Source organism: Rattus norvegicus, chromosome 10 (assembly GCF_021556685.1).
Source record: "Rattus norvegicus strain SHRSP/BbbUtx chromosome 10, alternate assembly SHRSP_T2T, whole genome shotgun sequence".
Lineage (NCBI taxonomy): Eukaryota > Metazoa > Chordata > Mammalia > Rodentia > Muridae > Rattus > Rattus norvegicus.
Window position 1 is genome coordinate 69173409 of NC_141543.1, and position 208199 is coordinate 69381607.

General features: G+C 49.0%; 12 protein-coding genes and 2 long non-coding RNA genes across 65 annotated transcripts; 7 read left to right on the forward strand and 7 right to left on the reverse strand.

Moving 5' to 3' along the window:
* Window positions 1-1919: 1919 nt before the first annotated feature.
* On the reverse strand, window positions 1920-38347 carry Foxn1 (forkhead box N1). 42 transcript variants are annotated; one of them, XM_087570496.1, is made up of 11 exons: window positions 38005-38334; window positions 30919-31093; window positions 30005-30162; window positions 16053-16204; window positions 15188-15649; window positions 13126-13236; window positions 11284-11414; window positions 10322-10418; window positions 5960-6167; window positions 5328-5819; window positions 1920-3371 (listed from the first exon to the last, which is right to left on the reverse strand). In XM_087570496.1, exons 2-11 carry the CDS (start codon window positions 31020-31022, stop codon window positions 3052-3054), a joined length of 2235 nt encoding a protein of 744 aa, XP_087426622.1. In that variant the 5' UTR covers window positions 31023-31093; window positions 38005-38334; the 3' UTR covers window positions 1920-3051.
* Window positions 32719-33614, reverse strand: Rps2-ps18 (ribosomal protein S2, pseudogene 18). Its single transcript, XM_087574993.1, has one exon. The coding sequence runs from the start codon at window positions 33585-33587 to the stop codon at window positions 32721-32723; it is 867 nt and encodes a 288-aa protein (XP_087431119.1). The 5' UTR covers window positions 33588-33614; the 3' UTR covers window positions 32719-32720.
* A 1278-nt stretch (window positions 38348-39625) lies between the features above and the next one.
* Window positions 39626-40741, forward strand: LOC148002986 (uncharacterized). The gene is made up of 2 exons (XR_015631845.1): window positions 39626-39751; window positions 40331-40741. It is a non-coding gene; the product is annotated as an uncharacterized LOC148002986 (long non-coding RNA).
* Window positions 40742-42252: 1511 nt separating this feature from the next.
* On the reverse strand, window positions 42253-70052 carry Slc13a2 (solute carrier family 13 member 2). 7 transcript variants are annotated; one of them, XM_087574211.1, is made up of 13 exons: window positions 69857-70038; window positions 64693-64764; window positions 53425-53553; window positions 50885-51021; window positions 50583-50782; window positions 49315-49486; window positions 49074-49196; window positions 45910-46128; window positions 45643-45731; window positions 45250-45371; window positions 44186-44347; window positions 43444-43581; window positions 42465-43025 (listed from the first exon to the last, which is right to left on the reverse strand). In XM_087574211.1, the coding sequence occupies exons 3-13, from the start codon at window positions 53521-53523 to the stop codon at window positions 42855-42857; spliced, it is 1632 nt and encodes a 543-aa protein (XP_087430337.1). In that variant the 5' UTR covers window positions 53524-53553; window positions 64693-64764; window positions 69857-70038; the 3' UTR covers window positions 42465-42854.
* Window positions 70053-90263: 20211 nt separating this feature from the next.
* Window positions 90264-98175, forward strand: LOC148002987 (uncharacterized). Of its 2 annotated transcripts, none has more exons than XR_015631846.1 (4): window positions 90264-90840; window positions 92276-92387; window positions 96725-96820; window positions 97574-98175. It is a non-coding gene; the product is annotated as an uncharacterized LOC148002987 (long non-coding RNA). The 2 variants fall into 2 exon arrangements; XR_015631847.1 differs by lacking the exon at window positions 90264-90840 and adding an exon at window positions 91940-92074.
* Window positions 98176-112371: 14196 nt separating this feature from the next.
* On the forward strand, window positions 112372-118808 carry Slc46a1 (solute carrier family 46 member 1). Its single transcript, NM_001013969.1, has 5 exons — window positions 112372-112637; window positions 112967-113819; window positions 115422-115505; window positions 117625-117781; window positions 118291-118808. The coding sequence occupies exons 1-5, from the start codon at window positions 112410-112412 to the stop codon at window positions 118346-118348; spliced, it is 1380 nt and encodes a 459-aa protein (NP_001013991.1). The 5' UTR covers window positions 112372-112409; the 3' UTR covers window positions 118349-118808.
* Window positions 118809-120323: 1515 nt separating this feature from the next.
* Window positions 120324-143673, reverse strand: Sarm1 (sterile alpha and TIR motif containing 1). The gene is given in 9 exon segments (NM_001105817.1): window positions 120324-122190; window positions 123290-123411; window positions 129748-129937; window positions 130005-130107; window positions 134596-134831; window positions 134941-135032; window positions 135296-135508; window positions 137136-137754; window positions 143077-143673. Coding segments are annotated over 9 exon segments (2175 nt in total). The 5' UTR covers window positions 143547-143673; the 3' UTR covers window positions 120324-122060.
* A 1913-nt stretch (window positions 143674-145586) lies between these two features.
* Vtn (vitronectin) lies at window positions 145587-148671 on the forward strand. The gene is given in 8 exon segments (NM_019156.2): window positions 145587-145729; window positions 145819-145938; window positions 146015-146353; window positions 146433-146572; window positions 146751-146907; window positions 146989-147141; window positions 147921-148274; window positions 148481-148671. Coding segments are annotated over 8 exon segments (1437 nt in total). The 5' UTR covers window positions 145587-145665; the 3' UTR covers window positions 148591-148671.
* Window positions 148672-150004: 1333 nt separating this feature from the next.
* On the forward strand, window positions 150005-151536 carry Sebox (SEBOX homeobox). Of its 2 annotated transcripts, XR_015630945.1 has the most exons (4): window positions 150005-150101; window positions 150249-150409; window positions 150568-151105; window positions 151190-151536. XR_015630945.1 is itself a non-coding variant. In NM_023951.1 (3 exons), the coding sequence occupies exons 1-3, from the start codon at window positions 150074-150076 to the stop codon at window positions 150943-150945; spliced, it is 567 nt and encodes a 188-aa protein (NP_076441.1). The 2 variants fall into 2 exon arrangements, 1 of the variants encoding a protein (NP_076441.1); NM_023951.1 differs by lacking the exon at window positions 151190-151536 and having other exon boundaries at window positions 150074-150101; window positions 150568-150945.
* Window positions 151537-153355: 1819 nt separating this feature from the next.
* Vma12 (vacuolar ATPase assembly factor VMA12) lies at window positions 153356-157923 on the reverse strand. The gene is given in 6 exon segments (NM_001024992.1): window positions 153356-154106; window positions 154572-154684; window positions 154891-154933; window positions 155751-155840; window positions 156417-156490; window positions 157713-157923. Coding segments are annotated over 6 exon segments (627 nt in total). The 3' UTR covers window positions 153356-154010.
* A 171-nt stretch (window positions 157924-158094) lies between these two features.
* Poldip2 (DNA polymerase delta interacting protein 2) lies at window positions 158095-168474 on the forward strand. The gene is given in 11 exon segments (NM_001401983.1): window positions 158095-158293; window positions 159621-159702; window positions 161005-161102; window positions 163064-163160; window positions 163322-163397; window positions 163606-163713; window positions 163788-163924; window positions 164639-164665; window positions 164864-164989; window positions 166856-166935; window positions 167532-168474. Coding segments are annotated over 11 exon segments (1107 nt in total). The 5' UTR covers window positions 158095-158132; the 3' UTR covers window positions 167647-168474.
* A 168-nt stretch (window positions 168475-168642) lies between these two features.
* Window positions 168643-183309, reverse strand: Tnfaip1 (TNF alpha induced protein 1). Its single transcript, NM_182950.4, is given in 7 exon segments — window positions 168643-171503; window positions 173561-173756; window positions 174510-174562; window positions 174642-174731; window positions 175113-175282; window positions 176539-176857; window positions 183140-183309. Coding segments are annotated over 6 exon segments (951 nt in total). The 5' UTR covers window positions 176744-176857; window positions 183140-183309; the 3' UTR covers window positions 168643-171266.
* Window positions 183310-183475: 166 nt separating this feature from the next.
* Window positions 183476-188966, forward strand: Ift20 (intraflagellar transport 20). 3 transcript variants are annotated; one of them, NM_001105815.1, is given in 6 exon segments: window positions 183476-183656; window positions 185393-185624; window positions 185750-185878; window positions 187457-187542; window positions 188106-188209; window positions 188573-188964. In NM_001105815.1, coding segments are annotated over 5 exon segments (474 nt in total). In that variant the 5' UTR covers window positions 183476-183656; window positions 185393-185551; the 3' UTR covers window positions 188655-188964.
* Window positions 188967-189067: 101 nt separating this feature from the next.
* On the reverse strand, window positions 189068-198160 carry Tmem97 (transmembrane protein 97). The gene is given in 3 exon segments (NM_001008334.1): window positions 189068-190021; window positions 191034-191178; window positions 198019-198160. Coding segments are annotated over 3 exon segments (531 nt in total). The 5' UTR covers window positions 198145-198160; the 3' UTR covers window positions 189068-189761.
* Between the last annotated feature and the right edge of the window lie 10039 nt (window positions 198161-208199).

The following is a 208199-nucleotide window of genomic DNA, read 5'->3' on the forward strand; positions in this document are numbered from 1 at the left end:
TTCTATGACCCAGCGGTTTGAGAATTTTTGTGAAATCCCTAAACAAAAGATCTAATTCCTCCTGAAAGTAGAAATGCACTTAACAGGTGCCGGCCAGCAGGGAGCAGCATAGGAGCACGGGTGTGGGCTTTGTTTTCAGAATGGAGTTGGTTCCAGTTTTAAAATCTGATATGCAGTCTGGTGTCAAGGGACCCGAACAATTACACCCAAAGTCCTATCTACGTGCCACCCACTGTCCTTGCTCAGACAGCCAGCTCACACATGACGTGCCAAATGGGCCCACCGAGACAGATTTGATTGTAGGTCTCCTGGTGATACCTTTTTGTCTCCTAGTTTAAGGTATATAGGGGCAGGGGGAGGTTTGTTTGTGCCCCCAGGTCCCAAGTGTCAAGAACCAAGGAAGTAGGTCCCAGAATAGTTTTAGGAATCAATTGTCCTGTGCCTGAGGGCCTGGGTGTCAAGATGCAAGCCAGCATGGGCCAAAGCTGGGCACCACATACCCTGGGTTTTGGCAAACAACTGTATCCCTCTTCCACTGAGGCAAACTTCATTTTCTTGGGTGTGCCAGCTGACCATGCTTCTCCCATGTCCTACCCCACCCCAGCTCCTCTTAGAGACTTAGGAGGACACTAATGTGAGGTGAGCTTCTGCCCTGGGATTCTTTGTAGAGCCCTGTAGGTATTGGCTGGCTTCCAGGCCTGACCCCCAGACTAACAAGTCAAATACCTGGATGTGGCTGATCTAGACTCATGTGCATGTTTCTGGAGGAGGAGCTATAGAGCCGCCCCTTTCTGGGGCAGTCACCCCTACCTATGGGGTGGGATGTAATGGGACTCTTGGCCTTCCCGAGTTCATCTTCCACCACCAACAGCACAGGCAGCACCAGGTTAGGCTCCATCTTGTCACCCATGGAACCCAGAGCCCCAAACAGGCTTAGCATCTCTCCCAGGTAGTGACAAGAAGATACACCCTTAGAAAGGGAAGTGACCCTTCTTTTCTTTAAAACAAACAAACAAAAAAAAACCAAACATAGATATGTATGCCTACACGTGAGCGCAGTGCCCTTAGAGGCCAGAGGCCAGAGGCATCAGATCCCCTGGATGTGGGATTACAGAGGTTATAAGGCACTTGATATGGTTGGTACTAGGAACGGCAGAACTCAGGTCCTCTGGAAGAGCAGCAAGTGCTCTTAACCACCATCTCTCCAGCCACAACAGTGACTCTGTCTTGTGCAATTAGGGTCAGCCATGGCAGCATCTGACAGGTGTCAGAAGAGGCATTGAAACAAGTCAGCTCCTTTCTCTGGACAGGCAACCCCAGACTCCTAATTTTTCACATTCCTTTGAGAAGAGGCCTTGCCTGGCTGCTCATACATCTTGGTCTAGAGCAGTGGTTCTCAACCTTCCTAAGACTGTGACCCCCATATAGTTCCTCGTGTTCTGCTGACCCCTGACTGTAGAATTTCGTGGCTATTCTATAATGATCATTTTGCTATTATTATGGACTGGGAGGTAAATATCTGATATACAGGGTCTCTGATATATGACCCTGTGAAAGGGTCATTTGACCCAAAGGAGTCTCGACCCACAAGTTCAGGACCACTGGTCTAGACGCCTTACTAAGGCAGCAGAGATGGCTCGAGCCGTTAAGAGAGCTTGCTGCTCTGCTAGAGATCCCAAGTTTGCTTTGCAGCATCCATCCAGAGCTCACAACTGCTTGTAACTCCAGCTCCAGGGGATCAGATGCTTTCCTTTGGGCCAACACACACATGCACACATATTTTCCAACACACACACACACACACACGCACGCACGCACACACACACACACACACACACACACACACACACACACACACATATCCTTAAAGTCCTTCCAGACACCCAGTGGGCTGCTTGGGGAGTGAGGATCCCAAAAGTGAAGGCTCAGAAGTTGCAACCATCAGGCACTTACTTTATTGTTCCAGGCAGGGGATGATGATAGGTGACGACTGAGGGATCCGTCCACCCTTGTGTGAGCTTGGGGACAACCTATGGAGGTACTTATTGCCCTCAGGCCCAGGGAAGGCTGAGAATCCCACTTGGTGGGTCATGGTGGGCATTTGAATCACAGCTCTGCCGGCTCCCTGGGAGTCCCAAGTCTGCTATGCAGGTGTGTGTGTGTGTGTGTGTGTGTGTGTGTGTGTGTGTGTGTGTGTGTGTGTGTGAATCACACACACCACATCCTGTGGCGGGCTACAAACTCTAGTTACCCAGGATGCTTGAAACAGTTGACAGCATCTCGTAAGCTGGGGTCTGAAGTGTAGGAAACCACTCTTTGAGAAGGAATGAGACTTGGCCACTTGGAAGGGGCCTTTCCTGTGGCTGAGACTAAGAGAGGGGGACAAGTTCAAGTTTCTGAGGACAAGAGTTCTTTCCAAACACTTTGTGTTGGATTTGGGCTCAGTTTGGTCCCAGGGTAGATGCTGCCCCCTTCTGTGTGTCACCCTGGAGGTGGCCAGCCAGAGTATATACTCAGGATGAATAGATAAGTCCTATGAAGTAGCTGTCTCCCTAAGGGGTTCACAGGTCACGTGGGAGGAGACCCTGTAGGCTATAAGGGTGTAAGATAGGAGAATAAATAGAGATTTCTGGGAGAGAATATGACTGAAGTGGGTCACACCTGTAGAGCAAATGGGGATTATGATGAGGTTTGGGGGGGTTGATCTTTGACCTGTCACACTGGCCCTGAGCTTTGCTAACTAAAGCTTTTAGCGCTCAGCTGCCCCAGAAATCAAATGAGCAGGTGGGTTGAGCTTGAGTGACACTCGAGAGCTGAAGTTCGAGTGACCTGGCACTAGGGGGCGCGCTGTCACTTTTCCGACACTTTCCTTGCTGGAGCCCGCGTGTGGAGCGCGTCACCCGGTAGCATCCTAGGTGGATCCCCTAGCTTCTGGCTAACAAATAAGTTGGCTGAGTGACATAGGAGACAAGTAGTGTTTTCCTTCTTTGACCTTTAAGGTGAGCCCTATATGGGCAGCCAGCTAGGCACTGAGCTGATGTTGGGCACAGCTCAAGCCAGAGCCATTGGCTTCGAGCCGGGACTGAGGTACACGGCAGTGCTGGCAGCTGCTGAGGAGGGCGTGGGTTCCAGTTCCACAAAGGCCGAGTAGAGGGTGCTGAGGTGCATGTCTCCCAGAGCACCGGAGCCACCGCTGCCTGGAGGTGCCAGTTCACCTGCCTCATTGCCTGTTTCTGCCAGACAAGGCCCTGGAGGGAAGCAATGGGCCGCTGGTGGAGGGGGCAACATGGAGGATGATGTTGGGGATGAGGTCACCAGTACGAGGGGGTCCAGGGCCAAGCTGTCATCCTTCAGCTGCTCCCACAGATTTCCTAGTTGGGAAGAGGAAAGAAGCATCATCATTGGCAGGCCGCAGAATGCTAAACCCAGTCTGACTCCCACCCAAGCTCCTCAGGAGTCTCGGAGAACAGGATTCTGGTGATGCAGACTGGAAGCCTACCCTGGCACCTACTCTGTTTTTTGTTTGTTTGTTTGTTTGTTTGTTTGTTTCCGGAGCTGAGGATCGAACCCAGGGCCTTGCGCTTGCTAGGCAAGCCCTCTACCACTGAGCTAAATCCCCACCTGGCACCTACTCTGGAACCTCAGTAATCACTGATTTTTTTTTTCTGGCCTCAGAGTCCAGCTCCGAGGTAGCATAGTGTAAAAGTCATAGATGCAGGTGACCCCTATGAAATTATCGTTAGAGTCTCCAAAGGGGTCGCGACCCACAGGTTGAGAATCACCGCCATAGTTGCCTGTAACCTCTGTGCCTTTCTGAGAAGAGAGGAGTACCAAAGAAAATTAAGGAATTGCCACTCTGAAGGGTTGATGCAAAAACCTACTTGCATCAGGCACCCTAGAGGCCCCCTGAAACGTTTCACTCAGGCTTCTGCCTCAGTTTCCAAAGAAGGTTGATTTCCTGCCTACGGTCTTCCCACAGTGCACCACTGAAACTGATGAGGTACACAGGCCTGGCTCCATAGGCCTCCCCTCTCACAGGACCCAAGGCACAGGGATAGAACCAGAAAGGACACTAGACTCTGAGGAACAAACCCTGCTATCGCTGAGTCCCTCTGGGTCATGTGACCTGCCGTGTGGCAGGCAGGGACTGAAGTATCTGCCTGGAACATCATCACCGCAGGGTAGAGAGAGAGACCTGACAGCGCTGGCTGCTCTTGGCCACCTGGGTTCAACTCCTTCTCTCTGGCCCAGTGACCTTGAGTGGATCTCTGTGTGTAGTAGCGCTCTCTAGGTCCAGATGGGGAGAACACATATAAAGTTGTTTGCAAGATGCCTGATACTCAGTAGGAGTTTGAGTAGGTATTAATTGAGGGTTTTGTTTGGTTTTGTGATGCTGGGGTACTGAGCCTAACTAAGGCCTGGTACATGCTAGGCAAATGCTTTACCCCCTACCCACATCTCCAGCCTTCTAATAGAACTTATAGTATCCCACATCCATAAGCTTCCTCTGCCTGTTCTCTGCATCCACAGCAGGTCTGGAATGAAGATCTATGTGAAGTTATTTTCTAATAGTCTAAGGTATAGATCAGCAACAAACCTCTACTACAGTCAGTGGCAGAGCTTACTGGCACGCCACAGTTCAAACCGGAAGAGGTGGGACTTAGAGGGGAAGAGGGTGGGGCTTGTCTGCCTGTGGATGGAGTGAGCAAGATGGTGGGGAGTGGATAGAATCACCTTTCTGGGCTTCTAGCCTCAAATCTCTCTAGGATATGCTTAGCTCTGAGGTCTTCCATCCCATAGAAGATCTGTCTCCTGCAGTGAAAGCTGAGTTCTGATAAAATGCAAATGATTTTGGTGCACATTTCTTTTTTTTTCTTTCTTTTTTTTTTTCTTTCTTCTTTTCGGAGCTGGGGACCGAACCCAGGGCCTTGAGGTTGCTAGGCAAGCGCTCTACCACTAAGCTAAATCTCCAACCCCGCAAATGATTTTGGAATGTTCAGCCTCCCAGTCCCTCACCATCAACCACATCATGGATAACTTGTAGCTTTCCCCAGCTTTGTCAGAGATGAGCGGTTTGATGATGAAGCCATCCAGGACATGTTCAGAGTACCAGGAGGAGAAAGACGAGGGAAAAAGTCATTTACCTCATGGTCTGGACATCAGGGAGTAAATGCATATTCAACACTTACTCCTAGTCATCCGCCTCAGGTGACCAGAAACTCGGGAGCCAGCAGGGGGCAGCCTGGAGACACGAAGAGGCTAGGCTACACCGCCAAGATCACTTCTCTAGTCCTGACCCACCCTTCCTTTCCCTGCTCCCAGCTCACCCTGGAAGTCGAAGTCAGTGAGAGAGGGGTTGATGGCGTCCAGGTCAGTGCCAAGGTCTCCGTCTGGTAGCAGAGTATCGTGCATGGTCCTGGCTGAGGAAGGCTCAGCCAGCAGCTTGGCACCGTGGCTGGGTGGTGTGTGGGCAGGTAGAGGTGAGTCCTGGGGGGTGCCTGGCTGGGCCTGCAGATCAAGATGCCCATCTGGCTGTGAAAACAATGGCTGCTGGTGTCCAGAAGGGGCCAGGCTGGGAGAAAGGTGTGGGTAGGTCTGCCCGTAGCAGGAGGGTGCATGGCCACCCAGTAGGTCCTGCAGGGGGTTCTTGCCAGGCATGGGACCTGGAGCTGGATGCATTGGGTGTAGAGGCTGGGTAAGACCAGCTGAAGGTGCCAGGGGCCGGATGGGACCTGGGCCTGCCAGCCCAGGTGGTGGACATCCTAGCAGAGGAGAACCCAGTTTCTCCCTTTTGTCTCCGATGAGGCTGTCCAGCTCTTCTGCAAAGGCCCAAAAGAAAACTTCATGAGGCCTCCCTCCTCTGCAGCCTCCCAGCCTGGGACCCTCCCGCAGGCTCCACTCCTCTCCATTCTGGACCACAGGTCCCTCGGCCATTCTCACGCAGGCCTGCCAGCCTCACCTGGTTTGGCCATGCTTTTGCGCACAGCAATGGGGTCTTTCCTCTTCCACTTCTGCAGCTCTTCCTGCATCTTGTCGATTTTGGAAGGATTGAGGGCCCACAGACAGCCCTTTCGGGAGGAACTTCCGGATTTATTCTCTACCTTCTCAAAGCACTTGTTGAGAGACAGGTTATGGCGAACAGAATTCTTCCAGCCATCAGGCGCAGTCTGCCAGAGCAGGGCAAGAATCCAGGTTGGGTTCAGGCAGCAAGAAATGGTTCTAGGTCTGGGGGCGGGAGGTTCTAGAACATTCCGTCACCAACCCTGGACATAGAATTTCTACACACTCTGGTTTGATGTCCTCAGCTCCCAAAACATGCTTAGAACCCTTTAGCTGTGGGGAAGGATTGGGCAGAATCCTTGATGGTAAGTTAGGTTTTTAGCTAAAATCCCAAAGCTGCTGTCACCCTATCTAGCTCTTAGTCTAGACCCTTCAGAGGACTGTGATCCTTTGCATATTTATTATGTACTTTATGTGTACATGTGGGTGCCTCTGTGTATGTCTGCACTGCATGCCTACAGGAGTCTGTCAGAGAGGACATTGAATCTCCTGGAGTTATAGATCATTTGTGAGTCACCATGTGGGGCTGGGAACAGAATTCAAGCCCTCTGCAAGAGCAGCCAAGTGCTCTTAACCACAGCCCCAATGCTCTGTGTGTGTGTGTGTGTGTGTGTGTGTGTGTGTGTGTGTGTGTGTTTTCCAAGACAGGGTTTCCCTGGCTGTCCTGGAACTAGCTTTGTGTACCAGACTGACCTCAAATTCAGAGATCCCCCTACCTCTGCCTCCGGAGTACTGGGATTAAAGGTGTGCACCCCCCCCCCCAGCTCTCTCCAATACTTGTTAACCACCACTCCTTTCGGAGATGGGACCTCACTTGTCGTCCAGGCTGACCTCAAGCTCACAGTAAGATGCTCAGAGTCTCTTGAGTGCTGAGATTGAAGGCAGGAATCACGATGTCCAACTTGTGATCCCACTTTAAGGGGCAGCTATTGGTAAACGCTATTGAGGCCTCTGGTCTAAGTCCCCATTGAAGCAGGATGTGTTGACTGGGCCTCCTGGCCTGTGCATTCCCTTGTGGAAAGGGGAAGATCACTATTTTAAAGTCTTTGGGGCCAGCTTTAAAGGGAGGACAGCATAATGCCCCACTCTGGGTCCACTTCATCCCTCTAGAGCAAGCTAGACAGGAAAGGGTTGGTGAGTAGGTGGGAGTCAGCACACACCTGCTGCCTCTGTTTGATGGCAAATGTGGTGTTGGTAGGGACAGGGGTAGTCGTATGTGGCTGAAGAGGCCCGAAATCCATAGACATCTCTTGGTGTGAGTGGCATCTCCTATCACAGGTCTCTGAACTCCTGAGTGCAAATGGCTATGTGTGAGAAAGTGTCTCAGAGTACGTGTGTATCTATGATTGAGTGTGTGGGTGTGAGTTCGCATGAGTGTGCCCTGGAGGTGTGCCCTGGTGGGGAGGCCAGCCCTCAGGCAGGGGGTGCTCGTGCCAACAGAATAAACACCCATTAGGAGGCCTGGTCATGCCACCACTGCAGTAATTGTGCCCAAGGAGGGTTGTAAAAACCATTAAGCTGACTCAGTTGGGTGAGAGGCGGTGGCAGGGATGGTGGTGGAGGGGCACGGGCCTCTTGTCCTCCACGTCTGGCTTGGTTGCAGGCTCTGTGACCACCCTGCGCCTGACATGGGGTGACTGTGGGTAGAGCTATCTCTCTAGCTGATGGGACTTCCTGGGGCCCTTACTCCCAGCTCCTCTCGCTTTCAGCCCTTCTTTCTGGCTAATGAGAGATGGCCACTCCCTCCTCCCTAGCTCACTTGCCCCAGGGTGCAGCCAAGCTGAATCACGCCTAGCAGAACCGGACCCTGGGTCCTGATGCCAGTCTCACTAGAGTTGCTGGCAACAGCAGCCAGAGCCTTTCTTGGGGACAGCTAACCTGTCATGGGGCTGGTCCTGATGACCCCCAAGGTTCATCAGGGGTTACCAGCGAGGATTTTGAGCTACTGGACCTTCCTGAGCTCCCACAGCTGTCTCTACTAAGAGTCAAAGCTCCATCACCCCAAGAGCAGACTTAATGGGCACTGGGAACTTTTATGGTACCATAAATATGTGACTTCGGGATGCCAGGGCAGCCCCCACCGCAGCCACTTCCTGTTTGGAAGAGGAATGGTCAGCACTAACAATTATGCACAGTGGCCGGACACTTCCTCAGTCCCTGACTCATGGGACTATGGGACGCCCACAGCAGCTGCTTTGGGTATGAGTATTGTCCACTTCAGAGTCCACTCTGTCCTTGCCCTGAAAAATGACCTCCGGATGAGGACTGAGAGGTTTAGAGTCTTTGAACTCACTCTTTAGGGAGGTTTGGAGAGAGTCTGTTGGCTTGGAAGGAATCTATGTACCAACTGGTCCAAACTGACATGTTACAGAGGGGAAACTGAGGCCCAGAGAAGAAAACAGCTGGCCTTGGATCACACAAGGAAACAAAGTCCAAACCAGGCATGGACTCCAGTCCTGTTCCTCAGCTAAGGGCCCTGCCCAGGTCATCCCATGGGGCCTGCCTTGCCCATGGGGCCGGTCAGATCTTCACACAGTCTCTCTGAAATCAAATGTAAACTCCAGCATGAAGGGGTGATGCAACTGGTTAAGAAAAACAACCAAACCAAAAAAAGCTGTCAGACCTCTTCACTCTTCAGCCCCATAAAACAGGGATTACACAGCTCCCAGGAAAAATAATTAAGCCAGGAAGATGAGGTGCAGGGAGGGGCTGGAGGTAAGGCCAGGAGTGGGCAGGGAAGAAGGCCCAGAGGAGAGGGAGGGGCCTCACCTCCCTTTCTCTGTTCAGTTCTTGGAGGACTTTGCAGCCGCCTTAGGAGGAGGGGAGTGTCTATCTCTGCCTGGAGATTCTGGGGTTCAGGAGCAGCCCATACAGACTATGGTGTTTTTCCCTCCTATAACTTCAAGTCAGGGGACTTTTCCATTCCAGCCAAAGCTATGCTGAAAGATGTGTTTGCTCACTCCCTGTCTGCTGGGAGCACAGCAGGTGCAAAGCTGTCTGCACAGCAGGCAGCAACTGTCCCCAGGCAGGACGATGGTGCAGACAGTGGGGACAAACCTCCACTGCATACAGAGCTGGCTCTGAATCACCTGGGCCTCAGCTCCTGTCCTGCTTGGTTAGCAGATGAGACAGTATCCACCATGGTGTAAGTCCTGGGGACTGTATTCCCCAACAGAAGCTCTTGTCTCTCCCGCACCTACCTCAGGAGAAAAGTGTCTGTGCAAGAGGGTCTTGGGGAACATGTGTCAAGGATAAAGGGGCTGTGTGCAAACCAAACGTGTTTTCTTGACCCAGCAATTGATCCATCTGGTGTGTGATCTTGGAAGGATAAGTCACCCTCGGATAAATTGGCTCACTGGGATAGAAGGGTACCTGTCATGTCCCTAGGAAGTCTGACCTTGGCAGGCTCACCCAAGGTACCAGCTTTGCCAAGTCAACCCAGAGACAGACATGACTCCTCAGAGTTAGATCAAGGGTCAGGGATGATCTAGTCTTACCCTTCACTCTTGTGTAGAAATCTTGTAGGAACATTTGAAAATCTACTGGGTGGGACCTCTACTTCATGCCACTATAGGTGGTACATACTGAGGAGTCTCATGCCTCAGTTTCCCCAGGGTCACTCTCAGTCCTCTTGTCTCAGGGTCACTGGGAAGAAATTGCTGGGAGTTGCCTGAAATCTCTTCCGTGGAGAATAGGAACTAATACTGCACATGGGTTTGGGGGAGAACCCTCTGGATCCTTGGGACACCCCAAGACTGTGAGCCCCACTTTTGGGCACAAGTGAAGCTCGGCATGCCACCTATAGAGGAGGCAGATGTTAATCTCTCTCTGGAAGGTGATAGTCACCTTAGTGACCAGCTCCTGCTTGGAATTCCTCCAGCCCCACAGCACCCTGACTGAGGCTGCAAATGCTTCCATTGCTTGCTTCCTCTCTCAATTGGGGAATAGGTAGCTGATTCCCAAAGCTTGTCAGGACTGACCCCAACCCCTTCTCCAGTTCCTCCCAGTCGCTGTGTAACCTGGGGCAAACAGCTTGATCTTTCTGTTCACAGTCCTCCCCACAACTCCATTTGTTACAGGGTGGAGCCTGAGGCCTGGTAGATGTGAGGTGATTCTCTCTCTTTGAGCCATGTGCAGTCTTGAAAATACAGCCCCTCTTGGGATCTTTGTACTTCACCATGGACACAGGGGAAGCATCTTAGGGCCAAGCCCCTACTCCTTTCATGCTGGGCTGGTATCAGGGGGTGGGTTCTAGACTCACCTTGAAATAAGGGAAGTGCTCCGTCATGAAATTGTAGATTTCACTGACTGGAAGGCTTCCGGTCTTGCTGTTCTTAAGGGCCATGAAGATGAGGATGCTACAAAAGAGAGATCCTGAGAGCCTGGACCTCTGACCAGGTCTCCATCTTTAGCTTTCCTTCACTGACAGGTTCTGTGAGGCTGAGAATGAACTCTATGAGCATTTTGTGGACTCTGGAAAACCAGATTGCTGTCTGACTTAGCCCCTAGATGTGTGAGCTTGTCTGAACCTCTCTGAGCCTGTTTCCTTGGTTTTGAAATGACAAAAACACAGTAGCCAGCATCCTCAGAGCTGTGAGGATGAAGGCTTCATGTACATCATTGCCCGGAAATGACCTTGCCCACCCATACCTCAGTTCCTCATGCTTCTGTTAGGACAGTAGGAAGGGAACAAGGCTTCCTGCTGTGCGCCAAGCACTGTTCTGCCCACATTCTCTAACATAAAACTCCAAATAGCCCACCTTGTCTTCCCATTCACCTTCCAGACAACCAAACAGTTTCTCAGTTAGGAAGTAGCAGAGGTGTTTGTTGAGGTTTTTTTTTTTTTTTTGTTTTTGTTTTTTTTTGTTTTTAATGTTGGAAGAGGGGGAAGTCAATGAACAGTTCTCTTAATCTCCCACCTAAACTCTAGTATCAGGTACTGGGCCCCAGGATGGGACCTCACAGGCCTACCCACCCAAGTCAGCAGCATCTACTGAGTCCAACCAGAGTTAAGACTCCTCGGGATGAAACAAAGGTCAAAGGTTATGTAGCAACTACCTACCCACCTGCAAGCATCATTTCCCCCGAAGGCATAATCAGAAGTTACTGGGTATGATTCCCACCCCTCTGTGATAACCGCTGCATCTTGAGGGTCAGGATACCTCAGTTTCCCCAAGGGCCCTTTTCGCTTTAGTTCTGTCCCAGTTGTGCTAGGACATGTACCTGTAGGAGTAGATGGGCTTTGGGAAGAGTGGCTGGTGACCGTCTGCGTTGGCCTGGGGCGCAATCCTCTGATAGGGGTAGTGAGTGGAGCCCAGGTAGGGCACAGGGTAGCTGCCTCCACCCGGGGAGTACTGTAAAGGCCAAAAGGGACAGAGTGATCACCATGATACCTCCCCAAGTGGGGAACCCCTCCCCATTCACACATGCCCAGAGAGGAAGCTGAGGTCAGATTCTCCTTTCATTGGTCATGTGGACCCTATGCCATTCTCAATGGCAGTGGGTCAGACATTTTGGGCTTGGGTAGAGATCCACACTCCAGAACTCAGACTTGCCTCAAAAGGTCTCAAAGTTGTCTTCCTCCAGCTCTTACCTCTCAGGCTTTGATGTACCCTGGTTGCCATGGTGATAGGATGGGACTCACAGTTCCACACTTTCCAGGCAGGCACTCCAGGCCTCCTCTCCTGGGCCTCTCTCGGAGCAATGGGCCGGAAGTGGGATGTCCAGCCTGGGTGTGTTCTAGGCATGGCTACCTTTACGAGTTTCAGTGGCTCTTTGAAAGAGCAGGTCATGATGGTGGGCAGGTGGGGGTAGGAGGTAGTTTTACACGGGGAAGGGAGTGGCTGTGGTGCCAGGAATGGTGTTTTATGGGGGCTGGGGGTTGGAGACTCTGACTCCCCCAGCTGCTCCAGGCTGAAGTGTTCTTTCCAGGTCACCGAAAGACACTTAGTGCCTGAGTCACCCTCTCTCTGGGCTCCATAAAGCCCTGGGTGCGGCCATCTTGTTCAAGGACATTGAAGACTGCAGAGGGCTTCAAAGCAGGGCTGGGCATAGCAAGGGCACTTAGGGTCTGATCACCTTCATGCTGTGGTGACTTGGTCCCTGATGTGGCGAACTGCCTTAGGGACACCCTCTACCCTGAGTCAGACCAGAAACCTCAGAAAAGCTTAGGCCTTTGCAGCTAGGAGAATGTCATATGTTTCTTTGTCCCTCTCTGTCACTTGCACCTACAACAAGCAACCTGACCCCCCCAACAACACACACACACACACACACACACACACACACACACACACACACACACACACACCAGCCTGTCTCCTGGCTTGGCCAGGATCAGGGCCGATGCCAGAGCGGGAGTAGAACCTGCTCCACAGGCAGGGCCTGTCTGAGTGCCAGGCTGCAGGTGGATGGAGCTGGGCGCTGGGCAGCCACTTGCTCTGTCTTGCCCGGTGACTCCAAGGGAGCTGCCTGGCTGCTCTGGTGTTCTTTTCTGCCTCTTTTCAAAAAATCCTCCATCCCTTGCCAGTGTGGGGCAATTATTTACCGTGCCATCCATTCTGGAGAGGTTAAACTGGGCATGGGGTGGGGAAGGGCAAGGATGATAAAGGCTACAGGGAGGACCCCAGCCTCACTATTGTGCCGGCCACTCTCGGCCTAAGAAGTGTGAGGACAAGGTCACACAGCAAGGTGTGACCTAGATGGGAGCCTTTGTTCCCTTCCCTGCTCAGCCAGTGTGTCATACCACACACCCCTCCCCTCTTCGCTCTGTCTAGGATGCTTCTCCTCCCCTCCCTCTTTGGTTCACGCCACGACTCTGCCTCTGTCTTGGCTGTTTGAGACTCCCTGATCTCCACCAGGGGTTCAGAAAAGTCTGAGAACCCCTAGAAAAGGGAAATGGTTTCTCTTCCCACTAGACACTAGCCCAACCTTAGGTTAGGATTCTGGTATCTTCACCTGCCTGTCCGTATATATGCACATATGTATGTACAAACCCTGCACACAGGAACACCCACATAGCCTCCTGAGAGCTCCAGGAAGTAGAGCCACTTGCCTCAGACTTACCTGATGAAAGGTGGGCTGAGAAGAACAGTACACATGCTGCAAGGGAGGCTGGTAGCAGTACATCCCAGGACCATTGTCCAAAGCTTGGGGCTTGACCTTGACCTCTGACCCCTGCTGGAAAAGAAAGATTTTTTCTCCCCTTCCTTCTTTCATTTGTCTTGAACCTCACACTAAAAGAATCCTTACTCTGACCCTCTTGAGGTTAACTCTTGGGGAAGGAACAGAGAAAAGAGATGGATAGAGGTTTTCCTGAGGGAAATCAGCAAGTCAATGGAGGGGCTACAAAGGAACATCCCACCTCACAGCAGGTGACAGGCCAGGCCAGGCCAGCAGAGAAATGGGGGAGACTTGTCAGTGGTCATGTAGACTTGAATGGGACCACAGATCTCTGAGAGGCCCATGTGAAGTCCTCAGGGCCTAACCCAGAGCTGAGCCCTGAGTAGAGCCAGCAAGGGTGTGCAGCTAGGACCTACCTGGCAGATAGACAAGCCAGGATGAGACTGCTGTAACTAGGATTCCCACGGGCCTTCGGGAAGCCAGCATTTGGGCCCAGAGGGGTGAAAGCTGGCTGTGACCACTTTCTGGGTGTGCCCCAGGGCATCCGATTCAGAGATTGGCATAATCGCAGGATCTTGGGCCTGGAAGGGCCACAGGCATGGAGTCCAACCCCTTCATTTCACAGATGATAGAGCTGATCCCAAGGAGGGGAAACTATGTGGCATCGGACACCCATAGAGTGGACCAGGCAGTTGGATACAACTTGTCTCTATGAGGCCAGGTGGATTTCTGGTTACAGGTTGCGGATGTCCTGGTAAGTCATGAGGCCTCAGCCAGAGAGTGCCAGGTCCCGATTCTCAAGATGGAGATAGTGGGAACTATGGAATGTTGATGGAAGCCTGGAAGGAAATCTCCTGGCTGAATGACAAGGATCTACAACAAGTGAACAATGGGGGACAGCTGCTGGCTTGCTGGGTGCCAAGCTGTGGCTCCTGCCACATTCTAAAGCTTGAGTCAAAGCATCACAGTTCCAGAAACAGCAGAAGATCCTGTCTTAGCCACACCTGATGGGCGTTTGTCTCCTTCCCCCCCTCCCTTCCTGATAGGAGTGGCTAAGGACGGGAATGGGCCTATTTGGAAGCAGGAGGTAAAGAAGGCTGGTGGACACTGGACGTGGCAGAGTTCAGGCTGAGTGATTACATTGGGGTGCCTTGGGATCAGAGTTAGGGAGCAGGGGGCAAGCCTTAGTCCTGAGATAGGAACTTTTAACATGGCTTTTCCCACAAGAGGAGGCTCAGAGAGATTAGGCGACTTGCCCGAGGCCACAGGGCTTGCAGATCTGGCTGCGGAAGTGCTAGTCAACCTTCTGAGGTGTTCCCAAGGCACTTAATCCGCAGAAGCCTGCTCTGGCCATAGAGTAGGCCCAGGAGCCCACCTGTAATTCCAGCAGCAGTGACAGTGAAGCAGAAGAATCTCTAGTTCATGGACGGCCTTAGGCCACATAGCTATTTCCTGTCTCATGCACGAAAATAAGAAATAAAAGCAGGGCCTGGAGGGGCCTGGAGCTACCAGTGAAGTCCCCCAGTCCATATTTGGTGGGATTTTTGTTCTGATACTCTGTCCAGAGCCTTCTCTCTCTGGAATGTGTTTTTTCCTCCTCACATTTGCATAGGGGTGTGTTGGTCTGGCTTGGCATTCTTGACACTTAAATAAACAGAGAAGTCACCCTCTGGAATCTTGACTCAGCAGCCTCTGGGAAGCTGCCAGATCCCTTCCCTGATGTGTTTCCTCCACCTGCTCCCTCCATGCCTGCCAGACTAGCATACCCCTCCCCAGAGGACCAGCATGGAGCCAGGAGCTCTGTGCTTGCTGCCTTCTATGGAGCTCTGATTTTGAGACAGGGTCTCCATACATAGGCAGAGGCTGGCCTCTGTCTCAAGCAGTCCTCCTGCCTCGGCCTCCTGAGTACTAGATTGCAGGCATGTGCCACCACACCTGACTTTGAGGATTCTTTCTAGGCAGCCAGGAGAGAGGAGGTGGAAGGACGTTGGCCGCTGGTACTCACCAGAACTTGGTTGTGTTCCTGGCTGGGGTAAGGGAGTCCATTGCACCAAGCCTCTGCTGGGAAGCTAGGCAGAAAGGCCTCAGCATCCCCCACATCCACAGGGATCTCCTCAAAGGCTTCCAGTGCCCCCTGAGTCTTAAAGGAGTGTCCATCAAGCGCCATGGCCGTCTGGGCCTCAGAGAAGATGTCTTCATGGAAGTGCCCCTTGTAAGGGTGGAAAGGCATGTGGTTGCCCCTGAGGAAGCGCCCTGGGCTGCCTGCTGGGCCCTCCTCAAAGCCAAAGCCAGGATACTTGTCTGAGGGAGAAAGGCGGAAGGAGCCTGGGCCAGGTCCAGCTGTGCAGTGGCTCTGGATCTGCTCTGGGCCTGGAGATGCGACGCTTGGGCTGTGGGGGGGCAGCGAGGGGGCCCTCTCTGGAGGGCCATCAGGCACAAATGATGAGCAGCTGAAGTTGGCGTGCTTCTGGGCAGACAGAATAGAGAGAGTCTGTAAATGGAGGTTAGACCAGGGCCCCTGCCAGGACCCTATGCTGTACTGAGAGAATAGAGAATGACTGAACCCACAGGAATCCCGAAGTGATGGGGAGGACAAGCTGCTCTTGGGATGCAAATCTGATACAAGCATACTTCTCCTAAACCTGGGTCCCCAAGGCTGACGGGGTTCCATATCTTGCCTCAGGAAACACCAAACCAAGGAATGAACAGAGATGTGTGTCTGAGCCCTTCTGGGTCTAGAGTCATCTTATTTGTCAGTGTAAGGGACAAAGTAGATCCCAGAGGTCCTTGTGTGGGGCAGTGACTGTCTACTCAATGTTCATAGAGGTACCAGGCTTGTCCTATTCCAGGCCTTGATTCCAGGTACTTACGTTCTGTGGGGCAGGGGAGCCTGGGAGGCCCGGAGCCTGCATGAGGTCCCCTTGGGGTTCGCCCTCCAGTCGGGTGGAGCCTGGAAGTGTGACGTCAGAGTGCGGAGGGAGTAGCGACACCATCACCCAGTCCTGGCCTCGAAGAAAGCCAGCTACGATGAGAATGAGGACCAACGTCTAGGTGTGGCCAACCCCAGGCCCACCACCTCCATTCCTACCTTTTCCCTAGACTGGGACCCTGTCTGCCGCTAGCCATCTGAGAGATGACAGATAGACAGATGGACAGACAGACAGACGATAGATAGCCACGGTGGAAATTGTTACATGCTGGTAGGCAAATGCTGAAGAGGATGAGACAGGAGGATCATGAGAGAGAAATTAGCCAGGAAGGACACTGGGAGGAGAGGTCCTGTTGAGTCTCAAGCTTTGCTGGTCAGCGAGTGACCTGGTCAGTCAGTGAGTCATTGAGCCCCTGCTTCCCAGGGAGCCCTGGCTGCTAGGTTTCCTATCTCTATGCTAGGTGACCTCATCAGTTGCTGGGTAGGTAGCCCCTGAGAGGAGGAGGAGCCAGGAGATGCATCATGCCTAGGCTTCATGTGACAGCAATTCCAATGATACAGAGGGTAGCCCTGTGGGATGACCAAGGGGCCTTGCTGGTAGGGCCCGTGGGATATCTGGTAAGAGTTGTTTTTACCTCTATCAAGATGTTATCCGTGTTAGCACTCTTCTCTTTTTCTCCCCCCCTCCCTCCCTGTTCTGTGTGGAATCGAATCCATTGCCCCCCAAGATGCTCCCTGGCTTCCCTCCCTGCCCTCTTTCTGAGTTCTTCAGCTTGCCTATGAAAAGCTGGGGCTTGGACTAGATCTGAGCGCTGACCCCTTCTGAACCCCAGCACCATAGAGCATCTGGAAGGCCTTGGGGCTCAGTGCCAGGAGAGGCTGGCTGTCCACCCCAGGCTGTGTCAGCAGAACCCTCTGCACGTCCACAGCAGCATCTGCAAACAAGATGAGTGATGGAACCTTGCACAGGGAGCCGAGAGTGAAACGAAATCATGCAGAGAGAGAGCTCAGAGTACAGCGCAAGCACACCAGGGCTTGGTCCACGCCAGGACCTTCTCTTTTCCCTTTTTTCTTTCTTTCTTTCTTTCTTTCTTTCTTTCTTTCTTTCTTTCTTTCTTTCTTTCTTTCTTTCTTTCTTTCTTTCTTCCTTCCTTCCTTCCTTCCTTCCCTTCCTTCCTTCCTTCCTTCCTTCCTTTCTTCCTTTCTTTCTTTCTTTCTTTCTTTTTTTTTTTCGGAGCTGGGGACCGAACCCAGGGCCTTGTGCTTGCTAGGCAAGCGCTCTACCACTGAGCTAAATCCCCAACCCCATAGGATCTTACTCTTATTAAGAGTATTGTCCCTGGGGCTTGTCCATGATCAGCAACAGCCTTTGAACTCACTTCTCTGAGTTCATCTCTGATAGCAGCCACTGTGTACGGAGGGACTGCTCTGTGCTGACTACTGGGTAGCGTTTCGGATGGTTTTCCATACACTGTAGATGACCTTAGGTTCCTCCTTTCCACACCTCTCAGGTCCTGGGATTATGAACAGGCACCTTTGTGCTTGGTTTTGAGTTCAAACCTAGGGCTTCCTACGTGATAGTCAGTTGCTTTACTGAGTGAGTCAGATCTGTAGCCCCTATTGTTTTTAATACAGGCTCTCACCATAGAGTATGTGCTGGCCTGGAACTCACTACGTAGGCCAGGCTAACCCCGAACTATTGGCAGTCGTCTGCCCCTTACTGACACACTGTTGACCTCAGCCTCCCAAGGGTTGGCATTAGAAGTGTGAGCCACCATGCCCAAGCTCGTTGCTTTACTTCAAGGGTGGTACATTATTAACCCAGTCTTTCAAACGAGGGAACTGAGGCCCTGAGGGTTTCTGTGACTTTCCCAGTCTCACAGCCAATCCTTAACCGTCCGAATCTGAAACTAAGCTTTGGCTAACTCATCTCCCAGCTACTGTATTTGATGGGAGTCAGAGCTGAGTGGAATGTTCTGGGAGCCAAACAGAAAGAAAAACCAGAGCCTGATCCCTTACACTTATGCCTTCTATCCAAGACCCCTTAAGTCCCAGCAGGGCAGCAGTGCAGTTCTGGGAAATCTGGGAGAGAGGGCAGGCCTCATCTGTCTAAGCTTGGCCTAGTCAGCAGTTGACACATCTTTGATGAATTAGCTGCCTCCAGAGAGGCTAATGGTGTCAAAGAGGGAAGGGAACTTGTCCAGAGTCCCATGTAGGATTAGGCTGGGAGGCGGCTGGTGGCTGAAGTATATGGGTTTGAGGGTGGGGAGGCTCTCTCCCACCCCTCAAAGAGTCCCTACCACCCCTTCTCTATATCCCTGCACAGGCTCACCCTCAGCAATGCTAAATGTGGCGTGACCGGGAAGCGTAGAGCTGGCTGTAACTGGACACTTCAAGGGATCAGGCAGGGGCGAGGACACCCCATCTCTGGTTTTGCATGACTGACTGCCCTGGCCCCTGTTCCCCGGACAGCTCGGGGCTGCCTGCCATGCCTCACTCTGGCTCAGAGCTTCCTTTCCCGGAGGAGGTGGTGTCCTGTGAACTTGGCGCCATCCAGATACAATCCCATCTCCCTCCAGGTGTGAGGCCGGGGGCTTTTCCTCTCCATCTTAGGCTCTGCAGTCCCAGGACGGAGGGCAGTAATGGTTGAGCTTGAGGCAGATCTGGCTTTATTTCCAAGCCTTGTCACGTTCTGGCTCTGTGATCTTTGACACTGTGTAAGTCTATATTTCACTTTCTTCATCTGAGGAGTGGGGTGTGTGCACCTATCTCATTGGAACCCCTTGAAGATTAAGCGATATGGTGCTGATACCCAGAAAATGGCCAGGAACACACCTCATACCTCTGGCTTCAGTTGGCTAAATGTAGCTGGACCCTAATCCTAGGCTCTGCAGTTTCTATGAGTCTTGCTGCTTCAGGTCTCATAGTCTAAGGGGAGAGGTGCAGATGATGCTGTCCCCACGTGGCAGCTGCTCTTTCTGGCCTTCCCTGCCTGCCTGGTCTTCATTTATAATGCCCCCAGAAGACTCTGACGCCAGCCCTGCTTTACGGATTTGAATCTGAGCTCTAACTAGGCCTTCCCCTCTTGAAGCTCTGTCTTGCTCAGAAGCACCTCTGCCTTACTCCCAACCCCACATCCCTAGATGGTACCATTTGTATGAGCCCCAGTCAGAGAGCTGTATGTCAATGGCCTTCTGTTCCTGACCAGGACTATCAGACTCTGGCTCTGCAAACCCACATTCTTTATTCCAGGACTTGAGCTGGTTCATAAGCCCTCCCCCTGATTTGCACGGGGGATGCAGATGTCCCAGAGTGGTCCTCACCTGGGCTTTCTTCTGGGTGGGTTCTATAAGGACTGACTTGTAGCTCAGTGACCATGGTGCATCCTTGGTCCCCAGAGCTGAAGCCCTGTTCTATGAGTCCCTTAGGGAAATTAACTGACTTTCCCAAGGCAACACTCACTGTCTGGGAAACATAAGGCCTCAATCAACTTCATCCTAAAGGGGTCACCTGCTTCAGGGGCTGGACAGAGGACCCCTAATTAGTGTCTGTGGAGGGTCCTTTCAGCACAGAGAGGGGAGAGAGAGAGGTGTTCTAGGTCCAGCCCTTCCCTGGAGCAATGGGTAGAGTTCTTAAAACTGGTGACTTGGGAGTCAGATTTGGGTCTGGATCTTGATCGGGGTGAGAATTTGGTTGGACACATTGCTTAACTTCCTTCCCTGGGCCTCAGTTTCCTCCTCTGTAAAATAGAGCTTATAATACATACCTCTTTGGAGGATTGGATGAAATATTGCTTGTAAATAGCTTACCACACAGTACATACTCAATAAATGATAGCTATTATTAATAATTAGCAGTGGGATAGAGTTAATTTAAGGCATGAGCTCTGGTGTGGGGGAGGGAACTCCCCTTTCTTGTCCTTTCCTGCCCCCTCCTCCCTGCAACCCCCATCCATCTCCCTGACATCAGCTTCCTCCACCGACAGACTGAACTTCCTCTTGACTCAGGCCTCTGAGGCCATTTTGTTCATTCCCCTGCAGTAGAGCCAGTGACTGCAGAAACTTGGACGTCCTGGAATGAAACAGATAGGGTGTCTCTACTGCTTCGGAGCCCCCAGGAAGCATCCATGCTGGCCCCAGTGTCCTGCTGGTGGCCTATACACTTAGAAGGGGCTTTTTGTTGTCAAACCTCGAGCCCACCTCTTCCGGTTTTACAATGAATGGCACGTGCACCAGTATCAGCAAAACAACTTCTCTTCTCCTTTCCCTTCTCCTCCTCCTCCCCCAAATCCAGAAGCCTTGGAGCTGGTCCAGAGCACATAAGCCACCACTTAGAACTGACTTCTGCCTACCGTATGTCTCCTTCATGGATGGGAGACTATGGAGGAAGATGTTGGTCCAAGTTCCCTTCTACTGTAAGACCATAATCGTCACAGACCTGCGTCATTGCAGCACTTGAGGTCCGAGTAGCACGTTTTATCTCCGATTCATCTCTTCTTCCTGTCCCAGAGGACAGCAAGCATAGCGCACCGGAGCCAGTGCTTTAGGGAGCAAACTGAATCTACCACTTCCAATTCCACATTCAGCAAAATAAAGACAAATTGGCCATAGCTATGTAGGTGCCCATGCAAAATTTCACACGTTACAAACCAGAATGCTGCCTGGTGTGTTGACATACACCTTTGATCCCAGCACTGGGGAAGCAGAAGCAAGTCGATCTTTGTGAATTCTAGGCCAACCTGGTCTACACAGTGAGTTCCAGGACAGCTAGGGCTGAATAGTGAGACCCTGCCTCGGAAATCCAAAAACCGAACCAACATAAAACCAAATCAGAATTCCCCCTTTTGATAGCTGATGTTTGATGAAAATTTATCAGCATACTGCAGGTGGAGAAGCAATAGCATTCACTCGGTTTCTCACAGGGGTGAGGGTAGGGGAGGTCAAGAAAGAAAAATCCTCTCTTGTGCCTCAAGAGCTCCAGACACACTTATCCAGGGCTACAACTTTAACAAGACATGTTCAAGGTCTGGGCATCCTGGGTAAACTTTCCTTGCATGATCCTTAGAGACAGGAAGGAAAGTTTGGGAACAGAAAAAAAATAGACCTGATGGGCCCTGAATGGAAGGAATTGAGAAATGACCCTCTGGCCTAAGGAGGGAGGTTGGGAGGAAGCCCCTCCAGATCACTGAGAGCTGGAGGGAGGATGAGTCAGTGACAGCCATTGCTGTGTGGCTGCCCTGTCCCTGGATGCTGGCATCCTCACCTTGTACCCTTCCTATAACACTCAGTCCCACACTACTCCAGCCATTGGTACTTCTGCCTTCCGGAGACTCTTGTCTGCTCAGAACTCAGTCAGAGGGGGTTGTTTAAGGGTGGGTCCTGGGGGACACCTAATTTACTGGATTTGTGACCTTGGACAAGTCATTTCCTCATCTGCATTTCAGCTCTTCTAGAGGCAAAGCGAAACCCAGGGATCATTCGAATCTTAAGATGCTGATGTTGGCCGCATGGATGTGTTTGTAGTCTATGGAGTGGTTTGCCAGGCCTGTACCAGGGGTTCTGGTTATGTCCCAGGAAGGAGGCAGTGCACTGTCACCCCTTTTTATGGATCAGGAAACTGAGGCTCAGAGAGATTAACCTGACTCGCCCAAGTCCCCCAGCTAGTAAACTGTGCTCCCCATTCAGACCCAGGCTTCAAAGCTAATCTCTCCTTAACCACTCTACCACACAGCCCCACCTCAGCAAGGTGGAGATTTCCCTGGGAGGGTCTGTCCATGGATCCCCTACTGGCAGTTGAGTCATAGAGGCCAGTCACACACTTCTGCCTGACCAAGGACACTTAGAATAGAAGGGGTTCTGCAACACCCCCCACCTGTCGGCGCCCTCCTGCCCGCCCTTTATGAGCAGGCGGAGCCGGCTCAGTTCCACCTTAATGGTTTCTGTTGCTGGCTGCGGCAGCATGTTTTACGAGGGGTGGGGCTGTGCCCAGTGTTCGCCTGCAGCCCCACCCGAGGCTCCACCTGCCTGGCTGCTGGGAGGGGTTCCCTGGAGCAGGTCCCTAATTACCCTTGTTGGGGGTGGTAGGGAAAGACCTGGGGACTATGCCTGAGGCTCACACCTCTCAGGATTCTGGGAGTCCAGGGGTGTCAAGAGGATGGGGTTTCTAGCAGGTTTCTTCCTATTAATCTGGGATCCTGAAGGCAGCCCTCTAGACTCTCTGGCTCTGGATGCTGCCTGGGTTTGTAACGAGTGATGGATGAAAAGCAGCCACAGGCAGGTGAGATGGCTTAACAGGAAAAGGTACCCACATCAACCCTGACAACCTGAGTTTGATTCCTATGACCCACATGGTGGCTGGAGAGGACCAACTACAGCAATCTTTCCTGGCCTCCACACCTCCACACTCTTGCCGTGGCATGCATGCATGTGTACACACACACACACACACACACATACAAAGACACACTCACAAATACACACACGCACATACTCACATACACACACAAATATACACACACATAAACACACATACTCACAATACAAATACACACACAAATACACACATACACACACACAATACAAATACACACACACAAATACACACACACATGCGCACACACACACAAATACACACACAAATACACACACATACTGTAGTAAGAAAAGCAACCATTCACACCTGCAGCCAGGTTATTCCCATCTCGGTCGGGCCTTTTATAAAGAAACCTGTCATTCCCCAAGCCTCTTCAAGCAGGCTGCTCAGAAAGCATCCTTCAGAATGTGCATCCTGAAAAATCACTTGTGCTACCTTCTCTGCCCCGGTGGGCCTGGAAGTTTTCTTAGATTTTGTCCTTAATTCTTATAATCTTGTTCACCTGCCTTATGTACCAAGGACCACTCCCCACTAACTAAGGGAAATGAGCCCATTCCTTCTCCAGAGAAGGTCCCAGCTTCGCTGAGAATGTCTGATTCTGGCAGCCTCCTCTTTTCTCACAAACATCTGCCTAGCATTCTTTTCTTTCCATAGTCTTTAGCCACCTGTAGGCAGCATTCCCACACCCCAGCCCTTCCCCATCTTCTTCCACCCAGTCCTGACCCCAAATGAAGCCATGTCTAAACACTTACAGTGGGCTCTGGGCCGAGGACACCATCCCGGCTTTGGGGAGTCATCCAGCTTTCAGCTTCAGGGGAGCCTCCATCCAGGTATAAATACGCCCACATGTCAGGACCGGCCCCCTGCCCCAGGGCAGGGGTGGGACTGCCTCCCCGGGCCAAGCAGGCAAGTCACATGCCCCATAAATGCCACAGGACCACAGGCCCTTCCCAGTAGCCCTGACCTCTCTAGACAGGTGGATGGATAGTTGGGTGGGTGGTTGGATGGAAGATGGATAGACAGACAGAGGATGGATGAAGAGATAGATGAATGACTTACAGATGAACAGATAGATGGGCCATGGATAGACAGGTGGATGGATGGATGTCTTTGACATACCTATGGATGCCTGTCTTGTAAATGGTCAGAAAGAGATTTGAAAGAAAAAAAGAAAGGCTGGTTCTCAAAGCTACCCTCTACTCCTAGAATTGTTTTAGGCCTCTCTTCTCCCTTGCTATGGACACCTAGCTTAAGAAATTGGCCCTCCTGTACTCTCCCTCCTTAGAGATCTCTCTCTAGGGACCTCTCGTGTCCACCCGAGACCTCATCCACAGTAATGCTTGCTTTTCTTCTTGGGAGTCATTTATGATCTGCCTTTTCCTCCCTTCTGCCTACCTGCCTCTGCTGGCACCCATGCTCCAAGACCAAGAGCCTACCCCCAGATCTTGTTTCTAGGAGCAAGGTGGCTTCCCCTTCAAGGTTAGTAGGCATTCTCATATTCAAGAACATGACACCTTTGGATAGCCAGAAAGGGAAAAGCCCCTAACTCCACCTTTCGAGGGGAATTTTGAAGCCCTGAGTGGTGGGGATAGACCTGACAAAGAATTTGGAGACAGAACTCTTTCCTAGTTGAGCTAATAGTGTGTAATCTGGGAGGCAGAGGCAGAGGCAGGAGGATGACAAATTTAAGGTCAGCCTAGGCTGCATTTGTGAGACCCCCATATCACGTGCGCACACACACACACACACACACACACACACACACACACACACAAGGAAAAAAGGTAAAGGACAGGCAGTGGTTAGTGGTGAAGGCCTTTAATCCCAGCACTCAGGAGGAGCTCTGAGTTTGAGGTCAACCTAGTCTACAGAGTGAGTTCCAGTACAGCCAGGGTTACACAGAGAGAGACCCTGTCTTGAGAAACAATAGTGACAGTCGTCATCATCTAAAAAGAAATATTAAGATCTAAATGGAGAGCTGGGTGGGACACCTCTGGATGCACCTTACAGCGAACAGGGATCTGGGGCCTTAGACACTGGCTTCCAGAGAGGAAATTTCCCTCGAACTCTCGGTCTGCTTAGCCATGACCAAAGACGAGAGAAGTAGGCGAGGGAAAGGATTGAAGGGCTAGGAGGGTTTATCACCTCATCTTTCTTCCTGAGGCAAGCCACATGTGCTGAAGAGATGTGAAGGAGGACAGGCTGAAGGGCAGAAGAAGCCTCTGGCTTCTGAGTGCCCATTAGAGGCCAAGAAACCCCACCCCACAATGACATCATTTGGAACTGAGCCTCCTCCCCGCAACCCCTAAAATTGGGTGCCAGGCCAATTGGCTATGTCAGTAGCTGGCAGCTGAGGATTTGATCTGTAAATCTAGCAGGGATGATGGGAACTTCTGTCATCTCCTCTCCTAACCTGGATTCTGTTCTGAAGGCTTCACCAAGCTTGGATTCTCCCAGCTTCCTACAGGACCCCTCTTTCCCTCTTAGGCACTGTGGGAGGACCTCCTGGCTCTGTCATCAGCATGGGCTAGTGACTAGGATGAAGCTTACTTCCTCCTCCGTGAAGTAGTAACTTCATTCTGTCCTGCTGTCCTGTCCCTAGGAGCAGGTGAGAAGCAGGAAGAAAGCATTCTAAGGAGGGAGCCAACATTCTGCCTCCTCCCCTGGGATCCTAGGGAGCCATGGCACTGCAGAGAACCTACTATGTTCTCTGTAGAAGTATGGGTATATCAGTCACCTTTTGCCTGCTCACCTTAGTAGGGGCCTCAGGTGGCCCAGGATGCCACTGTCCCTTGGTCAGAGGCCTCTCTCTGTACATATTATTACCAGTACTGCTCATTACCACCAATCTATTATTAGGGGCATTAATTCTGCCACCACTGCTAATAACCCTGATTCAGCACAAGATGGACGCATGCTGGTGCACTTCCTGTCCTATGTCCAAGCAAACGGCAGGCAGGGCAGTCACTGGTCCTAAAGCACGAGCCAAGGAGGAGGACGCATATTGAAAGATGCTCCCATCCAAAGCCTGTCTGTGTGACAGAGAGGAGAACTGAAGCCAACCAAGGAGGCACATGGCTTTGTTTGTTTTTGTGGGGCTAGGACTGAACATCAGGTCTTGCCTGTGCCAAGGCAAGTGCTTTACCAATGAGCTTTAGACCCAGCACTTTTTCTTTTCTTTCTTTTTTTTTTTTTTTTTTTTTTCTGGAGCTGAGGCCTGAACCCAGGGCCTTGCGCTTTCTAGGCAAGCGCTCTACCATTGACCTAAATCCCCAACCCCCCCCCCCCCCAGCTCTTTTCTTTAAAAAAAAATATTGAAACAAGGTTGCAGTCACTAAGTTGCTTAAGCAGGCGTTGAATTCACTGTGTATCCCAGACCTGCCTTGAACATCTTTCTGCCTGCCTCAGCCTCCTGAGTAGCTGGGGTTAGAAGCCTGCACTGCCATGCCAGGCTAGGGATGATTTCCTAGGTGTGTGTGCTGTACATGCCCCTCCTTCCTCCAGGTGCTGTCATGTTGAGCTGGCTCTGCGATCCCAGCATGCCCTTGGAGAAGTGAGATTCGGAGGGACTTCCTGAGCTGCTCTGGCTACTTGGCTCCACCTTTTCTTCTTCTTTTTTTTTTTTTTTGGTTCTTTTTTTCGGAGCTGGGAGCTGGGGACCGAACCCAGGGCCTTGCGCTTCCTAGGCAAGCGCTCTGCCACTGAGCCAAATCCCCAACCCCTCCACCTTTTCTTCTTGACACTCCCTCTCTCCATCCTTCTGGCTTTTCCATAACCCCAAATTTCTTCTCCCAACCCCTCACACTCTAAGCGTATTGTGTGTAAGCATAGAAAGGCCCATCAAAGTTCAGGTTCTCTCCCTTTTCTCCTTCCCTTCTTTCTTTTTCTTTTTGGTGCTTTTTTTTTTTTTTTTTTCAAGACAGGGTTTCTCTGTGTAGCCTTGTCTGTCCTGGAACTCACTCTTTAGCCCAGGCTGGTCTTGAACTCACAGAGATCCACCTGCTTCTGCTTCCTGAGTTCTGGGATTAAAGGCCTGTGCCACCACTACCTGGCTGTTCTTTTTATTTGTTTGTTTGTTTTTCTTTTTTTTTTTTTCAGACAGAGTCTCACCATGAATTCCAGGCTGATTTCAGAATCACTATATAGCTTGGACTACCCACGTTGGCTTCAAACTCAGCAATCCTCCTGCCTCATTCTGCTCACTGCTGGGATTACAGGAGACACTTCTCTAAGTCACTTGATCTGTAGGTGCCCAGGGTAGACTCTAGGACCCCTTTGATACAGGGTTGGAGTACATCCTACCACTGACTGAACATCGATGTAGTTCTTCTGGCTGTGTGCAGACGAGAGCTGACAAGTGTGCTAACTGGTCTTCACATCACAGTGGAGTGTGTGTGTGTGTGTGTGTGTGTGTGTGTGTGTGTGTATGTTCATCCTTGTTCACATCCTATGGAGCTGAACCTGATAGGCTGCTGCAGTCTGGGACATGGCTGTGGAATTTACAAGTGTATGTGAGACTTCCATCTGTCTGCAGGCAATCTGGTTCCAGGGCCACGCCCTGTTCTGGGTGTCTGCGTGCATACTGACTGTGTGACAGTGCCAAGTAAACTGACTATGTGTTGGTGCTAGGCTGGCTGCAGTTTGTCACAAATAGTGGTTTCAGGCTGGGAGAGTGCCGAAGGCCCTTTGGAGGGTTTTTGAGAGCATGCTGGTAACTGGCTAACCACATTATCATTCTGCAAGTTTGGGGTAGAGAGTCAGGGCTGTGCCTCCCAGCAGTCTCTAGGTAGCATCTCAGAGAGGTCTCAAGGAATAACCCCCTACCCTCCCACACACACCCAGGAAGCTTCCAGAATCTCCCTGAGAGCTCAGGTTCCTTCCCTGTGACTCACAGCAGGTTCTAGTTCCCCCGAGAGATCACGATTCAGCTAATTCTTTCCCCAGTCCCATTAATCTACACTGACTAAGCAAGAGCTACAGGAGGCGGGGTAGAGACTGGGGGATACTCGTGACAGTGGCAGTCAATCCTAAGGAACCCAGCTGGCCTTACTTCAGGTGCTGTCCATCTTCCTGCCTTGGCCTAGCCATGTCTGATGGCATCAGTCAGTCATTCCTCCAGCCCTCCCCCCTTTGCTGGCTACACAGGGGCAGCATCAGACACTTGTCTTGTATCTGAACTCACCCAGATGGTTTCATTTTTATTTTGGGGTCTGAGGTTAGCATCAGGGACCTCAGGCCTATAGAGCACAGGATTTCCCACCAAACGATACTCTAGCTGAACTCCATTTTACTGTTTGCCAACATCTAGCTTCTTAAGGCTCATTTGGTAATCGGGAGGCTGAGAGCTTCTCTAGGGATGATCTCATATAATCCATTTGTCCCTGGGACATGGATCTGGGATTCTTAGTTTGGAGAATAAATTAGGGAACATTAAGAGAGGCTCTAGATTCCCTGATTGTACACAGGGTTGCCTACCCATCCTACGGGGGTGCCGATGGGATCACAGGGCTATGAGGGAGGAGCCTGGGAGCTGAGTAAGAAAAAGGGAGAGGAAGTAGGAGGGAGAGGGGATTGTATAGACTTTGGTAACACTGAGGATAGGGATTAAAGGTAGAAAGGAAACAGGGTTGAACTGGGAGATAAGGGAGGGCCAAGTGTCATGGCTGCACCTGTAGTCTCAGGACACAGGAGACCCACACAGCAGAAGCTCCTGCTCAGGTCAAACCTGGGATACATAAGGCGGGCTGGGAAAAGGAAATGGGTTTGGGGCTGGGATGCAAAAGGTGGCAGGGACCAAGGCCAGCTGGAAGAGATAGGAATGCAACTTACTGGAGGGTCACTTGATGGGAGCTTTTGGGATGTAGCATCTCAGAGCTCAGAAAGTCCCCTGCGCTGAGTATGGGACAATTCATCCCAGATCACTGCTGGCCTGCCCTCCCCGGGAAACTGCCTTCTGGGGTTACATGGGCTGCATGCAAGAACTAAATTTAAAATGCCGAACTCTCTCCCTGAAGCCACCATCTCCTATTGTAGAAGCTTGGTGGGTTTCAACAGGGATGATGGCCTCTGCCTTTTATCCTCTTTGTCCCTTTGGTATGGGGAACCAGAAGTGACCCATAAGGTGAGTGGGGTATTGCACACCTTTAGTTCCAGCACTCAGAAGGCCAAGGCAGCAGGAGACTGAAAGTTCCACAGGAGCGTGGGCTAGATAGGGAGATCATGTCTCAAAACATAGACAAAGAGGTGGCCCCGATCTCGACAGAATATGGTGCTGGAGAGAATGACAGAGCCGCAGGCTGAGAAGGTCTGGGGTTTTTATGTACTGAGGAACACAGGCTCTATGTATGCAGATTCAGGTCAGGTAGTAGAGGGTTCTGCTGGTCCATGAAGACCAGGCTTAACGCAAGCTAGAAGAGGAAAGGTTAGTAGAAAAGACTCCATGGCTGGGAGCTATTGGGCCCAAGTGGGATGATGATCTGTCATTTTCTTAGAGGGCAGAAGGGACTTTCCATGGGGACCAAAGGATGGCATGTGGCAGAAGGCATGTGCCGTGAGGGGCTTTTTCTTTTGTCTTTCACTGTCCCAAGGCTTCTTTCTCATGAAGAGCAATAAAAGCTGTCAGTTTGGGAGAAGTGCGGAATCTGTGTGTGGATAGACACAGGTGAAGAGAGCAATGGGCCCTCGTGACCTCACCCCCCCAACACCCCACCCCCGCCCTCGTGACCTCACCCCACCCCCACCCCCAGTCTTTCCATTTTCTTGCTTTTCCATGTCTCACTCACTGGTCCAGAGGATTTCTGGGCTCCCTAAACCCCTGGGAACTAAAGTCCTCTGAGAACTCCCCAGCATTCCCGGGAGAACAGGTTCTTGGCCCGGAGTGAAGCGAGAGGCCTGGGGGTGCAGCGTGCCTCAGCAGGCCTTGCAGCCGAGAGCTGAGCTCCGCACAGGCTGCCTGGGCCGGGCGGGGCCGGGTGGAGAGCTGGGAGGGCAAGTGCCCCTCCCCATGGCATCTTCACCCCTGAGGATTCTCAACCGAGGGCCGCACTTGGACCCTCTGTTCTTCCCCTGGAACCAGCTCAGCTCCGTCTTAGCCCCTCACAGAGCCACAAGAGAGAGCCAATGTGCCACCGTGCTTCATCGGCAGGAATGCCATTCTACTACCAGCATCTTGTCCCGTTCTGTGAAAAAAGCTCTTGCCAAGCCCAGTGGGGATAGGGCTAAAGTTCATTGCCACCCCCTCTATCCCATGTTTGTCACTCAGTGCAAGGGAAATGGGCTTCATCAGTAGAAGAAAGAGAAGGAAGTGGAGAAGCTAGACGGGGGACGCTACCGCAATTATGATTTCAAAAAAGCTATGAGGGAAACCATTGAACTTCCTCCTGAACAGTTTAGAACACAGAGAGGACCAAGCTCTGTCTGGTGTGGGAGCTACCCGGCACAGAGGTACGGTGTCCCGAGGGGAAGCATCTTCTCCATCTGGTCCTTTCTTGCCGAGCAGCTGTACCCTGCCGCTGCACATACCCAGACTTGTCGCCTGAGTTTGTAGGTACAGAGCGAAGAGGCGAACACGCCCACTTATTACTCTAGCCTTAACCCAACGTGCTTCTTCGGTCTTTGGACACTGAAGGCAGGCTGGGGGGCGCGGCGCGGGGGCTCCACAGCAAATTCCAGGATTTTGCCTGGTTGGGTACAGAGCAGAAGGTAGCCTCAGTAGCTAAAGGGGCTTCTGGCTGCTAGATTTTCCAATTCTAGGTTGGGGTTGGTGGGGGGGGTCTGTGAACCCTCTGCCTGTCCCAGTCTTCTGGCCACTCCTCTCTACTGCAGAGATCTTAAAGAAGAGAAAATTCTCTGGTGCTCAGAGAGGTGTGCCTCGCCTGAGCACCGGCTCCTAGCTGCAGCACCTGTTGCCGCCTGTCTGCTTCTGCACAAGGTGCACTATTCTCCTGTCAGCAAGTCAAGCCTCCCACGGAATCTGGGTTGTACAGACCCCAGCCCAGGTATTCCAGAGAGATGGGACAAGTTGCCAGAGTTGGGTACCCGACGTTCCACCCAGTCACTCAGTCCTTGACTGGGGTTCTGCCTGTCTATCTTTGAACTCTAGCTGTCCATCTGGAGTAATTATTGCCTCCCAAGCCAGGGTGGGTGCCACCACACAAAGCCACCTCACAGACCTACTGCATAGAGCCACCACTCACAGCATGACAGAGTCCTACATTACAGCAAGAAGGATCAAAGTTGGAAGGCCTGGGCCAGGAAAGGGAGAGGAGCATGGAGGAGGGGTCCCCTCAGCCTCCAGGCACTCACCCTGATCCTGAGGCTCCCTGGAGAGACAGTGAGACGCTGAGGAGAACCCAGTGCCTCCTGAAGTCCATTAAAAAGCCAAGCCCCCTCCCCTGCTGGCCTCCACGGCTGACTTGGGCCAGGTCTCCTCTTACCTGCTCAGTGAAGCAGGTCGGCGTGGGGGCCTGGGTCTGGGGGGCCAGGAGCTCCGACGGTCTGTCAGTCCGTCAGCCTGATTGTCCTGGGTCTGCGCTGACATCAGGTGAGGGGAGGCAGCTGCTGGGTGAGCCAATAATTATGATATCAGCTTCCCCTTGCCCTGAGGGGTTGCTGCCAAAAACGGGGAGAAGAGAAAGGTGACTAAGAAGCTAGTTTGCTCCTTGGCTCTTGTTTGACAGGTACTGGCTCCTGTGCCCGCCCTGGCCGCGCCCGGCCCCCCAGCCCTCCCCTCCTGCGCCAGCCTGGGCCCCCAGTCCCTGCCAGGGGGCACGGCCTGTGGCTTGCGGGGGAAGGGGTGGCTCTGCGGCCCCCACCTGCACCCCAGAACAGAGATGTCAGCCCCCATGGGTGGGGCCCAGACCTGTCGGGACATGCACCTGTGTGTCAGGAGAACCCAGCCGCCACATGTGTGTTCATGGAGCTGGTAAGGGGGTTCCAGGAAGCAGCACATGGTTGCAGCACTGAGTCCTCTCAGGCAGAGTGTGGACCAGCAGTGATTGAGACCCCTCAAGGGCCCATTGCTTTCTGGGAAATGTCCACAGGGTTGGCTCATCTGCATGTCATATTATCCGACATTGTGTGAGGTAGTGTGTATCCCCAAATCCACGTGACTTCCCTCCCATGTCTGTGGCCATGCCTGCTTTGCTGCAGGTCCTCCCAGAGATTGTCTGTTTGCATCTACATCTTCCCTAATGTCTGTGCATCTGTGGCTTTTGTCCCTGTACTCAGGCCTGTGTCTCCTTGCTGTGTGTCGTTGAGTTTATAGCCATGCGTCTCTGCTCTCGGTCATCCTGCCCCATGGATGGGTGTGGGTGGAGGTGGAGGCTGCTTCATTCTGTCATCCACACAGAGTGGAAATATCTGAGTGGCTACTGGGTCCCAACCCCCCAGGGTTCACAGTTGGAGTGCAGTGCCTGGTGGGTCTAGGAAATGGCCACCATAAGTCTTACCTGAATAAGCCTGAGGCCTGTCCTTGCTCCTCCACAGACTTTTTGTCCCATTAGTGTCTCGTGTGCCCATCCTCTCCCTCCCTCCCTCCCTCCCTCCCTCTCCCTCCTCCTGTCTTCTTCCTCCTCTCCACCTACCTTTACCTCTTCCTGGAGCTAAGGACTGGTATGATAAAACTACTGTCTAGTGGCTGGTACACAGCCTCTGGCCCAAGGTTTGGCAGGCCTACTTTCTCCATTCACAGAATCTCCCTCTAAAGGCACAGTAGGGTCATGGCTGGAGGGTGGGTCAGATCTTATAGAACAAGCATGGAGTGGGCTGGAAACACTTGAGAACATTTTGGGTCAGAGAGATGGCTCAGTGGATGAGATGGAGGCAGAAGGACCGAGCCTGGATCCCCAGAACCCAAGTAAAAGCCAGGCTTGGCAGGACACACCCATAACCTGGGGAGGCAGTCGGTTTAGCCAAAACACCAAGTTCTAGGTTCAGTGAGATACCCTTCCTCAAAAAGTAAGGTGGAGACTGAATGAGGAAGACTGATAGCATTGACCTCTGGCCCTCACACACAAATGCACAGGTGAGTGTACCCATCACACACATGCACACACACACACATACACACACAGAGACAGAGAGACAGAGAGAGACAGAGACAGAGAGAGACAGAGACAGAGACAGAGACACAGAGAGAGAGAGAGAGACAGACAGACAGAGAACATTGGAGATGTCTTGGTCTTTTTTTTTTTTTTTTTTTAGACTTAATTCATTTATTTTTCTTGTATAAAAACCCTTATGTGGTAGCCACAGCTGGAGCCTGGGTCCTCTGAACAGAGACTCTGGTGTGGGTTTTCACAAGATGGTCAGTGAATTCCTGATAAGGAGACTTGGTGAACACAGTCTCTTTCCAGAGGTCAGGGGTCAGGTAGCTGTAGGTCTTGGAGATGGCATCAAAGGTGGCCTTGGCAAAGTTGCCCAGGGTGGCAGTGCAGCCCCTGGCTGAAGTGTAGCAGTCATCTATACCGGCCATCATCAGTAGCTTCTTGGGCACAGGAGCAGAGACAATGCCAGTGCCTCTGGGGGCAGGGATGAGACGAACCAGCACAGAGCCACAGCGGCCTGTCACCTTGCATGGCACAGTGTGGGGCTTGCCAATCTTGTTCCCCCAGTAGCCTCTCCGCACTGGGACGATCGAAAGCTTGGCCAGGATGATGGCCCCTCGGATGGCAGTGGCTACCTCCTTGGAGCACTTAACACCAAGACCAACGTGGCCATTGTAGTCCCCAATAGCGACAAAGGCCTTGAACCTGGTCCGCTGGCCAGCCCGAGTCTGCTTCTGCACTGGCATGATTTTCAGAACTTCATCCTTTAGAGATGCACCCAGGAAAAAGTCAATAATCTCAGACTCCTTAATGGGCAGGGAGAACAGGTAGATCTCCTCCAAGGACTTGATCTTCATGTCCTTAACCAGGCGGCCCAGCTTGGTGACGGGGATCCACTCCTTGTCTTCAGCTTTACCTCCACGAGCCCCGCGGCCTCGACCGCGGCCACGGCCTCGGCCACGACCGCTGCCGAATCCTCCGCGGAAGCCGCCGCGGCCTCCTAATCCTGGGCCCCCGGGTCCTCCGGGCCCTCCCGCTGCACCGGCGTCATCCGCCATTTGGTGTTTTCCCGAAGAAGAAGAAGCGAGATGTCTTGGTCTTAAGACAGAGTCCCACACTGTAGTCTAGAACTCTCTACAATCCTCCTGCCTCAGCTTCCTGAGCTGTAGAGTTACAGGCACATGCTCCACCACATCTGGCTCAATGGACCTATTTGTACATAATGGTTAGCTGTGTGATCCTCTACATTGGCCTAGGTCCTCGTCTCAGGAAATCGTCTACAGAGTTGTTGGAAAGGCTAATAATGCTTACGTTCATGGTTCCCAGCACAGCCCTCGGTGGGAACTGATGGTCAATAAATATGCATCTCCCTTCCCTATAGGAAGCCCTGGGAGGAGTGGGGGACAATGCAGACATGCTTACACAGCTTGGCAAGAGGTCTTCTGGGGTTAGGCCAGAGAATCCGAGTCAATTCACCTTTCTCTAGGAGTGGTGAATGGTCTTTCCTTTAAGGGGAATTGTTTCAAGGGGAGCTCCAGTACCATACAACTAATACTGAACGGAGTTTCACAGAGATGTGGCATGGCTGAGACTGTCTTGTGTGTTTGGGAATTGTTGCTTTGTTTGATGTATCCAGGGCTGATTGTCATTTCTAGACTCAAAAGTATTTCTGGGGTTTGGGGATTTAGCTCAGTGGTAGAGTGCTTGCCTAGCAAGCACAAGGCCCTGGGTTCGGTCCCCAGCTCCGAAAAAAAGAAAAGAAAAAAAAGTATTTCTGTATGGGTATTTTAGGCACAGAGAACCAGGAAACCCAAAAAAGTCCATAAAGGCCCCTGCAGCCAAGACCAAACTGCTTGCATGTAATCCTTGGGACCTGCGCTGTGAAAGCAGGCAGCTGACTGGCTCCTGCAAGTTGTCTTCTGACCTGTACACATATGTCATGACTTGAGGTTCCTTCCCTCCCCCAAATAAATAACTACATATAATAAAAGAGTTTTGTTAAGATAAGGGGGAGAAATACCAAGCGAAGGTGGCACACGCTTTGATTTTAGTACGCAGGAGGCAGAGGCAGGCAGATCTCTGTGAGGCTAGCCTGGTCTACAGGGAGTTCCAGTACAGCCAGTCTCAGGGGCAAGAAAAAGGAAAGAAGGGATATAGGGAGAAGGTGTTGTTGAGTTTGGGATCAGGACAAGAAACTAAGATGCATATTTCACATATCAAAGCAGCCTGCTCTATTGAGCAAGTTCCAGGACAGTCAGGTCCAGCATCCTTCAGTACCTAAGTGGCATTCCCTGCCTTCAACCTTGAACTTTCCAGCCCAGGGGCTGGGTGCCCTTTTCCCCAGAGGCTCCTCCCTATATAATCCAGACATTTTGGTCTCTCTGCTCTTTCTCCCTCTGTTCTTCTCCTTCTCCCACCATTTCTCTCTTTCTCTTTCCCACCCCACCCCCTTCCCATGGTGACTTCCCTGGCCTCAGTTCTTGGGACCAGTGAACTCTCCCAAAAGCAGCTTCTCAATAAACTTGCATTTAATCTAATCTAATCTGTCTTGAATTGGCTATTTCACTGGTGACAGAGAAATCATTTATCAGGTATAAACAAAAGAAGGAAGGATACACATTTTGCAAATGATGCAGATATTTAAGAGATGGGAGAGAGTTGGGTGGTGGTGGCCTTTAATCCCAGCACTCAGGAGGCAGAGGCAGGCAGATCTCTGAGACTTTGAGGCCAGCCTGCTCTATTGAGCAAGTTCCAGGATAGTCAGGACTCCTAGAGTCAGAGAAACCCTGCCTTGAAAAACAAAGTCAAATAAAAACAAAACACAAAAAGAAACAAAACAAAAGAAAGAAAGAGAAAAAAAAAACAAAGAGAATCAGAGGAAAGACTGCTAGAGGTGATGAGTGAATTTCATTGGGTAGCCAAATAGCAGTTAGGTCAGTAAGAGTCAAAATATAATTTCTATGCAGGTGAAAATGAACTAGGAAACACCAGCCATGTGCAGAACTGCACACCTGTAACCCCAGTCTGGGAACTGGAGGATTGGATTCAAGACCAGCCCTGGTGTCATAGCCATGCCTCGTATTAGGAATTGAGAACAGGGGGTTGGGGATTTAGCTCAGTGGTAGAGCGCTTGCCTAGCAAGCGCAAGGCCCTGGGTTCGGTCCCCAGCTCCGAAAAAAACAAACAAACAAAAAACAACAACAACAACAACAAAAAAAAAAACAAAAGGAATTGAGAACAGACACAGAAGACCCACACCTCCACAGTAATGACATTGCAGCCCACCAGTAAGTTTACTAAGAATCCACATCAGGAAAACAGTAGGTTTTTACCAGCCAACATAAAAATAAGGCCTAGGGAAATACAAGGATATGTCCTATTACAGAACGAGAAAACTAAAAACGCAATGTTGCATAAAAGTGGGTTTTTGTCCAGATAATCTCCAAACAGAATGTCCATCAAATTCAAAACCTAACATCCTTGGTTCTTAGAACTTGACAAGTTGAGTCTAAAGTCTAGGGGAAGAGTAAATATATCCAAATGACTTAGAGCTTTTAAAACTTGCCTTGACAATCTTCAGGACTCCCAAAGAGGCCTCACAGGAGAGACCAGGTGAGTCTGGGAGCCGGGCATGGTGGTGCAGGTGGAGAATTCAAGCACTCAGGAGGAGCTTCAGTTTGAGGCTAACCTGGGCTACACAGCAAGACTTTGACTCAAAAGTAAATAAAACACCACTGGCCTGCCGAGATGGCTTATGGGATAAATGTGCTTGCTCTCTGAGTTTGATCCTCAGGACCCGCAAAAAGTTAGATAAAACTGATTCCTTAGAGTTGCCTTCTGAGCACCACGTGTGTGTCATGCCACACAGGCCCTCTCAGTAATAAATGCATAGATAAAATAAATAAAAATGATTAAAAAACTATCTCCAATAAAAAACTAAATGTAGTTTTAGCATCAAAATAAATAAGTGAATTCATTAATGGAAAAGAGTCCAAGATTAAGTTGATGATTTTTTGAGGGTTGAGCATTGATAATAAGTTCACAAAGAAGCAGGGAAAACACAAAAATTACTACAAATGGATTTGAGACAACAGAGGTGAAATAGTTAGGAAAGTGAAATCCTACTTCACACTCCATGTTCACAGTGAAAGGATGTGGAGGCAGGAAGGCCAAGAGCTCGTGAGTGCATAAACTCCTGTCTCAAGAACACGGAACAAAACAAAACAGTGACAGAAGACAGGTGTGGGGCACACACCTGGAATCCTAGCACTCGGGAGGCTGAGGCAGGAGGATTGCCATGAGTTCAAGGCCAGAGTGAAATACATAGTGAGTCGGCCTGGGCTACAGAGTAAGATTCAAAGAAAATGAACAAACTAATTGCATACCTCTTAAACCCTAGATGAAAAAGTGGATAAACCACGCAAATCAATATAAAAATACAGAAAATATTTTATGAAAATATGATGTAGGGAAGACACCTTGAAGCATGGTGTCAAATCAGGAAGGCATTCAGGGATATATTGACAGATTTTACTAAGTACAAATTCAAAATTTATTTAGAACAAAATATAATATAAACAAAGTTAAAAGGCAAAAGTTACAGCTAGAAGGAACTGTTGCAACATGTAAGGTCAAGGATTAGTATCCATAATATATAAAGAACTCCTACAAATAAATTAAAGTCCATCTCTCAGAAAAAAAAATAGACAATAAACATGAATTTACAAACAAACTACCAATGGCCAAAATACAAATGAAAGACTTTTAACTTCATTAAAAATTGAGAGAATGGAAGTTGATTCAACAGTCAGGGATTCTGGGAAGGCCCTGGTGGAATCCCAGGAGACTGTGGCTGTCTCCACAGTGAGATTCTTTCTTTTAAGACTTTAAAAGTACTCATACAAATATGTATATGTATATGTAGATATGATACACATTTTGTATTATATATGTATATGTAAATTTGTATGTGTGCATGCCTGTGTATGCCTTAGTGTCTATATTAAGGTCAGAGGACAACTTATGGGAGTCAGTTCTCTACTCCACTATGTGGGTCCCAGATCAGACCCAGGTTTTCAGACTTGGTAACAAGAGCCTTAACTGGCTGAGCCATCTCTTTGGACCTGATTCTGCTTCTTTCAGTTATTATTATTTTTTTGTTTTGTCTTTTAAAGACAAATTATCCTTATGCAGTCTGGATTGCCCTGGGACTCACAATATACTCCAGACTGCCTTCAAACCTACAACCTCCTGTCTCAGCTTCCCAAGAGCTAGGATTTCCACTCCTTCCAATGTTTTTCTGTTGGAAAAGCCCCTTCCTCTTGATTGCAGTCTCTGCCTCTGCTCCCTCTGCCCTTGGATCAAGAGGCTGAGTGAGATCTTCCTCCTGATAACAGACTGGACTGTTAACTCCTCTCATCAAACCAGGCCCTCAGTGTCCTCTCCTAGGTCTTGAAGCCGCATTCTAACACTCACCTCGATTCTAGCATCTACGGTGTTGACTCAGAAAGCACTCCTACCCTCCTGCAGACAGAACTGTGCTGGCGTTGGTCCCGGTGGCCACAGCTGCTGTTTGAACAGGCCTGGGTTAGAGCTGTGGCCTGCTTGCCAAAGCGCTGCCCAGTGCTGGGCAGGTGTGAAAATCCCTGCAGCAGGGTCTGCCAGGTTCCAGTCTAGAGAAAGACTGTGGAGACCGAAGCCGGAGGTGCAGTTTCCATGCTTAGAGCCCCTGTGTCATGGAACAGGCATGGGCACCATTGCCTTAAATCAGAACAGGCCATCTTTGGCCAAGTTATACATGTGTGTGGGAGGGGTTGGGACCAGGGAGGGTGTGTGCTTGTGTTTGTGTGGGTGTGTTGAGTGTGTAAATGGAGGCCAGAGATCAGCGTATGATGTCTTCTTTTTTGTCTCCTCTCCTCGTTTTCAGAGTTTCTTACTGAATCTAAAGCTGCCTTAACTGTAGTGACTAGCTGGAAAGACTCCCTGTTCCCAGGTTCAGGCCACAAGATGCTGCATTTGGGCTTCTGTGTGGTTCTGAGGCGTGAACTCAGGTCCTTATGTTTGTGTGATGAGCCCTTCCTTTAATGACCGAACCTTCTTTCCATCCTTGGTCCTTGTACTGGCTGGTTTTGTGTGACAACTTGACACAAGCTGGAGTCATCACAGAGAAAGGAGCCTCCCTTGAGGAAATGCCTCCATGAGATCCAGCTTCAAGGCATTTTCTCAATTAGTGATCAAGGTGGGGAGGTGCTCATTGTGGGTGGTACCGTCCCTGGGCTGGAAGTCCTGGGTTCTATAAGAAAGCAAGCTGGGCAAGTCAATGGGGGGCAATCTAGTAAAAAGCACCCCTCCGTGACCTCTGCATCGGTTCCTGTCTCCAAGTTCCTTCCCTGTGTGAGTTCCTGTCCTGACTTCCTTTGGTGATGAACAGTGATATGGAAGTGTAAGCTGAATAAACCCTTTCCTCCCCAACCTGCTTCTTGGTCATGCTGTTTTGTGCAGGAATACAAACCCTGACTAAGACAGTCCCCCACTCTCTCTCTTTCATTTTAGACAGGTGTTAGTTCATGGCCCTGATTGGCTGGGTAACTCTCTGTGTAGGCCTTGAATTTGCAGCAATTCCTCTGCCCGGGATAATAGGCACAGTTCACCATGCCTGACATATCTGCCCAACTCTGCTCCTGTAGGCTGGACTCTGCTTTTCAAAGCGAGTTAGTTCCTAAGACTGAGCCTGCCACTGCAGACACTGTCTCACTCCATTGTTGGAAGACTCTGAGAAAGGTCTGCAGAGGGGTCCCGGGGCAGGGCTCTGGTAAAGCACTTGAGGTCCTGGTTTCAGGCCTCAGCACACTGCCCTCTACAGACTACCCCAGCACGAAATGTTAAGGCAGGCCTCACCGCAGGCTGGCTGCAGGGATCTGGAGGGATCTGGTCACAGGGTGGACGTGCTGGGGGGCGGTGGCTCCTTGGCTAGCTGATAGAACAACTGGACCAGAGCCTCAGGAGATCTGGCCAGGGAGGTCCGCCCTGTTCTGGTTGGCTGACCCTTGGGAAGTGCAGGGAGTTTCCAAGCTTGGTGGGGAGGGTCTGAGGGGGAGGATCAGGGCAGAGTTGTCAGGCCTTGGATGGGTGCTGTACTCCAGTCCTGTTCCCTCCTCACTGGGATCAGAGGAGGTGAGACTTGACTCTAAGAACAGTGGGTTTTCTGCTGCAGAATGAACAGGTACCTTCTCCCTCCTCGGGCTTACCCAAAGCTACGGTGGGGTATGGAACTACTATGTGTGGCTGGGTGTGGCTGGCCAGAGCCGTGTGTGAGCCTCTGCACACTTGTAAGGACTCATGGGTCTGAGCATGATGTTCAGATGTCTGTGACCGTGGCTTTCTGTGACTGTGGGTGTGAAGGGACTGTGAGAACAGGCATGTGGGTGAGTGTAGTCCAGGGCTCTGAGAACAGGGGTCCCCCACCCTCAAGGGGCCACAGTCTTACCCCCTCCCCCCACCGTTCCTTTGTAGCACACCTGTGTTTCAGGTGGAGGCTGACTCCTCCTAAGCCTCCTGTTTGTAGCCAGCTGAGGCTGCAGGCTACCCCTTCGGCAGCTGCCCTGCTGAAGGACCTGGCTCTTTCCATCCTCTGCCAGCCCTTCCCTTCCTCAGAGACTAGGAGACAAAGACCCCCCCCCCCCCCGCCAGGAGGTCTAATTGAGTGGGGCTGACCTTGAGCCCTGGGGTGCTTCAGGAGACGGACATGACAATGGGGTGACCTGGACTTGTTCTACTTATTAAGTTCTTTTCTGTCTTGCAGGTGTCTCTGAGGTTTGGGAGCTGCTGCCTCTGTGGTCTGGCTGCCATGGCTGCCCACGTAGACTGTTGCTAGTTGGTGGGGATAGGGTGGGTGGGGATGGGGTAGAAAACATGATTTCCCCCCACCCAGGGTCTCAGAGCACAGGAATGGGGAAGCATAGCCTTGGCTCAGAAATGTGGGCCTATTTGTTGAGACTAAAATCAGTTTAGGCCAGAGAGGTCAAGACACTGCCTCACGGTCACAAAACTTGGCCCACAAGCCAACTTGGAAAAGGGATTTGAGAACTTGCTGGCCTCTAGGGGAAAAAAAGGAACTCGTGTGCTCCTGGTACACTCATTGTTGTATATGACATTCCCTGTATACCAGGTCACAAGAATAAATTAGGGACACAGCTCCATCTGGTAGACCATGGTGAAGTGTTCCAGCCTCTTGGTTTCCCACAGCACTGGGGAGTTCATGTCTTGAGTTCCAGCTACCATGAGACACCCTAAACCTCTTGCTACCTTGCCCCTGAAGGCAGCAGTGCTGGGCGTGCAAGCCTAGCAGAGGAGTCCAGCATCCTTGGCTATTGGCTATCAGGCCTGACCTACCTGCTGAGGGCTATAGTGGTCAGGCTGTTGTTATGGCCCTGACCCAGGCTGACATGCCCCTCCCTCAAAGGCCAGCCAGGTCCCTGTACTTTATTACCATGCTAATGATGGTGATTAGGTTGACAAGAGCTGCCTTTAGCCTGGCCCTCCTCAACCCATCTTGGGGGAGACAGCACCTGTATGGTCCAACTATGGCCCTAGTCTGGTTGCTGTCCCTCTACCCTAAAAAAAGGACAGCATCAGTAAGACTGCCAGCCCCAGGACAGGCAGTGTGACCTCAGTCTGCTTCTGCCCCTCTGAGCAGGGATAACAAGGTAGAGTTGATTTGGTACCAGCTGGATTTGGTGGCACTCAAGAGGCTGAGGCAGGGGGATTAACTTGAGCTCAAAGTCAGCTTAGTCTATGTAGTGAGTTCCAGGCTAACATCAGCTACATTCGGAAACCGGGTCTCAAAACCACAAACAAATAAATGAACAGGCAAGTTGCTTGTGTCCTCTGAAGCCTTCCCCAATGCTGGATTTCAGTTACCCATGTAGCAGAGAAGATCTTTCCTATTGCTCTCCTGGGAGCCCACTGCATTATGGGGGACTATCCCTCGAGGCCTTGGGGGGTGGTGTTTTCTTGTGGTTTATGCAGTGCTTCATGTGTAAGGAATGCCAGCAGGGCGGCAGGGGGCAGTGTGGGGGCAGAGCCACTCTACTGACACACCTCACTCCCCCTGGATGCCTGGCATGTCCTGTCAGGATCCGTGTCCCTCAGAGACAACCATGCTCTTCCCATCTGCTCTCCCCTAGGATATGCAGCTCCGCAAGGATGCTGATCCCAGCTGGGAGACAAGAATGAAGTATTTTCCGTCTTCGTAGACAGTACCCCTTTTCATTTGAACACAAAGCTGATATATTTCCCTTTTCCCCCTCTGCCGAAGAACAGAGCTGGGTAAGACTCTAGGAAACTTCAAATGAATCCCAGGTTTACATGGCACCATCCCCAATGAGAGAATTAGGACTTGGAGCCAAGGAGAGGTATTGATGCTCAAATGGACAGTGATGTGGTGTCACCACACCCCCTTTGCCAGATATACGAGTATCTGGGGTCTATGAGAGCGTGGGGTGGGACAGGTAAGGAGGTAGATCGCTATATATTGTCTGACTCTGGACCCTGAAGGCCATGGCAGGTTTGAGCCTGTTCTTAAGTATCTAACCTTCATCTAGCTTCCTGCGGGCTGCCATTTTGGATGAGGGTCCATCTTTCTGAGCACCCGGCATGGGTCAGCCTGTCTCCTCTGATCTGGTGGGACCGGTTTTTCCAGCTGGAGGAAGGGTCGGTGAGGAATTGGCAGGGGCAGAGGGTTTTATGTAAATGTCCAGGGAGTGCTCTGGGAACGGGGAGGCCGGTTTTCCCAAAGGCACGCAGGGACTGGCAACTCCCAATTAGCCGCTGGTGAAGTCACTGCAACTTTGCTGGGTGGCTGCGCCCACTCCAAACGGTCTGGCAGGGGTGCGCGACCTCTGCTTCCAGGCCCTGAACACCGGGAAACACCCGGATTCTACTGAAAATGAACAGCCTTTAATGCACCTTGGAGTTCCTGCTCCCAGGGGCCTCCTGCCCAGAGTTTTAATAAATACAGTGCAAAGAGATCTGGAGGCCTAGCTGGGAGCCAGAGTGCAGGTGCTGTTACCATGCATACAACTACTGAGAAGTCCTCATGCCATACCACACACAAGCGTCCACGCACTCCACACGGAGGCGTGAGCATCTTCCTCTTCACTGGAGAGAGAGCACACAGGATCTAGGCAGACACACGAGTACACGATTGCGCGTGCGCCGGCCTATTCTCCATCTCTGGCCCGGGACTTGGCGTTTGGGGCGCCCTCTCCTGGCTCTAAGGAGTGGCACCGGCGGGTTTTCCTGAGCAGAGCTGGGTTGTAGGTAGTCTAGAGGCCTCCTGGTACAGTGGAATTAGACGGATTGAGAAGGCACTGGCTTGTGTTGGAGTGGGCCCAGGAGGGGAATGTGTCCAGCTTGAAGATGGGGATACTCCAGCTGTTGATGGATAATGTGATAGCCAGCACTCCGATGATATTGAGCAGGAATCCAGCGCGGGCCTAGGATGAGGCAACCCAATGTGAATCAGAGACACACCCCTCAATTATCAGGGGTGCTCAGAACCCCTCTCATCAGCAAAGCCCTCCTTGGGAAGTCCTGTCTTCAGTCTAACCTGCAGTCTAACCTTTGTCTCTTATTTGACTGAGCCTAACAGGGAAAGTGGGGGTTCCTTATATACTGTGGGGGTTCTGGGCCTTGTTTTCTCTTAGATCATTACATTAAATGGGCATGCTGCACCCCCCACCCTGGATATCCAAATGTCCCCTCCCTTATTTGTGGTCTGGTGCTGTAGAACACAAAAATGTCAGAGCTCCCCCCCTACCCCACCCTACGCGTCCGTGCCAGCTCTTCTCTGGGAACTTCAGTGACTCTCAGGCAGGTAGAGGGCAGAGACATTCCCACTTCCCTGCCACTCACCATATCAGACACCTTGAGGCCTCCAAAGGAGAATACAATGGCGTTGGGTGGAGTGGCCACAGGTAGCATGAAAGCCAGGGAGGCAGCCAGGGTGCAGGGGAGCATGACGTAGAGCGGGTGAAGACAGATGGCTTGTGCCTGGAGGATGGCGGTGCACATAATTCATCCCAGTTCAGGCTCAGTGGGAAGGCTAGACCCCAGCTCTCCTGCCTCTCCCTTTTGGGGGCCTGCCTCACCGTGCCTTCTCTCTGTCATGAACCTAGTCTCTGGGCAGAGCGCTCTGGGTGACCTGGAGAGGGCCCCTTGACCTCTCAGAAAAGATGAATGTGTTGCCCTGCCCTTTGGGGTGCAGTGATGGGAGGGGCTCATAAAACTGATCTCAAAGGGGCTCAGGAGGTGTCATCAAAGGCTGTGGGAACACGCCTGAGGAGGAAGGGGCTGGGGACGCTCCAGGGAGCAATTTTACCCCCATCACTTCTGGAATGACCAGAACAGGGGATTGGGTGGGGAGGTGGGTGAGGCCTCCAGTCAGCCCCACTGGGATACTCAGAGAGTGATGTCACCTGAGACAGGTGACTCAGGGGCCAGAAGGCCTTAGGACCTAAGAGTTCAACATCTGGAGAAGAAGGGGGACACTTAGGAGATTCTCTCCATGGAGAGGGTTAGACCAGCCACTCTGACGGGTGTGGGGACAGAGAGCAAACAGGAGGGCTGCCTGGAGGAAGCTGCAGTGTCAGCTCACCATGGAGGCCAGGATGGGTAGAAATAGCGTAGTGGTGGCCACGTTACTGGTACACTCAGTGAAGATGGCGATCAAAAGGCAGAGGATGACCGCAGTGGCTGATGGCGGTATGTGCTGCAGTGGGGTCAGTTTGTCTCCCAGCCATTCAGACAGACCTGATTGCTGAAGTCAGAAGGAAGCAAGATATCTAAGACAGAACTGTCTGGGTTCCTCAGGTTCTCAGCTGGAACTCTGGGAAACCCTGTCCCTGCCCATACCTTTGTGGCCTTTAAGTCAAACAGCTCTGAAGGAAGTTGGTACCCAGCTAGAACCAAGGGAGCTCCCTGCTGCTCCTTGAGACCAGTGGAATGAGGAGGGGGGAGGTTCTAGTGGGTGACCTGGCTATTTGTGGGTGTAATCACCTTACTTGACTCCTTGGAGACCCTGGTTCACCTGAGTCCTCTCCCTGCTGAGCATTAGGGCATAAGGGACCGTGCTCCTGACAGGGAGGGGGAGCAGGGCCTTGAACAGGCTGGGAAGAGGCTATTGGGAAAATGTACAAGTCCCAGGGTAGGAAGAGCTGCCCATCTGGCCCTGCCCAGTGTCATGCCAGGCTGTGGGACGTGCTGTTAATACTGTGCCCAGGCACTGTGTTCCTGTCTCCTCCACACCAAGCAAAGTGCCTGGCACAGACTGTCGATGCGCTAATCACAGACCCAGGAATCTCCTATATCAACCCTTGGCTCAGCTCTGCTAGGACCCGGAGGTCCAGGGCTGCAGTATCCGGAATTTCAGTTCTTTTTGGACGGAGAGTCGAGAAAGACACTTCGGTCCCCGGAAGGCTGTTATCTGGCGCCCCCTGGAGGCTTACCCTGGCACTGTATTAAGATGATGCTATCCTTGGTGCTTAGGCTCGTTTATTGCACTGGCTTCAGAAGTTCGCGGCTGGTGTTGGGTGGGACTGATCGCCGAGAGAAGCCTACTCTCCTTTGAGCTTCAAGAACCCATCTCGGGGGTGGAGGTGGGGGAAGGTGCCTAAGCGTAGTGTGGGACTATCCCAGGGTCTCCCTCAGACAGACTCTCACCTCACTGCCTTTGGCCAGGGCAAAGCCCCCACCCAGCAAGATCACGATATTCCAGGGCATCTTATCGTTCACTGTCTTCCAGGTGAGGATGGCAGGAGGAGCCTTCAGCTTCCCTGGTTTTTCTACTCCCCAAGCAGACAAACATGGTCACCAGAAGTGAATAGGCCTCCCCTCCCCTCCTTCCTAAGTGGGTTCCTATCAGATCTTAAGGCAGGTAGGAGGGAGCCCCCTCAGTCTTCCCTCTCTGTAGGATTCCGACTCTGTCCCTGAGTCCCTGTGTCTTCGGCAGGTCACCCCAATTCCTCTAGGAGCTCTGTCAAATGTGGTAGAAGGCTATATACCTGCTGACAGGGGCTGCCGGAGACCCTTCCCAGCCCCAGGCCAGGTGCTTACTTGGGTCCTGCATTAGTCCTGGGATCTTGGAGGGTATGATGAACATAACCAGGCTGATGAAGATGGCCACTGTCCCATCTGACGCCATGCTGTGGGAGGGTGGGAGGGAAAGCTGAGTAGGGACAGAGAAGGGTCCCTCCCATCAGCCTGCCCCTGAAAGAGACACCCTGTCCCTTCCTCAAACCCCTTCCCTCTTTCTTCCTTCCTCTTCCTGCTCTCCAGTGCAGAGGCTCAGCCATTCTCCCCTCCAGCTCTAGCAGGTCTCACCTTTGCCCTTTTTCATTGGCGAAAACTGTGTCACCCCAGCCTGGGAAGAAGCCCGGCTCTCTCGTGAACCAGAGCACCACCAGCAGGACAAACAGAACAGTGACAGTCTTCTCTGCAAAACTCATGGGCCCCAGCAGCCTGTACTGGGTCTTGATGACCTGGAAAGCAGCCTGCTTTCGTTCCTCTTCCCCTTCCCCAAAGCCAAAGTTCTTCCGGAAGCTGCAGGCAGAGACGGGGACAGTGTATAAAGGGTCTGCATCAGGAATGGGCAAGCCCTAATGTCCTGGCTTTAGAAAGAGTCCAAGACCCAGAAGGGCATCATGGCCCGGCTCCCCCACTCAGACAGGGACTTGTATAACCCAGTCTGACCTTGAACGCCAGGCGTTCAATAATATGCTCAGACTATGTGGGACTGACCGGGGAGGAACCCAGGGTTTCATGCATGCTAGATAAGCTCCCCTCTAACTGATTTACATTTCTAAGCCTTTGTTTTGTTTTGTTTTTAGCCTAAGCTGTTCTCCATTTTTTGATCCTCCTGCCTCTGCCTCCTGAGTACTGTGGTAATAGGTGTGTACCACCATGCTTGGGTTGGGCTTGTGGCTTTTCTTCAACAAGAAAGCTACATTCTCCTGTCTTCCTCACTGTGTCCCTTCCTCTAGAGAGTGTCTTGTACTGAGGAGCCCTTCCTGTCCAGGATGAGAAGGATGAGTGGTCCAGACCCCAAGTGACTTCAGGTCCTGAAGCTGTCTCCTTTCCGTCAGTGTTCCAGGAGTTCCTGCTCCACCCTGGGGATCCCTACCGTCCTTGGCAGTACCTTCATAGTCCTTAGCCGTTTAGAAGGCTTTGGCTGCCTCCTCCTGCTGTTTCTTTAACTCGGACTGGCATTTTACTTCACGCTTGAGTAAGTCTTATCTCTTGCTGGTCTGTGAGTTTCTCAGGGCAAAGAGCGTGTTTCACACATCTGTGACTCCTCAGAGTATCCAACAGTGTGCTGACTTCATCAGCTGCCCCCTTGCAGCTTCAAACCCTAACCCAGCCTTCTTGTACCTTCCTGAGTGATTTGTTCAAAGTACGGTTTAACAACTTGCGGTGGCTCCCCTCTGCCTAGAAAGAATGGATGAATAACTATGACCCCAGTAACACTCAGACCACCATGTGTCCAGTAGACATCACTAACAGATTACAGACTCCAGTTCAGATGAACCTTAGCAGGACATGTGACTACTTTACTCCATTTTATGTTTGTAAGACACAGTCTTGCTGTGTAACCCAGGTTGGTCTCGAACTCATGGTCCTCCTGCCTCAGCTCCCCAGGTACAGAGGTGACAGCTATGTATTACCTCATCCGGCTACATCAATCTCAACATTGATCTCCAAAGTATAATGAGGATTAACTCAGGGTTGAAATCTACCTCCTCACCCTGGCACCTCAAGGTCAAGGGTCCAACTCTAAACGACACACGAAGTTCCCTGTGGTTCTTTCCCAACTTCCTCTTTGTACTATAGCTCTTGAGAAGCAGGCTTCCCAGACACACCTAGGCCTTTCTGGCCTCTGTGCTTTGTGCCTGCCTGTCCTGCCTGGATGCCATCCTGCACTTTTATACTGGGCTGACTATCAGTCCTGTGAGATTGATATCATGTCCAGGAACGTTCTGGAATGGCCACTCCCTGTGCTCACCTTTCTCTCGGCTGCCACCATATCATCATGGCAAGGATGAGGATTGGCCTAAGGACTGGGAGTCCCAGTGTCTAGGACACGGATAGGCAAACAGAAGAATCACCTCAAATGCTTCTCTAACAAACTGTGCTCCTTGAGGAATCCCCAACTGCTCATCCAAGGACGGTGGAGCAGTATGGGAAGGTGCCTGGCTGGGGTCTTCAGGACTGGAGAGATGGTTTAGTTGGTAAGGTGCTTGCCATGTGAGCATCAAGGTCTGAGTTCAGTCCCAGCACTCATAAAAAAAAAATGGCTGTAGGGATGCAGAGACTAAAGGTTCCCTAGGGTTCACTGGCTAGCCAGTGTAACCCGGATGACTTCCAGATTCATTATCTTGCCTTAAATAATAAGGGGAAGCCTCCACATATATGCACAGATGTGCTTCAACTGGAGCAGGGGCTGTCTCCAAACCTGTCACCTGTCTTTAGAATATGTTCCCCTAACTCGGCTGCCTTGTTTGGCCTCAGTGGAAGAGGATGAGCCTAGCCTTGCAGAGACTTGATGTGCCAGGGTGGGGGATATCCAGGGGGACCTCCACCCTCTCAGAGGAGAAGAGGAGAGGGGATGGGGAAGGGACTTGTGAGGAGGGAACTGGGAAAGGGGGCAGTGATTGGGATGTAAAGTGAATAAATAAAGATAATAAAATAAGGGGAAAATGATTGAGGAAAACAGCTAATGTCAACCTCTGGCCTTTACACACAACACACACACACACACACACACACACACACTCAGACTCACACACACACATACTCTCATACTCAAACACTCAACACGCACACACACACACACACACATACTGTCTCTCCCACACACATACGTACACTCATACACACACATATACACACACTCCACACATATTCCATTCACACACACTCAACAAACATACATATATAATACACTTACACACAACACACACATACACGTACTCACACATACTCTCACTCTTACACACACACATACATACACTCAACCCACACACACACTCAGACTCACACACACATACTCTCATACTCACACACTCAACATACACACACACATACTCTCTCTTACACACACACACATACATACACTCATACACACACACACTCTCAGACTCACACACTGTCATACACACTCAACACACACATTCTCTCTCTTACACACACATACATACACTCATACACACACACACACACACACACACACACACACACACACACACACACACACACATGGAGGAAGCAGGATTTTCCATTCCAAAATTCACCATTCTGTCAAACTCATCTTGCCCATCTGCTAACAGGGGCAGCATTCTGCACCCAGTTATTCTCTCGTGTGGGAGGACAAGCACCTAAAGAGGGAGAAGGCTTTTCGCAGCATGGTCTCCCACCACGTTTGGATGAAACAGAGGCTCCTGGGGGTACGGGCAGGAAACTGGGCTTCTCTTACCTAAGACACCACTTACTTGACACCCAGGAAGAGGACCTGTAGCCATAGCCAAGCCAGCAGCAGCAAGATGATCATGGTGGGGAAGGCGAAACCAAACCACGAAGCAAAGTTCACCACATTGCCATTTTGGGGGAAGAGCCTGATGAAGGTGACATGGGCTGTTGTGTAACAGTGTCCCTGAAACTGCCTGGTCCCATTAGTCACTCAGTGAGAGTGCAAATCCCCTTTGTCATGCTGCCCCCAACCCCGGCACTCACGAGTTGACCTGGCCTTGGAGCACCAGGTTGGGCGTGGTACCCGTCAGGGTGGCAATGCCCCCGATGCTGGCTGAGTAGCAGATGCAGAGACTCAGGCCCTGGCTGAAGCGGTGATGCTCTTGGGTCTTCTGTGTTCTTGGCTCTGAAGGAGCAGATACAGGTTGTCCATTATCTGTGAACAAGGACAAGCATGTGGGAACAGGGACAAGAGTAACTACAGGAGTCTTGGACGGGTTCTGAGGCCTCCAGGATCTCCTGTCAGCAAACTTGAGCTGGGCAGAGGCTGTCTCCAGATTGCGGCATTCTCTGGAGCTTTGGGCTTCTCAGACCTAATCTGGTTCAACAAGTCTTGGGAAACTGAGGCCCAGAGATGCAAGGAGGGTTACCTAGACCGAGCAGGAGGAATAAAGTCCAGAAGACTTCCCACTTCCCAGACTTTAGCTTCTTTTTTTTTTTTTAAAGATTTATTCATTTATTATATATAAGTACACTGTAGTTGTCTTCAGATACACCAGAAGAGGGCATCGGATCTCTTTACAGATGGTTGTGAGCCACCATGTGGTTGCTGGGAATTGAACTCAGGACCTCTGGAAGAGCAGTTGGATGCTCTTAACCGCTGAGCCATCTCTCCAGCCCCCAGACTTTAGCTTCTTAGCTTTGTTAGTGGTGTTTATTATTGTTACTGTTGCTGTATTACTGGGGCTCCACTGCTAGGCAACTGCCCTACCCTTGAGCTACACCTTTAGCCCATGGTTCTTGGCATTTAATATTTTGGAAACAAAATTATTGTTGTTATTATTAATAATAATTGTTACACACATGCATACACACACACACACACACACACACACACACACACACACACACACACACACACACCCCAGTGCACATATGGAAGTCAGAAGACAACTGACAACTTGCAGGAGTCAGTTCCCTCTTTCTATCATGTGGATCCAGGGATGGAACCCGGGTCTTCAGACCTGTTCGTTGCCTCCACTGGCATTTTAAATCTGGGAAAGCCTCAGGAAGACCTAGACAGGTTGGCCATTCCTCCCTCTCTCTCTCTCCCCATGGGGTCCAAGATGACTACTTTTGTAGTCGTGTTAGATCTTTCCCAAGCAAGGAGGGTCTGAGGACAGGGTCTGTTTTGTATCTCTTTTTTTTTTTTTTTTTCCCGGGGCTGGGGATCGAACCCAGGACCTTGCGCTTCCTAGGCAAGCGCTCTACCACCGAGCCAAATCCCCAACCCCCTGTTTTGTATCTCTTACCAAGCTTGGTCACCTCCTTCTGGGGACATTCTTCCTGGAGCTCAAAGGTGGGGTTATTATTGCCTCCCTCCACGTCCTTTTTGGAGCCCTGCAGCTGTTCCAGGACTGCATGCCCGATGGGTACCATCATGGCTGTGGTGGCTGTGTTGCTAATCCACATGGAGAGGAAGGCTGTGACCAACATGAAGCCCAGAAGCAGCCTAGAGCCAAACAGACAGACAAACAGACACACTGCCACTCCAGCTTTCTTGCAGACATGGGACGCCTGTTTGTTTCTCCCGCCCTGGCTAGTGTGGACTCACAGGGCAGGCCGCACTCCGATGATAAGAAGCACTTGGAGGGCAATGCGTTTGTGCAGGTTCCAGTGTTCTACAGCAATGGCCACCATCAGCCCCCCGACAAACAATATGTTGGTGTCCTTGAAGTACTCTATGCAGACCTGAGGAGAGCAGGGATATATCAGAGACTCTGGGGTCTCTTCCTGATACCACTGAGCTTATGGGAACCATCATGAGATCCTTACAAATTGGTATTCCCTTGGGACCTCAGATCCAAACGAAAATGGCCTTTGGGCCACTGTCCGCTGACAGGAGCCAGGTTCCCTATTCCTCCCAAACTCCTTTTCTCCTCTCAAAGGCAGGGAGACTCTAGCCTGAATCCAGCTGTGGTTCAAGTGGAGAACTGGGAGATAACCAATTTTCTGCTCTTTCTAGAAAGTATGTGTCGTCCGTGGGCCAGTATCATCACCATCCCTGAGACGGGTTACAAGTCAAATGTTCAGCTGGGCTTGGTAGCTCTGTTGAAGTCCCAGGAGCAGGAAAGCTGTGAATTCTAGGCCAGCCTGGGCTACACAGTAAGACGCTGTGTTAAAATGAAGGAGAAGGAAGAGGAATAAGAGAAGGAAGAAGGAAGGGAGGAGGAAGAGAAAGAAGGAAGAAGAGGAGGGAAGAGGAAGAGAGATGAGATGGAGAGGAAAATCCTTTAGATCTGGCTGAGTTCAGGCGCAGGTCGGTCTACCTTATCCGGTTTGCTCCTCAGTGCAGGTAGTTCTCGTGTGATTCAAATTAAGGAGCCATTGTGTTAGAAGTATAGCTGGGGGCCGGGGAGATGGTTCATCAGTTAAGAGCACTTACTGCTCTTCCAGAGGGCCCGGGTTCGGTTCTCAGTGTCCCCATGATGGTTCACAACTATCTCTAACACAAGGGGACCCAATGCCCTCTTGTGATCTCTGAGGGAAGCAGGCACAAATGTGATGCACATACATGTACACATGCAGGCAAAACACACACATCAAACACATACATCTTTTTAAAAGAATACACAGCCAGCCCTCTGATAGATTTTTGTGTGAGCCATCTGCATTCATGGATGAGGTAACCTTGTGTAGAAATTGCATCTATTCTGAAGGGTACAGACTTTCCTGCACATCATTATGTAAAGTCTTACACTTATTTACATGTGTGAGTGTGTGCATGTGTTGTGTGTGTGTGTGTTGTGTGTGTGTGTGTGTGTACACATGTACCATGGCTTGACTGTGGAGGTCCGAAGATCTACTATGTGGATCCCAGGGATTGAACTCAGGATGTTAAGCTTGACAGTAAACACCTCTATCTCCTGAGTTCAATCCCTATTTTCTTTCCCAGCCCTATTTTCTTTCTCTCTCTGTTTTTTAAAGATTTATTTGTTTATTTATAAGATTTATTTATTTATAAGTACACTATAGCTGTCTTCAGACACACCAGAAGAGGGCATCAGATCTCATTACAGATGGTTGTGAGCCACCATGTGGTTGCTGGGATTTGAACTCAGGACCTCTGGAAAAGCTTTTGGTGCTCTTAACCACTGAGCCATCTCTCCAGCCCTCAGCCCTATTTTCTGATACATTATAGAAACTATTCACATTAGATATCACAGGGAAGATGTGTCCTCTTACTTTAAAAACACTATACATCTTATGTAAGAGAATGAAGCATCCTGGGAATCCAGAGGGTGTCTTAGAACAAACCTTGGCTCTGTGGAGAAAGAGAGAGAGAGAGAGAGAGAGAGAGAGAGAGAGAGAGAGAGAGAGAGAGAGAGAGAGGGAGACAGAGAGAGAGACAGAGAGAGACAGAGAGAGAGAGAGACAGAGAGAGAGACAGAGAGAGAGACAGAGACAGAGAGAGAGACAGAGAGAGACAGAGAGAGAGACAGAGAGAGACAGAGAGAGAGACAGAGACAGAGAGAGAGACAGAGAGAGAGACAGAGACAGAGAGAGACAGAGACAGAGAGAGACAGAGAGAGACAGAGACAGAGAGAGACAGAGAGAGAGACACAGAGAGAGAGAGACAGAGAGACAGAGAGAGACAGAGAGAGAGACACAGAGAGAGACAGAGAGACAGAGAGAGAGACACAGAGAGAGAGTCACAGAGAGACAGAGAGAGAATGGAAGAATGGATGGATGGATGGATGGATAGGACATTTGATCTTTTTGTTTGTTTTTGACAGGACCTACCTACGTAGCCCAGGTTGGCCTTGAACTTAATATCCTCCTATCTCAGCCTCTTGGTGCAGCCTTAAGGATGGTGCTACCAGGACCAGGTGTTGGGTGAGTTCCTTCATTGGCTGTCGTAGGCCTCCTCTTGTTGCAGGCCTTGCACCTCTCTGGCAGGGCTCCTCCCTCCTACTGTGAATGAACTCTCACAACAGCCACACATTTCTAGGATACTCTCTGCCTCCTGGCTGATCCTCTCTCATGCCCTCTGCCTCCTTTCATGACCTTGTGATGAGGCTTCTTTGGTTCCAAGACTCTAAGGAAGATTTCCTTTTCCCTGTGGTCTTTCCTCCTGTGGATGGGAGTGCTCACCTCAGAGGCATCCATGATGCCCATCAAGGGGAAGAGGACGATGGGGAAGAGGGCAGTGACAGCCAAGGGCAGGGCCTCGGTACACCACAGCAGTGCCATGAGGATGATGGAGTAAGCACAGTAGGCTTCCTGTGGGCAGGAGGAGAGAAGCAGAACAGTTGGACAGCACAGCTACAATCCCTTCCGCCTCAAGAGATACCAGGCCATTTGTACCACACGAGGAGAGCTTGTGGACACTTGATCCAAGTCCAAGGTCCCATCACAGGATGGAAAGGAACAAAGAGCTGGGATCCAGCTCACTTGGTAGAGCGATCCTAGCATGGGCAGTGCCTCATAGACAATCCCAAGCCATGCAGCCTGTAAACCCAGCATTTGGGAGGTAGACGCAGGCTAATCAGGAGTTCAAAGTCATCCTTGACCACATAGCATGTTTGAGGACAGCGTGGGTTATGCCTGGAACATTATCTTAAGTTTTGATTTATTTCTTTTTGTTGTTTGTTTTGAAACAGAGCCCTGGCTAACCTGTAGCTTACTATGTAGACCAGATTGTCCTCTGCTGCCTCTGCTTCCTAAATGTTGGTATTAATGAATTAATGGTATGTGTCACCAGTGAGACCCTGTCCCAAACTAAATAAGATGTTCTCCTCTTGTCTTTGACCTTGAAGCCAAGACTTTTTTTTAAAAAAATTTTGGTTTTGTTTTCTCTGAGACAGGGTTTCTTTGTGTAACAACCCTAGCTGCCCTGGAACTCTGGAGACCAGGCTGGCCTTGAACTCACAAAGATCTACCGTCTTTGCCTTCTGAGTGCTGAGATTAAAGACATACGCCACCACTGCCCAGTGGGGCCAAGACACTGTAACAAGCCCCATTTAGCTCAGGAAGACTCTGGGGCCCCGGGAGAGGCAGCTGAGAGAAGGGTTGCCACAGGAAGGCCTTCCCTGCTCAGGAGTCCCACCCTCTCCAGATTTAGTGGTTCTAGAGTGGGGGTGAAACTCAGGGCTTTATGCATGCTGGGTAAGGCTTCTACCACTGAGTCCTATCCCCGGACAGAGTCAGCTTGGAGGCATCTGGATCCTTGGAGCCCAGGATCTATGTTTTGGGCCCTCAGTTTTGAAGCTAATCTTGTCTGAGGGAAGGAACCCCCAGGAGTTCTTCTTGGGCCACTCAACTCACAAACCAAGGCACCAAGGCACAGTTCACTTTTACAGACTATGTGAGAGCTTCTTCCAGCCTTGAATACATAAGAGATTTGGGGCTACTCTGAGGCACAGCTTTTGGGTACCAGAAATTCTCTTTCTTCAGGCCCACAGATCCTGACCTTAAGCCTAGAATAGCCAGAGGCCAGACATGGGCCTAAGACCTCAGGGGTCCAGCCTTCTTGGCAGGGCCTCTCCCAGAGCCAGGGAATGATTACCTAGAGGGAGGCCTCTGGGTAGGGACACCTGCCCAGACTGTTTGCTGAGAAAGGAACAGCAGGCAGGGTTTTTGTAGGCTGAGGGCTGGGACCCTGATCCATTTAATGTTTGCTTTCTCTTTATACCCAGCAGCCTTAGTACTCTGATGAAGAGCATGAGGAGGAGAAGTCCCAGGGAAGAGGAAGCTGTTATTGAACAACTTTTAGGACTTCTGGGTTGAAAACTTAAGTGCCATTAAGGTGGGTGTGGTGGTCTTACTTTATGGAAGTGCCCAGAGAACAAGAGGCTTGTTCAAGGTCTTTGGAGAACTAGGGAGTGGCTGAGTTAGGACAGGCACTTGGTTGAGCGACAGGATTGCGTAAGGCCCTGTGCTCCAGAGAGCATGCCCTTGGAAATCAATAAGAAGGCACTCTTAGAGCTTCACAGAGTCTCTTGGTTGTCTCCAGGCAAGCTCTCATTTAATTTAGTGATGTCAAGAATTGATTGAACACTGAACCTCTACCCCAGTCATGGGCCTGAACTCATTAGCTCAGGGGTAGGGCCCCTATGACCCTTGACCAGAGGTCTTCCTGCTTCCTCAGTCAGCTGGTTTCTGCTGATGCCAGTTTTTATTTTGCTCCTCTGTACTTGCCTGGCAGGACAGACAACTGCTTACCCACCCCTAGGACTAAGGGCAGGCCATCCCCTCTGAACCCTTGTGCCCCAAACCCTAGAACTGCATGGCCAGAGATAGGAGGTCAGAGGTCAGCACAGGTGGTTCTAGAAGACAGCTGTGCCAGGTATCCCAAGCTGTCTCCCTGCCAGGCTCCATGGCCTGTGGGTTTTGAATGCTTTCCAGTCATATTCAGTTGTTCCTTGAGGTCCCAACTGCTGTCCCCCACTCACAGATAAGAAGAGAAAGGTGCGCATTGATTAGGTCAACATGTCAAAGTCACACAAATAGTAAGTGGGCAAACCAGGCCACATGGCTCCTGAGCCCTGCCTTTACCTCCCTCCTCTGCTTAATTCTTCCCCTTTTCGAGGGGCTCCGGCTCCCTGGGACTGGACAGGGAGAGAACTGGAAGCCAAGCAACCATCTCCCCAGGGCCTGCCACTTCCTACTGCCCAGATTCGTTAAGGGGCTTTGTTTTATTTATTTCTGAGTGTGTGTGTGTGTGTGTGTGTGTGTGTGTGTGTGTGTGTGTGTGTGCAGGCCAGGGTCAGCATCAAGTGTTGTTCCTCAGGAGCTGTCAGCCAGATCTTCTCTCTACCCTGCAGCTTACCTGTCAGGTGAGGCTGGCTTCCCAGTGAACCCCAGGGATCTGCCTGTGTCCACTTCCCCACCACGGAGGTTGCTAGCATGTACTCCACTACTCAGATTTTTATGTGAGTGCTGGGGATCAGATCTGTGCACTTATGCCTGTAGGGCAAGAGCTTTACCAACGGGACTGTTCTCCAGCGTTCGCAGTGTGGTGGCTCATGTCTGTGACTAGGAGGCCGAGGCAAACTCTGGGGCTCCTGCCGCTCTCCTGCCTCAGTCTTCTGGCGTGTGCCACCCACAGCCAGGCTTCGGCTTTGAGGTCCCCTTATCACACTGTCAAGGTGATATAATGTTGATAATCACTGGAGAGATTACAGGTCCTGTATGCCCAGGATGGGGCTCCCGCCCTCACCCACTCAATAGTTCCTCTTAACTCCTCTAATGTGTCTCAAAGTCCCATCTAGCCACCTTGACCCTAGTGGCTTCAGTCCCATGTCCACAGTCTACCTCCCTAGCAGTCTGCAGAAGCCTAGTGCATCTTGCTCACTTGTCCTTCCTGGATTAGGGGTTCTCGGCTGGAGCGTGAACTCCGATGGACGAACCATGCTGTCCCTTTAGATGTGTCTAGTGAGGGTTGTGAGCACAGTCAGGAAGGAAGTCAGTGCAGACTGCCCTGCCACACAGATGGCTCACTGTGAGTCTGGTACTTCATGCTTACACTGGGACGCATTCACCAGAAACCATACCCTACCACACATTACCATACCTTACCATACCTTGCTAATCATACATTACCATACCTTACCATACCTCATCACACCTTAACGTATTTGCCATACCTCACCATACTTTACCACACCTTCCACGGCTTCCCATACCTCACCATACTTCGCCCCTCACTTTGGATTCAGTGACTAAAAAGCGACACTCAACACTTGATTATAAAGTAGGCTCTGTGTAGCATCGTGATGCTCGTGTGTGAGCCTTGCACTTGGGAGGTAGGTAGAAGGGTCAGGATTTCAAGGACATGCTCAGCAACGCAGGGAGTTTCAGGCCAGCCTGGTTTTACTCAAAGCAAAACCAAAACCAACCAACCAAAGAAGCAGGGCCAGAAAGATGGTCCAGTGGGTAAAGGCACTTGCCATCAAGGCTGCGATGTGAGCGCAAAACCTAGAGCCCAGAGAGAACCAATTGTCATAAGTTGTCCTCTGACCTCCACGTGTATGATGACACACATGTGCATACACACAATAAATAAGCACATACATATAAAATAACTCAAAAAATCCAACAACGGAAAATGTAGGCTTTGTGTTGGATAAGTGTGCCCATGTAGACAGATGATGTGCTTTGTGCATGTTTGAGGTAGGTGAGGCAAAGTTGTCTGTTTTAATTTAGAATTTAATTTCAACTTGAAAATAGGGTTATGGAGCTCAGGCTCGTCTGTGCTGCTGTCACTTTTTTTATTCATATGTCCTTGTGTGTGTGCGTGTGTATGTGTGCATGTGTGTACACACAGAGTATTTGACATTGGATATCTTTCTCAGTTGCTCTCCACCTTAATTTTTTTGAGATAGGATCTCTCACTGAATCTTGCTGACTAGGCTAGTCTGGCCAGCCCCTAAGCTCCAGGAATCCTCTTGGCTCCAGTGCCACACAGCTGGGATCACAGGTGCTGGGAATCACAGGTGCTGGGATCACAGGTGTGTGCCGACTGTGCTCGTTTTTAAAACTCAGACACTGGGAATCTAACTCACCGTTACACAACAATCTTTTTACCCACTGAGCTGTCCTCCCAGCTCCCCATTGTCCTGATTGGTTGGTGACTTTGTTACAGATATTCTGTTTTTGAGACAGGGTTTCAGTGAGTTTTCCATGCTGACCTCCAACTCTGGGACTCAAATGACCCTCTCAGTTCAGCCTTTCAAGTAGCTGGGACAATAGGCATGTGCCACAGGGCCTGGCTGTGTTACAAACATTGGATTGTGGCTATCAGATACTGGACACCTGCCCACCTCAGTTCTGCTTGTCACCTCCGGATCCATCTCAGCATAGTGTTTGAAAGTGACACCAGCAAGGAGACACATTATTTCTAAACTGCAGTGAGGTTTTCCTAGAAACTATGATTCATAACTCTTTTCCTTTGCCAGTCTTCATTGTTTGTTTTGTGCATTTTCAAGTAATATTCTGAGAAGGAGTAAAGGAGACCTGGCAATGCCTTGACCCACTTTTTGAAGGTGGGAGAGTCCAGCTTGGAGCTAGGGTGTTGCCAGGGTTCTGTGAGGTTCTGTGGTTAGTCTCCCCAGAGGGCAGGCCACTGGGGAGTCTTTCCCTTCTGCACCATACAATGTCCGATTCCAGGTCGGCATCCGCAGCTCTAGGGATGGGGATTTCAGGGATTCCAGGCCTCACTAGGACTCATTGGCTCACAGCTGAGAACTGTGAACGTGGGCTGGCAGCCCTGACGTGCAGCCTCAGTGGCTTACATGCTGACCTCTGGCAGCTCCCCTGGGCCACTGGGTGGCGCAGATCTTAGGGGCACAGTTTCCATTTGGAGGGAGGGCAGAGCCTGTGCCAGGATTATTAGTGGACCCAGAGCTCAGGCAACAGCAGAGAGTTTTATAATGAGCTCTTTCTGCCTCCTCCCTCCTCAGACCTGGAGGGGAGGGCTCCAACGCTGGGTCCGAATTGTAACACTAAAGCAACTTATTCTTGTCTTAGTAACTAATTCTTTGTTGTTTGGTGGCTCGGCTGGCGGGCATGATCTGCCCAAGTTCTCTGAGTCCCATACTGGACCTGGGTGCCGGGTACTGCACACTTTACTCTTGCCGGCTCTGCTCCAGTTTGGCCAGACATTCTCTCCCACGATTCCCTTAAGTCCTCTGTCCTCACTCTGGCCACAGAGGCCTTTGCACCAAAGTCCCTCCTTTTGGACTTTGCCCTCCCATTTTGCCCGGTGGATGCCCGCTCATTCCTAGATCTTAGCTAGGTATTCTTTGGCCAGGGGAGTCCCTCCCCCGTCTTTTAGAGCCCCAGTCTTGCTCTACAGCTCATGATGGAATCTCTGCCTCCCAAGGGTTGGGATTACATGTGTGTGCCACCGGGCCTGGCAGCATTCAGTTTTATGAAATACGTGATTAAGCCATAGACTGTCCAAGACTGCTTCTGCTGAAAGAACGAACAAACGAAAGAGTGAGTGGCTCCGCTGTCAAGGAGTCCAGAATCTCTGTGGGCTAGGTGGGCTGGCTGCAAAGCCAGCAGTGGACAAGGAGCCTTACGGGAGCCTCCAGGTCCCAGACTGCCGTCTTGTTTATTTCACTGTGGAAAGAATACATCTGCTCAGAACCTGAGCGCCCAGGCCCAGCACAGTTGCTGCATCCTTGGACAAACCACTTACTGCTCTCCTTGGATAAGCCCTTAACCTTTCTTGGATTTGTTTATACCCTAAAAATACGTGAAAGGGCTTTTTCCCCAGCCATACACAGATGTGTCTCTTTCATGGGAAGAAAAGAAACGCTTTTCCTGGTGGGGATAGGAGAGTGAGGAAGTGGGCTAACAGGTGTGAATGTGTGGAAGTGGGTTCTGTACCTGGTGATGGTAGGTGGGGTTCATCAGAGAGAGAAGTAAGTGTTGGCCTTAAGGAGAACCAGGCAGATATAGGAGACGTACATAGAAATGACGAGGCCAGAGAAGCAGGGCAGACAAGGGCTGTAGATGTCCTGGCCTTTACCTGTCAGAGGTACAGCACACAGCTCTGTGGTGGTAGCAAATGCCCATGATCTCAATGGTGCCCTAGGTCATTCCTTCTGGTTATTGAAGGTTAACCTGGGGCGGGGATGACAGGCTCACAGCAGGTCATCCCCACTGCCCTTGAGCCCCAGAAAATGGGGATGCTGCCACCAGAGTGCAGGGACATTCTCAGGGTTTTGAGTAAACTAGGACATTTAGGTGGCAACTTGTCAAGCACCACAGCAAAGGAAAGCCCGAAGAGTGAAGGTCCCTAGAGGAGATGCCCTTCCTGAGCCCCAACTGCTGGACTGTGGAAGACTTCCAGGAAGGAGATGCTGAGCGGGAGCTGAGGGATGTGTAGGAGTTCAGTTGGTGGACAGCAGCGGAGAGTAGATCCAGAGGGGTGCAAATGAGGCAGAAAGGTCAGGAGCCTGAAGAGATGTATGCTTGAAAAGATCTTGTCTGCCTTGAGAGAGATCTAGAACCTTCCCTAGAAGAAAGGCCTATGAAAATGGAAAGCCCTTGAAGGGTTGAAGCAGAGAGAGAGTGTGTGTAGCAGAGAGAGAGAGAGAAAGAGAGAGAGAGAGAGAGAGAGAGAGAGAGAGAGAGAGGAGAGAGAGAAAGAGAGAGAGAGAGACAGAGTTAGAGAGACAGAGATACAGAGAGAGAGTGTGTGTGTCAGAGAGAGAGAGAGAGAGAGAGAGAGAGAGAGAGAGAGAGAGAGAGAGATGGGGGGTGGGGGACTAGCTAGGATGGTGCAGAGAAGGAAGGCCATGTAGGTGATATCATGGTGGGTATGGGAAAGCATTTGTACATTTGTACAGGGACCTCTGATGGAGGTTTCTTATCCTGTGTTGGGAATCAGGAACCCCTTCACTGTCTGAAGAAGGCTTCATTTCCTCAGACCCAACCTTTAAAACATACAAGGTAAAACAGCACAGGACCCTGAAGAAGGAAATCTACCATACTTAAATGAAGAGAGACTCTGTGTGTGTGTGTGTGTGTGTGTGTGTGTGTGTGTATGCATGTGGTGTGCGTGTGTCTATGTGTGTGTGCACTATGTTTATGTATGTGTGTCTGTGTATATATATGTATGTGTATGTATGTGTCTGTGTGTATGTATGTATGTATGTATGTATGTATGTATGTATGTGGTGTGTGTGTGTCTGTGTGAGTATGTCTGTGTGTGTGATCTTTCCCAGGAATAACAGACAGATGTTAATTGCCTGAGCCCCACCCCACCACCAGCTTCTTTAACTTTCAGCAGGAGTGTGTGCTTTCCCATCTCCTACTTCCAAGTGACGACCAGCCAGAGAAACCAAATATCATCCCCACTGGGCGACAGTACTAAGTGGCCCTCTTCTAGAGCCTTCTCATGCTAACAGCCCCCAGTCAGGGACACTTGAAGTCATTGTCCACTCTAAAGCCTCCTGAGCCTCCACCTGCCTTTGGGGCTCTGCCAAACACAGTGATGGCGGCTGATGCCTTTGTTTGTTCTCATTTGGGGGAGTGCTTGGTTCCTGATAGGAATGGCTCCGTACTATCTCCAAGGACCAAGGGAGAGTCAGCCCAGGCTTCCTTCTCTCTCCTTCCTTCCAAAACAAAGCTCTTTCACAAAAAGAGTTGGTCCAAGTGTGAGCACCCAGAGGCAGTTTGGGAGAAACCATTTACACTATTTTTCCTTTAGTGTTTCTCTGTATAGCTCTGGTTGTCTGTAGACCAGACTGGCCTCCAACTCTCTGAGTTCCTCCTGTTTCTGCCTCCCAACTACTGGGACAAAAGGCATGCACTGCCGCCACCACCACCTGGTACAGGCACAGTTTTGATCTCAGAATGGAAGAAAGTCAGAAACCAAAACATTCCCCGAATGCTCTGTTAGGGACTGGCAGCAAGAGGTTGCAGCCAAGCTGGAAGAACTCATCTCTGGGGCTCACGTAGACGCTAGCTGATAGCTTTCTCAGTGCCGGGCTTAGTAGAGGTACCAGGATTGCTAAGTTTAGCAATGCATTCCATCAACCTTTCCCAGCCACCACAGAGATGTTAGTTCAGATACAGAGTTGGGTACCAAATGGCCATTAAGTGACCTAAAGATAATTCAGTAATTCTTGATCTGCAACACCCCAACTCTTCACAATTACAAAGTTTTAACTAATCAGTTGGCAAAATCCTCAACACAGCTATGCCTTTCTCGGAGAACCTTCTCTCTCTCTCTCTCTCTCTCTCTCTCTCTCTCTCTCTCTCTCTCCCTCTCTCTGTCTCTCTCCTGGTCAAGGTCTCACTTTATTACCCATGATGCCCTTGAGCCCTTGAACTCCTAGGCCTCTTAGGCTCAAATAATTCCCACCTCCATCCCTCGGCTCAGTCCACCAAGTAGCTTTGAGGATGACTCCTGACTTCACAGTTTGTGCCTGGAGGTAGGCCTGCTGAAGAGTGGACTCAGTCAGGCTGAGTGACATGAACTGGCATTCCCACAGCCTGCTGGGAATTAGATCCTCCCAGTAGCCCAGGGTCTCCATGCAGATTGTAATCAGGGTTTACCAAAGACTCTACCTTCCTTTCCCATGGTGCTCCTATGGGGTGCTGATGGGCCAGGTCATGAGTTAGTAATCAGCAGGTAAAATCTACATGAGGGTACTTTCTGTCTCCATTGCAAGGGATCTCCTGGCTTTGGGGGACGGGGAGGGGGGATGACTCTCTCAAATCTTGCTTCTAGGTGAAACCTATCTCTGTCCATCCCAGCTTCCCCTCTCTGCTGGGGACCCCCACTCACCATTTGGGGCTATGTGACAAGACACAGCTCTGAATTTCATAGAAGCATCCATGCATCCAAGGCTCTGGTGGGGCCGACAGCTCATCTGAAGAGCTGTGGACAATTGTGGTATCCACATAGGGCCCAGAGCCTTCTGTGTTCTCCAGAAGCCAGGGGCAGATGGGACGAGTGTGTGGAGTTTGTGGAGCCCTGGCATGGGACACCCTGGTGCTGGGGTTGTCTCTCCCCCTCAGAGTGGCCTTTGGTGATCAGAAGGTCTGCAGATGTGTGACAATGGCCTGGAGTGGGTGAGAACCCTCTACCTGTCATCTACCGGGCTCCAAAAGTCATCCTCTATTCTCTGTCTTCTCGGAGAGATGGGAAGCCTCAGAAGACAGAGAGTCTAAATAAATCCCTTGTATAGATGCCCCCCGCTTTGGGGCAGGAATAGCTTGTCTGGAGGATGCATGGAACTGTTAAGGAATTCTGCTCTCCTCTGTTCTTAATGTAAACACGGTCATCTCAGCTGTTCTCCGGACAACATGGCACCATTACTGATTTTTGCAGATGATCTTCATAGGTTCCAAGAGCTATTGCATTTTTTTGACTGACATAGTTATAGGGACCCGAATGTGTTGGTTATCCCTTCTTGCCTGAACCACGAAGTCCCCACTACTCCCCCAGCTTCACAGGGCTGCCATCGGCTACCCTCTCCCCTTCTTTCTGAACTTGACTGGCACAGAACTGTAATCTCGAGGGCCCCAACTGCAGCACTGCTGTTCGCCCTGTCAGCTCGCCAAGCTCATCCCTGCGTTGGCACTTTGCACCTGCTGCAGGTTCTGCCTGGACAGTTCTTCACCCAGAGCTGGGTCTAGCTGGCTCTCACTGTCACTCTGGTCTTAGGGTAACTGTCCACTCCCTGGGAGGCCTGACTTGAGCCCTGTCCTAAGGGCAGCATTCCCCGAATGCTCTGTTAGGGACTGGCAGCGAGAGGTTGCAGCCAAGCTGGAAGATCTCATCTCTGGGCCTCATGTAGACGCTAGCTGATAGCTTTCTCAGTGCCAGGCTTAGTAGAGGTACCAGGATTGCCAAGTTTAGCAATGCATTCCATCAACCTTTCCTAGCCACCACAGAGATGTTAGTTCAGATACAGAGTTGGTGACCATTAAGTGACCTAAAGATAATTCAGTAATTCTTGATCTGCAACACCCCAACTCTTCACAATTACAAAGTTTTAACCAATCAGTTGGCAAAATCTTCAACACAGCTATGCCTTTCTCCGAGAACCTTCTCTCTCTCTCTCTCTCTCTCTCTCTCTCTCTCTCTCTCTCTCTCTCCTGGTCAAGGTCTCACTATATTACTCAAGATGCCCTTGAACTCCTAGGCCTCTTAGGCTCAAATAATTCCCACCCCCACCCCTCGGCCCAGTCCATATATGTCAACAGTTGCTGTACTGCTTCAAAGCTTGGGCAGTACACACTCTTTTGTACCTGTCCCTATGTTACCACACTCTTTTGTACCTGTCCCTATGTTACCCCCACAGGAATGACAAGTCCCCCACATCCTCTCTCCAGAACAATACATGGTACCTGCCATACAGCACCGAGTGCGAGGTTCACCCATGGGGGTAATGAGTTTCTGCCTTGGTGCCTGCAAGGCTGTGCAAGTGCCACACTGTACTGTATCAGCTGACACTACCCAAAGGGACAGCATTTCATACAATGGTTATTGCAGGCCTTCCCACTGCCTGTCCTCTGTCACCTCTCACAGCTGTGGTCCCCCCCCCACCCCCCGCCATTCACTCTATCTTGAGGGAGCCACTGCATGCTCCGAGTGCTCCAGCCCTCTTGCTATATCTGTGTGGCACAGACACCTGTCTCCTTCTCTGGATCCTAACTACATTGAGCACAGAACATCTGTATTTTGTCCTATGACCCCGGGAAAGAGCCAGGAGATCACAAGCATTAGTGAGAGGAAAGTGGGGGGCTTGACTGGGTGGTGATGGAGGAGGAGGTTTGAGGGGGGCTGTAATGGAGGCCTCCTGTCCTCTCCAGACAGCTTCAGACAGAGACTGTAATACCAGATTGCTGTCTCAACTTCTTTTTCCAGATGGCATTGAAAGCAAGTTACATTACCCCTCTGGGCCTCAGTTTGCTGGTCTATGAAATGGAGACAGCAGCAGAAACATCATGGTCGAAAAGAGGCCTCTGTAGGAAACAAGTGAATTAAGTCTTCATGGTGCTTGGCCCAATGTCAAGCACATAAAACTTATCTAGTAAATGTCAGCTGTTTCGTTACAGCGGTCTGAGCCTTGGCTTGGGCTCTCCTTCCCATGTTAGGGGCCAGAGGAGTCTGTAGAGAGGAAGTTAAACTGCTCTCCCCCAGACTAGGAAGGAAGTAAACAAACACACGCTTACAGGGCCTCGCATATGCCAGGCTGGCTCCAAACTCGCAGTATAACTAAGGATGACCCTGAACGTCTGGTCCTCCTGCCTCCACATCCCAACTACTGTGATTACAGGACTGTGCCACCATGCTCAGTTTCTGCAGTGCTGGGGACTAAACCCAAGGCTTCATGAATGTTAGACAAACACTCTCTACCCACGGGTGACATTCCCAGCCCCAGACGCACTCTTTCAAACGGGGACCGCCCTGTAAATAAAGTGCCAGAGTGACTAGTGTGACAGAGGGGGCTTCTGAAATAGGTCGAGGTGAAGTTGCAAAGAAGGAGGAGGATGTACCTGAGAGGAGACACCAAACAGAAGCAGAGGGAAGTCACTGGCAGCAGAGATGGGATGCAGGGAGAGTCTGGGTAACTGGTCTGCGGTCCGGAGCCTCGGGCCAGGGCATTGTGAGTTCATACTGATTGCTAAGTCAAATAGGAAGGCCATTGGAGTTGGAAGGAGGTCCTGGGAATGCCCCTGATAGCAGGGTGAATGTCAGGAAGGCAGGGGACAGGGGAGAAAAGACAGGGTAGAGAGGCTGCCTAGGTGGGACTGATGCCATTCAGAACACAAATGTCCCCAGCTTCTGACCGTCCCAACTGTGACTGGCTGATTTTAGGATCTTCCCCCAGGCTGGTAACTTGTGGTAAGAACATCTCTGGTGATACTGGTGGAGGTAAGGAGCCAGAGCTCCGGAGCAGGGGAAGGAAGATCAACAAACTGTGCTTTCCCTAACTGTGTCATTAGGCTGTGGTTAGTGGGTAGGCATTAGTGGATGCACAGTGTGTTTTCCATTTATTTTTTTTAAAGATTTATTTATTTATTATATACGAGTACACTGTAGGTGTCTTCAGACACACCAGAAGAGGGCATCAGATCTTATTACAGATGGTTATGAGCCACCATGTAGTTGCTGGGATTTGAACTCAGAACCTCTGGAAGAGCAGTCATTGCTCTTAACCACTGAGTCATCTCTCCAGCCCATGTTTTCCATTTATAAAAGCCTCAACTTAAAGTGAGTTTACAAATATTTAGGCCAAATCTTTTTTTTTTTTTAAAGATTTATTCATTTATTATATATAAGTACACTGTAGCTGTCTTCAGATACATCAGAAGAGGGCATCAGATCTCTTTATAGATGGTTGTGAGCCACCATGTGGTTGCTGGGAATTGAACTCAGGACCTCTGGAAGAGCAGTCAGTGCTCTAACCACTGAGCCATCTCTCCAGCCCCCGGCCAAATCTTTTAAGTTCAGACTCCATTTTTTTTTTTTTTTTTGTTCTGGAGCTGAGGACTAAACCCAGGGCCTTGTGCTTGCTAGGCAAGCACTCTACCACTGAGCTAAATCCCCAACCCCCCAGACTCCATTTTTATTTATTTTTTTTTTAAAGATTTATTTTATTTATTATATATATAAGTACACTGTAGCTGTCTTCAGATACACCAGAAGAGGGCATCGGATCTCCTTACAGATGGTTGTGGTTGCTGGGAATTGAACTCATGACCTCTGGAAGAGCAGTCGGGTGCTCTTAACTGCTGAGCCATCTCTCCAGCCCCAGACTCCATTTTTAAAGAACCTGACCTAAGTTTGAACTCAGGTAAAATTAACAAGCTAGTACGTAGCATTAGTTCTAAGTTACTCCCACCAACAAAACCCGAACCTAATTCCAGTCTCTAGGTTCACCCCCAACAAGACCAGCATCTCCAGGTTATTACCCCAACAGATCTGCACCCCTAGGTTACAAGCCCACCTCCTGACTAACGACCACCAATTCAGATGGAAATAGAGATTAAGTTTATGATTTGATTCCCAGCACCAGCCAATTATGCTAAAGCCATACATAGCAGCTTTCCAATCAGATGCTTGCACACTCAACCGCACCCCCCCCAACTCCCCTGCTTGCTGCTTTCTGTAAAGACTTGCCCAGATAGATATTTGGGGTTCCTCGCCCCAACAAAAAACATCCTGTGTGTTGCCCGCCAGTGTGCTTGGGGGCCTGAGCTGGCTCAAATAAAGACCCTGCTGTGAGTTGCATCAGATCAGCTCCTGTCTGTTTTGGGGGTTTCGCTAACACTTCTCTGGCACTACAGGATCACAATCCAGAAACTTTTTGGAGTGTGTTGGGGCGACTGCTGGTGTGTTAGTAGTTGGGGGAAAGTGGACCATCCAGAATGACCTTGAGTCATGACTAGCATCGAAAGGCATTGAAACGAGTAAGACTATGGGAGGAATATCTTCTGAGATGCCAGGCTGAGCTTTTTTTTTTTTTTTTTTTTTTTTTTTCCTTTTCTTTTTTTCGGAGCTGGGGACCAAACCCAGGGCCTTGCGCTTGCTAGGCAAGCGCTCTACCACTGAGCTAAATCCCAGGCTGAGCTTTGATTTGAATGGGAGAAGTCTATAGGCTGCTTATAGAGAAATGTTTGTGTGGACCAAATACCGGAGTCAGTTGGCTAACACAGTTGTAGAGGTTTGTAGTAGTATCCTAGACTAAGGTCTTGTGAGCATAGGGATTCTTGGGGGTGGGGAGGTTCTTGTTTTGTTTTTGAGGCAAGCTCTGACCACTTAGCCCAGGTTGGCTTTGAGTTAATCGTGTTATTTCAGCCTCCCAAATGCTGAGATTAAAGGTGGGTGATACCACACCCGGCTAGAGGGATGCTTTTCAAATTATGAGACAACATACAATTACCTGGCTAGGAATTGGGAGGGGTTTGAGGTAGGGGCAGGACAAGATGGGTGCTGGGAAACCTATAGAGTCTGACGGAGAAGGTATCACCAAAGTCAGATGACCGTCTGGGACAAATGCTGCTGCAGGGATGGGGAAGGAGAGGACGGGCCTTGGGTTAGGACCCTGGAAGCTGGCGGGGATCTGGGTAGCAGAGTCAGCACATGTATATGTGTGCATGCAGGCATACTCTGAGGCTCACTACTAGGAATGAGCATAGAAAAGGAAGCCGGGCACAGAGAGCAACGGTTCGACATGAGAAGCATAAAATCTGGTTTATATGTCAACGGGCGCAGTCGAGCAGGGGAGGAGAAATAGACCATACAGGAATAGAATTCTGTGAGGGATGGGAACCCAAAGTTCTGAGGAGGGTCTGGCCTCTCAGGACAGTTGAGTCAACAGAGGGCAAGCAGAAGCAGGTGGCAGGGCCAGGTACAGCAGAGCAAACCCCGGAGTTTCACACTCTTACCACACACACCATACATCTACCAATAGGTACAGCATTCTCGCAACAACCCAGCTCCCCTCTGCCACATGATCCCTGAGGCAAAACAATGAATCTTTCTGAGCTATTGTGTGCCTCTCCCAGGATGGTGGTGGTGTCACACATGTTCCAGCCTGTCTGAAATCTGAGCAGTCCCCTGCTTAGAGACGCCACTTGTCTGAGAAGGTCATCTCAAAAAATCAGTCCAGCCTTATCACTGGTCAAGTGTTAGGAGCCATATCCTGGGCCTCCTCCCTCAAAGATAACGCAAACCAAAGGCCTCCTTTGATTTCCTGATCTGTAGCAATAAGTAGTGGCTCATGGGGCAGTCCCAGGGGTGTGAGACACTCTAAGGGCAAGATTCAATGTCGGTTTTGGAGACAGGGCCACACCTCTAGCTCGGCCCCCTCCAATTCATGCCATTGGCAAAGGAAGCTGGGCTTTGAGGTTAAGGTATAAGGCCGCCTTGGAGCTTCCTTTCCCAAAGCCCTAGGATACCTTCATTAAAACTTAGGGATTTTTTTTTTCTGAGACAAGGTTTCTCTGTGTATCCTTAGCTATCCTGGAATCCATTCTGTAGGCCAGGCTGACCTTGAATTCACAGGGATTCACCTGCCTCTGCCTCCTAAATTTTGGGATTGAAGTCGTGCACCACCACCGCCCAGCTAAAATTTAGGGATTTTTTTTTTTTGTCTGTGTCTTTGTTAGTTTTGATGATACTGGGGATCAAACCCCAGGCCTTGCACAAGGCAGACAAAAGCCTTAATCTTGAGCTACATCCCCAGACCTCCAGGCTAATTTAAAATTTGATATTTAATGTCTGTCCCACTCCAGACAGGGTCTATGTAGCCCTGGCTGTCCTTGAACTCTTTAGATTAGGCTGGCCTTGAACTCAAGAACTGTCTGCCTCGGCCACCTCAGAGTTCTGATTTCAAAGGCATGTGTCACCACACCCAGATTTAATTTTCTTACAGAGAAACCCAAAAGCTCTACAGAACCAAATTCTGTCTTGGGACTTTGAATAACTGACTTACCTTCCTTTTCCCCATCTGCAAAATGGGACAGTGGGACCCATCTCATAAGATGAAGCACGTCACAGGCAAGGGGGGAGGGAGTTCAAACGAATAAGGGTTATAACCTCTTGAGATGGGAAGGAGGCAGGCACCTTGTGCTCTGGCTGTGTGCACAGAAAGGGGTCCTCCTCAGTGGCCACCCATGAGACTGCAGGTGAGTCATTTATTTTAGTATTACCTGGGAGGGCACAACTGCCTGAGGCCAGCTCTCTCCTACTTGTCCTCTCAAAAGTTAGATACCCACTTGGCCCTTCCTGTCCCTGGCTGGCACTGAGTTCAGGGCTGAGTGGGTACACAGTAGGCAGATAAGCTCATCTGTCGGCTCCTGTGTTTCCTTTATGCAGATGGCTTTCTGATCACAAACCGGTAGTCTCCAAGGTACTAGAGCGGTTTGCACAGGAACTTTGACAGCTGAGCACCCTGCAGAAGCCACCCTTGGCTCTCAGAAAAACCGGGAGGTGGTGGCCTCACTTTCTGGGGGAAAACCTAAGGAGGCCCCTCTTTGACCCCGACAGTCTCTCCCTTGTCACCTCTCGAGTTACTTATGCAGAGGAGTAAGACCCACGGGTCCTTACCTTAGTTTGGACAATGAGTGGCAGAGGCAACAGGAAAATGGGCAGACAGAGCACAATCAGGTAGAAGCGATAAGCCCATAGTGCCGGCCAGCAGGTGGCCATGGTGTGGACCAACCTGTCCGGGCTGAGGCTGCCAGAGCAGCCTCGTCCAGGAGGCACGGAAAAGACTGCAGGTACAGTGCACAGCAGGTGGCCTGGGGCAGCTTATATAGAGCCAGAGGAGTGTTAACCATTGACCCACCCTGGCAATCAGAGTGTTTTTGGAATCAGGAGGTGGGAGTAAGGAGGAGGGACGGGCAGGAGGAGTAACAACCAGGAAGACTTAGCTGAGGCCAGGCAGGGTAAAGAAATAAAAGCTTCAGGTTACAGGAGGAGAGCAGCCCGGATTTCACTACTTCAGGGCACAGAGGCTGCTGGGGGAACTGGGCTTGGAAAGCCCTGAGTCCGGGCTCTGCAGAGCAGGGGCTGAGCCCTCTTCCCGGCCAGCCCACCTCTAGCCTTTAATTCCTCAAAGCCAAGTTCTCAGCTGAGCAGTTGACACATGACCCTTGGAGCTGGGCGTTACCCCTACCCTGCCTACCCAGGCATCCTGTCCTCTGCAGTTTCAAAGCCCAAGATGAGGACTGGGAGGCCTGGGGACATCCGGCCAGCCAACCAGCAAACACGCCCCCTTCTACTAGGTATCAGGGAATCTGTCAAAGTCACAAGTTCTCCATACTCTAAGACTGATCCACTGACTGGACCTAGCCACTGGCCGCTTCCTCATTCTACCGTAAGCTTTTCCTGTTGAGAATTGATGTGTGGTTAGTAGACAATAAAGATTATTATTTTTTTTTCTCAGAATCTTCCTGGTTCCTGCCTCTTGACTGCCCTGGAAAAACAGCAAATATTGCTTCATATGCTATTTACATACTCAGCCGTTCCACATGCCAGCCATCTACCCAACAAAACCTCTGGCACCAATCACGGGCAGCACTTGGTGCTAAGGATACAGAGGTTAAAATGCTGTACGTGGATTGCGACATTCTGGACAGCATACTGTTTCATCAGTTGCACAAAACACGAGGTGTTACTGTCCCACTTCATAAGTGGGGAAACTGAGGCCTGAAGACACAGAGCCAGGTAGACTTCAAACATGTTCTGTGAGTGCCCTGATGTGGATGCCCACCCAGGGTAGACGCTTGGGGAGAGAGCCCTGGAGACACCCGGACATGGATGCCTGGAGCTTGGGGGAGAGCCTGTGTGTGTCCCGGGTGCAGAGCGGACTCATAGGGCGGGGGAGACGAGGCATACATAGGACATAGAGGGAAGGGCAAAGTGGGACCTAGGCGGGGTTGGGTAGGCTGATGGGTGAGTGCTGCTGGGGCATCAGGGTGCAGATTGTGGTGTGGAGTACCTAGTTGGAAACAGTCTCTCAGGTGCCCTTGTCCTTCCTGGCCCTGTACTGAATGCAGCAACTGTTTGATGGGTGTCTCTGATATTATCACAGTGTGACCCATGGGTGCCAGAGAACTCAGTCTGAAAAGACGTGTAGAGCTGAGGGCAGAAAAGCTTCGTGTTGGAAGCTGCACCTCACCGGGTAGGATTGACAGCTGCTATTCACAATTTCAGGGTGTTGGGCCACCCATGCACTCCCAGATCCAGTCAGGGTCTGTGTGAGAGACCCTACGTGCCTTGCAGAATGATTGCAGCCGTGTGCATGGGTCCAGGTTGCAGAGCTAGACAGGACGGGAAGTTATGCAAACAACAGGCAGCCCTCAGCCCTGTTTACTCCCACGGAGCTACCGAAGTGAGCAAGAGGCAGGAAGATGGGAGACAAAGAGTTTCAGATGTGCAGGACAATACCCCGATTCTAGTTTCTCTAGAAGGAAGCCTCTCCCATGGCCCAGGGCTCTGGAGGAGCCACTGCAGCACCAGGCTGGGTTCTCTTCCCCCAAGAATGACATTTACTGCTTGTAAACCGCATTCTAATTCTCCTCTACACCCCTAAAGCATGAAGCACAGGCGCGGGGCGCTGGTCTAGTGTCATAGCATGTGAATCCCCGGAGTCAGGTCAGGTTCATTTCCAACACTGCCCTTGGTTCAATCTCCATTGCTCTGGACTACTCTGACAAAGCTGGGACAAAACTTAGCATTTCCAAACTAGCTGGCTACTGTTTTTTGGCTTCTGCCAAAAGTCCTCTTCTGTGCCATGGACTCTGGGGACCTTGGTTGATCCTCTGCCTTCTCCCCCTTTCTTCTCCTACTCCCCTCATGTTCTTTCGCTTTGCATGCATGTGTGTGTGTGTGTGTGTGTGTGTGTGTGTGTGTGTGTGTACATGCATGTGGGTGCAGGTGCATATGTACATGTAAAGGTAGATGTGAGTGAACATGTGATCAACCTGTCATTCCTTAGCAGCTGTCCACCTTGTTTGTAGAGACAGTCTGGAGCTCACAATTAGGCTAGTCTGGCTGGCTGGCTAGTCCCGAGATCCTTCTGATTCTTCCTGCAACACTGGCACTGGGGTTACAGATGCCTCCTGTTGAACTCAAATGTTGTTGTTGGTGGTGATGATGATGATGATGGCAATGGTGATGATGATGGTGGTGATGATGATGATGGTGGTGATGATGGTGGTGGTGGTGATGATGATGGTGGTGGTGGTGGTGATGGTGGTGGTGGTGGTGGTGGTGGTGGTGGTGATGATGGTGGTGGTAGTGACGGTGATGGTGGTGATGACGATGATGATTTACATGGTGCCAGGATTGAACTCAGGTCCTCATGGTTGTGTGGCAAGCAGTTTATCAACAAAGCCATCTCCCCAGCTTTGCTGCTGCTGTTCTTTTAAAAACAAATTTATGTTAGATTTATTTATTTCATAGGTGTGAGGGTTTTCATGGTGCTTGTGGAGGTCAGATGAGGGTATCAGTTTCCCTGGACCTGGAGTTATGGATGGTTGTGAACTGAACCCCAGTCCTCTGCAAGAGCCACCATCGCTCTCTGTGACTGAGCCATCTCTCCAGTCCCATCCCTGATGCTGAAATTCAGTGCTGGACAAATGATTGAATCAGCAGCATACAGGCAACCAACCCCATGATTAATTATTTCAAAGTCAGTGTTCCAAGGTTAGTGGGAAACCTCCAGCTGCCACACACATCGCAAGAACTTACTCCCTGCCCAGCAACCAAGCCAGTGTCCTACTCTGCAAGGCCTTGTTCATCTTCCCAACCCTTCCCCCATACCCTCCTTCTGTAAATATTCTGTATGACTTCTGACAGACTTTGAGCAGTAAAAGTCGGAGACCAGCCCTCTACCAGTCTTTGCTGAGGCCTTGCCTGAGATAACCTTGTGTCCTATCTCAGAGGAAAGTCAGAACCAGGAAGCTCCTGCCTTGTGCTTTGTAGACCACCCTGGAGAGGGCCATCAGAGACAGCTAAAAGTCTCGGGGGTTAGAAGACATGCACAGATTGCATGACCCAGCTTGTCCTCAGAAGCAAATGTCTGATAAGCTGGGCTTGTGGGACGGGCAAAGGTGACTCTTGGCAAGTTCATACCTGGACAGATGAGGAGGAAGGCATTCAGACACCCTAGTGCAGCCCCAAGAATGGTTGGGAAGGCTAGATATACCACTACCTGAAGTGACTTGTAAGATATGGAACCGTCCATCCCAGAGGAGAAAAGAGCAGATGAAGTCATCACATCTTTGAAGAAGAAGGTAAGGGTGCTCTCAAGGGCCAAGAACAGACTGCAGATCAGGGAGGCTGGGAAGGCGCGTGGGCTGTCATTAAGAAAACCACTTCCTCATCAAAAGCATCTTCCCAGGGACCAACTTCCCCTGAGATGGTAGGAGATTAAGCAGACGCATGGTGTCCTGTTTCCAGCTTGGAGAATCCGTGAGCATCCTCTCATCTTCACCTGACCCCCCCAACCGGGTCCACATAACTTAGTTTATAGACAGTCGTCTCCACCACTACCCACACACCTGACAAGGTGCTTAGAGGTGATTAAAAAGGCCTGTGGGCTCATTGCTTGCTTTCCTCCTTGGCTCAGTCCTCATCATTCTTGCCTCTCACTCAATAAACCAGATTCCGTTTTCAGATGCCTCATTGGGCTCTGAATGTTCTAGTCTCCAGGAAGTTCCCATGCTGTTGGGTGGCTTAGAGACATTGTCTGTGTCTCCTCCTCCCTACTTTACTGGTTCAGTCTTGTTAATCATCCAAGACTCAGGTAAAGACTGAACTTGCTTTGTGAGTTGTCAGCGCAGACTGGGTGAGGCCCCCCCTGCTTGGTTCTTTTTTTTTTTTTTTGGTTCTTTTTTTCAGGAGCTGGGGACCGAACCCAGGGCCTTGCGCTTCCTAGGCAAGCGCTTTACCACTGAGCTAAATCCCCAACCCTGATCAGCTCTCTTAAGGTATGCACCACACCACACTGCAAATTCTCTTGTACGCTGAGAATCCTCTACTGGACTAAGCTTGCTTCACCTAGAGCTGGTACCCCGCAGATAGCTGTTGGCTGAACTAGTGGGTATGACAGCTGCAAGAGAGCATTCCCACGAGATAAATCTTAAGGTTCAAGATGGAGAACTAGGCCCTCTTTATCTAGCATATTCTGGAGCTTGGGAAGGGTATGTGGGAGTTGTTGGTCATACGACAGGAAAAAGAAGTGAATGGTTCTTTGCCTTCATTAAGATCTCATGGAGTGGCAGTTGGGGATTTGGCTCAGTGGTAGAGCGCTTGCCTAGCAAGTGCAAGGCCCTGGGTTCGGTCCCCAGCTCCGAAAAAAAGAATAGAAAAAAAAAAAAAAAAGATCTCATGGAGAGGTTGGGGATTTAGCTCAGTGGTAGAACGCTTGCCTAGCAAGCGCAAGGCCCTGGGTTCGGTCCTCAGCTCCAGAAAAAAAAAAAAAAAAAGAAAAGAAAAAAAAGAAGAAAGATCTCATGGAGAGGGAGGAAGTAATTTATGGAAGCAACACAGAGAGCCTTGGTTCATGCCTCAAAGGGACTCAAAGCTCATTACATGCAACCACTTCAAGAACTACCTCCCCACATTGCCAGGAACTGTCTTCTTTTCATGTGTTTGTGTACGGGCCAGAAGTAAATGTTAGGTGTCTGCTTGGTTACTCCTGGAAACCATTGATTTAGCTAAACTGGCCTCCCAGCCTTTGGAGTACAACATCTGAGCCACCACACTTAGCTTTTCCTGTGGGTGCTGGGGCTCTGAACTCAGCTCTTCATGCTTGTTTGGTTAAGTGTTTACTGATTGAACCCTCTCTTCAGTTGCTCCTCCTTTTCTAAGCCTCCAGTGCACGGCCCTTTCTTGGGGTGGTTGGGGTTTCAGGGTATCCAACCTGAGGCCTTACACATCCTAGGCAAGTCCTCGACCATTGGCTTTTTTTGTTTGTTTGTTTTGTTTTGTCTCCTGAAGTTGCCCAGGATTGTCTTGCTGTCGTCCTGCTTCTGCCTCCTGAATATCTGGAGTTAGAGTTCTGCTCCACGAGGTCTGCTCTGCCCAGCTGTTTTTGAAATTGTGATAGAATAAGCATAATATAATGTAAGTTATCTTGGGCCATGTTTTGCGTACAGGGCAGAGGTGCTGAGCACTCAGGCTGTTGTGTAACTGACTTCAGAGCGTTTCCATCTTGCAGACACGACACTCTACACTTATTAACCAGCTCTCATTTCTTCCTCCTCAGTTCCTGGGAACTGCCATCCCACACTTGGTCTCTGTGAGTCTGGCAGCTCTTGATACGCCCTAGGAATGCAATCATCCAGTCTTTGGCTGACTGACCACCTTCTTAGCTTCAGCATGGTGTCTCCAGGCTCCTCCATGCTGTATCAAGCCCCAGGATGCCTTTCCTTCAGAAGGTCAAAGAGTGCCCTGTTAAAGTTCTGCACCACACTCTGCTTGTCCATTTGTCTGCCAAGGCATGCTTCGGCTGTTTCCTGCTCTGGGCTGTTTTGAACGATATGGCTACCACTACAAGCATGCAGGCATCTCTTTCTGCTTTCAATACTAGTCTGTGAACTGACCCTATTTAAATACAAAGTATCCTCTACAGATGCATGTGTTTGAACACTTCTTTCCCTGCTGGTGGTGCTTTTTGGGGAGGTTGGAGAACCTTTTAGACATGGGGCACAGCTGGCAGATAGATGTAAGGGTACAGGGTGAGGCCAGAGGGTTTACATTGCTAGAGATGGAACCCAAGGCCTTGTACATGCCAGATAAGCACTGTAAAACAGCTATACCCAAGCCCTTTTAATTATTTTTTGAGATAGAGTTGCCTGAACTGGATTTGAGAGTTGCTCAAGCAGGGCCTTCTGCCTGAACTATCAATCACCAGAATAGGGCTAAGGTACCCGTGCTCCTGTAACCATGGAGTTGTCACCTGCCACCGTGTCTTCGCCATCATGGTGGACTGCATCCCCTCAAACTATGACCCCAAATAAATTCTTCCTCTCTTAAATTGCCCCTTGCCAGGTAATTGGTAGCAATATTGAGAAAAAGAACTGATTCAGGAAATTGGTACCAACAGTGGAGTTGTTGTGTGAGAAACCTGATTTTGTGGTTTCTCAGCCTTGGGAGGAATGTGGGGGAGTCTGGAGAAGATCCAAGATTCTGTAAGGAGGACTGAAGTGGGCAACTCTGATAGAACTTTGAAAGACCAGAATATGGACAGAAATGCAGAGAGTGAAGAATCAGCTCACAAGGTTTTAGAAGGGTAACTGAGAACTCTATCTAGGACCCTAACGAGGACCCAGACTAGAGTCCATTCCTGTTACATTCTTGCAAAGAATCTATCTACATTCTGCTTGTATCCTGAAAAGTCAGAGTGAGGGTAAATCCAACAGGAATGGACTCATCTGTTTAGAAGTTATAATGTTAAGGCTGTGGAGTGGTTATTTCTCTCTGTGTTTAGCCAGATTTACAGGGGAGAGAGAACGAGGCAGGGGAGGAAACAGAAAGAAGCCAAGTATAGTAGAGCCTGACTTTAATCCCTGAACTTGGGAGGCAGAGGTAGGCAGATATCTGTGAGTTCCAGGCCAGCCAGGGCTACATAGTAAGACCCTGTCTCCAAAAAGAAAGCAAAATAAAAGGAAGCAGAAAGACATAAAAAGGGAACAATCTAGAAAAGGAGCAGAAACCCGATTAACCTGATTAAGGTTGTAGGCAGGTGTCAGGGACCCCACAAGCCTTGCAGGAAAATGATCCGCACTTGGTAAAGGATGTCAGCCCATAAAACTTCCAGAGTTGGATCTCAGGTTATTTCTCTTACACATTTAAGTAGCATAAAACTTTGGGCAAATGGTCTCCATGTAACAATGGCCACAATAAATCTTTAGGCATAGTTATACAGAGACTTCCTAAGAAGGTACGAAAGCACCTGGAACCTTTACAACAAGAATGAGGTTTCTCCATGTAGCCCTGACTGTCCTGGAACTTTGCTCTGCAGACCGGGTTGACCTTGAACTCACAGAGATCCGCCTACCTCTACCTCCCAAGTGCTGGGATTAAAGGCATGTGCCACCAAGCCTGACAAGAGGGAGCTGCATTAACTGATAAGAAGAGCTCTGGGTAAGGGCCAAGGGAGGAGGGATTTGTGATAGGTTCTTCTGCTGGATGAAAAGCACATGGAGGTTGGGATCTGTTCACTGAAACTAAACTTCAGGATATTGGGCTCTGAGGTTGGGATCTGTTCACTGAAACTAAACTTCAGGATATCGGGGGTTCAGGAAGGCACCGCCATAGAACAGTAAATAGACACCAGATGTTAGACAGTGTTTGCTCCAGCCCTCCAGGTGACCAGGCACCAGTCATTTTCCTTCCTTCGAAGTAAACAGGTCCATGTAGTCAACAAGCCCAGTTCCTCCGATGCTCTCTTTAGGCTGTGCCTCCTACAGACAGGGAATGGGAGGGGCTGAAATGTTTTTTTTTCTTTTTTCTTTTTTCTTTTTTGGAGCTGGGGACCGAACCCAGGGCCTTGCGCTCGCTAGGCAAGCGCTCTTCCGCTGAGCTAAATCCCCAACCCCGAGGGGCTGAAATGTTAAAGAGAAGCCTCTCAGCCTGTCTTGAGATAACTGGAGATGTGTCTCACGGGAAAGATACATTGAAGGCTCCCAGGTGTAACTCACTTGAAAATCTTCTGTTTAAAAGTACATCATTTATTGCTCGATTTTGCAGGGACTCATAGTTAGGAGGCTGTTTTGAGTCTCAGAAGGGAATTTCAACTTTAGGCTTTGGAACAGTGTGGGAACGAGACTGTGGGGCCGTTTTGAAGTCGGACTGGATGAGTTTTGCAGAATGGGGTGGGGATGAGCCTGTAGGGGCCGGGAGCAGAACGTCATGCTTTGGATGTGAAATGCCGCTTACAGGCTCGTGCATTTGGATGGTTCTTCTCTAGCTGGGAGGACTGTTTGGTGAGATCGCACAGCCTTCGGATCTGGTGCCTAGCTAGGAGATGCAGATATATGTCTGAGGGCCCTGGGCTTTCTCTTCTACTGCGATGTGAGCGGGTAGACTCAGACTGCTGCCAGCCACGCCTAACTCCACGCCTTTCTCATCACAGTAGACTGAACTTTCTTCCTTTAAGTTATGCTTGTTAGGTATTTGGTCACAGCAATGAGAAAAATAACCAATACATGTAATTAATAAGAATACCCAGTGCTGCTGCTGGATATTTTAGGAATTTTTATTTTATCTTTTAGACTTGCTAGATAGCCCTGGATGGCCTAGAACTCACTATGTACTTCAAGCTGTCTTCAAACTTACAGCAATCCTTCTGCCTCCGTCTCCTAAATGCTACAATTACAAGTGTGCACTACCACGCCCAGCTCCCATTTTTACATTGAGTTGTTTTTGTTTTGTGACAGGGTCTCCTTATGTAGCCTTGGTTAGCCTAAAACTCACTCTGTAGATCAGGCTGGCCTTGAACTTAGAGAGATCTACCTGCCTCTGCCCACTTGTGCTGTGAATAAAAGAATGTGCCAAAAACACTCAGCTATTTATCTGACACAGGGTCTCACTGTATATCCATGGCTGGCCCATGGAGATCAGGCTGACCTCAAACTCACAAAGATCCTCCTGCCTCTGCCTTCCCGGTACTGGGATTAAAGGTGTAGGCCAGCATCTGGCTGTTTGTTTACTTTGGGGGATGTGCAGCACTGTGCTTCTCCGTGGCCCTGACACCACACCTTTCGGCAGGACACACGGATTCCAGAATCTCCACGTTCTCAGTACAGCATCTTTGTCATTTCATCTTTTTTTATTTAAAAAAAAAACATTTTTGTTAGGTTTAGATCTAAACGTTTTTATCTATGTGTGTTTGTGAGCATGTGTGTGCCACAGGCGTGCAGATCCCCTGCTGCTAGAGTGACGGGCAGTTAGGAACTACCTGACCTGGGTCCTGGGAACTGAACTGGGTCCTCTGGCAAAGCAGCAAACCCTAACCCCATCATCTGACTTTTTCTTTTCTTAAAGCAGCCAGCCTAGTGGACGTGGAGAAAGAATTTCATTGTGGTTTTCTTTCCATTTCTCCCATCAGTAGTGATGCTGAGCAACGTTCAAACCTGTTGGACATTTGTGTCTCTTCCTTCGAGAAGTTACTTACGTAGAGATTTCTGTAGCTCATGCTGGATTGTAGGGGTTCTTCATATAGCGTTGATATTAACCTCTCCTCAGACAAACAAATATGTCCTCTCCCTCTTCCTTTCTTTGACAGCTTCTTACTACATAGCCCAGGCTAGCCTCAGTTCTCCATCCTCCTGCCCCAGCCTTCTGAGTGTTGGGATTACAGGTGTGCATGAACACTCCAGCGTTCCCTCCTCTTCTGTAGGTGACTTCCCACTCTGCTGATTGTCTCCTTAGATGCACATGCCCTGCTCTCCTGAGGCCTCTTCTCATTTGAACCTCCGAGCCTCATTTTAACCTCACTTCACCTAGCTTTCTATAGCGATAGCCTGTGGAACGGGGGGGGGGGGGGGGGACCCATAGGATTAATGCTGCTTTTCGGTGTTTGGGTCTGAGGCTGACTTCATCCGTTCATCACACATCCACACTCACCCAGAGGAAAACAGAGTTCCAGCACCAAATAGCTTAGCATGTGTGGTCCGGACAAGACAACCTTCCCAGGTTTCAGCTCTGACTGTAAAGCAGTGAAGAGGCCAACAGTGTTTAATGGCAGGATCTGAGGGTTAGAGGCGGTGCTCAGACCCGCCACACCCGAGGTCTCCTCAACATGGCACAAAGGAAGAAAAGAAAAACAAAACAAAACAAAACAAAAAGGTCTAAAAATGGCCAACCAGGCTGTTGTTAAGAACTAGCCACGCGGGGTTGGGGATTTAGCTCATGGGGTTGGGGATTTAGCTCAGTGGTAGAGCGCTTGCCTAGGAAGCGCAAGGCCCTGGGTTCGGTCCCTAGCTCGGGGGGGGGGGGGGGGGGGGGTGGGTGGGGGGGGGTGGGGGGTGGGGGGGGGGAGGAGAACTAGCCACGCAGTGGAAAGGATCTTTTGGGCCTGGACACTGTTTCTCAGGTCAGCACTAAGTGGATGCTTTCTCAGGGGGCTCTTGAATGTCACAATCAAGAAACAAATGCTGGGCTGGCAAGTTGGTGCACATCTATGATCCCAGAGCTCAGAAAACCGAGGTGGGAAGTTTGTGAGTTTGAAGCCAGCTTGAGCTCTGCACTGAGACCCTGCCTCAAAGGGGGTGGGGTGGGGGGAAGCCTTGCTACTTTCTGGGAATTCAATTATTTCCCTATGAGATCATCAAGTCGTTAGCAATGTAAGCAGAATCCTGTCTGCTTTCCCTGAGGTGGCAGTGAGGAGGCTTTCCCTCCTGTTGCATGTTCTAACCTTGAGGGTTTATACAGAGTGCACAGGGACTTTCTCCTAATACAGCAGGCCTTGATCAGATTGCCCTGGGTGGAGGAAGAGATAAGGCAGGCAAGTGCTGCACTCCGTGAGGTCAGAGGCTGGAAAGCTGCCCAGAGGAGTGGCCGTCTTCCAACCACTGAGTCCTTCTGCGAAAAGCCTTCAGTCTTCTCAGCCCAGGAGCAGATTCCAGGTACTCAAGGCTGAGCTAGAAAATCTGGGACTGAAGGCCCCACTTCTGACCCTGGCTCTGTGCATGGCTCGCTCAGAAGCCTCGTTCGTACTAGGAACGTGAGAAAAGTGCTGGAGAAGATGTGCTGACTGTGTGGGAAGATGCAGGAAGAGCATCCAGCACACAGTAGGTCCCTCCTCCCTCCAGCTCCCTTTTTCTCAAGCTTCCATTTGCATAGCTATATCCCTTCCAGACCCAGTCCCCCTCAGACTCCCTTGCTTATTACCATGGGGTCGAACATGGCCCCAGCTTCTAGAATCGATCACCAGCCCGCTTTCCACCATGAAAACTCTCCCCTCTCCAAAGAGCGCACCGTTGGCTGCAAGCCTTGTCCGAAGTCCTAGCCCATCTTGACCAGACTGTTTAGGACATACAGGCTGCTCTCTGGTCTCTGACACAAACTGTACTTTCAGTGGTTACATCCGTCCCTGGCATGTCCCCAATGGGATGGCGAGAGCCTGAGGAGCAGAGCAGGGAGGGATCTGACTCACCTCTCTGCTAGAGGTGCAGCGTGTGCTGTAGTTGAGTGCTTTTGGAAACAGTCTGAGCAGCTCCGGAGGCAAGACAGACACACTGTGCGTGGCTGGCAGACAAGCAAACTGGACCCCCTTCGTCCACCATCCTATACACCCAGCACCCACCCCACACACATAGAGACCTACTTCCTTCAAGGAGCTGTCAAAACAGGGCAAGAGATATAAGTCAATGGTAGAGTGCTTGCCTATGGTACATCGGGCCCTCAGTTCAATCCCAGTCATCACAAGAAATTAAGACAGTATGGTTAAAGAAAAAAGATGCCCCAACTAGGTGTGGTGGTTCACACACCGGTAGTTCCAATACTAGAGAGGCTGAGGCAAGTAGATTGTTGTGAGTTCAAGGGCATCCTAGTCTACATGAGAATAAAGTACCAATGAAAGTAAAGGAAAGGAAGAGAAGAAGGGGGCTGGAGAGATGGCTCAGCGGTTAAGAGCACCCGACTGCTCTTCCAGAGGTCGTGAGTTCAAATCCCAGCAACCACATGGTGGCTCACAACCATCTGTAAAGAGATCCGATGCCCTCTTCTGGTGTGTCTGAAGACAGCGACAGTGTACTTATATATAATAAATAAAATAAATCTTTAAAAAATAAAAAGAAAGAGAAGAAGGAACGAAGGCCAGTGTGTGCGTCTTACGTAATGTATGGAACATGGAGGTGCCTGGGACAGTGTGTCTTCCCTCTGTGGGTCTGTCCCTGGTCTTGATACCCTTAACACTCTATGCTGTGCCCTTAAGGAAGGAGGAGAATTCTAGAATCTTGCTGATGGAGGGGGCTACAGAACAGCCAGGCCACTTTTCTCATTCCCTGCCAGGGATCAGAGAGGGAAGACAGTCTCTCAGGTCTACACATTCTGGACCAGGCCCCGCAGCTCTCTCTTTTGACTCCTTTAGAGAGTGTCCCTGCCTCTTCTTCCTCCACTTCCTCTTCCCTACTTTCACTCCTTCAACCCCCCAACCTCTCACCCCTGTCTTCCATTAACCTCTCCCCACACCAGTCCAGGTTTATTGTCAGCATAGAACAGGGCGTAAACCGGGGCCCCAAGTGGCCTAATGGAGACCTGATCCTTCAGCTGCACTCTCCGCCATGCCTGGAGCCTCTCCTCAGCAGTGTCCACGGGAGAGTCAGTTCTCACTCCTAGCTAGGAGGAAAGGGGAAAGGCCAAGGCCCATTGCAGACGGTAGGTGGCACCAATGATGGCAAAAGGCCAGAACAGTCGCCTTCGGGCGGGCAGAATATGGCCTCGCTTTACACAACGTGTAAGATCTCATTCTCTTAGGAATGCAGGAGGACAGCTCCCTGCTCAGAGTCGCCAGGCCAGAAGGCTCCAGCGGCTTCCACACCCCAGCGCGGCTCTGGATCACGCCCCCTCCTGTTCGCCTCGGGTAACATAAGCTATCAAAATGCCTCAAGAGCGTGTTTACCGTCTCGGCGCCTTGACTTCCTGTTCCAGATGACGATTGATGATGGTGATGATGATGGTGATGGTGATGGTGATGGTGATGGTGATAACGATGATGACGGTGAAGATGGTGCAAATGAAGTTTTTTTTTTTCCCCCTGAAACACCACGTTATGGATTCCAAAGACACTAGTATTTTTAAAATGCCTTTAGGAAGCTGGAGAGATGGCTCAGTGATTAACAACATTTTTTGCTCTGCCAGAGGACCCAAGTTTGGTTCCCAGCAACCAGCATCTGTTGGCTCACAACTGCCTGTTAACTCCAGCACTAAGGGGAGAGAGAACCTTCCCACACATACACATCCTCCGTCATCCCGGAAAGACACACATGCATTCACCTAATTCAAAATCACAAATTTAAGCCACATAATCCTTCACAAGAATAATTAGTTACTTTCTTGTTTTGTTTTTAAGACAGGGTCTTGGGGCTGGAGAGACGGCTCAGTGGTGAAGAGCAACGATTGTTCTTCCAGAGGTCCTGAGTTCAATTCCCAGCAATTGCATGGTGGCTCATAACCATCTGTTATGAGATCTGATGCCTTCTTCTGGTGTGTCCGAAGACAGCTAGAGTGTATTCATGTACATAAAATGAATAAATCTGGGGTTGGGAATTTAGCTCAGTGGTAGAGCACTTGCCTAGGTTCGGTCCTCAGCTCCGAAAAAAAAAAAAAAAGAATAAATCTCAAAACAATAAAAAAGACAGGGTTTCACTATGGCTGGCTGAGGACTTGCTCTGTAGACCAGGCTGGCATCACTCAGGAGAGCCTCTTATCTGTCTCCCTAGAGCTGGGATTAAAAGTGTGCACCACCGCACCTAGCTGAGGTTTCATTTGTTTATTTCTTTCCTCTGTCCTTTTCTTTCCCCTTCCCTTTCCCACGTCTGCCTTTTTCTATTTGCTTTCCTTTCTTTTTTGTGAACCGAAGTGCTGGGACTTGAACCTGAAGCCCATACGCATTAGGCAAGAGCTCTACCATTGAGCTATTCCAGCATCCCTGGAAGTCAGTCTCAGCCCGTAAAACATGAGGAGGCTCGCAGACCCTGCTGTTTTGTTCCCATGTCACTCACACAGGCCCATTTACTGGTCCTCTCACGGCTGACTAGCTGTCTCTGATGGCCTTAGTTATAGGCTTACTTTTGGTGTGTCGTCTGTATGCTTAGACAGATTCACATGTATGTGGGATTTATGGCACCGAGTCATGTGTCACTTCATAATGTAAGTATGTTCTGAGAAATGTCTTGTTGAGCAATCCCGCCATTGTGCAAACATAGAGTGTTCTTGCACAAACTGGAACAGCGAATGTCAGCAGGTAATATAATTTTATGGTACTACTACCTATGGATGGCGGTGCCTGCTTGGAATCCCAGTGTTCAGGAGTTTAAGGCAGGCAGGTTAGGAGTTCAAGCCTAGCCTGAGCTATATAGCGAGACACTCCAAGCAAAGCAAAAAGCTTATAGGATTACCATTGTATATACATGGCCTATCATTGACCAAAACATCATTATGCATATACAGAAAATGGTGCTTGGTGCTCTCCTCTCTCTCTCTCTCTCTCTCTCTCTCTCTGTGTGTGTGTGTGTGTGTGTGTGTGTGTGTGAATAGGAAGAGATGACTTTTGTGTTTTTAATATGTGTGCATATAAGAATCTTTTTTTTTTTTTTGGTTCTTTTTTTCGGAGCTGGGGACGCAACCCAGGGCCTTGCGCTTCCTAAGTAAGCGCTCTACCACTGAGCTAAATCCCCAGCCCCTATAAGAATCTTTTTTATTGATTCTTCTCCCCTTCTCTTCATATCTACCCTCCACCCTTGCGACCTCCCCATAAAAGAAAACAACAACAAAATACCCTCCCCAAACAAAAACAAAACCAACCTACCTCATTGTGGAATCTGTAGTGTGTCACAGTGTGTCCCACAGTATACCCTTTTGTCCACACATCTTCACTTGCAAATGTTTATCGTAATGAATCATAGGTGTAGTTTGAGGCCTCTGGTTTCTACTGCACTATCCATACTGGATCTTCACTGAGACTCCACTCTGATATCCTGTTGTTGCCCTGGGTCATGGAGATTCTGCAGCTTTGGATCTGCAGTTCATAGATGAGGGAAATGTTGGGATGAGCCAACTCAAAGCCTTGGATGTGGGTTTGGGTAACTTGGTCAGCCTGCAAGCTCTCCCATACCCACACCACCAGGGTGAGCTCTCCAACACTGCCCCAGAGAGCTCACCCAGTGCCACAGTTGGCAAGGAGCAGGGCCAGCTCTCCCACTCTCATGCCCTCCAGGCTGGTTCATTGACTCCTTTGCTACTGTGCTGCCCAGGCAAGATGCAGACCTGCCCTCTTGAGTGCTGCAGCCAGTGAGGGGCAGGGCCAGCTCTCCTGCCTGCGAGGGGGAGAAAGAGAGCTTTTTTTTTTTAAGATAGAATCTCATGTAGCCCAGGCTGGCCTTGAAGTCACTGTGCACTGAACTGATTTGTGAGTATTGGCATTTGTGCTGTACAGATACATGTGCATGGTAGATAACACTTGTGTTAACTCATATATCGTCTAATGGCTAGGAAGAGCTTGACAAGTACTCTGCGAAGAATCACTGTACCAAGGGAGAAAGATAGAAAAATAAAAAGATTCTGATAGCTTGTCAGTGGCTGATAAGGAAGGTTAGCAGCTGCCCCAGCTTCCCTAGTTTTTGCAATGAAAGTCCTGCATGCTGAGCTAACCCGAATGGCTGATTATTGTATGGGCTTGGCTTCCAGTATCTTTACTGTTATTTTTTTTTTATTACTGTGACAGAGTCGAAGTGACTCTGTGACCACAATATATCAAAATAAACACCATGCAACTGAAAGTCATCAAGCATCTTCCCTCTGAGCTAGCACAAATGACTAATGCCCTTTGACCAAGGACAGTGCCAGTCCAGCTTTGATCCTTCTGTTCTCTAGATAAGAATGGTTAAGATGATCAGTCATGAAATTGTTTTTACTTCTTCATGATGCTCAACCCAGCAGGATTCGACTCCCTGAGTGCTTACCAAAATCACCCAGCACAATCTCATGCCTGTACTGAAAATTTTGGAATTTTTTTCCTTTTCTTTAAAAGATTCATTTATTTATTCATTTTATATGCGTTCTATAGCTGTCTTCAGACACACCAGAAGAGGGCATTGGATCCCATTACAGATGGTTGTGAGCCACCATGTGGTTGCTGGGAATTGAACTCAGGACCTCTGGAAGAGCAGTCAGTGCTCTTAACCACTGAGCCATCTCTCCAGCCCCCAAATTCTGGATTTTGGTTTCATTAAAAAATGTGGAAATAAGCCAGGCAGTGGTAGGTAGCACATGCCTTTCATCCTAGCCTTGTGAGGCAGAGGCAGGTGGATCTCTGTGAGTTCGAGGCTGGCCTGTTCTACAGAGTGAGTTCCAGGACAGCCAGGGCTACACAGAGAAACCCTGTCTTGAACAACAACAACAACAACAACCCCACAGATTATATTATAAAAATGTGCTTTTGTTTTAATCTTAGTTGTAGGGATATGGGGCCACTTGAAGCAGCAGCTGACTATGATTTGCCTCATGCCCTAGCAGAGTTGTGGTTTTACCAGCTGTAGATGGTTTCTGTGATTGTGTGACATTTGGAATTCTGAGAACTTTTCAAAGGATACATACATATATATATATATATATATATATATATATATGTTATTTTATTTATTTACATTTCAAATGTTATCCTCCTTCCAAGTTTCCCCTCCACAAACCCCCTATCCTCTCCCCAAAGGATACTTTCCTGAGAGGTGGTGTTGGTGGTCGTTGGTCATTCAGGGGGGGGTGAATGCACTTTGTTAGTTGTGGGCAAGAAGAAAGAAGTTATATTCAATGATCTCCATTTCTCTTTCTTCCCTCTATCCTTTTTCTCTCCTAGCTAATGATAGAAAGTTAAGCCAGAGTGGGGGATAAAGGATAGGAAAAAGAAGAACCCACAAAGTAGCAACGATCAGCCACACATGCTCTGTAGGGACCCCATCCTAACTGGATCTTATCAAGATGCCCCACAGTTTACCACAGTCAAAAGGATGAAAAGGACAAAGATAAAATATAATTCTCATATTTTGACAATCAGGACCTAACTCACTTGGAGCCTGACCCTAATGATTTGTAAACTGCCTTTAATCCTGACACTCAGGAAGCAGAGGTAGGCAGATCTCTAAGTTCAAGGCCAGCCTGGTTTACATAATAAGTTCCAGGACAGCCTGGGCTACACAGAGAAACATTGTCTCAAAAACGACGACAACAACAAAAAAAAAGAAAGAAAGAAAACAAAACAAAACAAAACAAAAAAAAACCAAAAACCTTTAGAACCTACGTCCTGGCAACCTAATGCCCCACTTACCCTGAACAGACAACTTCAAGAAATCTAACTGGTGCTGTAAATTTTATCACTTGATAAGGTAATGAGATGCTTGCTTGTCTATCCAGATAGATCCTACAGATAAGACCATATACTTCCATTAACTATAATAAAAGAACGCCCATTAATTTGCCCTCTGTGCCTGTCTTACAGTGCCTGTCTTACACTCTCAGAGGGTTGGGAGAGTAGGTGGGCAGTCCTGGTGCAGGGGCAGTGAGTCACACTGCATCCACTGTCAGGAAGCAGGGTGGGAGGGGGAGGAGAGGGCTGCTGTGCTATGCTAGGCTAGGCTGTGCTGTGCTGTGCTGTGCTATGCTAGGGTCACCATCACCTTTGTATCCAATCTGCACAAAGATGCTGCCTACATTTAGGCTGGGTCTTTTTTTTTTTTTTCCGGAGCTGAGAACCGAACCCAGGGCCTTGCGCTTGCTAGGCAAGCGCTCTACCACTGAGCTAAATCCCCAACCCCATTAGGCTGGGTCTTTTTTAAAAAATAAAAAAAAAATTATTTATTGTATTTTATATGAGTATACTTGCTATCTTCAGACACACCAGAAGAGGGCATCAGATCCGACTACAGATGGTTGTGAGCCACGTTGTGGTTGGTGGAAATTGAACTCAGGACCTCTGGACGAGCAGTCAGTGCTCTTAACCACTGAGCCATCTCTCCAACTCAAGGCTGGGTCTTCCCACATCAGTTAATCGAGTCTAGAAACCCACAGAGATGCTCAAAAGTTTGTTTCCTGGGTGTTGCTACAACCTGTCACGTTGACAGTTAATGCCAACCTTCAGGGTAGCTAGCTAGATCCTCTTACACTGGCCCACTCCCATCGGCTCCGTCCCTGATGATGCTCTCCATGACTCCTCCTTTATAGAAGAACCTACTCAACCACTGGCTTCTCTGCCACCAGCCACGCCCCCACCTAGAACTGTGATCCCATCTGTCTCAGTTGTTTTTCTATTGCTGCAGTAAGACTTATAAAAGGAAGAGTTCATTTGGGACTCAGAGTTCAGAAGGGTAGAGTCCACCATCATCATGGCGGGTGCTACCAGGCACGGTGCTGAAGAGCACTGAGAGCTTCACCTTGACCCCTGGTCTTCAAACTAATTGGATGAATAGCAACCACATCCTTGTTTCTTTTCTTTTCTTTTCTTTTTTTTTTTTTTTTTGGAGCTGGGGACCGAACCCAGGGCCTTGCGCTTGCTAGGCAGGCACTCTACCACTGAGCTAAATCCCCAACCCCCACATCCTTGTTTCATCCCAGCCTATATCCAAGTTGTAACTGTCAACCACTCCCTGTGCCCTTTAGGGATCCTTCTGCCTGGGAGAGCTGTCCAGCGGATTCCCTTCTGTTCCCGTTGCTTTCTGTTGCTGTGATAAACACATATGCAAAAGCGACTTGGGGTAGAAAGGGTTTATTTGAGCTCACAGGTTACAGTCCCTCTTCCAGGGAACCCTGGTGGGAACTCAAGGCAGGGCTTGAGGCAGAAAGCGAGGAGGAATGTATTTACTGGTGTGCTCCCTCTGGCTTGCTCAGCTGGCTTTTTATACAGTAGGAGGTACCACCCACAGTAAGCTGGGCACCCCTACATCGACTAGCAATCAAGAGGATGTCCCCACAGACGTGCCCTCCAGACCACACCAATGCAAGAAAACTTTCAGTTGAGGTTTCCTTTTCTCAGGTGTATCCAGTTGACAAAGAGTAAGTGAATTCAGATTTGTATAGTTTGCTTTTAGTATTTGTTGTTTTGGAGATTTGTTTTAGAAAGAGTTTCATGTAGCCCAGGCTGTCCTTGGCTGATCACTGTAGGGTTAAAGATGACCTTGAGCTTCTGATTCACTGTCTCTACCTCCCAAGTGCTGGATTATAGATATGTCAGGCTTCAGATTGACTTCTTATGCTTAGCAAAATTTAATGGCCCAATTAGCTATGTGACTGGACCACATGTCAATAGACTTCAAGACCTTTCAAGACTGGGCTGAGTTTCTTGTCTCAGAAGTACTCCAAAACTGTGTGCAGGCAGGGAGAGGGGCTGGGAGGATTGTGGGAAAGGGTTACCAGGAGGGGGCCAGTGAGCGGGATGTGAAGTGAATCAGTAAAAAAATTAGATTAAAGAAAACAAACAGGGGGTTGGGGATTTAGCTAAGTGGTAGAGCGCTTGCCTAGCAAGCCCAAGGCCCTGGGTTCCGTCCCCAGCTCCGAAAAAAAAAAAAAAAAAAAAAAAAAAGAAAGAAAGAAAGAAAGAAAGAAAGAAGGGAAGAAAGAAAAGAAAAGAAAACAAACAGTGGTTTTGCTATGCCTATGGTGGCACAACATGGTACCTGCCTGGCCCTAGGAGAAGAATGCTGTGCCTACGCCAGTGGACTGAAGAGGAAATGCCTGTGGTGGTTTAAATGAGAATGGCCCCCATAAGCTCAGAGGTTTAAGCGCTCCGTCCGATGGCTAAAGTGTTTGTGTTTGGGAAGATTTAGGAGAGCAGCATTGTTGGAGTAACTGTGTCACTTAGGGGTCGGGCTTTCAGGTTTCAAAAGCCCACGCTACACCCGATTAGTTTTCTCCTCGTCATGTCTGTATCTCAAGACGTAAGGTCTCAGCTACTGCTCCAACACAGTGCTTGCCTGCTTGCGCCGTCTCTCCAGCGGTCACGGACTCACCGCCTGAAACTGTAAGTGGAAGCGGAAGCGGAAGGGTTCTTTGGAAAGTCAGTGGTGGTGGACGGTGTTTTGCTGGGGCAAACGCACGAAGGAATGTTTTGCTGAAGTGGAGATGCAGGTGAAAGGATGTTTGCTAAGGCAGACGCGTGAAGGAACGTTTCGCCGAAGCAGACACGGGTGAAAGGGTGTTACAGGTTACAGGGTGTTTTGCTAAAGGAGGCATGTGAAAGGACTCGTGACGAAGGATTCTTCGATAACACACATGTGTTGGTTTGCCTTACACACACTGTTGAGCTCCATTGGTCATGACTCCAGAGAGAGAGAAGCATACCAAAAAAACCTTCTGGTGATATGCTGGTGGCTTCTTGCTGCTTTCGAGGACTTGGGCCTATTGGCAGTGATGTCGGCCGATACAGACTCACCTGGAGTTTTGCTAAGACAGACTCTTGTGCTGAGGCACGTGGTGATGCGAGACCCGAGAGGACATGTGATGCTTGGAGGGAGTATAAATAGGACTCAGTGGACGGTGGGAGGGGCTTGCCCGCAGAGCTAGCTGTGCAGCAGTTCTTGGTCTTCACTGATCTTTAGGATATTGAGAGAGGCACAGCCAAGAACTTCTTCTGGCATCCCTGAGGGTCCTAATCCCTTAGGCTGACTCATGCTCATCCAGCTGAGGCCTGGCTATTACTGACAGGTCGTGCCACCGCTGCTGCTATCCCTACACTACTGAACTGGACTGCTGGTGTATCCGTGAAGTGTTTGCGAGTGGATTGAGCTGCTGTTGCTGACCTGCGAACTGAACTGCTGATTTCCTGACAACGCAGATGGGATTTGCTCCAAAGAACCATTTCTAAACAGGTCCACTTCCCCCGTATCCTAATAACCTTTCTTTTCCTCTATCTCCGGTGGGTGGTGGGCTAGCATTCTAAAAGCATTAAGAACCATTATTAAAATTAGAGTTGAGAAAAAGTATAAGCCAACGGCAAGCCCCAACGAGCTCTTTCTTGTTTGCCTTGGTCATGGCAACTTCATCCCAGCAATAGAAAAGTAACTAAGACAGTGCAAACTGCAGGTAAACGGCTGAAAAACAGAGATTGCCTCTGAGGGAGCATTTCTGCAACAGGACACCCGAGACAGGCTTTCCCCGTTACCATCTCTCCTGGGCCGGCTCACTAGTACAATTCTTCTTCCTTCCACCTCTTCCATAAGCCTGGTATCTTCCAGGTTACAGGCCATTAAGCTCCAGATCTCCAGTTTGTACTGCCTCAGGGATATCAACCATAACCATCGGCACTGGCGCCTGTCTCCTCCCATCTAGGAGCTCTTGTCCTTCACTTGATGCCAGTCTTGTCTTCAAGCTCTAAGATATGCCGCCCCCACCCCCTCACAAAAACCTTTTATGACTGACAGTTGGGGTTCAGGTCAGCAATGCAAAGCAGGGTCCTTCCATGCTCTGAATGGATGGGTGGAGAGAAAAAGCCCAAAAAGAATGGTAGACATTTCGAAACTTCATAACTAAACTCTGACACCTTGGAGCCTGACCCAGAGACTTGTCATGTATCATTTATACCCTTAACAGGACTTAGAGCTTGACTTCAACCACGTGGCTCCCAGGCATTCAACTCAGGTTGTCCAGCTTGGTGGCAAGTGCCTTTAACCCATCCCACTCCTACCCTGGAGTCACCTCACTAGCCCGCACTTTTTTTTTTTTTTTTGGTTCTTTTTTTTTCGGAGCTGGGGACCGAACCCAGGGCCTTGCGCTTCCTAGGTAAGCGCTCTACCACTGAGCTAAATCCCCAGCCCCACTAGCCCGCACTCTTTCTTGGCATCTCTGTGGAGGATACACTGGCTGACCCCACTGGCTCAAGTTCAGAATGTGTAAGCAGGACAGGGACTTTTTCTCAGATGGCCATTGCAGACATGGCCACCAGGGGGCAAGCAAGAGCAACTTGTGCAGGTCTGGAGGAGAGGGAGAGGACCAAGCAGGACCGAGGAGGTCAGGAGTGTCAACTGGCTCCAGCCCTTGTCCCCGGGAGAGCCTCTGTGAGAGATCCCAGGACACAGAGGTGGAAACAGGCCTTGCAGCTCAAGTGTGAGTCCTGAATCTATTTGTGGGGTGGTGAGCATTGTACACTGCAAAGTCTCACCCTGTGCCAGGATGGGGTCTGTCCTCAACAGGCTACCTGCTGTAGGGCCAAGGGTTTTGGGTGTGGGGGACTGACCCAAGGTGCCCCAAATCCTCCCTATCCTCAGTTAAAAAAGAGAGTAAAATGCAGATCCGCTTTTTCTCCAGAGAACACTCCTCTTGTCTTCCAAAAACTATGCCTGGCTGGACCCACCACTCTGGAGTGGCTGTGAGGAGACTTCCTAACTGGACACCTTGCCAAGGGGTAGCAAGCGACTCGGTAAGACCAGCCTCTCTTTCTCTCGAGGACCAGAATCTTGAATTCCTCAGGTCTCCTCTACATCTACCACCTCAGCTGCCCTGTGTTCCAAAAGAAGTCAGGAGACGGAAATTGGAAAAGGATGCTGGATTTATTTACTGCTTTAGCCAAACAGAGAAAAAGAACCTATCATGTTTTCCATGTGTCTGTGGCAGCCTTACAATTTATAGAAACCATGAGACAAAGGCCAGAAGACCCGTAGTTTCCTTCTGAGACATTTTAACTGGCTGTTTCTGAGTAATAGACAGGGTTACTGCGAATGTCCTCAGCTAGTGATGTCCCATAGATAGAGTGTGTCAGCTGACTCCAGTTCCTGTCCCCTGGACTCCCAGAACCATCTTATTACCTGCACTCTTTATACTCTGAGAGTTAGCCTTCAGACAAATTCCTTCAAAAAAATGTAACCACATAATATACTACATACTATATACACGTATCACAATACATACATACATATGTGTGTGTATCAAAACTTCAGGTCAGTCTGTCTGTCTATCTATCTATCTATCTATCTATCTATCTATCTATCTATCTATCTATCTATCTATAGTGTGGATGTGATTTGAGTGCCTATAGAGGCCAGAGGAGGACACTGGGTCCCCTGGAGCTGGAGTTATAAGTGTCGGTCAGCTGCCTGATGAGGGTGGTAGTACTTACTGGAGACTGAACTTGGGTCCTCCATAAGGGTAACACTTTTCTTAGCTGCCTTCAGCCCAAATTTTTATGTTTTCATGTATCACCTAAAAATAATTTAATTTTAAAAATAAAATATGGGGCTAAGGAAATGATTCAGCATTAGAGCTTGTTGCTCTTGCAGGAGACCCAGGTTTGATTCCTAGAATATAGATTTATAATCATCTATAACTCTGGTTCCAGGGAACTTGGTGCCCTTTTCTGACCTCCACAGGTACAAAGTATCATGTGTGGTACACACACACACACACACACACACACACACACACACACAAAATGTTCATGTTAAAATATATATATCTAATTTAAAATTTTAAAAATCAAGTATTGGCTAAATATTTGAAATACTTCAGGTTATAGAACATTTTCAATGTTTAAAAACATTGATAAAGAAAATATACTATATATTCTACAAAGCAGTGCTCCCTCAAAGAGTTAAAAATATATAGCCAAAATTCAGTCCCTTGTAGCTTTGGAATGCTCTAAAGATGGACTGAGGGGTTGGGGATTTAGCTCAGTGGTAGAGCGCTTGCCTAGCAACCACAAGGCCCTGGGTTCGGTCCCCAGCTCCGAAAAAAAGAAAAAAGAAAAAAAAAAAAAAAAAGATGGACTGAGTCTGGGGCCAGGTGACATCATACACAAGGAATCTTATTGTCTGAGCCTGAGAATGGGTTTAAATCTGCCCACATCTGGCCAGATAGTCAAGTGCACCCAGGAACAGAGGGTGAGTCCTGGGCCAGGGGTTCCCGGAAGCTGTGTAGCAAAAGTCAGTGTAGCAGGGAACCGGCTCCCCTCCCTTGGTCCTGCCTTCCTCTATGGCTTGCCCAGGCCCTGGATGAGCCAGGCAGCCCTTGTGCTGTGTTCTGCAAAGGAGTCTGGGAGCCCCAGGGAGGAACCAGTTAGCGGAAGCCTCAACTTTCTAACCTGGAACACAGAAGCCACACAGCGTTTTCTTTCTTGATTGATTTGGTTTCTTCAAACTTGCAGTAGTTCTCCTGTCTCGGATTCCCAAGTGCTGAGATTACAAGTGTAAACCACCATGCCTGCCAGTGTGCTTTTTCTTTAATTTTTTTTTTTTTAATTTGAGAGAGGCTTTCCTGTAGCCCAGGCTAGCTTCGCACTCACCACATAGCAGAGGATGGCCTTGAACTCTGATCCTCCTGTTTCCCCTTCTTGAGTGCTGGGATTACAGGTGTGTGTGCAGTCGCAGTTTGTACAATGCCGGGGATTGAACCCAGCATTTCTACTGACTTAACACATCCCTTCCTCCGGTTTTCACTGACTAAGTAGTTACGCATGGCACACCAGAGTCACACGGAAGACATTTCTCCCCAATTGTCCAGTCCTCACTGAGGGAAAAAGAGGGGTCTGGACACACCTGCTTGGAATGTTGTGGAATTCTGTCCTCAGATCGTAGCAGCCACTGACATCTTTATGAGAACAGCTGTGTGTACCCACAGTCACCCCTTTCCGTGGCATTCTTTCACGGAAAGGAGGAGTCAGGAGACTCCTGAATGCTCCAGCTGTGTATGGTCTTGGATGTGGCTAGTGTATATATGACACCAGCAAGCTTAGGGATTGCCTAGCAACCAGGGACTCTACACAGCTCGGTCTATACACACACACCCTTTCCCATCAATGCACTCAGCAACTCAGGGCCCCACCCATCTGAGCTGCACACGAATCCCTCTCCAACAACAGTGCGGCCTCTCAAACCTTCAGCTGCCTACCAGCCCTTAGTAACTCCTCCTTGGTGGCCAAGCATCCTGAAATGTATTCTGACAGTAAGGGTTTGAGGGTCAGTCCAGCTCAGACTGCTTTGCAGGAAGGCAGACTGAGTCAAAATCAACTTTTAAAGGAAAACTCTACTATCTTATACCACTGCATAGCATAACTGAACACACAGGTGATTGCAAACAGATACATCGTGGGAAAGGACGTGGACAGTCAGCGAAGGCTTGTGTAACCCACACCTGTCAATCAGAACTGAAAACCACCTACAGTCCGTTCCTAACAACCAACTCCTCCTCCTCCTGGACCCACTAAAGAAGCCCCAGCTCACTCGCTCTTGCTCCCTCTCTCCCTCTCTCCTTCTCTCCCTCCCCCCACCCCCTCTATCTCTCTCTGTGTGTGTGTGTGTGTAGTAATCTATGGTAGGCTAAGTGAACGTGAGCCTGTTACCTGGGCAGTCATGAGGACTCATTGCTTGTGATGGATGAGACTTTTTGGTGATGCAGCTGTTTGGAGCGGGTCACATAAGTAAGCACTCAACACAGATCTATTAGAGAACCCAGCAAGCTCATGAGTTCACCAAGCTAGACATGGGCAAAAGCCCTGCTTTGATCTGTGTAGGGAACATGGAGGGCTCTGTACTCAGACCAGGAGAACCTGGAACGATAGGCACAGAGTTGTCCCTTCAAGGGAAGAAATGCAAAGCCTGTTCTCCTTCCAGAGGCTGGGGTGCAAACTGTGTTTGCTTGCTTTTTTGTTTTGTGGTTGTTGTTAAGATTTATTTATTTTATGTATATGAGTAGTACAGTGCAGCTGTCTTTAGACACACCAGAAGAGGGCATCAGATCTCATTACAGGTGGTTGTGAGCCACCATGTGGTTGCTGGGAATTGAACTCAGAACTTCTAGAAGAACAGTCAGTGCTCTTAACTGCTGAGCCATCTCTCCAGCCCCTACTGAAAGTCTTTTAAAAGGGAGTGTCAAAATGAGATTCCTGCAGAGCATGATGACACACACAGCATTTGGGAGCAGACATAGGAAGATTTAGCATTTGAAGCCAGCCTGGGCTACACAGCAAAACCCTTCCTCAGCTACAACAAGACCTGGGGCAAGAGAGATGGTTCAGTGCTCTTCCAGAGAAACAGAATGTACAGTTCTTAACACCCTTGTTACAGTCTGAACCCTAGCAGCTCCAGGGGACCCAACACTCTCTCCTGGCACACACACACACACACACACACACACACACACACACACACACTTAAATATATACACAAACACAGGTGAAGGGGCTCTCTCCACATTGTGGCAGAGAAAGGTTTGGAAGCAGAGAAAGACTATGGGAGACCTCTCAACTGGAGGACTGAAGGAAAGTGGGGGTGTGGGAAAGGATGATCAGAAGTGCGTCAAGTAGAAGGGTGTATTAGTCAGGGTTCTCCAGAGTCACAAACATATGGAGTATCATTCTATATTGAGGGAATTTATTCGTCTAACTCCCCAACAATGGTTAGTTGTGAATTGGAAATCCAAGACGCTAGTAGTTGCTCAGTCCCACACGGCTAGTTGTTTCAGCTGGGCTTCTGAGGAAGTAGATTCCCACAGATGTGCTGGTAAGTAAGTGCAAGCAGCAAAGACTGAATCTTCTTCTAATGTCCTTATGTAGGTCTCCAGTAGGTGTGGCCCAGATTAAAGGTGTGTGCCACCTTGGATCTGGGACTTGTTCTGTCCCAGGCTGACCTTGAACTCAGAGACCTCCTTGCCTTAGTCTCCTGGGATTAAAGACTTGTACTACCTTGGGAGGGCATAAGCCTTTCATAGCCACTATGCCTCAAGAGTTCCATGCCAAGATCCAAGTCAGAAACTTCTATCTTCCAGCCTCAAGACCTGGATCACAGGCGAGCCCTCCAATTCTGGATTGTAGTTCATTCCAGGTATAGTCACGTTGACAACCAGGAAGAGCCATTACGTGGGGTAAGAAGAGGAATGGGGGGTGTGTCCTTGATCACCAGCCTCAGACATTTGATAGAGATGGGCAGCTAGTCTTCCCTTTAAAAAAAGCTATCTCAGGCTGGAGAGATGGCTCAGTGGTTAAGAGCACTGACTGTTCTTCCAGAGGTCCTGAGTTCAAATCCCAGCAACCATATGGTGGCTCACAATCATCTGTGATGGGATCTGATGCCCTCTTCTGGTGTGTCTGAAGACAGCTTCAGTGTACTCACATACATAAATAAATAAATCTTTAAAAAAAAAAAAGCTATCTTAGCCACCACAGCCCCACTTTGGGCAAGCTTCCCAGTCCTCAACCCCCATATGCCACTCTGTTACCACACCCACATTGTCAGTTTTTCCGAGGCTAACACACAACAGCCAAACTCAAAAGGGATTGGTGGGCCCAAATACCAAGATATTAACTCCAATTAGGGAATCGAGTTTGGTGTGTCAGTCAACAGGCCTCTTCTCCTGCTCATTTGTGATGTAACTCCATTTTGTGATAGTCGATCATCTTGGTACCCATTAGCCATGTGTCTCTGACTCCAGTCCTTGGAAGAGAAGTTCAGTGATCTTCACCCAGAAATGTACAGCCTACAGCCATGACTTGTTATGATATGACTAACTGCTATTTGGCTTCTGTAACCTGCTTGTGCAGACATTCAAGGACTGTTCTGAGGTTGCCATGACAACCTGATCTTAGCAGAGCATAACAGCCTCAATTTTCTTTTGCAGATTCAAGGGCTCCTCTTTAAAAATCCATCCCTCACCTCACTTCAAGCAGCAATCTCAAGTTTGACTCAGAGATTGTTGTCCTGCCAGCAGTAATCAATAAGTCAGTTACAGTGGAGTTGAGTCTGTGTTCTTCCTTTGGTGTTCTTAAATGTCACAGCATTCAAGCTGCCAAGATGTCAAGAGACTGAAAGCAGAGTCAACGGTGATGGTCTGGAAGAGGCCCCAAGTACCTTTATGGAGATCGTGAGCAGTTAGTTCCCTGGTAAGGACCCGCTTGTTCGCTGACATGTGTGAAGTGGAGCTGCCTGCCTGACCCCATGCCGTTCGCTGTGCTGTGGATAACTTACGGGATTCCTCCTCCCTTTCATCCTCACTTCCTGGCTGCCTCCCATTCTGAGTTGCTTTGTTCGGCTGTCAGTTAGAGCTATAGGCTGTGTGCTGCTACTGTTGCATGCAGTAGACGTCTAGAACACAAAAGTGGAACAAAGTTGCAGGTCACATGTTAGAATGTATTCCTAGAGCCTAGAAATACTGAAAAAAAAAAAAAAACTTGTACTTGTAAAGAAAAAATAAAAAAAATAAAAAATAAATGCATACTCTGATATAAATGTTTGAGTATGTTTTATATTGTATTGGCCAATACATACACTGTGTATGTGTGTGTGTACACCTGCATGTGGAGTCTCCACAGTATTTTTCCTCACACTGAACCTGGAACTCACCAATTCAGCTAGATGGTCAGGCTAGCAGGCCACCAGGATCCTCCTGTCTCTGTCACCCTAGTGCTGGGATTGCAGGCAAATGCTCATTAGCTCTAAGTTATGGTACTTAACTGCATTTGGGCCACCAGCGTCTCTCTTATTAACTTTCCTGCAATGACTTTTGTAGATTTCTAAAACATGCGTGTGCGCACACACACACACACACACACACACACACACACACACACACGAGAAACAAAAGGGGTACATGTTCTCTGTTGTTCGGGGCTGTCAGGAAGGTTCTTACAACACCACTGTTATTGTCCTAGATCTGTTTGGCTCTACAGTGGAGAGGGAACCTTGTTACCCACAGTGGACACACTTGAAGTAGATACTGGGAAGATAGCTAATCCTTCCCTTAGAAAATAGAAAGCAAAGAAAGTAGACATTTTTGAAAAAGATTTAAAAGTTATATTTATATGTATGTGTGTGCATGTCCGTGTGTGTGTGTGTGTGTGTGTGTGTGTGTGTGTGTGTGTTCACTGACTTAGCTTTATGCTAACTTGCTGCAGGTATAAAGGGCAGAGGACCATCCTTGGGAGTCAGTTTTCCTTCTCCACCAAATGGGTCCTGGAGATTGAGTCTGGGTGTCAGGCCTGACAGTAAGGACCTTTATCCAGTGAGCCATGCGCCAGCCTCCAAATACACATTTACAAAAATGAAAGCCGTATGAAGACCTGCAATCTCAGAGTTCACTGAGTTCCAGGCCAGCTAGGCTGTATGGTGAAGTCCTGTCTCAAAAAAATTTTTAAGTTTTTTTTATTTTCTTGTTTTTCCTTTTTTTAAATTTTTAAAGCTTTGTTAATTTGTTATGTATTGTGTTCTGCTTACATGTATGTACGCCCGCAGGCCAGAAGAGGGCACCAGATCTCTTTATAGATGGTTGGGAGCCACCATGTGGTTGGTTGCTAAGAACTGAATTCAGGATCTCTGGAGTCAGTGCTCTTTTTTTTTTTTTTTTTTTTTTAAGATTTATTTATTTATTATTTATATAATGTTCTGCCTGCACACCAGAAGAAGGCACCGGATCTTGTTACAGATGGTTGTGAGCCACCATGTGGTTGCTGGGATTTGAACTCAGGGCCTCTGGAAGAGCAACCAGTGCCCTTAACCTCTGAGCCATCTCTCCAGCCCTATTTAAAAAAAAGAAAAAGAAAAAGAAGAATCAACTTTATCTTTTTAAAAGTTTTTTTTTAAGATTTATTTATTTATAAGTACACTGTAGCTGTCTTCAGACACACCAGGAGAGGGCATCAGATCTCATTACAGATGGTTGTGAGCCACCATGTGGTTGCTGGGATTTGAACTCAGGACCTCTGGAAGAGCAGTCAGTGCTCCTAACCGGGGAGCCATCTCTCCAGCCCTCAACTTTATCTTTTGTTTCACTTATTTAGAGGCAATCTCATTTGTAGTGCAGGCTAGCCTCCAATCCACGACAGTCTTCTTGCCTCAGCCTCTCCGATACTGAGATTATAGGAATGCACCACTACGTTCATCAACTTTATTTTAAAAAAATAGATTTACTTATTATATATAAGTACTCTGTAGCTGTCTTCAGACAAGCAGAAGAGGGCATCAGATCTCATTACAGATGGTTGTGAGCCACCATGTGGTTGCTGGGATTTGAACTCAGGACCTCTGGAAGAACAGTCAGCGCTCTCAACCACTGAGCCATCTCTCCAGCCCGACTGTACTTTTTCATGTGATTTTGTTTGTTTGATTTGTATTGTATTTTTGAGACTTGGTAGCACTATGTAGACCAGGCTGGCCTGGAACCAACAGAGATCCGCCAGCCCTTGCTTTACTCCTGAGTACTAAGATTAAATGCACAATCCACCATGCCAAGCAACTATATATTTTGAAAACAAGAGAAATTACACACGCACACGCATGCACACCTGAAAATTCCTTAAAGCACATTCAGAAGGAAAAAAAGTCAGATTAGAAGGAACTGAAAAAAAAAATTCCCTGAACAGGATGTGACGTAATATGCGCAAGATCTTGAGCATGCGCAGTTGTAGTTGATAGTTCATTGGATTGTAAAGGATTTTGTAAGAGACGTGGGCAGGGATGCAGACAGAGTGGGAAGCGGGAGCTGGCGGCCGCCAGCCACTGTGTGGGAATCCCATCCTGGTGACCTGTCCTCCGTGTTCCAGTGTGTCGTCTCAACAGGCCTGAGGTGACTGTCCTGTGCTCCAGGTGGGCACTTGCACCTCACCCATCACTGTACAGCCTCCCAGTTCTCCCTGTCTTAGACCCATCATCAATGTGCAGGCTGATTGTTCCTAAGTGTCCTTTAACATATCCCCTTCCTTCACTGCTATAGCCTGTCACCCTGGCCTGAGTCCTGAGAACTCACCCGGGACCTAACCCATAGCTTTCAGGTGCCCAGAGAACTGTATTTGTGTGTGTGTATGGGGGGCGGGGGGCAGTCATATACAATATTGGATTTCCTAAGGACATTTTCTTTCTTTCCCTTCTTTCTTCCCTCTCTCCCTCATCTCCTTCCTTCCTTTCTTCCTTCCTCCTTTCTTTCGAGACAAAGTCTCTTGTAGCATGGGCTGGCTTTTACTCACTATGTAGCCAAGGATGACCTTGATCCTCTGATTCTCCTGCCTCCACCTTCTGAGTGCTGGGACAGCAAGCGTAAGCCATCACGTCTGGTTTTGCTTGATACAGAGAATTGCATCTAGTACTTTGGAATATGCTAAACAAGCATACGACCAACCACACTTACAGCCCCTCCCAAGGATAATTTCTTTTCTTTCTTTCTTTCTTTCTTTCTTTCTTTCTTTCTTTCTTTCTTTCTTTCTTCCTTTCTTTCTTTCTTTCTTGTTGTTGTTTGCTATTTGTTTTGTTTTGTTTTTCAAGACAGGGTTTCCCTATGTAGCTAAGCTGTCCCAGAACTTACTATGTAGACCAGGCTGGCCTCAGACTCAGAGATCTGCCTGCCTCTGCTTCCCGAGTGCTGTGCCTGCACCACCACTACCCGGCTGTTAGTAATAATGTTTTTAATTTTATTTTGTATATGAGTATTTTGCCTGCATGTATTCCTACCATGTATATGCAATGCCCTCAAAGGCCATGAGAGGGCATCAGATACCCTCGGGCTGGAATTATAGCCAGCCGTGAACGATCAGCAGGAGCTGAATCCTGAATGCAAGTCCTCTGGAAGAGCAGCCACTGTGCCATCTCTCCAGCCCGAGAGGCTATTTTCATACAAGTGTGGTCTTCTATCTTCACTGGGAGCATGTCAGCACCGGAGTCAGTTCCAGAGCTCCCCACCCACCCACTCACTCCCGTTCCCATTCAGGAGTGTGTAAGGACAGCATTTATCAGCCAAACATCAAGTAAATCGAAATACATAGAAAAGCTTTTTTAAAAGGGGGGTTGGGGTGGGGCAGTGGCTTAGCATTAAGAGGGTTTCCTGAATTTGCAGAGGACCTGAGCTCAGTTCCCAGCACCCACGTCTGACAGCTTACAACCTCCTATCATTCCAGCTCTAAGGGGATCCGGAACCTCTGGCCTCCTCATGAGCACAAACCCACATGCAGACAAACACAGACATATAATTTTAAAACACTCTAAAACAAAAACAAACAAATACAAGTAAAACCAGAAGAAAAACTAAAAGACAAGGCACCAGCCACGCCTGGGCGTTGGTCCAGGGCCTGCTATCCAGATTAGCCCCTGAGAGCTGTATGTTTACAAAGTAGTCCTAGCTGGGACTGTAGAGGGAGCTGAGGCCTTCATAGGCTGTCGTAGGGAGAACACACCTGCAGGTGTCCACTCAACAGCTGGTTTGTGTCCTTTGCTTTCTTGCCACCTCTGGCTGGGTTTCAGCCTCAGCTATGTATCCCGAGGTGGCTTACGCAGGTTAGGCCTGTCTGTCCCTCCACACCCCTCACTCCTGCCTCTGACAGAGGTGCTGATATCAGCCTAGGCTGTGTTGTAGCTTGCCTGCTGGACTCTCTAAGGGCGACCTTATGTGGGGGTAAGGGTGGGGATCTCTAACTCTATCATCTAATTTCTGTTGCTCCCTTCCCTTAGCAGGTCTGCTGAAGCTTCCACCGCATTCACTGTTGACCACTAATTGCCAAGATTTCCTTTGGTCTCTCTGGGCCTCGGTTTGTTATTGCAGCAGTAAATCCTTTCCCTGTGGCTTCTTCAAGAATTTCTTTTGGGCTGGAGAGATGGCTCAGCAGTTAGAGCACTGACTGATCTTTCAGAGGTCCTGAGTTCAATTCCCAGCAACCACATGGTGGCTCACAACCATCTGTAATGAGGTCTGATGCCCGCTTCTGGTGTGTCTGAAGACAGCTACAGTATATTCACATACATAAAATAAATAAATAAATCTTTAAAAAGTCTTTCTTCCTCTTTTTCCTTCTTCCTCTACTCTGTCCATCCTGACCTTGTCATAGTCTTGTCACTTGTCATGTTCTTTTTTTTTTCCAGAGCTGAGGACCGAACCCAGGGCCTTGTACTTGCTAGGCAAGCGCTCTACCACTGAGCTAAATCCCCAACCTCTGACTTATCTTCTGGGGCTCTCTGCCCATTGCCACCAATCTATCTTATGTTTGTAGACAATGCCTGCTCAGCCCTGTGAACTCTGGGCACAGCTGGCAGGAATCCCTCCATCAGAATACAGCCTCTCCAACCATCAGAAACAAAACTAGTTTCCAAAGACATCTATTTTTTTAGATTTATTATATATATATATATATATATATATATATATATATATATATATATATATATATATATACTGTAGCTGTCTTCAGACACACCAGAAGAGGGCATCTGATCTCATTACAGATGGTTCTGAGCCACCATGTGGTTGCTGGGATTTGAACTCAGGACCTCAGGAAGAGAAGTCAGTGCTCTTAACCGCTGAGCCATCTCTCCAGCCCTTCCAAAGACATCTTGTTCCCTTGTGCTATAAAGTACAGTGGCATCAGACTTCTAGCTGGATACCAGCATGTTCTTTGGGGCTAATGCAAGTGACTTACATTGTGGGGAAAAGAGATGCTTCTTAGACCCTTGCAAGGAAGAGCAGTTTGGGGGCTGGGGATTTAGCTCAGTGGTAGAGCGCTTACCTAGGAAGCGCAAGGCCCTGGGTTCGGTCCCCAGCTCTGAAAAAAAGAACCAAAAAAAAAAAAAAAAAAAAAAAAAAGGAAGAGCAGTTTGGCAAAGCCCTGTGAGGCCCATGAGATCCCAAAGAATCTACTTCCAGATTTGACTCAGCTCAGGGAAGGGGAGGTAAGTGTAATCCTTATATCAGTGGAAGCCAGTGGTGAAGAGAGGGCACAGCCCCTTCAGGGTATCTGCCACTATTGCTGGAGTGATGCTACCACAATTTCTCAGTTTTTCAAGAGAACTTCCAAGGTTGTGTATTTTAAAGAACTTAAAAACAACAAAGACCCAGGTGGCACACCCCTTTAATCCCAGCGCTTGGAAAGCAGAGATAGGTAGATCTTTGTTAGGTCAAAGGCAGCCTGGTCTACATAGTTTCAGTACAGAAACACTGTCTCAAAAACAGAACAAAACAAAATCATCACCACCAACAAAAACACATCACATTTATTTATTTACTTATTTATGTGTGTGTGTGGGGTGTCTAAAGCACAATACAGTGACATCTTCAGAAGGGTGAAAAAAAACCCCAGCTGTCAACCTAGAACTTGGTACTCAGCAAAACCACCCTTTGAAGCAAAGGTAAAAAGAAAACTGTTTCAGACAAACAGAAGCCAAGAGGGTGCTGTGCCAGAAGAATTACTCTACAGGACAAAGGGAAAGGAATTCTTTCTTTAAACTCAAGGGAGAGATTGTAGGCAGTCCCACCAGGAGGGGCAGGGCATCACACAAAGCCAGTGCATTCAGAATGGAGAGGAAAGCCGGCTGTCCCCAATGAACCTGTGATTCGCTATAAATTTCAAGGGCGTATCATCTGGAGCAAGCCAGAAGAAGAATTTTCAAAATGTCACTGAGAAGCTAACAGAGGCTGCACATAAAATAATTAAGAGCAATTTCAAAGAGAAATGAAGAAACACAGGCAGGTGAGTGGAGAATATTATTTGCCACGCCTCAAGCCTGACATCAGTGATAGGCGATCGTTTATTCTGGAACTGAATATTGGTCGTGGCCTAAGAACACAGATCTAGGTCATCCCAAATTCTATGTGCCAACTTGGAAGCTGTTTCACACCTTCATAGTAACAGAACAAACACAGTCACAAGTCAAGACACTTAAACACCTTGATGGGAACATCAGAGAGGTGGGGTAGAGCAAAGACAAGGGAGTCTTCTGTTATAGGTCTCCTGCTGTCTGATGACAGTCTTAGATTTGGGGTTCACAGAAGCCAGTGGTCTGCTGAGTTAATATATTTTAAAATATTATATTATATTTAATTATTATTAATTATATGAGTTATTAATATAATTTATTAAAGTATTTTTAAAGGCTCCATTTGATCATCACTGTGTTAGGTAAGACACAGAGATGGGAAAGGAATGGCTAATAATGGGGGTTGGGGGAGAGCTCAAGATAAATTATAATTAGGCTCTGGACCTGCAGCATTCCGACTTCTCAACAGCCTTTGAAGTTCTAAGTAGTTAATCAGCCTTGCAAGAGGTTCCAGCCCAGAACTTTTGTTACATCACAGTATTGCAGAAGTGCACACAGGGCAAGGACTAATTTTGCCTGGAATTATGTCCCAGAATAGGTTGTACCTAAAGTCCAAATGGGATCTAAATGAGCCAAGCAAGGTGGGACGGGTATTCCTGGTAGAGAGTCTGTAGTGGCTCAAATGAGAAGCAGCCCCCATAGGCCAGGATTGCCAGCTGGTGGTGCTAGTTGGTAGGGGAGATGTCTTCAGACACACCAGAAGAGGGCATCAGATCCCATTACAGATGGTTGTGACCTACCATGTGGTTGCTGGGAATTGAACTCAGGACCTCTGGAAGAGTAGTCAGTGCTCTTAACCACTGAGCCATCTCTCCAGCCCGAAGTGGTACAGTCCAACTCAGTGGTTCTCAGAATTTCCTCATGTTGTGGTGACCCCCAACCACAAAATTATTTTCATTTCCACTTCATAAGGGTGAGGTTGCTACTCTTATGAAACTATTTTTTTGATGGTCTTAGGTGACCCCAGAGAAAAGGTAGTTCAATCCCAATCCCAATCCACAGGTTGAGAACCACTGGGAGGAATCCGGTTACGGGGAAGATGGAGTCTTGAGTGTTTGTAGCCTCACCCCACTTCCAGTTCTCTCTCTTCTTCTTCTTCATGTTTGAGTTGATGATGTGGTCTCTCATCCTCCTGGTCCTGCAGCTTTGTCTGCCGAGTGCCGCCAGGCCTGCCTGCCATGATGAGCCCCTAATCCAATGGAACAATTGGCAAAATAAACTTTCTTCCATATGCTGCTTTCGCTCAAGGTACACCATCACAGCAGCAGAGAGGTAACTACTGCGGGGCGAGCTCACAGCACTGAGCAGGCGCAGCAGGGGCCGTATCCCTCCATTCATCAAGCGACAGCTGTATTCCTTCGAAGAGACAAATGCGACCACCTCACAAGTCCCTCGGAATGCTAGGCACCGCAGCAGGCTCACAGCGATATTCCCAGAGTCCACTTCCTCCACCTGAGGCAGGACAGGTTTGAGAGAACTTTCAAAAGTTTGGTATTTTACAAGATAAAAACGTATTTATATCAGAAAAAAAAAGGGAAATCTTTAAAAACAACAACAACAACAACAAAACAAACAAATAAACCAGAAAATCTAGCCAGGCGGTGGTGGTGCACGCCTTTAATCCCAGCACTCAGAAGGCAGAGGCAGATGGACCTCTGAGTCCAAGGCCAGCATGGTCTACAGAGTTCAGGACAGCCAGGGCTACATACACAGCGAAACCCTTTTGGGAGGGTGGGGGGTGGGGAGAATCTTACCTCACCCCTCTACTAACATTTTGTTGCCATAACTCTGATCTCTACTCTGTATTTTTTGATTTTCTGTCCTGGGATTTTTCTCATGAACAATTTCTCTCATTTCCAAGTACTGTAGTGACAAGGAAGGGTTGAACCCCAAAAACCAGACGGGAGCCAATCTGATGCAATCACAGTAGGGCCTTTTCATTCCAGCTAGCTCCGGCCCCTGGCCCACGGCCGTCACACAGGATGGTTTTGGTAATGAGGAGCCCTGAATATCAGGTCACGGCTTTACGGTAAGCAACAAGCGGGGAGTGAGTGTGCAACAAGCATCTGACTGGGAAGTTACTGAGGCCTTTAACATAATTGGCTGGTGCTGGGAGTCATATCATAAACTTACTTTCTATTTCCCTCTGCATCGGGGGTCGTTAGGCAGGAGGTGCGTTTATAACATGGGGATGCAGATTTGTTGGGGGAATAACCTGGAGACACTGGTCTTGTTGGATGTGAGCCTAGAGACTGGAGCGAGGCTTGGGTTTTGTTGGGGGGTAACTTGGAAACGAATGCTAGGTACCAGCCTGCTAGTTTACCTGAGTTCAGACTTAAATCAGAGTCTCTAAAATGGAGTCTGAATTTAAAAGATTTGGCCTCTCATCCCCCGACTCCCTTGCCTTTCTCTTGTGACTAGAAGACCCAACCACAGGACTTCCTGAAGCTTTATGAAAACAGTGACAGGGCTGTGTCTTTGTGGTGTCCCTGGGGCATGGGTAGGGGCCCATCAGAGGGAGACAGGAGGGAGTCTTGAGGCAGAATTCTTCTGCTGCTGGCCAAGGTCTTTTTTAACTGCAAACGGATGGGTTGTGTGGATCCACGCTGCAACGCTGTAGTGCAGGGATCCTTTCAGCAAAGCTCTAGTGACCCCTGGCAGGATCTCTTGACTAGGGCCCGCTCTCCAGGCTAAAGTTGATGGAGCACCGGCACATTTTATGGAAAGCGTGAAGTTTAAGTCAGACATGTTTGTGTATTCATTGGACACCCTCGAAATTGTGTAAAAATTAGCAATCGTCTGTTTCTGTAATAACTTCTGTCAGTAGGTGAAGCAAACGTAACTTTAAAAGGGCTGAGGCCCATCTGGCATGGGGAGTTCTGTACTCTATTAGCAATAAAGAGAAGAGTCACCCAGTCACCATCAGTCTCTAAGGTCAACTTAGTTAAGGTCTCTTTTAGGGTTCTATTTATCTTTTTTACCTGCCCTGAACTCTGGAATCTGTAAACACAATGAGGTTTCTAATCAATTTCTAGGATATTAGCTAATCTCTAACTTACTTGGGACACAAATATAGGTTCATTGCCTGACCCTATAATCTTAAAAAAAAAAAAAAAAAAAAACCTTGGAAGAATCTCTTTCAGTAGTTTCTTTGTTACCATCTGAATAGTCTCCTGCTTACTTGGGAAAATCTCAGTCCATCCTGAAGAGGTATTTATAAATAGCAAATATCTGTATCTGAATTTTCTTGGTTTTATCTCATAAAGTTTGTTTCCTGATAGACTCCTGGCTTGGTGCTACAGTATGAAGTATTGGGGTTCTTTTTACTGGCAACCACATTGATCACTTGACAGGCCTTGTAGTTTTTAACAGTTTCAGCTATTTTCAAATTGGCATCTCTAAGTCTGAGGTGGAGTCCCTGACTAAGTCCTGCATTCTCTGGGCTCCCATGTGTGAAGAATGGTGGATCTTTTTTAGATGTGTAGACCCATTTTCTCCGCTACAATGAGTTTGTAGTCAGCTGTCCTCTGTCATCTCTCTCTTTTTAAAGATTTATTTATTTTATGTATATAAGTACACTGTAGCTGTCTTCAGACACACCAGAAGACCCCCTGCCTAACGACCACCAATGCAGAGGGAAATGGAGAGTAAGTTTATGATATGACTCCCAGCACCAGCTAATTATGTTAAAGGCCATGGTAGCTCTCCAATTAGATGCTTAAACATGTGCCCTGATAGATATTCCGGGTGTGTGTGTGTGTGTGTGTGTGTGTGTGTGTGTGTGTGTGTGATGTGGTGCTATGTTCACATGCTGGGGTAGAGCTTGTGTGTGTGTGACACAGGGTGCTGGGAAATAAACTCTCAGGATGGCTTAGTCTTTATCCACTTACTGGATAGGGAGAAATACTTTTTGTTTTGTTTAGACTGTTTCCCTGTGTAGCCTTGGCAGTCCTGGAACTTGCTCTGTAGACTAGGCTGGTCTCCAACTCAGACAGCCATCTGCCTCTGCCTCCCAATTAAAGCCATGTGTCACCACCAACTGACTGAAATATTTTTTAATGATTTATTTTTCTTTTATGGTATAGGTGTGGGTTTTTTGCCTACCTGTATGACCTGTGTACCAGGTGTGTGCAGTACCAATAGAGGCCAGAAGAGGGCATCAGTTCCATGGGAACTGATGTTAGTGATGGTTGTAAGTCACCTTGCCTGTACTGGGACTTGAACTTGGGTTCTCTAGAAGAGCAGTCAGTGCTCTTACCTGAGGAGCCATCTCCCCAGCCCCCATAGGGAGGTACCTTAAGATTGCTATCATATATAGTTAAACATGTATCCTTCATCACACTTTAAAAACATTACTTAAAAGGCTTGTTTTGTGTGCAAGAGTTATTTGTAAGTATTTTTTTATTGGATTTTTTTATTTACATTTCAAATGTTATCCCCTTTCCCAGTTTCCCCTTCAGAAACCTGCTATCCCATCCCCTCTCTCCCTGATTCTGTGAGGGTGCTCCCACACACACCACTAACTCCCTCACATCTGTATTTATTTTTATGTACCATGTGCATGTCTGGTGCCTGCAGAGGCCAAAACAGGGTATCAGAGCCCTAGAACTGAAGTTACAGACACTTGTGAGCTGCCACGTGAGTGGCGGGAACCAAACCTGGGTCTTTTGCAAGAGCAAAAAGTACTCTTAGTCGCTGAGACAACTCTCCAGACCCCTTCGTCATTTTATTGGGAACATTTTGTGGTGCTGGGGACTTAGCTCAGTGATAAGGTGTCTTCCTGACTAGTGCAAGGTCCCTAGTACAAAGTGGCGGTGTGAGGGATGACATACAGGGAGGGACATTTTTACAATGTCACGTTGTGTGCCTTTTAACTATGGCTTCAAATTCTAATGGAGTTGACATGCACTCTCCCCCTGTGGTCACATCCTCCTGGCTGTGTGATCTGAAAGGCAGGATCACTTTATTCCCCCTGACTTCCAAGTCGGTGACTGGATGACAGGTGACTTCGTGTATAAATTCTAAGTATAGATTCTTGGACTCTGCCCTCACTGCACTGACAGGTCTCTGCATAGCCTGGGGCTCCAGCTGGGGAGCCCTTTCTTCTTGCCGATCCGATTGTAAGTCTTTAGAGTATCTACCCTGTGTGAGGTACCATTCTGGTGGCTGGGAAAGGGAGACAGCCAACAATAAACAGAAAATGAGAAAGTCGTAACAATCCCGTGGTGAGGGTGTAACAGAAGAAGGAGGAGGGAGTGGCTGTCAGACATTTTTAGCAGAGGTGGGGCAGCCAGTGGCATGAACATCTGGAAGAACAGCATTCCAGGTAGAAGAAATGGCTTGTGTGAAGACGCCAAGGAATAAGATTGATGGGTTGTTGGAAGGGGACTGAGGCGGCCGGAGAGGCCAGAGTGAAGTGAGGCCAGAGTCGGGTGGGTGGACTAGGGGGAGGGTGGAAGGAGCCCAGGTGCCTGTGGCTTGCAGGGTGACTTGGTTTTCACTAGTAAAATGGAAAGCACAGGATGGGCAGAGCAGAGAGCAGATCCCAGCAGAGCCAAGTTCAAGGAAGCGCTCAAGAAGTAGTGACCATCCTTCACAGGAGGAGGGAGTGGGGAGGACTCCTAGGCAGTGGCTGAGATTCCAGCTGCTCTCTCTGTTCCTGCTGTAAAATGCTTGGGGGTTGGGAGGTGCAAGAGAACACAGAGAGTTGAAGGCTAACCCTAACGGGAACTCTAGCTATGCAGCTATAGGAAAGTCATCATCTGTGCTAGGGTGAGCCTTTCTGGTGATACGGCTGTTCGTCTCCATGCTCCAATAAACTCGCTGGGCTACCAAGTTGGAATCCTTATTTTGCTCTATCGCTGGCAAGCATAAATGTTTGTTCCCGTCCTCTGGGAAAAGTGAAGTTATCAAGGAGTCAGAAGAGGCCTCTAGTTATCAGACACACAGGCTGAGACACACCCTGACCCACTCTCAGCTGACAGACCTTGGCCTCTTCTGACCTCAGCTCCTATCTAGAAAATATTTACAAGGTTTTAGCTGTCTCCCTCCCTGTGCTGATCCCACTTGTAAAAGCTCTGTATGGACGGGGTTAGAGGGGAGTAGTGGGATGCGGATGTGCAAAGGCCTGGATGTTTAATGCGGATTCACCTTATCTCTGGAAGCCCATGAGAAGGGGAGGTCCCAGTACCTATTTGGCGCCCACCTATCCTGAGCCTTAGACTCTTGCTGGCTCAAGGAAGATGAGGGTAACTGTGTCTCAAGTGCAGGCAGAAATGGAGCCACCCTCAAGAATCAGACCTGTGGGGCACACACTGGGCCCTGTTAGTTCTTGGGGACTTTGCTGACTGCTCCCGGGGCCCCCACATGAGCATGAGGCTTTCTAATCCTACCCTTAAAGCGTCTGCCTTGGCTGGATTCTACACTATTTACAGTCTGCTCTTTATCTCTCCCTACCGATCTGGAAGCTGCTGAGCCTGGCCGGCCTTCATCTGTTTGCTTCAGGGTTGTGTTGTCAGATCCCCACCATACCCAGTAAGGGCACCAGGAAGAAATGCTGCAAGGAAGCTGTGTGTTCCAGTGAATTCCGTTTTCACAGGCAGTGAAACCGAAGCCCAGACAGACAGGTAGTCAGAACTGCTCAGGAACAGTGCAGATGTCTGCTTTCCAGCTCAGTTCCTACCACAGGAGCACTCAAGAGCACAGGCCCACACCCAGGGGCCTCAACCATCTCAGGCTCATCTTGTCTCTGCTCTGCTCCTCTAAGAGAACTGCAAGATCAGAACCCAGCCCTTGATGTGACACTAGCTCCAGGAAAGGCTCCTAGGACAGGAACAGGGGCAAGGGACAACCTATTAGTCATCAACAATAGCCAACAGCAATTAAGTCTAATTAATAGCAAGAGCACCCAGAAGCCTGAGGCAGGAGAATCTCTGTGAGTTTGAGGTTAGCCTGGCCTGAAAGTGTGTATATACAATACATCCCATTGTCATTTTCCAATAGTTCTTCCAGAATTTTGTCCTTCCTTTTCTTTCTTCCTTCCCTTCCCTTCCCTTCCCCTCCCCTCCTCTCCTCTTTCTTTCTTCCTTCCTTCCTTCCTTTCTTTCTTCCTTCCTTCCTTCCTTCCTTCCTTTCTTTCTTTCTTTCCTTCTTCCTTCCTTCCTTCCTTCCTTCCTTCCTTCCTTCCTTCCTTCCTTGTTTTGTTTGTTTGTTTGTGACAGGATATCAAGCCTCGGTTGGCCTAGAATTGCCTATGTAGACCAAACTGGCCTCGAACTCACAGAGTTCCACCTATCTCTGCCTCTGGTGTGCTGGGATTAAAAGCACATGCCACTAATGAAGACGAGGTCAAAGGATCAGTGGCAGAACACATGTATTCCAGCGCGGCCCATCAGGCTCTGGCTGCTCTTACATAAGATGCCCATGTGCCAAGCTACAGTCACCACGCAGCTGGCATATCCAGTTTTGTGTCCTAATCTTGCGGGCCTTCGATCTGACTTCCACGGCTCTAGATTCGGGTCATTAAGTGGCTAATCTATAAGGTTGCCATGAGATAATGCATTCAGAATTTCTGGCCCCTGAACAAAGTAAGTTTTCAACAAATGTTAGTTATTCATATTCTGATTATTCTTTTGAGTGTTCCTAGGCTCAGGAGGGAGGGCTGCAGCAAGGTGGTATCTTTGCGGTGCCTGAAGTGACGTCACACCACAGGGATTCTAACTCAACTACACCCATCCCAGAGAGCAGCGGACCAAAGCTTTAGAGACTGTCTCACGCTCCGCCCCTCCAGACTTTAACAGAAGGAGTCGAAGCCCGCGCAGGCGCAGAGAGCGCAGACTGGTCCGCCTCTCGCAGCTGGTTCCGAGGTGTCAGCCCCTCGGTGTTCGCGCATGGAGGGGCGCGTGAGCCCCGTGGGCTCGTCCCACCGTCTCCTCACCGCCGCCGTGCTGTTCCGCGGCCCCGTGGAGCCCCTCGTTTTCCTAGCCAACTTTGCGCTGGTTCTACAGGGACCGCTCACCACACAGTACATTTGGCACCGCATCAGCACCGAGCTCGGATACAATGGCACCCGCCACCGGGAGAACTGTGGCAACCAGAGCGCGGATCCCGTCCTGAAGGTAGCAGGGACCAGAGCAGCTGTTAACACCGAGCGCGGCACGGGGCGGGGCCTGTGGAAGATGGGGTCCCCGAGGGGACGCACGTGGCATGGTGGGCGGGCCAGACCAAAGAGGGCCTGCCCTGGCTGGCTGCCTTGCGGTGGACCTAGGAAAGCCTGGGCTGGAGGGTTAACATAAGCGCGGAGAAGGAGGGAATGCTTCTCCGGGGCCTGTTTTTACAAGTTGAAGGAACTTTCCAAGAGGCTTAGGGCCCTAAAGCAAGGCTCCCAAGATGGTGATGGTAGCTAACCAAAGTGAGGGCCTGCGCGCTGGCGATTGTGTCTTTACAGGAAGTGGAGACCCTGACATCCCACTGGACCCTCTACATGAACGTGGGAGGCTTCCTGGTGGGACTCTTCTGGTCCACCCTCCTGGGAGCCTGGAGTGACCGCGTGGGTCGCCGCCCATTGCTGGTGCTGGCCTCTCTTGGTCTGCTGCTCCAGGCCGTGGTGTCCATCTTTGTGGTGCAACTACAACTGCACATCGGGTTCTTCGTGCTCGGCCGAGCCCTTTGTGCCCTTCTGGGAGATTTCAACGGCCTTCTTGCTGCTAGCTTTGCCTCTGTGGCTGATGTTAGCTCTAATCACAGTCGCACCTTCCGGATGGCTCTGCTGGAAGCATGCATTGGTGTGGCCGGGACCCTGGCAAGCCTTCTTGGGGGTCACTGGCTCCGGGCCCAGGGTTATGCCAACCCTTTCTGGCTGGCTTTGGCTGTGCTGATCGTTATGACTCTATATGCAGCATTCTGTTTTGGTGAGACAGTGAAGGAGCCAAAGTCCACGAGGCTTTTCACGCTCCGCCATCACCGATCCATTGTCCAGCTGTATGTGGTCCCAGCCCCAGAGAAGTCCAGGATGCATCTAGCCCTGTACTCATTGGCCATATTCGTGGTGGTCACTGTGCACTTTGGGGCTCAAGACATCCTGACGCTCTATGAGCTAAGCACACCCCTCTGCTGGGACTCCAAGCTGATTGGCTATGGCTCAGCAGCCCAGCACTTACCCTACCTCACCAGCCTGCTGGGCCTGAGACTTCTGCAGTTCTGCCTGGCCGACACCTGGGTGGCTGAGATTGGCCTGGCCTTCAACATCCTGGGAATGGTGGTCTTTGCGTTCGCAACCATCACACCCCTCATGTTCACAGGTAAAGTGAAAATGGGCCCGTTCACCGATTGCCCACTCCCCACCGAATGTGGTTCAAGCCCGTGTCTTTGGATCCAGAGTTATATTCTCAGCCTGTGCAGAGGACAGACACCTGAGAAACCACAGAAAGATAGCATCTCTGATATAAAGTACAGAGCTTTAGTGGCCCAAGTAACGCATGCACGTCATCAGTCTTGTTAGGACTGGAGAGCGAAAGGCAGAAGCATGGCTCATAAGCTAATCGATTCACCCCTTGGCCTCCCAAAGTCCAGGCCATTAATGTCTTGATCTTTGGCTCTCGGATAAGAATCACAGGGCCTCCCTCGAGGATCTTGTTTAGAGACAGGCTCAGACTTGGTCTCTGATTTTCTGTGTAGCTGAAGATGACTTTGAACTTCTGATCCTTCTCTGCGTCCTGGACGCTGGGATCACAGGTGTTAACCACAACGCCCTGCCTTCTTTCCGGCTTGTTAAAAAGCTACAGTGTCTAAAATTCCTGCTGACTCAGCTCCTCTTCCTTTTCCTTCCCTCCCCCTTCCTCTTGTTGCTGCTTCCCTCCTGACTCTCCCGAGAAGAGGGGCAGCTGGCCAGAGAATGAAGAAGTTGACTCCTTAAAAAATAAGTGTATTCTGTTAGAGTCCGGAACCACACTGTGTGGCAGTCAGATGTTTGATGATAGGTAGCAATTGTGTTCACTCAGCTGCTGGACTGATAATAAAACCAAAGGGACCAGGTCCTGTTCACCCAAGGCCACGGACCTCAGAAGTGCTAATATGAAAGACGCTGCACCACAGCCTAAGCAGAATTTGCAAACATCGAGTGCCTGTGGGTAGCCAGATGCCAGGGCCAAGGAACTCGAGCGCTATGCCCTCAGCATGCACCCCTCACAGACAGCACCTCCTTAGCCCATGTATTAGTCCCCCAAAGTGGCTGAAGCAGATGGCCACACACTGGGCAGCTTAATGGAGAGGTATTCTCTCAGTGTTAAAGGTCAGTACCAGTGTCTGTCACAGGATAATGTTCCCTGCAGGGGCACTAGGAGAGACGCTGTTTCTCATCTCCTTGAGCCTCTGCTGTGGCGGGCTCCCTCTGTTCCTGGCCACTTCTTTATCAACCTGTTAAAAAGGAGAGTTTCCGTTGAGGTTCTTCCTGGTTAAACCTGTAAAGACTCATTTTCCATGGAAGATAGTTCACAGGTTTAGGGCCTGTCTTCCAGGCTGTTTACTCAACCTCTCACCCTGTAGAACCATCCTCCAGCAGAGACCTGTGGTCTTCCACTTATGCACCAGGAGATGGTGGGTGACCTTAGAGAAGGTCACACACACAGCAGACAGTGGTAACCTAACTCCAATGCCAAGGCTCGTTTTCTGGAACCTGCCACCTTCTTTCTAGAGCTGGGTGGGCACTAGAGGTATTTGGACAAAGCCGTTGGTGGGGCTTGGACAAAGCAAAGTGAAGGTAGCTCTCACTTAACAGAGTGGGCAGACAGCTTCTGCACTTTCCTCCTGGGTCCAACATCTGTCCCTCCAGCGCTGTGTGTGGGAGCTTTGCTGATGTTAGACAGCCCTCCCTGATGGCTGTTTCCTGACCAATTTTTCTGCAGGGTACGGATTACTCTTCCTGTCATTGGTCACTACGCCTGTGATCCGGGCCAAGCTCTCCAAGCTAGTGAGCGAGTCGGAGCAGGGTAAGTGTCAGCATCAGTCTGTGTCTGGTCCCTCGTGCCCAGGGGTGCCCGAAGAGGCAAATGGACAGTTGTGGTCAAGGATGGCCTGCCTTCTACCCTCACCTGGAGGAGTCAGTAATCAAATCAGATGCACCTCTGGTCCACACTAAGAGCTGGCAGAAGATAGATGCTGTGAATTTCTGTACGGAGCTACAATTGCTATCAATAGAGCACAATCAAGTCCTTCCTGAGTAACCACTGCAGAGTTTGTCTCTCTAGACCTCCTCTTTCCCATCTGTAAAATGGGTGTGATGACGCAAGAGTTTCCTGCTTCTCTTGGGGGGGGGGGGTTACAGTACATAGGCCCAGAGGGGATGAAACAATGAGCCTGAGGCTTTGTTGTCCCCAGTTGACCGGTAAAGAAAGAGAAGCTTAGAGTGTTAAACTGAGTTTTTCAAGGTTGCTCAGTGAATAATGGCCCCGGATGGATGGATGCATGGGTGTGCACACGGGTTCACCTATATGTAGGTGCAGAGAGTGACTTCGGGGTCTTGAGGAGCATGGTGTCACTGGTTTGGGTAGTGTAGCTAACCAGTTGCCTAGTGGGTCTCCTGTCTCCACCTCCTAAGTAGTTATGTGAGTTCAGGGCATCCTAACTGGGCCTCCCGGAAGCATGGCCAGTGTTTCATCCACTGATTCGGCTCCATGGTGGCCCCCACGTCCCCGAACGCACCACACCCCTGTGCCCACCCCCTGTTCCCACCTCCCACTCCTTCGTGTTTCTAAGAGCACTTGGTCTTGTAGCTGGGTTTCAGCCCCCCGGCTCTGTTCTGGACCTGTTTCTTCCTCTGTGACACGAGGTTGTTGTTCTACAGGACACTGGTAGGCCCTTGGAGTCCGACAGTTGAGTCTCTGTTTCTATTGGGCTAGTGCTCATTTTGCAACAACTGGGTTACAAAGCTGGGACCAGTGGCACAGGTTTGGGTGTCTGCTAAAATGCCTTATTCATTCATTCAATGCCCTTCTCTTTGTTTTGGTTTATTTTGAAACAGGGTCTTTGCTAAGTAGCCCAGGCTGGCCTTGAACTCAAAATCTTGCTTCAGCTTCCCAAGAGCTGGGATTACAGTTGTGTTCCACCGTGTAAGCGGGCAGTGGACTTGTTTCACTCGGCACACTTACTGTACCCTCTGTGGGAAATTAGCACCCCTTAGTAACCAGCTCCAGTAGGAGGCCACCTGTGACAGGTGCTCTCCATTTCAGAGTTACTGGCCATCCGTGAAATAGCTATCGTCCTTTTGTAGGACGACGAGCAGTGACCCAGAAAGAAAAGCCCCTCAGTGAGCTGTGAATGTTGATTGAATAAAATAACATTTCCAAAGTGGAGGAGATGCCTGTCAAGCTCCGGTTAGACATCACCACGTATAGAATAGGCGAAAACACTTGCCACCAAGACTGGTGACCCGAGTTTGATATTGAGGGAGCACATGGAAGGAGAGAATCAGCCACTGAAAGAAGTCCTCAGACTTCCACACACGCCTCACACGAGCGACACACACCCATGAATAAGTATAATAAAACCTTTTTTTAAAAAAAGTCATCATGGTCATACATGCACTCCCTTGTAATCTTAGCACTCAAGAGGCTGAGGCAGGAGGATTGCAAGTTCAAGGGCAGCTGGAGCCATGTAGGGAGACCATTTCTCAAAACAAACCCAACTAGGCTGCAGAGAGATGGCTCAGCCTTTACTATCATGAACCGGAGGACCTGGGATCGGTTCCCAGCACCCACATGGTGACTCATGACCATCTGTAATTCCATTTTGGGGGGATCTGACACTCTCTTCTAGCTTCCAAGGGCACCAGGCATGCAAGTGGCACAGAGACAGACATACATGCAGACAAAACACACATATACAAGCACGTAATTTTAACAGTTAATAGCCATGTGTTTAATAGCTCTTCTGCCAGGCGCATCCCATGGATGACCTCACAGAATTTTTACTTCCACACTGAGAGTAGGAGGCACAGGTGAGGGAGGAGAGACTCAGGGAGGCCACCCCAGGCCATACAGCTGTGAAGTGGAGCTGCCCTCATTTGACCCTGGGTCTTTCCAACTCTGAAGTGTGTTTTTTCACTCACAGGTGCTCTCTTTTCGGCTGTGGCCTGTGTGAATAGCTTGGCCATGTTGATGGCCTCCGGCATCTTCAACTCACTCTACCCGGCCACTCTGAACTTCATGAAGGGCTTCCCCTTCCTCCTGGGAGCTGGCCTCCTCTTTATCCCGGCCATTCTGATTGGGTAATAAAGGGCCCCGACCTTGCCTGCTCATCATGGAGTCTAACTTTCCTAGGAGCTTCCTGTCTCCCCTGCTCCTAACTGAGAAAGGAACCCTTGTCCTGTAGGTGTCCCGCTCCAGGGCTGACCCTACCCCAATGCAGATGGTTGCCTGGTCTTTCAGGAGCCATTACAGAGCAAGGTAGAGGGACATATGGGAGGAGTCAAGCTAACTGGATAAGACTGTGTCCTCTGTCCATCAAGTTACCTCAGCCTGCCCCATCCCCGTGTTGCAGACAGGACTACAGTGGCAGAACTGTGTTCACAGAGAGCCCAGAGGACTTAATTGTGGCTAAGTCCCAGGCTAGCTGGCCCACTGAAGTCTTTAGAGCTCTTCTCTAGAGCCATCTGCTATGGACACTGGGGAGGGAGACACCTGGAGCTGCCCACCCAAATCCGTCTCATGTCACCTCTCCAGACTGGGTTGGGGGCTCCCCGTGTCAACTCTGAACTGTCTCTCTGGTCTCTCACAGGGTACTGGAGAAGGTTAATCCACACCCAGAGTTCCAGCAGTTTCCTCAGAACTCCTGAGCTGCCAGAAGCCATGAGAAGCAGTGGCTCCACACCGACTACATACCTAAAGCCCAGTGCACCAGCGTCTCTAAGGACAGTACTCACTTTGGAAACGGTGTTCAAGCCAGTTATGGGCAACACCTATTCTCTGACTGAGCCAGTCTCTGCTAGATACAGAATCTAGTCAGGAGAGGTCCACTCAGGGCAGGCTGCAGGGAGCCATCATGCAGAACCTTCCAGAGTAAAGGAGATGGCATTTAGGGGACTAAGCATGAGAATCTTTCTAGCCCATGGTACTAGGTCCCTGCTGTGTTCCGTGGCCTCTAGGCACCCCTTAATGCTAACTGTGGTACCTGGGAGAGCGGTTTTGACACAGAAGCCTGTCTATGGTTGGGGATCAGTCCTTGACCACAGCCTATCCACCTTTGACCTCAGCCGTGCCAATTGTCACAGTAAATTGTTTGAATCAGTCTGAAAAGTTTACTGGGCTTTGGGGCTTTCTGTCTTCTCACTCTCTCCCTGTTTGGCACCAGCACCATCTGGGCTGGAGCTCCTGAGTTGCCTACGGGGTAGTTACTGGGTAGTCCTATCCCTCCAGGCTCCAGCTGGTTTCTCCCTACACTGCTGAGGGATAAAGGACTTTTGAGGCTTCATCAGCCCCATGGAGACACTTGGGCCCAAGCCCTGGCTGCCCCTTGCTGATAGTCAGATGATTCATTCCCTGGCTGGCTTCATGGCTATACCAGCCCCAGAAGGATCTCCTTTGGTTGCCATTTGGCCCCACCCATGTAGCTCAGTGTTGAGCAGTGTCATGTACAGAGACTACCCTTCGTGCTTTGGGGAAGTGAGCAGAGGTTGGGAAGACCTGGGCTCAAAGCTGAAAGGCAGAATCTTACCTAATGGGAAGCCACTGTCTTTGATGACTAACGGTCTTCTCCAAGCTGACCCAAAGCAGGAGGTTTGTCATTCTTCAAAGTGGAACTGCCCATGAGAGCTAGACCCTGCAGCTGTCTCTTCCTGCCCAAACCGTAAGCTAGTTTCCCTGCTGGAAGCCATACAGGTGAAAGAGATGTATCCCAGAGAAAACTAAGGCTCACTGAACTGCACCAGGGTCCATCTGACTTCCACACTCCTGCCTCACTGTCCCTCTGGAGATAGGAAAGTCTAAGCAAGAAAAGGCTTCCGGGCTGGAGAGATGGCTCAGTGGTTAAGAGCACCCGATTGCTCTTCCAGGGGTCCTGAGTTCAATTCCCAGCAACCACATGGTGGCTCACAACCATCTGTAAAGAGATCCGATGCCCCCTTCTGGTGTATCTGAAGACAGCTACAGTGTGTGTGTATATATATATAATTAATTAATTAAAAAAAATTAAAAAAAAAAGAAGAGGCTTCCACTGACTCCACTGCCAAGAAGCTGTGAGGAGGGAAAGGCTCCATTCTGGCAGCATCTGACCTTGAATAAACCTACAGAAAACTGGATCAACACTCCCCCAAAACTGTCTGCAAGGACCTAACTGGATGCATTAGGAAGCACAGCTCTGAGATCCCTCCAGCTCCATACATCCCAGGATGGGATCCCCAGTGAAGGGATGAATGAATAGTAGCTGGATCTTTAGCCTCTTAATATCCCTAAGCAGTTTGTAGCTCCCAAGAGATGGGTGGGTATGAAGAGTAGGGATCTCCCTGACTGAGCCCCAATCTGGGGGGCAGCAGCTACAGCTCAGCTAGGTAGAAACCCTGGACCCATAGACCATGTGAGTGTGGGCTGCTTGAGGGGCTACTGAAGAGCCTGTCTCAAGATCAGTGTGGTCCACCATGCTTGGCAGAAGTTGAGGCCTTCTGTGTCACCACAGAGCATACTGTCTAGCTAGAGGAGGTTTGACCCTTTTGCTATCCTGGCTGGGACATAAGGCTGTGCTCTGGTTCCCCAGGAAGACACTAGGGGACAGGTCAACAGAAGGCCAGACAGTGGAGGTAGTCGTGACATGCCCCAAACAAGAAGAATCAGAAATTTCTCCAGTACTGCCCACGGGGATCTCTGGAGAATGTGGGACTGAAGACAGAACATTTCCCAAGGGAGAACTCATATGCTGTATTGTCGTTGCATTTATCATAGAGGGCACCATTCCATCTGCCTCACCACAGAATAGGATGTGGGATTGTGACTGGTGACAGGACTACAGATAGTCACAGCCAGGGGCCAGCCACAACCCATGGAAGATGGACAGCGGGAGGAATCTGTCCCCAACCCTGGAGAGAAAGCCTTTTGGCTCTCTGATAATGTAGACCGAGGGCAAGTAGCCTGGGCAGCTCCAGGAGAGGTGTGACCCCACAACCCCCAGGAGACAGCAAGCAGGGTGGTGCCAGCTTATCCCAAGCTTGAGTCTGAGTAACGGCAAGAGCTGGCTTTCCTGCCTTCCTTGTCCAGTGAAGGGAGGGACATGGGACAATCCTGCTCAGTTATCTCTGTATGCCCTAGGCTCTGCCTTTTAGCCAAGACCCACCCCATACTGCTCAGTTCTTTGTGGCCAGAGAGAGGCAGCTACCCAGCTTGGGCCACAGCCTTTAGGATGAGTCTCAGGACAGACCTGGACACTTCAGTGCTGGATGCCAGGGCTAGGGCAGGGTCTTGAGGCTGCTACCAATGACTTGGGGACTTGGGGACCTGGTCCCATCATTCAGCCTCTCGGCTCTGTGAAACTGGAGAGACAGGACTGGAAAAGGCTGCTGCGATGATTAGGGACCAGGGGAGGGGTGTTTGGAACATGGCTGGATTGGTGAGGGCTCTCCTGCATCAGCTCCCCTGGGAATCAGAAAAAGGCAGAGACCCAGGCACTTCCCAGATGGCCTGCTCTGAACTTTCACAAGATTTCCCAGTGGATTTGACACACTTCAGTGAGAGACACTGCCCCAGTATTAGACCTTGCCTGTGGATGGCTTGCCTGCTTCCCATGGTGCAGGTTCTGTGCAGGCTACTGGTAATGTTGGGGCTCCCTGAGCAGGTGGGTGACAAGCCCTGTGTGTGGGTGAGGAGCCGGGGAAGCCAGGTGGAATAGGCTAGGCAGGAGCCTAAGGCACGCACAGAGGTTTGGGCTTGGGTGGGCTCTTGTGATCCCCTTGAAGAAGCAAGGGGTCCCTTCTTACACCAGGAGGGACAACAAGGCCAGGCAGAGGATCGATTCAACCGCGCCCTGACTCCCACTATGCCAAAGGAGGCTGCTTAACAGAAGTCGAGAAGGGGTACCCAGTAGTTACAGAGCAAGGCCATGAGGCAGGAGGAAGCCGGGTGAGCCAGGGGCCAGGCACAATGTGAGTAGATAGACTTTGGGGGATTCCCACCCCAGCATCCTCCTGAGCCCAGGTTTGGGGATCCAGACATTGTAGTTGCACTTACAGGAGGCGGCCAACTTCACCCTAATGAAGTTGGCTGCTCTTAGGTCAGTAGATAGGAAAATGGCCTTCCCCTGTATTGGGTGTCCAGAACTAAGCAGGGACATGGCTCTGCATGGGAGCTGGAACCTGATGGCAGGGCCTGACACAGGAGTGTCCTCTCATCTAACCTGTGCCTGGCATCTCTGGGTTAGATGTAGGCCACAGGGTAGCAGCAGGGAAAGGACTGCCTGAGGACAGTCTGGTTTGCCTCAGCCAGGGTGGCATCTAGAGGAGCTATTCCTTTAAGGGTAGGGACATGAATCGAGGGTCACAGCAGGGCATGGGAACTGGGGACAGGTTAAGGCAGACCCATTGATGTAGCTCCCTCCAAACTGGTGTCAGAGCCGGCAGAGGAGTCCTGAGAGGGGCGACCCTGTAGGAAGCGGATGATTTTCTCGATGGTGGCCTCCTGGTACTCATGAGACCATCTGTGCACATAGAGAACAAAATAGGTCAGAGGGTGAGTAGAGCCCTTGTGGGCCAGGGCCATCTGCTTCACCCAGGTGCTGCTGGTGGTCTTGAACACACACACACACACACACACACACACACACACACACACACACACACACACACACACCACATACAACCCACTGTGGGTTCATGTCTATATGTAGGCCAGGGCAGGCCCAAGATAAGGCAAGGTCTGTGTGTGATAGGGCAGTGAAAAAGAAAGGCGGGCTGAGGGGCTGGGGATTTAGCTCAGTGGTAGAGCGCTTACCCAGGAAGCGCAAGGCCCTGGGTTCAGTCCCCAGCTCTGAAAAAAAAAAAAAAAAAAAAAAGAACCAGAAAGGCGGGCTGAGAATTTTAGAGACAGGACAGAGAGTATGGAGGGAAAGAAGGAAGGAAGGTGGAGGAAGAGAAGGATGACCCAGATCTGTGTGGCTTTAAAGAGCCACAGGTGGCTATGAATATCTTATAGGACAATTTGTCTTATCTAGGTGGGCACTTTATATCAATATCAATTGGCTCTGAGTTTATTGTGTGGACATTTTGTGGGGTGAGAATTTACTGATATAAATCTGATTTATAAATTGCAAGCCTCAAGAGTTTTGATTTTACCAGGTTATAGGAATATTTGTGACAGCTAACTGTGAGATGGGCAGCCACTGCATGGGGCTAGCGTGGCAGCGAAGCACCAAGGGAATTTAACAAGTCAGATGGAAAGATTTCAGGACCGCCGGGCTAGAGAGTAACCAGCAGTGGTGTGGGATGATGCATTTTAAAATATCTAATGCTACACCCCCACCACCACACACACAAGCACATCCGCACACACCACATACACATACCACACACACACACACACACACACACACACACACACACACACACACCATAAGCACACACCACCCATACACCACACACACATACCACACACACACATGTACACACACACACACACCACACACATATCACACACACACACATACACACACATACAAAGACACACACACACACACACCACCACCACCACCACCACCACCACAGTTTCCTCCTTAACTCTCCTCAGAGCTTGAGGCTTACTTGATGCCGTTGAAGGTGAGTACAGCCTGCATATCCTCAGGCAGTGCCTGAGGCTCAGGCCACTCAAAGCCATCAATGATGGGCACAATGTTCTTGCTACAGCTTAAGGCAGTCACGATCTCCTGGAGAAAGAAGAATGAAAAAGGAACTGAGTTTTATCTTGAAAACCCTTGCAAAAGCCCATGCCTTGGATGCTGTCCTCAGCACTACGGGGAAATGGCTGAGAGACTTCAGGAAGTGGGAATTAATTGGATAAAGGAGGGAATGGGGGTGGGATGGGGTTGGGTGGGGATAGGGTTATCCCTGGAAAGGTTTGGTAGAACCTTTCCCCTTTCCTACTCTGTGCCTCTGGCCACTGTCAACATTCCAATTCAGAGCAGGACTCAAGGCAACAGGACCAGTGACCATGGACCAAAAAGTTCGGAAACCATGGGCCAAGGTAAGTCTTCCTCCCTTGTGATGTCCTTGAGTGTTTTGTCACATGGTGAATACCTGGTTAACACAGACACCCTCTCCCCAGTCCCACACAGAAGCCCGGCGGGTATGAGAGGACCCTTAGCCTGAGATGAGTGGGGGGCAAGACACTGGTTTGAAAATTTACCCTGACTTCTCTCAGCTTTCGCAGTATATAAACCTTTAGTCTTTATCCTAGGACAGGCAGGCCTAGAGAGGACCTGTACACAAGTGAACCCTTCCCTTCCCAAGTTGCATTTGGAAATAGAACATACGTCCCAGCAACAGACAGCACACAAGGACAGGTGCCACCACCACCCCTTTGAATACAAGGTCTCTGTTAGGGTTGTGTTGCTGTGAAGAGACACCATGACAGCAACTCTTATTTTAAGAGAACATTTCATTGGAGCTTGCTTACAGTTTCAGAGGTTTGGTCCATTCTCACTCTGGTGGGAACATGGAAGAGTGCAGGCAGCCATGGTGCTAGAGAAGGAGTTGATAGTTCTACAACCAGACCAGCCAGCAGCAGGAGGCTGTGTGCCACATTGGGCATACCTTTAGCATATGAGACCTCCAAGCCAGCCCCCACAGTGACACACTTCCTCCAGCAATGCGACACCTACTTCAACAAGGCCACAGCTCCTAATAGTGCTACTCCCCATGGGCCAAGCATTCCAACCCATGAGTCTGTGGGGGCCATTCCTATTCAAACCATCTCAGTCTCTCCCTGGCCTAGAAGTCACCAGGTACACTAGGCTGGCCAGTGAACCTCAGGGACCATTGTGTGAAAAAAAAATCTGACATCTCATTTCTGGACTTGACGTGGCTCATAGAGTAAAGTTCTACGTCCTTTTGGTAGCCCACAAGGCCCTGTACAGTCATCCACAGCCCACCTTTCAAACTCCACCCCTGCTTTGTCCTCTTAGTCAGAGCTTGCAGCTCCTTCCATTTTCTGCCTCTCTCCCTGCACAGGACCTTTGCGCGTGCTGTGTACTTTGCCTAGAACATGGTTCCTTGCTCCCTTGCCTATATCCACTCATGGTTTTGGTCTGAGCTCAATCAGTACTTCCCAAAGGAACCTGCTTTCACATCTCTGATCAAATCAGGTCTCCTATGCAAATTCCCCAGGCTCTGAGGCTCACGGAACAGTTAAAACTTTAACTAATTCAGGGGTAATTTACTTCATACTTTTCTTCTCTGTGGTGTCACAAGATGATTCAGGGCAGGGGCCACGCCTGTTCTTCATTATTTCTTATCATCTCTCACCAAGCCCTGCTCATAGTCAGCCATTCTTAATCACTGCCTGGACAGATGAATGAATGAATGCAGCAAAACACATAGTAGTGGGACTGCATTCTGAAATAAAAAGATCCAGGTTCACATTGACTACGACTGCTTAATTTTGATTGTTGGCCTTAGTGAGTTAAAAACACTCAGAGGACCAGTGAGATGCCTCAGCTGGTAAAGGTGTTTGCCACAGAGCTTGTCACCCTGAGTTCAGTCCCTTTCACTGTGGAAGGAAAAGAACTAACTCTTTGTGTATTGTTCTTCAACTCTCTGTGTATACACAGAGACACACACAGAGTCACACACAGATACAGAGAAACACACACAGAGACGCACACATACACACACAGAGACACAGAGACGCACACACAGAGATGCACAGAGAGATACACACACACACACACACACAGACGTACACACACACACTAATCTAGGCCATTGGGGAGGTATATTCACTTGGGTATGTGTGAGAATGTTTTAGTGAGGAGTAGTTGAAGGGGGTCGAACTGCCCTGAATATGACTGGCACCATTCCACAGGCTGGGGTCCTAGACTGAATATAAGGGGGGGGGCGGGAAGAAGAAAGCCAGTTGAATGGCAACCTCCCCACTCCTCCCCCATCCAGAGAGGAGAGCTAGCACCTTCCTCCAGCTACTGACAGGAGCTGGTCTTGCTTCCTGGCTTTCACAGCCATGATGGATGAAGCCCCTGCATTGTGAGTCACAATAAACCTTTCCTCCCTCAAGTTTCTCTTTGTCCACTGTTTGGTTACAACCTTGAGAAAAGTAAGGAATATGCAGGATTTCTGACACAGGCTCTGTGACCTAAGGCAAAAATAATGGGCTTTCAAAGTCTGTTTTCTAATATGTAGACCAGGGTTAATGACAGTTAAATGATCTTACTGGATTGCTGTGTGGAATAATGGCTACATCCCACAGCAAGTGATTGGAGCGGGATTTAGTACTTAAAAACTGTGTATATTTAAGGAGCAATTCAGTGGGGTGTGGTAACTCAGGACTGTAACTCTAGCACAGGAGAAGACTAAGGTGAGGAAGATTGTGATTAGAGGCTAGCCTGGGTTATGCATAGCTATACCCTATCTCCAAAAAGGGAAACAAATAAAAATTAAAAACAAATAATGTAAAGTGCAGAGGTAATGCTGTCCCACAGGCTACTCTTCTGGGGACACTACTCGCTGTTAATGTTGACCTGGTAAGCACTTACCGAATGGGTTTTGTCTTCTGAGGGGAACCTCAGGGACGGGACTTTTGGAAGTGCAGTTCACTTGTGGGTTTGTATATTGATTAGCCATTAAATGTGGCTTCCAGGAAGGGAGTATGAAGCCCGAGACAATTAGGCACTGCAAACAACTAAAGAGGATGACAGAGACCTCGGGACAAAATCCAAGGAGCAAGCCATATCTACCACCTGCCTGGGCGTTCCTTCCTCACCAGGCTCAGGGCTGGCGCCCAGGGGAAGAATGTTTATAGCTGCCATCCAGACTGGTCTCTGGAGCCTTGTCATCTGACAGATAATGGGAAGAAATGCCAAAGGGTGGGAGGTGCTTCTCCCCAAGTCCCTCAAACCTGCAGCCCCAGGGGGCTCCAGATTAAGTCTTCTGAGGCTAAGCCCATCCTGGGCTGTGCACATGCACAACAGGTCTGAACTGGCCTGACACTCATAGACAATTCTCATCCCCTCAGAAGGTTGCCCGTCACCCTCCCAGAAGACATCTTCCTGGTCCCATGTCTCCCCCAGGAGCCAGGCTCCAGATTCAGCACCTCTTTTGTAGCCTCTAGGCCTCAGCCCTCTTTCCCACTGCCAACCTGGATGGCACTCCGTGTTTAGCCTCACACTCAGTGCCCTAGCATCTCCCCTTGTATGGTGGCTAAAACTGACTTTCAACTTGACTGGATCTAGTGTTACCTAGGAGACAAACCTCTGGGCACATCTGTAAGGGACTACCTAGATTAGGCTAGCCCTAGCCATGCCTCTGGTGAGGGATTGTCTTGGTTGGGTTAACCGAGGCAGGAAGATTCATCCTAAAAGTGGGTGGCACCGTTTCCTAAACCTCAATCCCAGACAGCACAAAAGGGGAAGGTTGACCAAGAAGCAGAATTAGCCATGCTCTGCCGCCTGACTGTAGATGGAATGTGGCCGGCTGCCCCAAGCTGCTCCTGCCATGCCTTCCCTGCCTTCCCTGCCTTCCCTGCCTTCCCTGCCTTCCCTGCCTTCCCTGCCTTCCCTGCCTTCCCTGCCTTCCCTGCCTTCCCTGCCTTCCCTGCCTTCCCTGCCTTCCCTGCTGTGACGGAACATGATACTTACCTGCAGACTGCGATGAACCCTGCTGTCACTAACTTGCTTCTGCCAGGATCTTATCATAGCAACAAGCCAAGAAACTACCACACCTGACATGGACTCTCTGACCCCTAGGGCGTTGCGTGCAGATTTTACCTTACCTATTTAACACTTTTTCAAACGTGTGTGTGTGTGTGTGTGTGTGTGTGTGTGTGTGTGTGTGTGTATGTGTGTGTTTATGTGTGTGTGTATGTGTGTGTATGCCTATGTGTGTGCGTGTGTGTGTGTGTATGTGTGTGTTTATGTGTGTGTGTGTATGTGTGTGTATGTGTGTGTATGCCTATGTGTGTGCGTGTGTGTGTGTGTATGTGTGTGTTTATGTGTGTGTGTATGTGTGTATGTGTGTGTATGCCTATGTGTGTGCGTGTGTGTGTGTTGGGGGATGGTATTGTGCACTGTATTTAGATACTGATTGCTGTGCCCAGAGATCTGGCTGCAGTCTGGATGTTGGCATTGTCATGATATTTGGAGCATCTCCTGTCTCAAAGATGTGTAGAAATTCATTTCCATCACCTCTGATTGGTTAATAAAGAGCTTATTCAGCCTCTGGCTGGGCAGAAGAGAATAGGGCGGGACTTCCAGTCCCAATGAGGGGTGGCAGGGGTCCCAGGCAAAGAGAGAAAAGAGATTGACCAGGAGGAGAAGGAGCAGAAAGATTGGCCATGAGGTCTCAGTGTGAGAGCAGCCACAAGGACATACATGGAACAGAGCGAACCAGGACCCTCAGATGCAGGTAAAGGAGCAAGTGGCTGGGACGTAGGCAGACATGAGGATTAGAATAGCTGAGTCTAGCATAATTACTGCAGCTTCTTAATAAATTTATTAGGTCGCTATGTATTTGAGAGCTAAAATGGGCTACAGCAGGCAAAGAAAAACCCTGTTGTTACTTGGGGGGACCCAAGAATTCTCTCTCTCTCTCTCTCTCTCTCTGAGTGTGTGTGTGTGTGTGTGTGTGTGTGAGTGAGAGAGAGAGAGAGTGTGTGTGTGTGTGTGTGTGTGTGTGTGTGTACATACATGCAACAACAGCACATGCATGGAGCTCTGAAGACATCTGTACAAAAAACCAGTTCTCTCCTTCTACCATGTAAGATCCAGGACTCAAACGTGGATTGTCAGGTCTGACAGCCGGTGCCTTGACGTGCTGAGCCGGCTCCTGTGGCTGGTCTCCCTCCCTTATACTCTCTATGCTCTGGCGCCATAGCTCTGGCCTAACAAGTGGGATCCTGGTGGATGTGAAGTAGTGAGCTCTCCACAGGGAGTAAAAAGCAACTAACCCGGGGTTGGGGATTTAGCTCAGTGGTAGAGCGCTTGCCTAGCAAGCGCAAGGCCCTGGGTTCGGTCCCCAGCTCCGAAAAAAAGAAAAAAGAAAAAAAAAAAAGCAACTAACCCAACCACATAAACAGAACCCCCCCAGTCCTGCTTTGCAATGCTTGCCAACTTCTTTGGTATAAATACTCCCACCATGGCCAGTTTCAAGCTACCAACATGCGAAGTTCTCTCAACTATCTCTCAGGTCAGCCCCAACATTCTCAGTTCTGTCATGGGGCATGATACAGGTCCTCGGAAACCACAGATTTTAAAGTCAGATCTCAAACCCCAACCTATCTGAGGCCCACACTGTAAGGACGCTGTACCTCTGACCTTCAGCCTAAACTCAGGTCATCGAGTCTATGACACCTTAAAAACAAACAAACAAACAAACAAACAAACAAAACCCAAAACTGTGTGTTTATGTCTGTGTGTGGATATTTCAGGTACCTTCAGAGGCCAGAAGAGGACGTTGGATCCCCTAGAGAGGAAGTTACGGAGCCTGCGCACAGCCTGAGGTAGGTGCTAGGAACTCCAGTTCTCTGTAGGAGCAGCACGTGGTTTTACCATCTCTCCTGCCCCTAACTAGCATTCTTAGTACATTTCTCAAATTCTGCCTCCTCCATGAAGCCTACCCTGATCATCTCAGCCCTGGCGTAGTGCTCACATTAATCAGTGTGGGCAATATTTTATGGTGGTTTTTCTTTTTCAGTTTTTAATTTTAATTTTATTTTAATGAGACAGGGTCTCACTATACAGCCCAACTGACTCCAAACTCACAGAGATCCATCTCTGCCTACCAAGCACTGGGATCAACAGTGTGGACCACCACCACTCGGCTCAAGTGTTATTTTTTCCATGCATTTTTATCTCTCTCCGATCTGTGCAACCCTAGAAATGGATAAGACAGGTCAGTAATTACTACTTTGTAGATGAGAAAACTGAGCTGGGAATTGATTGTGGCTGGGTGCGCAGACCACGAGGGGTGAGGGAAAACCTGGAGCCTTCCACCCCGGGCGATGTGTCAGCACAGAGGCCCAGGTCAGCACCTACCTTGTGCACCCAGTCCTTGCATTCATGGTCCTGCATGCACTTATCCAGCGCTCCCGCAGACAGCACCAGCACAAAATTTCGAGCCGCCATGACACTCTGGATGAGCTTGTCCTCGAATTTGCCGGCCTCCAGCTTCTCCACATCGATGAAGACACTGAAGCCATGCAGCTGCAGGTGCACCTTCAGGAGGCTGCAGGGGAGAGGGTCAACACTTTGGCCTGGCCCCGAACCCCATCCACCTGCCCGCCCCTTCTCACCTGGCCAGCTGGGAACCCGAGTTCCTGCGGTAGCTGATAAAGACATCTGGGGTGTCTCCACTGGGCTTGCCTCCGGTACAGGGCAGCGGGGAATGTAGCATTTCTGGAGCCAAGGAAAGAGACACGGAGGTGAGGGCGGCCCTTCCCCACTACTTACTACGAGGTCTGTCATCTTGGAGACTCGGTCCCTGTCTATTCAAACTTCTCAGGTCTGTCTGGGCAACGTGACTTGCTTCAGAAAGGGTCGTTACTGCTCAGTGAGCCCTGGGCCAGGAAGGATCTAGCTTGAGGACACTGACCTAAATCTCTAGCTTTACCTTCCTTCTGAACTGCAGAGTAGCTTAGCTAGTTGCCCATAAGCACTCCAAACTGAGCCTATGTTAAGCCAATCCCGCTGGTCCTTCTTCCTCTTTCCTACTGGAAACCCAGGCTTCTACCTCAGCTCCTGCCTTACATTTGAGTCGCTAAATGCCGGTACTCTTAAGTTTATAGTAGTGTATATAGTACTATAGCCATCTGAGACACCCACGGTGACTATGAACTGCTGTAAGGGAAGCTGTATTGACTCCGCCTCCTAGATGTCCTCGCTTAACCTAGCCTACATCACAGGGGTCCCATCACATTAGTCTGCAGCTAAGCAAAAGCATCCGATACAAAGCCTGCCGATACAAAAATCCGATCTTCTGAACGCTGTGATGAAAGTGAAAGTGTAGCTGTGCTTCGCATCACCACAAAGGGGAAAAGCTGCAGACTAGGCACAGCGGCTTGTCACCCCAGCACTGGGAGGTGGAGGCAGGAAGATCACAAGTTCAAGGCTAGTCTCAGCTATACAGCAAGTTTAAGACCAGACCGAACTACACAAGACCTTGTCTGATGCACACACACACACACACACACACACACACACACACCACTCACACACACACACACACTCATACACACTCACACACATTCACAAACTCTCACACACATTCTCGCACAGTCTCTCTCACACACTAAGGTAAGTAAATGTAATAAGATAACAAACTGCGTGGGTAGGGAACTCAGCTCAGTGGAGGCGAGCTTGCTCCTCACATGCAAGGCCTCACAGCATATGACACACATACCCCAAAAAAGACGAACAAGTATGAAGAATGTAAAGTGTGCATGTATGGTAGGTGGCCACGCCTGTAGCCCTGGCACTGTAGAACGGAGGAGGGTGGAGAAAGGGATCTCCAGAGCCAACTGTCACCTAGCTTAGCCAGGTGAACTCTGAATTCAGTGAGACCTGGTCTCAAAAAATAAAATAAAATAAAATAAAATCATGCAGTTGGGGCGGCTCACAGCTCGAGCGTAGCACTGGGAGTCAGGCAAGATCTCTGTGAGTTTGAGGGCAGCCTTGATCTGTTTGTGAGTTTCAGGCCAGTGGGGCTGTGTAGTGAGACCCTGTCTCAAAACAAACAAACAACAAACAAACAAACAACAACAAAACAACCAGTGACAAGCAATAGAAGAAGAAGGCACCCCAATATTGACCTTTGGACTCCACATGCATGAACACACATGCAGACATACAAAGGAGCTACACACACAAACAAAATAACAAAATAAAACAGTAGGCTGTGGTAGCTCACGCCTTTGGGCTCAGCACTCAGGAGGCAGAGGTAGCCTGATCTACATAGTGAGTTCCAAGACAGCCAGGGCTGCACAGAAAAACCCTGTCTCAAAAAACCAAAATTAATTAATTAATTAAAAATTAGAACAGAACAAAACAAAAAATGAAGATTTCATGGTTCTTTATTTCCCAGAGTAGCAACTATTTTTGCCTTAGAACCTTATTTTTAAAAAAGAAGAAAAGAGGGCTGGAGAGACGGCTCAGTGGTTAAAAGCACTGACTGCTCTTCCAGAGGTCCTGAGTTCAAATCCCAGCAACCACATGGTGGCTCACAAACATCTGAAAGAGATCTGATGTTCCCTTCTGGTGTATCTGAAGACGGCTACAGTGTACTCATATATATATAGAATAAATAAATCTTAAAAAAAAATTTAAAAAAGAAGAAAAGAGGGTTGGGGATTTAGCTCAGTGGTAGAGCGCTTTCCTAGGAAGCACAAGGCCCTGGGTTTGGTCCCCAGCTCCAAAAAAAGAACAAAAAAAAAAAAAAAAAAAATCTTAGCTGGATGAGATGCCGCATACCATTAGTCTCAGCTCTTGGGAGGCAGAGGCCAGTGGATCTCCGAAGTTCAAGGCCAGCGAGCTCCAAAACTACACAGAGAGATTCTGTCTCAAAAATGAATGAAATCAAGGCAAAGAAAGAACAGCAACAAAAGGAATCCTGGAGTTACAGAAGCTGCAGCTGAAAGCAGGAGAAACAGTCCCTGTTGCCGTGGAGGTGCTTGGTTTGTTCTTGCCTAGTGGACGGATAAAATGAAATGAAATGGATTCATCTTCTAATAATATCCATAATTAACACCCGCACACATTTGTCTGTTGAGGATGCAGAAAAATATATGGGCTCAAATCCTAGTTGTCATTTAATGGCTTTTATAACCTTGGAAAATGTATTCAGATTATTTTTTTCATTTTATTATCTCTAAAATTAAAACCTATGATGGAAATATTCAGTTACAAGCTTTTCAAAACAACTTGAGCTGGATACTGCCATGTTTAAATCCCAGTGCTCAGGAGACAGAGGCTGGCAGATTTCTGTGAATTTGAAGCCAGCCTGGTCTACAAATTGAGTTCCAGGACAGAGAAACCCTGTCTTAAAAACAATAACAACAACCACAAAAACCCAAAACCCCCACAAAAACAAACAAACAAAAAGCAGAGAGAGAGAGAGAGAGAGAGAGAGAGAGAGAACAGGATGGAGTGCCACACAGTGGTGCCTGGGGAGGTCAGAGAGCAGCTTGTGGGAGCGTCTTCTCTCCGATGATGTGGGTCATGGAAATTGATCTCAGGTCATCAGGCTTGGCGACAAGAGCCTTTACCCCCCTGAAACATCTCAGCAGCCCTAAGAACCTCTTTTGATTCTTTTTTTTTTTTTTTGGTTCTTTTTTTTCTGGAGCTGGGGACCGAACCCAGGGCCTTGCGCTTCCTAGGCAAGTGCTCTACCACTGAGCTAAATCCCCAACCCCTACCTCTTTTGATTCTTTAAAAGGTTTTAAAAGTTAATTTAAAATACTGAACTTCCACAACATAGAATGGTCATAAAATAATTGGGTTATCCACTTTGTTTTGTTTTTTTTTTTTTTTTTTTTTGATTCTTTTTTTCGGAGCTGGGGACCGAACCCAGGGCCTTGCGCTTCCTAGGCAAGCGCTCTACCACTGAGCTAAATCCCCAGCCCCTTGTTTTGTTTTTTGAGACAGGATCAGTTTACATAGCCCTGGATAGCCTTGGACTCCATCGTATACCAAGTTCACCTTGAAGTTTTAGCAATTCTCCTGTCTCCACCTCCCACATGCTGGGGGTTACAGGTGTATACCTCACACTCAGTTATGAAGATATATGTTAAAAGCTTACTACAAGGTCTTGAGAGACGACTCAGAAGTTAAGAACACTGGCTGCTCTTCTAGTGGACCCAGATCCAGTTCCCAACACTCATATGGTGACTCACAACCATTTGTAATTCCAGTTCCAGGGGCTCTGATGCCCTTTTCTGGTTTCCCTAGGTATCAGGGGCTCATGGGGGTATACATACACACACACACTCATGCACATAAAATAAAAATCAATCTTTTAAAAAACATGACTGACGGGGTTGGGGATTTAGCTCAGTGGTAGAGCGCTTGCCTAGCAACCACAAGGCCCTGGGTTCGGTCCCCAGCTCTGAAAAAAAAAAAAAAAAAAAAAAGAAAAGAAAAAACATGACTGGGGGGCTGGGGATTTAGCTCAGTGGTAGAGCGCTTACCTAGGAAGCGCAAGGCCCTGGGTTCGGTCCCCAGCTCCGAAAAAAAGAAACAAACAAACAAAAAAAAAAAACATGACTGGGATATATAGTTAATATATATACATATACATACATATATACATATATATGGCTAAAGAGCAAATTGTTCCGTGGAAATAAGTCAGTAAGAAAAGGGAGCTGCCCCCGAGGCTCTGCTCGGACATACCACCAGAACTCAGACTTCATAAAATGTTGGATATATGATAACGCCACGCCCTTAGTCCCACCCCAGACCACAAATGTCCCACCAATAATACTCACGTACTATCCTACCTCTCCTAACACTTGCTCAAGCTGCCCCTGCCTGGCTGTCCTTCCTGTTCTCCCTGCCCTCACATATCCCTTAAAACCTGGACAATCCCTCCTCCCAAGTCTGAACCTTGGTGACCAAGACAGGCAGTGATTCCTCTGGGCTCCCATGAGTCCTGGGAATGCTTCCTCCTGTGGCCACCTGCTGACTGTATCCTTACTCTTGTTCTGGTACCCATCTCCGGCGGAGGACTCCTTATGGACAAAAGGAAGCAGACTCATCTTTACACCCTCAGAGCCCAGTCTAACCCAGCCAGATGCTCACTCCTCAAGGGAGGCTCTGCATCTCCAGCCTGGTCCTCCCCTCCCTTTCAGGATTGGAACTGGAGCGGGTTTCCCAGGTGTGCTCACTTACCTCTGGCTGCAGAGAGGATGCGCGTGCGATGCACCCCCAGGCGGATGCCACAGTCCTCCAGGAGCTGCTGCTCTGACACGCGGTGCAGCAGGGAGCGGTCCAGGCCGCAGCTGACCAGGCCATAGGTGTACTGGCGGAAGCGAGGATCCAGGCTGCCCAGCCAGTCTGCTAGGTTGCTGCGGTCGCAAGTAGCATAGCTGGCGAAGGTCTTGAGCTCCGTGAGCTCCCTAAAGAACCTGCCCGGGAGGTAAAAGACTATGAGGTTCTGATGCTAAGGGTGCTAAAGATGAACCTGGTGGCAGGGGCTAAGACCCAACTGGATTAGACTGGCTGGGGGCTCCTTACCTCTTGCGGGTGATGCTTGATTTCATGCCTAGGTCTGTCTGGAGTTCTTCATCTGTGAGTCGTAGAAGCAAATCACCATCTACCTGCTGATCCTGGGGGAGGGGGAGGTGTGAGGAAGGCTCACCCCTCGACCCCAAGATGCAAGGGGGAAGAACAGGAGGTGGTAGTGGAGGCTGATGGGACCCCGAAGGTGGCTGAACGCGGGTTTCCCACTACTAAAAGGCCACCTTGGAGAAGCTGGCCTGAGGCCTATAGGGCACCCGGACACCTGTGCTCAGGACACCCCCCAGAGGCTGCGCGACCCTCGGGGATGCTCTCTTTCGATAAAGGGGAAGGTGGCTGCCCACAGCTCTACCCGAAAGTTCTCGCAGTACTGGGAGAAGCCGATCTGCTGCAGCCAGGTCTGGACCTCAGCCTCCTTCCAGCTGGCCACGCAGGGTAGGATGCGCCTTGGCACCTCCTCGCCCAATAGGCGCAGCGCGCGCTTGGCCAGCGTCGACGTGGTGCCATTTGTGGAGTAAGAAACCAGGCGTTTCAGGCTCTGGATGGCGCCGATGTCGCTGAATACCTAGGAAGGAAGATGGATAAGGGCGCCTGAGGTTCCCAGCTCCCCAGCTGCCACCAAACGTGGCATCTCCTGCCTCTTCTCAATGAAGGCCCACCAACTGCCCTAGCCTTCATCACTAAGTCACCCCTTCTACCCCCGTCCCTACCTGATTAGTAGGACCTCCAACTTCCATGCCTATACACCCTAGGAAGAAGTCTGTAGTTCTCAATATGGCCGCGAGGTGGCAGTGGACCTCCACACTCCCAGCTCCCGCATCTGTGGAGTTCCTAAACCTAAGGGTTCTTTTAGCCTGATTGGAATCCCACTACTTCATGGAAATCCAGTTTGATCAATAACTCCTCCATGTATTTCGCTTTGATTCCACACCTTCAGTTGGCCCTACTACCACACTCTGAATGTCCCTGTCACTAGTTGATCATGGACTGCCAGTTGAGGACATGTCTTAGTCACCACATGGAGTGGGACTTATATGTCTTTGTTACACTTCATTCATTTGTCCTTGATGAGAAAGGGCCGAGAAAGCTAAGGGTCAGTGTTGCTGTGTAGTGCAAACCAGAGGTCCCCTCCCTGTTCATCGCTGTCACCAACTCCCAAGGGACCCCAGAGTAATATAAAAAGATTGACAGTATAGTGACAATCTTAAACCTGTACTATTTTAAGAACAAAACCCACAAGCTCTTTGTAATGAAACTCGCTAATCCCATGAGAAGGGCAAGTGCCGGTGATGTGGTCTGACTCCCTCAGTTTTCCAGAAAAGTAAAAACATGGCCCAGAGGAAGGAAGCCAGTTGCCCAAGGTCACACAGTAAGTCAAAGAAAGTGCTGTGGTTTAGATCTCGGGCATGGGTACTCTCTGTGACTCAGATGACCCTTATTTAGCTGATACACTGAGGTTCTACCCCAAGGCTCTGTCTCCAGCTCTTTTCCATATTGTAGATGCAGGTGAGGTAACTGCCCACTGAAGATATTCCCAACTGGATATCTGCTGGGCACCCCAAATTCAACACAGCCTACTAGTCTCCCCCTTTCACTGCGATCTCTTACCCAGTTTACCTCCTCATACTCATGGCCAAGGGCAACTTCAGCCCCTGCTCCCTTTTCTAAGGATCAATCCTTTCTCTGTCTATTGGATACTACTGTCCACACCCCTCCTTTCTTCCACTTTCTCCCCTTCTTCCTGCTTTTGTTTGCCTGTTTGTTTTGTTTTGTTTGCCTTTCTTCCTGCTTTCGTTTGCCTGTTTGTTTTTGAGACGGGGTCTCTCTGTAGCTTTGGTTGCCCTGGAACTTCCTCTGTAGACCAGTCTGGCTTTGAACTGGCGAAGCTCTGTCTACCTCTAACTCCAGAGCGCTGGGATTAAAGGCATGCTTTACTACCACCTGGGTCCTTCCTCCACTTTCTTAGTTTGTCTCCCAATATCCACAACAGCCTAGAGTTACCCTTGTCACACCCACATCTATAGCAGCCAGGTTGATCTTTGTAAACATCAAGGCTCTCAGGGCTGAAGAGATGGCTCGGCAGTTAAGAGCACTGGCTATTCTTCCAGAGGATACGGGTTTAATTCCTAGCACCCCCATGGCCACTCACACCTGTTTGTAACTCCAGTTTGAGAGCACCAAAGCACCAGTACCTTGGTCTTTCCCTGTAGGCTTTTGATGGCAGCCTCGGCGCACAGGTAGAAAGCCCCTATGCACTGAGCCTCCAAACGCGACGAATCGAGCAACAGCACCAGGCTCTGCAGGTCGTCTGGTCCACGACCCTGGCTTGTGTCACTGGCATCCACCAGGCAACGAGCGAAGCGGCCAGGATCCAGCGATGCCACCAGCGGCTCGACGAGCGCCAACGTGCCTGAGTGCTCGACCTCGCGTTCTACCTCCTTGTTGGTAGCCAACACGGCCACCGCCAGGCAAGCATGCAGCCGCAGCAACTCGTCCTCTTTGGAGAAAGCGAGCGGGAAGAGCCACTCGGCGGCGCGCTTCTCCACCATGCACCGCTGCACAGTCTGGCCCCCGTGCAGCGCGCAGTTTGCCAGCGCCAGCGCGCAGTGGCGCAGTAGCGCTGGGTCTGTGCGGCGGCACCAATACAGCACCGCGTCGAGGCCTCCGGCCGCCACCAGCCGCTGGCAGGTCTCCTCCGAGTGCTTGAACATGTGCTCCAAGATGCCCGCCACGCTCCGTGCCAGCTCCACAGGCTCGCGTTCCTTCGACAGGTTCAAGATCACGCCTAGGCCGATGCGCGCTACGCGGTCCCTGCCGAGAAACAGAAGGAGAACGTCCTGTGACTGCAGTCTCCTGAGTTTGACTTTCTCATGGAAGCCTGGTCCGATCTCTGGGCCTCACGAGTGTCGTAAAAGACATGGTGGGCAGTATTATTACCCTTTCTGTTCTGATCTTGACTTCTGTCTCTTTGATTATCAGGAAGCACTAGCCTGGACACAGCCACCACCTCCTCTACTCTCTCTCCAAACAGGGTTGAATGCTTTTAACTCTATGGGAGATCCCTAGGCCTTCCTGGGCCCTTCTCTTCTGCTTGCTTTCTTTCTTTCTTCCTTTCTTCCTTTCTTTCTTTCTTTCTTTCTTTCTTTCTTTCTTTTTTTTTTTGTTGTTGCTGTTTTTGTTTTTTGCTTTTTTTTAAAAGATTTTTAAAATTTTATATATGTGAGTACACTGTCAATGTCCTCAGACATACCAGAAGAGGGCATCAGATCCCATTACAAATGGTTGTGAGCCACCATGTGGTTGCTGGGAATTGGAACTCAGGACCTCTGGAAGAGCAGCCAGTGCTCTTAACCACTGAGCCATCTCTCCGTCCTTCTAATGCTTTCTAATTGCAAACATAAGACACCTCGTTTCTCGACTTCAGTCTCCCCATCTCATAATGGGAAAATAATACGTAGCTTATAAAAGTATTATCAGGACTATTACAATATTCCACAGAGGTAGGAGAAATGGTCAGTCATTCTGAGTGCTTGCCGCTCTTGGAAAGAGGTCCAGAGCTCAGCTCCCACATCAGGCCACATGGCTCACAACTCCTGTAACTCCAGTTCCAGGGAACCTTTGCTCTCTTCTGGTCTTGTAGTGCACCTACACACACAGGCACATACACATACACCCATGGACGAAAATAAATCATTAAAAGATAATCCATAAAACGCACTTGGGACAGAGCTGTCACAATGTGAATTTGTCATTTGACGTATTACTAGAAGTGCACCACTTTTAACCTTGCCTCTGAATGACTCCTCCCTTCATGTTTCATGACTGATGCGTGCTTACTTACTCACTTGGTGAATGTTTTGAGGACCTACTGTGTGCCCAAGTTGGTACTAGAGAGGTTGATGTTAAACAGTGATTAAGCCTGACTGTATCTTACTCAGCCCCAGCAAATAAGGCCAGCCATGAGCAAGCAACCAATGAATGTCCCAGTTCACTGTAGTAAGGCACCATGCTAGCAAACTAGATGACGTCATGGAGGAGGGATGTGTCTATGGAGATTTTTATCTTGGAAATAACATTGAGAAACCTGCCTGCAAATAGTTAAGAGCAGAGCCGTGTGTGTGTGTGTGTGTGTGTGTGTGTGTGTGTGTGTGTGTGTGTGAGAGAGAGAGAGAGAGAGAGAGAGAGCGAGCAAAGGGTCCTGACACTGATGAGTTCCTCTGTTTGAGAAGGAAAAAGGAGGCCAGAGATAAACACAATATCTAGCATCAGCAAGGAAAAGGAGAAAATCAAGAAGGGGTTTACTAATGCATAGAGTATGTGTAAGTAAATATTCAAACCAACCAAATGCATCAAATTCAATAGAAAATGGGCAGAGTCTTAGACAATATAAAGGAGAAAGTCTATATATTAGCAAACAGAAAGAGACACTTCAACCTTCTGGTAGTCAGAGGTTGGTACTCGGAATAGACTTTGCCTAGCCGGTTGGCTAACACAGGGCTGGAGGGTTGTGAAAGTCCTGAAGCACTGGGGGAGGGGTGCCCACTGGGTGAGTTACGTCATTGTAATACGAAGATCTTTTTTTTTTTTTCATTGTTGTTTTTGTTTGTTTCTCGACAGGGTTTTCTCTGTGTGGCCCTGGCTGTCCTAAAACTCAGTAGGTAGACGGGCTGGCCTTGCACCAGTATGTAACTTGAAGGATCTTATGACCATAACATAAAGTTGGAAAAAGAAACATAGTGTACTATATAATACAGCATCATTTATGTAAATTAAGAACACCTGTACTCAAAACAATCCTGAAGGTTTTACCGAGTTGGACACAGTAACAAATCTGTAATCTCATCTACTCAAGAAATTGAGAACTACTCTGGAAGTGGTAGCACAGGCCTTTAATCCCAACACTCCAGAGGTAGAGGTAGATGGATCTCTTGGGCTCCAGACCAGTCAGGTCTAAAGAGTGAGTTACAGGACAGCCAAAATTACACAGAGAAATCCTGTCTCAAAACAAAACAAAAACCCACAAACAAAATAAAAGAAGTTGAGAATTGAAAGCTCAAGGCCTGTACTGTCATGAGTTGTAGTCTGGTTTAGGTAATTTATAGAGTCCTTGTCTCAAACAGATGGACAGACAGACAGAGAGACAGACAGACAGGCTTGGAATGCAGGTCAATGGCAATGTGCTTGTTTAACATGTATAAGGTCCTGAATCCAATCTGTAGCATCACAGAAAAAGAAACAAAGGTCTCTCTCACCAGATACAAGAAACACATTTAATGGTTGTTTAGGGATTAGGTCAGAAGGACGGTTGGGACATGAGCCAGGAGAAGAGGATCTTCCATTGCAGACACAAGTACATGCAAGCATAGGCTTGCAGCTTTCAGAGAGTGGGTACCCCTGGGGAGCTAGCCGCACTAAAGCAGAGGGTCCAAAGAAAGTGGGGAAGAAATACATCCTGGCAGTCTTTTCAACTCCCGCAGGGTGTCTGCACTTTATCTTTGGAACCAACAGGAAGCCACTCAAGAGCTTTGGGAAAGGAGTATCCAGTTCTGGTTTAAGCTTGAAGAAACTGGCTGCTGCAAGGAGGATATGCCTGAGGCAGTTCCTGAAGGCCTGCGGCTAGCAAGCAAGCTGCGTATTCAAGGTAGGGGCAAAAACTTCCTGTCTCACTTACTTCAACAAATAGTGACTTCCCCTAGTCAGGTTACTTCCAATGACAGAATTCTTGCTCTGTGGATGTCACAGTGACCACAGTGCCTGAAACTTTGTGTACCGTGCAGAGTCTGGCTAAGTCCTGGACATGCAGTTAGTTCAGCAAAGTTTTTTGCTGACCTCATCACTCAGCCTCTCTATAGCCAACCTGCAAATGGACAGACAAATGGGTCTGAACTATCCAACCACCCCGGATTCTAGAACTCAAGCACCCCTTTTACCAAGGAAGAAAGCTAAGGTCAAACAGGAGTCATGGCATGCCCAAGGTCACAGAGTTTCTTCATCTTGACTTTGAACTAGGTAAACTCCTAGGCTATTCGGGCTAGAATGTGCATAAGAAATCATCTCAGGACTGGAAAGTTGGTTCCCTGGTTAGGAGCACTGGTTGCTCTTCCAGAGGACCTGGTTTCAATGTCCAGAGCCCACTTGGTGGCTCATGATCCTCTCTAACTCCAGTTCCATGGGTTCTAACATCCTCTTCTGACCTCTATGGGTACTGCACATACATGGTACACAGATATATATGCAGGCAACACATTCCTACACATTAAAAAAAATAAAGCCATCTTACCTAACACATTTTCAGAGGACTAGCCTCGGGCCCAGTGAAGTGAAAGGCTTACTCTGGAACATCAGTTCACAGCTGGAACCTTATTCTGACCTCTTAGTCTTAGCCTCCAGCCCTCATCTTTTCCTATGCCCAGACACCTTCCTGAAGTTCAATCTATGTATGGTTGTGAAAACTGTAAATTCACTTCCCAATTCTGTTCTCTGAGATTGTGAGTCTAATGGAATGGCCACAATCTTTGTAGATTCACAGGCTTACTTTCAAATCCCAGCTGTCAAGTAAGGAAATATATATATATATATATATATATATATATATATATATATATATATATAAAATTTTTTGCATATATGCAAATATATACATGTATGTGTGTATGTATTCATGCAAATGCTTGTATGTGCCCCGCCCCTCTCTGGAAGGAGATACTAAAAGCTTGTTCAGTGGTTTTCCTCCAAAGAGGTTTTGTTGAGAACTTTAACATTGTACCACGTGTTGTACACCTTTGCGTTTTGAATTTATGTGTAATAGTTTTCTTTCTTTATATTAAAAATCGTCTCCTCTATTATTCATCCACTATTTAGAGGAAGCCACTTATCTTCCTCAGTATATTCATTCTGTCCCCCTGGTGGAGTGGCCCTGTGATTTTAGAGGGCCGCTAGCTAGAAGTGCCCTCACTGGGTATTATGGGACCAGAGTTGAAGAGCCCCACACTGTTGACAGTTCAGGGGTGAGAGCCAGTGAGCTAGGATTCTGGGAAATGGCTGGAAGCAACAGCACCCTGGGGACATCCAGAACCGCCAGAATGGGATGACAAAAAGAGGCATCGAGGAGCCTGACTGATGGAGGATAAACACAGATCCTCCCGTGGTCCCTTTCTCTCTCTCCCTTCCAGTCTTGTCCCTGATGGCTGAGTGCAGAGCTCATGAGTTTCTGGGGGAAAAAAACCGAGAGGGATAGCGGGCCTTGTGCCCTGTCCTTGGTCCTGAAAGGTATCCGCCTTTGTTTGGGGATTTACAGAGATTACTCTCTCAGAGCTGTCGATAAGCGAGGATAGTCATTTTCATTCTTGAAAACGTGTTGGCATGTTTGCGTCATGCTTCCTGCACCCACTGTCCACAGGTACCACCAGTTCTGGCTTCCTGACCCACATACCAAACCCACACCAGCCAAACTGGGCCCCGACACACTCAGCAAGCACCCGCTCCATTTTCCAGTTCTCCCTATTCACTGCCTATCTCAATCAGGACAGCGGATGTTGGGTGAGAGGGGTTAAGCAAGCAGAACCCTACCTTGGGTCTCCCAACCTAAATCGTTGTTTGTGTACTTTTGACAGTTGTATAATCCCCACATATCAAAGGTGATCGAAAATGCCAGAGAAACACCCCTCGCTCATCCCCATGACACTTGTGAGGGCTGGATGCTCAAAGTGATTCCTCCAAAAATTCTGAGCTGAGAGCCTGAGATTTCCTCGAGAATTAGGAGTGTGACAGCCTGTTTTGCTCTGGCACCGGAAGACCGAGAGAGTGAGCCCTCCAAAGGCTTCATAATAGTTCAAGGAAGGTCCCAGGAAGTAGGCAAAGGAGAAGCAGCCAAGCATAGTGTTTCCATATAAGAAGAAGGGAAGATACCTCAGTTTTCTCTGCCCCTACCATTTCATCCCAGCAAAAAACTTTCTGTTCCTGATCAGACGCTGCAGAATGAGGTCATGGCTGGCCTGATGAGAGGGTAGCACACAGAAAGGCACCCAGATGCAGGGGAGAACTATGGGCTTAGGGCGAAATCAGCAATGGGATGCCATCTCCAACCACCTCCACTGCCTTGGCCGCCCCACACCTCACGGCGTTCTCCCTCACCGGTTCTCAGCCACCAGGATCTGCTCCAGCAAGCGCGCGGCCTGCACGCGGGTCTCTAGCTCCGGTGCCTGAAGCAGCCGCAACAGCAAGTCGAGGCCACCGTCCAGACGTATAGCATCGCACAAACCTTGGGCCACCTCGCGGCCCACGGCCGGCAGCAGCCAGGCTTCCTCTACCAGCTGGAAGACCTCGGCGAGGCCCGCGCCCACCGCTTGCGCCGCGCTTGCCTGTTTCAGCTCGGACAGCGCCTGCTGCAGCTCCGGCAGCGAACGCTCCAGCGCGCCTTGCACCTCGGTGCCCACCCCGGGCGACACTTCGCGAGACCCGCGACCGCCCGCAGCCCACCATGGGCTGGTGCCGCCACTCCGATCCGGTCCCGGTACTGTCAGCCGATCGGCGCCCGGCCGTGGGCCCGACATGATGAAGAAGCGGCACAGTTTGTAGGCGGAGAAGAGCAGCGTCAGGACCATGGGCGCTGGGCAGCAGGGGACATGCCAGGCCTTGGAGGGCCGGGGCCTGGCGCAGCGACCCCGGCCTTGGGAGGAGAAAGCGAAAACCAGGACCTGGTAAGAGCTCTGGGCTATAAGTTTAGAAGCAGAGGGAGGAGGGCAGCTCGGGGACTCAGCGGCTTAGAAAGGGGATGCAGGGAGAGAAGCCTGAACCGGACGCGGGAGGGTATAGATGCGGGAGCCCGGAACAAAGCGCAGCTCCAGTCTCTAGCACGGCGGAGCTGAGATGCTCAACAGCAACCACGCCTCTGAGTAGCGGAGTCAAGGACTAGATGCCCCACCTCTAGGTCTCGTAGGCTCCGCCCCCGCCGCAGGCGTAAGACCCATCCCAGGTCTCCAGTCACGCCCACACCTGGCTCCGCCTCCTCTCCCTAGTCTCCCCTTTGTGGTGAGTAAGATGTAGTAGAAAGGGCTGTGAAGAGCTGTCCTCCGTTTCCCACTGCTCGCTCTTCTCGCCCCCTCCCTCCCCCGGTAATGTGGTAGCAAGCTGGCTGAATGTATGCCCGTCCCCTCTGGATGGTTAAAGAGTCGCAGTTGAGATTCTTAAAGTCCTTTAATGCCATTTAGGCTTCACGCGTCTGTAGGGAGGAAAATTTCGTGTTTCATTTTGCCGCTGAGACTACTGCAGTCCATAGAGAGGTGACACGAAAGGCACGCCCACCTATGATTACAGAACAGAAAACTTAGGGGCTTCAGAAGCGTGCCGGTGCCTGACATTTGGCCCCAAACCTGACACTCCACACCAGTGAGCGTTTTCTTTATAGAGGGATCACACTTAGAGTCTAAAAAGTATGCCCAATGCGTCCATTTTTAATAAATGAGGTCATGGAAGGTGGGTCCAGGAGGGTCCAGTGAGGATCCATGGTTTAGTGGAAGCCTCATGAATGGGATCTGGGACTTTAAGAGCACTAGTTCTTGCAGAGGATCCGGGTTTGATTCTCAGCATCCAATGGCAGCTCATAACTGTTCAAAACTCCAGTTCCAGGGGATTCAAAGCCTTCGTCTGACCTCCACAGACACAAGGCATGCATGTGGTGCACAGATGCACCCATGAGCAGACACTTATACACAAAACATAGAAGAAAGAAATCTTAAATTTTAAAAAAAGGAATGGACTCTGGCCTGAAGCATTAGAATTCATTACTTCCTATGCTGTGACACCCAGCTTAAAGAGAACAAGGAGAGGCCAGAAATGAAGCTCTGTTCTTTTATGGGAAGAAAAGAAAACCTCCCCCAGAGTGCTTGCTGGCTCTCCCTCACCCCTCCTTCCACTGCCCTAAATATCCCTCTGTGAACTGGGGGGTGGGATGGGACAAGCACCTAGCCAGGCACGGATGTGCCTGATCAAACAGTAAATCAATAACTGCTTATGGGAATGAGTTGGAAGTTATTCCGGGCACCAAACGTTTTGTCTGTTTTAGCTCATGGAATCTTTCAACACCTGATGAGGCAAGGCACCATGGTCCCATTTTATAAAAAGTAAGGCTCAGGTGGGGGTTGGGGATTTAGCTCAGTGGTAGAGCACTTGCCTAGCAAGCTCAAGGCCCTGGGTTCGGTCCCCAGCTCCGGAAAAAAAAAAAAAAAGACCAAAAATGCGCATGTGCATGTGTCTTAACGCATATGTTTTGGGGCTGGGGATTTAGCTCAGTGGTAGAGCGCTTACCTAGGAAGCGCAAGGCCCCGGGTTCGGTCCCCAGCTCCGAAAAAAAGAACCAAAAAAAAAAAAAAAAAGTAAGGCTCAGGAAGATTATCGTGACTGGCTCAGAGGGTGACAACACCGGCTTTCTTCCCACCTTCCCAACTAAGCTTGTTATCCCTCCTGCCCATGACCCTGCTGACTCTGGTCTTGGCGAGGGTTCTGTTTCCCAGCTCTCCTGGGGCTGGGGTTCTGGGAATGTGACCCTTTGCTGCAGCTGTGTTTGGAGGATGGGAACGGGGCGGGGTCAGAGGATGAGCAAATAAAGGCAGAAACCCAGGAAAATAGGAGCTCTTCTTCAGTCTGATTCTTTCCCCAGGCAAGACAGTGAGACTCCAGAAGCTCCGAGCCCAGTTTGCCAAGGCCCTCTGCTAGAGGCCTGCCATGGCATCTCTGAGGCCCTTTTTCATACTAGCCCTGCTGGCATTGGTTTCTCTGGCTGACCAAGGTGTGGGAGGGGATTGGTGGGCATCTAGGGTAACGTAGGGTGGGCAGGTGCCCTAGACTGGGTTGTAAATCTGATATTGCCTCTCGTAGAGTCATGCAAGGGCCGCTGCACTCAGGGTTTCATGGCCAGCAAGAAGTGTCAATGTGATGAGCTTTGCACCTACTATCAGAGCTGCTGTGTTGACTACATGGAGCAGTGCAAGCCCCAAGGTGAGGTCAGAGCCCCGATGGCTGGGCCAGGGTCCCTCCACCACTGGACACTCACTACGTCCCATTCTGCCTGCAGTGACCCGGGGGGATGTGTTTACCATGCCAGAAGATGAGTATTGGAGCTATGACTACCCGGAGGAAACCAAGAACAGTACCAGCACTGGCGTGCAATCCGAGAACACCTCTCTACACTTTAACCTAAAGCCTCGAGCCGAAGAGACTATAAAGCCAACAACTCCTGATCCTCAGGAACAGTCAAACACCCAAGAACCTGAAGTGGGGCAACAGGGAGTGGCCCCAAGGCCTGACACCACTGATGAAGGAACCTCTGAGTTTCCAGAAGAAGAGCTGTGTAGTGGAAAGCCCTTTGATGCCTTCACAGACCTCAAGAATGGTTCCCTTTTTGCCTTCCGAGGTGACTCTGTGGACAGGTTTGATGGAGGTAGTGTCTGCCTTAGGAACATCTGCTTCTCACACAGTTTCCCCTGTTCTAGGTGAGTATTGCTATGAGCTAGATGAAACAGCAGTGAGGCCTGGGTACCCCAAACTCATCCAAGATGTCTGGGGCATCGAGGGCCCCATCGACGCTGCCTTCACTCGCATCAACTGTCAGGGGAAGACCTACTTGTTCAAGGTACCAGACCTAAGTCTGAATCAAGGTAAAGGGTGACATGGAAGGTGCTGGGAGCTGTGAAGACAAGGCAGTCAGAGACTCCAGGAGCTAGTGACAGTCAGTTTAGGATATAGGACTGCTTCTGTCCCCAGCAGTATGTCTCCACTCTTTCATCACTCTTTTCATGTCTGCCCTTCAGGGTAGTCAGTACTGGCGCTTTGAGGATGGTGTCCTGGACCCTGATTATCCCCGAAACATCTCTGAAGGCTTCAGTGGCATACCAGACAACGTTGACGCAGCCTTAGCCCTTCCTGCCCACAGTTACAGTGGCCGGGAAAGGGTCTACTTCTTCAAGGGTACTCAGGGTGGGAGGAGAAGGGGGCAAGTGGTGGAGTCCCTATGCTATCCCTCCTGATGCCATCTGCTCTGCTCCTCAGGAAAACAGTACTGGGAGTATGAATTTCAGCAGCAGCCCAGCCAGGAGGAATGTGAAGGAAGTTCTCTGTCAGCCGTGTTTGAGCACTTTGCCTTGCTTCAGCGGGACAGCTGGGAGAACATTTTTGAACTCCTCTTCTGGGGCAGATCCTCTGGTATGGAGGGAGGGCAAGTCTGGCTTCTTTTTCTGGAAAGTGGGTTTGAAGTAGGGCTGGGCTGTGATGGTGAGGGGTCTGGGGGGGAGGGGCCTGGAATTGTGGCACCATCGATCAAGAGCTGTTTGCTCTGGCTAGACTTTGCTTCTGTTGACTTTGGGGAGTAAGGCTTGGCTCCATTTGGACCCCATACCTTGGACTTTGCCTAACACAGGAGAAGGAGGGGCTGTGGCTGAGGGGCTTAGAAGGGGCAGAGATATGAGGGATACAGTGGAAAGAGGACATAGGAAGAAGCACTGGAAAGGGAGGCTGGGGCCTGGGACCTGGGTACTGAGTTGTGTGTCTTTTTTTTTTTTTTTTTCTCTTTTCTTTTCTTTTTTTCGGAGCTGGGGACCAAACCCAGGGCCTTGTGCTTGCTAGGCAAGCGCTCTACCACTGAGCTAAATCCCCAACCCTCTGAGTTGTGTGTCTTAGGCAAGGCCTAGCAAATGAACTCGAAAGGTCCTACTGGAGCTGGGTGAGGCGGCACATGCTTTTAATCCCAGTACTCAGAGGCAGAGGCAAGGGATCTCTGAGTTAAGGGGCCAGCCTGGTCTTCATAGAGAGGTCCAAGCCAGCCATGGGTAGGTGCTGAGATCCTGTTTCAAAAACAAACAAACAAATAGGTAGATAAGTAGGTAGATAAGAGGATAGGCAGGCAGACAAACAGAGACATAATGCCTTGCTGGAGGAATCAAAGCCTGAATCCTCAAAGTGCATTAACCCCTTCCCTGTTACAGATGGCGCCAAAGGACCCCAATTCATCAGCAGGGATTGGCATGGTGTACCAGGGAAAGTGGACGCTGCTATGGCCGGCCGCATCTACATCACTGGCTCCACATTCCGCTCTGTCCAGGCCAAAAAACAGAAGTCTGGGCGTCGAAGTCGAAAACGCTACCGTTCACGCCGAGGGCGTGGCCATAGCCGCAGCCGCAGTCGCAGCATGAGCTCTCGTCGCCCATCGCGTTCAGTCTGGTTCTCTTTGCTCTCCAGCGAAGAGAGTGGGCTAGGAACCTACAATTACGATTATGATATGAACTGGCGCATACCTGCCACCTGCGAGCCCATTCAGAGCGTCTATTTCTTCTCTGGAGGTGGGAGCCCCTTCTACTCCGTAGACTGGTTTTGGCTAGGCCTTTCCCGCAGGTCCTGGTCCCTGGATGCTGAACACAGCCTGTAGATGGTGACCCTAACTGCCTGGTGTTCACCTTCCCTTCTGAGAAAAAGCTGTTTTCCTTCTTGGGACCATGGACAGGACCAGGCAGAATCTCACATACCCTCTTTCCATTCTCTCTTTCAGACAAGTACTACCGAGTTAACCTTAGAACACGGCGAGTGGACTCTGTGAATCCTCCCTACCCACGCTCCATTGCTCAGTATTGGCTGGGCTGCCCAACCTCTGAGAAGTAGGAATCAGCACCCACACAGCTGAGCTTCAGAAACCTCGTCCTCCAGCTTTTTCCTCCCAGCCCAATAAAGTGTTGGCCCCAAGTTTAAGACTACTGTCTTGAATAGGGTGGACAGCCCTGTCCCCTTGTCTTAGGGTTTTACTGCTGTGAACAGATACCATGACCAAGGCAAGTCTTATAAAAGACAACATTTAATTGGGGCTGCCTTACAGGTTCAGAGGTTCATTCAGTTCATTATCAACAAGGTGGGAGCATGGCAGCATCTAGGTAGGCATGGTACAGGAGCTGAGAGTTCTACATCTTTATCTGAAGGCAGCTAGTGGAAGACTCACTTCCAGGCAGCTAGGGTGAGGGTCCCATGCCCACAGTGACCCACCTACTCCAACTATGCCACATCTTCAAATAGTGCCAGTCCCTGGGTCATGCATATTCAAACAATGACACCCCTGAATAAAGGAGGGCAAGTGGAGCTCTCAGGACTGATTGAGGGACAGAGAAGACCCTCCCTGGGCTCAGGTGCTCTTCCTAAATCAGAGCATGGGGGCTTGTGAGACCCCTTCCTTCTGAGGCCCTGCCACCTGTCAGTTTCCCAGGCATCGTCCCCAGGTGAGCCTTCTTTGATCATGGAGTCAACCAGGACCTTGGAGGGCACGAGTAACAGGACGGGGTGGCATTCAACTCAGCTTTGCTGTCCATCATAAATCTGTGATACAGTTAACTCCTGAGCCACAGAGAGACAGACTTCTACAACATGAACCCTAATGGGGGCTTTTCTCCGAGGCCTCTGTCCTGGGCATAGGGCAGGGAGAGAGAGGGGGGAGGGCAAGAACAGGAAGGACTCGACATACAACTCCTCCCTCATAGTAAAGCAGCTCAGAGCACCCTCACGAAAGGGGGATGCTATAAATGTAAATGTCTTTGTGAACCCCTGGTTCACCTATGGAGTCTTCCCTGGCTCTAGGATGCTGGGTCGGCAGCCCTGAGGGCAAGCTGGTGGTGACATCTGTTCCCTATCCCTGCTGACAGGAGGCAGCTTCAACAGCATCTCCATCCTATCCAATTTCACTGTGTAGTCCTCAGAGAGTGGGGCAGGAATCCACCCTCTTTCCCCTGAAGGAAGCCAAGACCAGTATACTTGGGAATTTTAGGGCACAGCTGAAGCTGTGGGTTTCTGTGGTTTGAGGGAAGAATTTCACAAAGTACAGGATTGAAGGTGTAGACTGTCAGAGGCTGAGGTTGAGGAGGGAGGTGTAACCAGCTTCTTGGTGAAGGTGGGGTGTGCATCAATCTAGTCAAACCCAGATCTCTACCAACCCCAATCCTGCTGTGTTTCCCACTTCTCAACCTATCTTGAATGAATGCCAAGCCTCTTTCCTCTAGAGGCGGGGCCACCCACTCTGAACGGCTTAAAACCCTAAGGCCCAAGTCTGGTGTGGGACATAGCTGGGGCATGGCTCTCTAGCTCCTCACCCTGTGTCAGCTCCATGGCCAGTCCTGTGGAGGCATCTCCAGGTGACCTGGTGGGGAAAGGGTAGGTAGGTCGAGGAAGTGTAGCAAGGTGGGATGGGGAAGGGTGAAGAGAGGAGGGAATAGGGGTTGCAGAGGCTGACCAAGCCTTTGAGGCTGGGGTCTTGGTTTGATTCCCATCCTGACCCACAGGCTGTGCCAGTGGGTTGGGTCCCCATCGGAGGAAGAGGACCACTTTTAGTGTTGGGCAGTTGCTGGAGCTGGAACGGGTATTTGCAGCTAGGCCCTATCCTGACATCAGCACCCGTGAGCACCTGGCTCAGATAACTCACCTGCCAGAAGCCAAGATCCAGGTGAGTCACAAGAGCCAACTTCTGGGCTCAATACACAGCCTTTTCTCTCTGGGATGCCCTCAAGTTGTTTTCTGTCCAGTGTGCGTGCTTGTGTGTGTGTGTGCGAGTGCGCAGACATGTGTTGGTGCCAAGATCTATCCCTTTATCTTTCCTATCAGGTGTGGTTCCAGAACCGTCGAGCCAAGAGAATCAAGGACAGAAAGCCAGGAGCCCTAAACGCCAGGCTGGAGCTTCCCCCAAACTGTTCTCTTCCAGACACTCCCCAGCTATCTTGGGACCCTGGAACACCAAGCCATCCTCTACACTCTACCAGTTCAGCTCAGCAGACTTCGGCATGCCCACCACAGACCTCCTGCCTAGCCCCCATTTTGGGTCCAGGGCAGAGTTGGTCAGGGGCTAAAGCTGCAGCCCCATGGGGGACAAGTGAGGTGTCAGGAGTTCACTCTTTAGAGCAAATTGTTCCTCAGACTTCACTGGGCAACCTGTCTGACCTTATCTATACCTCAGCCATCGTCACCAATGTAGACCACTCCTAACTTAGGTGTAGAGCTTTTAAACCTTGGTTTTGGCTTTATAGCCAGCCCACCGTCTCTCCTAGGGAGCAGGTAAGAGAGAACCCTAGTTGAGGTCCTGTGCAGTGACTTGGCATCCATTTGGGAGCACATGCCCTTTGTCTCATCAGAAGGTACTGTCAAGGTAAGAGACCATAGTTTTCACCTTTACTGACAGGCTTCACTCGCCAACTCCTATTATCTTAGCTGGATGATCTCTTTTCCAAAGGGGCAGCCACCAGTCTAAGAAGGCCCTCAGGAGCTCATATGTGTGCCAAGGAAAGGGTACTAGACTGCTGGGACCCACACTTTCACGGTTTGGGGCTCCACTGCCCCACTTCCTGCCACCTGGACAAATTAATCAGAGCTGTGGATTTGAAGAGAGTGATATTAAAGTTACAGAAATAGAAGCCTGGGTCTAAGGTTGATTGAATTTCCCCAAAGATCAGATTGGCTGATCTCTGATGTGGGCTTTGGGCACAACCTGACAGAACTGGGGGTGGGGGCTGTTGGTATCATTGTCATCTGTAATACTGACTAATCTCCAAATAAAACAACTCTTTACTTTAATCTGGATTTTTGTGTTGCAAATTAATGGGGATGAGGTCTGCCTGCCTGGGAAGTTTATCTGCCATTACCAAATCCCTGATAGGGCCAGGTGCCACAGACTCTGGGTTGGAATCATGTCCAGGCTTCTGCTGAGCTCAGAGCTCTCCCAGGCTCTGGGGTCACAGCAGGTTGCCTCCACCTCTGGAGCTGCTTTGCTTTGGAGAGAAGCATGGGGTCTGTGCTCGTCTTGCTGCAGGCAACCCTAGCTTTGCTATAGAGCGATGACTCTGGAATCCTGTCTGCAGAGGAAGTAAAGAGCTTCATTTGATGACACACAGTTAAAAACCCATTAAATGCTACTTCCTGCTGCTTTACAGAGGAACTCAGGAGTAACTGGTAAAGCTGGACATGCTGTCCCTCTGACCAGCTGCCATGCGCCTCATAGAGTGCTTTGAATAAAGTAGGGCAGAGAGAGAAGTGGTTGAGAGAATTCACGTTCCTGTTATGACCTGGTCGGCTAGCTCTCCGCACTCTGCCTGGGTACATGGAGCAGTCCCTGCAGCGTGGCTCTCTCTTGCTTTCCCCAGATGTTAGCATAGCGCCTGGCACACAAAACTGTTGTTGGTGAGCTTGATACCACAGAAGCTTGTCGGCCTGTGTGGAGGGGCTGGGATCTAGTGGACAATCCCTCCCCACAAAGGACCCCAGGTTTACTGAGACACCCTAGGCTGGTCATAGTCGTTGGAAGAGATTCTGATGGAGTCAAAACCTCTAGCATTTGGAAGACTTTCTACTTAAATTCAGGTACTTAAGGCTAGGATAGTTTGGCATACAGGGAACATTGGGCACATGCGCACCCGCACGTGTGCACGTGCACACGCACACGCGCGCGCGCACACACACACACACACACACACACACACACACACACACACACACACACACACGCACACACCCCAACAACGCTTAAGATGAGACTTTCTGACCCAACCTTCAACAGTCCTGGTTATCAGAAACATTGTAAAATGCCACTTACAGATTGTTACACTTGACACTCTCCAGAGTAAGAGGAATGAGTAAACACAGTTGACAAACTGTCTACTGATCTAGTTAATGAGAAGCTTAGCAAACAGACAGTCCAGAGAGAGGGCTCAGTAGGTAAAAACATTGGCTATACAACACAGACAAGCAGAATCCAGAGTTGGATATGATGGTGCATATCTATAGTACAACACTTCTACAAAGTGGAGATGGGAAAAGGTGCCCTGGAGAATACAGTGCGACAGCAGAAACCAGAGACCTGCTTCAACAACGAAATCCTGAAGGTTGCCCTCTCATCTCCATATGAAAACCTTGGCACATATGTTCCCCTATTTATATTCACATCAGGATGTAAAATATACTTAAAAAATGGAGAGAGAAGACAGTATGAGAGCACTGCTAGAAATAAAGTCTACAATTAGGAACAGAGGGGCTTGAGGGGCTGAAGTGACAGCTCAGGGTTAAGAGCATTCACAACTCTTGCAGAGAATGGAGGTGCAATTCCCAGCATCCACACATAGCTTTGTTCTAGTCCCTCTTCTCATCTCCTGTGTGCATATGGTCCACATATAGTCAGACATACACAGGGAAGGAAGGAAAGGGAGGCAGGCAGGCAGGGAGGCAGAAAGGCAGGACAAACAGACCTCCAAGGCATATGCCTGAATCCTAGGGGCCAGGAGGCAGAGGTAGAAATCAGCCAGGGCTACACAGCAAGACGCTGTCACAAGTGGAAGGGCAGATATTGAACAACTCACAGAATTATGCAAGTTCTCTGCTTTGTGTTCTTAGAGGACCAAAAACAAAATACACTGAACACAATAAATATTTATTGAATAAATAACATCTTTCAAGTGCCTTAAACAGATTCTCTAACTTACCTAAGTTCTGAAAAGTATAACAAAATGAAGACAACGGGACAAGGTAGACATCTTTGGCTCCATTTGGAGGAGGGCCATAGCTCATCATCAGATTTCTCTCAGGCTGTTTGACTTCTGGAAAATGGTCTGACACCATTTCCTTTTCTACAAAGAGTTAGCTGCCTCGCTTCTAGTTCCATCATCCTGTATCAACTGGTTTTTCTTCTACTGATTGATGCCTGTCTTCTGATTATTGGGCCAGTTCAAGGCAGTATAGTCCATCTGGGGGAAAGGCCTGGATTCTACTTACTTCTAATGAGAAAAGCCAGACTCAGTAGACCCCAGAATGGACCAGCAAAGGCAGATGGGCACTGGATTCAAAAGTTACTGAGATCAGTTCTTTTAAAGAAACACTGTTTGAATCTCCTCTATCCCTCCCCAAGGAAATTCACAGCAGACAGGGCTCCCCAAAGAACCTGACCTGGTCCTCTGACTAATTGGAGATGAATACAGAGAGCACGGTGGGATGACTGAGAGTCAGTGATGGGCAAAGGAGAGCCTGGGGCTCCCCAAACTCCTTCCAGACACTGATGGTGAAGCACGTCACAGCTCGCCCAGTTCTCCTTCCATTGCCCTTACCATGACGTACAGCTCTGCCAGACCTACCACCGAGGCAACGATCAATGCAGCCAGCACTCTCTGCAGGGGAAGAATTAGGGATAAAGGATGTTGGCCAGCACCCAAATCTGCAAGCCCTCAGCACCCCGAATGAGGACTGAGATTCCCTACTCCAGTCCCTAAGTCATCAGTTCTCAACCTGTGGACCACGACCCCTTAGAGGGTCAAATGACCCTTTTGCAGTGGTCGCAAATCAGACAGCCTGCATATAGATTTACATTATGATTTGTAACAGCAACATTACAGCTAAGAAGGAACAATAAAAACTTTCTGGTTGGGGTCACCACAACATGAAAAACTGTATTAAAGGGTCACAGCGTCAGGAAGGGTGAGAACTATTCCCTTAAGTTGTAAGGGAAAGGTAGCTCTTGGGACTGCTACCCACCCCAGGACTATTGGAAAGCTAGTGTCCCCTGTTCACTGGATAAATATATCCAGCTGATTAACCCAACAAGGGACACTTTGTCCTGTCCAGTGCCTACTCACCGAGGCCATTTCTGTGAAGATATACTGGCTTCCTAGGTAAGTGCAGACAAAGGCAGCTGCCACTGTGACAATGAAGTTGAAGATGGTGATGACCAGAGCCTTCACTGACCTCACTTTGAAAACAGTTCAGAGAAGAAACATTTAGGTCAGCATTCTCAGGGAGGACTAATTACCTCATGGCTGCCTCCCCATCTATTGTGTTCTCTTCAGAGACCAAGTCTGAATAGCTTGGCCTTGATCCCACAATAGTGCATTAGGAAGGAGGGCCATGACCAATCCCAGGGAGAGGCTTGAGCAGCCTGGGTTTCTAGCACCTTACCTTGCTTTCCTAGGTCACTGAGAGTCCCCCCACACTGTGCATCCTGGGAAAAAGTAAACAAATGAACAAAACTGTAAAACCAAACAACAACAAAACAGATGACTTCAGAGTGAGCAGTTCAGAAGTCCCCTCCCCCAGCCCAGTGTCAACCTTTCTATTCGCCAACACACTAACTCTGCCCTTCCGTTGGTTCTTTAGCTTGGGACTTGGATGGTGCCTTTTAGATCATAAAAAGGAGGATCCAGGCTCCCAGGACCCATCTACTTTCCTCTGTTACAGCAGAAACATGCCAAAGAAGTCCTGTCAGGAAAAAGAGGCTACAGGCACACCTGTAATCCTAGTATTTGGGAGGCTGTCTGGGCCACAGAAACCCATAAACGAAAAAGCTCCACTGCTCATATCCATTTCTGTGACATTTAAGAATCAGTCACCAGGGCTGGAGAGATGGCTCAGAGGTTAAGGGCACTGACTGCTCTTCCAGAGGTCCTGAGTTCAATTCCCAGCAACCACATGGTGGCTCATAACCACCTAAAATGTGGTTTGGTGCCCTCTTCTGGCCTGCAGGTATACATGCAGGCAGAGCACTGCATACATAATAAATAGATAAATAAATAAATCTTAAAAAAAAAAAAAATGTTACCATCTAAGCCCAGAGTCTTAGTGAACACACCAAAGACTCTTTTTTGGTCCACATAGAACACAAGTCTTACAGTTCTAGAACAGTGTATAAACCAAGTTCAAATTCCCACAGTTTTCTTTTCTTTTTTGAAACAGAGTCTCACTTTATAGTTCTGGTTGTCCTCAAACTCTGAGATTCATTTGTCCCTGCATCAGGAGTACTGGGGTGTGTGTGTCATTACCTGACAAGTGACGTTTTGAGTGATCCGCTTATACTCCTCATTGGCTAGCTGTATCTTAATCTTCTCTAGCCGGGCAACTAGCTCTGGATTCTAAAGCAAAAATAAGCACAAGAGAAGAATGACATTCTTCTACGCATTTCTTGTTACAGAATATATCATAATCATTGGTTTTTAAGTACACTGTAGTCCTAAAGGTGCTGGGATAGCTGCAAACTAGTTATGCTTCCACTGCTTTGGAAAATGATTTATTTACTGGATCTCAGTTTTCCAAAGTTGCCAGAGAAGGTTTCTTTCTTTGATCTTAGATTCCCAAGAGTTTGTTTTTTCTTTTTTAAAATCTTTTGTACATGCTCATAAACCCAAGCAGTAGTGTGTATGAGGAGGTAAGAGACAACCTTTGGGAGTTAGCTCTTTCCCTACACCCTGTGGGTCCTGAGGATTGAACCCAGGTTGCCCTCCACGCTTGGTAGCAAGTATCCCACTCATTGAGGTATTTCACTGCCCCCCAACCCCCAATTTTATTTATAGATTGGTGGTAGGACCCTTGTCAAGTACTCTTCTGAGCCGCATTTCAGCTATTCCAAAGAATTAAAATCTAAGATTTCAAACCTAAAAGTTGATTAATAAATCCCACACCCAACTCTCACAGATCTGTCTGTTACATACCCGGGGAGGCTTCACAATCTCTGGAAAGTAGATTTCACTGCCTTCTAGGAGTTCATGAAGGTATAGCATGGAATCTGGAAAGAAAAAAATGTTTCACGTAACGACCCATGTAGCCGAGGCTGGAAAGCTGATAGAAGGGGGTATCCCTAATTTTTATCCAAATAAAACATGGCTGTCTCTGTTAACTCATATATATGTTGTTGAGACAAGGTTTATCATGTAGACCAGGCTCGCTCAGAAAGTCATTATATGATCAGTCTAACCTTAAACTCATTAAGATACACCTGCCTATCTCTTGAATTCTCATGTACCTCATCTAGACCAAAATTCACAATCTTACTGCCTCAGCCCCTCAAATGCTAGGATTTCAGGCATATGCCATGCCCAGCCTTGTGATCATTTTCTTTCTCTCCTTGTGTTTATTCATTTATTTTTCATTTTACTCAAGATAATTCTCAACTAAGAAAAATCTAGGGCAATTCCACCTAAGTATATTTTTAGTGCCACACGGTTTCACTTTAACAGTCAGTTTTCAATTACCCTACCAATGGTAAGTTATTTCTGTGAAAATAATAAATCCATCCTAGACAGAGACAGGATTGAGTTGTGATGCTAATGACTCAGAGGACACTGTATTAGAGGATCTTTCTCTAAGGTTCTCTTAAGTCTGAATAGTTGATCATCTACCTTTTGCACTTCTGGCCAGGATATGTCAATTCTGGCAAAACATGTTACATGCTAGTTTATCCTATTCCCTACCTTGACAGATAAATAGGTCTGAAGAGGAGAAATGACCTCTTTAAAATGTCTAGAACTAGATGCAACTCTCCAGTTCAGATCTTTCAATCTTTCAATAGTTTTGTTGTTGTTGTTACCGCTTCCCTACCCTCACCCCTAAACTGGGGGCCTTGTATTCTCTCCCTTTGCCTTTGAGATGGAAGGAAAAATCATTTTTCCCAAACAGGATAAGTTCACTATAGATACATGGCCTCAAAATGGAGAAACTCAACCTGGCAGATAGTACTGGGCTAGACTCTCGAGTTCCTAAAAAGTCACATGGACTTAGGTGGACCTAAAAAAGGACTCAACAAATTCTGAAAATACGTTTTGTCATACACGAAGAATTTTCACGGAAGTTAAAATGGAGTCCTAAACCCAGGGTTTATGAGAAGGCTTTTGGAGTGGATAAATGAGAACTCAGTAGGCATTCGAGAGTGGTAGGAAAAAAAAGAAGAACGACTCAGAGGGGATTAGATCTGAAAATAAGGCGGCGACTCTTGATTGGGGACCGCTCACTTCTTTCTCTCAGGTGCTGATGCAGATCTCGGATCAGACGGAAGGAAACCAGGCGCCGGGGGCCCGTGGCGTTATCACTGCCCGCGTGTTTCTTCCCCAGAGCAGCCTCGAGCTGGGCACGCAGCTTTCGGGGCAGCTGCTCCCGTTCCAGTTCTCCGCCAGGATCCAAAGCGCGAACGAGTCGTTCGCCAGCAAGCAAGGAGGACGCCATTTCTGGCTCACGCTCTGATCAGGTGATCCCAAACTCGGACTTCCGCCCACCAGCGCCGGATGTAGCTGGAGGAGCACACGCGGCCGCGGGGGGCGGACCCGAGGGCGAGGGAGGGGCTTAGGCGCGGGGCAGTGTGGGGCGGGGGCGGGACGGCGCCCCGCCGCGGGTCGGGCCCTGTGTCAGCAGCCGAGCGGGCGCTCGGGCGGGACATGGCTGGCTGTGTGGCCCGACGGGCCCTAGCAGTGGGCAGCCGCTGGTGGTCTCGGTCACTGGCCACGACCCGAGGGTCGAGGCCACTGTGTGCGGTCGGTGGAGCAGGGGCCCTTCCGCCGGTGGCCACAGCGACGGCACGAAGGCATCTGTCGTCCCGGTGAGGGACGGAAAGGGGGACAGGGAACCGGGCCCAGACTCTAGGGAGCATTTCCTATCTAGCCGCTAAGGAAGCCAGGAGGCCTGACTCTGGGCAACCGGAGTGTCACCTGAGAAAGGGTGCGGAGCATGGAGCCGACATGCGCTGCTTGGGACATGTGCCAAGAGCAAGAAGGGAGCACTGCCCAGGACCCTGGCAGTGCAGGGAAGCTCCGAGGGAGAACAAGTAACTCTTCTTAAGGGAATCCTGCCATCCTGGCTGGAGTCCTCAGCACCAGTAGTGGGCTGCCATTTAATGGCCCTTTTGGGTCAGTGGCTCTCAGATGCTTTTATGGGGGAAACAAGTCGACTTAAGTGCCTACCTTTGTGGGTCCTACTTCCATGTGACCTTGGGGAGACTGATTTTGCCCATGTGACTTGGGAAATAGGGTTCCAGGCTTGGGGGTGGTGGTGTAAACAAAGCCTTGTAGGGATCAGACAGGACTGAAAAGTTGGGTATGAAGTTAACATTTCCAAAATAAAATCGCAGTGCTCTGACGGTCCATAGCAGAATCAATCCTATTTAAAAGGTTAACTGACCTGATGGTGGTTGAGGGAGGTATTGGCTATTTAAGACAAGTAAGTGTGAAAAGACACTGGGTGGAGAGACTGCAGTAAGTACTAAGTGTAGTGCTGTGTGAGGTGCCTTTGGAAGTCTAGAGATGCTAGGTCCTGGGGTCATGTTTACAGCACAGGTGAATGTGTAGAATTAGGAGAATCATGCTATGTAGCCAGGTTGGCCCAGAACTTGTTATTTATTTTCCAGCCTTAGCCTTAAGAGCCCTGGGATTACAGATGTGTGGAACCATGTTTGGTTCAGAACAGTTTGTCAAAGTAGCCAATGCCAGGCATAGTGAATACACTGTCAAGGAGCAGTGGGTAAGAGAAACAGAAGAACTGCTCTGCTCAGAACGAATGCTCTTACACACGAGGCATTTCTCTCAGAGAACAGAGTCTTTCATGGACTCAAGGCATGCATGGCAGTAGTTAAAATACAAAGTTGGAAGGATGGTTAACCCACTGTTAACCAGGAGGGCGGGTGAAAGTGTGCACGACCTTGGGAATGCTAAGTAAAGACCGGAGGAAGTAAGTCTGGAGTAGTTACACAAAACCCTGGAAGACTGGGAGAGCTGTCACCAAGCGGATGCCTAAGGCTGGATCTTAGAGGAAAAGCAGCATCCTGATCCTCCGCTGTCATTGCCCTGGTCCTGCAGTGTGCTAAGGGGCTTTGTTCGTTTGTTTGGCTTTGCCTAACTGAGGACTGCTATCTTCTTTTCCTTCCCGATCAGAAACCGTGCTGAGGGCAAAGTGCTGGAGACAGTTGGTGTGTTTGAGGTGCCAAAACAAAATGGAAAGTATGAGACGGGACAGGTATGTATTGCGCTGGGTCAGTGCCCATTTTCATGGACTATTCTGTTTCTGAGTGGAGCTCGATTTGGTCAGAATACTGAATCTTAGTGGTATTTGTATCTTTTCATTCCATATCCCCTTGCCCACCAGTCTTTTTTTTTTTTTTTTAATGTATTTATTTTTTTATGTATGAGTATACTGTTTCTGTCTTCAAACACACCAGAAGAGGGCATCAGATCTCATTACAGATGGTTGTAAGCCAGCATGTGGTTGCTGGGAATTGAACTGAGGATCTTTGGAAGTCATGCTCTTATCTGAAACATTTCTCCAGCCCACCCACCAGTCTTACAGACAGATGCTATACTGCTGAGCTATCCCCCCAAGTTTCAATCCATTTTCATTTTGATGGTAGACTAAGAGCATACATTTGGGGCTTGTTTTGAGGGGCTGTGTAGCTCAGTTTAGCCTTGAACTCTTCTATAACCCATGGTGACCTTGAACTTGCGATCTTATTACTTATGGAACACTGGGGTTGCAGGTATATGCAACCACGTTCAACTCAGAACCACAAATTTAAAAAAAACGTTTCTTTTTTACATTTATTTAGAATGAGTGTATGCACATGTGTGCGTGTGCCCAGGCACAGAGATCAAAGGGCAGCTTGTGGTAGTGTGCATGCTTGTGGGCGAGTGCATGTGCACTGGAGTCATACGCTTCTAAAAGATGAGATTTCTGGAGATAGGTGTATAGTAGCATCTAATCCCAGCGCTCCAGAAGCAGAGCCGGAAGGATCACTTCAATTTTGAGGTCTAATGTGGTGATACTCTTAAAACACAGTTAAGAGGCAGGCGATATGGCTTACCTGCTAAAAGCACTTGCTAAGGAAGCCTAGAAGTAAAGACGGAGGACAGAGCTGATTCCATAGTCGCATAGCACCAGGGAGTCCAATGCCTCGCACTTCCTTGGGTCCCTGCACTCACATACACACATATGGATACCTGCACATACCTAACTAAGTAAAACAAATCCTTAAAACAGACAAAAAAAAAAAAAAAAAAAAGTAATCAGTGGCTCCACACTGGACTAAGACGTGGGCAGATCAAGGAAAGTTCTTAGAGGCCAAGGTGACCTGAAGAAGGGTGAGTGGGGTCAGCCCAGTGAAGAGGCATGAGAATACTTCAGTTGTCTGGGTTAAATTTAGTGTTTGATGGCAAAGCTGGGAATATTGTCCCAGGTGCCTCCACCCATGCCGCTTCATGGTCAGGGCCCACCGGGATGGATTTGCTAGACAGCAGGCTCACTGAGGTCTCTCTCTCTTCCTAGCTATTTCTCCATAGTGTTTTTGGCTACCGAGGGGTTGTCCTGTTTCCCTGGCAGGCCAGACTGTATGACCGGGATGTGGCTTCTGCAGCTCCAGAAAAGTAAGTTTTTCTCTGTCCTATCTCATGGTGTCCTCAGGTGGCCTGACTTGTCTATATGCAGTTGGGGTAAAAACAGCATCCCCTTGGTCTTTAGAAATAACCCCAAGCTAGGCATGGTACTGCACACATTTAAATCCCAGCACTTGGGGGGGGCTGGAGAGATGGCTCAGCGGTTAGGAGCACTGACTGCCCTTCCAGAGGTCCTGAGTTCAATTCCCAGAAACCACATAGTGGCTCACAACCATCTGTAATGGGATCCGATGCCCTCTTCTGGTGTGTCTGAAGAGAGCTACAGTGTACTCATATAAATAAAATAAATTTAAAAATTTGGGCTGGGGATTTAGCTCAGTAGTAGAGCGCTTGCCTAGCAAGCGCAAGGCCCTCAGTTCGGTCCCCAGTTCCGAAAAAAAAAAGAAAAAAAAAATCCCAGCACTTGGGAGGCAGAGGCAGAAGGATCTTTGTGAGTTCAAGGCCAATGTGGTCTACAGAGTAAGTTCAAGGCCAATGTGGTCTACAGAGTGAGTTCAAGGACAGCAAAAAAGCCAGAGCTTTGTAGAGAGACCCTGTTTCAAAAAAAACAAAACAAAACAAATAGGAAAAAAAAAAATAACCCAGCCAACTAAAATAAAAGAAATAATTCCAGCCTGTTTCTCTGGCACTCGCCCCCATGGAGACAAAAGTTTTAAGTATATGGGGTCTCTTTGGGCCTCCCCAGAACCCGTCTGCCCTTCCTTTTTATAAACTCCTACTGCTCTCCCTTTTCATAATCCAAACCCCAGAGGATGTTCTAGGGGATTGCTTCTGTTTTTACTTCCTTTCTTTAAAAAAAAAAAAAGATTTATTTGTTTTTATTTTGTGTATATGGGTTTCTTTTTGCCTGGATGTGTCTGTGCACAGTGCTCAGGGAGGCCAGAAAAGGGAGCTGGAGTCTCTGAGACTAGAGTTACAGATGGTTGTGAGCCGCCATGTGAGTGTTGGGAACCAAACCTGGGTCCTCCCCAGGTTTAGAGCAGCCAGTGCCCTTTAAACACAGCCATCTTCTACCCCTTCCTTATGAGTATTACTAGTCTTACTTTTTTATTTACTTAAATATTATTTATTACATAGCCCTGGTTGTCCTAAACACATAGAGATCTGTGTCTCTGCCTCTTGTCAAACCAGTGCTGGGGAGGGCATGAGTCAGCACACCAGGCTCTTCTTGGTTCCTCCCTTTCTGAGGGTTTTATTTTATAGAATGTATATTAGTGTTCTGCCTGCATGCAGGACTTTTTGCCACATTCATGCAGTGCTCCTGGAGGCCAGAAGAGGGTGTAGATTCCTCAGAACTTGAGTTAAAAACTGTGTGACCTTCTTGTGGGTGCTGGAAACTAAACTTGGGTCCTTTAGAAGAGCAGCTGGTGCTCTCAACCACTAAGCCCTCTTTCTAGCCCTGCTTCTTGGTTTCTTGATGTCCAGTTGGAAATCTTTCTGTTAATCTCACATCATCAATAAGGTACATTAAAAGAGGGAAGTTCCGGGGTTGGGGATTTAGCTCAGTGGTAGAGCGCTTGCCTAGGAAGTGCAAGGCCCTGGGTTCGGTCCCCAGCTCCGAAAAAAAAGAACCAAAAAAAAAAAAAAAAAAAAAAAAAAAAAGAGGGAAGTTCCACACATAATCACAGCTAACCCTGGGGCGAAAGAAGTATAAGGTTCTCGTGGCCTTGGGGCTCACATACCAAGTGGACTTTTTTGTCCTGGCCCTCTTCAAGGAGGTGCCCAGAGTGGTAACTGCAGGGGCCCTGGGGATTCCATCGTTTGCCCTGACTAGGGAGAGGCTGGCTGGAGGTGTGTTGAGCAAAAGCCAACCTATGCCAAAACCCCTTTAGATCATGAACCAGGCCATTTAGGAGAGGAGATGGCAATGAACGGAGCCAAGCGCAGCTTGTTCCCCTCTGGGGTGACCTAGGCTGCTTCTCATCCCACAGAGCAGAGAACCCTGCTGGCCATGGCTCTAAGGAGGTGAAAGGCAAAACTCACACTTACTATCAAGTGCTGATTGATGCCCGTGACTGCCCACATATAGTAAGTAAGCAATGTGTGTGGGTCTGGGGTCCTCTCCATGGGAAAGGATTTTACTCCTTTAGGGACAAAGAGGGGTCAGAGAGAGCTCAAGTCAGCTCTGGGCCTTAAGGCCTCAGGACTGGGTGGTAGCTAAGGAACCTTTGAATCACCTTTTGCTTTAGTCTCAGAGATCTCAGACAGAAGCTGTGACTTTCTTGGCTAACCATGATGACAGCCGGGCCCTCTATGCCATCCCAGGTGAGGAGTTAGCATCCAAATGGTACCTGAGGAGCAGGGGTCTGGTGTCTGAGGGAGTGGAATCTGATGTTTTATCATCTGCTGGGAGGGATCATGGTACTGAGAACTGTGATGCCAGGGTCGCCTACCTTGGGCAAGGCCAGAAGGTATTTCCTCTCAGTTTCATTCTTGTGCTGTCTGAGTCTTACCAGCTCTGTCTCTGTGCCAGGCTTGGACTATGTCAGCCATGAAGACATCCTCCCCTACACCTCCACGGATCAGGTTCCCATCCAGCATGAGCTCTTTGAGAGATTCCTTCTCTATGACCAGACAAAAGGTAGTCTCTCAGCAAAGGGGAAGTGGGTGGCTTGCCCAGGACCATGGTTTGGACTAATGCGCCGTCTCTTCTAGCCCCTCCCTTTGTGGCTCGAGAGACGCTCCGGGCCTGGCAAGAGAAGAATCACCCATGGCTGGAGCTCTCAGACGTGCACCGGGAGACGACCGAGAGCATCCGTGTCACCGTCATCCCCTTCTACATGGGCATGAGGGTGTGTGCCTGTCTGCCTGGGCTTCTTCCTTCAGGGCTTCCCAGATTCAGTGTGGTATCCTCATGTGACTAAAGTGTTGGGAGTGGGAGTGTATCTGAACCTAAGCCCTCCCCCACAGTTCTGCCTTCAAGTGCTCATGTGCATATGCAGGGTAGGGTTGAGGTAGCCTCTTGATAATGGCCAGCATCATGACCATAGACCCATAGACCAGAAAGTAGTCCTTCATGCCAGCTTTCCTCTAATAGAGGAGATCTTTCTTGTGAGAAATACATACATACTTGCCTGAATCAGTGTGGATTGTCACACTTTATCTTTAATAGCTGGATATTTACTGATCTGTGTCTTGCCTCACTCTAAGCTAGGCCTACAGATACAAGTATAAATGGAAGACTTCCTCACTCAGACACGGGATGTCAGCATCCGTCAGAGCAGGACAGTAAGAGGGCTGTGAGGACAGGTCAGGCTGGCAGGGACACTGGTGAGAACAGAGCCCTGTAGTGGATTTCTGCTAGCATCCAGCTCTGTTGATTTTGACAGGATTATAGAGGGGGCAGAACAGGAAGGATGCAGGGAGGCTCTTGGCCATAGTTTTCCCACAGTCATCACTGGCTCCAGTCACAGCTTCATCAGCCTCTGCGCCTTCAGGAATACTTCACTTGAGATATGTTGATTGAACAGACTTAAGTCTCATCCTCAAACCTTTTCCCCCTCCAGGAAGCCCAGAATTCCCACGTCTATTGGGTGAGTGTCTCCTTGGCAGCAGCTCAGGAATAGTCTGGGGGTGGTGTGGAGGCACGGCGCTTGTTGTGGGCAGGGTGGATGCCTCCATCCACACTGTTAAGATGTAGATGTCAGCCTTTGTTGCTTTTTACTCTGGAATTCTGGGTGGGCTGGCCCAAGGATCATTCTTCCTCAAACACAAACTTTTTTTCCTCACAGTGGCGATACTGTATACGCTTGGAAAACTTGGACAGTGACGTGGTACAGCTCCGGGAGCGGCACTGGCGGATATTCAGTCTCTCAGGGACCTTGGAAACAGTTCGAGGACGAGGGGTGGTGGGCAGGGTGAGCATCATTGGGCCACTATGGCCTAGTTGCTGGTCCTGTTAGCAGGCCTGGGAACCTCGTGTATGTCTTATTCCTCTCCAGTATGGATAGTGTGTGTTCCTGTGTGTATGGGTATTCGTGTGTGGTGGGGCAGATGGTCTGTAAGCTGTCACGGATGAAGGGTAAGACTTAGGAGCTAATTAATAAGGGACTGGGGATGTAGCTCAGGTGGAGGAGTGCCTGCCTTCAGTCATGAGTGACTCCAGCACCGCATTAACTGAGCATGGTTTTTGTGCCTTTAATCTTAGCACTGTGAGAGTTTAGGGTCATCCTTGACTACCTGGGATACATGAACCTCTGGCTTGAAACACATACCTCTGGAAACCAGGTCCGCTCCAAAAGCAGCAAGCACTTTTAACTGCTGGGCTCTCCAGCCCCCAAAGCTCAAGTACTTGCTGTTGAGTAGCAGGTCTTATTGAAATGTTTCCCTACCCTGCTCCCACACTTGGGGTCAAACTGGGGGCTTGATGCATGTTAGGCAAACACTCCAGCTACATTATACCCAGATGGCATGGCTTTTAAAAGCTTGAACTTGTAGGAAGTGAGTCAGAAGGATCAGAAATGTAAGGGCATATTTGGGCTACATAAAAAATATGAAACCGACCTGGGTTACATGAGACCCTGTTTGTTTGTTTGTTTGTTTGTTTGAACAAAAGCAAAACTATGGGCTGGTAAAATGGCTCCATGGGTAAGGGTGTTGCTTGCCGCTAAGCCTGCTGACTTGGGTTTGGTCCCTGGAACTCATGGTAGAAGGCAAGCACTGATTCCCTGAAGTTATCTTCTGACTTCCATGTATCAGACAGGTTGCATGTATGTACATGAATGAATGCACACACACCTCCCCAATAACAAACAAAGGCACTCTGATTATGGAACATGCACCAACTGTGTCATGTCTCCTTGCATTTATACCTCTACTGGTTCTTGATTTGATGTTCCCTGTCTCTAGAGAGATAAGGTCACGAGTATATTAATGTCATCCAGCATCATTGTTAAAAGAGACTTGGAAAAGTAGGGGGACAAGTAAGCATGGCTTGGGCTGGGTGTATGGCACACGCCTGTAATCCAGTACCCCAGAATTTGAGGTATGATTATTATTGTGAGTCTGAGGCCAGGCTGGGCTATGTGTTCTTTAAAAAAAAAAAAAACCAGGGGCTGGGGATTTAGCTCAGTGGTAGAGTGCTTACCTAGGAAGCGCAAGGCCCTGGGTTTGGTCCCCAGCTCCAAAAAAAAGAACCAAAAAAAAAAAAAAAAAAAAAAAAAAAAAACCCAAAAATCCTAAATAGGGCTTGCCTTCAAATTCCAGCTACACATTCTGGAATTTTGGACTTGTTTTGTTTTGTTTGTTTCTCAAGACAGGGTTTCTCTGTGTAGCCCTGGCTGTCCTGGAACTCTGTAGACCAGGCTGGCCTGTAGATCCTCCTGCCTCTGCCTTCGTAGCACTGCAATCAATGGTGCGTGCTTTTACATTCGGCCTACGCAAGTTATGTAACAGTGTTTCTTACTGCTAAACTAGAGATCACACATAGTACTTCACGGTCACCGAGACAATAAAATCAGCAGGCACAGGGCCTGGCTGGCACTTGTTCATTTGAGAGAATGTTGAGAGATGTTTTCAAAGTCTGCTTAGCACTCATCCTTTGGTGCCCTTTTCCTAAAGACAGAAGGAAAGCCTCAGGTTATTGGCTGAGCAAGCCATTATGAATTTGTCTGCTGTCGTGGTTGCTTGGATGAAAGGAAGCATCTGGTAAACACATGGTGGCCCCATGGTGCAGAGAATGTTTCTGGGGCTTGGCCTGATCCATTCTGCCCGGATTCTTTTAGGAACCGGTGTTATCCAAGGAGCAGCCTGCATTCCAGTATAGCAGCCATGTCTCTCTGCAAGCTTCCAGTGGGCACATGTGGTGAGTGTATGCTGGAGATTATGTTCTCAACTCCACAGAAACTGCCAGTTAGCAAAGTGAGAGCTGGGGCTGGGTGTGGTAGTTGTTGGGTGTGGTACTTGGACACCTATAATCCCAGCATTTGGGAGACTGAGGTGGGTTTATGAGTTCTAGAACAACCTGAACTACGGAGTGAGACTATTTTGGCTCATGCCAACAATAAGAACCTGAACAAGCTGAACTTGTGGTCAGTTCAGCAGAGGTCCTGGGATGAGCACAGATAGGTGCTAGTCACTGCTGTGTGGTAGTGTGGTTTTCATGACTTTTCGTTACTTACAACTTGTGGCCTAAGGACTTAGGTCCCAAGACTTGGGACGGAATTGCTAGTATACTTGGGTTCCCCCATTAATCTTGAGTACGGAGGGCCACTTATGGAGTACATATCCAAATGGCAGAATCTGAATATTAGTGCGTTTTGTGTATGGTCAGAGGTTCTTGGATCTCTGCTTAGATTATAATCCCAGCCTTCCTCATCCAGTGCTGGCTCAATCAGAGGACATGGAGCCACACAGTTCAAGAGGCCTTTCACCCTCTAAACCAGCCTCTCCAATCCCTAGGGGCACATTTCGTTTTGAGAGACCTGATGGCTCCCACTTTGATGTTCGGATCCCACCCTTCTCCTTGGAAAGCAATAAGGACGAGAAGACACCACCCTCAGGCCTTCACTGGTAGGCCAGCTGAGGCCCTGGTTGGCCCCTACGAACAACAGCTCTCAACCCGTAATTGCTGCAGAACTCTAAACCTCTCCCTACTGTGGGATTCTTTTTTTTTTTTTTTTGGAGAGAGATGGTAACTTTTCTTGGAAGACCCACATAAGACTCCTCCAAGGTTGGCCCCTGCCCAGATTCTGCTTACACCATGTTCCAGCAAAACTCTGTGTTCAGTTTCCACATGTTTCCTGGAGTGTGAGATGTGGTCAATAAAGCAGTGCTCACTTGGCCACCATGGCCATTTTTGTCTTAGGCCCCCTTGCTGGCCCTATAAGAACTCTTAGTTGCTTTCCGTGCAAAATTTCTTCTAGGGAGCTGCTGGCTCTGCTAAGGTATGTCTTCCTCAGAGGCCGGACATCTCCTGGGGGCAGTAGTTAACAGTGGACAGCACTGGACTAAGTTCTCAGTCTCTTTACTCTCTGCCCAGTGGAGAGGAGGCCAGCATTTAGAGTTGGACTGACCTGACTATAAACACAGATTACCCACCAGCACCCCTGGCTTCACTAGGCCTGGAGAAGAGTGAGGCAAAACCAGTCAGGTCTCCTGGAGCTGTGGGTTTCTGAGAATTGAGCAAAGTCTGTCAAGCATCCAGACCACAAGTGCAGGAGTTTAGCCGAGAAGCAGCTTAGGTTGTGGTCAGTGACCAAGCCAAGCCGCTTTCGGGGCTACTTTCAGGTGGACAGGAGTCAGAATTGGGCTGCATCTTGCCCCAGTTCTTAGGGTTCCTTCACCTCTGTAGTCACTGTTAGAGGTCCTTTCATTCTTGCATTATTAAATCTCAGTTCCAGTCCTTGTGAGTATTGTTCTTAATCTTCCACCGGGGGAGTGGTGTGTGGGTCTGTAGGACTACAGAGGGATGAGCCTCTTGACCTAGAACCCAAGGTCATGAGGGCACAGAAATAGAAGAACTGAGCCCACAGCTGTGAGCCGGCCAGGCTGTACTCAATGGAAACATGGCTCAGCAGTGTAAAACAATTTTATTACAAGTTAGTGTTTACTTCTCTCACTGAGGGTAAGCGACCAAGATTGCAGGTATGCAGTAGAGGACACATTCTTTCGTGCCAGAACCTGTGTTGCCCTTCAGGCTGACCGGTCACACGTCCCAGGTTAACAGAGCATACAGCCGGTGTGTGTTAGCAGCTTCCAGTCTGACCCTCATCCATGCCTTATGTTTACTTCCCCTTCCCCTGGGCTGCCTGTGATCAAAAAACCCATCCTGCCAGAACTACTTTAGGAGGGGACGGGGAAATCTCACAAGCCCTTACGGCCTTAGTTGCTTTCCGTGCAAAATTTCTTCTAGGGAGCTGCTGGCTCTGCTCTCCTCAGAGGCTACAAAGCCACAAAGTCCAGATCACTTCAGTATTAGTGTTTTCCTTAAACCAAGAAGAAATTTTCAGTTAAAAAGATGAATGCCCAACCTGGGACTCCTGCTGCTGTGCTTTTTCTCAGCCCAACAACTGGACAGCTCTGAGCAGCAGAAGTTATGAATGTCAGCACCACAGAGGCTAAAGAGGGTGTGAAGGTAAAGGGACAGCAGGCAGCAGGGAAACTGAACAGTAAGGGGCTTCTTGGGGCAGCTGAGAAAACAGATTGTAGCCTCACACTGTAACATTCCAAAATCTGTGGGAAAGGCTCAAAGCGAAAGCCTAAACTTGGCCAAAAAAATTGGGCTGTCATCTTTGTTCCAGTGAGGTCTGAAGAACTAGTAGCTGCTCATCACTAAGGTGACTGACCCAAGTATCTTAGAGCTATTTATACATTCAAGATTGTGATTAACATAACACGCCTGATTGTTAAGTCACAGTTCCCATTTCCCCTACTCTATCATGTCAGGTCAGATCCATGTGACAACCCAAGCCTGGGCTTGGCATCTGCCCATAAGCTCTAAGAGGTGAGCTATGTGTGCCCATGTGGCAATCGCAAGAGTGGTCAAGGGATGCAGCTGACTGTCTATCATCCCTTGAGCACTGTTGATGGCCACACACTTCCTTAGGCGTACAAACAGCCCCCTCCAGTGACAACATTCCTCTGGAAAGAATCCAGTTAAGACAGCCAATGCCAACAAAGAAACCAAAGGAAGAACTTACACCAGGTCTAGATCTTGGTACCTCCATGATCAGTGACCCAGAAGAAATGAAGGCCTTTTAAAGGCTTAGGCTGTCCTAGTTACTGTGGATTTGGAGAGTCATCACTAGGCAGAACCACCACCCAGAGCCAGAACAAACCGAGACATGGTGTCAGGGGCTGCACCACATCCTGGCCACTGCTAACAGCATGGAGCTCCAGGACTTTGCTGCTTCAGCCGATGGCTCCATGGCCTTCTGCTGCAGCTTGTTTCTGGCCTGCATCACAGCTTTTGGCTTGCTGGTGTGTGGGGACAGCATGTCTTAGAGCTGAGCATACCCAAGTATGAGGCTCAAACCAAAGTATCTTGTTAAATCTGAGTCAGTGATGTGACCCTGCAGTGTAGGGGTAAGATCTTTCCCCACAGGATGCTGTTAAAGCCATTTTCAACTTGGACATCCTTTCCTTCTTAGTATTCTTTGGGATGGCCAATCAGGCTGACAAGCCAAGGCTGGTCAGTTTAGTTACTTTTTTTCTTGAGACAAAGTCTCCCTAAACCAGGAACTTTAACTACCTAGCACAGGCTGGTCTCAAACTTGTGATCCTCCTGTCTTATCCTGTCCTTTAGATTCTGCAAGAGGAGATCAGTGTCAGAAAAAGCTTTGGGTCAAGGCAGAATAGATTTTCCTGAATGATAGACATACAAAGTGCTTTAAAGATGGGTCCTACGATATGGAAAAGGGTGGAGCAAGTATGTATATGTGTGCCCGTACTATGTGGGGTCCTAGCATCCTGCAGAGGTAACATGCTTAGTCCTAGCCTTTCCCTCAGACTAGTCATTTCTTACTCAGTGTGGCAATACCGGGGATTGAATCCAGGGCCTCACTCTTGCCAGGTAAGTACTCTACCACTGAGCTATGCCACTAGCCCTTCTTTTAAACTTTTATACTGAGGGTCTTGCTGTGTTGCCCAGGCTAGCCTAGAACTCGTGATCCTGCCTTAGCCTCTTCATAGCTGGGATTATAGGCATGGCTACCATGCTAACATCTAGATTTAAAAACAAACAAAATCCAGGTCATGGCAATGTTTAAACACCTTAGGGAAAAAAGGCTGCCTTTTCTGTTCAAATTTGGGTCCTCAGCACCACAAGCCTCCTTTCCCCTAGAACAAAGCTGTTCCCGTGCGCCTCAGCTGAGGAAATAAAGGAGCCCTTCAGAAGAAAGGGGCATGCAGCCAAGGGCCCGGGGAGTGTTCTTGGCAGGAGGTGGAACTCACCCTAGAGCATAAGTTGTTCCCTGTTGGCAGGAAGTGGGGTGGCATCTGGAAGTGCTGGGGGAGGGCCAGGCAAGATGATGATGTGGCCTTTCCTCTCCCTGCTTCCTGACCTCCCAAGCAGGACTGTTACCTGTACATATTAGAGCAGACTCCCAAGCTAGAGGAGCAGCATGGGGTGGCCAATGGGTATGTCCACAGGGTGGCAGACAGGACTTCCTGTGCCCTGATTTCCTAAGGGTCTCATTAGTCGCGATGAGCAGACTGATGGCCGAGTTGACGGTCGTCATAAGTACTATAGCGCTTGACGTGAATGCGACGGACACGGTCCCGTAATTCAAAGGTGTCCTCATCTTCACTGGGGGAAGCCTGGCTGCGGCTGCGGCTTGTGGCCTCCAGCAAGGAATTGTCAGGGACTCGAGGGGTCTCATAGAGCAGGACATTGAGTGTCTCCTCATAGATACGGGCCTCTGGGAATTCCACCTGGAGTGAAAAGACAGTGAGGTTTCATTTAGGGAGGGAACACCTAACGTAGGAGTCAGGTGGCTGCCCAGCTAACAAGGGAAGCATGAGGGGACATCAGAATATAGTTAACACCCTACAACATCCCACAAGTGAAGACTAGTATGCATGGTCATGTCTAGGTACAAACACAGTTCCATGGGCTAGGTGCCAGATCGAGCCTGTGATTCCTGGGCTGCAGTTTCTATATGTGTGAAGTGATACCAATAGCTACCTTTTTTGGTTTTGTTTTTTTTGAGCCAGGGTCTTTATAGTTCAAGCTGCCTCCAAATCAGAATCCTACCTTAGCCTTCTAAGCACTGTTTCCAGGTACACCAATCTGAGCTAACGCCTCTTAAAAATTATCATCAGGGGCTGGAGAGGTGGCTCCGAGGTTAGGGGCACTGACTCCTCTTCCAGAGGTCCTGAGTTCAATTCCCAGCAACCATCTGTAATGGGATGTGATGCCCTCTTCTGGGGTGTGTCTGAAGACAGTGACAATGTACTCACATAAATAAATAATTCTTAAAAAAAAATTAACATCATAGCAAGAAAGACATACATTCTTTAGCCCAGTGACAAGCCCAACACAGTAAATAAATACATAAGCAGCTGCTCAGCCAGGCTGGGGGATGCCCATCTATAACCCCTGCTACCTGGGAGGCGGAGGTCAAGAGAATGGAGAGTTTGAGCTAGCCCACCTAGTGAAATCCTGTCTCAAAAAAGGGATGGAGGAGCAGAGGATAGCTAGTGGGTAAAGGTGCTTGCTACCAATCCTGACAACTTGGGTTTGGTCCCAGAACCCAAATGGAGAGCTCTCCAAGCTGTCCTGCCTTTCACTCACTGCCATGACAGTGTATACCCACCAACACCAAGAAATGGAACAGCTCTGAGAAGTGGCCTCATTGCTCTTCTGACCTAGAATGGTTCCAGCCGGGCCTGTCTCCTATCTGGGGTGTGAGTGGTTAGGGAGGCACACAGAAGGGAGAGAGCGTCTAGGAAGAAGACAGGCTCTGCCCCCTCTGCTGCTGCTCAGAGCTGGATCCTGACTCCACCATCATAGCCCCTGGCCAACTCCTAGTCTTCCCCCCCCCCCCCTACACCCACTGCCCAAGAAGCCACCTGACATAAGCTGCCTTCCGACAACCCTCAGGAGACTGTAGCAGTGTGGGGCTAAGCTTCTTGGGTCTCAGTGCTTGAGGCCTTTACTTCCCATCAATTTCCAGATAATCTACTTGGCATTCCACCCAGTAAAAGCCTGCTGTCTCCAAGTACATACTCTAGGGAGTACACAGAAAGGGAGGAGCTGAGTCTACGCAAACTGTCCCCTATCAAGTAATTCCCTCGCTTAACTATAGTAGACTATGCCTGCAACCCTAGTACTAGTGGGTGGAGGCAGGAGGAATGCCATGTATTTGTAGCCAAGTAGCCTATGTAGTAAGTCCCGCCTGAGCTTCAGAGACCCTGTTTCAAAAATAAAGAATTAAAATAAATAAGTAAATAAAATTACAAACAAGTAAGAGGTTCATCCAGCACTGTGATTCACTTCATCGGCTAAGGAAGCCAGCTGCCCAGGAACACCAGGCTCGCCCGGCTGCAGAAGCAGTGTGTAAGTAGAAAGCACACCACACTGTTGCTCCCGAGTTGTGCCTTGCCATGTATTGGCTGCTCAGACTCTCATTGCCCATGTCTGCAAGCAGGGGAACAGACCAATGCGGTTTAAATGGTCTCCCAGGCATCTGAGAAAAGCTGGGACTAGAACTACAACCTGAGTTGCGACAACTTCAAATACCTGTCCTTCCACAGCACCAGAAAGTTCCTTGCTGCTCAGTGGGCTTCTTCCTCAGCAGCTGCTGACAGTTTCTGACCATCTTCAAAACACTCTGTCTGGACTCTGTCCTACCTGGCACCATCGTACCATATTTGGTAAAGTACGTGTGGCCCTTCTGTTGCTGTGGGCAGGGTACACTGGGGCAGTGCAGTTCTCCATTGTGGAGTCTGTGTGATCTGTGCCCTGGCAGAGTAACGCCCATACGTACCTTGGTCTGCTTCTTCTCTGTGGCATACACAATGGAGGTGCAGCACACTTCTGCCAGCTTACGACCCTGGCCATAGAAAGACCAGCAGCAGATCTCGTCACCGATGACGTCCTTGATGAAGAGCACGCGACCATTGAAGCGCAGGGACAGCTTGTCAAACAGTTCAATGTTTTTCAGTAGGTGATCATCAGAGTTGCTGAAAAAACCAGAAGGTCAGCAGGCCTAGAATGAGGTTCCAGCTCAAGGGTGCTGGCTGCTGGGAAGGGCTGGGCTCCCTGTTCCCTGCTCCTGTTGTGTTGAAATGAAGATAAGGCTGACAGACAGGGACTGGGGCCCGTGAGGGAAAGGGGTGGAGCTGGAGCTGGCCCTCAGTTACAGCAGAGAGCATTAAGGGAAAGAAGTGACCTCTCCTTAAGCCTGGAAGAAAGGGTCCCTCACTACGACTTCGGCAGTGCCATGGGGTGATGTATTGTCCATCAGGGACCAGGAGAGTCTAGAACCAAGCCCAGCCACCTGGATCTACCTAACCAGGGCACAGTGAGACGCACATGTGCCAAGAGGACTCAGCTCATACCTTCCTAGCATCCCTCTTTACTCTCTAAGATCCTGGCTAGCCATATGTATTATAAAGTTGGTCATGATCCATCTGGTACCTGAGACAATAGAGATGATAATTCCTGGCATGCTCTTGATATGACACAGGCATGTTTCACGTTTTAACATCTACATCCCAACCAGGCCATGTAATAAACCCCAAATGTCTCTACCCTGAGCTCCCTCGTATACCTGTTCATTCCCTTTCCAAAGGTGGTTTCAAACCCAGCCCCATGATGTGTGTTGGGGACCTGTGACATCCCTCAGGTCTGTTGTGCCGTGCCCACTGTGGGTGCTCAGCCCTGAAACTGCCTCTGCCACCCTTCGCAGGGCCCAGCAAAGGCGCCCGCCATACCTGGTGTACGAGTACTTGTTATTGCTCCTGTTGTACAGCAGCTTCACCACCGGCTGTGAGGGAAGGAAAAGTCGTAAGGGTCAGGCCAGGAGCCTGGTGTCCCCAGGCCAAGACCCTCAGGGTACCCAGTACCTTTGTGGAGGATTCAATGAGCCTGTCCTCCTCCCTCAGGGATGTGATGATGGGGATGTTGCACACAGGCTGGTAGGAGTCTTTCTTGTCCTGGGTGACACACAGAGCAGAGAGCTGCCTTTAGGACTTTGTGCTAGCCAAGCTTAGCCAGGTACATCCCAGGCCTCTGCCAGTCACCCCTGCCTGGTAAGGAGGTACCAGACAGTTCATGACGTTCTTGGAAATAGATACTGACATTCTCACTGTCAGAAATCTGAAGCTGCTATGTAGGCAAATGAATTAGAGGCACAGCTGGCTCGGGCTGCCAGGCATGAATCCCTAGCAGCTGGGCCTGGGCCTGGGCAGCTCCCCATTGTTCTGATTGGGTTTGCACTCATCAACCTCATTTCCAACACAGCTCCCCAGGAGCCAAGCCTCGTGTCCCCAGAAGGGCAACTCCCGCCCTCATCAAATCACCTGACACTCCCATACCTGCAGGGCGGCCTGGCACAAGCTCACCAGCCCTTGAATGAGGTAATATTTTGCTTCAGCCATCAATTCCTGGATTTCTTGCCGGCTTTGAGGGAGGGTGACGGTGTCATCTCGGAGGTAATTCAAGATGGTGCCAAAGTGCTTTCCACAACGGTCTATGAGGATCCAGCCTAGGGATTTAGAGGGGTCCCACAGGATTACTGTTTGTTTCCAGCTGTGTCAGCGCTGGCAAAGGCCACCTGAGAGAGGCAGGCAGGCAGCAGGATGCAAGGAAAGGAAGTGTGCGAGCAGAGTCCAGAGCCCAGGCCCAGTGGCTCAGAGACTCTAGGTCTCTAGACAGTGCTGCTCTTCCCTATTCTGAGTTCGGGAACTGCTATATTCAGGGCTCTGTGGAGGATTGGATGTCTAATGTCGGGGCTACTCGCGCCACTCTGGTGATACAGAAACAACCAGTCTCTACTTACCTTTTGGCCCCGCCCTGGTTCTATTTGGATATAAATACACCTATCAGCTTCGACACCGTTATTCCAGTTAGCCTCAAGTTTGAGCTTGACCGGTCTCAAACTCCAGAGTGCCGGGATTACAAGCAAGTGCCAGGATTCCAAGATTCAATTTTATTATTTATTTATTTACTTATTTATTAAGACAAGGTTTCATGTAGCCCAGGCTGGCTTCAGGTTCATTAAGCAGTGGAGGCTGGCCTCAAATTTCTGATACTCCTGTTCCCACCTCCACGTTCTAGGGTTACAGATGTAACCACAACCAACATGAGTATGATACATAAACATACAGCACTTTATGTACAATTTTAAGGAATTCTGAAGCTCTGTTAAGACTTGTATGGGGCTGGAGAGATGGCTCAGTGGTTAAGAGCACTGACTGCTCTTCCAGAGATCCTGAGTTCAATCCCCAGCAGCCACATGGTGGCTCACAACCATCTGTAATGAGATCTGATGCCCTCTTCTGGTGTGTCTGAAGACAGCTACAGTGTACTTATATATAATAAATAAATAAATCTTTAAAAAAAAAACTTGTATGAAGTGAGGAGGAAAAGATAGATATCCTAGATCTCCTGGGCTCAAGCCCAACCTGGAGTCCTCCCAGCATGCCCCCTTCCTGCTCTCCCTTACCCAGCATGCCCCCTTCCTGCTCTCCCTTACCCAGCATGCCTCCTTCCTGCTCTCCCTTACCCAGCATGACTCCTTCCTGCCCTCCCTTATCCAGCATGGCCCCTTCCTGCCCTCCCTTACCCAGCATGCCCCCTTCCTGCCCTCCCTTACCCAGCATGCCCCCTTCCTGCCCTCCCTTACCCAGCATGCCCCCTTCCTGCCCTCCCTTACCCAGCATGCCCCCTTCCTGCCCTCCCTTATCCAGCATGCCCCCTTCCTGCCCTCCCTTACCCAGCATGCCCGATGCAATGCCTCACCTTCTTTGTCGGTCAGCACTTCCATCCGCCCACTGAACATGGCCTTGAGCATTGTGTCGTGCCGGGTGAGAGCCCGCACCGTGGTGTAGTGCAGGGAGCCCCCCACATTGAGCTGCACGTACTTGTTACCCAGCCCACCTCCTTTGAAGCCACTTATCTTGGGCTTGGCTCCTGAGGCTGGGCACAGACAGGTGTCCCCTGACATCTCCCGCTGCAGGTAGATTACCACACGGCAGGAGGTAGGCTTGGAAGGCTCTGCCGTGGTGGAAGTGGTCACAAATGAGTGTCCCGCAGAGGCCAGGGCCTCATACTCTCAGTGCTGCAAGCAAAAGGTAGAGAGAACACTGAAGTCAGCAGAGTAGAGGTCACAAGGGGGGAGGGACATAAGTAGGAACTCTGACACCTTTTACTTCCTAGATAAGCCCTTCCTCAGGGTATTGGTTAGACTCTTGTCAATTTGACACAAACTAGCGTCATCTGGGAGGAGACCCTTGATTGAGAAAATGCCTCTATCATACTGGCCTGGAAGCAAGTCTCTGGGAGCATTTTCTTGATTAATCATTGATGAGGGATGGGGGTGGGCAAAGATAGTCCTGGGTGGCGTAAGAAGGAATGCTGGCAAACCAGTAAGCAGCATCCCTCTGGCCCCGGCTTCAGTTCCTACCCCGAGATTCCTGTCGCCAGGTTCCTTTCCCCACTTCCCAGGTCTCAAGGATGACCTGGGAAGTGTCAGCCAAATAAACAGTGTTTTACTACACCAATGGAATGCAAACTAGGACACTGGGCAACAGAAGAGTGGCCTAGCGGTTCTCACCCTACCAGGAGCCAGATCTGGTAGCACAGTCTCCCTGGTCATCTCACCAGCTCCCCTAATATCAGCCCTGCTCTCCCTGCATAGGAAAACCCTGAAAACCAGCTGAGGTCAGATGAGCAGATCTCCCTGGGATCTACCAGAAGGGATCCAGAAAATGTTTTTCCAAGATTCCCAGGAGTCCAGACTTCCAGACTAACCAACTGGGAATCTAGCCAGCCTAGGAGTTTCCCAGGAGCCAGGGGACAGGATGCACTTCCTGTCTCAGGAGTGGCCTCCTCCAGGATTCAGGTTACCATTAGTCGAAGGAAGCCAGGATCCAGGAAGGAAAATGAGTGTGGTCCTGAGAGAGCTTGGAAAGGGCGGGCTGTAGAGGCAGCCAGCCAGGGAGTGGGCAGGAGTTACCTGAGCTCCCACCCGGTTTCCTGACCTTCCCCCTTCACGGCACCAGCCGTGCCCCAAGTTCCTGTAATTGTCACCATTTTTCAAGGCAGAACAGAGATGGCTATTTTGCTGCTTTTCCCCAAGAGCCCTTTTTCTTCCTTCCCACCAAGAATGGGGAAAACAGACATGATGACCTTAAAAATGAGTAAACTCAAAAATGAAAGGAAAACACAAACAGTTCAGAGGCCTGAGAAATGGCTAAAGGAAAAGTTGGTTCTTCCTCCTGGTTTGCTTTCAGTTTTTTCCTTTTTTGGTTTTTTAAGACCGGGCTTTCTGTGTAGCCCTGGCTGTCCTGGAACTCACTCTGTAGCCCAGGCTGGCCTCAAACTCACAAAGATCCACCTACCTCTGCCTCCTGAGTACTGAGATTAAAGGCATGTACTGCCCACATAAGATCTTCCTCTGTTTCTGTTGTTGCTATTTGTATTCTAAATTCTAAACCTGTAGATTATAGATTGAAAGAAGTCGGGCTGAAGATGGCTCAGTGGTTAGGAGAACTGACCGTTCTTCCAGAGGTCTTGAGTTCAAATCCCAGCAACCACATGGTGGCTCACAACCATCTGTAATGAGATCTGATGCCCTCTTCTGGTGTGTCTGAAGATACCTACAATGTACTTATATATAATAAATAAATACATCTTTAAAAAAAGAAAGAAGTCTAAATGTAAAAATACGTTAAGTCCTAGCTGGGCGCGGTGGTGCGCGCCTTTAGACCCAGCACCAGGGAAGCAGAGGCAGACAGATCTCTGAGTTCCAGGTTAGCCTAATCTATAGAGTTCCCGGACAGCCAAAGTTACATAGTGAGACTCTGTCTCCAAAATCCAAAAATAAAATAAAATAAAATAAACAAAAGCAGGGTATGGTAGTGAATGCCTGTGTTTAATCCCAGCACTTGTGAGGCAGAGCAGGTAAATCCCTTAAATTGAGGCCAGCCTGGTCACGGGGAGTTCCAGGACAGTTACACATCTGTCCAAAATGAACACATCTCTATCAAAAATGAACAAAAGGTTGCATTTTTACTGAAAGTATACAGACTCACTGTGGTTACCATCCCTAAACAGCACAGTGTAACAACTATTTGTATAGCATTATGTGTCATACTTCACACGTTTCCGTAGTATTAGTATTATTAAATAAGCCAGAGGTGATAGAAGGAATTCAGGAGGGCATGCATGGATTATATGTAAATATGACAACATTTAATGTAAAGGACTTGAGCATTCTCAGATTTTAGTATTTGTGAAAAAACTAAAGTAAATGCCACACAGATATGGAGGGATAACTGGATGATGGTGGTGGTGGTGGTGGCGATTTTTTGAGATGTCTATGATGTAGCATTGGCTGTTCTAGACCTTGATATATACACTAGGCTGATCTCACAGAGATCCACCTGCCTCTGCCTCCCGAGTGCTGCCATTAAATGACAATGCCGCTGCTCCTCGCTGAAATATTTTGGCATATCCAAACTACCACAAACCAGGCCAAGGACGGTGGCTCGCGCCTATAATCTGGCACTTGGAAGGCTGAGGCAGAGACCCCGTCACAAGGTTAAAAAAAGAAAGAAGACTACATTGTACCTCGACTGGTAGAATGCTTGGCTAGCACATGTGAGCTCTGGATTTGATTGGTTCCCAGCAGCATATGAACTGACTATGATGGTGAAGGCCCAGGCCTGTAACCCAGGACATAGGCTGGCGGAGGCAGAAGACCAGGAGTTCCTCAGATACCTGGAGACTGGGACCAGCCTGGGATACAAGTGACTCTGCCCAAAAAACCAACCAGCCAACCAATCCTAATTATCATTAGGTCCTACTTGGTTCTCAGGCGTGCACCTCTGTAATACCAGCACCCCAAGTCCAAGGCCTGCCTGGAAAACAGAATGAGACAGAAGCCAGCCTGGGCCAGATAGCATGGTCTCTGTCTTTAAAACACAAAAAGAATATAGTAGTAATAAAACGTCACATATTGAACAAATGCCTCAGCTGTTAGAAGCACCAGCCGCTCTTCCACAGGACCTGGGTTCAATTCCCAGATCCACATAGCAGCTCACAACCATTTGTAACATCAGTTTCAGAGGAGAACAGGGGATCTGATGACGTATTATGGCCTTTATGGGGACTGCACATGTGGCATACAGATATCATGGAGGCAAAACACCCATATACATAAGATTTAAAAAAGCGGATCTAGGGGTTGGGGATTTAGTTCAGTGGTAGAGTGCTTGCCTAGCAAGCGCAAGGCCCTGGGTTCGGTCCTCAGCTCCGGAAAAAAAAAAAAAAAAAAAAAGCGGATCTTTAAAAAAATTAAAATAGGGCTGGAGAGATGGCTCAGTGGTTAAGAGCACTGACTGCTCTTCCAAAGGTTCTGAGTTCAAATCCCAGCAACCACATGGTGGCTCACAACCATCTGTAATAAGATCTGATGCCCTCTTCTGGTGTGTCTGAAGACAGCTACAGTGTACTTATATATAAAATCAATAAATAAATCTTTTAAAAAAATTAAAAATAAACCAGGCGTATGGCATACACCTTTAATCCCAGCACTTGGGAGCCAGAGGCAGGCTCTGGGAGTTCAAAACCGTCTTGATCTACAAAGCAAATCCAGGACAGCCAGGGCTCCATAGAGACACTGTCTCAAAAAAACCAAAAATAAATAAATAAATAAATAAATAAATAAATAAATAAATAAATCACTAAAATCCATTCACCAAAGAAAAAGTATCATAGTTTAATTCACTTCATGCTTAGCTTTGTGGTACTGAGTTTTATAGGCGTTGGGTATATATATTTTATCTCACTTAATTCACTTGACAATAAAACTATTTGGAACCTGTTATAGTAAGCAGTAGGAACCATATAAATACACCGTTTTTGCTTCAAGGAAGTCAAAAAACACCATAATGTTCATAAGACTTGCTGTTTTGAGACAGGGTCTCTTGTAGCCCAGTCTGGCCTCCAGCTTACTGAGAACACTGACTGCATTTCTGATCTTCCGGCTTCCATCTCCCGAGTGCTGGGGTTTTAGCCATGTGCCTACTTTATATGGTGCTGAGGACCAAATCCAGGATTTCATGCATGCTAAGCAAACACTACATCCTCAGCCCAACAAGAAAAAAAAAAAAGCATTTATTATGGTCCTACTGTGTCAGGCACTGAGATTAGAAAGGAAGAAGAAATACAGAAGAGTTCTACCCTCATGAACCCCACATTCCAGCGGAAGAAGACAGACTAGTTGGGTGTGGTGGCACATGCCTTTGATCCCAGCATTGGAAGTTCCAGGCTACATAGAGATCCTACCTCAGACAAAAACAGACCAGAAGATACACTATAAATGAGGGAACAAAGTGGCGGACAGTTATAGAGGCCATCAATGTCACTGAGAATACAGGAATCTCATGAGAACGGTCAGGTTGAGGCTTGAGACCAATTGAAGATGACGTTTCAGCCAAGGTCCAAGAAGTAGAGTCTAGGCAGCAAGAGCAAAGCTCCTATCTAAGCAGGTTTTAGAGGCTGAAGAAATTGCTCAGAGGATAAGAACCTGTGTGTATTCCTCTTGCAATAGACCCTGGTACGGTTCCCAGCACCCAAATCAATACTCTGTCCTGTTTCAAGGGAATCTGATACCCTCTTCTGGGTACTGCTGCATGCACGCACACAGTACTCATATATACACTCAGGCACACACACGTACAAACACATTTTAAAAAGCGAAACAAGTTTTATGGGGCTGGAGAGATGGCTCAGGAGTTAGGTGTACTGGCTGCTCTTCCAGGATCTAGGTTCAATTCCTAGCATTCCTAGATGGTGGCTCACAACCATCTTTAAGTCCAGTTCTAGAAGTTCTGATGCCCTCTTCTGGTCAGTGTGGGCTCCAGGCACACACGTGGTGTACAGACACACATGCAGCCAAAAGTCACCGCACACATAAATTACTCAAAAGGTACAAGTTTTGGGGACAGTAGTGACATGGTAGCTAGTATACAACAAAAAGGGGGAAGACGGTCTGATGGAAAGCCAGAGAAAGCAAGTATTACATGACAGGAAGAGCCGGGGGTTATGGGAATTGCAGCGACTTTGGGAACCTGGGAGGCTCTTAGCAGGGAAGAGATGTGATCTGATTTATAGTTTCCGAGGACAACTTGATGCTGTGTGGAGTGCAAAGGCACATGAAAGGAAGTGGGAAGACCGGAGGGAGGAGTGGTCCAGGCAATTGATGACAAAGGCTTAGACCGCAGCAGCAATGCTGGAGACAGAAATGACCTCAAAACCCAAAGCGGAACCAACCTCTTTAAACCCCAGAACACTCAGTCGTTTACTGTTACTCCTCATGTCTTACAGGTAAAACCCAGAACACTGGTCCTCAAACAAGAAAGGCACTCTTAAGTATTCAATATAGATCAGCTTGTTAAACTAAAACTGACCCTGAAAAGATTTTGGTATGTCCCTGGGGTGGGGGCTGTCTGGGGAAGGATAGGGTGGTGCTATATTAAGTAGCACATCCTTTTTATGGCTTCTTATTTGCTTCAGTGATGGAATATGAGCTCCGGGTAACTGACAGTAACACTAGAATGCTAGAATGGTGAGCGACTGCTTTACCTCAAAGGAGGAAAAAACATTCACCCCCTTAACAAGTGTTAGCAAGTTCCTCACATATTTTGTGTCCAATCCCCATTTCCGCAGAATCAAGAAGCACATAAACACGTTCTGCCAAATCAAAGAAACTCGGTGAACTAGGTTTGCCAATTGAGGAAATCAAATCCGGAGCTAATCTATTCTTTTCCTACAAAGCAGCCACTTTGAGTCCTAGATGACGTCAGACCAGATTCCACCCAGACCAATGAGTTCCAAGAGTCCAATGGCAGGTGACGCCCTAGAAAGAAATTTCTGAGAGGATGAAGTTTCCACTGATACTCTCAGCGCTCTTTCCTCTAGACTTCGCCTGTGGATAGAGGGGTAATCCTGGGGTTGGGGACGTACAGGTGTCTCTATGGGAACCTAATGCGAAGCCAAGCAGAACAAAGGGCAAACGATCGCGGTAGTCTTTAGAGGTCCTAAAGGAAGAAAGGTACGGCGAGAAGGTGGGAGAGTTGATTTTGGCTAGAAAGTTCAGAAATCGTGGAAGCGACACTTATGTTTCACCCAAAGGATCTCCTGTGGAAATGGAGAAATATCCCTTGTCTTTCGTGGCAGTGTAGGCTGCTCTCCCCGCCACACCCCTCCTCTTCTGATAAAACTGAGATCCTCCCTAGAAGACCAGAACTTCAACCCCGCGCGCCGTCCCGTGCCTTTTGCCCAAGACTCGGCAGAGCCTATCCTTCCCCTTTGCACCCGCACGTCTAGCTCTCACCGTCCGCGGGGGCGCCTTTCCTCTCAGCCAAGTGGCAAGCGAACTCCGTGCGGCCTCTGGCCTGTAGCTAGCTATCTGCAATCTCGGCTGTGAGCTCACATCCTGCGCCCGCCGACTTCGGAGTTACAGCCCAACCCTGCATATCGGGGAAACAGACTACAAGACCCGGCATGCACAGCGCGCGACTGGACATTGAAGTAGAAAACTCTCAGAAGTTTGACTACTTTTTACTTCCGGGTTTGGGAACAATCTACTTCCGGTGTCATAGTCTCCCCCCACACACACATCCCGCCCCCGGCGCAAAGGCTTCTGGACCTAGTGGGGAGTTATTTCTCTCGTGTTGCCTCTATTTCCCAGCAAACACCTCGGGGAGGGCGGATAGTAGTGCTTCTGGTCTTGGGAGTGACGTGTGGTTTATAGGTCCAGTATCCGTGGCAGCCGCCGATTGCAGTTACTGAAGAGAAGCTTCTACCGACAGTCGTCTGGGCCGCAGCGCGCTGTCGAGACGGCTCGGCAGGTAAGTCGTGAGGGGACTTGGAGGACTTGGGGCGAGAGGAGGCCGATGTGACGCGGCGCTGCATATTCGCAGGCCCGGGTTTAAAGCGGCGGTTTCCACACCTCGGAATTTTTAGGGAGCGGGTTTACACTCAGCTCAGCCCGAGAGCGTTGCTCCCTCGAAATCACCGGGAAACCGAGGTTCAGATATTCTGCGCCATTTGTCCAGTCCTTTCTTACTATGGCTGCGCCTTCACACCTCACAGCTCCAACTATCGCAATGCCAGCGGACCTGGGAGAGCCAGGGGGCGTAGAGCCAAGCACAGCCCCTCATGTTTAGGAAACTCAATCCCAGGACCCTGGAACTTATTTGTCGTGGGGGTTAGGGGTGGGGTGGGGATCTGATAGTCCGCTGTGTACCATTTCCCTGCAACGCTTTCTTACCCATCTCCTTAAACTGTCCTTTCCAGCCATACACTCGGTCCAATCCAGATTCGTGGCAGTCGTGTTTGGCTCTTTTCACTTTTCTCCCAAGTGCTGCTTTAAGCATTAATACATTCTGTCAATTCAGACAACATCTGATCTCTGAACTCCCGTTCGGCTTCAAGTCTTTTCTTCTGTTACAGCCTACTGTTTCCACATTAATTCATTCATTCTGCAAACATTATCAGAGTGCCGCTCACCTGCAGGCAGCCTGCTTAGAGATGCTAGGCTCACAGTGAGAAATCTGGAAGGCACGCCTGTGCTGCTCTTTCCTGTTTCCTCCGTTCGGCCAAGAGTGATCTTTCCAATCTGATTGATAAGCACTACTGGAATCCACTGCTAGCTGTTACCATTATAAAAAAAAAATCCAAGTTCATTTCTGGAGCTTTCGAAGCATTTAGTCATCCAGCTATAGCTAATTGTCCCATTGCTCCCTCTTGCTGTTTTGATCCCAGGACCCTTTGTGTCAAATTCTTATAGCCTCGGGATGCTCCCATATGCTTTTCCCTGTGCCTGGAATGTGCCTCTCCCTTCTCTTAGAAGATTTTTTTGGACATGTTTAGGTCTCAGATTGTTTTTACTGAAGGCTTTTGTTGACCTCTCTGCACACTTGAGTTATGTTCTCCTGTAGAATCCTGACAGCACTGAGTGCTGTTCATACTTTGATCACAGTTTGTGTTTATTTGCTTACATCTGCCTGGAGATACTGTGTTCACTCTGTCCTTGGAGCTGAGAGTCAACAGGTTTTTGTTTTTTGTTTTTAATAAATGCATGCTAACTCAGAAGGTGATAGAAATTCAAACTAGTGTTTGCACTCTCATATGGACTATTCCATAGTCCCTGGTAGCTCTTAAATACTCAAACTGTTTTCCCAAATAGAACAACAACTGAAGACTTTTTTTTTTAAGCACAGGATAACCTGGAACTCAATATGCAGCCCAGGTTGGTCCTAAATGTGTGTCAGTCTTCCTCTGCCACAGTGAGTCACTAGGATTAAAGTTGTGCATGACCATAGCTAGCTTTTAACTCTTAATTTTTAAGTTCATCCAGATTTTTTTTTGTTTGGTTTTGCTTTTTTCTGTCATTTTAGGCCATTCATTTGAAAAGCCCTTCTGGGAACTTGAACAGGGATTTATGACTACACTTGGGGCTTGCATCTTAGGCCAGTTGCATCCAAGTGAACTGCTGTTGTCTTTTCTCCTTGCTTAGTGATATTTCTGTAACATCACTTAATGCAATATAGTCCTTCAGGTTTACATGTCTGTTTTCCTCCAGCTAAACTGTGCTGCTCCAGGGCAGGCACCATGCTGCATTCATCTTTACACCCCAGCATCTAGCAGTGTCGGCATGTAGTAGGCACTCAAGAAATGTATGCTGAATGAACGATGCCTGTGACAAGCAACTGGACTTTATTCTTTCCTGACCCTTGCTCCTATGACATACCTCCTGATTGACACTATCACCCCTTCAAAGCAGAACTTCTCTAGGGAGCCTGGAAGGGAAACAGGTGAGGTCGAGAGGTGGAGGCAGAGGGGTTGGGGAGTATGAAGAGGACTGGCGCTGGCTGGGGTGGAGCTTGGATTATCTTGGATGTCTGGGGTGACATTCAGGTTGGGACTTGTTCCTCTGCAGCTATGGCCAAGGACATCTTGGGTGAGGCAGGGCTGCACTTCGATGAGCTGAACAAGCTTCGGGTGTTGGACCCAGAGGTTACCCAGCAGACCACAGAGCTCAAGGAAGAGTGCAAGGACTTTGTGGACAGTGAGTATCATTTGGAGCCACGGTGTCATTCTGCTTTGAGCAGTTTCTTTTTTTTTTTTTTTTTTAAAGATTTATTTATTATATATAAGTACACTGTAGCTGTCTTCGGACACACCAGAAGAGGGCACCAGATCTCATTTCAGATGGTTGTGAGCCACCATGTGGTTGCTGGGATTTGAACTCAGGACCTCTGGAAGAGCAGTCAGTGCTCTTAACCACTGAGCCATCTCTCCAGCCCTTGAGCAGTTTCATTATCTGACCTTGACTATTGCTCTTGGGTCTGCCAGAACGAAGTTGATTGCTCCCTGAATTGAGCCTGGTCTCTGGATTCCCAAGTGTACCCAACCTTCTCTGCTTGCCCTCTTAGACTGCCATGGAGTCCCACATTTGATGCCAAGCAACTGTTTTAGACAGGGGTTGGGGGTATGTGTTTTTAGATGTGCTGTGATTTTTTTTCTTTCTTTTAGCAACCTTAAAATTCATGTTCAAGGGGCTGGAGAGATGGCTCAGTGGTTAAGCACTAACTGCTCTTTCAGAGGTCCTGAGTTCAATTCCCAGCAACCACATGGTGGCTCATAACCATCTATAATGGGATCTGATGCCCTTTTCTGGTGTGTGTGAAGACAGAGACCATGTACTCACATATATAAAATAAATATATCTTTTAAAAAATTCATGTTAGGGGGTTGGGGATTTAGCTCAGTGGTAGAGCGCTTGCCTAGGAAGCGCAAGGCCCTGGGTTCGGTTCCCAGCTCTGAAAAAAAGAACCAAAAAAAAAAAAAATTCATGTTAATGAATTATGACTTGGAGGTGGGAGGTGAAATTATATATACTGTGATGTTATTTTTATGTGAGTTAGAGATGGGGACTGAAGTCCTATAGGAGCAGCTCAGCACAGTGCTGATCTCTGGGTTACTGATCTCCAAGAAGCCACCTTTCCTAGCTGCTAAGCCAGCCCAGTACCAGTGGGAATAGCCAGATTTAGCTACAGTAAGGGAATTTCTTTCCTTTTTTCAAGACAAGGCCTCACTATGTATGTTGTAGGTTGGGCTCAAACTCATGATTCTCCTAACTTAGCCTTCCTAATGCTGGGGTTCCAGGTCAGTGTCATATACTCAGCTGAAGTAAGAGATTTCTGGGCCATGTTTTCACCACAGGTTGCTTAATGTCTGTTCCCAGTTTAGTAGTTGCTGCATACTGTGGCCTTCTCTGGACTTATTTGCATAAAATAAAACAGGTCTAGCATGCCAAGAGCATTGGAAAAGCAAGTGGGAAATGGGGCAACTAAATGACATGGTTACAGGCAGGAACTCTCACACCACCTTTTACTGAAACTTGGTGTTGAGTCTAGAGTCTGCACTTGTGTTCCGAGAGTCCTTTCTGAGAAAGGGAGGGTTGGGTCCACACTGCAGCCTATGTTCAAAGTCTAGCCCTGGCACCCATCCTGCCATAGACCGGGTGGTGGGAGACTTAGGCTAGTGGGTGTCAGACGGCTGGGACACGATTTAGAAGGGCAGTTAGCTCCACCTCCCTACTTCCAAGGGTGCTAACAAGAGTGGTTTGTTCTTTTCCTCAAAGAAATTGGCCAGTTTCAGAAAATCGTTGGTGGTCTGATTGAGCTTGTTGATCAGCTTGCCAAAGAAGCAGAGAACGAGAAAATGAAGGTGAGATCAGCAGTTGGCCCTGACCAGAAACCCTGCGCATTGTAGGGTCGGTGGACTCATCTAGTTAAAACAGGCATTTAATAAGAGATGCTGGCCAGGTCGGTGTGGTGAACTTATACGCCAGTATTTTTTAAAGACTTTCAGTGTGAATGTTTGTGTGTGCACATACCTGTGTGCATCAGCATCTAGAGGCCAGGTGTTAGATCCTCTGAAACTAGAATTAGAAATTGTGAGCTGCCATGTGAGTGTTGGGAATTGAACCGAGGTCCTCTGGAAGTACAGATACTGCTTTTAATGAGTGAGCCCTCTCTCCAGCCCACCAGTACATGCTTGTCATTGCTCCCTTTGATCGTCATGGTACCACTTCTTTTAAAAATGAAGACGCGGAGGATTACCTGGGAGAGATGCCTTGGTAAAAGGCCCAAGACTAAATGATGCCTCCCAGTAGGCCACTGCATACACTTACAGACCTGACTACTTGTGCCATTTAGTACCAGGTATGTTGGGATCAGTAGGTTAATAGGTGAGTTTAAAACCATGCCTTCTTCGGTAATGTTTCTTAGGCCATTGGTGCTCGAAACTTGCTGAAATCCATAGCGAAGCAGAGAGAAGCCCAGCAACAGCAACTGCAGGCACTGATAGCAGAAAAGAAGATGCAGCTAGAAAGGTAAGCGGCCATGATCACCTCAGACTCTTTTTCCTTCTCTGCCACCTTGGCTTTCCTCACCATCTTTCTGTGTAGAGCATTTCACTGGGTGTTAAGACTTTAAAATTTGATAGTGTGGGGACTTGGTTAATTCCAAATGGCCTCCCGTAGTGTGAGCACTGGTTCTTAGAACTAGGCCTGAGGCCACCTCCCATGCCTTCCCCTAGGGCTAGAGGTTTTGCAGGTGGTCTTAAATAGGGCTGTTTGACTCTTGCCCTGCCTTCATTCTCAACTCATGGTTTCTTACAGCTGTTTAAAGCTCTATACTCTCAAAAAATTGTGTTTTTCATTCTTTTCAGGGCTTCTAACAATTTTGTTTTTCAGGTATCGGGTTGAATATGAAGCTTTGTGTAAAGTAGAAGCAGAACAAAATGAATTTATTGACCAATTTATTTTTCAGAAATGAACTGAAAATTTCAGTTTTATAGCAGGAAGGCAAAAAAAAAAAAAAAAAAAAAAAGAAAAGAAAAAAAAGAAAGAAAAAAAGCACCTCAACCAAAAAACAAAGACCAAACCTCTACCATTCCAGTGATTTGATGTATGTCACGGCAGTGCTCCAGGGGCAGCTGGTAAACTGTGCAGCCACTGCTAGTGGCCAAGCAGCACAGGGCCTTACTCTTCTCAGCACAAACTAAGTGTCTGTAAATGCTGATCCACTTTTTTGGGAGAGGTGGTTAAATTCACAAGGAAAAGCAATAAATACCAAATAAATACTTTCTTCTGTGGTGCTGTGTGCATGTATTTCCAGCCCCTCTGAGCTGTTCTACAACTTCCCCCACCCCACTCCACCCCCAATCCACTCAACAAACCAGGCAGTGATCAGCAGCTACCTTTATTTGGACTGGACACACAAGTCAGACAGTAATAACCACAGCAATATGGCTTGTGAGCAAAACCAGCACTGCCTCGCACCGCTGCTCTTTGTTTCTGTAAGGAGAGCCAGTGGACCAAACAGCGACACTCACTGGACAGTCAGTTACCCTCACACATGGGAAGGACAAATGGATGTACTGTGGAGCCCAGTGGTGCAAGATGCCAGAGTAGGGACAGACGTGTGGAAGAGCGGTTCATGGAGTTAGCGCCAGAATAACTCAGAGACCAGGTGATCTGTTCAAGATAGAAATGGAGGTGCCTTCCTTCCACTGTGACCCATTTCTGGCTTGGACTCATGTGGGCCGGAGACCATGTTAAAGGTGCTAAAGAGACAAGACACTGCTCCCATTTGTTGGCTATCAAGGTCCAGTTGAGGACTTAGGTGTGTGCACTCTAGGTCAGGAGCTATCCGGCTTCTCAGCTGTCGGTTCTTAGCAGTGCTGTAGTAGAGCTTTGGCACCATTTTGCTGTCACTTGGTGGCCTATTTAGCCCTTGGAAGGTGAAGGCTTGGCATGGCCCTTGCCACTATCTTGTTCGTATGCACTGCTGTTGGTGTTTCAAATGCTGCAGCAACTTGTGTTGTTCAAAAGGCAACTGTGCTGTGGGATCTTCCTTTCCTACCAGGCTAGTGGCTGTCCCTTATTTTTTCTTTCTTTTCTCCTCAAACTTGTAGTAAGGGTTCCGAAGCATGAACAGGAGGAGTATAAGGGGGATTATTAAATAGGGGGCATAGACACCTACGAGGGTCAGTCGTTCACGGAAATTCTCAGGTCTTTGTCCCTTGAAAGCAATGGCTTTAGAGAAATCCTCAAAGAGAATCGTATAGAGGATTGGAATTAAAGTTGTTATGGTATGAACCGCATAGATGATTGCAGGGATTCGGATCCATCGGCAGCTTCCTGAAGCAGAGGAAGAGAACAGGGTAATTAGGCTGAGAGGTGTGGCGACTTCAGGGGTGTCTGGGATATGCTCTGCCTCATCATCCCTGCTTGTCTGCTCCTCTCAGTTCAATGGTTCTGCCTCCTTTGTGGAAACTCAGACTATGCACATGAAAACCAGGTGCTGCACTGCTCAACAGGTAAGCTTGCATGACAGCTAGGACCCACCCAGTTCAGAGAGGGTAAGGGTTGGCATCAAGCTCAGTAAACAGAGGCAGCAAACATCAGCCAGTCTGGTCACAGTCTGCCCGCTACCCATAAAGTGATTCACAGGTAGGATCCCAGGGAGATAAAAGCTTTTCCATTCTATAAGCTTAGTTTCCAAGGACAGGCACAGCTACTTCATAAAGTCACTAATCATATGATGACAAGTAGGCATACATTTTATTGTTTGCGTTTTCCCTGCATGTATTTAGTGTCCAGTGTCCTGAGGCCAGAAGAGGGTATTGGATCTCCTGGAACTGGAGTTATGGAGTGGTTACAAGCTGCCACATGGGTGCTGGAAACCAAATTGAGGTCCTTTAGAAGAGCAGTTAGTAGGGCTGGGAAGGTTGCTCAGCCATTAAAGGCTAGACTCCCAACCAAACATGTAAGAGCAGCCAGTGTTCTTAACCGCTGAGCGGTCTCTCCAACCCCAGGAATAACTTATAAATGAGCAGTTAAGTTCTTCAAGGATTAGGTTGATACTTCCTGCTTATAAGGCAATATGCTAATCTAGGTGGAAAGTCAGGCGAAGGATAAAAGAAAACATGTTTGTGAGTAGTGGATAATAAGAGAACAAGATTGTCCTTAGCCTCAGGTTTCATATGAGGGACTTTCAGATTACTGAATCAGCCCAGCTTAGGACATCAGCTGAGCCTCGTTTAATGGTCTCTGGTGACACATGTGCTAGTGGATACTAGATCCTTCTAGCTACAGGGGTTCATTCCAAGAGATTTCTGGGCAAAACTAGGATTTCCCGCACTGTACAAACCTTTGAAGAAGGCATATGCTGCAATGGGAAAGAAAGGCAGCTGGAACACAAGCTCACAAAACAGGAAGGACTTGAACCACACAGGGGGCTCCTGCATCAGAGGGTCTTTGAACTCCTTAGAGTACCACCGCAACAGGTTGCTGAACTGGAAAAAGATAGGGTCACAGTGAGTATGGCCTCGTGGCCCGCACAGGTTCAGTGGCTCCAGTGCACCAATGTCCTTGACTAAGAGTCCCTTGTGCAGCCCTGGTGGCAGCAGTCACTTAACTCTGCTGGCTCTTATGTCTACAGCACTGACTCTCAACCTTCCTGATGCTGTGACCTTTAATACAGTTCCTCATTTTTGTTTTTCTTTTTCTTTTCTTTTTTTTCCGGAGCTGGGGACCAAACCCAGGGCCTTGCGCTTGCTAGGCAAGCGCTCTACTACTGAGCTAAATCCCCAACCCCCAGTTCCTCGTTTTGAGTTGGCCTCCAACCATACAAGTATTTTTGTTGCTACTTCATAGTGGTGATTTTGCTACTGTTATGAATCGTAATGTAACTATCTGTTTTCCAATGGTCTTAGGCAACCCCTGTGAGCAAGTCATTAGACTTCTAAAAGGTTACCTCCACAGGTTGAAAACCATTGGCCTAGGTGGTCACTAATAAAAACTTAACTAACCATAATTCAAATGTCACCTGCTCTCCACAGTAAGTTTTTCTTGGCTTTTCCAATCCTGTTTTAGTGCAACTGTACTTGTTCTTAACTCTGTGATAGCACAAATCTGGGCATGTTACTCTAGAGCTACAGAGTCAGCTCCTTACTCAGGATGCTGTTCCTCTGTTGTAGAAAAATTAAAAAGGATCATTAGCTATCAGTTCCCTCGAGTCAGACCTGCTCGCTCTGGCTGCTGCTCTGCCATGGGGTCCCCAAGCTGCCCACTCCTGGCTGTCTCCCTTTTAGCCGTCCTCTCTGCGAGGTCCCCTAGGCGGTAGTTACTACACCTGACACACAAACACACATCTTGTTCTGCGGGCCCTGTGTATTCTCACTCAGCACAAACAACAGAACCAGATCCCCATGCTCCAACTGCCTCTCAGCCATCTCTTTCGTGCACTGTCCTCTTTAGCCCAGTAGAATCAAAGTTCCAGAAACTTGTAATTTAGCAATTAGATTTACATGTTAAATTCTCAATTTATCTATACAATAAATTCACTGCCAGTTGATAAAGATATAAACCACCCACCTAGACGAGATAAACTTAGACTCCATCTTGATCTCCTCCTCCCTCCTCTCTACCACCTTACAAAAACTTTGTCCCCATCCCACTCTCTACTGTCCAATCATGTGTTGCCTTGACATCAACCTACATTCCTCTACCAGTTTTTGGTAAGGAAGTGAAAAACCCATCCTGATATTTTAAATGCATATCCAAGTCCAAAAGTGAGATACTTCAAATGCAGAAACCAGTTGAATTATCTTGGGGGGAGGGGAGAAGGAAGTAAATCTAACCTCTCTGGAGACATTATTATTATGGGCATTTTAATCCTAATATTACAAATACGTTTATTCTCATTTATCTTTTAAGAGACCAGCTGGGCAGGAGTCAGCAGTCTGGTTCCTCACCATCAACCTAGCAAATCAAAGGCTGCAGATGCACGATGACGTGCTTACAGGTGAGACTGCAGCTGTCCAACCTGTGCTTTAGAGGAGCCAGAAGCTAGGGGCTGGGTGCTGTCATTCATCCTGAATCCAGGCCATCCTCAGCTACATACTTGGTAAAGGCTAACCTGGGCTAGTGACATCTTGTCTCAAAAACAAATTAACGGGGGCTGGAGAGATGGCTCAGTGGTTAAGAGCACTGACTGCTCTTCCAGAGGTCCTGAGTTCAAATCCCAGCAACCACATGGTGGCTCACAACCATCCGTAATGGGATCTGATGCCCTCTTCTGGCATGTCTGAAGGCAGCTACAATGTATTTATCTACATAAAATAAAAAAAAAAACAAAAAAACAAAAAAAAAAACAAATTAACATTACAAAAAATAGCCTGGAGGTGGCACTCTTACAGCTTCAAAGCAAACTAAGTGTTGGGATATGGTGGATAAAGGCAGCTTCAGTGTGTTTATCTTATAATGGAAAATCTAGAGATATTTTTGTGTTAATTTTTAATCAGAAGATAAAGGCTGTTATGTTGTGGCACATAGCAATCCCAGCACTTGGAAGATGGAGCAGGAGGACGGGGGTGGGGGAGTTCAAGGCAAGCCTAGCTGGAGGTTAGGTCTGAGCTACAGGAGACATCTCAAAAACAAACCAACCAACAAACCAACACCAAGTAACAGCAAAGACAGGCTGGCTACTGTGAAACACAGAAAAGCTCTTGTCATAGGCATCAGCTGGGGTCATAGGCATCAGCACATATAACTTTCATTCTTGGCAATGTCCCTGCCTCCTGAGCACTCTTCAGGGCAGTAAAGGTTAAATCAGCCCTCTGGAGACTCCACTTCCTCATCTGTAAATTTAGCAGGTTAGACTGTATTCTTTTTTTTTTCCTTTGCATTTTTTTTTTTTTTTGTTCTCTTTTTCGGAGCTGGGGACCGAACCCAGGGCCTTGTGCTTCCTAGGTAAGCACTCTACCACTGAGCTAAATCCCCAACCCCGCATTTTGTTTTTTGAGAACAGGGTCTCTCTAGCTTAGACTGGCGTTGAACTCCTGACCCTCCACTTCCTGGGTGCTGGGAATAGAGCTGTGCATCAGCACACAGGGCTTCACTTCACAGCTACTAGCTTGGAAGATCTACTTCAGAGGGGAGTATGTGAATGTTGCTGTAAACCATGTCTGCGGTTTGCCTGCTCCGCAGGTCTGCTGAGAGGTTGTAGGATAAGATCTGCAAAGCTGGCTGCCCCACTCCCAATCTGTTGGCCCCCATAGGGGTCTACCACCTACCTGCTGCCAGAACAGCCTGGACAGAGTGCGTGGATGACAAAGACAAGGTCCCCAGCAGGGTGCTGGGGGCTTCAAGAGTGGAGGCCCAGGGCCTGGCTCTGAGCCAGACCCTTAACAGCACCACACTATTTGCTCATCTGGTAAAATAGTGCCAGTGACCTTTCTGTGGTGTTCAGCGGCAGTGAGTTAACACAGTGGCCTGTACACCAGCCGCGAACTGGTGAAGGAGGCTGGCTTGTCCAGACCTGAGGATGCTCCAGTTTAACCAATGTAAGCATGCAACTGCTCTTCACTTAAGCCCCAACCCCAAGGTGAAAAGAAGAAACTTTCCATTTACACTACACCCTACCTGAGACACAACATCTTTCTGAACTCATGGCTACTGAATCCTGCAGACCTACAGGCTCACACATTTTTCTTATTTTAACAGAATGGGTTCTCTCAGCTGCAAGAGATACTACAAAATCTTCCCTATTTAAACCCAAACTCAAGTCTTTTAGCTGTATCAGAATGGTTTTTATTTAGCTCATGTGATTTGATTAAAACAACAGCAAAAAAAAAAAAAAAAATTTAGCTTGCAAATTTCAGTCCAACTGCCGAGGCCATCTACATTTTTAGGAAAAAAACCTCTAGATAATACGTTTTAGTGATTTACTGTTCTTGGGAAGGGGCAGTTGTAAATTTCTGCTTTGCTATTTTATAGAGACGGTCTTGCAGTTCCACAGAACTCTTTATAAGTTCAGGTAGCATTCAGGACACTGAGGCTGACTCAAGTCACGGGCTATTATTTTCTTCATGGAGAAGCAACAAAATCATCACTCCTCCATCCAAAAACAACAAGATGGGAACGGGATGGTCTTCCAAGGCAGGGTGCTGCAGGCTTATGCTTTTAATAATCAACAACAGAAACGCACAGTTTTGGGCCAGTACATAAGGCAGGGCCAGCAAGATGGTTCTCTGGGTAAAGTTTTTGGTACACAAACCTGGTAACCGAAATTCAATGCCCAAAACTCCTATAAAGGTAGAAGAAGAGAAGAACTGACCCACAAATTGTCCTGTGACCTCCATATATGCATTGCAGCATGTACTCCCACACACGGTAATAAAATTGCAAAAGGCAAAAGGGGACAGAGGTAAAGGGTTAGACATGAAACCTAGCACCATGTGCATGACTACATCCCTATGCTGGAAGTTGTTGTAGGACATTTGATCACACTGTGATCCCCGAGGTTGTTATTTATGATGAAAACTGTCTCTAGCCATTGTGTAGCTCAGCCCTTAGCACACAATTTTACTCCCTCTGGCTGGAGTACAGACACACCATCAGAACCTACCTCTCATCCCAAACAACGAAGGTAAACTTAGTTTGTAAAATGAAGCACCTATGTTTGAAAGTGATACCTAATTGAGTGGCAAAGTGATGAATCAGAGAAAGATTTGACAATAGGATCTGCCCAACTCACTAGGAAAGGGAAGGGAAGCCACTTGAGACAGAGCAGAGAGAGAAAAGGGAGGAAGGAGAGAGGCGGGTCTACTGGGAGAGTTTTACAGAGACTGGTTGCAGAGAGAACAAGCTACTGTAGACAGAGCATGAGAAGGAGCCAGGTTAGAACAGATTGCCAGTGATAGTTTAAGGCCAAGCAGATGATTTCAGGAGGCCCAGACTGAGAAGTCAGCTTGAGAGGAGTCTGAGTCGGACGGCCGAGTGAACCAGCCAGTGAGAGTCCAGGAAGAGCTGGAAAGGGTGAGCTTATTCAGCAGGAAGTCTCAGAGGCTGAGCCTAGGTTAGATTGTCCAGAGGCTAGAAGCTTCCAGGACTGGGCCTAGGTTAACAGACTGAGGCAGTCAACATTATTCTGAGATGACAATTACAACATGAGAATAAAAGTAATTAACAGGAAGCTCAAAGTTCATCAGGTCAAATATGAGATTGGGCATGGTGCAATAAGCTTTAAGTATTTGGGAGGTAGAGGCAGGAGAATTCTGTGAGTTTGAGACCAGTCTGGCCTAGATACTGAGTTACAGGACAGCCAGAGCTACACAGTGAGACATCTTGAAAAACAAACAAAAATAAAATGCTTAAATGGTGGTCTGAATGATGCTGGTCACATTTAGTATTTCAGGAGTGGTGAGCAAGGATAGATACAGGCAGCCTGAAGATAAACCAGGAATTGCCAGGGAAGCAGAGGCAGGCTTTTCAAAGGAGTGAAGCCCTAGTGTAAAAAAAAAAACAAAAACCTGTCACTCAAACCAGGTGATGCCTATAAATCCAGTACAGCTCAATTCAATATGCAAAGCCCTGGGTTTTACTCCACTGCTACCAAACCCCAAAGAAGTGGTGACTCCCCTTCTTCACGGCCAGCTATAGCTAGTGCAAGTTTTGATTGTCTCTTTAGTTTTCCGGTCCTTCTGTGGCAGCAGACGGACAGCATTCAAAGGTATCATGTCCTAACCCATGACCAACAGGACCACAGATGTATAGAAGGATATTCAAAGGGGAGGTTTCCTGGGTTACATGGTGGGTCCTAATGAATTACAAGTGACCTTATGAAAGGCACAGAGAGATGTGAATACAGATGAAATCACAATATGATGGATGACCTGCAGAGACTGCAATGAAAGGGCCACAACCTAAGAAAGGTCCAGACCTGTAGCTCAGTGGGTAAACTGTGTGCATATCAAGCGTGAGGTCTTGAGTGTAATCCGCAGCTCTGCAAACCCACTGGTGGCCACCACGAAACTGGAAGAGGTAAGGAGCAGAGTCTGCCTTTGAGTCCAAGACCTACCATTCTAAATTTCTAACCTCCAAGCAGCCTAAGAATAAGGTTGGGGTAAAGTAAGCCACTGCATTTATGACAGTGTTTTAGAGAAGTGAAACAAATCTACAACATGATAGGCAGACACACTGACTTGATGCTGGGATTTGATCCAGGGCTTCGTGCATGCTGGCAAATGTTTTTCACCAAGGAGCCTTGGACTTTACAATCTAAAGCTGTGGGTACATACAGGTGGTATGTCAGTTACTGGTCTGGCCCGAGGTCCTCTTGCAGTGTACTCAAATGAACGATTATTATTTTAGGGGGGTAAAAAGTAGGAGCCATAGGGCCCTCAACATGCCCAGATAGGCAGCCGGTTAGTTCTTGGGAAAGCAGCTCCACAGACCAGTGCTCTTGCCACACACTACCTACGGGTTCCCCGGTGGATCAAAGGTCTTCATAAGTGTGTGGTTCCACAAACAAACCAAAAAGAAACCTCAAGGGAATGGGGGTGACATTGCTGATCCTAACTCTGGTGACAGTTCCAGTGCCATGCCCTCTCAGAGGACACAAGGCACACGTCATTTGCAGACACCATTTAGAATTTATGGATTAAGAACTGCCCTGCAGAGAAGAAAAATTTAAAGAGCGTTTTAGAGATAAAAATCAAATCTTTAGGTGGTAAGTCAGTCAGCAGATTGGAGAAGCATGCAGAATTCTATGGAGTTTACAGATCCAGATAAAGTGGTGAGGTCCCTCAAGTTTGGGTCAAAGAATGCTCTCCAATGCGCAGGGAATGGTAGCTCATCTTCAAACTCAATTTAAACAACGGACTTGAAAAAGCGGCATTTCCTCAACTGCTGCTCAAGCTAGATTCAGACCCAGAAGTGTACGGTTGCTATGCAGCACGAACCAGGGGCTAACCCTTCAGTCACTTTATTCTACGTGGGGTTCTCCCCACCCCCCTTGGGATTACACTGGACTTTTAGAGCCCATTCAAACACAACAGATCCAACAAGTGACAGACGCTGGTTCACCCAGGCAACTTCCCTCAGCCACGTGCTGTAGGTAGAACCATGGGAGCGAAGTATACCCAGGCAAAGGGTTTGCAAAGGTTTGGCGAGTACATGGGGCTCGAAGCCAGGACCTCCTAGACATGCGCCCTACCATTGGGTTGCACCCTCAGTTCTGCTCTGAAAAGAACAAAGCGGTGATCAACGGCTTGGGACAGCCGGCTGGAGTCGAAGTCAGGCACGGAGCCAACAAAAATCGGGATGGCCACGTGGGGACCCCTGAGCCTCACCTCCTGCGGGTAGAGTTCGGGCGGCAGCAACGCCTGCAGGTCGATGAACATCGTGATGGGGATGTGCGAGACGAAGTAGAGGCCCAGCAGCCACTCGACGCAGCGCCTGGCTGTTACAGCCCCCATTTTACCTCCCGTCAGTTGAGACACGACCAACAACGCCTGCGTTAGGAGACTGCGACGTGGTTAGAAGCCCCGCGCCCGCGCTGTGGGCCGCGCCGCCCGGCCCCCGGCTTACGTAGGCAGTGCCTATTGGTCGAGGTGGAGGAAACAGACGCGGCTCGCGGGTGGGCGTAGGACAGCGGGGCACCCCGGCTATAGTTTGAGTGACGGCCTACCTGCGGTTTCCATTGGCTGCTGGGTGGACCGCGCGACGGGGCGGGGCTCTGTGCGGTCCACGTCCACGGATGGGCGTGCGAAGTGTGGGGCTGTGTGCGGTTGTGTTCCCTGTGTCCTTCATTCTCTGGTTCTGTTCCGTATTGGGACCCGCGACCAGTGAAGCCAGAGCGCAGAGTGGCGGTTTTGGAGCGCTGGCAGCCGGGCTTTCTCGCTGGCTCCAAAATCACTTTCTAGCCCACGAATAATAATTTTATCTGATGGGTCCTGATATCTGGGGCAAGACGGGGGCTACTATTTGTTGAGATTAGGAGACACGGGAAGTGGGTTCAAGGGAAAGTAATTCAGTTCTTGTAGACACTGAGCATAGTTAGGGCTTGGGTGCTGCTAAATAGAGAGCATTTGCTTTGCCCTCAAGAAGCCCCTCGTTTTATCTCCTGTACCATTTGAACCAGAGTCCCAAAGGGCCGGGTGTGGACAGAAATCTGTAAAGTTTAGGCCAGCCTGGTCTACATAGAATTACAGGCAAGCATAGGGATACATAGAGCCTGTCTCAGACCAAACCAACCAACCAAGGAGACCTTGAGCAGCTGGCAGTTGGATGAACCTGGTTTAGATTTGTAAGACAGCATTTGACAAAGGTTAGAGAGCAAAGCGCATTAAGAGGTCATACAGAATCTTGAGGGTCATGGGAGGAGATAACCAAGAGAATAATGGTCACAGGGAGGAATGGGGTAGCTGTGTCACAGTTAACACTGTGTGGCATCCACCAGCACCATGAGTCAGGAGCCCAATGGCTGTAGAACAATGAATCAGAAGGTAGGGAAATGGAGGCAGAGTGTAGACAACTGGTCAGGAAGAGGTGGAGAAATAGACCCAAATATGTCCTTCTCTTTCTATTGTATTTTTTAAGATGGTCTCTCACTATGTGACCCTGTCTGGCTTGCAACTAGCTACGTAGACCAGGCTAGTCTGAACCTCACAGAGATCCACCCTACCTCTGCCTCCCAAGTGTTGGAATTAAGTCATGGGCACCTTGCTCTAGTGTGCCCATTTCAATGAAGACTAGGATGTCTAAATGGGTTTGAAGTTTCTGTCCACAGAGGAGGAAGAAAAGAAGTATACCTAAGGGAAAGCAAAGATTAAGTTTAGGCAGGGTAGTCTGTGTGCCCAACGGTGGCTACCATAGTACCAGGACAGCAGAGTTGGCAGTGCTGAGGTGGATGGCTCTTGACCTGGGGGCCCAGTCTCCTAGGCGGATTCCTCCAGTGTAGGGTCTGCTCAGGGAAAGCATGTTAGATGCATCTGGGAGGGGGGTGGTCAGGAAGATAAAGGTGAGCTGAAGAAGTCGAACAAGTGGTTGAAGTAATAGACTGTGGGACCCAAGGAGGACAGGGATGGATGAGGCCACAGGCACTGGTAACTAGAGAAAGTAGAGAAGTAAATGGCTTAGGCCCTGCTCAGGATGTCAGTGGGCCAGAAGTTTAGGATGCATTGTAGTATTCCTGGTGTCAGGATATTCTGCCTTCAAGGCCTGGCTGCAATGCTCTAGGAGGAGGATCTCTGGAGATGTGGTCAATGCACAGAGAATCCAAGCACCCTGAGGGAACAACAGAGGAAGGTGGGTGAGGGCAGAGCCAGGCCTTAACCTCAGATGTGGCCTTGGGGAGGCAGGTGACCTGGTTTCAAGGAATGTGGGAAACAAACAGCTGTGAGGAAGTTAAACCCTAGACAAAGCCAGGTGCCAGTTTCTGAGGTAACCGCTCAGGGTGAGGAGGGCAGTGAGCAGGGTGGAGAGAAAACAACAGGGGCAAAGTCTAAGTAGATGACCATTTGAGAACAGAGTTCCACTTTCAGGTGGTTTGCCCAGGACCTCAGGGCCAAAGAATGAGTGTCCAGTGTCTAAAACTTTTTAGAGATACTCCAAAGTCCCTTCTCTCCTTCCTTCCTTCCTTCCTTCCTTCCTTCCTTCCTTCCTTCCTTTCTTCCTTCCTTCCCTCCTTCCCTCCCTCCTTCCCTCCCTTCCTTCTTCCCTCTCTCCCTTCCTTCCTTTCCTTCCCTTTTTTTCTTCCTTAGTTTTTCAAGACAGGGTTTCTCTGTGTAGTCTTGGCTGTCCTGGAACTCTGTAGATCAGGCTGGCTCTGCTGTGTCCTGCTTGGCCTAGGAAGGGACAGTGTGACATGGTTTTCTGACCCTGGAACAGAGCCAGAAGAACATAGGCTCCTTGAGTATTGAGAGGTGCTGGGTGTGAGGATTGTTTGTATAAAAAATATACTTTTTACTTCATGTTGCTCTTTGGGGAAATTGTTTCCCTGCCAAGGTTATCGGGGAATGTCCTCTCTATCAAGGTTAATGACTCCATGATAATTAGAGACAGCACGAGTTTGGGAGGTCAGGGAGTATCTATGTCCTTAGTAAAAACAAAAACAAAACAAAAAACCAAAAAACAAAACAAAAAAACTAATGCTGTGACCTGCAAGTCAACCCTAAGGCTGTGGGAAAGAACTCTGAAAACATGAGCTTAAAAAAAATATAATTTCTCAACTGTGCAAAGTATAAGGATGTGATATGAATTATATGAGGGATTTCAGAGACCTAAAAGAACAGAGGCAGCTGTACTATTAGCCAGCTTGTTAGAAAGATTAAAAAGGCAGGCAGATTCCTGAGACCAAGGTCAGCCTGGGACAGAGCAAACTGAAGCCCAGATGTGCTGATCTCAGAGCCGGATCCCAACCAACTAGCTTATTGTCTGTGCTTACAAAGGCAGGCAGATCTCTGAATTCATTTGCAATGTTAAAACAAATGTGTTTGCTGACTTTTCCTGGGGGTCAAGTTTTGCTAAGTTAAAAATAAAATGCTGATTGGTGGGATAATCAAAGGGGAACCTGGGATGGACAATTGAATTGATATATAAATGAAAGACTGGGCTTTGGTTTGTGAGAGCTGAGCTGTCTGGAGATCTTCAGAAGGCCGTATGGAGCAGAACAAAGGCCGTCAGCTTGTACCCCCCCTATTGACTTTGAGCTGTTCTTTGGCTGCTTTCAAACACCTCTTCTCTCAGGAACCTCTCTCTAAGCTGAGGGTGGTCCTTGGCAGGTGGTGCCAGGAACAGGGACTGAGACAAGGGAAGGTAAATATTTTGGGTAAGTTTGGTTTGGGACAGATTTCACTTAGGGTGTCTTGAACCTCCCAGTGTTAGATAGAGCTGGGTAAAGGAATAAAGATTTGGTAAATAAGAATGGGTCAAGCAAAAAGCAGAGAAGTATATGTTAAGGTATTTGAAAAAGGTTGTTGGTAAGAAAGATGTCATGATGCAGACAAGACTTTCCTAATAATTCTTGGAGTTCATACAGAAAGTTAATCCAAGGTTCCCTGAAAAGGAGGCATTGAGCCATGATACATGGCATAAGGTTGGTAAAAACCTTTGCAAGTGGGTGCAGACACACGAGGGTGAAGAAATCCCTGAGCACACTCTTTTCTTGTGAAACATGATTAAGCAAACCTTAAAGACGAACCAGCCTCAGTGAAGGTGAAGCCAATTCACTCCCAATTTGATTAGTTTGATGGAAACTACTACGCCTTTGCTAAGGCTGCCACCGTCAGCCCCACCCTGCCTGGGTGAAGGCCTTACAGGCAAATCTTGCTGTTCCTGAAAGTGAAACTGAATGGGAAGACAAGCCACCCCATCCTGGTGTTGCTTTCGATTTGGAAGAGGTGGCAAGTATATTGTGAGACAATTAGGTTATGAAAATACCAATAAAACCTGCAGAGACCTGCTTGGGCTTACAAGGCATTCTGGAAATATTAGAGATTTTGTCCACCTCTGTGCTGACTTTACACAGTCAATGGCCTGTAATGGTGGCAATGTGGTTGCACAAGGGCTTTTCCCTATTCAAAATGGAGGACCTAAGTAAGGCCCTGCTGGCAGGGCACCACCAGGCACCTTTGCCTCTTCTCCTCCGGTGGATGGCACCCCACCCGTTGCCACCAGCCAGGTTGAGGTAACACACAGCCAAGGGGACACACATGCAGAGAAGAGGGAACTGCCAGGCTCAGATAGACATGCAAGGTGGCTGGCTGCAGTGGTGGCAGGTAAGTAAAGCCCCTTTCCCTAGGTCAGACAAGAATGACATCTGCAGGACAAGGACCAGCTCTAGTATTATTTTATTAATTAAGAATTAAATAATGGGGCTGGAGAGATGGCTCAGTGGTTAAGAGCACTGACTGCTCTCCCAGAGGTTCTGAGTTCAAATCCCAGCAACCACATGGTGGCTCACAACCATCTGTAATGAGATCTGATGCCCTCTTCTGCTGTGTCTGAAGATAGCTACATACACATATACACTCACACACATAAATAAATCTTTAAAAATAAAATATTACTATTTACTTAAGCCAATTTCTCACAGGCAAGTTGTTATTTCCTATCCCAGATACATAATTAGCACGGTATCTTCTTCCTCATCTACCTAAAGCAGACAAAATAAATAAATCTCAACTCTGCTCTCTGCTTCCCTTAATGAAACACGGGTAACTTCCCAGTCAAAGGATTTCTTCCAGGGCTAAATTCCTCAAACACCCTTGCCTCTTTCCTAGGTCTATAACAATGGACCACTGATATGCTGCCAATCAAACATGTTACAGCCTTAACATATGCATTACCCCTCTCCATCCTGGTTGTGACTCTTCTACAGGTTTGTTTCCTCCTAGAAAGGAAGATGAGAGAGACCAGTCATCAAAAGCGATACAGAGATCCCCAACAGAGATCTCCAACTTTCCTGACCAAACAACGGAGGTCCTGGAAGCCCTCAGTCATCTCCAGTTGGGTGGCCAGGAGAGACCTACTCCACGTTACTAGCTCATGTTTCTCTAACTCTGGTATAGAGGCTTTTGCATAGAGCCACTTTGTCTTTCAAGAGAGTCAAAAGATTTGTAACAGCCCGGATATAGGGGATCACAGCCTCAGTAGGTGTGTGTGATTTCCAGGTTTGCCTTATCCACTACACCTTTGGATGAAGAGATTCACACAGCATATCATATAGATCAGTTATCCAGTCAATAGCACTCCAGGTTAGGCTAATACTCTAGGTGAAGCTGTTCTATTTATGGGAAATCAAATTCAAAATATTAGGGTCAGTGCAATGCCTGTTTCGTTGGGTCTGTGTAAGCCCCTTGGGGTGTAACACCTCTGAACGTGCCTGGTCTAAAATTCAGTCTCATTTAAAGGGCGCTGGAGCTGTTTTTACTTGGCTTTGGATGTGGATGCCCTACATCATGAGATCATGGATGTGAGTAATTCTAGTGTGGGGTCCACTTCTGTTGAGGAGGAATCTGCAGCTTTTGTGTCTCCAGTGCATGATCTTCAAAAAGCTGTCAGGAGCAGAACAAAGGCTGTCAGCTTGTACCCCCCTATTGACTCTGAGTTGTTCTTTGGCTGCTTTCTCTCAGGAACCCTTCCCAAGCTGAAGCTGGTCCTTGGCAGGCCTTGAATTCACAGAGATCTGCCTGCCTCTGCCTCCTGAGTGCTGAAATTAAAGGTGTGCACCATCACCTCCCAGCCAAAGGAATTTCTCCAAACACACACACACACACACACACACACACACACACCATACCCACACACACACCATACACACACACACAAACACACAAACACACACACACAAACACACATACACCATACACACACAAACACATACACACAAACACACACACATACACACACAAAACACACACACCATACACACACCACACACACACACAAACACACACACACAAACACACACACAAACACACGCACAAACACACACACATACGCACACACCATACACACACACCACACACAAACACACACACATACACACACAAACACACACACCATACACACACACAAACACACGCACAAACACACACACATACACACACAAACACACACACACCATACACACACACCACACACACACAAACACACACACATCATACACACACAAACACACAAACACACGCACAAACACACACACATACACACACAAACAAACACACACACCATACACACACACCACACACACACAAACACACACACACATACACACACACCATACACACACAAACACACACACACAAACACATACACGCACAAACACACACACAAACACACACACCATACACACACACAAACACACACAAACACACACCATACACACACACTATACACAAACACATACACACATACATACACACACAAACACACACACAAACACACACACCATACACACACACAAACACACACAAACACACACCATACACACACACTATACACAAACACATACACACATACATACACACACAAACACACACACAAACACACACACACACACACACACACACGCACACACACACACAAACACACACAAGGCAGGTACCAGAGGAACTTAGGCTATCTGAGGAATCTATTTGAGGTAAGGCTTGAAAGAAAAGTTGTCCCCTTGCCTTCAGCTCAGGAAGTTCTACGTGTGTGTACAGCCTCCCTCTTTCTCATTTCTAAACCACTCTTGTGAAGGCGAAGTCCTTGGAGGGTCCAAAACTCATTAGCAAACAGACTCAGGGACTGGAGAGATGGCTCAGTGGTTAAAACCACTGACTGCTCTTCCAGAGGTCCTGAGTTCAATTCCCAGCAACCACATGGTGGTTCACAACCATCTGTAATGGGATCTGATGCCCTCTTCTGGTGAGTCTGAAGACAGTGACAGTGAACTTAGATATAATAAATAAATAAAATCTTAAAAAAAAAAAAAGGAAACGGACTCAATATTTGTTTGGATCATGAAGTTAACAAGGAAAGAATACCATTCTGTTGCACCTCTGACCTTGGAATCTTTATAAGGGTGTGAGTGGTGCTTAGTTCAGGCCTCCCCTGCATTCCTGGGTCAAGACAGTGCCCTTCCTCCTAAGGTTTGTAGTCCCCTCCAGACCAGGCTCAGGGCCCTGGGGGGCCTGGACAGCTGGGGTCACTGTACCCAGTTATATTCAGAAAAGGGCCTGACACACTGGACCTTCCAGCACTTGGAATAGCTCTAAGGAGTGGCAGGGTCGTGTAAATGTATGGAGTGCAGACCATGTAGTCATCCTAACTGTGGCTTCCAGCTTCAGAAGTGTGGGACCCCAGCAGGGATCTACCCAGAGAGCATGGCAGTGTGCAGCTGCAGTGTAACTGCAGTGTACCTACCAGAGTTTGTTATCTGTAGATAAATTTCAAGGCCAAATGCTTCCCGTAGAAGGCCTTGCTATCTAATCTCTCCAGCTGCCATCTTGTGTACAGTTCCTTTTGTAGATCCGAGGTTCTTTTGTCTTCATTTTTAATTTTTGACATAGGGTCTGTCTATGTAGTCCTGGCTGTCCTCTAGAGAGCTCTGAACTTCACTCTGTAGACCGCATTTGCCCCTACCTTACAGACAGCCACCTGCCTCTGCTTCCTGAGTGCTGGGATGAAAGGTATGGGCCACCACGTTTGCTTTTGGTTCCTTTTTTTTTTAGAATAAAAGTTTCTCTCTTCCTCCTTCCATCTCTCTCTCTCTCTCTCTCTCTCTCTCTGTGTGTGTGTGTGTGTGTGTGTGTGTGTGTGTGTGTGTATGTGTGTGTAGGAAACAGGCATTTGCCAGTACATGCCCACTAAAGTAAAGGAGAACGTTAAATACCCAGGCGCTACAGCTGCTGCCTGTCCATGTGCATGCTGGGAAATGAACTCAGGTCTTCTTCACGGTGCAGTGGTAAGCCCCTCTCCAATCCCAGAACTGAAGTTATTAATTTGAGGAATTCATTTCATCTTATGGTGCAAGTGGTCCTAGAGGAGGAGTAGAGGGGAAAAGGGAGAGTGAGGGAGCTAATTTGCAGTCATCACCAGAAGCCAGTGCTCAGTGACTTTCCTGTCTTCCTGGGAAGAAACTGTGCTTAAGGCCTTTTGTAAATTATTTGAATATCACGACTTTGCATTAAAAAAATGAAACAAAGCAACAAAATCCCAGCTCACACACTGTGTGAAACCAGTGTATTCAAGGGTTGTAATAAACCCACACTGTGCAGTGATGTCACCCCTTCCCAGTGTCACTAGAACGGGACTTACAAATACAGCTTTCGCTTTCTGAAAACCTGGGTCAGTGCATGGCCCAGTGACTGGACTTACAGAGGCAAACGAGGAGGAGCAAACGGGACTCACAGCCTTATAGCTGGCGAAGTCACACGCAATGCTTCTTTATACTAAATGTATCAGGAATAGAGATTACTGAAAAAAAGTATTTGCTGGCTGAGCATGGTGGTCCATGTCTAATCACAACTCTGGAGCGGCAGAGGCAGGAGGATCAGGGATTCAAAGGCATACATTTAGCTACATGGCAGGTTCAAGACCATTCTGAACTACGTGAAACTCTCGCTTTAAAAAGGGGGAGGGGCAGGATTAATTTGTGTGACAGATGACGTTGGCTCATCAGTATTCCTGATGGCGGAAGGGAATTCTGGCATCAGACGTGCCCGACGAGGAGGGTGTAGAGGAGGCTCTGGCGAGGTTGGCTGCTTTGTTCGTTGACAGGAGCTGCACAGAAGTTCGCTTTGCTCACCATTTAACCCACACCGCCCTCCTGTGTGTTTTAAGGCTTAGTTGATGGTCACCTTTGCTTTGCCTCTCTTTGATGGCGCTGCCACCTGGGACCGTCTGTGACACTCTGGCTCTGAGAGCTTGTCCACTTCCACATTGAACATGTTCCTGGGCATAAGTTCACTGGACCTTAAGTTCCTTCAAACCAGGCTGTGTCTCAGTCCCTCCTCTGCCACTTGCAGACTGTCCCTTAGTGTCACTGAGAAGGAACGCAGGTGTAAGATTAGATTTGATTCACGAGCTTCTGGTGCTTTGGGAAATAGTGAGATCTGGAAACTACTGTGGTCACACAAACAGACAGATTCATACTTCAGAATGAAACCAATGCTAGGGTCCCGTCAGTGCTGGGGCATTTGGCTCCGGGGAAGCAGGGAGACTTAGAACCATTTTTGGAACTGCATGGTTTTGCCAGGCTCGTGGTCCTGGACTGACTTGAGGAACTGGTGTGTGTATGGGCAGATGGGCAGGGCAGGGACACTGAACGACAACAGCATTCTGTTCTTGGCTCTCCTGGAATTAGGTTTTGAAAGTTGCATTAGCCAGGGCCTGGTGGTGTGTACTTTTAATCCCAGTCCCAGAAGCCCCAGCGCTGGGGATGCAGATGAGGCCTCTGACCCATCAAACAAGCACTTCACCATTGAGCACCCCTCTCTAAGGCAGCTCCCCGTCCCTTTTTTTTTTCCCCCCCCCCCCCCCCCCCCCCGGAGCTGGGGACCGAACCCAGGGCCTTGCGCTTCCTAGGCAAGCGCTCTACCACTGAGCCAAATCCCCAGCCCGGGAGTCACTCGTAGAAACCTGGCTTTCATTCTTCCAGAAGCCACCAGCTGTCAATGGCTCCTCATCGGGGGATGGGGCCTCGAGTCACTTCCCGCTCCACGGTGACTTGATCACGTACAGCAACCCCAGCTTCTGTGAGTTCGAGAGCTCAGAAGTCTTGTCATACCCAGAAGATAGAGTCTCTCTGGTCTACCTCAACCCCTGGCTCTTACAGTATCTCCAGCCACCTTTCCTCAGTGGTCCCTGAGCTTAAAGGTGATGTGGAGGGTGGGGGTAGTGGAGAGGGAAGCTTCATTGGGGAGGGCAATGGGAGGGTAGTGCAGAGGAGGGGTTGGGAGAGAGGGATAACTAGCACTAAGGGTGTTTGAAAAAGCTATATGGAGGCCTAATATTTTATAAGCTTCTTAAATATGCAAACATA

Bases quoted from the DNA above. Each gene is read 5' to 3' on its own strand.
- Foxn1 (XM_087570492.1), bottom strand. From the start codon at position 31,022: ATGTCAGCGCAGACCCAGGACAATCAGGCTGACGGACTGACAGACCGT. The intron at 30,163-30,918 runs GTAAGAGGAGAC...GTACCCAACCAG, and splicing joins CGACCTGCTTCACTGAGCAG to GCAAAATCCTGGAATTTGCT. The intron at 15,650-16,052 runs GTAAGTACCTGG...CTGTCTGCCCAG, and splicing joins GCTCCCCTGCCCCACAGAAC to AAGCACGCCAACTTCAGCTG.
- Rps2-ps18 (XM_087574993.1), bottom strand. From the start codon at position 33,587: ATGGCGGATGACGCCGGTGCAGCGGGAGGGCCCGGAGGACCCGGGGGC.
- Slc13a2 (XM_087574210.1), bottom strand. From the start codon at position 69,958: ATGGCCACCTGCTGGCCGGCACTATGGGCTTATCGCTTCTACCTGATT. The intron at 49,457-50,582 runs GTAAGAGATACA...CTGCTCCTTCAG, and splicing joins GAAGGAGGTGACCAAGCTTG to AGCCAAGAACACAGAAGACC. The intron at 46,129-49,073 runs GTAAGTGGTGTC...CTCTGCCTGCAG, and splicing joins GTCCTCTTCCTGGGTGTCAA to CTTCCGGAAGAACTTTGGCT.
- Slc46a1 (NM_001013969.1), top strand. From the start codon at position 112,410: ATGGAGGGGCGCGTGAGCCCCGTGGGCTCGTCCCACCGTCTCCTCACC. The intron at 113,820-115,421 runs GTAAAGTGAAAA...ATTTTTCTGCAG, and splicing joins CACACCCCTCATGTTCACAG to GGTACGGATTACTCTTCCTG. The intron at 115,506-117,624 runs GTAAGTGTCAGC...TTTCACTCACAG, and splicing joins AGTGAGCGAGTCGGAGCAGG to GTGCTCTCTTTTCGGCTGTG.
- Sebox (NM_023951.1), top strand. From the start codon at position 150,074: ATGGCCAGTCCTGTGGAGGCATCTCCAG. The intron at 150,102-150,248 runs GTGACCTGGTGG...CCTGACCCACAG, and splicing joins TCCTGTGGAGGCATCTCCAG to GCTGTGCCAGTGGGTTGGGT. The intron at 150,410-150,567 runs GTGAGTCACAAG...CTTTCCTATCAG, and splicing joins TGCCAGAAGCCAAGATCCAG to GTGTGGTTCCAGAACCGTCG.
- Ift20 (XM_087570580.1), top strand. From the start codon at position 185,752: ATGGCCAAGGACATCTTGGGTGAGGCAGGGCTGCACTTCGATGAGCTG. The intron at 187,543-188,105 runs GTGAGATCAGCA...AATGTTTCTTAG, and splicing joins CAGAGAACGAGAAAATGAAG to GCCATTGGTGCTCGAAACTT. The intron at 188,210-188,572 runs GTAAGCGGCCAT...TTTGTTTTTCAG, and splicing joins AAGAAGATGCAGCTAGAAAG to GTATCGGGTTGAATATGAAG.